Genomic DNA, 236,512 nt, shown 5'->3' with positions numbered 1-236,512 from the left:
GGGGAGGGGCAGAGAGAGAGGGAGACACAGAATCGGAAACAGGCTCCAGGCTCTGAGCCATCAGCCCAGAGCCCGACGCGGGGCTTGAACTCACGGACCGCAAGATCGTGACCTGGCTGAAGTCGGACGCTTAACCGACTGCGCCACCCAGGCGCCCCTCATATATCCAGTTTTTTAAGAGGCAAAACATATCAGTTTCCTACTCATAAACTTAATATAAGTAGACTAGGTAATAAAGTAGAAGATACACAAATATTAAGAAATGACCCAACATATATTTTTGGAGACTGTCAACTCATCCTGATCTTTTAAAAAAATGTTTATTTATTTTGAGCAAGATAGTGAACATGAACAGGGGAGGGGTAAAAGAGAATCCCAAGCAGGCTCCACGCTATCAGCACAGAGCCCGATGCAATGCGGGGCTTAATCTCACAATCAACCATGAGATTATGACCTGAGCTGACGTCAAGAGTCTGACACTTAACTGGCTGAGCCACCCAGGTGCCCCCAATCTTTGACAGACTCTATTAAACACCAGTAAGTTCCATAAAGCACAAATCAATTGTTGCCATCCATGAACATAACCACCAAAACCTTCCTTAAAACATTAATTTGAATACTTAAATCTGAATAGTAAATTAACCCACTGCATAAAAGAATTTGTTGATGTTAAACACTTGGATTTAAAATTAGATCTTTCATTCATGGCATAATAGAAGATGCAAGGAAAGATTGCATGTAATGTGGACATGCTTAAATTGTTTAATTACGTTGCTATTTTAAAACTTCCAGTTAACCTATGTCATAAGGACATTGCTAATTAACGGCTATCCAATGATCCAGAGAAACAGGGTGGGTGTATTAGAACAGAAGGGCCAGAACATTGAGGTTACTAAGAAAAGAGTGGAAGTAGAGATTTACAGTGGGGTCTGGGAGTTTAACATTTCAAAGCTGGAACAGGGCAGTGTGCTAATGAGGTCCAAGGGCATGGTTTCAGATTGCTAAATTAGATTAGAGGGGAAGAGCATTGGCATTGGGATGTCACGTAAACTGAGAGACCAAGCTGTTGCATGCACTGCCCATGTGGCCAAGGAAGTTCCCTACAAGAAGAACAAGAGGAAGTGGGAAATGGGTGCCAATGGGTGAATTAGGGCAGGTTTGGAGGATGACAAAAGGTGATGATGGTGGATGGGTGGTAGATGGAGGGCTAAATGGTGTAAACCCTGAAGGACAGATGGTGTTTGAGAGCAGGAGTCAAGGTCTTGAATCAGCTAGAAGGCCAACCCCACCTCAAGGCACTGATATATGCTGGCATACAGAAGATATATCAGAAGGGCTTCTAGAAGGCTGCAGTGAAGAGCCAGACCTCAGAGCTTGTGCTCAAACTGGATCTAGATGTTGAATTTATAATTTAGCAATATAAATTATAATAAACTCATTATCATAAACTCAACATGTAGAAGACATCCAACTTAGTGAATATTCATAACTTTTTTGGGTCATTTGCCCTATTGTTTGTAATTTGGGTTGTTTCCAGTTTTCCTTATTATAAACAATGAAGTAATGAGCATAGTTATGAGTAAAATTTTTTCAGCATTTATGATTATTTCCTTTAGAAATTCCTAAAAGTGGAATTTCTACCTTAAAGCATATGAACATTTTCCAGGTTCTTGATGCTCATTATTCCTTAGTCATTTTGGATTTTCTCTGCCCTAGCCCTCGAACCAACCATTTCTCCAAGAATTCCAGGCTCCAACAGCCCATGCCAGGACATCCTCTCCCACCATGGATTCCCTCCTGACTCTGATTCGGTTCCCACTCCTCTTACTCCAATGCCCTCTTCACCTTGCTTGAGCTCTGGGCCATTGTGACTCCCTCCACCCCACCCTGGCACAGATGCCTACTGTGTTTGACCTAAGGATTTAAGGATGGGTATTTTCAGGAAGACCAAGAGGGAAGTAACAATGTAGTACCTTGAGATTTAGTGGGTTTAGAAATATTCTGTATTGCTGAACATTATCCTCTCTTACTTTCTTCTCAGTGATCACCTTCGTCCCAAATCCTGTTCTAATTCCTTTTGCCCCTAGCTCATATCTTCTCATTCAACTTGGAGTGATTATCCATGTTCACATCTTCTAAAGGGGAATTCACACAGTCAAAAGACCAAAGATACTAACTAGTCTTTTAATGAAAACTAGAGGCCTCTAGATATAGATTGAAGTTAAATGATTTGCCCTCCAAGTGGGAATGTGAAGTGGGCGTGTTCGAATGTAACTGGGAACCTGGGCAGTGACCAAGGCTGACTGAACAAGTCATTATAACATTTACACTGATTTTATGTGATCTTTGTTTGGCCCACCTTATCCCAGAAAGGATTTTAGGAAGTGTATAAGAGGCACAGGATATAACTGGAGAGCATAAGTAAAATATGGGGGTGAGGGTTGGGAAGAGAAAAGCAAAGACAGGGACCCAGTTAAGCAGGAAACAGCTTAAAATGCAACTGTAAAGTCCCATGATCATGTTCAAGGTTGGCATACAATTGCTATTCTTCATAGCAAGCAATACAAAAAACCAATCTTTTCGTTACATGACCCACGGTGTTGAGAGAAACAAGGAACTACTTCTCAGAGGACGGACATCTATTCTGGGTGTTGGAATCGGACAGGCTTATTTTCTGTGATCTACTTCCCTATTCAGCTGCATGCGTGCTCCATGCTGCCTCCTTCATGGGGCCATAGCTACGGAGATGCTCTTTCAGCCCCTCAAATGTGCCAAGCCTGTTCTTGCCCAAGGGTCTTTCTCCATGCTGCCCTCTTTGCCTGGAGGTCTCTTTCCCTTCTACCTGCTTGGCTAACTCCCGACAAACTTGATGGTATAAGTCTAAATGTGCTTCCCCCAGGGAAGCCTTTTCAGACCCAAGACCAGGTCAGGTTTTCCTGTTCTTACGGTACCTTGAGCCTAGTCTGTTCTTACAGTGCCTTGAGCCTATCCTTAAAGAACTTGTCACAATCCTAAAGAAACCTTTGCCTGTGTATTTGCTTCCTGAAAGTCTTTCTTTGCTAGAATATGAGCTCTGTGAGACTCTGTGTATCTCGTTTACTGCTGGATCCCCAGACCCTAGCACATAGGAGGTGCAAAAATAAATGTTGCAAAAAATATTTGTGAGAGGCTCCTTAATGAATTTTATAGGTACAATGTCTTGTAACAACCCATTTTATAAGCTGAAGGTCTAAGTAGTTTGGGGACTAAGTTGGGAATGTTGGCAAAAGGCCATCTGCATGAAAACTCGTGGGGAATGTGCTACAGGCCTACTAGGATTGTGCTGTCCTGTTCCTGTTCCACTAATGGAACAAAGAGAGCCTGGCAGTGGCCACTTGCACGTGACTCTTACAGACCTGCCCACTCTGGTCCCTAGGGTTGTCCTTTCATGCAGCGAGGGCATCAGGCAGGTGAGGTGAGGCAACACAAAGCCACAGGTGCAAAGTTGATTATTTGTACTGACATCACCCTATGCGACAGGTCTCAGAACCTAAGAAGCCCTGAAGACATCACCTCTTCAGTACATAAGTGAGACTCTTTCCCTTATGGTCTGATCTTTTATTTGCTACCCAGCTCCCTCCCATCCTCCTCCCTGACCTTCTTGCTCTGCACTGACTCACCGTTTACTTTGAATGCATGTGCTTTTCCATTTGAGGATATCATATTAATGAGAAGCGTTTCCTTTGTCAGGGCAACTAAGGGAGACGCTTGCTCAGTTCAGCCTCTGCTGAGACGTCAGACTCCTGCTTGGCTCTTGACTCACCTCACTTGTGTAGATGCAAGTAGATTAATACTCTGTAGCTTTCTGTTCTATTCGCCCATGCCCTGATGACAAATACTCCTGCCTCTGACGTAATCCACTTTGTAAATGCCTACTAACTAAAATGAACGCATTCTGTTCTTCAGCGTCAGAAGTGCCCCTCCAGATTAATTCTGCAAAGTAGTTGCACCAGCGACACCCAGGAAAGCCTGGTGGGTCCTTACCTTGTCCTGGTTCCATTCCGGCTGCTCTGAATGGGCATCTAGCTCCTCACAAGCTGCTCTACTCCTTCCCAGGTGCCCCGAAAGGGCCGCTGCAGGAGACGTGTGTGGTGATTAAGAGTCCTGGCTTTGAGTTGAGTCTGACGATCTGAGTTTACATCTCCACTCTCTGACTAACTATTGGTTTGACCTTGAGCAAGTTGCTTAATCTCTTCGAGACCAGTTTTCTCACCTATAAAATGGGGGAAATTATGGTAACTACCTCGTGGAGTCGATATGGTAATTCAGTGAGGTAACACATGTAAATCAGTTGGCACAGCGCCTGGCACACAGTAAACACACCGTAGTTATAATGTCTTAATAGAAGTCTGTAAAGCAAGAGGTGCCTTTATTTATTTTTAAATGTTTATTTTTTTTTTAATTTGGAGAGACAGAGAGAGACACAGAGAGGGGTAGCACAAGCAAGGGAGGGGCAGAGAGAGGGAGAGAGAGACACAGAATCCAAACATAGCAGGCTCCAGGCTCTGACCTGTCAGCACAGAACACGACACGGGGCTCGAACTCAAGAACCATGAGATTGTGACCTGAGCTGAAGTCGGACGCTTAACCAACTGAGCCAGCCAGGTGCCCCAGGTTGTGCCTTTTGTAAAAACGAACAGGCCACAAAGAGTGAATGCATCATACAGTATATGCTACAAAATTTCCTTAAAATCCTCTTCATCCAAAATCTTTCCCACACCCCTTTTATTGTCTCCTAAAATAACTCTCTTCTTTGTCATTCCACTAGCTCCTCTTTAGTTTTCTTCCCCTTCCACCTTTGCTTCCTCTCCTCGATTTGTATCTATTTATTTGTTTTGCCAGTAGTTCCATGTTGTTTCTCGTTTAAAATAGTTTACTCCCCCCGCCAACTCTAAGATTAGTTTAAAAAATCAACCTTTTGGGGGCACCTGGGTGGCTCAGTTGCTTAAGCATTTGACTTTTTTTTAATGTTTATTTATTTTTTGAGAGAGAGACAGACAGACAGAATGTGAGTGGGGGAGGGGCAGAGAGAGAGAGAGAGGGACAACAGAATCCAAAGCAGGCTCCAGGCTCTGAGCTGTCAGTACGGAGCCCAGCCTGGAGCTCGAATCCACAAGCTGTGAGATCATGACCTGAGCCGAAGTCAGAGGCTTAACTGACTGAGCCATGCAGATGCCCCTGTGTTTGACTCTTGATTTTGGCTCAGGTCATGGCCTCATGGTTTCTGAGTTAGAGCCCCGCATTGGGCTCTGCACTGACAGCATGGAGCCTGCTTGGGATCCCCCCCCAGCTCTCTCTCTCTCTCTCTCTCTCTCTCTCTTTGCTTCTGCCCCTCCCCTGCTCTCCTGTCTCTCTCAAAATAAATAAATACACTTAAAAATTTTTTTAATCAATATTTTGTCTGAGTTCTTTTATGATTTCATATTTCTTTACTTTTAAATTTATGATCTAAAGCACAGACTGGTACATATTCAGTAAGGACAAAATTATAAATATTTCAGTGCTTTTAAAAAAAAATTCTTTTAATGTTTATTTTTGACAGAGAGAGAGACAGAGCATGAGCAGGGGAGGGGCAGAGATAGAGGGAGACACAGAATCCGAAGCAGGCTCCAGGCTCTGAGCTGTCAGCACAGAGCCCGATGCGGGGCTCGAACTCACGGAACGCGAAATCATGACCTGAGCAGAAGTTGGAGGCTCAACCGACTGAGCCATCCAGGCACCCCTTCAAATATTTCAGTGCTTTTATTAAGACTTGTACTTGCTATTTAGTGCAATAAGGCAACAAAATGTAATAGAAAATAGACGAATTGGAGAAGAAGAAACAAAACTGTCATTTACAGATGACGTGATGGTCTACACAGAAAATTCAAGAGTCTTCTAAGTATCAGAACTAATATGAAAATGTAGCTCAGACTTTAGGGATTCACAACTTCTACTCCTGTCTCCTACAATACTAGCTGTGGAGCTCCGAGTGGCTGTGTAAGGGCCCCTTATTGGAGACACCCCATGGAGAGGGCCCTTGACTACATGGAGAAGGAGAGGGGCCCAGCTGAGCACAGTCTGAGCATCTCTGTTAAAGCACCAGGCGTGTGAGTGACACCATCTTGGCTTCAGCCACCAGCTGAACCTCGCCAAGTGACCTCTGACATGTGGAGCAGAAAGATTGCCCAGTCGAGCTCCACCTGAATTCATAACCAACAAAATCATGAGATATGATAAAATGGGTGTTCTTTCAAGCCACTACATTTTGGCATATTTAATTATGCAGCAATGAATAGCAAAAAATAAAATTGGAATCTTAAATTCAAGCACCACTCTCTGGCACAACTTTCTCTCCTGGTAGCTCTCTAATTCGGATACTCCCACCATCTTGTTTTCCACCTCATGAGAGTCTCTCATTTCCTGTCCTCTCTAGTCCATCCCCATCCAGCAGCCCCCTCCTCTCTTTACTGCTTCTATATTCCAGCTTAGATTCTGTGAAAAGTATTCTGATTAAGGATGCGAGCAAATAATCTTTCCTTTAAATATGTTTAGACAGAAACCCAGACTCAGACTATGGCTAGCACACAAACTATCTTTACTCTTGTCTGCCTTCCCCCCGAAACCACCTACTGGGGAAGAAGGGAAGGATCCTTCACCAAAAAAGGGGACCTGATGGTTCTAGTTCTCTGTGTTCTAGGCTGGCTTGGGCTAATGACAGAGAAGGAAGAGAAGGGAGAATGGGCAAGCCTCAACAGTCTTAAGGGTCTCAAGAAAAGAGAAAAGGGTCTCATGGGGGGGGGGCATGTCTCAACGGTCCTGTCTTCCAGTTACAGTGGAGGCTGTGGCAGCAGCAGGGAGGTGGTATGGGCTTGTTCCCTGTGCTGTCCTAAAGAGTCTGCCTGCCCTCCAGGTGAAATTCTCTTACAGGTGGTCGGGCAAGCAGGATCATTTTGAGAGTGACCAGGTATGGAAGGGCTGCACTGGCCAAGCACAGCAAGTGCCTCTGGGCATTCAGGACTCCCCAGGCAAAAGCATCGGCACCACCACCAGACAAACAACACAGCATATAACGATTTCAAACAACTGCATTACAACCAGGTTGTATCGGCCAGCGTTCTAGAGAAGGAACACTTTAAGTACATAGCGGAAATTAGCAGACTGGTTCTTATGCTTAGATCTACTTTTTTTATTCTTTTGGTGTTAAAATGTCCTTTATTCTATGAAATAAGGGTGATGATAGATGGTACCATCCATAAATCACCCCTAACCTGTGACAGGCCTGCTTTGGGCCCTGCTGAGGAGAGGAGATGAGTCCATTCTGGTGGGAGTGGGCTATCTCTGAAGGACAATGTGGGGGGAAAGGGATTCAGGTCTGGGATTCATAAAGAGTAGTCTGGCTTCAGTTTGTGAAAAGTGGATGGCGAGAGAAGATTGTGGAGACAGAGAAAGCCCTACCCTCACTTTTGCAGAGTAATGGGCACAGGGAAGGACAGCCTGAAGAAACACAAAGGCCAAAGAAAATGGAAACGCAGGAAGAGGAGCCTCTTTGGCTTTGAGGCTGATTTTCTTTCTTTCTTTTTTTTAAAGTTTTTAATTTATTATTTAGTTTTGAGAAAGGCAGAGAGAGTGCAAGCAGGGGAGGGGCAGAGAGAGACAGAGATGCTCAAGCAGGCTCTGCACTGGAGCAGAGACGGACGTAGGGCTCAAACTCATGAAACTGTGAGATCCTGACCTGAACCAAAATCAAGAGTTGGATGCTTAACCAACCGAGCCACCTAGGTGCCCCGAGGCTCATTTTCTAAGAAGAGCTTGAGCACATCTTTTTCTAAATTGGGGGAACGTACTTGCTATTTTGTTTTTCCCCATAATGTCATTAAAATAAGGAGTCTGCCCTTCAGAACAATCTTTCTAAGAATGGTAGAGAAAAGGGTATAATTTATTTTGTTTTCCTAAACAAAAGCTTTCTTCTTCTGCTGTTAGCCAGACTAGTCTGTTTTGGCAAGCCTTCCACTGATAATAGCTGCTTTCTCCATTCTATATTCATGTATCAGTTGTATTTGAACTCCAGTCATTAACAGGTGTCTTGTTTGTATCCTTAGAGTAGTAACCCCTCCCCCAAATCTGGCCCTAATGCACACCACATCTTAGTAGCTGGTTGACATGACTAGTATAAGAATAAATGCTAGGGGCGCCTGGGCAACTCAGTCGGTTAAGCGTCCAACTTCAGCTCAGGTCATGATCTCACAGTCCATGAGTTCAAGCCCAGCGTCAACCTCTGTGCTGACAGCTCAGAGCCTGGAGAGAGCTTCAGATTCTGTGTCTCCCTCTCTCTCTACCCCTCCCCTGCTCATGCTCTGTCTCTCTCGCTCTCAAAAATGAATAAATGTTAAAAAATTTTTTTAAAGAATAAATGCTAAAGATTTGTACGTAAGTGGGAAAAAGTATTCTTCTCAAAGGGCTTCTAAACTTAGGGATAAGAAAAAACAAAGACAGTTGCACCTTGCCAAAGCAAGAGAGTTGAGGCTTTCATACTCCTGCCCCTACGAAATCCACATCATGACAGCATCTGTGAGTACCTACAAGTACAGGTAGTTTGCTTCCCTACTATGGCTGAGTATTTAGCCATAGTACATAGCCATCTACTGAATCAGATGTGTTCCCTATGTGTTTTCCAGTCTTGTGTGTTCCTGTTGCCAAACTTGAAGAGAAAATATTTCCTTTCCTTTCCTTTCCTTGGTATCTACTAGTCTTTCCTGGAAGGCTATGTCTGGTGAGGAACAAAATTGTCTTGTGGGCCAATTGGAAGGTGTGAGCTCCTCTGAATCAAAGGGCTTTCCTGTACCCCCGACTGGTCTTGTCAAGCTGGTGGAGACCGACCTTCCCTAGTGAGTCCTTCTTCCCCAGGTGGGACCCTGGTTAACAACACCAGCATGGGGACAACAAACCCACGTGTTTCTCTCCATCGACCCATCAAGTTGAGGATCTTAACGTTCAGTGGCATTTTCAGCAGACTTGTACTTTCTACACTGTGAAAGAAGCATCCGTCTCACCTTGTGTAACTTCCTTGTCATGGCTTCCCAAGGTTCCTTTGGGCTTTTCAGAGGCCACTGATTTTGTGATCCTTGAGGTGAAAGAAGCTTTGTCACCAGGATAGCAAGTAAACAATCTAAAAGGAAGAATAACTGGATACTTGGGTGGCTCAGTCAGTTGAGTGTCTGACTTTTGATTTCAGCTCAGGGTCATGGGATCGAGCCCCATGTTGGGCTCTGTGCTGAGTGTGGAGCCTGCTTAAGATTCTCTCTCTCTTTCTCTCTCTCTGCCCCTCTCCCACTTGCATGCATGCTCTCTCTCTAAAATAATAAACATTAAAAGAAAATAAAAACTTTTAAAAGGAGGAATAACTTTTTAATAAATAAATGTGTGTACCAAATAAAATAACATAGTGATTGTCAGCAGGAGCTCTGGAGACAGACTGCCTGAGTTCAAATCCCAGCTCCACCATTAACCAGCTGCATGACCTTGAATAAGAGAGTTACTCCTCAACCTCAGTTTCTTCATCTGTAAAATGGGAATAATAACAATGGTACCTACCTTACAGGATTAATTCAGATATTTCAACTAAAACTCTTGGCACGGTGCCCAGCACTGAATGAGAACAAGGACCGCCCCTGTGTGAGCTCATTATGCTCCCCTGCATGCAGCCGGCCCTCCGTCTCACATCTGGAACAGTTGTTGTCACCAATAGTTCCCTGGATGAACGGTTGTGAGAATGGGGTGGAGAATATACATCAAGTACCAAGCACTGTGAGTGGCACAAAGTAGATTTTCAGTAAATCAATTCCCAATCCTTCTTTCCCCAAAAATACCTTCCTGATTCCCCTGAAAACACTCAGCACTTGCTCTGCTCCCAGTTCTTTCCAACACAGCGCCTCGGGAATCTGGGAGCAGCAGAGGAGGTTCACATAAAAACCGTCTCATTTATTCTCCTTCTTCTTTGCCCAAGTGTTTTACTTTTCACGTTTCTCCAGAAGTCTCCTTGCAGTCACTTAGAAGAGATAATGCACATTCCAATGAAATGTCATGAGCCCACAGCATCACAGTCTTTTTTCTGAATGCAAACAGGTGACATGGTGATTACTGGCTTATGGCTCTTAGGGACTTTCTGGACATGCAATTTCTTACCTCTTTTACTTCAAACCCATTAAGTTATAGGGTTGTGCTAAATTCACAGTCCAGATAATGCTCTGCCAGTTTGTAATAACAAAACTATACCTTATGTTATCTGCACAACCTCAGGAATCTCATCCTAAGCCTGGAAATGTGCTAAAAATTGTTCCTGGGAATGTGAAACGAGGCTCACCTTTTGAATGACTTTTCTTTAACTTCCATAGTTCAATAGTTACTGCATCTAATGATTTACTATTTAAAAACAAAACTCCAGGGGCACCTGGGTGGGTCAGTCCGCTGAGCCTCCGACTTCAGCTTGGGTCATGATCTCACATTTCGTAAGTTCGAGCCCCTCATTGGGCTCTGTGCTGACAGCTCAGAGCCTGGAGCCTGCTTCAGATTCTGTGTCTCCCCCCCTTCTCTGCCCTTTCCCTGCTCCTTCTCTCCCTCTCTTTCTCTCTCACTCTTGCTCTCAAAAATAAATAAAACATTAAAAAAATAAAAACAAAACCCAAAAAACTCCTTCCTTGCCTGCTCCTCTCTTGACAAATGCTGCCTCCCTCTATGTTTTGTAGCGGAATCATTTCGTGGCCAATATCCATGAAGCCCTAGGAATGGGCTTAATTTCATCACAGCGTCTTTATTTCATCCAGCCTTGAAACATAGGCTGGGATTATGTCCTGACATATTTAAGGTCTCTCGGTGGAACAAGGAACTAGAGAACACATTAAGGTCTGCATAACTCCTGGTGACCTCAAAGGAAGCTGCACATGGAATGAATGCTGCTTTTCAAATGTAATGTGATTCCTGTTCATTTCTAAATCAGCCCACAGAATATAGGCATTAATCAATCTCACAGCCACATAGTGCTCTCCCCTCTTGGTTGCATATTTCTAATTGTTGACATAACCACATATTTTACATTATGGCATGGAATTAATGCCAGTTAATGTCTTTAGCAGAGAAGGAAAATCATCAAAATTAATGGCGATGGTTCTGCAAACTTTTTAAATTTGTTTATTTTTTAATTTGATTTTAAATGTCTTAATTAAAGATTTTTTTAAATTCTGCAAACTTATTTTTATTTTTTAAATTTTATAATGTTTTTATTTATTTTTGAGACAAACAGAGACAGAGCATGAGCGGGGGAGGGGCAGAGAGAGAGGGAGACACAGAATCTGAAGCAGGCTACAGGCTCTGAGATGTCAGCATAGAGCCCAACGCGGGGCTTGAACCACGAACTGTGAGATCATGACCTGAGCCGAAGACAGACGCTTAACTGACTGAGCCACCCAGGCACCCCAAGTTCTGTAAACTTCTTATGGTCAAAGCTAAGATCTCCAGCTTTGGGTGTTTATAAATTCTTTTTAAAAAATATTTTATTTTATTTTATTTTTGAGAGATAGAGTGAGACAGAGTGTGAGTGGAAGAGGGGCAGAGAGAGAGGGAGACACAGAATCCAAAGCAGGCTCCAGGTTCTGAGCTGTCAGCACAGAGCCTGACACAGGGCTGGAACCCACAATTGTATGAGATCATGACCTGATTCAAAGTTAGATGCTTAACCAACTGAGCCACCCAGGCGTCCCTGGGTGTTTCTAAATTCTTAAAAGTCTGCTTGTTTTCCTCTAAGAATGAATGAAATCCATGCTTTCTTTTTTTTTTTTTTTTTTTTTTTTCCATTTCACAGCAAGTAGCAAGACCTAGAAATTTCTTAGGTACTTTTTAATCTGTCACAGGAACACTCTGCTCCCACTGTGAGTGATTCCTCGTGGACTTCTGGATTGTTTTCCTGTCTTCGGCCACCCAGAGACCCCATCCTGGCCTCTGGTCTTACCCTCACAACACTCAGCACTTTGTGGACTAGCCATTCTGACCTTCTTGGTGTCCCCTGTTAGATCCGTTGTCCTGTCTCATCCCTAACTCAGGATCCACTCTGTATCTGTGAATGCTGCACATCTTGTGAAAGGAAATACTTTATGATCTCAGTTGGACTGGTCACAGAAGCACTAAGGCAATCACACTGACAAATGACCAGGAAAGAAAGTTAAAGCTAAATTGCTCCACCACATGGAGCCTGTGTCCACAGAGAAGAAGACAATCTGAAGAAGAGCTCAGTGTCCAGTGGGTGAAGGTGTCTCCTGTGGTTAAGGGTGCGGGCTCTGAAGCACACGTGAGGGGCATTCATCCTAGCTCTATCACATTGCTTGTAACCTTGGGCAAATTACTTAGGTGACCTTGACTATAGAGATAAATGTAGATAGCCAACCTCACAGGGTTGTCACGGGCATTAAATGAGGTTATCCATGCAAAATGCTCGCGTGTTTTTAGTCTATAGTATGCCCACTTCCGGTGTATCATCAAATTAATATTATTATATATATTTTTTATTTATGTTTGATGGAATACTTTAATTAGACACTATCTGCCATGTAAATCCATTCATTCATTCATTCATTCATTCATTTATTCATTCATTCATTCGATCGTTCATTCATTCATGAACCAAAGGCTTATTCAGCATCTAATGTGTGTCAGACACTCTTCTAGGTGCTAGGGAAATATCAATAAACAAAACAGAGATCCTTGATGTTGTGAAATTTATATTCCAGTGGGGTGGGGGATGGACTAATAAATAAATGGACTAATTTATTAATAAATGGACTAATAAATAAATATTATGTAATATTTATATAATGCAAATGCTATAGGAGAAGGAAAATTTGAGCAGAGAAAGGGCCTCATAAGTCCTGGGGAATAGGTGTGATCAGCAGAGGCCTCAATGAGAAGGTGATGCTCAGCAAAAACTTGAAGGAGGAGAAGGATTTGACGATAAGGCTTTGTGGGGGAAGAGCATCCAGGCAGGGAACAGCCAGGACACGTGTCGCGAGTGTGAGTGTGCCCAGCATGTGTGAGGCCAGCAAGGAGGCCCGGGGTGCTGGTGTGGAGGGAGAAAGGGGGAGCCGAAGATTTTGAGCTGAGGGCACAGGGGAGCATTGCAGGGTTTTGAGCAGAGCAGGGGCTATGTTCTCACCCACAGACAGGGCAGGGGTATGCAGCATACTTCCTCAAGTCACAGTTTATGAATTTTCTTTTTTTTTTTTTAAATTTTTTTTCAATGTTTATTTATTTTTGGGACAGAGAGAGACAGAGCATGAACGGGGGAGGGGCAGAGAGAGAGGGAGACACAGAATCGGAAACAGGCTCCAGGCTCTGAGCCATCAGCCCAGAGCCCGACGCGGGGCTCGAACTCACGGACCGCGAGATCGTGACCTGGCTGAAGTCGGACGCTTCACCGACTGCGCCACCCAGGCGCCCCCACAGTTTATGAATTTTCTAAATGCTGCTGCCTCTTGTGGCTATCAGTTGGCATGCAGTTTGTAGCAACATCAAACACATCATTGTAGAGACATATGCACAGTAGTGGAGCACAGTTATTTGTAACACTTTTTCTAAGTGAATAAACGCAGGATTGTTGATACCTTTTCCCCTCTATGTTCTACATATTTCTTGAAAATGCTTAGACTCTTACCCTTTGCTGATCTGATAATATATGAGGTCATGTCTCAATTGTATGATATGATTTCCTCTGGAGCAGATATTCCCCTTAATCTAGTGTGCACTAATAGTTACAAACTTAATCAAAGTTTATTTAGTTTGAACTGCATTTCCTCATTTAATTTTTAATTTATTAAGTACTGGCAATTTGTGCTTGGTTTCTGTGTTCAATGAAAACTCAGATGATGAAAGCTGCATTAAAACAATGAGAAGTTTCTGTTAAAACATGGAGTTCTGATGAAATCTACCTCACAATGAAAGAGAAAAATGGGATAAAATATAGAGTTGTGGTAAATGACACTACCATTGTTTTCAAGGACACTTCTTTATCATTATGGTCAAAGTAGCAATGAAGTTTGCTTGGGAGCACAGTTGAAGTTTAAGAATGTACAATCATTGAAAGGTTGGATAGATTCAGTGATTCGCTTACTGTCCACGGGAGTATCAATTTTTGCTGTTGGTGGGTGGAGGGACTGAAGGCATCTCATCTGAATGTATTATGTTCTAGAAGAGTTTTCCATTCATTATCATCAATACAATGTAGGTTACAAGAAAGAACAAAATGATATAGCAGATAGTGTGTGTAGGGATCAACTTGAAGATTAGAATTGTGGTTTCCTCAGTGGCCTCTCCAGACATGGTGGAGCAGGAGGTATGACCTGAAATGTCTTCAGGGGAACGGCAGGAAAAATGAGCAAGGGAAGCCTACCAGAGGAAGAGGACGATGGTAACTGACAGCCAGCCATGTGTCTGGGACGCCACTGTGAGTGGTGAGGACATGCGTGAATCAAAGAGAACGTACCCCATCACAATGGGTGAGCCACTTCCCAGCCAGTCCTGCCACACAAAAACAAAAGTCTGGTGTTGCCAGATCTGATTTTGTAAGAGGAGACAGGCATTCTGATTTTTAGGTGTCAAATTTCTCAACTTTAAACTGTTGGCAGCTAGTTAGAAAAAGGAAAACAGGGGCACCTGGGTGGCTCAGTTGGTTAAGCATCTGACTTCGGCTCAGGTCATAATCTCGCAGTTCATGAGTTCGAGCCCTGCATTGGGCTCTGGCCTGACAGCTCGGAGCCTGGAGCCTGCTTTAGATTCTGTGTCTCTCCCTCTCTCTCTGCCCCTTCTCCACTTGTATGTGCGCACGCACTCTCTTTCTGTCTCTCAAAAATAAATAAGCATTAAAAAAAGAAAGAAAAACAAAACTGTGTTAGTCTAACAAAACATGCCTGCAGACTAAATTCAGTCTACAGTCTGCCTGTCACATCTCGGTGTACATTTCAAACAGTGGAAGTGAAGTAGAGGAACCCTTGGTATTTGTGCTGGGGTACCAGAAGTCTCATTCCTCACTAGAAATTACCTCATCACAAATAGCTTTTGTCATACATAGTATTTGATTGTTGCTATTAGCTACGGTGGCTATTACACGAGGCATTTACAATTATTCTAAAGTGGCTGTAAATGTACTAATACTATAAAAATACACAGAATTTATGTATTTGTTTTCCAAATATGTTAGTATTTTTATATTATATTGCTTTGCAAAAACAATTATAAGTTAAATAGGAACAAACCCATGAGCAATTGCAGTTCTAAAACCCGAGACAAAGAACAATTGAATATAATATTCAAGGTCACACAAGGAAGACAGTGGCAAACCTGAGGTTAAAACTCAGGTTTATTTACTCTGATTGATGAGCTATTTCTATAGTCAAGGTTTATTATATTTATATGCCATATTGTCATCAAATTTAATATTGAATTCTACCACAAGAAAAAAGATGCACGACATTAATCTAAACCATATGCATGACATACCCTCCTGGGAAAATCTGAAGAGTATAAAGGAACTTCTGCTAAAATACAAATACATGTATGTGTGTTCTAAAATAAATACACTTTGAATTACTTTTTGTAGAGTTAAGGTTCCATTTCATTTACCTGTTCCAGGATCGCTGCAAAATGAAAAATATTTTTGGTTAAAGAAATTAATTAAGCACACACAAAAAAGACAGACTAGATGATGGTTACATGTCTTTTATTTTTGACATTTGAATTCTTAAGCTCACATGAACTGATTCCATAAATACCCTTTCATTTCCTCTTGCTTTCCTAATTGATATAATTGTGTTAGTTTGTTCTCAGAGTCAAACCCTTAATTTAATCTCAAATGGAACTAAAATATAGTAAACATTTTTTTTTTCTGACACAATTAGAAAAGATACTGGAAAACCTTGACATTAGAACACTAAAAGCTAGTAAAATAGCTTAACTTTCAGATTAGAAATGGACTCTTCCCTCTAAAAGTTATAAAAATCCTTATTTAGTCATCAGAAACTTCTCACCCAGAATTAATAACTGCCCAGAGGGAAATAACCTGTTATAAGTTTTTGTTGTTGAAATATTTTTTAAAGCGGGTTTTCTATTTCCAAAACACTTTGTTTGGCTAATTCTAGGAGAGAATCACCGATTTTATCATGGACCAAAATGCTCCAAGCACAAACAACAACACCTGGTGTATCCATGTGTCATGACTGACTCCTTTTCATGATTTTGCCTTTGTACGTATTCCTTGAAGATATGGCTGTTCTTGTCCATGATATTTCTTTCACTCACAGTGTGATACCCGTGGGATACAGGAGTGATGGAAGGTCAGAGACCATAGGGAATGATGTGCTTCCATCAATGACCAGATGATGACTTGGCCTAATTCACCACAAAAATACAAGAGGAGCTCCATCCAAGTCTCAGTGCTTTGCCAATTAAAGAAGCGGTTAAAACAAAACTGTCATCTGCTGAGGAATATCAAAGGTAGAAAGGAAGGAAACTCAGGAAGATAAACCAAAATGGTTGACTATAATGGAGATATGCTCACAAATGGATTAACAAGCAAGTCAGGACTTAGCAAAGAGACAATAGAGTTTGGAGAAAGCATGTGGTAATTTCTTACACATTCACTGCTGGCTATATCCATAATGCACAGTGACATGGAAAGCTTGGGGAAGGGTTCAAGTTGAGGTGCAGAAATGTTAGCAACTGGGCACCAGGGTTTCCATGAGAATTCTGCCCCTGAGAGAGCTGAAGGGAAAGGAAGCTGAAGGCCATTGGTAACAGTCTTCAAATACTTCGTGGATATGCAAATAAGGCTCTCATTGCTTATGCTTCTTCTTATCCTAATCTTTGTGTTTTCCTTAATGTGAGACACTAGGAAAGGTGTGCTGAAACCCAAAGATAATAGTTTGATTCAGGTCAGATGGAAGGATTTCAGGTGTTGTGAAGTGTTCAGTGGGGACACACCAAAGGATGTTGTAGAACGTCTATGCTTGAAGGTCTTCGAGAGGAGAATGGGGTTTTCACCGGGAAGGTTACTGATAGCATTTGGGAGGGTAGAAGGGATGGATGAAGAAATCTCTTGAAGTTGCTTCCACTGATCCTAGCCCTCAGAAATGAGAAACACTCCAAGAGAGAGTTAACAACCTAAGAAGCAGGATATGACTCTAGATGAGTATTTCTTCACGTATTTTTTTTCATTATCATCCTCTTAAGGAGCCTTTTAAGACAGTTTATTCTTAATCATGCCCATGAAAGTTTAATACCACATATATGCTTTATATCTGTTTATGTACTATGGCCCTTTGAAGGGCCACAACCCACTGTAATATCTAAGATTTCTCCCCCACCCCTAAAACACTCCTCACAATTTTTGCACCCTTGAGAGAAATCACCTTTAATGAGAACACACACTCTCTAAAATAAACCATGGGTCTGAATGGGAAGTCATTGAGGATGGGAGCAAAAAAAAAAAAAAAAGTTATATATTTCAACTCTGGCTACAGGGACCATACAGATTCTCATTAGCCAGCATACCAATCTAGTGTCCTTATTACTTCCCCTTCCCTCTGTTAAGGGGGAAGTTATGAATCCTTTGTCATTGCTGTATCATTGAACTGCAAGGGTTATAATCTTTTGGAGATCGTGGACCTCTTTGAGAAAATTAAGAAAGGAAGGCACATTTGCCCAGTCTCAAACTATAAAATGGGTGCGTGTTGAATTTCAGAGCTTCTTAATGGATTAAGTACCTTTATAATGAATGGATCAGGCAGACAACACCTGAACCCACTGGTCAAGTTTAATATCACGAAGAGACAACTGGTCATATGCTTCCTGAAAAATGCAACAGGAACAAAACATCACTTGTGTAATGTTCTTGCTAAAATAAAAAATGTTTAACTGAGTCTAATAAGAGGAAATAATCAGAAAAAAAATTCCAGATTGTGGAACATTCTACAAAAAAATGTCAGTGTCATGACACACACACACCACAACCACCACCACCATACCACACACACACACACACACACACACACACACACACACACGTAAGACAAGAACTCTAACCCACTAACGAAAGAGAACGACAACAAATGCCACATGTGATTTGTAAGTGGATCCTGGATAAATAAACAAAAGAAACTATAAACATTTTGGGGACAAATGATAAAGAATTTAAAGTTTTATGATATCTGCAACATATTTTGAAATGGTTCGGCAATCAGAATGTGTATTTACAGAGAAAGAAAGAAAATGTATGGAAAGTGTCAACAATTAAAGAATGTTAACAACTGATGCACATACATGAAGGGGGGTTGTGGATATTCACTGTAATCTTGACTCTTTGAAATTTCCACTTTAAAATTTCTCAAAATAAAAAAAGGTAGTGGATACATGTATCCAACTAAAAAAAAAAAATGGTGTGAAACGAAAGAGAGCCCATCAAGTTAGGAGGCAGAAGCATATTGTGAGGCTCAGATCCCCTGGTTGCAATAAGATGTACTTAGGATGTAGTCAGGTCAAAGAGATAAAAACTGCTTGTGATAATTTTCTTTAGAATTGGCCAAAGTTCTGCAGGAGTAAGGAATACTCAGTAATTAAAAAAAGGAGTGATTTGCCAGAACTTATCCTAGAGGAGTTGATTAATGCAATTAGAAACATAACCAGGAGGAAATTGTGCCAAGAAGTTTAAAAAATACTTTTTAAAAATGGAATGGAAATTTCATACGCACACACAGTTAATAGGAAGTAGACTTAAAAAGAATTAATAATAAATGTCTTCAGAGTCCAGTATCCTGTTTGATTAGGCGTTGCTGAAATGCAGGAACATAGTCAACTTCTTAATGCAAAAATCCTGTGGTTTTCCATGATGGCAGACCTTCGGGGTTCCTCCTAGGGCGTGGGCTTCGCTGTCACTTCTCTTGTCTCTCTGCCAGAACATTCCCATGAAGTACTTTACAGTGTATTGCATAGGTTGGGAATGGGGGTTCTTATTTCTCTGTTCTCTGGATCCTTAGGACAGTCATATTCTTTCAGCCAAAAATGACGCCCAGAAGAATCTTTGCCGATCTTGTCCTCTCAGAATTACTTAGGAAGCCAAAAAAAGGGGAGGGGGTCTGTTTGTTGTTGACCAGAGCACAACAATATGGAAAGAGGTAGCAGCATTTGGATTCCATGAGATAACTCTGACAAGATCGGAAGCAAAGGTCAGTTTGCTGGGTGAGGGCAGAATGCCACAGGGTCCAGACAGTCAGCCCTTTCTCTGGACAAAGAAAGATTTCATGCTCTCTAGGCTCCTGTGGCAGCCACAAACGGCTTTAACACATTACATCCAATGAAACGAAATCAGAGTTTTTTAGTTATTCTTTAATTGGTGTTACATTAAAATATACTAATACATTCTCATCTACTTCCCTCCACCAACTGCTATTTTGTTAGATTCCAATGATCGCCGGATTATTATCACCCTCCAATCACAGGCTCTCAGGACTACCACCAGTTTCATGAATGAAGCAGAGAAGGCAACATTTCTTCAGCTAAGACTCACTTGGGTTTCAAAGGCAGGACGTAGCACAGAATGCGTTATTCTGTTTACTGGAATAGGAAAACTGGGAAGGAATGGAAGAAGGAAGTTAGCTCCAGTTACACTGTTGCCTTGGCAACTGTGGCACAATCATAAGGGCAGAAATTAATTTTTGCCATAATATAATACGGCCGAGGAGGGGGACTGCAGAGGAAGAGAAAGAAAACACGGGCTGGATGTAGGAGCTCAGAGGGCCAGCTGGGAAGGCAACAAACCAATGAGCTGGGTGTTTGAGCTATGTGTACCAAATAGCCAATGGCACTTGTTTTATTTTGTTTTGTTTTTTTCCACTGAAACTTCAGTATTATGTAGAGACAGCCAGAACTCCCTACCCTTTGCTCAAAAACAAACACTGCACTAATCTGGCTCAGAGCTTTTGCTGATCATTCTTGGTCATTTATAACTTCCTTTTATTCCTCTCTTCTTGGAAACAGGAAAAAATTTTGAATAGAAGAGACAAGGAATGGTGTGGCTATAAAAAAAACACATTCTATTCAGAGTTAACTGGTAACCCGTCAGCTTTATCCTAACAGCCAGACTCTTCCCCATAGTTAAGGTTTGTCTGGGGTCATGGGTGGTCCCTGATAAAACTGCCGAGTAGGGAATTCTCGCTGAGGCTGAAGGGTGGGGGTCTCAGATGTCTTCAAGGCTCCATGGTCCTGCATGAAGTTAAACCACAGAATCAGATCAGGGTGGAAACTTTCAAAGACCTGAAAGGAAGACTTGTTATAGGCAAACTTGCTGCTCATCCAGAGTTCCAAAATTCACCCGGGATTTAGAAGAAACGGTACAGAAAAGTCGGCCAGTTGACAAGACAGGAGTGGGGAAGTACAAGTAAGTGTCTCAGTCTCAAAACCTGAATTCCAGTAAAGCTTAGGCGGCAGGTCACAGGCAGACTGCGACGCGCACGTAAGTGCAGAGGCTTCCTCGGGGCACTTGAGAGCCAGAAGGGAGAGGGGGCAGTCCTTCCTGCACACTGTGGTCAGACAGGTCCACAGGTCGTGGCTAGCAGCACTCAGAGGGTTAAGAGCACACGGGGTGAGTGGGGAACATCTCTCAGGAATCACTGCTCGTCTCCACCTTGCCTGCTACTGGAAGCAGGTGCCTGTTCGGCCAGGGGAGGTCTCCCTCCTGCTGGTGCAGGGCTCCAGGAGGGAAGAGCTTTCCTCAGTCTTCCAAAGGGGAGATGGGGCGTTAGTGACACATCCTGCTCGTCATCTCTTTCTGGAAAGCAGGGAGAGAAGGATGGTTAGGAGTGACTAGAAGCAGTGACATGTTGAAGGATTCTAAAAAGAAAGCCCTCACAATCTCTGGAGTCTTTAAACAAGAAATTGCAAACATGGCCCATGGACAAGGCTCAGCATGTGAATGTGTTCCATTTGGTCTGCAGGTTTGGGTTTTGTTTTTTGTCTTTGTTTTTTTTATTTTTTTATTTTTTTTAATGTTTATTTATTTTTGAGAGAAAGACAGAATGCAAGTGGGTTAGGGGCAGAGAGAGAGGGAGACACAGAATCCGAGGCAGGCTCCAGGCTCTGAGCTGTCAGTACAGAGCCTGACGCGGGGCCCAAAGTCATGAGCTGTGAGATCATGACCTGAGCTCAACCGAGTGACCCATCCAGGCGCCCCTGTCCTTGTTTTAATCAAAGCATATATATATATATATATATATATATATATATATATATATATATATATATTAGGCTGCTACTTTTCTAATAGGAGAGAACAATTTCTTTTTACCTAAGTTTCAGTCAAAGATGGAAAAATGAAGGATAGCATAAGAGGGTATAAGTGAAGGAAGAATAGTGGAGGAAGGATTTTTTTTAATGGGCATGAAGAATATACCAATGTGTCTGACATGCAACCACCTGGCCTTTCACTCATCTCCATCACCTGCTGGTTCTTGTGAGCATTTGCACATCCCTAATGTGCCATCTGCTCTCTGTCTCCGGGCCGCTGCATCTCGCCTCTGCATCGGGGAGACCCTTGCCTGTGCCCTGCTCCTACCACAGCCTGCCCTCTTTACCTCACTAACGGCCACTCATTTTCCCAACTCAGGCGTGATGAGTTTCAAGATGCCTGGGAGACCTTCTGAGACTTCTGCCCCAGCCTCTGTGGCGTTAACCACTCCTTCACCTGTGCCAGCCTGGAGTCTTGCATGCAATGAGCCGGTTTGCACATCAGTGTGTATGCATGCGCTATGGGCATTCTGTGGGCCCTACTCCACTGTGAGCCACTGTGTGTCAAGAAAAGAAACATTCACGGCATCACCAACGTCTAGTCATCTTGTATCCCCTGCCCTAACACAGTGCCTGGCACAGGGCAGTCACTTCACTTTCATCTCCAAGAATGGCCCGGACAGGGTGGTAATGAACCTTACGCCCTGCAGCATTTGGGAGGACACATTTTACACCACTTTATGTAAATGAATGAGCTGCTTTCAAGTTTCACCTATTGCACAGCTGATGCCAGCTGCTACCTCTCTCACGTGCTGACCCCGGATCACCCCAGCTTATAAAACAGAAAACATCTGAGTAAAAGGAGTTTGGGACCAGGAGTGCCCAGGGGCTTAGAGATTCTATTAGAAAACCACACCAATGTGTTGGTTAAAGAAATGACAGGATATACATGGCATATTCTAGGTACTTTTGCATCCTTGTAATATTATTAAAGACAAGCAATCACATACAGATACATGTATTAAAACACTAAATGACCAATTCCTTATGCTCATGACTTGTGTTATGTACCACGTGCCTGGGAGATGAGGTTGTTGTTCGCAAGGAGCTATGATCTTTCAGAGAGAAAGAAGTATAGATCACAAGCTAAAATACAATGACATGAATGCAAATATTTAGAGGAGGAAAGGCCATGAGGCAAGGTGGCACCAAATTCCACCCACATTAGAGCTCACTTCTGTCCTTACTATCTACCTGTGTGATCTCCCTGAGTCTTTAGGTCTTAGCAGAAATACCTTTTCTTTAGGGACACCCTCCCTAAGCTCTGAGATGGGGCATTTCCCCCTGCTCTGCCTTTCATGGCACCCTTCTTCACAACTGGAATAGTCTATCATTTGTTTCCCTCCTGCCTCTTGGATTCATCCCCTGTCAGATCCTGGAAGATCCACAAAGGAAGGGGCTGCTCTATTCCCTGCGGTGGCTACTGATATTCAATACTTATTTGTTTAATGAAGCAATGGATGGGCTCTCAGTCTCCTCAGCTATAAAATGGAACAGTGATACCTACCTGACAAGGTGACTGGGAAGGGTAAAAGTATTAAGATATGACCAGACTCAATATACATTAATCCCCTTCTCTTCAGAAATACACACATAGCAACAATCACTTCCTGTCAGGGCAAGAAGAGGCTTGAAGAAACTTCTCTGATAATATACCCATTTAGGTGGGCCCTCAAATTTATTTATTTATTTTAATGTTTATTTATTTTTGAGAGACAGAGTGTGAGTGGGGGAGGGGCAGAGAGAGAGGGAGACACAGAATCTGAAGCAGGCTCCAGGCTCCGAGCTGTCAGCACAGAGCCCGACACAGGGCTCGAACCCACAAACTGCGAGATCATGACCTGAGCCAAAGTCAGACACTTGACCGACTGAGCCACCCAGGTGCAGTGGGTGGACCTCACAATTTAAAGGAGTCTGATGAGTGAGGCAGGGAGAAGGGGCTGGAGATCTGAAGGGGGGTGGGAAGAGTGGCAGAGGTAATGACCTCTATGGTCTGGTGGTACCGTGGCTGGAGCAGAGGGGCCAGGCCAGGATGGGACAGTGGGGTGGGGACACAGAAAAATGCACAACTGCTCAAATAAGGACTCATGTACTTGGTGTGAGGAATGGTAATAAATGACAACAATCTTAAAATGAATTTGCTGCTCCTTTGTTAAGCCTCCAAAAGTTCTTGGACTTTTGGTTAACTTCTGATGACAAAGATGGAAAAAATAAGGTGGGAATGCACAGTGTGCACCTGTGTGAGTATTTGAGCTAGCAAGAGAGACAGGTGGCAGGGGAGAGATCATGGGATGAACACAATTTGGCCTTGTAACTCATTCTGCAGTTATCTGCAGTGGGTTAATACTTTTGGAAAGAAAGGAACTAGCATTTGTTAAGCACCTATGAGGTGCCAGATGCTTGGTGGGGATGGAGGAGGTGTTATGTCATTGCATCTGTAAAACTCTAAGAGAAGGAACTCTGGCCCATTTGACAGATGAGGAATCCAGTCCTCCAAGCAGAAGTGATTCACTCAAGCCAAACAAGTAAGCGCAGAGCCTTCCATCAAACAAAGGTCAGCAATCCCCTCGTCCCACTGACCCTGCAGTCATTACATCCCGTAACTCTTACACTAGCCCTGTGAAATAAGATTTGCCATGCTCATTGACACAGGCTCAGAGACAGACAGTAACTTCTCAAAGTCACACAGAAAGTGGCAGGGGTAGGACTTAAACTCAGGTCTATCTGAGTGGAAAGGCCAGCTCTTTGCACTACACCATGTGATTTGCGGTTTAAAGCATCTGAGAATTCCTTATGAAGATGCATTCAGATGATACTGACATATACTAATTGATAGATATTAATTGCAAATGGTTGCAGTCATTCTTGGATTTTCAAAATGTCAAAGATATTTTTTTCATTACCTGGACTGATGCCAATTACAGGCGCACTGGCTAAATAATAAAAAAACAATTATGCCACTAAAATGCCATACACACTAGAAATATGGAAGAATTACACACACACACACATACACACACACACACACACACACACACGGGAACACTTTGATAGAGGATATGGGACTTATCTAAAGCCATTAGTCTGTGAAAAGCCAGGACTTTCCTTACTGCAAATGCTTTCTTGACCCCAAAATGAAGGAGAAAAACTGTTTATGGGGATGTCTCCTAACATTTTTATAGGGAAAGAATGGTTGAAATAACAGACCAGGAATTTCCAGATCCGTCCCTGAGAAAGAACATCTATCTCAGTTAGATCCACCCTTCAAAGCTGTATTCTAGCACTTTCCCACTGGGTGGAGCAAATGAGCTGGTTAAGAAACAACTGGCTCTTGCTGGAAACCACCTCCCCAACCAAAAACCAGCCAAATATTGGGTTCCATAGCTTTCATCACCATCAAAGCCCTCCTGAAGTCATCTAGCAGAACCAAACACATTCCCTGCTATCAGAGAGAGTGGCCTAAACAACATTTGCCCAGACTGTTCTTTAGGAATGAATTTGCCATTGTAGGAGTCATCTATATGCAATGTGTATTAAGGCAGACCACTAAAGAACTCCAAAAGGTACTTTAAAAGCTTCTGCAGAGGTGATGAGAATTTCCTGAGAAATTTTCATGAAGACTGTATTTGACTTGTATAGGAAGATGTTTTTAAGCACCTGGATTTTTAAAAATCCATCCTTGAGGAAAGAGTAAAGCTGGGTTTTGGTTGTGCTCACTCAGAATTATTTGCTTTAATGTAAGGCAGTACTTGATTTTGTAAAGTCCCTGGTTCCCCACTGTCAACAGAACAAATTCCATACTCTATGGCTTGGCAAACAAATCTGTTTATAACAGACTCACCCCCTCTGTTCACCTCCTGTTGAACCCCCCACCCAGTCACACACCACACCCACCAGGCAACCCAAACTCCTCCCATTTCCAACAGGGCATAATCTATCAAGGTTTCTAGTAGTTTTTCTAGCTCTTTCTTCCATCTGAGAAATACCTTCTGCTCTTCTGTGCCTGGCAAACCCTGACATCCTTCAAGATTCAACTGTTAGCTCCCAGAAAGCATTCCTTAGTTAGTTTCTTCGGTTTCTTTGGTTCCCCATCACTTTGCACACACCTGTCACTTTCTACCAGCATTGGAACTGATCATTTCATTTTTTTCCAGAGTCTGAAAAGACTCTTAAAACTTTGTTATATATTAATGTATGATGAGAAATATCTTGATATATGGTTTGATATAATTATTTTGGGGGAAAGTATAAACAAAATAGGAGTCCAACATGATAAGTAAGCTTATCTCTGGGTGAAGGAAATGATGCATGTTTTCTATTTCTGATATTTGCCCTTTGCATATCTTCTGGATTTTTAGATATTTTTAATACACATGTAATTTTTTTCTAAGAAAATAAGCTCCAATAATTTAAAACAACAACAAAAATAGAAGTGGACCAAACCTCCAAATTGAAATCATATTTGCTTTTAGAAATAAAGTTAAAATGACTTTTGGCTAGTTTTTGTGTGGAATGGGGGTGGTGGATGAAATCAGCATATCTTCTGCATAAGAAATTCAAGCTCTTCTGTTCTAAACACTTTTAAACTGAAATAGAGATCCTTCCTGGCCATTGGAACAAGTGTTTGATATCTGTAGAACAAACTTGCATGAACTCTAAAAGTCAAAACTTACTCTTATCTCCCAGGGTAGCCATTTTTAGAACGGGCAGTGGAGGGCAGAGAGTACGTGGTTGCAAAGAGAAGTGAAATAAGTTAATTGAGGCCACACAAATAATTGCTGACCCAGCTGTGACTAGCAGAGCCCAACTGACTCTTTGCTTACCGTACTTACCATCACACATTTTAGCGATTTTTCACATAAAGGGAAAATATTCACATCTGCTGGGTGTCAGTCATGTTCACATAGTGATTTTACTAAGTTAGCATTAGAAAACCTAAAACAAGCTCTAAGGGATGCCTGAGTGAATCAGTCGGTTAAGTATCTAACTTGATTTCGGCTCAGGTCATGGTCTCAAGGTTTGTGATATGGAACCTGGAATATGGTTCTATACTGATAGCACTGCAGAGTCTGCTTGAGGTTCTCTCTCCTTTTCTCTTTGCCCCTCTCCGGCTAGCACTCTCTTTCTCACTGTTTCCCTCTCAAAATAAGTAAACACTAAAAAACAAAACAAAACAAACAAAAAACACACCACCAACAAGCTCTACAAAATGGTGGCATGATCACAGAATCACAGCCTAGTGTTAAAGCCAAGAGGACTCTTGGGTATTGTCTCAGACCTTCACTTCAGAGACTGAAAACCCAGATGGTGGGAGAGTGGAGACTTGCCTGAGGTGGCACAGATAATTAGCAGCAGGGTTAGCACTCCTGGCTGTGGGCTCTGGGTGCTTGGTGTTTATCTGAGAGAGGGAATCTGTGTAAACGAGGATGTCTTAGAGTTAGCTCAGTGCGCTTCAGGTAAAGTCCCTCCCACGTTATTGGCTTCCCCTAACCTACGCTCTAACAGCTGTCCCTGGTTTTCATGATAGTAAGTCCCAACCCTCGTGTTCAATGCTCTTTTTCATCTGGACTCCCAACCTCTCTGCCACCCTGCCACTCCTCAGCTCTCCTTCTCTTCTTTTGAACTCACAGCAACTCTTCCTGAATCTAGGCTTTCCCTTGTTCCTCTTCTTCCACAACACCCTTCTCCCAACTCCAACATCCTTCAAGGCTCTTGATCAGGGTGGCCTCTTCAGGGACACCTTCTCTCGCCTCCTCCCTCACCCTGTCCCCAAGAAGTGTTCGGTGCTCCTCTTCTGGTTTCCCTTAGCGCCCACAGCACCCTTCACATTGTTCTGTGATAGTTTATTACTTTCCTGGTTCCTGCACGGGGTTGCCACTGAGGAGATGAACCATATCTTGTGTCTGTTTGGACCCTGGTGCCCAAGGCCTGACACATATCAGGTGCTGAAAAAATATGTGTTAATTAGACTAAAATCCAATGAAGAAAAACAATGATTAGGTCTACAGGCCCGTAAAGCGAGTGGTGGTGGGAAATATGTGTTGAGAACCTACTTTGGTAGAGACATTTATATTTATTTTATGGACTTATTTTCAAAACTGTAGAGTACACATTGTTTTTTCTAACATACAGATGAGGAGACACAGGCTCAGAGAATGGAGGTAACTTGCTCAAGTTCACAGAGCAAGCGAGGGGAAGAATAAGGATTTGCACCCAGGTTTGGTGTGACTCAAGAACAAAAATAAGCCAACAAACACCAAACATACTGTCTCCATTACTGCGCTGCTGTGAGAAATAAAAGAAGAGCAGTGGGGCCTTTGGTTTTTCTAGTGTTTTCTAGTATATTCGGATACGAGGGCAAAACAACAGCATTCTGAAGTCTACTGTTTTCACTTCACCAACTCTGCTAATTCTGAGAAATAAGAGGAGAAGGAGAAAGAAATATCAGAAATGAAGACATGTCCGAGGAAGAAGGGGAGCACAGAGAGATGAAAGGAAGGTGGGTGCAGAAGGCTGGAAGCACGGTAAGGAGAGAACACAGGGCTGAAAACTGAAAATGACCTTTATGTAAATAAACGGCCCCTCCCCCCATCAGCCACCATTAAAAACCCAGTGGCTTAAAATGGGGTAGTTTGAATAGACAACCTACTGTTAGATTTGGCCCTAAGAGGGCAGTAAATTGCTTCTCAGTCAACAGAGTGTGTGTGCACACACACGCCCTCACCTTCTCCAGGAGTGGAGCGTCATCTGACACATTTAAAAGACAGTATGTTAAGGTGATGGTTGCTGAAAAACACCAGAGAAAAACGGTGAGTCCACCAGGGAAAGCAATCAGGTGTGGTGATCTTTTTATAAATTGCCTCCTTGCCCACCGACCTGCAGCACGGCCTCAGCCCCCCGCAGTGACGCACCCTCCCCTCACAGGCTCCCCCAAGAGCAGAGCCAGCCCCACCTCTCATCAGCCCCCAGGCTCCCCTCAGAGAGACTTGGGAACGTGGGTTTGAACTGCAGCCTGAAGTACAGGGGCAGCATTTCTGGCTCCAGGGTGAGGGTGTGGCTGACACCAGAGCCCTCTAACGGGGAGAAATTTCATTCCCAGCAGCGAGTTGGGCCTTTTAGGGGTGGTGGCCAGGTTAGAGAGAAAGCTTTCAGCGGTGCCTTTCATCCTACAAATTCCATTTTTTAGACACTTGAAAACCTCCAAGTTGTATCCACATTATCCATTTGTTTCTTTTGTTATTGGCTGTTTTTCCCCCTAAAAGTGGGTGCTTTGAAAATGTTAACCATTTTGAAAATTCTTTCTGTCATGGGTCTTGCCCCCTTCCTTCCTCCATTCCAAACGACTATACTGATGGTGTCTATGCCAAGATTTCACCAGAACCACTGCAGTCCACCTGCCTCTCCAGGGTCCTCGGCTCCTGCCAACACCCATTTCTCTCAGGTCATGTTGCTACACTAGAGGTCAAGCAGATTATTTATTTCTTTATCTCGAGATCTAACCCACTGGTAGCAAAAGCAAGTCCCAGGGGCGAGGAGAGTGAGAACCAAAGTCAGCTAAACTGTGTGGGTCAGGCTGAGGTCAAGGGACAAGGACTCAGTGAAGTTTCTTCGGCACCAGGACACTATGAGTAAGAATTCCAGGAATGGGCAGGTGTGGCCCTAGGGGCTGTGGATTCAGAAGAGGAAAGTGGTATGTATGGAGATAAGGCATTACATGGTAAGAATCAACATCAGCTGTTGTCTCCTAATCATCCAGTTTGAAGGACTCAGAATTTCCTTCGATCCCACACTGCCTTATGATTCCAGAGAAGCAGGCGCTCTAATCCCTGCTGGTATCATCAACGGGGCTGGCTGGAAAGGTGCCCTTGAAAATCCACAGGGGCATAAAACTTGCTTCCACTCATCTCCATCTCCTACCTGATAAATCCAGATATCTCAGGATATGCCCCGTTCTTCTCTCCAGCCTTGCACATACCTTGCTTCTGTCTGCTTCTGTATCTTTGTGTGCTTTCTTCTTCTACCTGGAGAGCCCATTCCCTTTTCCTGCCCAGAACACTCCTGTTCACCCTTTCATGCTCTGCTTACAGGTCTGTGAGGGTTACAAGCTGCCTCCATGGGACACAGAGCGATTCAGAGAAAGGGACCAGGACTCAGGGAAAGGAAAGAGAGAAGTGTCCCTAAAGCTGGTTGCTAAGAATGTAGCCTGGCAGCTAGCTCTCCCTCAGACAGGGGTACAGAACAATTCTGCTCTGGAGGGCAGTGTCTCTCTTCAAGGGGGAGCCCAGGAAAACCAGGAGGCTGCCTGCTGCAGGGAAATCCCCAGAACAAGAAAAGACGGACAGAAAAACAAACAAGCAAATACAAAATGCCCCATCTACTTTCCAGCCCAGTCCCTGTGGGAAAGCTGGAGAGTTGACAGTGGAAACAACAGGGTTAGCGGGCGGGGGGGAAGGGGCGGTGGGGGGGGGCAGCTTCCACCTGCCCTCAGGCCCCAGAGAAGCTGCTATGTCTCAGGACCACAGCCCTTGAGCCCACCTTGCAGAATCTCTGTGGCACCCTCCCCCTGACCTCTCCTGCTCCAGGGACTTGTTTCATCCTCAGGGCTTTTGAAGCCAGGAGGATGCAGTTTCTCTCCAGGGTCCTGTAGGCAGGGAGCTTCTGTTCAGGAGGGCAAACTGACCAGGGAATAGAGAGCAGGTGCTTTGTGCAAGGATCAGGCATTGGGCTTAAATGTTTTCTTAAAACTATCTTTTTTACATAGTTGTGTCTCTTTAACGGGACCTGAGAGAAAGCATGCCAATGGGAGACTGACACCAGACACCTAAAATTATTTTTGGAACAAGGCTTTATACATTATAACTAACTTGATGAATGAATGAGTGAATGAATGAATGAAGTAGTGTCAGGTCACAAAAGATGGAGTGGACAAGTTGGGGCAACGGTGTTAAGAGCCTTTGTGAATCAATAAAAGTCTATTGTGTTCCTAACAGAATAGAACCTATCACTTCCTGCACTTTTTCTAAGCCAAATGCTGTGCTCAATGCTGGACATTCGTTATTTCATTCAGTCCTTACAGCCGTCTTCTACAGGGAGTGGTGTTATCCTCATTTTACAGATGAGGGAACTGAGGTTAAGAACCTTGGTCAAAGTAACACAGCTATTAGTGAGGGTAGACAATGTGGGAACTTGAAAACCTGTCTTTCCAACCAGTCCACCATGTCCCAAGGCCTTGTGCTGAATAGATCTTCCTTCAGCTGCATTTATCTGAGTCAGCGGGCACACACAGCCAGCACTGGTCTTGGGAACAGGGACGTGGCTGGTGGAATCATTCATGGGAAGCCCACGGTCAGCGGCCCAAAGTCTGAATTCTTGTAAGGCAGGCAGGGCAGCCAGACTACAGAATTAAGATTTCTCCCGGCTCAACGTATACATGGGATCCAACCAGCACACAGGAATTAAGAACGTTCTTTCTGTTTTCTTTTAGGAATGTGGGTGGCAAATAAGCCAAAAGAAATAAAAATAGAAACATGGCAGGCCAGACCTCCCTAAACAGGAAAGAACAATATTTATTTGATTAATTCTGTTCCTAAACAGCAGCCCACATTACTGACACGGAGGGCGTTCCCCAACAGAGGGGTGTGTGTGTGTGAATGTGTGTGCATATGTGTACGCCCCCAAGTACATGTATACATATGTATGGATAGATAAACACACAGACCTGCCACCCACAGAGAATATTTATTCATATTATACAAGAATCAAACTGCTCTTCTTTTCCCCAATCCTGCAAGCATTAAAAATAAGTCACTTTATGTAAACATATTCAGTCTCTTGATTTACACTGGTTCTCATAAAGGCAGAGCTGCACATTTTTGAAAACTCTCTCACTTAACCACAGGAGATGGGTTATGGACACCCTCCAGATGGAGACAGGCTGCCTTACCAGGCATCATGAAAGCAAGAGTGTATTCACAACGTTCCATCACTGCATTTCTCAAGACCTTCTCTCGAAGCCCTGCAGGGCCCGTTTTGACACTCCAGGCATTGTAATGTTCCGACCTACTCTGCAATGGAGCTACCCTGTCCTCCCCATGCCATCCTTCCCGCTGGTGCACTATTAGCTCCTGACCATTAAAGTGCATGCACCCAACCGGATTCCTGCTCAAAGTGATGTGACCTATAACCCAACGAGGCACAGTCTTGGCCTCTCTGGCTGGCAGCCGCCCCTCCCTCCTTCTTCCCATCTCTGCCTGCCTCCCTCCTCCACAGCCTGGAGCCTTGAGCTCCACACTGCTCTAAAGTGTCTGACTCCCTCCCTCCCATACACTGCATGTGTCAGCACAGCCGGACTGCTTTCTGGCACATGCTCCTCAGACCCCTCGTTTGGGGACGAGCAAAGGGTGGCTGAGTGCACTCACTCCCCTAGAGGGAGGTGGCAGGTTTCAAAGTGGCCCAGTGGCCACCTATCAGGTTGCTGCTCTTTGAAGGCTGGATGTGGGAGGGCAGGGTAAGGAATTCTCTGGCTTCTGTCACTTGGCCTTTCCATGAGGGGGTGGGGGAGGGGAGGCACTGGCTGGTGAAGCAGTTCTCAGTCTAGGCCAGGCAGCTGCAGGCACAGACTTTCTTATTCCTAGAGAAGCTTAATGGACCCAATTCTTAATGACATTCAAGAAACGCTGAAGAAACACGACTTGTCATTTTGGGTGTGCCCTGAACTTTCAGGGCATGGGTCCCCGGAGGAAGAATTTACCTCCCCCAGGAAAACAAAGAGTTCATAGAAGTTGTTCAGCCGAGCTGACTGCACCACAGGACAGAGCCTGCCATCACTTAATAAGACCTCTATTGTGTGTCTGATGAAAACACATGGAGATTTGCTTCCTCAGAGAGCCTATAATTTAGGAGGATAGTAGCTTCTCAGCAGTCCCATTCCTTTGGAAGGAACAGAGTGTTAGGTTAATGAAATACATAGACACGAAACAAACGGAATCTTCATTTTAACAAAATAAGATTGCTTGCTCGGGGTTAGACTACAGAAATGAAACATGTTCTCAGGAGCCTCAGAGGTTTAGGTTAGGGGCCGATCTTGGTGTCCCTCTTGGTGGCCCACTTTGTCACTGACCCTCATCTCTATGGGGTGGCCATTACGATTCCCCTACAGAGAAGCTGAAAGTTACAGAGGTTGGTGACTTGCCCACGGTTACGCGGTTAATACTTGGCAGAGCGAGAATTTGACCCGAGATCTGTCATTTGGGTCAATGGGCCTCAGAATCACATCTTTCCTTTACATCAGAGAACTGGAAACCACAGCCCACAGGCCAGATCCAGTCCACACCTGTTTTGTATGGCCCATAAACTAAAGATAGTTTTTACACTTTCAAATCATTGGAAACAAAACAAGAAGAATATTCCATGACACACATGCTATGAAGTTCAAATTTCAATGTCCATCAATAAAGTGGCCCTGGGACACAGTCATGCCCATTTGTTTATGCATTGTCTCTGGCTGCTTTCCCACCTGAAAGGCGGAGTCGAGTAGCAGTGACACAGACCATTTAGGGGCCACAAGCTAAAACATGGGAGTGTCTGGACCTTTTCAGAGAAAGTTCGCTGTACCCTGAGGATACCATGGCCAGTGTGACTACAGTTTTAAAGCCCATGGGATTATAAATGGATCCTCAGGCTGCCAAGCTTGTAAAGTTGACCTGGCCACAAACAGTCCAATATTGCTCCTGCTGAGGGCGGGCAGTGATGGTGCATCAGGAAGAAAACACACGTAAAACAAGAATAAACTCTGCATGTGCCTGCAACCCCTTAGAACCATACTTGTATAGCTTTCAGAGTCTGGGAGGAGGCAAGCCCCTTTCTTTTCTTAGCCTCTGATTCCTAATTAATGAACCATGAAAACAACATGGATTTTACTTAAAGGGGATGTGCTTCAGAGAGCGAAAGCAAGGTTTACTTGTTAGGGCTCCTTCCTCACTTGTTCTGCTGATATTTTAGTATGAAGCTGCAATTTTAGACGTTGTAGCAATCGGGGCGATTCTGTGCCTACATGGCCACACTGCGTTGCTCTCAGGAGGGAAACTGTCTAATGTATTGAAGGTGGGTAGCTGTTCGGTCTCAGTTAAAGACAAATAGAAGCAGATACGCTTTTTCTTTGCATGCTTTTTTGTTCCCTTTCCTGGCCTCATTTGCACAGCCTAGACTCCTGGCTCGTATGTGAAAACAAAACAAAAGAAAACAAAACAAAAAACAAAACAAAACCCACATGTATCAAGATGAAAAGAGCTCTGAAGATGGATGGTGGTGTGGATTGCACAACAATGTGAGTGTACTGAATGCTACTAAACTGTACACTTAAAACAGTTCAGATGGTAAGTTTTATGCTATGTGTATTTTACAATTAAAAAAAACAAAACAAAACAATAACAATAACAAACACCCCCACAGGTATCAATTTTGGAAAAAGGATTTCAAAAGCTTCCAGGAAGAGGATTTTTATGTGCAATTTCAGGAAGAAAATGGAAAAAAATCCACAGAAAAGGGGTTTTGAAAGATCTGAAGCTTTCTCAGAAAAAATGCGTGTGTCTGTGTGTGTGTCTGTGTGTGTGTGTGCCTATGTACCCAAGTGCACACTTGTGTCCAGCTAATTAAATGCCCTCTATTATTGCCGTTCATATTGGAAACAAATGTTCACCAGAATTTTTCCATTTAGAATGATCTATTGATACAAAATGCCAAGCACCCTTGCAGCAGCAACAGAAGCCAAAATAAAGGGTAACTGTCTGAGAAGCTCTCACAACTCTAACATCTTATGCCAGTAACAGAGGAAAGAACCACACGCGCGAGTACCTATCAAGATTCCTCTGTGGTAGAGCACGCACAAAGGCTGCTGTCCCTGTCAAAGAAGGAGAGAGTTCCAAATAAGAGAAAACCACAATAGAAACCTTCTATTAGAAGTGGGATTTAGGTATGGATAGGAGTGCCAACTTCATGAAAAATCTACCTCTTCCATCAGCAGGCCATAAAATTAAAACCAACATACGTTGGATGTGGTCAAATATCTTATTTGACTCCTGTCCATTTGCCAATGTTTTTCAAAGATTAATAAGATAAAATCCCTTGAGTGTGTGCTGTGAGGACTCTGGTACTTTCTGCCAGTTTCCCCGAGCAGAGATGGTGCATGGCGGGGCTTCTGAAGGCTCCACTGTTTGGAGCGAATGTATACAATAACAACAGCTGCTTTGCGGCCCTGGGCCTGGCAGCGACGGGGTCAACAATCTCAGTGCCAACTGGCGATGACACTGGTCGTGTCAAGTGAAGTCAACGACAAAGGAACAGATGTGCTCTGTGTCTCTCAGTGCCTCCAGCAATACAGTCACTGCAGACCGGCAACGGGGATGAGCACAGAGCAGCATGGTGTGCAACTGACACCAACTCAATCAAATGGCCACTCTCTTATCTGCTTCATCCAAACCGTGCACACCACCCAACATACACACACACACACACACACACACACACACACACACACACACACACACACCGATGCTCACTTCATAGGTTTGGAAGTTCTGGGCTTCCAAGATATGAGAAAACTCTAAATGTAACACTTAAGTGCAAGCAAGTGTGAAAGTGTTGCCAGACTGTAATAGGTCAGACCCTGCTCTGCCCTGTCCAGAGGCTCTATAAAAGGCAGGAGGGCAAAATGATGGCTACTAGGTAAAGTGCACTCCTAGAAAGAATTTATTAGGCCTCTAGGGTTATGAATGGAATGGAAGAGAATGGAATGGAATGGAATGGAGTGGGATGGAGTGCAACGAAATGAAACGAAACGAAACGAAATGAAATGAAATGAAACAAAACAAAACAAAATAAAATAAAATACAAGAACTGCTCTAATAAGTTGCCACCATTTAAAATTCTGAAGAGTTCACCTAAAATGTTGGAGCTTCAATTTCTTCTGATTTGCAAACTCTGGGTCCCTACTCCCCCCGCAATGAAACCATGAGCTGGAGGTGCATGGAGGTTGCTCCCAGAGCTTCCTATTTTTTATGGCCTGCCTGTTAATTCGCATTTGCTCCCTGCCTGGACTCTGTAGGCTTTGGGTTTGGGTCATCTGATCTATAGACATTACACTTCTGGAGGCAGGTGCCATTCGTTTTAGTTGCTCCAGCACTCAGCGCCAGCTCCTTACACACTGTCATCTCCTTGGAATCATTAAACAATTCACATTCCACGTGCTCAGAGAGTTGACGTGACTGGACCGTGGCCTCACAGCCAGATGATGTTCTATCCAAGGGTCAGAACCTTAGGAAATCACCTGGCTGCTGCAGATTATCAGAAACCGTTTGGGTTAGTGTGCTTCTGAGCAAAACTCTGCCTCAGTGAAGGCCGTGTCTGGGTCAGAATGCATGTGTTGAACTCCTGACTCCACAGGGCTATGTGACATGGGACAAGTGACTTCACACCTTGTCCAATTTTCCTCTTCTTTAAAATGGAGATAAAAACAGTATTTATCTCACAGAATTGTGTGCAGATTATATAAGGTAATACAGGGGCACCTGGGTGGCTGAGTCGGTTAAGCGTCTGACTTCGGCTCAGGTCATGGTCACACTCACAGCTTGTGAATTCGAGCCCCACATCAGGCTCTCTGCTGTCAGTGCAGAGCCCTCTTCAGATCCTTTGTCTCCCTCTCTCCACCCCTCCCTGACAGAGAGCCCTCTAGCTCTCTGTCTCTCAAAAATAAATAAACATTAAAAAACAAATAAATGATAAATACATAAACACATATCCCACAGCACTTGGTCCATAGCTTTATTTAAAAAATTTCCCTATTATTATATCCTCAGATGCTGAGCATATACAATTTTAAAAGTATATAGTTATTACCGGCCACTTAAAGTTCTTATATGCTGAAATACTTTAATAAGACATAAACATAAATCTCTACTATAAACCTGTTTCAAAATAATTATACTATTATGAATAAATGAAGTAAAAAAAAAAGCCGGTGGACATTTTATTCATTCTGGATCTACACTGTGCCAGAACTGGAAGTATATAGAAATCTCCCCTAATCCAGTGGATCTACAGCTTATTTTAGTTGTAGAAACCATTTCTTCTAATGCAATCTTACACAGAAGCCATTAAGGAAAAAATATAGCAAATCTAGTTGAAGAGGAGGAAGGGTCCCAGATCCCGGCTCTGGCTTCACCCTGCATGGTCACAGAACCTGTTGCTAAGGATCACTGATTTGGGCTATGCCCCCTCATTTTACCCATGGGAAAACTAAGACCGTTCAGACCTCTCCACAGGTAGGAACACTCAAGTTAAGGACCAAGACTGACCTGTCACCATATCCCCAGAGCCTAGCCATATGCCTGGAGCACAGGGTCCTGGAGGCACTATGGTTTGTGTGATGGGGGTTCAACACACGAGGTGCTATGCTGAAATGGTGAGGTCTGGAAGGGATGGGCTTCTAGAGTGTGGTGATGACTGGTGCCATTGGTGGGGGGGGGGGCGCGACAAAAACACCATTATGGTTTAGACAGGGTATGGAGTGTAGATATGGAGTGATTCTGGGGGAAGGGATGGGGTGGAGGAACGTGACCCTGAACAAACAAAAGTAACAAACAAAAGTAGTGGGTCTGGGTGCCATCTAAGAAATCAAGATGAGGGGGTCATTCTTCAGCCTAGGCATCTTGTTGGATTCCATTTCTGCCCAGAAATTTGGGAATTGATGGAATTAGTTTCTTATTTTTATTTATTTAAATTTTTTTCTTTTTTTTTATGATTGAGAGAGTGAGAGAGACAAAGCATGAGCAGGGCAGGGGCAGAGAGAGAGGGAGACACAGAATTTGAAGCAGGTTTCAGGCTCTGAGCTGTCAAGCTTGAGCCCCACACGGGGCTTGAACTCACACACCGTTAGATCATGACCTGAGCCAAGTCCGAAGCTTAACCGACTGACCTACCCAGGTGCTCCTGGATGGTATTAGTTTCAAAGTGTGATGCCTGGCCCACCTGCATCAAAATTACTTGGAAGCTTTATTAAAGATGAAGATTTCATGAGTCCTATTCCGGAACGACTGAATCAAAATTTCCAGTAGTAGAACCCATGTATATATCCTCCACAAGCTCCCAGGTGTTCTTGTGTGGCAAAAGTCTGAGAAGCACCATACTCCATCTCCCTGGGGCTCACCTGGTGAGCACATGAGAGCCATCTAGAGAGTTTTACTTTGCTGGAGCCCCACCCTTGGAGATTCTAATTTAATAGGCCTGGGATGGAGACTGAGAACCGAAAAGCCTTCTGAAACCTCCCCAGATGATATGCAGCACAACAGTTTACAGGAATGCAGACTGGTGCAGCCACTCTGGAAAACAGTGTGGAGGTTCCTCAAAGAATTAACTACCCTACGACCCAGCAATAGCCTGCTAGGAATTTACCCAAGGGATAAAGGAGTGTTGATGCACAGGGGCACATGTACCCCTATGTTTATAGCAGTGCTTTCAACAATAGCCAAATTATGGAAACAACCATTCTTAACTGGTTGCCAGAGGGAAGGGAGAGCTACTGTCTCTGTGACAGGAATTACTTCTGTTCTTATAACTATATTCTAATTGGCCCTTAGGGATAAGTTGCTACTTTTCCTTTCAGTTTGTCTTGTTAACCACCCAGGCAGCAGGGAGACAAAAGTTTTCAACAAAGACCTGTCAAAACACGGTTTGGTGAATCCTGACGTTGTTTAAAAAATAAATTGAATGCATTCACCAAGCAAACTTTAAAAATAAAGTGTATCGAGGTAGACTGGTCTTCTAAAGTGCTTCTATTTAAACGTACAGTTTGATGAATTTTGATATGGATATGCTCCCAGGTAACCACCACATTAAGATATGGAACATTTCTATCACCTCTGAAACCTCCCTCTTGCCCCTTTGCAGTCAAGCCCCTACCCACACCCTTGGTGCCAGACAACCACCAACCTGCTTTCTGACACCGTGGCTTAGTTTAGACTGCTTTAGAATTTGATACAAATGGGATCAAACAGTATGTACTTTTTATGTCTGTTTTCTTTTGCTCAGCACAATGTTTTTGAGATCTGTCTGTAACATGAATTATACTACTTGCTGTTTCTTCTGTTTCAAAGGCAAGCACACAGGGCTGCAGGGCACTACTTCAAGGGCAAGTTTCTGGAGTGACGGAGAGCAGATTACTGACACAACAGGCTTGACTGTCTTATATAAGGAGCTTGGCTAGGAAGGGGAGGAGTTTGCCACCACTCTGAGGTAACAAGCGTTTTCACTGAAGCAGGTGGTTTCTGGAGGAACGAGCGCACTGGGGGAGGCAGCAGACCTGAGCTGCAGGATGTGGGGAATGAAAGAAGAAAGGGCAATGCATGGACCAAAGGCAAACATCACCTGTTAAGTACATTTGGTCTCTGGTTTAAAAATATATTAGAGGAGGCGCCTGGGTAGCTCATTTGGGTGAACGTTTGATTCTCTATTTGGGCTCAGGTCGTGGAGCCTGCTTAAGATCCTCTCTCTCCCTCTGCACCTTGCACACACATGTGTGTGCGCTCTGTCTCTTGTTCTCTTTCTCTCAAAAGAATATTAAAATAAAATAAAAACACACTAGAAAATTCTTTGATATTTCTCTCTTCAATAAATAGAGCTTAATTGCCCTCCCCTTAAGTGTGGGCTGGAATGAATGACTCACTTCTAAGGAAAAGAAAATGGTGGAGGGGGGGTTGTTTATCACTTCTGATACTAGTCCTTAACAATATGGTGGCTTCCATCTTGTTTGCCCTCTTTGGGCTCAGCGAGCAGTTAGCACGGACCCAATGTGGTATAGCGTGAGGGGAGATCCCTCTGAGGAAGGGACAATAAAACTGCAGCTTTACACTGCAAACTCTTGATCAGGACTCAATAGGACATGGTGATCAAGGGCTCACATGGATCTCTGGCCTGGTGGTGAGAAGCCAAGGCCCATTCAAGGAACTAATTCTACTCCTTTCGAGTAGTCTGTATTTCTCTCTTTTTTTTTCAATCCAGACCTACCTGTATGCATTTATTTTTTATTCATTAGTCCAGGTACACTCACATTCACAATGTCATAGGAATCCGTTACCACTAACATCATGGAACTAATATTGATTCATAGTATGTTATAGAACTACACTATGGCCTAACTGGCTTTGTTGGTGGCCTATATATCTGAACTTTATGCATAAAATTATTTCATGGGAAGAGGTGTTCCTAAGACCACACAAGCCCCTAGGATAGGGACTGCTATACTCTTATCCTCATGCTTTTATGGGGTGGATGGAGCAGGTGGGTGGTGAGAGAAGACATACTGTTATATTTCAATAAATAAAACCTTCCCGCATTCAAATACCAATACTCATTTGACATCTTTTGGAGCCAAAGAATCTAGTCTTATCTGGCTGGGAAATTTGAACTAGTCTAGACCACACAGAGCAGCCAAAATTTGGCAGGCTTATCTATGGGCATCAAGCCATACTGACTATTCACATCTTCACATAAACGCTCATGGAGATGAATTAATTCCTACTGTGACTGACATACTGTAGCAATTTCCAATACCGCAGACACAATGAAGTATAATTATGATTTGGTGCCCCAGAGACCAACAGCAGTCCCGAGGTATGGAGCTGCTCTCTGAGGTGGAGGATCTGACATTGCACCGAGGGAGAAACACTAAACATATGATTTCAAGTTTTATCTATCTTTCATCTGTAAACTAGGTAGGAGAAAAGTGGCCTAGCAAAAAGAGACAGACCATGCGAGGAGCTAAATGCCAATGTCTTACTGAGGCATCCTAGGGACAATTTTAAACATATTTGGCAGCGACTGGTGGTGGGACAGGGTATTAACAGTGTATTGTAGGAAGGAATTCTTGAAGATAAACCCTCTACCTCAGCGGTGTCCAACAGAAGGTTCCATGATGATGGAAAGGTTTACTATCTGCACTATACAATAGCCACTAGACACATGTGGCTTTTGAGCACTTGAAACGTGGCTAGTAAGATTAAGAAACTAATTTTCATTTTAGCTCAATTTTAATTAATTTAACTTTAAGTAGCCACAAGTAGTTAGTGGCTTCTGTATTGGATGGTACGGCTCTAAGTAATGGATTAAAGGGTAGGATTCTTTAAAAGCATGAGTTTCTTGGGGCCCCTGGGTGGCTCAGTCAGTTAAGCATCTGACTTCTGATTTCAGCTCAGGTCATGATCTCACTGTTTGTGAGATCAAGCCCTGAGTCAGGCTCTGTGCTGACAGTGTGGAGCCTGCTTGGGATTCCCTCTCTCGTTCTCTCTCTCTGCCCCCCTCCCCCTCCCCCTGACACTCTCTCTCTCAAAAAAATAAACTTTAGGAAAATAAAATCATTCTTTAAAATGGAGATGCATCTTATATGACTGGCACTCAGCACAGTGTCTGGCGGTATAGGTTTTCAAAAAATGTCTATTAACAGACACTCAGCAGCCAGAAGAGAACTGAGCTCATAATACAGAAAGTAGATTACAGAAGACTGAGTAGTTAGTATTTCCCAAAGGGTATTTCAAAGCTTTAGAAACACAAAACTCTCTGTAGCGAGAGGATTCCCTGATCAAATAAATCTGCACATTGTGTGCTTTAGCTGGAAGGTTAGGATTCATGTTAGGGTATTAAGGACCCCAGAACAGCTAGCTAGCTAGCTAGCTAGCTAGCTTCCTTCCTTCCTTCCTTCCTTCCTTCCTTTCACATTTATTTATTCTTGAGAGACACAGAGAGACAGAGCATGAGCAGGAGAGGTGGAGAGAGAGGGAGACACAGAATCTGAAGCAGGCTCCAGGCTCTGAGTTGTTTGTTAGCACAGAACTGACGTGGGGCTCGAACCCACGAACCACGAGACCATGACCTGAGTCGAAGTCGGACGCTCAACCGACTGAGCTACCCAGGTGCCCCCCGTCCCAGAACAGCTTTATTAACTCACTGTTTCCCAAGTTATGTGACCATGGAACTCCCTTTCACATAACACCTTCTGACATCCCTTAGAACTAGCAGATTTGGGGAAGAATACTTTGGGATATGTTACACTAATGACAGAGTAGGAGGGGATCTTCCAGTGAACCCCTTCAAAGCAGGGACCCTGATTTTCAGCACATATTCAGCAGGTAATAAGTGTTTACTGAATGGTCTAGAAATGACTCTCTTCCATTAAAACTCAGAGGCAGTCTGTAACCATGCCTACTCAGCCAAGGTAAAGAGATGAGCCAGTGTGTGCTCTGTAAGCCTAGGCATTCTTAGGCTGCTGTAGTGGGCATACTTACAGAACTGGAAGATAATCTGACATGTAAGCATGATACAGAAGTATGTAATGGAAAACTGGAACAGGAATAACAACAGCTATGGAAATACATATATTTGAAAACTTTTTAGTAATCTCTATGCCCAACATGGGGTTCAAACTCATCAGAGATCAAGAGTTGTATGCTCTACTAACTAAGCCAGCCAGGTACCCCTGGAAATACACTAATAGCATTTTAAGACTAATTCATTGTGATTGGAATATCAACTTCCATAAAAAAGAATCAAACCAGAGATACAGGGTGGTGTAAAACAAGATGGGGCATGGGTTCCTGGGGATAGGAGAAGAGAATGGTCCTGTCTGAGGGGGGCGGGGGAAGATAATACAAGAGTCTGATTGAGACCAGGGTGGTCTTAGTTATTTAGTTACTTCTGATTTCAGGCTTTGCTAATATTTTAGTAAGAAGGGTTTGGAATTAACTCTAAGTCCACATGATAATTTCAGCTAAAAATTATTTGTAGTTATTGTACATACACATATGCTTAAGTTTAATAACGTGCATATAGACCATTCCATGGTCTAGATTAATCTCTTTTCAATGAATCCCTTTTGTTATCTTTTATTTTTGTTTATTTTTATTTTATTTTGGAGAGAGAGCAAGCAGGGGAGGGGCAGAGAGAGGGAGACAGAGGATCTGAAGTGGGCCCTGCACTGACAGAAGAGAACCCGTTGTGGGGCTCAAACTCAGGAACTGTGAGATCATGACCTGAGCTGATGCTGGACACTCAACTGACTGAGCCACCCAGGTGCCCCCTGCTTTTGTTCTCTTAAAACTTGAAATTAAAAAAAAAAAAAAACCTCAAAAGTCTTTTCAGATCTAGTTGAGTAGAGGAATCTGGATGGAGGAAACTCCAACCAAAACCTTTCATCAAGATCACGGAACCCTGTGCCATGAGGTGCCCGCAGGGCTGGGCATGTAATATGTGAGTATATCTGCAGCCTTCACCGCAGGCGTGTTATATGTGGGTATATCTGCAGCCTTCACCATGTGCTTTAGATTCACCGAGATCTTTCCCCTTCAAACTGGGGCTTCAAAAGGAAAATGTGTACATAGTGTAAAGATAAACATTACTTCAATGTTTACAAAGATGCTTAACTCCCTACTCCAGGAGGGACCACTCCATCTCCAGGAAAAGCTTAATTGTTTAGTTCAAGGAGACTGTATGTAGTCCACCTTCAACTACAATCACAAAGTGACCTGCACCACCACCAGCTTGCTCCTTCAAGCATCACTGCCATGGCAGCTCTATGAGGGGGGAGCAGAGGGTATGGCCAGAGAGAGCAGAGAGGACATTCAGAACCCCTGGTCCTGGGCACACAGGCCACCATGTGCAGCTTTGGTCTTTGTTGGTAAGGCCTTTGAAAGCAAAATATTTGATTTTTCTGCTTCTCATAAAAGTCATACATGTTTGTGATAGAAAACTTGAAAAGACCAAATAATTATCTATATATAATCCATATATATATGTGAATAATTATATATATATATATATATATATATAATCCACACACACATATATATATGAAGCATTACCCATATTTCCACCAAGAGAGAACTACCCTGGACACTTTTTGCCATATTTCCTTCCTCATCTATGATTAGATGCTTCTAAAGGACATACTAATAGATACAGGTTTAGAGTGATTTTCCAATACATTTTGAATCTTGTTTTTATTACTCAGTATTACATGCTGACAATTTTCCCATGGGCATCATCTTCAGTTATAATTGATCACATTTTAGGCCCTGAAATAAACTAGACCACACCTCCCCTGACCCAACCAAAAAAAGAAAAAAAGAAAAAAAAAAAAAGAAAGAAAAACCCAAAAAACTAAAACCAGTCATCAGCCCACAGACCAGAAGCAAAACTCTCTGGGTATCAGCAAAGGATGAATAAATAGAACTGACAAAGACATGTAGCTGATTTTGCCACATTCCCAGTAACTCAGTACAATGTAGTTCATTGAAATTAGTCCCACATTTCTTTGCTGTTTTTCAAACTGCCACTTTACAGTATGTTTGCCAAGGCTCTTAAAATGTTCTCAGGCTGGCACATCCACTGAGCTCTGGGCATTAAGGTTGCCCTGTACTACCACCACCAGCTGATGCCACAATGGACACACACACATACACACAGCATGTCATCTAAAATGACAAAGTCTCAGGAATGCAAACTCCAGCTGTTCTTTGGGCCGGGTGTACCCCCCTCTGCTGGCATGATGGGCTTTAACTCATGAACGCCCCACTAAGCAAGAAGATGCCAGCCTGGACCAAAGATGACAAGGCTGGGACATGCCATGTCAAAGGTCATAATCACTGTACTCAAGCTGGGGGAGACTCTTGATACGGTGTCTTTTACATCTGGGAAAACTGAGGCCCACAGAGATCACATGCCTTGCTCAGGGGCGGACAACTACTGGCGTAGCATTAATAGTGGAAGCATCATTGTAGGGAAGGCCGAACTGCCAGACTCACAGTCTGAAGCTCTCTCTTTCTTCTTCAACGCCTGTGCCCATGTCCAAGCCATTTGGCCGCAAGTCAAGGAAACTGCATGACAAGAAACACCACAGACGACTTTGCAGAGATGACGTTTCCAAAGAAAAGTTCCTTTCAAAAGCCCACAATGGCTCTTTTGGGGAGCAGCTCTGGCTCATGTGAGAGGTTCTGCTTCTTTTTACAGACCTGATCTCATCTTGCCACGACAGGCCAACCTTGGCTACCGCACTCACCCAGGCATCTCCAAGGGGAGTTTAGGCATGACCTGGCCACCCCTTAGGGAAATATAAGGTCAGCATATGCTTGGGCCTACATGGGTTGTGGCGAGGACTTATAGAACAAGGCTTTCCAAATCTTTGGTCTCCAAAGTGCCCTGGTCCTAAATTATCCATTGTTAAATGGTGCTTTTGGAGCTAAAGCCTAAAATCACTAGTGCAAGGACCTCAATAATTAGCCAACTGGGGGAGGAGTGGGAGACTTGGTGTGACAAAATGGTAGTAATGGCAGTGAGAGACGGAGAGGAATGTGGTTTAGATACGGAGAAACAGATGACCACACTTGTCTGAAGTAAAGGTAACAAGTGTGAGAAGTAGATAAAATAATATACGTAAAGAGCTTAATGGAATATCTGGAATTCAAGAAATGGAGCTACTGTCTATTTCTTGAAAATGCTTGTGTGCCTTGTACATACTAAGAACTCAGTGGCAGGTGTGATACAATGATGCAGAAGGACTGAGGGGTGAGAATGAACAGGGCTGGGTTTATTTTCTTTCTCTGAAGCCCTCCCCTAGGATGAGTTTCATTTCCTTCTCATCTTCCTCTTTCCATCTTCTCTCCTTCCTCACCCCATGCAGCAGTGGTGGGTGTGGTAGGGGCCCAGGTGGAGGCAGGGAGGGAAAACTCAAAATCTAGAGACATACCACAAAGATGGAACAGTATTACCCAAAGTTTGCTGCATGGACCATGATCTTTATGTTAACGAGTGACAACAAATGAAAAAAATTTGCGGGAGTCAAATGTAGTTAAACTGAGTGGGTTACACAAAACTGAACCAGCTTCTTCGCTGCAGGACGTCTCAAGGTCTTTAATCTGCAATTCTACATTGTGGGTCTTCAGGGCTGGAGATGATATAGCATTTTGTAAACTTACTTGATCCAGGGAAAGAAGTCTGTTTTCACTGAGCATTACTCAAGATCAACTTTTTTTTTTTTTAAATATAGTTGGCACACAATGTCACATTATTTCAGGTATACAACATAGGGATTGCCAAGCTTCTTTGTTATGCTATGCTCACTCACCATCTGTCACCATACAGAGCTATTACAGTGTCATTGAGTATATTCCCTATGCCATGCCTTTTATTCCCATGACTTCTTCATTACAGGACTAACATTTTGAGGAATATTCTTGGCCAATACTGATCCTTAGATTTTTCTTCTTTGCTTTACTTTCCCACCTCATTGAGCTAACCTCCAATCCTAGAGAAGACACGAAGTGCTAAAAATAGTAAATCTCACATCTGAGAGTAATTGTCATCCACAGCCTTGCCGCCAGAGTGTGGTCTGGGAACCAGCAGCACGGACATCACCTGGGAGCACAATGTGCACGTTCAAGTCCCCTTCCAGGTGTACTGAATTGGAATCTACAGTTTGGCAGCATGCCCATGTGATTCACATGCAGAGTAAAGTCTGAGATGCAGACCGAGGGAGTTTGGTAGTAGGCCCTGAGCTCAATAATTCTGATTTGCTGTATCTGTGGCAAGGCCCAGGTATGTGCATTTTAAAACATAACCTCCAGAAGATTCTGATGCGCTAGCATATGGACCCCTATTAAGAAACACTGATTTAATTTAAGAGCTTCTATGGCCCAAGTGCCCTGCTGTAAGGTAAAAGAACAGCCTTGTGACAGTATTTGGTCTCACAGCTGCACCTCTGCAAGGTAGGTTCTTAACAATCACCTTCATTGTTAGAAATAAGGAAATGAAACCCTAGAGGGAGATGGAGAAGGCCCTGGACCAAGGTCACCCAGGGGTCAGCAGGTGCACGAGGGTGAGCAAGCACCCTCCTTCCTCCCCACCTCCACAACCTTCCTCCTCCTCCCTAATCAGCTTTTTATTCACCAGCTACTGCAATGCTAACAGCGCTTTCGGAATCTGCTTTTGTTTTTAGTGAAAGACCCACAAAACACTGCTGGTTATTTGTGCTTGCTAATGATAATTCTGATCAGCTCAATTCTGTCAGCTGACTCCCCGGCTGCCAGGGGCCCACAGCAGCCTGCTTATTCAATCAGGGACTGGCCCATTTTCTAATTACCAGCATCATTTGGGCTCCTTTCCTCCAACTGTGAACTTGCTTGAGTTCAAGTCTTCTTCAGCTGTTGCATTTACATGAGAAATGGCTCATCTGTCAAGTCTGTGTCTCCCTTCGCCTCCCTCTCCCTGTTGGAGACCAGATGAAATGGGTTCCCAGGCTGCCGCTGACCAGCAGGTCCCAATGGGAGCCATGAGGCAAGCCCTGTGGAGGGATGCACACACTGGCCTTCCTCACTGGGCTGGCCAGAGTGACCTCTTCCCAGCTTCTGAATTCCAAATTTCACTCCCACTCTGAGGCCAGAGAAGGTCACCAGCCGTCCCAGTTTGCCAGGGATTGAGAGTTTTCCCAGGACATGAGACTTTTAGTGCCAAATCTGGGAGGGTTAGTCACCTGGTCGCAGTAGTATGAGAGCATTCAACGCTGCCCAGGTAACCTAGCTGGAATCTAAAACAGAAAACTAACTGAAAGTTGGGGTATAGATGATGATACTAAGACTGATGATACATCCTTTCACTGCTCTGTGCCTAATTTTGCTTTTAAGTTCTATTGCTAATCCAACAGGATGAAGCTTTATTTCCCACAATGAAGAAGTGGAAGTCTGCTGGCATGTTCTGAGATAAAGGTGGCACCAAGGGAGGAATGATTGGTATACAATCTCTGTGGATGGAGGCGCATCACCCTCAAAGTACTCTTCCTAATTCAAAACATATTATGTACTTGGTGTGTACTTGGCAATATAGGCATGCGAGCATATATCCTGTATACCCCCAATTCTCAAAGAGTTGACCATCCTATGAGAGACACCAATACAAAGATGATAAACTGCATCTGTTACAAGGATACCTAGGGGATCACTAAGATGGCAAAAGGCCATGGGAGCTGGGAAGGGAGAAATGGGGTATCCTTGCTCACTATATGCCAGGGACTTTATATTCATTATCTCATTTAACAGCCAACATTCCTTAAGCCCTTACCATGTGACTAATCCATTTAATGTCTACAACAATTCAATTATTATACCCATTCTAGGAGTGAGGAAAATGAAGCTTTGAGAAATCAACTACTTGCTGAAGATTGCAAGTTAGTAAATGAAGAGTTTGAACCCAGAGAGACTGAGTCTGGTGTTAGGCACTGAAGTTGAATCTCCTCCCCTGTGGGGTGCTGGACACTCCGTAAACATCAGATGAAAGCTACAGGGTAGTCTCTGGGAATAGACGAGTACAGCTGTCCATGGTGGATGCATGGCAGAGAGGAACCTGAGGTGGGGTCTCTGAGTTCTACACTCATGCAATCCCAAGGTACGATATCAGAAATGTCCCACTGGAGATGTGGGAACTCAGAACGCTGGTGTTCCAAAGGAAGCTGGCTGCTCAAATGATGCCCTTCTGGCCTTTTGCTGCATCAGATCCTAAAGAATGCACACTAGAATGTGAAGCCAAAATGCCTGACTTGCTTATCATTTTGCAAGGGCTGAAGATGAGTGTGTCATTATTTTACATTTTTTAGTTTGTAGCTATAAGTTCTTCAAAGCATACCCTTCTTATGAACATCTGAGTAACCTGTGTTGCACATACAGGGTACCTGATATATGCAAATTAAATAAAAATGTGTTGATCTGAAATACTATGATTGATTTTAATATGTTCATTGCTATAGTCAACTTAGAAGTTAGGTGTTCTAGCATTATCAACTACTGAAAGTGCTCCTATCAGTAAAAACAGTCCAAAAGTACAGTATTCTTAGTGGATACTGGACTATGCTAAGTATCCAGAGCCCGATATTATATAATTATTTTTTTTAAGTTTATTTACTTATTTTGAGACAGAGATCATGGGAGTGGGGGGGCAGAAGGAGGGAGGGAAGGAGAGAGAGGGATTGGGGGAGGGGGAGAGAGAGAGAGAGAGAGAGAGAGAGAGAGAGAGAGAGAGAGAGACTATCTTAAGCAGGCTCCTTGCTGTCAGTGCAGAGCTTGATGCAGAGCTCAATTCCATGACCCAGAATTCAAGAGTCAGACGCTCAACCCACTGACCCACCCAGGTGCCCCTATAATTACTGTCCTTAGAAACGTTCTCAGTATCTTTTTCTGTTAACTTTATAGGCTTTGGTTTGTGTAAAATGAACACATAATTTCAGACAATTAGGCATGAAAAACATTTGTTAATATGTAAAAGCATTAAAGTTAATTACCCTGCAATTATAATTAAGAAAGCATAAAGGTAGGAAGGATTCTGTTTCAAGCAAGATTTAAAGAAATAAAAGGTTCTAGGGGAAAAACTGATAACCCTTCTTCCTCACTTCCACTATTAACAATTCCTGGCTAACCCTGAGTCAGTCTTCCCTATGCCTCCAAAGAGGCTCTCGTCTGGAACACTGAGCTGTTTGGAGCCTTTCTGTGACTCTCACTTCAGTCAGCTCCTGGTACTGCCAGGTGTTAGAATCCCTGGGGCTCTTCCTCAGTTACTGAAAATGATAGTTTTTTGATGGCTAAGAAAGGCTGCCTGGCGCTCAGCTTAGTCTTAGAACGGCCTTTATGCTTTTGTACGTAAAGAAGAAACTGACTGTTGCTTCTATCCAGCTGTTTCTGCTCCTTTGAGGCAGTGAAACCGGCACAGTGAGTGCTTTGGGGAGCCTCTTCCTTCTGGTGGACCTTCGGGGGAAGGTATTTCCCCTGATGGTTTCTCCACCCTCTTGGTTTCCGTGGCCTGGAGTCCCTCTTTCCTTTGTCCTTGACATTTTCTAAATTAGCTTTGTCAACTCTTTCCAGCCTTTGAACTCCCTTGAGCTGTTTGCACACCTTTTCTTCTTGTACTGTTTACCCACAGCTGCCTTTACAGGACAAAGTAGGAGAAGTTCAATCGTGAAGCATTTCAGCTTCTTTCCACACTACTTGCCCAACTGAATTCAGAGACAACCTAGTTCCTGCCCCCAAGAACTTTCTAGAAAACTGTTGTAAAAGAAAATGAAGAAGATGAGCACTTCTGTAGCCAACGATATATCTTATTTGTGTCCAGAAAGTCCTGTTTTGTTCCAGAACTCCCAGTGATGCAAACAAAAATATTTTTCCCCATGTACTTTCATAGCATGATAATAGATTTCAAGTTGAGAAACTCTAAAGGTGATATATCAATTTCTTTTCCAGATACAGATACTGTACCATATTAAACATCTCTCTCTCTCTCTCTCTCTCTCTCTTTTTGTATTTTTGATTCTTTAACAACAGAGCCTTGCTGACTCCGGAGGGACTGCCCCTCCCAGGGCTAGCCAATTCCTATATGTAGTAAACAACTCACCCTCCAGCTGTTTACTCCCCAACCAATACAAACCAATCAATCCAGAGGCCACAGCCCCAACCACCTCCCCTATGCCTCTCACCCTTAGGGCTATTACTGCCTTCCACAAATCACCCCAGATCCAGGTAACACACAACTAAGGCAGTCCCTAATCCCCAGGGCCTCCTGAAATTATTCAGATTAGTCAATTCTAATCTTGCTTAGCTTGGCTCACCTGTTCCTTCCCAGAGAAACCCCAATAAAGGCTTTTGCCCCCATTTTCTCTGTTTCCCCTGCCTCTAACCAACCCTGGTGGCTCCCCCACCATGCCTTGCCCTGCCCCCCACCTTGACATGGTGTGTGCCCCTTGCCTTCCGATCTGTGAGTATAACACTCTATCTTTCCAATGGCAGTTGTTTCCTGATCTGTTGGCCTCACCATACATAAATAACAACAAAACCTATACTTAAAAAACATGTACATAAAGAGAAAGGAAGATGGACTAGCAAAAGACCATAGCCTGGGCCCTGTGTTGGTCATTATTCAAATGGACTTGAAAGAAAGTTAGTTGCAAAACTGCCATTTTTAATGTTTTAAGAAGAAAGTGTGATTTTAGTATAAAGCTCTGTATTATAGGGGATAAGTACTCAGTAGAGCCAACTAGAAATAGCTGCGATGAGGGCATCCACATTAAGATACTATGTGTTACAAAAGATGTTGAGGATTTCAAGGGTCCTTCACTTCTAAAGCACAGACTGAGTCCAACTATAAAAACACCTTATGAAGAAAACACAAGGAATTCCCATTCACCTAAACAATAACTGTTAAGTTTCTTAAATCAAATGTTCTGGATTTTAATATATCCCATTAAAATGCATCACAGGAGATTCAGTACGAAAAGCAAAGCCCTTCAGATACTGTATTCTCATCTGGAGCTTACTTCTGTCGCCATTTCTGGAGTCCAAGGGCTTACTTCTGTCTCTGTCTCTGGAGTCAAAGTGCTTACTTCTGTCTCTATCTCTGGCATCCAAGCACTGACTTCTGTCTCTGTTTCTGGAGTCCAAGCACTGACTTCTGTCTCTATCTCTGGAGTCAAAGCACTTAGTTCTATCTCTGTCTCTGGTGTCCAAGCACTGACTTCTGTCTCTGTCTCTGGAGTCAAAGCGCTTAGTTCTGTCTCTAACTCTGTAGTCAAAGCGCTTACTTTTCTGTCTTACTCTTTGGAGTCAAAGCGCTTACTTCCGTCTCACTCTCTGGAGTCAAAGCTACTCGCAGGTAGTTTTGCTTGACTTGGCATGCCTAGCGGCAAACAATAGGTGCTAAATATGTGTTTACTGATTAAAGGAATGTTTCTGGTTATCTTTGAATGGAGGTATAATGGATAATATGAGAGATCAAAGATGCTCATTTAAGGGAGTAAGTAGATAGGTGGCTGGTTTGGGAGCTGAGAATTAAAGCTACTCCCTCGAGCCCAAACTACTACAATCCTACTACATTCTGCCACTATAATCCCACTACAAACCACTATGTGGTTTACTACACTGGGTGCTGTGGACATCTAGGCATCTCCTGCTCCTGAAGCTGACCTCTAACTCCTGTCTAATGCTGTAGGCCTCTGGTTGATGGCTCATCATGAATGAGCATTTTGCATGAGTTTGTCAGTGTGCTGGGACAAAAGGCTGAGCTCCTAGAAGTAGCATGGTGACACTTACCAAAGGCTCTAGCTCCTTGCGGTCTATGAGGTTCATCTCTGTGACGAAGTAATAGAAGTGCTTGTAGCAGGTGTTGACATGGGCCTCCGCGCCCATCACAATGACCCGGTCAAAGTGGTGGATGTAGACATGGACGAAGACTCGGAAAAGGCGGCATAGGATCTTCTTGCAGATCTGAAGGAAGTTCTTTGGGAAGGGAACACCTAGAGAAGTTAAAAAAAAAAGAAAAAAAAAAAAGGAGAACAAAGCCATGATGGGAAAGCTCTGATAGCCCAGGAGCACATGTGTGAAGCTGGAGAGCATCATGGACCTGAGCTCCCTGGCCAGCCTACAGATGCCTGCTCTCCACGGGTGGCTGTGTCGGATCCTGCCTAAAAAAAAGCGGCTGAAATGCTGTTGTATTTAAATGCCAACAATGACCAGGAAGAGACCAAAAAATGAACGAAAAGGGCCAGGTTGGTTTCTTTACCTAAATGTATGGGTGTGTATGTGTGTATATATCTGTATATATCTATATATCTATATCTATAGCTATCTATATATATCTATATCTGTATATATCTGTATATATAATGTGTGTATATACATTGCTTATATTTATATAAAAATATTCATTTTTACATACAAATGTGTGCTCTCCCTTCTTGTGTTTTTCCCCCACTTGATAGAGCACAAGAAAGTTCATCTTCCTCTTACATTAACATAAAGAAAACCAGCAGGAGGAGGGGAATGCTCCAAGGAGACAAGCGCTCCCTGACACATCGTGATGGGGGCGGGGCCTTGAGCACTGTAGTAAATTGAAAACACCTTCTCCTCAGAGGGAGCTGCTGTGTCAAAACTCCCGCCAAGGGTGGCCATATGAGAACTCCTGAGTTTTCAAGATAATTCAGAAATTTGGAGTGCTATGTCAATTTGTTGCATTTTTAAAACATCACCAATTAAAGTTTTACAGAAATACCAACGGTCAACACAAGACATCTTTCTAGCTTAATTTCGCCTACAGGCTACCAGTGTGCAAATTCTGATCCAAATTTCTCCTGAGATTTACTGTTTCTGATGTGGGCAAATGCAGCAAACTCCATAGACACTTTGCATTACTTATTACCACTTCATCCCCTTGTGGAAGGTAAGAGTGGGTTATGTGGCCAGAGGAGACACCCAGATTTCCTGTTTGATGACCACTACTGCTGTCTGGTCAGAGCAACACACAGCAGGATCCACAAGCCCACTTCCTTTCCCCCTCTTAAACACTGTTTAAACTCTTGTTATTTACACTGTTCTAAAATGGTGACAAGTCTGTTGTGAGTCCAACAGACTTTGATTTCCTGCTCTGCAACTTTTCTATCTGTATCACCACAGGCAAGATACACAACCTCTCTGAGCTTCAGTTTTGCCATATGTAAGTAAAAGTTGCGACAGTTGTGAGGATTCGATACAGGTAAAATTTCCAGTGGCTTTCAAGAATGAGAAGTGGTACTCATGCAATTTTGGTTTCTCATCTATAAAAGAAGGATCATAATAAAGCCTTCCTTGCATGCGTTGGAGGGTGCTACATGAGTAAAATCCTTCGACAGTGCCTAGAACAGAGTAAGAGCTCACCAAATGGGAATGGCCTCCTTCTCTCTGTACTACAGTGAGGGTCTGGAGCACCTCGCTGTTGTTATAAGGAATACGTTACCTTTCTCAAGAAAAGGTAGACATGGCAACCAGCCTTTCATCAGAATTGGAGAGTGTGCTCAGGATGTGGCCCTGGTCCCTAGGAAGCCTGGAATTTTGTTCTCTGTTCCTCCACAGGGTCCCAGTGGCAGCTGTCTGGTGAGATACTCTGTAATGGGATCACCTGGGACGCCCAGGACACGATGGGAGAGACAGAACATGACTGGCAGCTGGCAGAGGCAAGATCTGTCTCCCTGGGGCCCGGCACTCTTACCTGCTTTTCTTCAAAAACAAAGTGGGACCTATCAAATGAACCCAGGGAGAGACTCAGGCATAGCATGGAAGCTGTTTGGGCAACAGATGCTGGGATTTAGGGATGGAGGTAAGGTACAGCTGGGAAGGAGGTGGCGGGCAGACCCTCGCAGAAATTATGGGTGGTTTTCTAGGCTGAGGAGAGGCCAGCAGAAAGCACTGCTGCCAGGCTGCGGAAGGTTCTGGAGTCTTCAAAGAAGCTCAAGTCCCAGAGATGATGGAATCCCCTCCAAGTGTGTTCCCATGAGAAGGGGAGCCCTGTAACCCACACAGTGACAATACCAACAGCTGACATATTTTTCCTTTACAACCTATCTGCAAAGTAGGCTTTACTACCTATATGTCATGGATGGCTAATACTGAAGCTCTGAAGCACAGATTGACTTGCCCCAGGCTATTTAGCTAAAAAGTGGCAGGGCTGGGATTTGGACCAAGACAGCTTGATTCTAAACACCAAAAGATCTGGTTAAGTTTGGAGTATAACTCTCTACCAAGGATAGAGGCATAGCTCGACTGCTAAGTGAAACAAGGCATCCAAAGGTTACTCTTTGGTGGTACAGAAATATGACTTAGAAAAGTGGTGGAGAGAGAGAGAGAGAGAAGTTTGAAAGAAGTCCACATCGCTGGTAGCCACAGATTCAAGGGGATAAGAGGAAGGCTAATTAATACACTCCGCTGCCTTCAAGGAGAAATGTGTTTTCTCTGCCCATGCCTTGGGACTGGGGATCTGGGACTAATAGTAAAATCCAACATCAACTGAGCACTTACTGTGTTGTAGGAACTGAGCCAAGAGATTTACACAGATTAGCTGATTAAGTTTGCAGAACAAGACTTGAAGACAGGTACTATTATTATTGTTTCCATCTCAAAGATGAGAAAACAGACTCAGAAAATTAAGTAGCTGCCCAAGGTCACTCAGCTGGCAAACAGTAGAGGAGGGGTCTGGACCCAGGTTTGTCCAACCCTAAAGCCCAGGACCACCCTGAAAACCTGAGATACTGCTCTGGGGCTCCAACACACACCTGCAGCTCTGTGGCCCTTCCTTTCTGGGTGGCCTGAACCCCCTCCAGTGGGTTTACCTTTCACATCCCCCGCCTCCAGTCTCCATGGAGGCTCACCAGCTGCTAGAGAACATGGGGAGTTTTAGCTGTGTAAGTGCATCTGCTTGACCAGCCCCAGGCCCCACACACTGACTCAGAGGTAAAGCCAACTATTGGGCATACTGAGGATGTTCATGGCAATTGCTAGGTGTCTCTAGATGGTCCCCCATTCCTATTCTGCTCAGTTCTGAATTCCTGGTGCTACCTTCCATTCCATACCTGGTCTCTGGCCTTGCTTTTGTTCTCAAAGTTGGTTTGCCTCTGTCTCTCCCTTTTGGGATATGGCTGGAAATTATCTTGAGAATAGCTGAGTTGCTTTGAGAATCTGCAAGGTCTACTTTTAAAGTCCTGACCCTACAATTTACTAGCTGTATAGGCAGGTTACTTCACTCTTCTGGATTATAAAATAAAGACATTTGCTTTGCAGTGTCCTTATACTAGTATCTGTACTGTAATGGGTATGTAGTGGGAACTTTTGTACTAAGTTCTATTTTTTAATTTCTCACCTGAATTCCTTGGGACTCTAGCGGCTTAGTTGGATCTGACCCTTCCACCATTCCCTCCCTTACACGCAATTCATTCTTCAAAAGTGAATGTTGCAAATGGTTCAAGTCAGGACGTGCTCAGCATGTACCAGTCACCTCAGGCCAACTCTGGAAGCTGACAAGTCCTGGACTGAGAGTTCTAGGGAGCCCAGAAACCCCAGTGAGTTCTCTGCTGCACCAGAGATAAAATTTCAGTTCACAGAGCATGGGATTAAGAGTAAGAAAGCTACACAGCAGTTGGGAAATTCATTCCATAATATCTATGGTTCAGGGGCCACTCCTATAGTTTGTGTAATATTTTAGCTCTTTCCCCCCCTTCTCTAGCCTTCCAGGTGTTCAGATTTGTGTGTGTGTGCATATGTACGTATGTGTGTATATTTGTGGATGTATGTGTGCATGTGTATATGTATGTATGTGTGTATATGTGTGAGTGTGTGTTACATGTACGAATCTGTGTGTTTATATGTGTGTACATACATGTATATGTCTGTGTGGCATGTATGTATGTGTGTTTTAAATAAGCCTTCAGAAGGTGGGAGGTAGAAGAGATCACTCCCTTTGATGTAGAGAACTGGATGTCTAACCCTTTGGTGGACTCTGCAACTATCTCACCCTGTGTAACTGGCTTCATGGCAGCAAGATAGGGCAAGACTCAGCCCTGCTGATCCACTCCCTTCCTTGACAGGCCCCAGATGGGCCAGATCATGAAAAGTGATCCATCTGAGGGTTTTTGTCTTCATGGGGCTGCTAAGACGTATCCAATTTTCAAAGGAGCCAAGGAAAGGGCTCCTTGGCCAAGGAGCCAAAGGAAAGGGATCCTTGGGTGATGCCTGATACATATGTGTGTGAAGTCCTTTAGTCCCAGGGACATCCTGAGCAGTGATATTATTGTTGCAGCTTTGTTTTTAACTGAGGCTTAGCTCAGTGAAAGTATTTGCTCCTAGCCTCATAGCTAAAAGGAGATAATTATTTGGCTCTAAAACTCAGGTCTTTTCTTCTGCATCCTGTTACTGAGGGCTCCATGGTAGCAGGGAACAGATCACCATTTTATGACCTGCACTTAGCTCAGTACCTGGCTTATGGAAGGAGCTTGGAAAATGTGTGTTTGCTTGCTTTAAATGCATACAGTCCAGCAATAGGAAGAATGAAAGGCTAATGAATCATCACAAACGGATGCTGGGCTTGTTATAATGATGGCTGGCAGCTGAGGGGGCTGCACACTGGCTGGGTCTGGGCAAAGGGCTATGTGGACATGTGGCACCACTGATCCAGCTCAGGACCACATCCAACCTTCTGTCCCTCTGCTTCTCTTGAGTGTGTGAGATATTATGCACCCTTCACTTTAGTATTTCCCAAGCCATGTTTTGAAAATCACTAATCTTGGGAGATCCTTGGTTAAAAAAAGAGGATCATGAGATTGTATGTATTTGCAAAAATGCTTCTTTTGGGGTGCCTGGGTGGCTCAGTTGGTTAAATGTCTGACTTATCTCATGGTTCATGAATTCGAGCGCCACGTTGGGCTCTGTGCTGATAGCTCAGAGCTTGGAGCCCTCTTTGGATTCTGTGTCTCCCTCTCTCTCTGCCTCTCCCCCACGCTCTCTTTAAAATAAATATTAAAAAAAAATTTTAAATGCTGCTTTCACAGAGGTTTACAATGTATCTCCGCAAAATAAAGGATCTGAGAATTCCTGTAGGAAAAGTCCTATTTTACTCTAAACTCCTCCCCCCGCCCCATAATATCTACTGGTTTAAAACACAGTCTGTAATTATACTCCCCAGCTTTCATTTCTATGTCACTCTACCTTCTATTCACAAGGTAGTCATGTGCAAACAGTTAGTCCCTCTAAGCCTCAGTTTCCCCATCCAGAAAGAAACAGGGATGTTAATGTTGTCTGTAGCTCATGAGGTTGTTGTGAAGGTTAAACACACACACATAAAAAAGGTTTTGCCTAATGCGTTGCAGATAGTAAGCACCCTCTTGTGAACTGTTACTTTTAGTATCCCATAGACCCAAAGTTCTTTGGAAGACACTTTGGGATTAAATTCCTCCTGCATATTTATTTTCATGAGGGCAGCTTGGGCATTGACACATCAGTTCTGAACTTACAAAGAACTCACAGTGGCAAGTACTCAATTAAGCACTGGGTTACATTCTGCCTTATATTATCTTCTACAAGTTTCTCATATTTATGTCTCATATTATTGTAAGCTCCCTGAACAAAGGGATTGTTTTAAATTCTGAGTCTGCTTTTAAAAGTACCTGGCACAGACCTAGGTAGGGAATACTTATCAATCAAAAGTGAATCATAAAAGAGCAGTGATTTTATTTAGTCAAGATGTGACTCTATCACTTCCTATTTGGGGGAGGAAAAAAGCCTACAGCAGAACAACAGTGTTTTGCCAGGGTCTTGACAAGGTCCTGACACGGGAAGCTTCACGCTGCCTTTGGTGAAAAGGGAGGAGAACTCTGTGATAAGAACATTTTGATTTCAACAAGGAGGTGGGAAGAAAAAAATCTGAAACTCCTCTTTTCTTATCATTAAAACCTCCCTTATTTGCCTTTCAATGAATTTTTTCAGGTGCTGATAGTTAATTTTCAGTTACTGTACTCAATTAGAAAGTTAATGCTAGACAATATTAACCAGTAGTCTTAACTGAAGTAGATTGCACATCTGAAGGGTTTGGAGTTAAACTTTGACTAGTCTTATTATAAACCAGATAAGCCATGTGACCACAATCCCAGACAGATATGTACTAATTGATAAAGAAAACAACCTTTGATCAGAAGGTCTCTAAATTATTTACAATCACTGATTGAGTCTCAGGGCAATCTCTTTCACCACCCCACCCCGAGCCACATCCCAGGACTCTCAGATTCAAGCTGGGGAATTTCAGACTCTAAGAAGTTATCCCCAAATGAGAAGATGTGTTCGGAAGAGTGTTCTCTACAGAAGTGATACACACACACACCACACACACAACCTTGGACCTGGATGATCTTGGGTCATGTGATGGAGTTGGGTCTCTGCAAATGGGTCAGTACTGAAATTAAGTTGGTGAACCTAAAACAGGGCCACGCTGAGCCCAGATTCCAGAGGGAGCTGAGGCAAAATGCCTGGGCAGAGGTCAGAAGCCCAAGCCAATCACTTGTATGTGCTTCCCTCAGGAATTTGCTCAACAATTAGACTCAAAGCAAGACTGGAGTTTGCTGGATGATCAGGCCAAGGAGGAGGCTGAGCCAGACAGGAGGGATGAAGGCAGAGGGTAAGGTGAGACTGGGGGGCCTGGACTCTCCTGAAGGCCTGACAGGCAGCCCCCAGCCCTGCCTCTGCTGCTCAGGAAGATGTGGTGCTCGGCAGGGAACCAGCATCTGACAGAGTCCTGCAGAGTTTATGAATGTGCCTAACCACAACTTTCTGATCTCCAAACCACAGTCAGTATGAGAGCTAAATCGAGCATGGAATATAATAATTTCTCTGGGGCCCCATGTGGATTTGCCTTTTATCTCGGACTTAGTAAATCTCCTTTCTCCCAAACAAAATTTAATAAAAAATTCCAGTAATTTCTGAGCTTCAATCCATTTTCTTCCTTCCTCCCCCCTCCTCTCCCTTCCCTTGCACTGTTAAGCAGATGCCCCATTCAATCCTTCCTTTTAGAAAACCCCTGAAAGAAAATAATCTAAATGGCCTATGTTTTCTCTTTTGTTCTGTTATGGAAGCTACAAAAGAAAAGAGTCCCTGAGAGAATGCAGAAATGCTTTGGATAACAGGGCCACAGATTGAAGACAAAGGTCCCAAACTCAAGACCCAGGTGAAAGCTTCTGTGCTCGCTATAGCACATTCCTGTTCTGTTTTCTATCTTTTAAGAGAATGTCCAATGCTTGGGGAGGAGACTCTGGTCCACGATCACACTGAGTTGGACCCGGACTATGGAGATGTAGCAAGTAAGGGCTAAGAGGTTGTCTCCAGGGACAGCAGAGAACTTTCCTCAAACATCCCAGGTTCCATAAGTAATTGGCAGATATTCCAGCCTGTCATTTATTTTGTTAATGCCTCTACTTCCTAAGAGCTCAGCTCAAAGACTTCCATCATCTCCAGCCTCAGGTTGTCTGCCATCTGCTGAACCTTCCTGAGCACAGATCCCACATGGTAATTCCATACTTCTCTGTGGACCCTGACTCAGGTCTGCCTTCTCTCCTAGACCGTACCCTCCCTGAGGGTCCTTGCAGCCGATCCTCGGTGCCTGGCAGGGAGCCTGGAGTGGGCTCACCATGTAACCAATAGTTGCCAAGTGCTGGACCCAGAGCTGAACTCTTAAGCCACATGCTGACCCTGAAATCAAAGCTCAGAAAGGCGAGGGGACTGAGTGGTTGGGATTTCAAACTAGGCTGTGATGAAAAGGGGTCTGAAGTCCAGCCTCTGATTCTGGAGCCTGTGCTCTTTCCACTCGGCCAGGACACTCGATGGGGTGTTCTCACAGCTTCTTTCGTCTCTTTCATCCAACTGGAGAAACTGGAGAGGCAAAGCTTGTTAAAAGATGAAGGTGGAAGGCGGAGGTTTGTCTCTTACTTCTCCAAATGCATGTGTCGTCCAGCATTAAGAACAGTGGCTACGGTATCTGGTTCTGGTGCCCATCAGACTTGGGTTCACATTCTAGCTGGGAAACTTCCGGGCTGCTTGCTCTTGAGCAAGTTTGCGAATGAAAAGGCTCATTTCCTCATCTGAGAAATGGGGATAATTAGACCTAGGTGTCTGTGAGATTGTGAGGGTTAAACAGGGAGCACCCGGTAACTAACAGAACTAACAGCCGGCGTTAACAGCTGTTAGGAAACTTTGGCTCTTCTTCATCAAAGCCCAGGGTGCAGGGGAAGGACAAATGAAACAGGACAGATGAAGTCACCTTTTCTTCAAAGGGCAAACTCTCCTGGAAAGTGGATCTGGGGAACATCCTGTGAGTTGTCTAAGGAGTTTCCACATGGCACAAGATGAAACCTAATGTTCTGGCCCATCCTTTTGGGACCCCTGATAGCACATGAATGACAACAACCAGAAATGCCCACAACTCCCCTTAACACTCCCTTAACTCCAGAAATGCCCACAACTCCTGTCACTCACGTCTGAGGGCATTTGTGCTGTCCTTTTTGTCTTTGGGGTCCAGTAACCGAAGAGTGCATGGATGAAAATCCCTGCACAAGCCATAGAATTCCCTCATTCTCAATAGTTCCTGAAGAAAAACAACATCCCACACACGTGGGAAAAGAAAACAGACCTCCTCTGGCAGCGTGGCCGAGAACATACCATTTCCCAAACACTTGCAAAACAAAATGCAATTGGATCACGAGGAAAACAAACAGCGAAAAAAACCTCATAACACAGATCTGTTTCTTACAAATACACATCCTCCTCCTCTTAGCTTCCGCCCCGCTGCCTGCCCATTGCATCACCGTTCTCCCGCCTCCTAAATGTATCTACATATTGATCTAAAGAAGCCCCATGTGCTCGGGCTCAGGCTGATGAAAAGTCAGCTGCAGAGGACTGACTCCTTGAAGCAGATGTTTTGTGTTATCTCTGTGCGTTCCTCAAGAAAGTGTCTGTTCGTCATGCCAAGCAAAACAATCCCGTGTAGCAAGACTTTGTTCCTCTGCCTTAAAAAAAATAAAGTCCCCAAACAAGCTGACAGCTGCAAATGGTTAGAAATAAACTGGCTACTACCCTGTTCCCCAACTCCCTTTGCCCTTCCCCAGTGCCCCCTGTGTTGCCCTCTGACCTACCACCACAGTGGATGGACCAAAGGAAAATAGACTAGCATGTGATTATATGTTCTAAACAGATTGTTAATTCTTTCAGACATGCCATTTTGCCAGGCAGAGGAAGTGCTGTTTCAGCCACCCAAAGGAGTGACTGTAAATACAAAGTGCCTGCCTCCCACACTTCCCTCTTCTCCCCATGTCACTTCCCTACTGCCAGAGGCTGTTCCTTATCTGCCCATTCATCTCCAGGATGTCTGCTTTCACCCTCTGCCATCGCAGCATGGAGGTGGAAGTAGACTGAGAAAGACCCAGGAAATCCTGAGGAAGATGCTCATTCACTACAGAAAGGCAATTAAAGCCGTAAAAAACAAACTGTAGCTAGTTCAGCTGTGCTGAATTTGCTGAAAATCAAATGGGGCCAAATGGGGTGGAGTGAGAACAAGATGATAATCAACTTCATTAGTACTAGAAAGTCAGACAGAAGTACCTGCACTTTGATCATGATCGCCAGTTGGAATCTGAAAATGACTCTGCCTTCTTGTCATGGATGATGTACTATGAGCATCATCACAAATAACACTTTCCTTTATTCACCAGCAGACTCATTTTTCCATGATGTGATGAAGGGCAATTAATCCCAAATCTTGTCTGAAGAGTTCTCCCTCCACCTCTACCACCACTTCTCTAGCTCAAGCCACCATCATTTCCTGCCTGGTTTGCTGGAGCTTCTCCCCTCTACTCTTGGATTTTTTCTAATCTCCCACCGGGCAGGCAGATAATTTTCCTACTATGCAAATCTAACCAAGCCATCCACCTTTTTATATTAACCTCTAAAGCAGCTTCCTACTGCTTTAAGGTAATATCAGAGCTATTTAACACAGCAAGCAAGACCCTCTACGGTTTCAACTTTGTTTATCTCTCCATCATCACTTCTGGAGCCTCCTAATTTGTATATAATACTCCACTCTTCTGGAGCTAAGATCCTCTTCTGCTCACTCTGGGAGTTGCCTCATACTGAAGAGTTGGCAGCTGGAAACCCTCTTCTTCAACTTCCCCTTCTCGTCTGGCTAATTCCCATTTGTTATTCAAGGCTCAACTCCATCATCACTTCCCCTAGGATATCCTCCTTGTCCACCTAACCCAGTCAAATCAGGCATATCATGACGCCCTGTACTTCTCCTATGACAATACTTGCTACATTATAATTGTCCATTTTTTAAGTCTCCCCCTGGACTGAAAATTTTGTACTGTCAGGGAATGTACTTTTACCTTTCTTGTTCACAGTTATCCCTGGCATCAAATGCATACCAGAACATGGTGGTCTCAGTGAGTATCTGTAGAGTGAATACATGAACAAATGACCATGTAAAGTGTGGGTGGTGAAAACTTCTGCTTGGGTTGCCTTTGCTTTTCCCATCCCCAAGCAGTGGCCTTGAGTTACTGCCTGAAAACTCTTGCTCTGTGGAAAGTTTCCCCAGGGGAATTGAAAAACAGGCCCATGTTTAACCTTGTCATGTCTGAAGTTATAAGGCTTCAGTGAAAGTTGATACTTGTATCTCTTCATACTTGGCAGATCACAGAGAGAAATGCATTTTTCTATCAGGTTTTCACTCATAAAGAGAAAGAAGCAACCCCTCAAACCGTATTGTATATTTGTACTGAAGTGCGTATTTTCATATAAATAGAAAAGTGCCAGACAGGTAGTTTTCCAAATTTAGCAAAGTCAGAAATAAGCCAGGATTGACTGACAAATACTCCTGATACATGACAGGGGTAAGCAGGGGACAGGGAGAAGACAGCAAAGCAACAGATCCTTTTTGCAAAGGGTGGGCAGATCTAGAAAGAATGATGACTGGAACCCAATTTAAGGAGTGCTTTGCAGAGCCACAAGGCAACAGTGACCAGGAAGAAATTAATCTGAGGTAGGGGTGTGACTGTTGGGGGATCTTCTCCAGACAGAAAGAGTCTAAGAAAAGGACACTTGGCCAAAAACATTCAGGGCAGACTCTGCCTGCAAAGACCCTTGAAGCCTGAAGCTGAGGGGAAAATGCCAAGTGGACGCAGATGACTCTTTACACCTGAGCTGGAGGGGTGAAGGCAGGGACTGAGCAAGAAATGGTGAGTCACTGTATTTGCATGTAAGAGCCAATGAGGGTGAACCAGTAAGAGAGGGGTCAAACCAGAAATAGAGCTCTGATACTTGATCTCTGGGATCCAAGTTCAGCTAAAATCACAGACTAAGCTGTGTATCTGTAAATTACCTACTGGAATACAGTCTGAACCAGGAATCACAAAATCGAATGCCTTCAAGGGTCAGAAAGAAAAAAGAAGAGTATAGTCGGCTGGGTGTAATAAGATAGTGAGCAGTGCGTACAGTGACAACCCGAGAGGGCTCTAGGCAGGAAAGGACAAGAGCCCCTCTGCCTCAGCTGACTGCTGTTGAGGGGGTATATGGGTCTAGGACTGCCAGATCTTCTAGGAGCCTAGATTCCAATGTGGAATCTGTTTATAGTTAAATGTTGGTGGTTAATTCAGAAACATTAAAAATTTTAACATTTCATTTATTAATGTTATTTATTTTTACATAGTTAGCTTGGAAAAGCTGACTTTCTATAAGATGACAGCTTAATTTTTAAAGATTTACACTAAAAAATGTCAAATGCTCTGGTAGTAATGAGCTACAGCAATGAGCACACAACACCCATATCTTAGCTTCCTTTTTTTTTAAGTTTATTTATTTTTGAGAGAGAGAGTGTGTGCACACAGGTTGGGGAGGGGTAGAGAAAGGGAGAGAGAGAATCCAAGGCAGGCTCTGCACTATCAGCTCAGAGCCTGATGTGGGGCTTGAACTCATGAGCCATGAGATCATAACCCAAGCCAAAGTCGGATGCCCATCCAACTGAGCCACCCAGGTGCCCTCCAGATCTTAGCTTCTAATACCATTCTTCAATAAAAGGAATCAGGGCTCCTTGGAGAAACGGCTGATTCTAGGGCTGCAGAAGGAAATGTAAAAGACAGCCTGGCACCTTGTAGTGCCAGAAAGAAAGGATGTCTTCAATAAAATCACAACCCTAGGGGCATGTCCAAGGGACACTGGAGGCAACCTGAAAGAGCTCGTGAACCACCAAAGCTGGAATGGGAGCAACAAAATAAATGGAAGAGTACTGGACTGTAACCCAAAGTATAAAATAAATATCCACAAGTCCCGACTGATAGATGGTTGAATAAATGAATGGAAAATTGACAAATGTCCCATGGAGGGGAATTCCAGGTAACTTATGTAGATACTTCCCCCTGAAGGAGGTGGAGGCCCCCTCCCCACCACTGATTGTGGGGTACACTAGGTGACTTTCTTCCAAAGAGTAAGTATGGAAAGAGTTAATGGAGAAACTTAATGGAGAAACCTGGCAAGCACTACATTGGCCAGGTGATCAAGGTTAATATCAATGACAAGTCATGTGCATGGCATAGATCTTTGATACGATGTGATGAAAATGTCACTTCATATCTGTAGTCTTCCTCTCAAGAACTTATAGCCCCTGTCTAACCATGAGAAAAACATCAGGGAAACCCAAACTGAGGAGACATTCTATAAAATATTTGACAAGTACTGCTCAAAATTGTCAAAGTCATCAAAAACAAGAAATGTCTGAGAAAAACATCATAGCCAGAGGAGCCTAAACAGATTTGATGGCTAAATGTAATGCAGTGTCCTGGATGGAATCCAGGAACAGGAAAGGGGCATTAGGGAAAGATTCATAAAATGTGAATACTGTGTGGAGTTTATAGTACTGTTGTTAGTTCCTTAGTTATGACACATGTATTATAGATATAAATGTAATGTAAGATGTTACCAACATGAGAAACTGTGTGACGGATATATGGGTTCTCTCTGTACTACCTTTAAACTTTTGGATAAATCTAAAACTATTCTAACTATAAATTTTATTTAGATAAAAAATACCACTCTGTGGACCACAAATATTTGATTAGGCCCTGGAACCATAATTTTTTTCCCTTTGGTTCATGCACTGACATTTCTGTTTACTGATGAAACTCTGATCAGGATGGCTACATAATTTGCAGAGCCCCTAGTTCACAAATTATTAAGAATTTCAAGATGATGACAGCAGAGTATTCAACCAAGCACAGGGCTCTCCTGAGGGCAGGCTCCATGTGACTGTACATGACTCGTGGCTGGGAAGCAGACAGTCTCTGATACACACCATGGTCTGAACAGAGCTGTCCAGTTATTGGGAAGCAGACAGTCTCTGATACATAGCATGGTCTGAACAGAGCTCCTAGTTATTCTTGCCAGATAAAACTCCCCCCTACGCTCTTTATTTGTTCACTAACCAATTTACATAACTAACAAACATTTATTTATTTGGTGGTGTGCTAGATACTAGAGATTCAGCAGTGAGCAAGAGTTAAAATGGACTGATAAATCATAAGGTCACCTTATATGTAACTGAATTTGGGCACTGACCCTAGGACCTCCCCCAGGCAGACACCCCTCAGGTTCATCCCCTCAACCTCTTGATTTTCCCCTTTTCTCCCATCTCAACTGCAACACTACTTCCTACAATGGGATTTCTTGTATGTGTATGTATTTAAGTTTATTTTACTTATTTTGAGAGAGAGAGAGAGAGAGAGAGAGAGAGAGAGAGAGAGAGAGAGCGCCCTCAGGGAAGGGCAGAGAGAGGGGGAGAGAGATGGAATCCCAAGCAGGCTCCATGCAGTCAGCCTGTCAGCACAGAGCCCGATGTGGGGCTCAGACTCATGAACTGAGAGATCACGACCTGAGCCAAAATCAAGAGTCAGTTGCTTAACTGACTGAATCACCCAGGCACTCCTACAATAGGATACCTGAAGAAAGTGGATTTAAAAAATTCTAATATTAAATATGTAAATGCTTTATGAGGCTATTTTGTAACATTTGCAATTGAAAGTTTCAGTTACTTTGACTCCTAAGAGAAACTTTATACTTCCTGAGCACCTAATGGCATCAGACATTAACATACGTTAATACTGATTACCCTAAACAAACCAATAAACCCATGAGTTGTTTCCCGCCCCCCCTTTTGCAGATGAGATAATGAGAAGCTTGAGAGGCTGAGTCACTTGCCCGAGATACAAATGACAGGTGGTAAAGCTGGAATTTCAACCCAGACCGACCTCACTCGGAAGCACACATTTCTCAAATAAAACACGCTTTATCCCTCAAAATCCAGGGCGGTTCCTTTAAAATTATTTTTTAAATTAACTTCATTTTCCAGAAAATATCTTTGTATAGCTCGTTTTAAAAATCCTCAACTGAAATAAATTAATGTGAGGCCATTTTTAAGGTCCTTAATAAAGCATGCCATTTGAGGAGGACAGTCTGAGAGTTCAGGAATTCGTCATTTGGAATTTGGTGGAGGTAGGTGGGAAGAGAGGTAAGAAGACAAAGCAACTGCCTCTTTAGCATCTGAGATTCTAAAGCAGAGGGAAGAGGCTGATGCTGCAGGCCAAAACCAGCCAGCAGGCATGTTTTCTTTGGACCACACAGTATTTTGCAATGCTGCCAACATTTAGAAATTGGGAACTATACTACAAAGATCAAGAATTCTGGCTTCTTTTGGAAAAACTCAGAAGACCTGTCACAGCTGGCCTGAAATTCCCTCATGGCAACAGCTAAGTGGTACCTGCTTCCTGTAATTGGGAGATGCTCCATTCCCCTGGGCAGCCCCATTCAATTCATTCATTCACTTTGTCAGTTTGGACCCTTTAAAGAAAACATTGCACATGGTTGCAAATTTGACTGCAGTAAATGGTAGGCACTTCTGGCTGGGAGCCCTTCCTTGGGATGAGTCTTCTGCCCTTCAGGCAGAAGGGGCTCTTTCCACCAAGGGGCCACCCCAGAATGGTGCCCACTGGCCTGCCACCTGCTACTCTAACTTGGGTCACCAGTCCCAGCTGTTGTAGAAGCAGGTGGTTTTGTTTTGTGTGGCCAGGTGAGGCTTGGTTGCATAGAAAATGTCTACTGGCTATACTGGAAAATGATTACCCTAGTGACACTGCCCCCGAGTATGTAATGTTTTCAGATTCCTCCTTCCCAGGCCTCTCTGAGCACTGACTGGCACCGTCCTCTTTGTAGTCCTCTGACACAAATGTGCAGAGGGCACCATTTGCTTGTTTGAAGGCAACTCCAAGAGGAGCATCAACAGACAGGCATCTGGATTAATGAAGGCAATGGGCTTGGTGTTTTGCAACACAGGAGTGTCCTCCCTATGCCTTTTCTTTGTTAACATTTACATAGACTTGATTTTCTTACTGCCTGCATATTTGCATGATACACATAGACATTGCTAAACCCCCTTCCGGCATATTTGGTCTATTCTACACTAACTACGGTGATGTTTTGGTGATGTCACACAGAAGCACAGTCAGCCAGCTTACTCACTGGAGAGGACTGTGCACCTTGAGAGACTCTTAGGAGTCCCAAGGAAACCACCTTGCAGGGCACGTGTCTCCTTGCCCAGTACTACCTCTCCTAAGTTCTCATGAAGTTCTTACTTTCCTGGGCTGAAATGCATTAGCACCCTTTGAAATAGTAATTAGCAATTTTAAATGTTTTCTAGTTTGGTGAAAAAACTTCTGACTTATAAATCCATGGTTTATATTTTCAGACAGGTATTTCGGAATATGTACTTATAAAGATAGGTCATTGCCTAAATTCTTTTGGTCTAATCACAAAAGTAATATTGTTAAAAAATTAGAAAATGCTGGTCAAGTATAAATATTATTATCACCCATAATCCTACCATGAAATAACCACTGATAATATTTTGGTGTGTTAACTTCCAATCTTTTATCTTTGAATATATATATACATATACATGTATATATATATGTGTATATACATGTATGTAAATGGTATATTGTTTTTAAAAATAAGGTTAAAATCATATAATACATTGTATCCTCTTTTTTACACTTAATATTATATCATGAGTACATATATTCTTTGAGCAATGGATTGTCACAGATTCAGCAATGATGAGGACAAAATAATATGTTTGAGTGACTCTCCTTGAGTATATCTTCAGCAATTAGTCTCTGACAATGTTCCTTGGTTAGATTCTTAGGAATGGGTTGAATCTCATAGATTGTATTAGTAGTTCATGCACATTTTGCACTTTACTCCACAGTAGATCCATTTGTCTTATAGAAATTATTAACTTTTCTGTAAACCTTGAAATAAAACGAATGGGCTCTATTTATCCTGCAGGACAGTATTGGTATTCCCTGGCATACCAGTGGGTTCCCTGTCATTGTGAACACCTTTGCAAGAGAAGCCCTGACGTAGGACTGAAGAACTAAGGCTGTAGAAAGCAGTTAATAGTCTTCGTTTGAGTATAGCAGTGGTTCTCTCAACCCTGGCTGCACATTAGAATCATCTGGGAAGCATATTACACACACGCACTCACACACACGCACACACACACACACACACACACACACACAAGAATGGCAATGTCCCACACTAAAAAAATTGAATCTGAAATTCTCCAGATGATTCTAGTGTGTAGCACTGGTTGAGAAACACTGGCCTAGAGCCGTGATCTTAAAGTGTGGTGCTTCAAACAGCAGCACCAGCAATATGTGGAACTCACTAGAAATGCAAATTCTCAGACTCCAAGCTAGAGGCACTGAATCTGACTCTTTGGGACCAGGGCACAGCAATCAGTGCATTTTAAGATGCTTTCCAGATAATCCTGATCCATGCTAAAATTTAAGACCACTGGCCTAGGGTATTCCTTGTCCATGTTCCTGGTCCAGAGATATAGTGTACCTAACCAAGTAGGGGAGTTTATTGAAAATTCATAGAATCTGCTACCAGACAGATTGAGTTCAAGTCTCTTGTCTGCCACTGACTAGCCAAATGACTTCAGGCAAGTGAATTAGCTCCTCTAAGGCTCAGTTTCACCATACAGGATATGGGGATAATATTAACAATACACCTACCTCATTTGGTTATGAGAATTAAATGTAAAAAAAATAATGAAAGGTATTTTGTAACATGGGAAGAGCTCGAAAAATATTTGCTATTATCATTACCCATCCAAGATACCATTATTAGTGGTCAGGAGGCTGGAAGGAAGCTTCAGAGGTGGAAGAAACCAACTGATCTGATGGTTTTAACATCCCAAACAAAGGCTTGTTCCCTGACTGTTGTCTAGCACAGGCTTGGATTTAGATTACACCTTCCAGTGGCAAGAACAGATGAGTTTCCCAGGATAAGACAATAAATCATTCTCTCAGGAGCTACCTTCAAATTGTGGAAGCACTGAGGGGCGCCTGGGTGGCTCGGTTGGTTAAGCATGCGACTTCAGCTCAGGTCATGATATCACAGTTAGTGGGTTCGAGCCCCTCATCAGACTCTGTGCTGACAGCTCAGAGCCTGGAGCCTGCTTCGGATTCTGTGTCTCCCTCTTTCTCTGCCACTCACCCACTCACACTCTGTCTCTCTCTGTCTCTTGAAAATAAATAAATGTTAAAAAAAATTTAAAAAATTGTGGAAGCACTGAAAATATATGGCTAAAGACACAGGCTTGGTCACAGGCTTGATCACCTGGATGTGAAAACTGCCAGGGGTGGGAGGAGGGGGAAAAGGAAGGACCCTGTATTATCTAGACCAATGTTCTCAAATGGGGGCCTTAAGAAGCACTTGGAGGGCTCACTAAAACACAGATTGCTGGGCTGCACCCCAGAGTTTCTGCATGTTCGGGGTGGGGTCCAGGCTTTATACTTCCATCAAGCTCCCAGGTGATGCTCACGTAGCTGGTCAGACCACATTTTCCATGATAAATTGAAACTTCATGAAACTGAAAGGCCACAATGAATGTTGACCTATAAAAGCTTAAGAAAGGAAGAAATATTCTCCAAGACATTGACATTTCCTCTGTAAAATTCAAATTCCTTTTGATGTGCTACTTAGATTTGCCTCAAACAGGACTGGCTAACTGGACAGATGTGCTGATAGTCACATTTTCATTTGAAGCCCACATCCTATGCTGGGAGAGATGGAGCAATGGGCGGTTGCAGCCCCCAGGCTGCCTTCACAGGTGGTGGTGGTAGGGTGGGATACCAGCCATTGCCAGCTGCACCTCTTCCTCCCAAGAAGCCAACCCACACCTATCACTTAGTATGTCCTAAGCATTTGCTTTTTAAAAAATTTTTTAATGTTACTTATTTTTGAGAGAGAGAGAGAGAGAGAGAGAGAGAGAGAGAGCGACCGAGCACAGGCAAGGGGGGAGGGGCAGAGAAAGAGGGAAACAATCCGAAGCAGGATCCAGGCTCCAAGCTGACTGCACAGAGCCCAATGTGGGGCTTGAACTCACGAATCTCGAGATCATTACCCGAGCTGAAGTTGGATGCTTAACCAACTGAGCCACCCAGGTGCCCCTGTACTAAGCATTTGTATACACAATGTCATTTAATCCTTCTTGTGATCTTATGAGGTAGGTAGTACTTGTATCCCAATTTTACAGATGAAGGAACTGAGCTCAAAGAGGTTAAACAAGTTTTCTGAAGACATGTGACTAGTAATAAAGATCTTCAGAAATCAGACCTCAAAATATTCTTTTCTCTTTCTGACCCACACAATGGGTAGAGTCGCCCTAGTTTGTAGACTGAAAAGACCATGTGCATGGCTGAGGATGAACCAGGCATTGTTGGTATATGGACACCCTGTATCTGAGCCATCATGGGGCTAAGAGAATGGGATGGACTCAGCATTTGGGTGTAAGTAATAGGGTCACAGCCCATATTCCCGTTTTCCTGTGCTCCAGCAAGCTCTGGTCTCACCATTTGGACCAACTGAACAGGAGGCAGAGTTGGCCTTACCCCATCCAGTTCCTTGATAACCACCTTCAAGGATGTGGCCAGTATGATGACAACTATCCCCAGTCCCAGCTCCAAAGGGACATGGTTAAGGTGTAGACTCAGAAGCATTTGAACTGGAGGTCAGCTCTGCTGAATGACCATAGGGATGAGGGCTGGGGATTTCTGTGGCTGTCTATTCATGTCTCTGGCTCACTCTTTGGTTTATGGTCCACTCACCCAGCCCCTGCCAGCTCTGCATCATTCCCTGACCCAGAACCACACCTGAAGAACTATATGCATCTTTGGGTATAAAATGACTGACTGGGAAAAGGCAGAGCCTGGGCATGTGATTGAAGTGATAAGAGAAACTGAGATCTTATCATATAGGGAGGCTAAGAGAAGACCGGAAAGATAGGGTTCAAATACTGGAAGATTGTCACTGGAAAGACAAATGGGAAAAGAAAATTTGCCCAGGGCCACAGAACTAATAAGCACTGGAGTGGAATTCAAGCCCATTTCTTTCTGACTTCAAAGTCTGTTCTCTTTTCACTATTCTATTCTACCTCCTTAAAGCCAGAGGCAGTCCCTCCCTTCTTCAGGTCAATGCAAAGACACAACTTCGTATCACCAGAAGTGTCCAAAAGTGGGGATGCACTGCTTCAGGTGATGGTACAAGCCTCCTGTGCAAGAAAGTGTTCAAACAGAGGGTACGTGCTAGTGTTGTTGGGGAGGCAATCCTGGTAAGAGAAGGCGGTTTCCATTACTGGCTATACATGACAATCACCTACATTTGTTTACAGGACAGATTCCCAACCCCTCTTCTGATCTTCCCCAAGAACAGGGAATTTTTCAAAGCATCTTCAGGAATTCTAAAGCAACCTTTGGCAACTGTTAGGGTGTCTTTTACCTCTGAGATCTTATGGGCATAGAGATTCTGGTGTAAGAGAAGGCCAGCTATGGGGTGTCAGTGCTGATGTTAACAGTAACAACACCAGTTAACTGCTGAGTGTTTACTCTGGGCCAGAGTAAGACCTCAATTTCTCTTATCACTTCAATCACATGCCCAGTCATTCATTTTATACCCAAAGACGCATATAGTTCCCCAGGTGTGGTTCTGGGTCAGGGAATGATGCAGAGCTGGCAGGGGCTGGGTGAGTGGACCAGAAACCAAAGAGTGAGCCAGAGGCATGAAAAGACTGCCATAAAAGTCCCCAGCCCTCATCCCTATGGTCATTCAGCTGAGCTGACCTCCAGTTCTGTGCATTACATCCACACAACCATCTCACTGGACAGACACCACTGTTGTCTACTCCCCAGATGAGGAACTGGGCAGAGGCAGATTGAGTTCTCTGCCCAAAGTCACACGACTAGGATTTGGAGGAGCCAGACTGTGAGTCCAAGCAGGCTCTAGATCTTTACTCCTAACTGTAGGACCTGATCCAAAGCCATCCAGTCCAGGGAAGGTTCTAAATGAAACCTACCAGTGGTTAACCTCCCAATTAACAAAAACTGCACAGTAAAGGAAGCACCAGGAGTGAAACAGACTCAGACCTTGAAATGAGTATAAGAACTGAGTTGCAAAGCTCACAAGGTAAAGTCTAGACATTTCTTTATTCTAAATATATCATACTGGGTTCTTAAAATTTTAAACTTTTAAACATAGCACAAAGGGCATCCAAGTAATTCATACTGCCATTCTTTCACTTAAAAACAAAACAATACTTAAGCTACTTGGACGGCTCCGTTGGTTGAGCCTCTCTGACTTTGGCTCAAGCCATGACTCATGGTTGGTGAGTTTGAGCCCCAAATTGGGCTCTGTGCTAACAGCTTCAGATTCTTTGTCCCCCTCTCTCTGCCCCTCCCCGACTTGTATGCACATATTCTCTCTCTCTCAAAAATAATTAAACATTTAAAAAAAATACATAGGGGCACCTGGGTGGCTCAGTCAGTTAAGCGTTTGACTTCGGCTCAGGTCATGATCTTGCAGTTTGTGAGTTTGAGCCTCGCATAGGGTTCTGTGCTGACAGCTTGGAGCCTGGAGTCTGCTTCAGATTCTGTGTCTCCCCTCTCTCTTCCCCTCCCTTGCTCATGTTCTCGCTCTCTCTCTCTCTCAAAAATAAATGTTAAAAAAATAATTTATATATTTATATATATATATATATATATATATATATATATATATATATATAAACAAAACAAAGCTTGCTTACTTAAAAGTGGTTTTATTCTGTCAGATAATGTTCAGACAAAATGGTATAAATGTATTGGCACTATGGTTAAAACATTAATCCCAGTGAAATTCCCGATGTGCTAATTCAACAGAACCTGCCCATGCCTTTCTGGGAAGAGTTGGGTCACCTCTGCTTGCAGGGTGTGTACAAATCCTCGCTCACTACAGGTCTAGAGACCACCACCAGGAGTGAAGCTTTATTTCTGAGCCTTTCTCAACCAACTATGTTCTTATTTCTTCTTTCTGGGCCAATCTCAAGGTCTCAGGAGGGCTGAGTACAAAAATAGGTGGGATTTTTATACTCTGATTCCTGAACTCACTGGGGACTTTCCAGGTACATGCCCTATTAAACTAATCCTCTCATGAAAGTGGATTCTGGGCAAGATGGTTGGAGGAGTGAAGTTGGTCCATCTTCTGAGTGTCACTCCTTCTTCCCTCTGGCATTGCGAATCACCCTTGTTCTTGGTTCTGGCCCAGGGCTCTTAAACTATTCTTGCTGTTTAATAATCCTCTCTCCCAAAGTTGTTAACCCCCTGTGAGATTGGTTAAACTTCGAAGGAGAGAGTTGGATTAGCCTGAATGGGATGTCTGAGCTTTTTCCCGCAGCTGAGAGAAGTTCAGTTGAAGCTGTGGCTGGCAGGAGGTAAAGCCAATGTAACCGTTTTAAACCTAGAAGTCATCCGGGGAATACTGATTCACAACACCTCTCACCAGATGAAGATCCGGGTGGCCTCTGGAGGAACTCAACTAATCTCTGTAGGGTTTCAGACTCCTCGGCTCTAGAGTTAGATAAAACACTTCACATGACAAGAGGTTTGACTGAGCTCAGCCTGTCTCAAACTCTTTACCTAGGGCACTGAGGCGCTTCCAGGCTGGAGGGAGGAACAAGGGGATCTCTTCTTCCACCTGCCAATCCATTGTGACATTCGTGTTCTGTGTAGGATTTCACTTGACAAAATTAAAGTTAGAAAATTCCTGGCCTAGGTGATTTCTAAGGTTCCTTCCAGACCTAACATTCTATGGTTCTGAGATGCAATTATCCACAGAAACAATGCTGTCTCCTCTTGGTGTTACCACCTCAACCCATGCTGATCTGGAGATTGTTTGAGGGTTAATACCTCTTCCCTGGAATTCTCAGGGCTACAAACCTGTCTCTGCCAAACGACTGGGAAGCTGCCTCCATTTTCTGAACATCCTCTGATCAGACGGGATTCCCTCAGTGTCCCTGGAAATCTGCCAAGTGCCTATGCAAACCAAGCCGGCTGCAGGCAGCAGGGGTCTGGGATGAATGGCCACTTTGGACACCCCAGGCCAGGCCGCTCATGGCACTGCCTGCTTTGTGATGGAATTAAAGACCATTTCCTTTCAGGTGTCACCCTAGAATTTCCAAGTCTGTGAGAAGGTAACATTAAATTGGCGAGGGGTAGGCATAACCTGATAGGAGTAGGTGTTCCCAATCTGAAGCCTTGGTGCCAAAAAACCCTGGATTCATAATTCTGACTTCCCTTCATTCTGGCTTATTTCATCTTTCTGAGCCTCAGCTTTTTCATAGGTCAAACAGGTGAGGAAGTGACAATGTGTGTGTTGACAGGTTGGCACAGCGTCTGGAACTGTACATGTTATTATCTGTTATTGCTGCCACTTTGTACTCAGTGAACACCCGGACTGCCTTAAAACGTGATGAGTAATAAAAGGAGCCCCCCAAATGAAGGGGCTCAAAGTTACCCAGCTGTACGAATACCCATTGCTTTAGATAGCAAAGCAGTTCTCTTTTGACAAGGGCTCCTCTGCCTGAAGTCTCAGGCTCCCCATATTCGAGTGTTCCTAGTTATTGCCAAGCTCTGAGTCATCCTTTGTGCCTAGAAGCTGGCAAGTGTGAGCACTGTTCAGAAGATCAAGGCCAACTGTCCCTCAGCTCCTCCACACCCCACCACCCCCACTCTCATGGCTTGGGGTGGAGAAAACCACCTCATAAATCAAGGTACATGATGAGTTCCTTCATGTTGATTCACGCAAATAGCTCCTCAGCTCCTACCTGGGCGGAGAAAAGGCAAGACCAAGAATTCTAGGGACTGTGCCTTCTCAGGACTTAATAAAAACCTGGTACGTGTGAACTTGTAGAGATATATGGTTCTCCAGGGCACCATGAGAGATGAAGGGATACTCAGGGGCCACTCAGAATGTTACTCACTACAGAGCGGGACTGGCAGAAACAGGTTCTGGCAGCCCTCCTACAGGTGTGAAAGTAGCAGTTTCCCTCTCCAGTCCTGCTGAAAGCCCCACAGCAATATCACGAACTTCCAGGGCTTGGTGCTATGTGACCTTTATGTATTAAACATGTAAACAATTAAACAAGTAAAATCTCAGTAAGCAAGAAGGTACTGGGGAAGGGGAGAACAAACTGATTGAGAAGACGGAATACGGGTGCCTGGGTGGCTCCGTCAGTTAAATGTCTGACTCTTGGTTTTAGCTCAGGTCATGATCTCATGGTTCATGAGTTCGAGCCCTGCATCGGGCTCCACGCTGACAGAGGAGAGCCTGATTGGGATTCTCTCTCTCCTCTCATTCTGCTTTTACCCTGCTCACACACACACACTCTCTCTCTCTCTCAAAATAAATAAACTTAAAAAATATTTTTTAGAAAAGAAGAGAGAACAGATGTGGAGGGAGAAGGAAATGTTCATCAATACAGACCTACTCCATGCCATGCACTATTCAAGTTCTTTATAAGAAAGGTAGAAAGGTGAAGTAGCAAGAGTGTGGATTTGGAACCCAGCCTTCCAGCATTCACATCCTGGCACATGGGCACTTGGAAAAGTTATATCATCTCTCTGCGTCTTGAAGTGCTCACTCACAGCACTCCATTAGGACGACACAAATTCCTATGTGTTGGTGCTCGTACAACACAGCCTGGTCCATAGGAAATGCTACAGAACTTGCTCTTACTCACAAGGTTTCTCATTTAATCTCTCCAACTTATTTTGATCTTGGTAAGGCAGGCAGGGTCCAAGTTTTACAGCTGAAGGAACCTGGACACAATTTATCTAGGGTCACATGGATAATAAGTGGAAGTTTGGGAACTCAGACTCCACCTCAAATGACTCCAAGTCTGTTAGATAAATAAACACTGATTCATGAAGGTCCCATGAGAGAGGGCCAGAAGACTTGTCAAAGGAGCTGACAGAATAGGTTGTGGGGTGGATCCTGAGTCAAGTCTAGAAGGGCAAGCAGGCTGTTTATATGTGGATGTGGGTGTAGAAGGATACCTATCTGTAGAAACATATTATTTTCGTTTTAAATCAGGACAGAGAAACTCTGTGAACCCAGTAAGCCAGTGCCTTTAAAGAGTGTTTGGGAATTATATACGTACATACATTTCCTGGTAAGGTGCCGGCAGACTGCATTCTTAATTTGTGATTTATACTGTCCTCTACCCAAAACATAGTGGGCATCTAGTAAAGGGTTGTGATTACCCTTAATTACTATTATATGTTGGCATGAAGTTAAATTTACATGCATTATCTAGCAGTCCTCAAAGTTTGTTCTCATGGCTAGATGTTCCTTTAAAAAAAAAATTAAAAGGGGAGCCTGCGTGGATCAGTCTGTTAAGCGTCAGACTTCGGCTCAGGTCCTAATGTCGCAGTTCTTGAGTTTGAGTCTCACGTGGGGCTCTGTGCTGACAGCTCAGAGCCTGGAGCCTGCCTTAGATCCTCTGTCTCCCTCTTGCTCTCCACCCCTCCCCCATTCACACTCAGTCTCTTTCTCTCTCAAAAAATGAATAAACATTAAAAAATTTTTTTTAATTAAAAAATATCAGAGTTAGATAAAACGCTTTTTACTAGCTCTTTCCTGGAAATTTCCTGGTATATATAAGCCTCATAAAGATTCAGAGAAATTCTACAGTAAAGAAACCTGCTTACTTTTAATGCAGGATTTCTTAAGCCTCCTTAGCCACAGAGTGCTTTTCTATGTAATAGAAACTTTGGGGAATGTTGAAATTACCTGATTAAATTTTGACTTCCCTGCGAGCAAGGTATAATTATCCCCATTTTTGAGGTAAGAAAATAGAAACTCATCCAGTAGGTGGTGGAGCCACCGCTAGATGCCCAAGCTCTGCCTCCAAAATAACAACGCTCACATTTCCAAAGCACTGAGCTATAAAAGCCACCATCACAGGCATCACATCTTTTGCTTTTCATTGTAAAATTTTAGGTAAAACTAAATGTTAGTAGAATTAAATGGCTTGAACAAAATCACAGAGCTCCTTAAGACTGGAGAGAGGACTAGGCTGAAGTTCACTAGGCTTTCAAAATCTGTAAATGAAGAAATAAACTACCATCGTTTGTCATGAATGGTCTGAGTGCACAGCGGCCTGAGCCAAGAGCCTGCCCAACAGCTGACTTCTGATGGCACTGGGGGTGAGTTGCAGGAACGCAACTGGGGAGCTCCTATTATTTTAGAGCTCAATAGCTCAAACAACCTCAGTCTATTCCCACTGGCAACTAGCTGGCACACCCCTCAGTGAACTGATGAAAACAGAAATCTGGCCACTTGGCGATGATAATCACTCTTATTTAAAACACATGTTCTCAGGGGCACCTGGGTGGCTCAGTCGGTTAAGCATGATCAGACTCCTGGTTTCAGCTCAGGTCATGATCTCACTCAGTTCGTGAGTTTGAGCCCTGCGTTGGGCTCTGCACTTGCAGTGCAGAGCCTGCTTGGGATTCTCTCTCTCTCTCTCTCTCTCTCTCTCTCTCTCTCTCTCTCTCTCTCCCCCCCCCCCCCATTTGCTATCTCTTTCAGAAAAAGAACTTGAAAAAAATTAAAAACATATGTTTTGCAGCAACTCCTATTCTTCCAGAGGAAACAGCAGTGGAGGAGAATGTGCTTTAGGATCGGGACACACCCACTTCAATGCTGTCTCCATCAGGAGCCCCCTCCAGCATTTCTCTGGCACATGTGAGTGGACAGAAGCACCCCAAAGGCTTGCCAAGTGCCTCCCAGTGCAGCCCACCCTGCTGTTCTGCCAGTAAGTAGCATCTGATAGGGAGGCGAGTCCTCCTGGCTACATGGCACAGCCAGTACCTGGGAAGGTGTGCCTGCTTCTCAGCCAGCAGCCCACAGCCCCTGTCCCAGGAGCCCAGATGTGTCTCACCAATTACAGAGGTTGCTCAGTGAGTCCCTGTCAAAGAGAAGTGGGATGAGCATCCAGAGACCATTAAGGGATGGAGATAGTCTTCTTGCCCTACAAATCAGCATCAAGCCACAACTGTGTAATTCCTGCCACACAGCCTGCTACAGGGCAGGAAGCAGGACCACCAGAAGAGGAGAAGGGAGGAAAAGAAAAATCTGTAGAGTATGTTTCCCTGAACGTGTTTTTTAGTTGACTTTCCTCTGTGAAGTTTTTTTTTTTTTTTTTTTTATTATTTTTTTTTAAATTTTTTTTTTCAATGTTTATTTTTGGGACAGAGAGAGACAGAGCATGAACGGGGGAGGGGCAGAGAGAGAGGGAGACACAGAATCGGAAACAGGCTCCAGGCTCTGAGCCATCAGCCCAGAGCCCGACGCGGGGCTCGAACTCACGGACCGCGAGATCGTGACCTGGCTGAAGTCGGACGCTTAACTGACTGCGCCACCCAGGCGCCCCTCCTCTGTGAAGTTTAACATGCTCCTCTGAATTCTTATACTAACAATAACTTCTATTTTTTTATTTTTTAAAATGTTTTTTGTATTTATTTTTGAGAGAGAGAGAGAGAGAGAGAGAGAGAGAGAGAGAGAGAGCACAAGCAGGAGAGGGGCAGAGAGAGAAGAGAGGGAGACAAAGAATCTGAAGCAGGCTCCAGGCTCTGAGCTGTCAGCACAGAGTCCATTGTGGGGCTTGAACTCAAGAACCATGAGATCATGACCTGGGCCGAAGTCAGACACTCAACTGACTGAGCCACCCAGGCACCCCACTACTAACAATAAATTTAAAAAAAAAGCAGGGCATACAAAAAGAACAGTGACTATTTTTTCCCAATTCATGTCAACTCAGTAAAAAAAATGTATTCAGCACTCCCAGAGGGTCAGACCCTATGCTAAGCACCGGGAGACCACGACAGAGTGACAAGGAGATAAAGAAGGTAGGGCAGGACCGACCAGTGGCTTTGAAATTGTATTGTGCAGGTGTTAAGACGGTGTCTGAAGGGGTGCAATGGGGGGGGGGGGTGCAGGCTGAAAGCATGGGGATTTCTCCTGCTCACTGCTCTCTTCCTCATCCACCTTCTCTCCAGCAACCTCCACAGCCCCACTATGACCTGCTCTGTCTCTTCGCAGGGACAGCTGTTAAGAGACTTAATTTCTTGATATTTATAAATCCCTCAAGAATATCTGAAGGTACTTTCTGCAGGCCTGGCCCAGGAACAGAATTCTTACTGAGCATGCAAAGACATGTGCCGATATTGACTGCCCTAATGGGTTCTGGCAGAGGAAACACCCTCACAGTGAATTGCTTGCTGAGGGCTTTAGAGTGTGCTCCAGCACTGGCCAGGCAGCATGGCCGCAAGCATCAACTTGCTCCCTTTGACAGTTGGCTGAGGCAGCTGCTGAATTAAGCCCCAGGGCACCCTGAGCTCTGGATGCTTCTGGTGCCAACCATCATGGTGAATGGTGTCTCCATGCCTCATGCACAGGAATGAAGAAGGTTCTCAGACACTTTCCCCACAGACATGTTTGGGGAGGTTTCCAACCTTGTAAGTTCCGGACACCTAGACGGCTGCACAGAGATGTGCAAGAGGAACATCTGTGACTGTGTCTCCTTGGGGATATGTTGTTCACAGGCGGGAGGCAGCACGTAAAAGACACTGGGTGTCCAGGAATGTGTGCAAAGTTCAAGTCTTGACCCCACTGCTGCCTCACTCATGACCTGGGGCAGGCAAGTCACCCTTGTCTTTAAGCCTGCATTTTCTCATCTGTGGATCAGGGGGCAGTACTGTTCCTATCTCATTGGCTTGAGGGGTTAAATCAGTCACATGGAGTGATGAGCACATTAGGTACGTACCCAATATGTCTCAGCCATTTTTAGTATGATTAACATTATTACTGACACATCTGAGAGGAACAAGCACCAAGGAAAGTCCAAGGACATGTCCCGTCACAGCATGTGATGGTCTGGATCTGGAAGTAAGGCTAGTCAAAAAAAAAAAAAATCACAAAACACAAAACAACCCCACAACAATAACAAAACAAAAACAAAACCACTAAAGCAGATCGAAGGAACTGCTATGTTGCTGGCAATTTTTTATTTTTTCAAGAACAGCATGAAGAATTTTTTGTTTTTCAGATGCTGAAACGTCTAAGTGCAAGAAACCTCTCTCCTTAGAGAAATACACCAGATGGAAGCTCTTTTCGAAGGAATTTCAAAATCTATAAATGTAGCACAAACAGGGTCAGGTGTAACCCTGTATCAGTTGTCATCACATTCTTGACGGCCCTCAAGGCCCCATCAGCCTGAGATCCAGTGATATTTTATTAAGCTACAGGAATTGCATTTCAGAACATGGTTTGAAGGAAAATGTCATGAGCTTATCTTTCCAAGGGCCAAGGCAACAATCAAGGAATCAGCTCATGACTCATGTTATATCCCTCATGCAAGCACACTTCCCTCTGCCATCTCCTTGCTGTCGGGGGAGTTTTGGGGAAGGTGCGAGCATTCATCCCTATTAAATCACGTGAACCGCACACCTCTAATTCCACAGCTGTCTGCCGTTGCCACAGTAATAGACATTCTATTTGCATTGGCTTCTCCATGCAATCTGGAAATAGCAGCAAAATGTGGCAGAGTTGCTTCTGGGTACCAAAAATAATGTTACAAACCTCTGAAAATGAATACCTATGACTTAATGAAACCTGTGGTCTTAATAGTGTTTGCTTAGAAAATTAAACTTAGATGCCTCCTTTAAACAGAATGAAAGGGAGGAAGTGGATGAATAAATGAATGACTGTTTATTGAAAATAGGTGTCATCAATGGGATTCACAATTTATAAAATACTTTCAATGCTGGGAATTTGTTACTGAAGAGACTTGGCAGACTTAGAACCATGGCTGAGGATTAAAGGTGATACATCTTAGCAGGCAGATTGTCCTACCCTCCTTTGCAAACACAGTAAAGTTAGGAGGATGGAAGTCGAGGGGCAGACTGCCTGGGTCTGAACCCAGTTGTTACTAAATGGTGTGACCTTGGATAAGAATCTACAACTCCATTTCCCCATCCGTAAAATGGGGATGATAATACCATCAAAGTCATGGTGCTGCTGTGAGGACTGAGTTAATATTTTTGAAATATTTAAATCTGTGTTATCACACATTTCTATATAAATATTAGCAGCTGCTATTGTTGTTACTATTACTACCATTATCATTATAGTGATGCTCATCAGATTCTCCCATTTTTCCTCCTACAGGCTTCCCTAAAGTTCCTTACTTGAGTAAATTTAACAGAAACATTTTAAGGCCAGAGATGCTCTCTCTACAAAATCATTATAGCATCTCCTTAACCACTGACCTGTATTTACATTTCAGCCTGACTGAAAGTCTCCTTGATATTTTTTAATGTTTATTTATTTTTGATAGAGAGAGGGATAGCACAAGCTGGGACGGGCAGAGAGACAGGGAGACACAGAATCTGAAGCAGGCTCCAGGCTTTGAGCTGTCAGCACAGAGCCCGATGTGGGGCTTGAACTCATGAACTGCAAGATCATGCATGACCTGAGCCAAAGGTGGATGCTTAACTGACTGAGCCACTGAGGCGCCCCTGAAAGTCTCCTTGAAAGGGAGTCCTGAGAGGCTGGGATAGAAAGAAGGAACATTAAATGAGGAATAGTTTGTCTTGTGGCAAGGGGTACCATGGGGGATTCACATGCTATGCTATTTTGCTTCCCAGGGTACGTACGTGTGGCAATGTCGGAACGTATCTTGGGGTGTCACAGTTAGGAGGCAGAAGGGCTACTGGCATCTGATAGGTAGAGGCCAGAAATGCTGCTAAATATTTTACAAGGTTCAGGACAGCGTCCCTGCCTGCCCCCAGCAGAGAATCATCCAAACCAAATGTCAACAGTGCCAAAGGTTAGAAACCTTGTTAGAATAGACCTTGGAAAGAAAAGCATGCTGGCCCCACAGGATCTTCCACTTTAGAATGGATACAGTGGGTTTTTTTTTTTTTAATGTTTATTTATTTATTTTTGAAAGAGAGAGAGCGTCTGTGTGTGTGTGCGCATGCGCGTGCATGTATATGCACCCTAGAGTGGTTGAGGGGTAGAGAGAGAGAGAGAGAGAGAGAGAGAGAGAGAGAGAATCCCAAGCAGGCTCTGCACTGTCATTGCAGAGCCTGACACGGGGCTTGATCTCATGAACCATGAGATTGTGGCCTGAGCAGAAATCAAGAATCGGACACTTAACTGACTGAGGCATTCAGGCGCCCTTAGGATGGATTATAGTGTTAACTCCCAGCAATCCAAGAGTTAATCTAGTTTCCAAAGGTGCTGGCCTACTTTAAGGTGACATGGTGGGGGGGGGGGTGCTACTACACTAGTAGCAGTATTCATTTATTCCGGGGCATTCCCAGTTCCCGAGAAAGGAAACCAAAGAGCTGGTCCTCCAGCACCCATATAGTTTTCATTTTAGCACTGAAGAGGCTGCCTTCCATATTTTCAATTCGTGCATTGAACATCTGTACATGCTAGTTCTGAGCCTTGAGATGGTTCTTCAAATTTAACATGTCTAAAACATGCCCAGCCAATTCCTTTCCTCTTCTTCCTGAACATGCCCACCTTTCCTATCTCAATAAATGCTTTGACCATCTTCCCTGTTTCTCAAGCCTGAGAGCCAGGCAACATCCTCCCCTCCCTTTTTCCCTCATGCTCACATTCAGTCCTCAGGCAGATTCTTTTTGCTCCTGCCTCCTGAGTACATCTTGAATGCTTCCTTCCTTCCTTCTCTACTGCCACTGCCCTGGCCTGACCACTGTGACTAACATCCTAAATTGCCTCCCCATTGTTATTCTTGATAATTTCTAATTAATTCTCCACACAGTGATCTAAGTCATCATTAAAAAAAATAACTAAAGGCTATGGCTCTTTACATCCTTTGTTGGCTTCTCACTAATGTGTCAACTAAAATTCAAACCCTTTCCTATGGCCTGAAAAAGTCTTATATCAGGGGGTCTCAAAGAGTGGTCCCAGACCTGCAGCATCAGTGTCATGGCTGTGTCACCAGGAACTTGTGTGCAAATTCCCAGCATCGCCCACCACCCCTGCCCCAGACCTACTGGATCAGAAACATCAGGGGTGAGGGCCAGGAATCTGGATGTTAACAAGCTCTTGGGGTAATGGTGATGCATGCACTTCGAGAACCACTGCTTTATGTGATCTGATTCTCCTCTCTTCCCAGTACACTCAAGTCAAAGGGGCTTCCTTGCAATTCCTTGACCATCCCAAGGTCTCTTCTATTTCAGGTCCTTACATGGTCTGCTCTTGCTGCCTGTAACACACTTCCCATCTCTCTTCTCCTCTCCCTTCCTAGATACTTCCTCTGACCACTCCTCATGCAGACTTCTGCCTCCACCTTAAATTCTTAGTTTTCTTCACAGCACTCCCTACCACTAGTTCTTTTCTATCTTCTTCTTCTTCTTCTTCTTCTTTTTCCTGGTTTACTTGTTACTATCTGGCTCCTCCACTATTCCATAACCTCCACTAGGCCTGGCCATGTCTTGTTTGTTAATGTATGTACAATGAATATTACAGTGCTTGGTATGTAGCAGATGATCAATACAGAGGGCTGGGATGTGTTATCACTCTATGGTACTTCCAGTAGAGCACAGGGAGACACAATGTGTGGCATATGCAGCCATTCCACATCTGAATTAGGCAGACATAGCTATTTGACACCCACAGTCCCTCCTCGTACCTAGCTCTGCTTCACAATTTGTCATGACACTTCATTCCAGGGAAGGGGGAAGGGAGAAAGGGGAAGGGGGGAAGCAAGGGGGAAGGGGGGAAGGGAAGGGAAGGGAAGGGTAAAGGGAAAAGGGAATGGTAAAGGGGAAGGGGAAGAGGAAGGGGAAGGGGAAGGGAAGGGAAGGGAAGGAAAGAGAGGAAAGGAAAGGAAAGGAAAGGAAAGGAAAGGAAAGGAAAGGAAAGAAAGAAAGAAAGAAAGAAAGAAGAAAAGGAAGGAAGGGAGAGAGGGAAGGAAGAAAGGAAGGAGAGGAAGGAAAGAGAGGAAGGAAGAGGGAAGGAGGGGGAGAGAGACAGAGTTGGGGGGAAGGAAGGAGAGGTAAGAAGAAAGGAAGGAAGGAAGGAAGGAAGGAAGGAAGGAAGGAAGGAAGGAGAGGAAGAAAGGAGAGGAGCGAAGGAAGGAGAGGAACAAAGGAAGGAAGGAGAAGAAGGAGAGGAAGCAGAGGGAGGAAGGAAAGAAGGAAGAGGGAGGGAGGGTGAGTGAGAGAGAGACACTGTTGTGGGGAAGGAAGGAAGGAAGGAAGGAAGGAAGGAAGGAAGGAAGGAATCAAAGTTGTTACTTGCAGTGGAGATGAAAGAAATACGCTCAATAACTGAAATGCTAGTATTATTATGTGCCCAACAGTGTGCTTATATTTCACAAGAATTATCTTATTTAACAGTCATGTGGAAGAAGCAATAACTATTCTTTAGCCCAGGTGGAGGTGCCAGAGGGAATCCTGGAGGAGTTTTGAGGCATGGGTGAATCAAAAGCACAAAAAGCAAAGAAGCAGGGAAGCAGAGGCATGAACCCTTTACTCACACCTATTTTCTTAAGAGAGGTCTTATTTGGGAAGAAGAAAGCTTTGGTAAAATGACTTTTGGCCGAGCATTATTCTATTCAGAGGTTATACTGCTGGCTGCTCTTGTCTCCGCCAATTCTTCAATGGTAATCTTCTTTTTGAATATTGGCAGCATAACTGATCTCTGTGAAGTTTATTGGTATAAATGAATGCTGGAGTGTCATGGCAGTGCTTAAAAGATCTCCGGAGAAAGGACTTCCAAGTTATATGCAGGCCCCAGCTAATCTGATTCGTGTCTCCTGGGCCAGTAATCCCTGCCTGTGATGAGTTAGGTTATTGTTGGAAGCGTACTGTCGTGTGAAAAATGTGATGGCATAAAATGTTTGGAAACCATAAACTATTAAAGTATTTTAATAAAACTAAGTGTTTATACTAAATATCCTCTCTGAGTGTGATCCAAAAGAAAAAAAAAGTGTTTCTCACTTGATTTGCAATAAATGGAGATCTGCATAGAGATGGGAATTATAGCACAGCCTTCACTTCCACGGCAATGGACTGATGTCACATAGGGGATGGAGACTTTCCTGATGGGGCCAGGATTTGGCATGGAGGTATTAATTACATGTTTAGTCAGTGTAAAACTGATACCAAATTTAGGAAATATTTTTTAATATTTAATTTTACTTAAATTGATTTTGGAAGGAAGCACTTACAGCAAATCAAGGGGTCGTTTTCCAATACTTTAACCAGAAATGGATGTAGAAATCTCATATAATTCAGAAAATTGAGCTTGACGTGATGCCATGCCTCCATGGAAAGGACAAAGAATTCTCAATGCGGGGAAGATCATTTCATCTGAGATCCAATGCCTTTATATGAGAGTCTCTGGAAGTATCATTCCCAGATGAGCAGTGCCTAGCATCCCCTCCACGGGGTCCTAAAAACTCAAATTTGAGGTCTTGCCCAGAACTACTGAATCAGTCTCTGAGGGCAGGGCTCTGGAATCTGAAGTTTTAGTGTTTCCCAGAGAATTTTTAATTGAAACCATTTTTTTTGGTAGAATCTGAACAATGTAACAAGGAAATGTTCCTTTATTATATCTAGGTAATTCTCGAACATCATTACAGCTTAATGAAAAATATAGACCATAAACACATACTAGGCCCACCGGTTATGAGGGGTATCATAGAGCGCAAACATGGGCAATTAAGACATTTGCAGGTATTTTGAGGGAAGCAAAACAGTGTCATACAACAATACTAGACTTCCGGGTTTCAAAATACAGCACAATTTTAAAAACTGGGTAAAGGGATCAACACAACTTGTCTCCTTTACTTTGCCAACTAAGGCACATAAAAATGCCTCACCAGCTCTACCATTTCATAAAAGAAATAGCATTTTTTTTAAAGAAATGGTATTTTTAATGCAAAAAAAAATAACAAGCAGGAAAGAATCTCAGAATAAAAAAAACAGACCTTTATCCAGAATACACTGAAGAGTAAGTACAAAGCATTTGATACAATGTCTGTATTTTCCTCATTTTCATTTTGTCCCAGGGAGTGCTGACTCCAGAACTGATGTTTGGGAACCTTTCATGCAGTGGAGAGACCAGGGTTTTTAGAAAGTCCAAAGTCTATGCTAAGCTTTGCCCCTTGCTGGCTGTATGACTTGTGCATCACCTGCAAGACTGATGCACCTTGGCTTCCTCATCTATAAAATAAGGATAATTGTCATTGTAACCATGGATTGGTCAGTTGCCACACTGAATACACTCAAAAGATGTCCTCCTTCCTTGGTTTTCTCTTCTTAGGGCTCTATAATCTACTAAGAACCTTGTTGGATGTAAGATAAAGACTTGCTTCCAAACAAAAGGAGGAAAAGACTCTGCTTAACTAATTGCTCCCAGCTTTTCTTTCTTTCTTTCTTTCTTTCTTTCTTTCTTTCTTTCTTTCTTTTTTTTTTTTTAAGCTTCTTTCCTCTTTCTTTAGATTCTGATGGAATTTCACATGAGTCAGATCCTGGATACTTGGTTGTTACCAACTATTTGAAATAGCACTTCCCTGCCTAGTTTGTCATAAAAGAATGGGTACGAGTAAATTCCTGCCATACATGTTTAAAATGCTGTCTAGGTCTTGTTTGCTTTTTCTATTATAACTATTCATGAGTAACTTATTTCCGCAAAGTAAGAGTGGGCCAGGTGATTATTTGTGTGTGTGTGTGTGTGTGTGTGTGTGTGTGTGTGTGTGTGTGTCAGAGAGAGAGAGAGACAGAGAGAGAGCAGAATGGAGGGAACAGAGCTGCTGGCACAGCTCCAGAGCACCATGCACACAGCAGTCTATGTGATTGGGGTCCCATCGCCAACTGTGCCTCGACGAGTCATACAAAATGATGGACCTGGGTGGAGGGAGGCAAACAGATGAATACTGTTCCACAAACAGAGCCTATGCATGGGCCTCCAAACAACTTAAAATAATTTTGTAGCTAGTATTTTTTCAGTCTTCTGTGTCAAGCATTATGCTAAGCACTTTATATGCACTGTCATATTTTATCTCTCACAATAACCCTACAATAATTATCCCCACCTTTGATATGAAGAAACCAAGAATTAAGTGGTCACTTGCTCAACATTGCCCAGCTGGTCAACAGGAAGAGGCAGAATCTGAATCTAGATCTGTGGAAATGCACAGCCTAAACTCTATACCTGTTGGCTAAACCACCCCTCCACATAGAAGAAAGTAGAGAACAGAGATCTTGTTTAACACACGAACTTTTAAGGAGGGTTCGTTTCTCTTCTTTCCTCTGAAAAAGGCAGCTGACCAGCTCTGGCTTATGTTTCACCTCTGTGAAGGCAGAAAACAAAAACTTTTTGGAATAACTTACTCCTCAATCCCCAGAACAATGATATTTCTGTTTTCCTGGGGATAGGAGGCTCTCATATTTGGGGCTCTCACAGAATAAGTTGGTGGTTGTATTTCCTAAAGGGATGACCTCCCTTTCTTCAAGCAGTAATCACTCATGCCCTGCTGAACTGGACAGAAAGCGGTAGCCAAATATCCTGTCGTTAAGCCTCCTCCAAGGCAACTCTGGTGAGTGGTTATTTTGGAAGTGGCTCTAATCTGTCACGTTATGCAGCTTTGCTAAGACTCACTTTATTAGCTACCACCAAGAGCTAATAAAACATGTCAGGAAGTCTCTGTAAGCTGTAAAAACATTTCCAAAGGTCACTGCCGACACTCCGGACTTCAATGAGTTTTTAAAGGAAAAGAAAACAGAGGCAGAGGCCCAAAGTTTCAAAACACAGAACTACCAAAAGCAGTGGCCCCAAATGGGTTGTAAAGGGCGGCAACTCCATATTACACCAGCCATTGAATAAACTCTGTCTAGAGGATGTCTTGAAGCAAAGGTCCAAAAGCCACAAAAGGGTGGTGGGGATGGTGACGAGGAAGAAAAGCAGGACATCCAAGGTTTGATCTCATATGAGGATACTTTATTTCTCTTGGTTATTTAAATTTGGTGTGTGGGGCATCGAACGGTCACACTTATTTACAACAGACTCCTTTATAAACAACGGTGTGGGTGGCAGAGAAGTGATTAATTTTAGATTACCCACTGCATGAGGCATTTTTCTTAATATAGGACTTTTTTTTCTATTACAAAAGTAAGCACACTATTTAATAAATAGTAGTAAAACATGAAAAAGAAGTATTCATGTCACCTTAAAAGCAGGGAACAGAGTTTCACGCTTTGTGTTTTAGGAGCCATACTTTAACATTTGGGCTGTCTTATGACAGGTGACTAGGGTGCGTGGTTCTACTAGCTTGAAAATATTAATAATCACTGGGATTTCCATTCACCACTGATAGAGTAACAACAATCCTGGCTTAGGATAAAAATTTTAGATTTGAAATCTGAACTTTGGGGGAAAAAAGGTCATCCACGGAGTCAGTCAGTCAGGATGTCATGTTGTAGGAGCTCAGTGAGAAAAGACCATTGACAAATTGGTGTGCTCCAGACCGAAACAGGCAAATTTGGTCCTGCCCTGGAACAGTTGCCAGATAGCTCTAGTGCACAGACTGTGCATGTCTGTCCTTAAAATTTATCACAGGCTGCCGTAGGGGGTGAACGTGATTCAATTCCTGAGGGCTGCAATGCCCAGTGAACTAGTCACTAACTGGAGATACAGTAGGGTTGAGCTGAGTCAGATGAATTCCTTTGGTCTTACTGTTTTCTTTTTCCTCCTCTATTTGCTAAGATAGTCAACATAAAGCGGCAATGAGAGCCCTAGACCTTGGAGCTGAAGTGAGCAGGGCTCTGAGTCCCTGCTTTGCCCTGCTTGCTTCTAATTTCAGGCTAGTTGTCCGGCTCCCACAGCAGCTCAACACTGAAGATAACAATAGGACCAGCCTCAAAGAACACTAGGAGGACCAAATGAGCTCCTAAAGCTCTCAGCAGAAAGCTTGGCACCTAGTGGGCATACGGTACGTGAGGAATTCACAACAATGTGTTGCTTGCGAGATAGGAGACTCTTTGAGGACTGGGTTGTGTCTCCTTCAGGTACTGAGCAAGATGAGCCTGGGAACAACCCAGGGAGGTGGGGATCTCTAAATATGCTCAAGAATAAAGGAATTTGGCTTGATTTATTTCACTTTCCTTTCTTGGTACATTCTCCCTATTTTTTTTTTTTCCTTCTCCAAAATAGTGAACCACATTTCTTCTTGCTTCAAACAGATGTATCATCGTTAGCAGGTTAAGGCTATCAAATTCTCTTCTTCTTGTTTTTTTTTTTTTACTTGTTCTAGAAATATTTATCTTTCTTGTATTATTCTTGATAGTCAGCTTTCCTTTCCACCTTCTTCTTTCATAGCTTTCCTCCCTAGGAAAACTGCTTTCCCTTTAGTTACTGAGGTTCTGGTGAGTTTGTCAGTCTGTTATCCTTGCCACCTTATCCCTAACCACCCCAATTCACATATACCCAGAATTCTCATTTGACTCTCAGATCACCTACTCTGTAAGAAATCATTTTTACCACTCAGGTTAGTCAGAGTGTGTTTCTGTTGTTTGAGACCAAAGAGCAATAGCTGATACCTACTGATTTTTGCTTCCTTTCTAGTGATGCTTCCTTCCTACTTTGTGGGTGGTTTTCCCATATGTCTCCTTGACCAGCCACCACCAATCTCCTTCTTCACCAAACATGGCAGATTTTGTTCTGTGAGTAAAGATTAGCCACCACTCTACTCACAGGTCAGCCCTCCTCTTAAACTAGCACAGTGGCTCCATGAAATTCATTACCTTCAAGGAAACCTGATATTCTTCTGAACAAAATGTTAATGTCAGCATCCTACGTGCCCTGAGACTTGGCTATCACAGTCTTAAAGTGGTAATGCATGAGGAGAAGTAGATACCATCTGCTTTAACTCTATTCATTGACAGTGTGGAAAAAGGAGGAGAGACTTTTAATGACTTGTGTAAGTCCAAATGGTTAGAGAGAGGACAGATTAGAATGCAGTCTCCTTACACTTGGGTAAAGTGATTTTGCCATCTGATTGGGCAACTTACAAGGAAATACTATTTTGGACCCAATCCAAGCAAATTTTCTTTGTGAGGTAGAAAAGCCTTTGTCATAGGATGCTAACATCTACAAGACAGTCTCATAATAAAGAGATCTAATACTTGTTCAAAATCAAAAAAGAAGTCGGGGAAGAAAGAAATGCACCAAGAAGGGAGAGAGGTGTTAAGGAAAACTGCCTGATATTTCTTCTACAGGGAGGTGCAGGGATCCTCCAAAATGAAACCATTCCAAGTCCTTTGCTAGCCAACACATATTGAACATAACACATATTGAACATAACACATACTGCACATAAAAATGTGCAGTGAACTGTTTTAAATTTGAGGGTTCCCCACAAAAAAATAAGCATTGGATAACTGACCCAAAGCAGTGAACCAATAAAAGAGTTCTTTATTTTAAATTCATATAAAAATATTTAATTTTCTTTTGTCCCCAAGGAACAAAACATCATAGTGTCTTAAAACTCCCTGAGTGATTGAATGAAGGCAATGGGAAGGGGGATATGTAGGTTTTGGAAATGCAATGCATAATACATGTATAGTTCTCCAAAATTTTTTGTTAGATAACACTATATAAATATCGTATCCCCAAGTATGAACACCAAAGGCATATGGCAATGATATGTACCTTTAAAATTCTATGATCTAAAAATCTGTTTTACAGCAGATATTTTCTAGACAGAGGTGTGGGTTGTCATACCATCTGGCATATTACATTAGCTTTAAAAATGAATGAAATTACATCTGCACACTTGACTTTAACCACGTAATTAAATGTCTATGTAAGGCAGTTGTAATTGACAAAAGGTGAGCAGATACAGCTTTCTGATTTTTTTTTAACAGATTCTCTAACTCAGAGAACTTTTAAATGAAGGGCTTTAAGGGATACTGCTTAACTGTTAAACACATAAAGCAGGGTGGTCAAATATATGGCTTACATGTCACCATGCTCCTTACCATACTTCCAAAGCAGATGTTGCTAATTCACCACAAGTGCTCTTTTCAACTTGGGCCAAAGAGTCTCAGAATCTTCTCAACACAGCACAACAAACAGCCATAACCAACAGATCAACATAGAGAAACCCACTTACCATTCCTCTATTAAACTATCCTGGTACTCATGCTACTTATTCAATGACTGGAATTTCCAGAGTTATGTGAGTTGGCAAGTTGATTAATTATGTGGTCTTCCATAATGAAAAAACAGTTATCAGTTACAAATCGGTCTAAAAATGTGCAGAATGTATGGGTCATTCATTTCCCCTGGCTCTCAAGAACATATAGATGGGCGCCGAGGGTCCCTGTACACTTCAATGATCTACCGTAGCACTTTCCATAACATCTCACTCAACTCCACCTCTGTAACTGAAGTAAAAATATCCTCAACTATGACAGAGGAGTATTTTTTTTCACATTTTCCAGATCAAAAATGGATTTCTTTTCCTCCATTCAAGACACAGGCCCTGGCCTCTTCAATTTCATATCCTCCCCAAAGTAGAAATAAAACACATAGGCAGGCCTAGGATGAGACCTGGTTTTACAGAAGTGCCTCCCAACCTCACCACTGCAAAAAAGGTCAAGACTGATAATACAGTTAACCCTTAAATAACAGATTTGAACTCTAGAAGTCTACTTACATGTGGATTTTTTTCAATAAATACAGTACTGTAAATGTATTTTCCCTTCCTTATGGTTTTTTAAATAACATTTTCTTTTCTCTGGCTTATTTTATTACAAGAATACAGTATATAATACACATATAAAATACATGTTAATTGGCTGTTTATGTTTTCAGTAAGGCTTCTGGTCAACAGTAGGCCATTAGTAGTTAAGTTTTGGGGGAGTTAAAAGTTACATGAGGATTTTCTCCTGTGTGTGGTAAGGGGACAGGAACAGCACACTTAGCCCCCACATTTTTCAAGAGTCAACTGTATTAAGCATCTCATTTAATTCAAGGCTTTTCTTCCATTGAACCATAGCCTTTTTAGAGCTAATACTTACATTAGAAAGTAATGACCAAATAAATGTAAGTCAATAGTGTCTCCACTGATTAACATGAAAAGCAATACATTACAAGGGAATAAACCAAATAGTGACTCAGTATTTTGAAGTTATCACTAATTCTGAGTGATTACCTCCTCTCCTTGCTCTGATGAGTGTAAGTCTGTGAAAATGGACTATTGTCTCTTTCCTTATTACAATATTCTTTTTAAAAAGTTCATAGTGGGGTGCCTGAGTGGACTCAGTCAATTGAGTATCTGACTCTAGATTTTGGCTCACGTCATGATCTCATAGTTCATGAGACACGAGGCTCTGCATCGGCAGTGTGGGCCTGCTTGGGATCCTCTCTCTCTCCCTCTCTTTTCCCCTCTCCTGTTCATACTCTCTTTAAAAAAAAAACAAAAAACTTCATAGAATAATCAGGAGATGATAATTAACAATAATAATTGAATTCCCTCCTAAGAATTGCTTTTATGACTAGACATTTTGTAATTTATAATTATAGTAACTTTTCATGTGCAAATAAGTACTTCCAAAATACTTGGGATTTCATGAAATTAACTTGCTCATTTAGAGCAGTTGGACTGTTTTCCCAGCAAGTGCATTTTATTTTTTATTATTATTATTATTTTTAATGTTTATTTATTTTTGAGAGGGATAGAGACAGAATGTGAGTGAGTTAGGGGCAGAGAGAGCGGGAGAAACAGAATCCAAAGCAGGCTCCAGGCTCCGAGCTGTCAGCACAGAGCCCGACACAGGGCTTGAACTCACGAGCTGCGAGATCATGAAATGAGCTGAAGTCAGACGCTCAGTGGACTGAGCCACCCAGGAGCCCCCCAGCAAGTGCATTTTAGACCAGAGTTTCTCAACCTCAACACCATTCACATTTGGGGCTGGGTACTTGTAGTGAGAGGCTGTCCTGTGCATTGTAGGATATTTGGAAGTATCTACCTGATAGATTCGAGGAGCACCTTCCCACATGTGACAACTAAAAAATGTCTGTAGACACTGCCGCATGTCTAGAGTCACCTGGGTACAGTATCACTCTCATGTGACAGCTCCTACTTCAGGTCACTTATTTTCTGCTTACTAGCCACTCCCCTCTACTGATAAATGAAGCAAAGACAAAGTTTGTGGCATACCTCCTCCCTACTGAGAAGGTCACCCTTCTAAGCTGAGTAGAAATTAAAGAAATTTTACCTTTAATCACATAGCATCCCTGCAAGGAGCTCCAATTCATTGTTGAGAAACAGAATCCAATACCACAGAGTAAACAGAGATACAGTGTGTCTCCTGAGAGATATCTCCTTCTCATCCCCCCCTCCCAATCTGGGCAGAGATATAGATATCACTTCACCTCTTGCCTTCTTCCCTCCGGGAGATCAACTTAGCACTAGAGGGTTTCAGAGCTCAGAGCAAGAACTAACCAACAACAACCATCTCCTAGGTAATTCTGTGCAAGTTATCTCATCTCTTAGAGGCTCAGTTTTCCTCTTCATGAAAACCAAGATAATTCCCACTTCTTAAAGTTGTTGGGTCGTCTACGACCCAGAAATTGCACTACTAGGTATTTATCCAAGGGATACAGGTATGCTGTTTTGAAGGGGCACATGACCCCCAATGTTTATAGCAGCACTATCAACAATAGCCAAACTATGGAAAGAGCCCAAATGTCCATTGATGGATGAATGGATGAAGATGTGGTGTGTGTGTGTGTATATATATACACACACATATATATACACACACATATATATATATACATATATATACATACACACACAATGGAGTATTACTTGGCAATCAAAAGGATGAAATCTTGCCATTTGCAACTATGTGGATGGAACTAGAGGGTATTATGCTAAGTGAAATTAGTCAAAGACAAATATCATATGACTTCACTCACTCACATGAGGACTTTAAGACACAGAACAGATGAACACAAGGGAAGGGAAGGAAAAATAATATAAAAACAGGCAGGGGGACGAAACATAAGAGACTCTTAAATATGGAGAACAGACAGAGGGTTACTGAAGGGGTTGTGGGAGGGGAGATGGGCTAAATGGGTAAGGGGCACTAAGGAATCTACTCCTGAAATCATTGTTGCACTATATGCTAACTGATTTGGATGTAAATTAAAAAAAAAAAAGTTGTTAGTTGGAACTGAAGAAAAGAGTATATATATAAAGCATTTAGCACAGAGTTTAGTATACAGCAGATGTACATAATGAGAATTATGAGTCTTTAAGTCCCTCTACATGGACCCCCAAACCAGGGCCACCTCACAGTCTAATTTGCAAGTCACGATGGAGACCAGAAGAGCCACAGGGAAAAGCAAGCACACATGTACCCCTACCATGATCTGGATGAACAAGGAAGGTCAACATATCTCAGAGGCAGAAAACACCTTTGAAACAGAAATATTCACTCTGTAATACTGCCAAGTCTATCTACAAATACATGGTTACATATAACTAAATGCCTTGATAACTTTTTAAAGTCACGTGTGATCTGAACTAATGAAAAGAGACACCCGTAGCTGTTGTGACACATTATGCACACAATACATAACATTTCCCTTGCTTTCACCCCACCATCCACATCCCCTGCTGCTAGTAGGCTGAACCACATGAAACTGCTGATATGTGACTATTTTTCATCTGTGAAATGGCAATTTCTTGGGGGTCAATTTCACCTTTGGGGGAAAACAGACTCTTTCAAATATCTAAAATGTTAGGTTCTCAAGTAGAGATCAAATAAATTATTCTTGGTTACATGTGGAAAATTCTGAGGAAGCCAAGCCCAGATGAGGTATACTCAGTGTGGGTGAAAATTCTATTCTTTCCCATCTTTTTTTCATCAACTCAAGAAGCAAATTTACAATGCTCCCAAAAGACTCTAGCAAAAGAGGCAGGTGCTTGATCCTAAATCCCAACAGAGCTCTGAATTAATAATAGCAGGGAGAGGGAACTATCTATCTGAAACTGCTCATAGGTTATTAACTAAGAGAGAGGCATATGTATGTCACATGGGGGCAGGACAAGGAAAAAGGACGCTGCAGCACAAAATGGCAGATGGAAAAGCAGTTGAGGCTATTGTAGATTTGGGCATCCCACCCCTAGCTCACTCTGGCCTAGGAGCATCCCACTCCTGGCTCATCCCTAGGGAGCAAGCACTAAGCAGTAGAGAGGCAGAACTCCAGGAACTTGGCTGAGAGAGACAAGCCCCTGGATGGATTTTTTAGAGAGTACTACACACACCAACTGGACTTTACTGCTGTGGCCTGGACACCCTCCCATTAACACAAATCTTGAAAACGGTCTTGCACACCCCTCTGAACCCTTCCACTGGTCACGAGGACAGAGGGATCAAAACTCCCAAATCTGTCTATTCATTCCTAATTCCTTTCCCAAGCTCAGACTCCCCACTGACTGCCAACAGATCTCCGCCTTGATCTCTTCTTAGATCTTAAACTTCATATGCTCCCTAAATGAAATCACGTCCTTCTGCCTGTTCCTGTTCCTCAGTCATCTCTCTCAGTTAGTGCAATCACTATTGAACCCCCCCTCTGAAAAGGAAATCCTTCAAATGCAAGGTTCAAGGTTCTTTTCATTCTCCTTCCACGTATTTAAATAATTTTGCTTCAGAAGTGGGTCTCGGGCCCAACTTCTCCCAGGGAGGCTGCAGCCGTTGCCCTGGATCAGGTACTTGCTTCTCACTTGGACTTAGAGCTGCCGCCCACCTGCCTTCCCTTGTTCCTCATCTTCCCTCAGAGCAGTCTCTCCTCCAAACTGCCTCCAGAGCCCTCATCCTGAAAAACTAGCTTTAAAACCTTTCCGTTGGTTGAACATTGCCCACAACACATTTCTTTGGCATTTAACTAAATGAGAACATATATATGAATGGATTACTTTGGCCCTGGCAGAGAATAATGAATAATACTTACTGAAATTATTAATTGCATTGTTAATTGTATATTCAGCTCTTCAAAATGTGGCCCCAACCTAACCTTATTCCTACTGCTCACCCAAAACACCCGCTCTTTCAACTGTGCTTTCTCCTGGCTCCCTGAACTCCTCAGGACATTTTAGAATCCCCTGCCTTTGCATACTCTGTTCCCTCTGCCTGGAGTACCTGCCTCCCTCCTTCATTCCCCAACTGCCAGGCAGATTTTGGCCAAAAATCGCCTCCTGGGTGAAACCTTCTCCAATATACTCAGGTGAAAATAGTCATTCCCTTCTCAAAGGAACATTTTTATATCTCTGCTATTGTAGCACCCATATTTTATGGTGATTTATTTGTTTGCTGTTCTCTCCATGTTACCCTGTGAACACCTCAAGAACAGGTACTCTGTCACTTACTTTCATCTACTCAGTACCTACCTCAGAGCCTGAATTAGAGAAGGCCTGTGTAACGGTGGGTGAAAGGGGTGGCCAGTGGCTGGAGTACAATAATGGTTCTGGTGTTACATTAAATGTACAAAGATAATTACTTGGGGGCACCTGGGTGGCTCAGTCACTTAAGTATCCAACTCTTGATTTCGGCTCAGGTCATGATCTGACGGTTCATGAGCTCGAGCTCCACACTGGGCTCTGTGCTGATGGCGTGGAGCCTGCTTGGGATTTTCTCTCTCTCTGTCCCTCCCCACTCACTCTCTTCCTCAAAATAAATAAATTAATTAAAAAAAAAGATAATTACTTAAATAGGGCAGTTTGCTTATATGCTCTCTACTCTTTCTTTTAGTGTTTCTTTTAGGAGAAAATGATATGAAGTATCTAGCTTAGCCTTCTGTGGAGAGGGCAGAAGTATCTGAGACCCAGAAGCAGGACATCGAGGGTTCCTCTGTTCCTTTTCAAATAGCTGTTCCCTTTCAAATTGCTTCACCTGCTTTGAGAACTTGTGTTTTTATCTATCCATTGCAAAGAACAGAAGCCTCCTGGAGCTATTTAAATAGTGAGAGATTTACTGTGTTAAACATGGCCCCCAAGAGCAGGCAATGGAGCACAACAGGGGAACTGGATGAGGAAACCGAAGCCTGGGGACTGATGCCCCTCCTCTCTCATGGGCCTGTGGCCTCATTTCTTTGCCTGGCACTACCACCTGGAGTTACTCTCTTCTTTTTAATCTCTGCCAAGACTTTACTTTTTCTTCATCTGACACATGTGTAAGCCCCAAATGGCAGCCTCAGCCTGGCCCCCAAGACTTTTCAACTCAAGGGCTCTAACAATTTCCCTCTGGGCCTTAGTACTATTAAACCAGTTCAACAAGGAGGCTATTAGACTGAGGTGCCTCTAATTCCTCAGAAGCCTATGCAAGCAAACCAAAACCTAAGTCTGAAATGCCTGAAGGTTAGGAAATCAAACCTAAGGACAAACAATCACGTGTAGCCAACTAAGCTTTCCTAAATAAGGCAAATGCTTAAGCTATAACCAATCAAAGAATTTTCTTGTTTTGTTTCCACCTTTTCTCCATGAAAATCTTTCCCCTTGCACCAGGCAGTGGAGAGCTTCTAACCACCTCCAGTTTGGCGCTGCCTGATTTGAATTGATTTTTGTTCATAAACTCTTAAAAATTTTAACATGCCTCAGTTTATCTTTTTTTTAAATTTTTTTAACGCTTTTGTTTTTGAGAGAGAGAGGAAGAGAGAGAGAGAGAGAGAGAGAGGAGGGGCAGAGAGAGAGGGAGACACAGAATCTGAAGCAGACTCCAGGCTCCGAGCTACCAGTACAGAGCCCAAAGCAGGGCTCAAACTCAGGAACTGTGAGATCATGACCTGAGATGAAGTTGGACGCTTAACCAACTGAGCCACCCAGGTGCCCCTCCATTTGTCTTTAAGAGTAAAAAGATCATAAGACAGGAGCTCTAGTTGGTCAGCTCCCTTTTAGATGGCACAAGAGTCACATGGCACAGGCCACCCTATTGGTGGGCTTGGCACACATAAGGTGTCCACTCTGGTCCAGTCACCTGTGTCAAGGAGGGGTGGGATCACATGGACAGATGCTTTCTTATCTGGGGCTGTGAGCAAGAATTGGTGATGGGAGAAGGGTCACAGGCAGTATAGTCAGCTCCAAGGGTATATTTCCACTTCTAAACACCCACCTGCCAACCTCCAAGACTTGTCCTATAACTTTCTGTCTCACCCTTCATCCCTGAAAACTATGCTAGCCTGCCAACATCAATACTATCGGAAAGGGCACATCTAGATGCCAAAAGTTAAATCCTTTTAATACAGTAATGAGGCGTTAAAAGCATTAAAGGAACATCAAAGCAAGGAAAGCGAAAGAAAAACATACAGGTAAGCCAAAAATTAAAAACATATGGTAAATTTTGCAATCTATCTCCTATCTCAGAGCATATTTTAAAATACAGCAACCACAATTCCATAGGCGAAACTTCATTTCAGCCACTATTCCATGTAATGGGTGAGCTGTATGCTCTACCAATTTCCTCTGCTCCTGTCCAGTGGCCTGACACGCAGGTGCAGATGCTTCTGTACTACAGAGAACACAGCACAGAAGTTGGGGTCAGAGTTCTGCCACTTAGTATTTGTTACCGAGAGATTTTCATCCAACCTCTTTTTATCTCAGTTTCCTCATCTATCAAATGTTAATAATAAACTCCCTTTGCAGGGTTCTTGTGTATGTTAATCGTGATAGTCACAAAACACATCTTCTTATGCCTACCATGTAGGGAGCAGTCAATGAGCAGTATTGGGTTGTACCAGATGAAGTTGACCCTTTGGTAGGTCCACTGATTTCATATGCTTCCCCTGTCAGAGAACTTATCACTTTTTATGATTATCTTGTAGGTGTATGTTTCCACCATTAAATTATGCCTTCCTGTTTCCCTCATGAGGCCTGTCAGCACTTGGCAGACAGTAGGTATTTCATCCATATTTTCTGAATGAATGAATGTTAACAACGATGGTGATGGTGGTGATGATGAAGCTACCTCTTCTGGACAGCCTACCGGGACAATATGGTCCTTGATTCCATTGCCGGGCATACAGTAGGGACACAATAAATTGTTTATTAAAGAAATGAATGAGTGAACAAGTGAATAAATTTGAGGCCTATGTATACAAATTCCAGAGAGTATCAAGTCCATAAAAACTGCTACAAATCTGGGTATTGGTCATTGCCATCACAAAACATACAGTGGCTTGCCTTCATTATCACATTTTCAGCGGGTTCTTTGGTATTACATGGACCCTATCAGCATTCATGTGGCCCCATGGGCCTCCCAGGGAAATGAGAAAGGCAAAGTGCTGAACTGCAGCCTGACAAGCCAGAAAAGGTTAGGACTGTTGTGTATAGCTTCCCGAAGCCTGCTGGCTTTAGTCTTCCCTAAAATAGCCAGCAGCTTGCAATTGTACCATAAGTCTTTGGATGGAACAAGACCTTCCCAGGACACTGTGTGGAGCTCATGCTACTTAATGTAGCTTTTGTCCAAAGAGCCCACTGAGTTGATTCCCTATATCTCTGATCAAATGTTCAGTCTTCCCTAGAGAAAGAAGGTTGGAATGGAGAATAGTCCTGGAAAAAAGAAGAAGGAGGAGGAGGAGGAGGAGGAGGAGGAGGAGGAGAAGAAAGAAAGAAAGAAAGAAAGAAAGAAAGAAAGAAAGAAAGAAAGAAGAAGGGAGAAGAAGAGGAAGAAGAAGAAAGAAAGGAGAAGGGAGAAGAAGAAGAGGAAAAAGAGGAAGAAGTAATAGAATTTCTGGTATCTGGCCCTGGTGACCACCAGAACTGGAGAGGGGCTGGATTGATCAAGAAGATAGAAAGAAAAAGATCCAGTAAAAAAGGAAGACTTCATTCAGCCATAAATGTATCTTTAAAATTTCAAATAGTGACCAGTTTATGTCTCTGGGTTTTAAAATGAAATCACTTTTAGAGGAGAGGAATGTTCTTTCTGGTCTTGACAACAAATAAAGCAGAAACAAAGTATGAAAGGTAGAATGTAAATTACATTTAAGAGAAAATCAGTGACTTTCAATTATTTAGCCTTCAGGAAACCACAAATATGCAAGTATGGGGAGAAGAGAAGAAGAAAAGAATGGCTGAGGTTCACAGAGACAAACACACCAATGTTATCCTCAGAGATCTTCTACATTGCTTACCACCTGGCCCCCTCTTTGTGTTATCTGGCTGGTCTGGGGAAGGCAGAAGTGCCCTGCATTTCACCATGTGAATTTAGAAAAAATACTCAAGAGCAGAACATCAGGGAACCATTCCCAGACAAGCATAAGGAGTCCTGCCGTTTCTCACCAACATTCGGGAGCTGGTCTTTTCAACTCAAGCTGCTGTTTACAGAAGCGTTACCACAGGATTATAATTATAGGTTTTGTTTAGTTATAAAGAGAGTCTGAATCCTCCATCAAAGGAAGAGGAAACAACTCACTGAGAGGTGTGGAGTGAATCTTTCACACTCTCTGTTGGATGGAATGCCAGTGGTCTGCATGGATTCGGGCCAAAGCATGAGCCCTTGAGGTATGGGGAGCTCTGAGCTCATGGTGGGCAGGAGAGTCAGCACTCTACCCCACCTTTCCTTCTTCTTGGAGAAGTACTGGAAGTTAAGAGAGGCATGAAAGGCCTGTGGAGGCTCCCATGGGCCGGCTCCCATCCAGCCAGACTTCCCCCTCTGCTCCAAAAACTGGTTGTTCTCATTTCTCCTACCCAGATGCACGGAGGGGTGCTGTTCTGGCAATGAGAATGTGGGGCAAGGTCTCAGGGGCTGTCTCTGGCCAGACAATGGGATCCCTGGAATGCCCATTTGCTCCCAATATTGCTTTCTCTCAACTTTTCTGGTCTTTTCTCTCATCTTTGGCCCCAATCCTAAAACTTGGACTGAATTCACATTCTTTGACAACCCATCACATCACTGGCTCTGAAGACCTAAGCCCTGGTCCTGCCCGCCCCACGTGGTATCTTCCCTCAATCCTCACAGGTCTCTCAGTTTCTAGAGGTTATTTCTGTGCACTGAGCTGGGTACTGGGAGCACCTATAGCTCTCCAGTGCCCCAGGGTATCCTGTTGATCTTGACCAGGACGTACACAGCAGGCTTGAGTCTGATCCTCGGAAAAAATGTGCTATGCACAGAGGAGGGTCTGTTGACCTTCCACCCCATGACAGCTGTACAGATTAATATATTGGTGACTCAGCTGCTGGAATAATGCATGTACTACTTCTGAAATGTCCCAGCAGGCTCTGTCAAGTTGATAAAACAGGCAAGCCACACTGGGGGTAAAAGTAAAAATGACCCTCCTCCTAAGAGAAATCTATTTGACACAAGCCAGCCATTCACCAGACACATAACAGACCAAACTGGGATTTAGTCTTCAGCCTGCCCGAATTCTCAAGAATCTTCACTTCTGCACACAGATGGGAGGTGCATTTTCTATTAACATCTGAGCAAGGACGGAAACTCCTGGCTTTCCTCTCCTTTAATCTACTTTCTCCTGGATGCTGGGCATTAGCATTCCATTAACATTTGGTTACATGGAGCTTCATTTTCCCAGTGCATTAGTATGTATCTTGAAGGAACGCGGTAGCTATAGCTATAAGACCCACCATCAATCAATCACTGGGCATGAATCTCCACTGAGTGTTGCTCGTGCTGCAATGCAATCTCACTGTGCCTGTTCTGGTTTAAGGTCCTGCTGACTGGGCCCATTGACAGCATGCCTCCCGGCTCTCCTCCTTGGGCCTCTGGTCCCCTGGTATCATTGCCAGGGAGTGCATTTGCTCTGGGGAGCTCTTAGCTTTATGGATTTTGCAGCACTTCCCTTTTCTTCCTGTTACAAAGCTCTGGCTTAGCATGAAAGCCACCTGGCAGAGGGCACTATCTTTTTTCCCATGTTATGGTTGAGGAAATGGAGGCAAGTTACCAACTTAAGTTAGGCCACATAGCTAGTAAGTGCTGGAGCTAGAATTCATCCATTCAACAGATAATGTTAGGTTCTTATTATGAGTCAGTCACTGTCTTAGGGATTGGGGATTCCATGTTAGTAAACAAAACAGCCTAAAATTCCTTCCTTCCTACCTTCCTTCATTTCCTACCGGGGTTTAAACTCAAAGCTGTTTGACCCCAGAGTTGGAGTCCAACAATGGTTAAATTACATGACACTAGTTCAGAGGTGGTCACAACCACATGGGAAGACTTGCTTTAAAATGTTTGAATGTAGCCACAATGAGATACCACTTCACACCCGTTAGGATCGCTTGTATCAAAGAAATAGAAAATAACAAGTGTTGGCGAGGCTGTGAAGAAATCAGAATTGTGTGCCGTTGGTGAAAATGTAAAATGATGCCATCACTGTGGATGAGAGTTTGGCAGTTACTCAACAAGCTACACATAGAATTATAATCTGATCCAGCAATTCCATTTCTAGGTACACATACAAAGGAATTGAAAGCAGGGACTTGAACAACCTGTACACAAGTGTTCACAGCAGCATTGTTCACAATAGCCAAAGGGTGGAGAAACCCAAATTTCCATCAACAAATGAATGAATAAACACACAATGAAGTATTGTTCAGCTTTAAACATTATTCAGATTCTGATTATTATCTCATTATTGAGATTCTGATACCGGCTACAACATGGATGAAACTTCAAAACATTATACCAGTGAAATAAGCCAGATACAACAGAACAAATATTGTATAATTTTACTCAAAGTACCTAGAATAGGTAAGTTCATAGAGGCACAGAATAGAATAGAAGTTACCAGGGGCTGGGGGAAAGGCAGAAAGGGGAATTAGTGTTTAATGGGTGCACAGGACATTTGGAGTGATAAAAAGTTCTGGAAATAGACAGTGGTGATGGTTGAACAATACTGTGAAAGCACAACATAGTAAATTCACTGAATGTAACACTTAAAAACAGTGACAATGGTGAATTTTATGTTATGTGTACTTTACCACACTACAAGAAATAGCGTTTTGTTTTGTTTTGTTTTGTTTTGTTGATCATAAAGGAAATCAGCCCCAGAACAAGAAGTCAGCAGACAATTATTGAGGTTCTCTCAGGGTCTGGAGTACCTGCTTGATCATTCTGTCATTTTAAAAAAAAGTTTATTTATTCTGAGAGAGAGAGAGAGGTGGCGGGGTGGGGGGAGGGCAAAGAGAAAAGGAGAGAGAATTGCATGCACTGTCAGCACAGAGCCCGATGTGAGGCTCAAGCTCACCAACGGGGAGATCAAGACCTGAGCAGAAACCAAGAGGTGGGTACTGAACCAAACAAACCACCCAGACGCCCTGAGACACCGTGGGAAGAAAAGTCGCCAGCTTTCTACAAGTCCTCACTCAGCTCCTTTATCCACTGGCATGGTTTATCCCCAAACGCACAGCCAGTATGGGACAAATGTACTGAGTATAGTCTAATGAAGATCACGGCAGGGCAGTACTGCGAAGTGGCAAATCTGAGTCACCAAATACAAGAGTTTCTACATGCATCTGGCTAGGAAATTGCTTAGAAAAGAGGATTTATTATGCCTTGAGTTTCTGGAAATTCTTTTAAGAGCATAGTTGCTCTGGGATAAAGATATAATTTGTATCTTTCTGGAATTAAGCACAGGCAAAATTAACCATAGGGCCTTGCATCTAGCAGGTGGGGGTCTTCCCTAAATAGTAGTGGCTTCTTTCCTGGTAGATATTTCTCTTCCGAGTAAAAAAGGCACCTTGCTCTCTGAGTATGAAACCTGGAAGGAAAATCCTGGGATTAGGGGAGAGGGATACTATTGCAGTAGAGGAATCCAGCTCTCTCCTGGTCCCAGAGAATGTTCAAAATTTCTAGGAAGGAGCATCAAAATGGTGAATTGTGGCCCTCTAATTTCCACCAAAGGGCTTGCAGATTTGTACCAACCTTTTGGGATTATAGTGTGGGGATCAGAAGCCAGCGTGAGGCCTCAAGTGGGCAAGGCGGCCTGGAGGAGAGGGACAGCCATCATCAGAACCCACGCTCCACCTAGTTTTAGACTTTTAAAATGTCTGTATGTATTTCCTTGTTGATCTTTCTCAGGATCTGGCAGAGCTTGAAAATTTGAAGCAAGCCAATTCGACCAAATGAGGCAACAAAGGAGAGTTTTAGTTCACACCTGAGGCATGACAAATGTAAATAAGTAAGTAAATAAAGACATAAAGGGGAGTGATGAAATGGCAAAGTACAGGGTAGTTTTAGGGCAGTGAAACCATTCCGTATGGCATGGTGGATTTGTGATAGTATGCATTTGTCAAAACCCATAGAACCATAACACAAAGTGAGCCCTAATGTGATCTATGGACGTCAGTTAATAATAATGAATCAATTTCGGCCCATCAATTGTAACAAATGTACCACACTGGCCTAAGATGTGAACAACAGGAAAGGCTATGAGAGGAAAAGGGACATAGGAGAAGTCTGTATTACCTGCTTAAGCTCCTGCTTAAAACCTAAAACTGCTCTAAAACAATAAAGCCTATTAATTCAGGAAAAAAGAGGATGGCTATTGGTCCCAAATCGTTTATTACTCATGCTGTTTTCTTGCAGCCTAACTAAGAAAGATGAAACAGTTCAGGTAGAATGTGGCAGGATAATAATGGCACACAGCTTATTAAAAATAAAAAAAAAGTCAACTTTGTCTTGAAATCTGTCCTTACAATAAAAAAAAAATTGAAAAATTAAATAAAAACAAGGAGGAGCAGCATTCCTATCCATGTCCAGGGCAGTATTTGAGAGGTAGCTTGAAATTCCAGGGGGTGGAGACAGGCTGCCTGACCAGGCTCCTTTCCTCACCTGGAGAGTCTTTTCCAAAGCAGTCATCTTAAAAACTCCTGGTTGAAGGTGCCTGGGTGGCTCAGTTGGTTGAGCATCTGACTCTTGATTTCAGCTCAGGTCATGATCTCATGGTTAGTGAGTTCAAGTCCTGCATTGGGCTCTGTGTTGACAGCATGGAGCCTGCTTTAGATTCTCTCTCTGTCCCTGTCTCTTTGCCCCTCCCTGGCTCTCTCTCAAAATTAAAAAAAAAAAACTTTTTTTTTTTTTTTTTTAAAGAAAAAGATGGAACAGGAGTGGAATCCTGCCATATTTCCATTGCTCTACTCCCCTGAGGCAGACAGCTCAATTGTAAATCTTAGCACCATAAAGAAGTGGGTGGCAGGGGTAGGAGGAGGAGTCTTCCCTTTGGAATGTTATTATCAACTTGGATTCGATTCATTCTCTTCACTGAATTGGGGCTTTTATGTGATTTGAAGCAATGTACAATTGTTACTACCTAAGGGAGACTGGAATGGCCTGAGACAATGGCCTAGGAACAAAGGGAAGACCACCACATTGAACACATGTTTTTAAAGGGAGAGTAGGAGACAAAGCACAAAGTTACATTCTGGCTGCAACACCAGGCATATCCACGAATGGACCAGTTATGTACATCGCTAGGTTTGTTTTAAAAGCTTTCCCTTGGCTATTTTGAAGAGAATGGATTGGAGAGGGGGCAAGAATAAAGTTAGGAGACTTAAGATTGGAGATGCTGTGGTATTCCGGTGGAGAGAGGATTACAGAAAGGACAATGACAGAAAGGGAGAAGTCTGACATGCATTAGAGCATACGAGCACTAGTATCTAAGGCTAGATTGAAAATTCAGGTAATGGAGAAAGAAGCAAGGGTTTTTCTAGGTTTCTGGCTTGAGCAATTGGGTAGGAGATCATGGATGAATTGTGGGCTGGAGAGCCCTGAGGAGAAGCATGGAGGGGTCTGGGGTGGAGGGGAGGCTAATAAATCCAAGCTTAGCAAGTTCCTGAGGCTATTTTAAAACAGTCTTCCAAAGAGCTCTGGTTTCTTTGAGGTATCTCAATGAACAGAAGGCAAATGCTGGAATCTGGGATGAATTCTGAAAACTGACATATGCATTGGCTGGAGTCAAGCTTTCATTTAGCTTGGGAGCAACAAAGTATCCTGTGACATCTCCACACAGTGCCTAGCCCTATAAATCTGGAGTGGGTTCTGATGGAGAAATACATATGATCTCTCATTGCTGCTTCCCAAGGGGAAGACTTGCTTTTTAAAGCACCAAATGTTTGCCTATTCTCGTCAACAGATGCCAACTTCTACAGGTACCATTAAACGGCTTCAGAAGACCTCAGAGTATGACTGCGAATAACCACCATCCCTGGCAACGTGCAGCAAAACTGCACATTCATTTCCCAGTGTTCAGAGCAGAAACATCTGTCTAAAGCCACAAGGCCTTGGTGGACGCAGGCAGCAGCAGACCCGTGGGGCCCATTCATCTTGACACCAGATTGTTCCAGATGTTTGCAGCCGCTGAGAGCCTGTTCTGAAACTCATGGCCTCCATTCAACTAGGGCTGGGCAGTGGGATGACCCTGAGGTTCCCCACATGAGGCAAGACCCACCTCCTGCCTCAGCAAAAGCTAATATGGGGATTAGGTTTAAAATGTCCAAGTGTTGAACAAAAGGCAGTTTTTCTTGGCTCCTGCTACTGAGGTTATACTCCCTTTGGCCCTGGATTTGGTGATAAAGAACCAGTAACACATGGTGTAATTTTCAAAGTGCTGCCTCACTACTTAAATCAGCAACATAAACATGAAATGACTCGGTCACAAGTTCTTTTCCCCCAATAAGTCAAATGCATGTTGGCCTTCCAAGCAGCTGTTGGTAAGAATTGCTATTCGGATCTTCAAAATTTTTTACCGAAGTGAGGAAGAAATCCTTCAAGAGGGCTTAGCCAAACTGTAACTATGGTTTTAAGGTCCTTTGGAATGAAGGAATTTTTATAAGATGGCTTTATGTGTGTGCACAATCTGTAAAGACAAAATACCAAATTTTTCCTCAAGTATAGGCTAAAGGTGCAATTTCACTATATGTTTTCAGAAAAGTTATTAAAAATGATGACTTAATGCCCATTTCCTAGGTTTGAAAACTGCCCTAAGGCTATGTTAACATTAAGAGAAGCCAGGTGAATCATGGGAATTCCAAGCACTGTATCTGCAGCTTACCTCTCAGTCTAAAATTATTTTAAATTATAAAATAAAAATCTTAAAAATGATGACAGGATTCTGTGGTCTTTGGGTTTTCCCATCGATGACTTCTCTCACCAAGAGCATTATTCCGCACTGATGAAAAATCTTATCTGATCAATTTTGGATGGGATCATGACACAATAAGTGAGGTAGATGCTTGCATTTTCTGTCAGTCTAAACTTGGCAATCACTGACCCAACATGCTAGCAAAGCACCACCAGCCAATAATATGAGAAAGGGCCTCATTCTTCCATTTCAAATGGAAAAGGTCCTGGCTGATTCAAATGGATTTGGCTCTAGATCTGAAAACCACCGTGTCATCCAGGGACGACCAAACAGATGTCTGTCTACTTTCCTGTAAGTGATGCCTTGCTGAGGAAAACACAATTTCATCACATGTAGTCCTAAACTGCAGCAAGAGTGGATTCTATCGCTCATATACATTTTAATGTGGGGTTTTATGCACTTCTTAATTTTTTTTAATTTTTAAAATGTTTATTTTTTGAGAGAGAGAGAGAGAGAGAGAGAGAGAGAGAGAAAGAGAGAGTGGAGGAGGAGCAGAGAGAGAGGGAGACATGGAATCCAAAGCAGGCTCCAGGCTCTGAGCTGTCAGCACAGAGCCTGACATGGGGCTCTAACTCACAAACTGTGAGATCATGACCTGAGCCGAAGTTGGACGCTTAACCAACAGAGCCACCCAGGCGCCCCTGCAATTATTTCTTTAGCTAACTCATGTAGACAATAGGATTAGATACACTTTTCATATGCTGTCATTTCTGAGTCATGTACATTCAAGCTCTGTCAATATTTGGACTTGTAATTATGTTTTTATCCTCTTATGACAAAAAGGTATTTTGGTTAATGGACTATCCTAATTGATAAAACTATTATGTAGCATATACTAGTATTGTTGAATTCTGAATAATTAGAATTTAATAAACTACACTTGTGGGGAAAAAATTAAGTATCTCTATTAAGCAGTAAGCTCTCCCTTCATGATTCTGAAGGACTGCAAGATTTTATTAGGCTTAAAGACCAGTTGAAAAGAGAAATCCAATAAGTTGCTTATCAAAGAAAAAGTGTTTTTCTTGAATTTGAACATGAGAAGATTTGGTGAAACAGCAACAATAGAAGGACCTCAGAGAACATCTGGTCTAGTTACCATGTTTCAGGATTTTAGGAAGTTTAAAATGACTGGTGCTTAATTTGGGGTTGGGGTTCCTAGTCTACTTGGACAATCTCATAAAGCTGTAGAGATCCTACCTAGAAAATGCAATATGAAATACTTTAGGTATAATTTGAAGGGTCTGGTAGAACCCCTGGAGGTTTCTTTTCTTTATTTTTGTAAAACAAAACAGAAGAGAGGCACCACCATAAATCTGCAAACGTGTTTACGGTTGTTAGAACAGACCAGGGAAAGACTAAAAGAAAGATAGACACTGATTTGTTATCTTTACTTACATCTGGAGTTTGGCATTGTGGTGAGTTTGGCGGGGGGGGGGGGGGGTGTGTGGAACCTCTTAATTTTATTGAGACTTGAGACACTTGGTATTACTTAAATTATTAGTGCCAGGATGTATTAATACAAGAGCCAGAAAAGAAATGAGAGAGAGAGAGAGAGAGAGAGAGAGAGAGAGAGAGAGGGAAACAGGGTGAAGAGAGACAGAGGGGGACAGAAATCCCACCTTTAAATGACATGATCAAGTTGGGTTTGGGCAACATGACTGCAACTTGTCTTCTCCTAGCCCCCTGGGCCTGGCTGCAGGAGTCAATAGTTGTCTTCCCTGGGATTTTTTATTTTTATTTTTTTTAACGTTTATTCATCTTTGAGAGACAGAGAGAGACACAGCATGAGGAAGGGGCAGAGAGAGAGGGAGACACAGAATCCGAAGCAGGCTTCAGGCTCTGAGCTGTCAGCACAGAACCCGACATGGGCTCTCATTCACGAATCGCAAGATCGTGACCTGAGCGGAAGTCAGATGCTCAACTGACTGAGCCACCCAGGCGGCCTTTTCTGGGATTTTTAAGAGCACCCTCTAAGCCTCTAAACTCCTGCTCAGTGTCCCTAGATGAGAAGAAGACAATAGTTGGGACTATACCAGTAAAGGGATGGTAAAGGGAGCCAATGCTTACTGAGCCCCTGCCAAGAACTTTACATACATGATCTCCTGTGAGCCTTGGACACAAACCTCTGGGGTGAGGAAATAGGAAAGCCGACAATATGCATCACCGACCCAGAGCCTGACACCAGTAATGATTTTATCTGTGCTGTGAGCCTTCAGCATACATGCGGGAATACTTCACACCCAACCCTTCCTCACAGGAAAGAGAGGTACTCTCACCTCCATTGTACAGATGAGGGGTGGAGGCTTGCAGTCAAAGAGCTACCTGAGAGTAGCAGAAATCAACTCGAATCTTCTCACTCACATCAAGTACTCCTCTCAAACCACGGCATTCTCTAACACAGCAGTTGGAATGATTCTCTTAGAAATCAAAGGAGAGGGGCGCCTGGGTGGGTCAGTCAGTTGTGCATCCAGTTTCGGCTCAGGTCATGATCTCGCAGCTTGTGAGTTAGAGCCCCGAGTTGGGCTCTGTGCTGATAGCTCGGAGACTGGAGCCTGCTTTGGATTCTGTGTCTCTCTCTCTCTCTCTCCCCCTCCCCTGCTTGTGCTCTGTCTCTCTCTGTCCCTCAAAAGTGAATAAACGTTAAAAAAAAAACTAAAAAAAAAAAAAAAAAAACCAAGGGAGATTACTTCATGTCTCTGCTCACAAGCCTTCACTGGCTCCCCATCTCCCTCAGAATAAAATGCAAAAACCTTACTGTGGCCTTAGAGAATGTAACTTCCTTCAACTGTCCCCATTTTCCCACTGTAGTCCCACTGGCCTCCCTGCTGTTCCTCGAGCATCCAAACACAGTCCTTTTTCAGGTCCTTCGCACCTCCTTGCCCTACCTGGAGCATGCTTTCCCCAGATGGCCAGGGATGCCATCTCTCATGCCACTCAGATGTTGCTCCAATATCACTTTCTCACAGTGGTTCTTCTGTCCTCTTGGTATGAAGCAGTACTTCGTCACCCTCCCGTTACTTTTCTCACTTATCACCTGCTGACATCTTATACATTTGATTCTAGTCTGCCTTCCTCTTCCACTCAGAAGCCCAATGAAAGTGAGGACTTAGTCTTTATTGTTCTCTGTTGTATCCCCCTTAAGAGACAAAACTTGATAGGAGCTCAATCGATATTTGCTGAGTGAGGGAACGAATAAATGCAGGAAAAAGTGAATGAGTGCTACCTTCCCTCAGGGCACTAAGTTACAAATGGAAAATAATGAGGACTTCATATTGAGTGTGGCTTACAAATCTAGGGCTGATCCTGCTTTCCAAAGACATGGCTGGCTGAGCAATTTGCGCTTGAGCTTTCATTTCCCAGCACTTCCTGAGTTCATTCATTCAATCTTCTCTGCATGAAAATAAATCAAGCACCGGTCACTTCATGCATAAATTAAATTCAGTCCAACTTTATTACCTTCTTTCAGAGGAAACTTTCACAACAGAGGCATTCAGTGAATGTGAAATATGCTGAACACCTATACTGGTGTCATTTCTTTAAGCCTGCTGATGTAGTCTGACCTAGGTTAATGTTCGGCATCTGTAGAAATGAAAGCTATTAGTGGAATGTAACCAAGGCATCATATTTAATAAAGACAGCTGAAGCCAGATTTTTATTGCTCTGTTTTCACACCTTTGCAATATGTAGCTTTATGCTTTACCAAAAGTTTCACAGGAGTGATGTACTTCATAAGCTTTTTGTATGACAATCCTTGTGAGATCAGCCTCTAATGATTATTAATAGCTTTGAAAAGATTGTATCTGGAAGAGATGATTCTAGGACTGGTGAGGCATGTGTACCACTAATTCTGCTTTGCCTATAAATTACAGATACAGAAACAATTTGTCAGGAAACACTGTATTGTAATGTTTAAAAATTGTTAAAATGTCACTTATAAAATTTTAAAAGGTATGCCTTGAAAATCAGTTTTCTATGTCCTGACTTTGCAAACAGAAAAATGATGGAGATGTACAGATGTCAGGTCTTAATAGAGTCAAGAAAAAAGTGCTGCCAATGATTACCTTCAGAGAAGTAGTATAAATCATCCTAATACTAATTAAGCACAAAACTGAAAAACACTCAAGTTGAGGTTTTGCTTGTGTTCTGCACTGAGAACCAGAAAGAGCAGGACACAGGGAGTCAGGATGCCCGGATGCCATGCCATCCAACAAACACTAGAGGGGCTGATTATGTTTCAGGCACTGACCATGCCTATGACGGGGGGTCATTTTTCTATTCTGGGCTTCAGTTTTCTCATCTGTACATCGGGCATAAATCCTGTCCTGCTGACTTTACATCACAGTTGTGAAAATCAAGGATGAAGAATGAATTACTAAGCATTACAACTCTTCTGGTTATTACTGCAAATAAATGCAAAAATTTTACTTGTTCTGTAGATACCTTTGGCGCCACATATATGATAGTAATAACATTAAAAAAAAAACACTTATCCATAATTTAAATCATTCCTTGTCCCAAGCAAGCAACTATTGGTATAACTGGTATTCTAAGACATCCTCACTCATCTGCTTACACTTGGATCATTGGAAAATTTATGAAGTATTTGTAGGAGTATTGAAAGAGAAAAGACAGTGGGGTTGGATTTATTATTATCTGGTTTCTGATCTTCTCTTTAGAAAGCTTGCACCATCCCATATGTAATAACTTGTTTACTATCTGTCTTTACCACAAGACTAGAAGATACATGAATTGTTCACCTGTTCAAACACAGTGCCTTCACATGGTAGACACAAAATACCCGCAAATAAGTATCTATTTAATGAATGAGTAAGAGTCTAACTCAGACTCAGCGCTTGTAAGAGGAAAGTATCAAATGTTTATCCAGAACTACTTATATGCCAGGTACTTTCTAAGTGATTTTACATATATTAGCTCATCTAATCATCAAACCACTATAGAAAATAGGTGCGGGGAGGCTGACTTTACAGGTGAAAGAATGAGGACACAGTCAGGTTAAGCAGCTTTCCAGAGGTTACGTAGCTAGTAAGTGGTAGAACTAGGACATGAATCTGGAAGGCTGGCTCCAGAGTCTGCTCTCTTTAATCCCTGCACTAATCAGGGTGAATGTCTGTGCACACTGTGTATGTGTCTAACGCTCCAGCTTCCTGACAATCATCACTCAGACTGACTGAGCCCCTTGACGTCCCCCATGCTCATGTATGACGCTGTTAGATAAGAGAAGGAAGATGGGAAAGGACACTTAAAGAAGTTTCTGTGGCTTCCTAAAGACACTAAGACTAAAGATAATGTGCTCAGAAAAAGTGATTTGGCTGATTTTAGAGGCTCATCCAAATAGTCATGACCAAGTGAAGTCAGGTTCCAAGGCCCATGGGCCTGGGACAGAGAGCTAATGCACATGGAGCTCAAAGTAAAGATCTGAAGAAATACTGAGGAACAGGGTAGCTTGCCTCATTTCACATCAGGGTGGCTTTTTGTTATCCTTCTCCCATTTTGCTTCATTTCTCATATATTTGTATGTAAATTAAACCCCACAACTGTAGGGAAGATCAACTCTGACTGGTTCCTGCCATTGCCAAACCCCATGAAGGAACCACTGGGGGCTAATCGCAAGCTGCACGGGGACCACTGGCTGCTCGGAAGCCTGGCAGCCCAGCAGAGCCATGAAAGACCACTGTAAAGACACGCTACAAAAGGAAATTCTGATAGTGGCTTAATAGAAAAGTGCAATGTGTGTTGGCCACCACGCAAGTAATATATCAGACTGGAGAGCCAATCTGTGAACTGACACATACACATTACATTCCTACCCGCCACAGGTCGGGGCTCCAGGATATAACTGATACATCAATGGCAGCCACCCTCTAGAGATCCAGACCTTCTGAGATCTCCCAGGCCTGCTTCCATCCCCTTCTCAAGGCAGCTGCCCTTATGCCCTGGGTTCTGTAAGATATGCCTATAATCCTTGAAATAAATTTCTTGCCCAGCACCCCCAAGTTAGTGTTTGTTTGCTTACACTACTTTCGCATTAGCTTTTGTCAAAGAAAAACCCTATTCAAAGTCTGTGGGGACAGATTTACTACTATAATTTAAGGATCTTACAGAATTTAGAATAGCAATATAATGGTATATATACTGCTTATTACATACACTCCCCCCTCTCCCCCCCGCCCCCAGCAGGGCCAGGAGCAACACCCTGGAATCAAACACATTAATGTATCTTTGTGGCAAAATATAAGAATGTTCATAGTAAGTTTAAAGAATATAAATAGCCTCATGCCAGAGGAGAACACTTGTAGCTTTTAGACCTTTTCTGGACTCTGAAATGGCTAATGAGGGATTACAGACCCATTTTCATAACCTGAAGTCCAATATGGTGGGCCTTACAAAACTGGAAGTGCTCAGGGTGGGATGGAAGACAGGGTTCAGTGGGTTCATCAGAAAGTCTGAGGGCCCCTCCACCAGTCCTCTCCTCCCTTCATTCCTCTTTTCCTGGTACTCCCTCCTCCAAGGTGTTTCCAAACTTCATGTATTTCAAGCATACATTATACCACGTGCTCATCAATCAAATCAGAGGGGCTCAAAATGTGAGGCTAGAAAAGGCACAGAAAAAGTAAGAAAGACCAACTGCTAAGTGGCTTGTCCACTAGAGAACACAGTGCTGATTCACTGAGTAGAAGGAGAAGGGCAATCTGTTTCTCTATGAAAAGCAAAAAGAAACAGTCTGATATTTACTCAATGCTTCCCATAGCAAAAGACGAGGCTAAGCCTTCTAACAGAAGGTCCTGTTCCCTCCTCTCAGTAAATTTTAGGAGATAGGTGCTATTATTACCCCCACCTTATCTATGAGGACACGAAGGCTTAGTAAGGTTAAGTAACTTGCCAGTAAGTAACAACACTATACTGTGTTGATACCAGAGAACACACTCTTGATCTCTTTAACTTGGTGTTAACTTGGAGAACACACTGAGTGATACTGAAACCCAATTTTCTCAGTTATGAGCATCACTTAGGAAGGAAAGAAGGGCGGTATGCTTTGTTGTTCTGTTTTCATTTTTGCTGGGCATGAACAGGACAGGAAGGTGCTTGTGTTGAGAGGTGGGGAACAGTCTTGGGGAGTACAGATTTTTAAGCCCTTATTGGTTGAGATACCACATATATTGGCAGAGCTCATGCACACAGAAGTCCAGGCAGGTGACAAAGCTGCTTTGAAGTAGATCTCTTATTTGGGCACTAATTCCATTCCCGTGGGGATTTGTGAAGCTGACTTGAGAATGTCAATGCCATTGTGTGTCACGGAGCTCTAGCTCATGTCTAGGCAGCAGCCGCTGCTTCTACACAAGAAGTCCAGGCTCAGCTGAATTCTGATCTCAGAGTAATACAGGACCACTCTCCCCCTCAAGTCTGAATTCAAGGGGGAAATGAGCTGTTCCAGGCTCCCCAGGACTCATTTTCCCAGCCTGCACGATTTCCTTTTCTGCAGCCTCCTACTGCCCAGACAGGGAGGCCTGGCTTCCATCAGAACACTCTCCCCTCCCCCATGAGTGCTTTGAAAGCAAGCTCTCAGAGTTCATTACAAGCACAGAGAGGTGGAAGAGAATGGAATGGGCAAGGACACTTGATTTTTCTTGCAGAACCCCATGCTTGTGTAGGCAAGACAGAATTTGCAAGCACACACTAGATTATCCCAGGTGCCAAATTCAGCAGAGGGCATCCAAGTTTGTCAAAAGCAAAGGCAGAGTGAGTGCTACATGCTCCCCTAAAAGCAGATGCAGACATTCCAGGGCAAGGACTGCAGAAAGCCTCCAAGGCTTAACTTCTTACCCATCTGCAGCAGAGTCTGGGGCCCCTTGATGCAGCCCTAAGACAGTGCTGCTTTCATTCCCCCCACCAGCCGCCCCCCGACCCTAGATCCCGTGCTAAGCCTCCTTGATACAATCCATACAGATTATGTTCTACAAAAGAGAAATTTCAGTAACTGATATGGCACCAATGTGCAAGCATCCCAAAAGAGTATCTGGTTATCTCCTAGGGAAAAGGAAATGCCAGTAAGAGTGAAGCACTTCACCTGCAGACAGTTCCCATGTGGCCAACATCAAACATTCCTTCTGAGTGACCAGTTTGAAGAGAAATGTCTGCACACACAAGCATAATCTTTTCATAGCCAGCCACCTCTCTGCCCTGGTTACTCTAATGGTGGCTTCATGTCAAACCAGCTGGCCATGTCTTTGCAGTAAGTAGGTGTGTAAAACCTGCCACCAAAATCTCAGATTCCTAACTTGAGACATGGGTTTAATCCATTTTTTTTGCTCTTCCCCCCCCCCTTAAGTTCAAATGCATAAAAGGAATGAATAGAACAACAGAGATTCTGTTCATATTTTGTACCTTGTCTTTGATCTAGCTGGAATCTACACTTCAATACTGGGTGGGAAATGAATGCCGTTGGAATTTCAGTCTACTTGTCCAAACTTATTTCCCATCATGTCCTTCAGAAACCCTTCCAAAGTTGCCCTACCCACTCTTCTTTACTTCAGTCTTTGCTCCTCTTCCTCCTGGGTAGGCTCTCCTATAGGCTCTCCAACTCAGCCCACCTGGTCCCACCTGGCCTATTGAGTTGGTTATGATACCTGTGGTTCTGGCTATATAACTTGAGCTGAGCCCACCATTTCTGACTAGACTGAGTGGTGTCCCAACCTACTTCCTCCATCTCCAGCTTGGTCCAGTATAGTAACTCCCAGGGCACACTTGAGGCACAATTCCTCTTCTAACAGCAGCCACTGCAAACTAAGTGTTTGGTCTATATCATTATTATAGGCTCTTCATGCATTCAGTAGCTATTTACTGAGGGGCTGTCATGAAGTAGGCACTGTGAAAGGGGATATGGAGGTGAAAACAAGTAATGTCCTCATGGTCAAGAAGCTCAGGATCAAGTAAGTCTGTGCTTCTCACACTTTGATGTGCATATGGGCCATCTGGGAATGTTGTTAAAACAAAGATTCTATTCTGGCAATCTGATCCTGGGTGGGGCCTGAGATTCTGCATTTTTTACAATTTCCCATGCAATCCAGTTGTAAATCATACTTGGAGTCAATGTAGTAGGAAAGTGGATAGGCAGGTAGAGGGGATGCACACATGAGCACCTCTAACTTGGTCAGCAATTATCATAGCTAAGACCCAGAGGTCTGTGAGGAAAAATGAGTGGTGGCAGAGGCAGAAGGTAAAATAAAGTGAAAATGTTGAATTTCTGTCAGTGAAGTTCTCAAAGCCTGAACAGCAGGAAGAGTTTGAAGATAATATATTGATGACTCATTGGTGAGGGAAACGGCAGTCTATCAAAGGCAACAGCATTAGGGTGTATCTAAAACATAAGATGGCAGGTACGAGGGCTCCCAACTCTGCCAAAGATTCCTGTGCTCCAAGACTGGCACAGATGCAGCACTCCAGGGGACCACGCGGGGTGGGACAATGGGCATCTCAGTGGTAACCGGTGTAGATAAAGGACTGACTAAGCTGGCTTTGGCACTGAGTCAAGTCCAAGAAGCTTTGCCAAACTCTAGGGAGGGACAGAAAGCCTCAACAATGTCTGGGGCTGGGGTTCCCCACCACCTGGTACAAAAAGGACTGTACTCAGAAGTTAAATTAAGGAAAATAAATGTGACATTCCATTCACACTCAGGCTTGTGTTCTTGATTTGTACATACTTCAGAAGCTTAAAGAATTCAAACTGGTTTGATATGCAGGTGACACTCATAGGAAGACACCCTGGCTTTCGATCCACACTGTGGATGCCAGGGCACCAAGGGAAAGCACCCAGTAACACTTGGAGTGCTTCTCACCAACTCTAGGAACACGTTGTTACCCTCACTTCAACAAACAGGTCTTGGTTGAGTTTAGGACTTCAGAATAATGTTGTAAGATGGACCACTTGGAAAGCCCAATTAGATACAGCAGTCAGTATACCAATGATCTGCATAGCCCCACAATGAAATGCGTGATCTTTGGAAATACCCCCATGGAAGGAGATGGTGTAGGCAGAGTGAGTAACTGTGTCTCAGCAGCTATCAGCTGAAACCTGATCACAGGAAAGAAAATGTTGGGGAGGGGCATCTCTCCAAAAAGTATTCTAATCCCATTCAGAACAATTTCGCAGAGACCAGGAAACAGTTAAGAGAAAAATCTATCTTAAAACCACTAAAATAAGCAAAGGAAAAACTCCTGGGAGCTAGAACAGGATTTTTCTCAGTTTGCTATGGCAGTTGGTTAACAGCAAAAAAGAGGAGGCTGGGCCAGGCACTAGAGAATTAGGAACCCAGGAAAAGGAGTACGCAGATGGATGCTGTGGCTGATGCATGGATGAGAAGCTTGGGCCAGCCCACCCATGGTGGAGGGTTACCCAGTTTCAGGGTGACAGTTCAAGGTAATGAGTATGAAGTTTCACAACCTCAAGGAATAAGCACCATCACCAGGTAAAAGCACCCATGACACCTCTAATGGTAACTATGAGAGCAGGTATCAGGAGGAGTAAGAATGTGTTAAGGCTTAAGAATCTAAGATAGTGTCAGCAGTAAGATCAGTGTTTACAGCTCAGAATTGAGTGCAACAAAGCTCTCTGGGACCCTGTGCAGCAAGAGAGTTCCCTGATGGGCCCCAAGGGTGTCAACTGCTTTGCAGTAGCTTCCCAGAGTACTTCCTTCAACTATGCTGCCTGATGAACCTTGCTGAATTTAAGGGGACATTGCTACTCCCTGACCAGGTACTTTCACCATCCACCTCTCTGGCCAGGCACACCTTCTCAGGGTAAGTGGGGAAGGTTGGAGAAGTTGCTGGGACCATCAGAAGCTGGCACTTGAGTCCCCAACCTCTTCCTTTTTAAGCAGCCTCTCTCAGGTCTGTGACTCCTTCCTAACTTTCAAGAAGAAGAAAGGCGGGCCCCCAGGGAAAACTGTTAAGTGACAAAGGCTTATGAAGCAATGGTTTGCAAACTATGTTCCTTGAAGCTTTAGGGTTCCATTTTATGAGTGAGGGAGGTACTTTGCCTTAAGTGGTGGTGGGTGGGGGGAACTCTCAGCCTTTCATCCACCACTGTAGCCAATGCAGATCCAACTTTACTCATTTTGTTCCAGGTTCTGTATCTTTTTGTTGTTATTGGTTTGAAAAACATGAAGAAAGGTTTAAAACCGGTAACATGGTGTGTCTGTAGCTATAACATCATACCATATTTTTGTAAAGTTAAAACAACTGAAGGGTTGAGGCCAAAAGCAGAGTGTGGCCAGGTGGAATTCAAAGGAGACAGGAAATTCCTAAAAGAGGTCATCATAAAACACAAAAGCTCATGAGCCAATTATTAACTGAGGGTTTCTGTGGTAGTTGTTTTTAAGTATTTTCTGTGAAGGGAGGCACAACAAGGCCTGGCTCTTACCACCATGTTAACCTTCTGAACCCTCCCCTTCGGAACATTAACCACATGGTTTCTGTTCCACATTTTGTTAAGCTGCCATCCTGCCTGCCAGCAAAAAAAAAAAAAAAAAAAAATTTCCCAGTCAAGGATCAGATTTCACCTGAGACTCTTAAGCCCCAAGAATTTGGCCACTGCTAATTTAGCCATTCCTTAAACAGGTTCCTCCACTTGTAAATCACTGGGATTTTGTGCATAGCTAGAAAAACTGACTTCTGCAACTAGGGAAAAGTTCAACTTTTTTTTTTTTTTTGAGAGAAACTTCCATTTAAACAAACAAACAAACAAACAAACAAACAAACAAACAGTTTTCTACCCTTGAAAGGATATTCTATATATTCCCAAAGGCGGAGAAGCTAGATCACCCCACAATTAAAAAAATAAACAAACCCCATGAATCACAACCAAAGAATCAAAAGTTAAACAAACAACAGCATTTCCCTCACTTAACTGGAGATCTGTGGTTTTATTTCAGTTGTTAATCCCAACTCCTGATCTGCTTTCAAGCAGGCCTAGGGATTTAACCACATTTGAAAGGAGACCCAGGATAGAAAATGGAGATAGGGAAGGTGACTGAGGAAGGAATCTTCTTAGCTGTCCCTTCTCCAATCTTCACAGAACTCAGAGGGCACCAAGTCTCATAACGATGAGAGCCTTAAGCACTTTCCAGAAAGACAAGACTTCCCTTGGGAAAAGAGCTTGACCTGGAGTGGCAACGGTAGCTGACTACTCTGGAGAGAACATGAGAACTTTGATGTAAATATTCCCTGCAAACCAAAGTCCAGCACAGGTGACCGACAGCCACACAGCTCCTGTTCCCCTCATCTTCTCTGCTTCCCTTTCTAATCTGCTTTAAAGTATGTGGTTGGGGTGAAGGGGAAGGTGTGAAGCTGGGAATCTGGTCATTCTCAAATGCAAAACTCTTGAGGCAGCCCCAGGGGAAGAAGAGAAAGAACTTTTTTTTTTTCCAAATGACAGCAAGCAGCCTTAAGTAAAGTTCTTTGTTCAGAAAAGGTCATAAAGTCATGCTTTTCCCATTAAAAACTGTACACAACCCATCAACATGAGACACAAACACAACTCCATGTACCAAGAGATAAATAAATATGCTAAAAATTCCCCCAAACTCTCTGGAGTAACAGGCTGATGTATCACACACAGAATAGATGAGGTGAGGTGTTGGGCATCACAGTGCAGGGCAGTTTTGTGCAGAACTAAATAAACTTTTTAGGGCTGGAATGAACTGAGCACCAGCCTGGAAACTAAAAAAAAAAAAAAAAGGTAACATTAGAAACAGTCCAACTCCACTTGGTAATGCACTTCACAAAAGCAAAAGACATCAAGCAAGCAGCTACCATTTTCAGAAAAATTACGCAGGGACATGCCAAGCTAAGAGAGAAACTAATCACAAAGAGGAAGGCAGCCTATTATGAAACTGGCCACAGAAAAGAGCAGTCGATCCCTAGTTTGACTCCCCGTCATTTCTATAAAACCTATTCTGTGATCACCCGGCCAGATAGGAGTTCTTCTTTTGCTCATCTATTAGATGTCTTTCTTTCTGTAAACTGAATTTCTTTCCCTGAGTAGTAGAAATAGCAGTAACTCCATCATAGGATTACTGCCATATGAGGTATAATAATCCATACACTACAAAGTTCTATTTTGTGGGGTCATGTTGATAGAGCTTTTATGTTTCATCGTTTTTCACTTAGAGATAGGAAGCTCAAGGAGAGGGAGCACTTTTCACTGCTCTTTCTGCTCTGCAATGCCTCACCCCCTGCCCAGCACATGGCAGGCACTCGTCCAGTGGGTCTCTTGAACTGAACCGAATCCCAGCCAGGGTTGTGTGCTCCTGACCCTTGTCATGCCCACAGAACGGGTTCTGTCATCAACAATCCTTTTCTGTAACAGAATGGTATGAGACCCCAGAAGTCTTCTAGTTTTATCCTTTCCTACCCAAAACCAGTGTGGGGGAAAATGCAGAGTTCCCAACTTGTACTTAAGGGTGGGTCCAACTAGTGTCTTCCTCTGCCTCTTTGATTCTACACCCCCTTGTGCAGGGATAGGGGGTATCAAAGTAAGGAGTCAAGATGAGGTGAAATAGGAAGAGGAGAAAAAAGAGGAAGAGGAGGGAAAAAAGCAGTTTCCAACCTTTGCTCCCAATTACACTGAAATTTCGATTCATCTGGGAAATAGAGAATGATGCTAAAAGAAAATCAGTCTAGGTATATCCCCTTCTCTTCTTTTAGAATATTATCTTTAAGAAAAATCAACATTTTCCCTCTAGGAAATTATTTTCTAAATCAGATTTGCTGATTTTCAACTAGGCTCCCTCCCCCAAATTTTAAATCAAATTGTTCTAGTCCCTAGTCCCCCCCCCTTTTTTTTTTAGCTCCGAATACATTTCCACACACATCTGTCCCATGCCACACCTCTTACCTCTGCCCACCTTGAGCAGCAAGATGATTCTAAACTAGGAGGTGCCCATGAATTAAGCCACAGAGAGGTGAAATTGCTGGCAGATGTTCAGGGGAAAAGGGGGTACCAGCCTCACTGTCACAGAAATCAGAGATGCAAAAAGTCTCTGAGATAAACCAACCTCGTGTCTTCTGCCCTAAAAAGAGAGGTATTGCTCTCACTTCTTCATACGGCCAAGCATACCGAAAAGGAGCCTGCAAAGCCCCATCTCCAGCCTTCCAGTTAATCAAGTCTGAAAATATTCCTGGAAGCGAAAGAATGGAGGGAGGTTGTGCTGTGAATCGTCAAGGTCTTTAGAATCCCTGTGATTTATAGATGAGAATGAAGCCTTTCCCGTGCATGTGGAAGGTGCATGGGCTTCGTAATTTATGCTGTAGGAACTGCAGGCTATGGCAGTAAACCTGCTAAGCTACTGAATCACTGCCAAGGGTGACCTCTCACGGAGCCTGCAGAGGGCAAGCAGCCTTTTCGCTATGGGTCAGAGTTCCTAGCTTACCCAAGGCACTTTGGATTGAGCAAAAGAAAACCATTTGAGTGAGCACAGCGAATGCAGGCAATTTGGTGGAAGGGAACGAGGGTGGGAGGAACGGTCCAGCATCATGAGGGGAGAAACGGAACTGAGAAGTCAAGACCCACATTATTCATTCGGCCTCTCTGGAGATGCATGGCAGCTTCGTGTCTCTCCCTCCTCCCCCCAAGACAGACGGTCTCTGCCTTGGAAAGGGGATTTGGAGCTGGCGAGGCTCTGTTAGGCACGGATGCGGATCGGAACCTGTTCAGAAGAAGAGGGCTGCCTTCTAAGTGTTTTTGCCTCCCCTGGACTGCTGCCTGCCCCTCTCGTTCTGTTGACCTGTGTGATGTGCTGGCCTTTTCTGTGCCCATCTTAACCTTTCAAGGCACTACTCTTTACAGCACTCCCCACCTCTGTTCTGGTGACACCACGTCCCTGGTTTTCCTAAACTCTGACTTCTCCAACCCCTTTACCAACCTGCCCCCGACTGTGCCCCACCCCACTAACTGTGAGGTCCCTCAGGGCTCTGTCCTAGGACTTTTTTCCTTATACTTTCAACTACCCCCTTAGGTGAAGCCACAGCTATGGGTTCAATGCCCTATGGCTTCAATGGCCCACCTGTCCTCCGAGTCCCAGACCTGTATCTCCACTAGCCTGGTACATATTCTTACTTGGATGTCTCAGAGGCACCTCAAAATCAGCTCATCCAAACTTCCAGCCCCCAAAACTCCTCTTCCAAGATTCTCATTCTAAGTGGCTCTACTCAGTGCTCAAGCCAGAAACCTAGGAGTGACCCTTACTCTTATTCCCTGAATTATCCCCAGATATCCCATCACTGATTCTCCCTGCTAAACGTCTTCAATCCACCATATTCTCTCCACACTGGAGTTTCAGCCCACACTGTCTCTTATCTGGACCACTGCAATGGGCTCCCAGCTGGTTTCCATGCATCCATCCTTCCCTCTCCCTGGCTTGTGGCCAGGGAAATTCTTTTAACATTCAAGTCTCACCATTCACGTATCTGTTTTCAGAGGCTTCCTAAGACCACAGAATAAAGCTCAGAGTTCTTCTCAGGACCTCTGTGTTCTCATGCATGGCCTCCAAGGCCCTGCTGCCCCTATGAACTCATCCTGTGTCACTCCTGCCTCACTCACTATGCGGCACTCACATCTGCACTCACATTCACACTTTTCTCACCTGAGAGCCTCCACACACGTGGCTCTCTCCTTATGACCAAACCATCCCCCTCCCCTCCCCTCTCACCATTGCTGAATCCCACTCGCCATCCAGACTCACCTTAAATATCACTTCTGAGCTCCCCCTTTGCAGACTTTGTGTGTGTGTGTGTGTGTGTGTGTGTGTGTGTGTGTGTGTGCATTTGTATTTTGTATATTTGTACATATTTGTAAATTGTGTATATTAGGAAGAAAATATAATTATAAAGGTATTTGTTGACTTTAGTCCTCTTTATGAGTTTCAAGCCCTTGCTAACAGCACTGGGACAACTGTCTTATTTTATTGGACACTAGCCAGTTAAGGGGCCATGGCTCTCTTATCAGATTTGTTTATTTATTTATATGCAACCTATTTATCTACTAATTATTGACAACTATGATCCATATGATGGGGGAAAAAACCAATAGTCATTTCTGATAAAAATCTCCCTTCAACCATTACAATGTGCATAACACTGTCACCAGATCCCTTCCTTCTGAAATCCACTGATGCATCCTCCATTTGTCACAAGCATTATCTATGAGCAGTGAACTATGCAGTAGAGGGAGAATCATCCTTAGGGAAATATCTGCCTGTCTTCTATCTGAAACTGCTTATTCTCCAAGGAAAAAAGACTTTAGTTTTTAGTTTTTTTTTTAAATCATGGAATTTAAAACAATGTATTGGAAGTATTTTTAGTATGGAGACTTTTTCTTAAAAAACATTTTTTTAATATTCATTTATTTCTGAGAGAGAGAGAGAGAGCGCGAGCATGAATGGGGGAGGGGCAGGGAGAGAGGGAGACACAGAACTCGGAAGCAGGCTCCAGGCTCTGAGCTGTCAGCACAGAGCCTGATGCAAGGTTTAAACTCACAAACCACGAGATCATGACCTGAGCCAAAGTTGGATGCCCAACCGAGTGAGCCACCCAGGCCCCCCTGGAGGCTTTTTCTTAAAGCATGGGATAATGACTTCGTTAAAGCCCACTGAAAACAAAAACACATCTAGAAGCTGTGGAAGAACAGAAATCACATTGCTATTTCTTAAATTAAGGAGATGGACTGCTGGAGTAGATGAATGGAGCGTCTTGATAAGGCCCTCCCATGCAATATGTCAGAGGCATTTTTCCTTTTCTTATTTCATTGCAATACCATTAAGACACTGTGACACAAGTGATTTTGCCTATTGGATGCCACATTCACAGGCAGCCGTAGCAGTAACATAACAGCATAACAGCTGAGAGCACTAGGAAGTCTTGTAAAGAAGGGGTTGCACCGGGGTGCCTGGGTGGCTCAGTCGGTTGAGCATCCAACCAGCTCAGGTCATGATCTCATGGTCTGTGGGTTCGAGCTGGACATCAGGCTCTGTGCTGACACCTCAGAGCCTGCAGCCTGCTTCCGATCCCGTGTCTCCCTCGCTATCTGCCCCTCCCCCACTCTCACTCTCTCAAAAATAAATAAATGTAAAAAAAAAATTAAAAAAAAAAAAAAAAGAAGGGGCTGCACCATCTCTTAGCCACTCAGTCTTTTACTACACTTCAGCTCCGGCAGAGGAGCAGAGTTTTAACCTTAGAAAAAGCCTGAGCAGGGGGCACTTGGGTGGTTCAGTGGGTTAAGCGTCTGACTTCGGCTCAGACAGTGCTCTCATGGTTCGTGAGTTCGAGCCCAGCATTAGGCTCTATGCTGACAGCTCAGAGCCTGGAGCCCGCTTCAGCTTCTGTGTCTCCCTCTCTCTGCCCCTCCCCTGCTCTCTCTCTCTCCCTCTCTCTCTCTCTCTCTCAAAAATAAATAAACATTAAAACAAATTAAAAAGAAAAGAAAAAGCCTGAGCGGTATCAGCTAAAGGAAGCTTGATTCAGAGGCCATTCCTGCCCAGCCTACGAGCCTCAGTTGCTCCCTGCTCAAAGCACAGTGCCCAGCCTGAAGCTGTGTCTGGCTTCAGAGCTTCTGCTAAGTTGATGGTAGGATGCCCTCTTCAGCAGCATGAGGTTTAAGACCCCCGAGAGATCTGTGAGGATGAGGCAGATGCTTGGGGCAAATTTAGCGGGAGGCAGCCCATGGAGCGGCAGCAGATGGCAGAGTGCTGTGGCACAGGAACCAGGGGCTGGCCAGCAGTCAGCATGGGAGGGGATGGCATCAAGCAGTGTGGATCCTGTGATCAGCCTGGACACCCAAAGTGAATCCAATATGGGCACAACTGGGCAGACAGGTGAGATGCCAGTCTGTAAAACTGGGGTACAAGGTAGAACTCCGGGAAAGAATTCACTTCCTGGTCTTGGAATTTGGGAGTGTGGGGTCAGCCTGATAAACAACATTAGGAGAGTCCAGCCAGTCACTAAAACCTGGGAAGACAGAGCCTCTGGTGGGTGAAATGCTCCAACTGTTGGCTCTTAGGGGTGTGGAGGAGACCCTGAAAGGTAGGCATGTATCCCACTGATGAATACAGTACTTGGAATATGGAGGTGTTTAATAAATAGCTGTTGAATTAATAACCCCGAACCTAGTTCTGAAATCTAGCTTTTTCAAGAAACCTGTCCGTATAGATCAATTTTGGATAGTTTAAAAGGTTCACTTTGATAACATCCCCTTTTCAAATGGTCTTGGAAAGGGCTACCCTATTATATCTGAAAAACTTGAGCCCTGCTTTTGGTCGTATTTCTCATGAGCTGACAGAGTGCCCCCGTGGTCCTCGCTCAAAGGCCAGCTGCTGGATAGCACCGCGGGGAGGCCAGGGAGCTGCAGGAGGTGAAACATATACCTGTGACACCTGAAATAACATCAGGTCCAATCAGCCCCATGAGTCATCATAGACTGATAAAGGCAGCCAGATTCCATGGCTATTTTAACAGTCAACATGTTTTAGGTCTAAAAACAATTTCATGGGCCCTGAAGGGTCAACTGTCTGAGGGGGTGACTGAGAAACCATGGCTGAAAAGTCCACCTCTGCAGGAAGTTCAGAAACCTGCTTCTGACCCTGCCTGTCGAGGGTCTTAAGGCCTCCAGGGTCTTTAGTTCTGGGAGCCTCAATTATTTATTAATTGGCATGTGCAGCTTCTTCTGTGGGAGAAAGACAAAGCAACTACTTTGCACATATATGGTAAAGACAATATTATCAGGAACCATGTTAGTTGATATTTATCAAGCATTTTCTACATGCCAAGCTATGTAGTCTCCTAAGACCTCATAGCTACCTTATGACCCAGGTCCTCTAGCATTACAGCAGAGAAAACAGGGTTAACAACAAAGGAGCAAAAAAGAGGAGGCAGAGGGAGCCACAGGCGCAGCGCTCATGAGACTGAAAACTGAAGACTGTATTATATTGGTCTGCTCAGGGATGCAGTGTGAAACTACAGGGCACTAAATGTAGCAAGGTGGCATGCCCTCACATCCTTTTATTTTTTTCCTCTTCTTTATAACCAGTGAGATTTAATCTTATACACACACACACACACACACACACACACACACACACACACACACAATCAACCCTCACCACACACATGCAAATCACTGAAACATCTGTTTCACCTTATTAATTAATGGGAAGTTTGCCCGACTGACATCAATCTTCCAAGCTGCAGCACACTGTGTGTCAAAATCCCAGTAGTCAAGGCACAGTGAAAAAGTATCAAAGCCATGACTTGAAATACCTTACTTCATCCATGCGAGATTTCTTCTGCAAAGGCCTCGTGCTTTGGTGTTACAGAGAAGCCAAACTTTTTGCATCTTCAAATTATCCTTTCACTTTTTTCCTCTCTCACTCAGTCTTTGAATATATTTGTGTCTGTGGGTTTATGCAAAGGCGTGCATGCACATGCCTCATACGTGCATGTCACAGAGATCCCTGGTATAGTGAAAAAACACAGTGGAGTCAAGAAAATGACTACAGGTCTTTACAGGCTGTGTGACCTGTGCTTCTCTGAGACTGCCTCCTTATTTGGAAAAAAGGTAAAAAACATCTTTCTAAAAAAGGTTATTAAACCCAAGTGAACTTTGTAAAGCAATTAACTTACATAGTAGATGATCAGTAAATGGTACACATCATTATGGCAACTGCATAACATCAAAGCTAGATATGACACAATCTGCTCAGAAAGGCAGATGTGAGATTTGCCTCTGACAAAGCAATGAAACACATTTCCTTCTGCATAAGATATTTTATAAAGTTCATTTAAAAATTAGTCTGTCCGCAGACGGTAACACTTATCTGCCCATTTGCAGGTTGAAGCAACGGGGTCATGTCTACCTAAACCTGACTAATGGTTGTCTCCTTTGTCACGGGGCTCAGTTAATGCTGAATTCAATTATCTATGCTGATGGAAAGAGCAGGTCACAGATAATCCAAAAGAGCAAATATTTTCTAAATCATTCAATCAATTTATTTTCCATAATAGCTTACAAATACTACTTAGGTGTTGGCTAATGTTGGCATTCTGTAAGAATATAAGAATGAGTGCCAGTTGATGGGAGAAGAAATTCATGACCTCTCAGATTCAGACAAAACACTACCCTGGACTTGAAAACTTGTTGCATAAAATTTGCAAGGCGAATAACTGGTGGTAGTCTACCACTGGCTATTCAATTGTATGGCACAATAATTATGTCACAGCAATTCCATTCAAATTTTAAAATACTTCCTATGTGCGCATCAAGAACTACCAATTAAGTGTCTAGTCTGGAGTAGCTCATTAGGTTGGTGTGAACACAATACTAAAGAAAACAGGGTTCATTTTTTTTTTCCAGAGGGTAATTAGCATCTTTCTTTTGGTGGTCCTACAAACGTCTGTGAGAGGGAGACTACGCAACTGAGCCCATGGAAGTGAAATACCAGCAGTATTTCTGTAAATACCACAAAGCTTATGACCTACTGATCAATGGGGCCCTAGGAACAGTGTTATCTAACTGGTTTATACTATCACGATGTCACCAGTATCAATCACCATTATCACAAGGGACAGCAAACCCTCAATGCAATTTTAACTTGCACTCATTCAACCACAATTTCAAGTGCCTAGTAGGTGCAAAGGACTGGCCTCCCCATTGCTTTACCTGTATCAGTAGTTTTCAAAGTATTGTAAGGACCCTGAAGGTTCTTTCATGGGGGGTCTTGCCAGGGGTACACAAAGCCACTGCATTTCCAACTATTTATCTGTGACCCTGGACTTGAATTTAAAACAACCTCTCACAATAGATCAAAATGCAGAACCAGATAAGGGAGGCCAGCTGTCTTCTCAACAGACATTAAAGTGATTCACCAAGAAAACAAAAAAACAAAACAAAACCAAAACCCAAAAACCACAATGCCACTCTTCTTACTCAAATTTTTTTGTTTTGGGAAATGTTATTTTTCATGAAAGATGTTTTATATGTTAGTACGTGATGAGTTTATTATCTTTTTTCAATGAATACATATTTGTAAGCCTTCCTGCTTATAATTTCTAAAATGGTAACTATTGATAGATGTAACCATTGTAAACAAAAGGCCTTTGGAATTTGCAATAATTTTTAAGAGACCAAAAAAAAAAAATTGAGAAGCACTGTTCTACATCTATCTCATTTAAATCTTGCAGCATCCCAATACCGTGTCCCAACTTTAGCTGTCTCCATAGAACTTATCACTACCTAAAATCATATCATCCATTTATTTGTTATTTATCTGTTTTCTCCATGAGTCAATCACTTGCCTATTTGTTCTCAGATCCATTCCCTACACTTTGCACCATGTTTCCCAGGCTCTTTCGCAAAGACAAGGGGAAGTACTGGCGGGAGAGTGGAGGAGAGCAGAAGCCCAGGGGCTTTTCCTTGCCCTCTCTCCTTTGGGCTCATCTTCTTTTATTTTATTTTTTATTAAATTTTTTAAATTTTTATTTATTTTGGGGGAGAGAGAGAGACACAGAGAGAGGGAGGGAGAGAGAGAAAGTGGGGGAGGGGCAGAGAGAGAAGGAGAAAGAATCCCAAGCAGGCTCCGAACTGTCAGCACAGAGCTCGATGATGACCTGGGGCTGGATCCCATGAACCTTGAGCTCATGACCTGAGCCAAAATCAAGAGCCAGATGCTTAACCAAGTGAGCCACCTACTCATCTTCTTGGCTCCACTGTTTATGGACCAGGTCTTTGCTCTGTGCTCCCAATTCCTGCTGAGCAGCCCTGGCTCCCCCCTGTCCTTGTGTCCAACCTGAGGGGCACAGTGGCTGGCACCTTTTGTTATTACTTGCTTGCTTCACCATCCCTGTTTGACTTTCCAGCTCTCCCCATACTTTGGGGAGAGAGAGAGTCATCTCAGGTGCCTCATTTCAAAATAGGGATAATAATAATAGTCAACCAGAGCCTCTGTGAGGTCTAGAAAAAAATATATGGAAAGAATTTAGCACAGTGCTTGGACCAGAATAGGTAATACATGTTCGTGAATATTACTATGGCTGTATTTTAAACTTTGGAATTCCTGCCCCACGTTTAAAATGGAATCTATTACTTTCAGCTGTTGTTCAAGTTTTGATTATTAACTGAGATCCATAAAAATTATTTTTTTTCAAGGTAACTATTGTAATTGTCATTGATAACTTCTCTCAATTTTACTTCAGATAGAAATGTGGAGAGAATGCAGCAGGAGAAATTCTCCTCTGTAAATCAGGCATTAGAAGCTCCAATAAATCACAAGCCTTCCCTTTTTATATTACTATGAAAAGGAAATAAAGCTCAAATTTATTCAGCACTTAACTCTCTACCGGGAACTCACTAAGAGCTTCATGTGCGTTATGACACTTAATTCTCATAACCTTACAAAGTGGATATTATCATTACCCACCCCCATTTTCCAGATGAGGAAACAGCTCAGAGAGGTTCAGGGCTTGCCAAATCACACAGTCCACAAAGACAGGAACAGATTTGAACCTGGACTGACAATCAGTTTGGAAAACAAAAATAAAGCCATCAAAACACGTCCCATATATTTTGACAGTTCCTGTCCAAAGACAGTTTCTCGGTATGTCATTAACATATTTGCTCCCATTTCATCTTCCAAGACCTGGGAAGACAGACTCCCTCAGCTACCCGCTTTTTCTTCCCTACTCTGGGATGGCAAAATATGAATGGTTTATATTTGATGAGAGGCCATACCAGGCAAATCCCCAGTATTCAACAACTGCCTTCCCTCTGCTCCTTGAAAGATTCCTCATAGGACTCCTCAGATGGGCCCAGCAACCAAGGTGATGCTGAAGGAAGTCATCCACAAGTAATGCTTGCTGGTCCCCAGATGTTGAGGCTCCACTGGACTGCAAGCATTAGGGCTCCCACACTTCAGCTTCTCTTTTCTGGAAGTTTCCTGGATGATATGACTCAGGGAGCCGGCAACAAAACAAACACTCTACAGTTGGCTAAAGTTTCCCCTCAAATCATCCATGCTCTCTGTTCTTGAGAACCTGGGCTGAATGATGTAGAAACACCAAAAGCCTATTGCTTCTTTTCAAGAACGATGCCTCCTTTTCCTGTGAGAAAACTAACAATTCAGTTTGAGTCTCCACAAAGACAAACACTTTAACTTCTAGAGGCATGCACTGAGAATCAATCAGACACATCGCTAAAGAGGTATTCACCTAATAAAGGGATTTTTTTTTAAAACGTTTTATTTATTTTTGCAACAGAGAGACAGAGCATGAACGGGGGAGGGGCAGAGAGAGAGGGAGACACAGAATCGGAAGCAGGCTCCAGGCTCCGAGCCATCAGCCCAGAGCCCGACGCGGGGCTCAAACTCATGGACCGCGAGATCGTGAACTGAGCTGAAGTCGGACACTTAACCGACAGAGCCACCCAGGTGCCCCATAAAGGAATTCCTTGACAAGCTTTCTTTAAATATTCAACTTTCTCTGAGAAATGAAAATATTAGCCAAGTAACAAAAAATTCAACTCCTTCACATTTTTCAGGGATACATCTATTCTGCAATATGAACTGTATGGCAGTGGCCAATCTATACATGTGTAGTAGTAATTTGTTCTCCAGGTGTCTACTTAGTGCAGAGTGTTATGTGGAATGCTGTATCCTGTAGTGGAAACAAGAAGGTGGAATCAGCTAGGTGCAGGCCACATATGCCATGCATGTGAAGGATCTTCTGAAGTTCCATTGTGGACCTGTTCCTGCTTCTGGCTGTCAAGGCCAAGCAAACTTAATCTCATCCCATAAAAGTTTGCCCTTTTTTCCACTGGTTCCATGAGATGTAGCAAAAGAGGAAGGCAACATGGATGATCGACTCCACAGTCAAATGCTTGATATAATGCCTGATTGGTTTAAAATTTTTTTTTAATGTTTATTCATTTTTGAGAGACAGAGACAGAGCGCAAGCAGGGGAAGGGTAGAGAGAAAGGAAGACACAGAATGTGAAACGGGCTCCAGGCTCTGAGCTGTCAGCACAGAGCCCGACACAGGGCTTGAACCCATGAACCGCGATATCATGACCTGAGCCGAAGTCGGACGCTTAACCGACTGAGCTATCCAGGCACCCCTATAATGCTTGATTTTTATCCGAGGCTCTTTTTTACCTCAATTTACCTGATGAGTCTATTTCATCACACTGATACTGTGTGATACTGAGGGAACTAACATTTAAAGCATATCTGACGCTGAGCGGAGTGTTTGAAAAGTAGCATGTTATTTAATACCTTCAATAATCCCAAGAAGTAGGTACTGTTAGATGCATTTTATAGATGAAAAAATAAGCTTAGAGAGACTGAAATTCTGCTAGTAAAAGTTGATAACTGGGATTCAAAGTCACATCTGACAGACACTAATGCTTTTGTTGCTTTTTACTGCCCCCTTACTCCCTGCTTCAAACTGGCTCATTTTCCCAGAGCATCCATCCTACTAGAAGAAAACTTAATGGAAAAAAATGATTATGTGAAGGAAAACATGGATAGAATTATCACTTAAGACTATGCATTTAGCATGAGTTTTTAAAGATAAAATGACAAAAAAGGTCCTGTCTCCAGAAGACAACACACGCCCCTAGACCTGTAAGTTATTTTAAAGGAAAAGCCAGTAAATCATTCTCCACACATGGGGATCTGAGGCAGGCACATCATTTTATCTCCCTTCAAAATGGCATTATTTAAGAATCTATACCCTACGTAAAGGGAGTTCAGAGCACTGGTCAGGAGGGTAGAGCTGGAGGCCTCTGGTGTCAGGGCTGTGCAGATGCCCCTACTCAGGTAAACCTGTGCTCTCTTTAGAAATCAGTTGGGAATTCCAGCATCAGTATGTGGGTGTCCTCCTCACTTCAAGTGGCTTGTACAACTGTTCCCTCCAACTCCATATCCCTTACAGCATGGCTCTGAGTGGACCCGTGCAGCACTGACCTCCACAGTGCAGCCTTTGTTGGCTAAGGAAGGACACCATGTCTACAATCACCAACCTAGTTAAAGCTGCAGATGCCCCACCCCCACCCCAGTACAACTTTTGTTTTTCATCTCTGTTTTCCACTGAATATCACATATCCCTTTTCCCTTCTCAGCTGATGCTGAGATGTAACAACCTGTCACCTGAGATATGGCCCATTAAAATTACATAGCACTGGTAATGGAGAATTCAGTGCAGGTTGGGACAACAGGTGATTAGCCTTACCTTACAGGGCAGTCTTCAGGCCCTCTGAGCTACCTGTATCTGCTTCTCTTCCTTTCTGCTTCTTAGCACTCACTATTTTTCGGAGCTATCTCTTGGGGTTTGTTAAGTGGGGGTGGTTATTCAACACTGTCCTCATTAACTGAGCCACCAAGCCACTGTAGTATTGTGTTAACAAGGCAGGGAATTGTGACCATCCACAATGGACCATCAATTCTCCAGTAGCCAGTGGGGGTAGGAAAGAGTGGATTCAGCTGTGTCTGCATATCTCCCATGAATATACAACTGAACAAACTTGGGTAGCATCAGAATCTAGAGGAGGCAAGTTCTTAAAAAAGAGCAGAACCTTGGAGTTCCCATCAGTAAGGACCTTGTACAATTTGTATCAGATGCAGGGCCCTGTCTATTTTCACATCCCTTGCTGTGACTATTGGGTTTGTCTTAGGACTTTTTCCAGAGAGGATTTAACATGTGATGCAACAGGCAGGGGGAAATCAAGGGTGGTGTTGATTCTGGGATATGAGTATCACAGACACAAGATGTTGCAAATTCTTAGAAAGCCAAACAGTTTCTCAGATCTCAAAGGCAAATCATGTTTCCAGAGCCTTGGGAAAACTTGCTAGTTCATAAGGCTACCTTGTGAATGGGGGCTCCATTCTTGGCACTTAGCTGCCTGAGAACCCCTTCCCCATCCTCTTGAGAGATCAAATCCAGGTAACCTTGCCCAACACTGATTTTAATGAGTAGCTGATCCTAGATGTGACTAGTAGGCTATCTCCCCTCTTCTCCAGCTAACCTGTGCCCACCCTCTGCTGAGGTTGGCTGGTTTCACACTGCACATGGGCAGGTTTAGTACTCAGTCTTCTGAAAACCAAGCAAGAAGACACAACCAAATGTCTTCTTCCCTAAATAGTTACGTGTTCATCCCCCAAACCAGGATTTGACCTAGCTCCTTAAAAACCAATGAAATTTCCCAAAGTCTTTGAGAGATGACAACCTGTAGAATTTACAACCCCATCACAGAGCGATTCAGCAATGAAGACTGCTAACTTTTAAAAATCTTGTTGAGTCTTTTACAATGCATTTATTTTATTTTTCTAGGGATACTGTTCAGAAACCACCTAGTGGTCTCCAGGATTTTTTGTTAGTTATGCAGAAATGTATGCAGAGAGAGAAAAGCAATGAACACATTTGTTTTTTCCAGCACCTCTTATGGGTGATTAGGGCTCTGGGCTCTGTGTTTTTACTCACACCGCCTCGTTTAATCCTTACAACAGTCCCGTGAGATCGAATTACAATCATCAGTTTACAAACAGAAATGTAAGCTCAGAAGTTATGTGTCTACCAATGTCACATAACACCTTGTAATGGCAGAACAGTTGAATAAATTTAAGTCTCTGTCTACAAGTCCAGTGCTAGTCCTACCACATCGTAAATATATTTTGTTGATGTACATTCTGTCTTTCCAGTGTTATACAGATTTATATCAAAACAAAAAAAAATGCAGGAGCCATGCAATAAAAAATAAGTTAAAATTTAAAGGCTAATTATAAACTCAGTTCCCTGACACCTAGTGTCTGAAAAGTTCTCCCTATGGACATTTTTATAGTCTCATGTTTCCTGCCACAATATTTTGAGAGAGGATGAAACTCAGCTGTAGCCTCATGAGAAAGATTGCCAAAGGGATGTGACTATTCCCACAGTGCATTTGACCACTGAGCAAACTACTCATTTCAGAAAACCCTACAGAGGAACTAGACCTTCTGGACATTATGGAAAGGCTCAAGGACATGAACTCTGCTTTCCTCTCTTAGTGCCTAAAATAGGGCTTGCTTCCGAGCAGGTGCCTGACAAACATTTATTGAATGAATGAATGAATGAATGAATGAATGGCAGTAACAGGTCATTGTGGGCCCACAAAATGCATTGGCAAAGTCATCCCTTCGCCAATCTTGGAATGGAACATGGAAACAGTTAAAGTGCTTGGGCACACACTTAAGGCGTTTCAGAGGTGATTTTTTTTTTTTTAAACATTTATTTATTTTTGGGACAGAGAGAGACAGAGCATGAACGGGGGAGGGGCAGAGAGAGAGGGAGACACAGAATCGGAAACAGGCTCCAGGCTCTGAGCCATCAGCCCAGAGCCTGACGCGGGGCTCGAACTCCCGGACCGCGAGATCGTGACCTGGCTGAAGTCGGACGCTTAACCGACTGCGCCACCCAGGCGCCCCCAGAGGTGATTTTTTAAATAGGAACAAACAAAAACAAAATAAAACAAAAACTAAAAATCACTTCCTTAAAAGTTAATACAAAATTGGGGTTTCTAAAATTTTCTCCATCCTAAACAACTTCCTAAAACCACTGACTGAGAAATCTTTAGCCATGTGAAGGAAAACTTGCAAAATAATAATACATACTATGAATGGTAGTAGGAAACAAGGACATAGATTTTTGTCTACTCTTGAACCCAAACTCTGACTTCCTTCTCCTTCCCTTTCCACTTCTCCTTCTTCTTTTTTTTAAGTAGGCTCCACGCCCAGCACAGAGCCCATTGTGGGGCTTGAATTCATGACCGTGAGAACAAGACTTGAACTGAGATCAAGAGTTGGACCCTTAACAGACTAAACCACCCAGGCACCCCCCAAATTCTCACTTCTATATGACATATTAGCTGTACAGCCTTGGGAAAGCCCCTTAAGTTGTTTAAATGTCAGCATCCTCACTGGTAAAATGGAATATTAAATTAACTGAGTTATTGCAGGAATTAAAGATTAACAGTGGCACTTGGCAGGCTCAGTAGATGTGAGTCCCCTCCTTCGCTTCTCTCCCTTTCCTTCCCTGACACCCATCTAATATAAACCATAAAGGTAGGTGAGATCATGTAATTAATTTTTAAATGTTCTTATTCCTCCTGTTCAGAGACTTTTTAAAAACATGAGTTGGAGGAGCTCTAAGTTTTCCACTCACTTTTTTTCTTAGTGTCAGAACTAAGATATTACATCCTATTATATAACAAGAACAGAGAAGCTGGGGGCTAGAACATAAAAATTATTGTTAACGAGACAGGCAACAGAATAAAAAAGAAGGCTATGGCTATTTTTCTGTTGTTATCTCTAAGAGTGGTTGAGGAGATACAATGGAAGAGGAGGAGGTGGCCTGTGCTTCTGAAGTTACTGCTGTCTTAGAAGCTTTAACAGGGACATCTGTTGACTTTTTAACAAAGGAAGCTAAAGGGGATCGAGGGGGAGTGAAAGAAACTCTGGTTCACAAAGAAGCCACATCTGTTTGGTATTCTCCCAACTGAGAAAGCTCAACTTCGAAATAGTCTGGGTATCCTAGTTAAACTAGGATCCAGGAACCGATGAAAGCTTTTCTTTCCCTCATGTTTCAATGGTAGAGATCAACAGCTGTTTATATCCTTTAATACCTAACTGAGGGTGAAGCCTTCACATCTGTCAGTATTTTCCGGTCCTATTTCCTTGGATCACAGTGGGGAGGAGGTGAAGTTTGAACCCCTCCCAATTCCCAGGCAAGAACACAGAAATATGCCTGGGATTCAAAGCTGTAATGCTAAGCAGAACTCCCCATGTCTCATCCACCCAGGGTCTGCTGTTTGCAGAGAATTCTTCTTTTACTTTATCCTGACAGACATCTTGATCATTTCCATGATAATGACTCACCGCAGTACAAAGATCAAAAAGAAGAAAAGTGGGCTGGAATCAGGGGGAGGAAGAAGAGGAGGAAATGAATTCTAACAGAGAAAGTGGCTCCTAGAGATAAATTTTTTTCAAAACATAGCAACAATATTATGCAAAGGCAAATAGTACAGGTGAGCAGGATGCTGATGAAGACCTTCGAGGTGATGGTAGATGGTGGTGGTTTTTACTGACCCCTAACATATCATCTTGGAAAAATAAGAGATAACTAAACTCTGTGAAGGCAAGGTGCAGGATATTCCAAGGATGCTGATAAAGGGATTCAGATCTATTTAACTTTTGGTCCCCAGCACTACAGACATGTTGGGTCTTTGTAAAGATCATTTTTACTCCATTCTTCCATCCATCTATCCACCCATCCATCCATTCAACAATTTATAAGGCACCAAGACAGGACTTTGTGCTAGAATATTCAAGTGAACAAAACATATTCCGTAATTTTAAGGAGCCTGCATTCTGATGGGTGAAAAGCTTCACAGACGCGTGAGAATTCACTAGTTAGAGAAGATGGGGAATTCCATCCAAACAAGATGGATAAAACCAGAGAGGTAAGAAATAGACTGTTTCTGGGGAGAATGCAAAGCATTGTGGGCGGTTAAAGAGGAGAGGTGGGTGCTTACTGAAAGTGCAGATTCTTAGGTCTCATCTAAGATATTCTAATTTAGTTGTTAAGGGGGAAGGGCAAAGAATTTGTATTTTGAACAGAAGGCCCAAAGAATTCTGATACAAACAAATGTTCGACCCCTCTAACTTATATAGATAAACATTTCTCAAAAGATGCTAATGGTGTTCATTAAAAGCAAAAAAAGATACACATTCAAATTAGGAAATACTACACACTAAAGTATTCCTTTCTTGGAGAATTATAATGCACATTAGCATATTAAAAGTCCTGCAGTAAAGAAACTGGTTTCATTCAGCAGTTCCCAAACTTATTTTCCATGGGCAAAAAAAAAAAAAAAAGAAAGAAAGAAAACCATGGTGCGCCTGTTAAGATCTCTCAGGACGCCAATGTACTCTGGAGCCAACAGAGGACTCTGATGAGGTGAGCATGGTCTGCAAGCCCACTGAATGGCTAACGAAATGTCTGGAAAAAGACAGCAAAGTCTATTACTCTAGGGGATATGGCGGCATCTGCTGATTTCCTCCAAGGAAAGTCTAAAACCATCTATTATGTCCTAGTTTCCAAGCAGACTGCCAGAAGCTTCCTTACTCTCAAGTAACACACCATGGTTCTCTGATGTTATTTCTGGTCACCAACTCTATGTGGTAATCACAGCTGCCAGAGACAGCAGAAGTGCCCAGAGTTCAAAGCATCAAGGAGTAGAAACAGAAGGGGAAAGACAAAGAGGAGGTATCATTGCCCAAATTTATTTATCTTTATTGCTATCACATGTTCTGCACAGAGAATTGGCAGTTGGGAAAACTTCTCCTAGCAAAAAAAAGAAGCCTCTGCCAGCCAGTGAAAGTACAAAAACCACGAACCTAAGAAATTCCCACCCCTTCCAAGGTGCCTATGATACGGCCAGGGGAGTTTCTGAACCCTGCCTTCTTCCTCCTGTACTGGTGAGCCAAGGGAGTTTGCATTACCACACACATCACCTCCTTCCCTAGCAAGGGACAGCATCGGGCAAGCGCATGAGAGAGCTGGGCAAGTCAAAGCAATACAGTGATTCTGAGCAAATTGGTGTGTGTGCTGAATATTTCAAGATGCACATACCGCCCTAATCAATTTATATACTCCCCTCCCACCCCGGTTTAGCTTAATTACTTCCATACGCCCCACCTCAACTTCCATATACCACAGGGGGGATACACACATCCCATCTAGAGGTGATCTCAACAATGTGCTCCAAATGCTTCTTTTATATCCCAACCATCTCAGAGCTTTTTTAACACTACTAAGAGCACAAGTATTTTTTCAATCATTCCACAAATATTTCCTGAGGGCCTACAAAGTTCCAGGGCACTGTGCTAGACATTGGAGACACATAGGAGGTGGCTCATTCCTATTGAATCTGATGCCTAAAAACCCCCTGAACTTTAAATTCAGCCTGTCGGTGCATGGCAAATCCAATTATCAGCAGCATAAAGAAATATAAAAGGGAGATAAAGTTTGGTCCTTCCCCTTGAAGAGTTTTATAGCTCAGAGCACCACACAAATGAAAGCATTTGCATTTCAAGTTCTAGTGGGTCTAGCAGCTACACATGGGTCCAGAGTTACTAATACAACCTGGAATTAATAACAAATGATCAGGAGTGGTAAGAACAGATGCCAGGATTTTTATTTCCCCAGAATGCCAACCCCTGTTTGCTTGATCCCCAAACAAATCCATGCATTTTCACACTGGGATTCCTTAACCTGAGAGATGAATACCAATAAATGCACCAGAGTTAATGTAACTTTAGTTAATTAGCCAAAAAATGAAAATTCTACATGGCTAACTGGGTGAGTCTGGAATGTAGTCCTAAGGAAACCAGCAAGATCAAATCTAACATCTCAGCAAGGCAATGCTCTCTAGCATGTGGTACCTATACCGCTGAGGTCCACAAAATAATTGTAAGTAGTCCACAAATGATTTTTTTTTTAATTTCAAGGAGGTTCTTAGAATTGAAAAAAGACACTGCAAGTACGATGGATGTTAGGGAAACACTGATAGGGTGCCACCCAGCATTCAAGGACAGACCTAGAAGAAGCCCCTGCAAACTTTCTGAGCTTGGGTGGGATGCACCAAAATAAGCAAGAAGCTGGTCATGGACTTACCCACGCATGTTGGAAATATGTCCTCATTGTTGATCTGGACTTCGATCCAATCCATAAGGAGGTTCATGTACTGGGGAGCTGGCAGGGCGGTTGGCTTCTTGTACTTGAGATCATCCTGCCAGCGATACTCATATTTGGGGCCCCCTGACATCACAGGGCAGGTCTGCTCGGTACAGAACTCACAGATGGTGCCATAGATGAGGTTGATCCTATTGAAGAAGTCCACCACGTGCACCGCCACCCAGTCGTTCTGGTCCTCCCCACTGGGCAGCTGCACGGCCGCCTTCAGGTCCACGCCTGAGTTGAGGGACGCCTGAGCCCGTTTGTGGAGCTCAAACCTCTGTGTGCCGGGTTCAAATTTCCTCTTGGGCCGGAAGGTCTTGTCCTTGTTGAACACCTGCTTCAAGGCTATGGACATGGTCTTTTCCTTCTCTTCTTTTCTTTTGCAGGAAGCAAAAAGGCACCTGGAACTTTTCAGTGAGAGGTCACAACCCAGCAGGGTTTTCCACTGCCAGCCCTCTGGCCCCAGTCTTGCGGTCTGCAGGTTTTAATCGCTTTTAAACGGCCCTTTCCATCTTCCTCTTGAATAGTTTCCAAGAGAACCTCATGTTTCTTCCTAAAGGCTGAAGAGAAAAGGGTCTTACTAGTACACAGTTTGCATTTAAGAAATGACAAACGCTTAGATCTGATTTCCACCTTGCTCTGGCAGTACCTACTTCCATCCAAGTATAAGGATGTTGAGGGTACGCCAAACCCCCAAGGATCTGTGATGATGATTCAAACCACGCAAATAACTCTTTTTCTTCATGGCCTTGGTCAAATCTCTGGCAGCTCCTCCCTGTGTGGTCATTGGTTAGTGAACTCTCCAAGGTGTCAACATGAACATGTTAGTCAGTGCCCCATCCCCATGCCATATATGCTCCTTTTTACAGCATCTGTCCTACTCCCCACTGCCTTTATTGAGGAAGCATAGAATCACTACCCCATCCTCCTAAATATAGCTGATTGGATCAGGGGTGGCTATCATTCCAAACTGGCTAATGTCTCTGCTGGGAATCTGGTATCAGAACCCAGCCTTTGTTAGGCATTGTCCCTGAGAAACAATGAAAACTGGGCCTGGTTGAGCCCTATTTGGACCACATGCAGTGCAGTTAAGAAAGCTGGTCTGCAGAGAGGGGAGGGAGGAGAGAAGACTGAGGAAGGAATGAGAATGGGGGGGGGGGAGAGGAAGAAAGAGGGAGAGGAAAGGAAAAAGTCATTGACACAAAGAGAAACAGCACAGCACAAGTGGCTACAGGGAAAGGAAGACAAGAGAAAAAGAGAAACAGTGAGAAGGAGAGTGGCTTCTTGAGTTCCTGATAAGCTTCTAGGAATTGGTTCTAGTTGTTTTTGAAGCCTAGCTATGATTCCAGCTCTTGAGATCCATACGTTTACCCTGAATTTGCCGAATAAATCCCTTGTTTTACTTCAACTAACTTGAGTAGGTTTTGTCTGTTTCCAAGAATCCTCAACTATGACAGCATTTATCAGTCCTCTAACTTCATCCTTTACATCTGTGGTATCACACCTTAGAGTTCTGAGGCAGAGATGTACAATAAAACTTTCTGTGATAATGCAAATGTTCTATATCTTTGTTGTCTAATATGGTACTCACCAGCCATATGTGGCTATGGAGCACTTGAAATGTGGCTAGTGTGACTGAGGCACTGAACTTTTCATTTTATTGAATTTTAATGAATTGAAATTCAAATAGTCACATGCAGCTAGTGGCTATCATTTTGGAAAATGCAGCTTTGGTTTTCAGTGCTCTCTTCCCTATCTCATTTGACCCTTACAAAATTTTGGTGTGGTTTATAGTAGATGTGTAGTAGTTATTATACCTGGGTCTCTAAGAGATAAAATTACTTGCCTAACAACATAGCTAGTACAGGCAAAGGTAGGATTAAAACCCAGTTTCCTGACTCCTAGCAAATGCTCTGTCCACCTAGCCTCCTATTCTAAAAAGTGATGCCCTTCAACCTATCTCTCCTGCTTATTCATGAAACCTCTATACCCAGACTCTCCATCCACATATTCCCCAAAGACCACAAGTATAGACTGGCTGGAGGTAAAGATGGTGTCCTATGGCTTGGAAACAGAAAGGAGATAAATGATCCACTCAGGGGTCAAGCCCTAGCAAAATGGGCCAACAGCTGTGGCCAGATTCAGAAGAGCCCATCATGGAATCTGTGCAAATGAACTTGGAGCATGATCTCACTGAACTGCACTTTCCCTACTTAGATGGGGTTTTGCTATTCCACACTCAAGCATGGCTTGGTGATGCAATCAACCTAAAGTTATTCAGGCAAAAACATGAAAACAAAAACACCTGAGACACTGGTATTCCCTCTCACACACTGCTCTTTGCACAGAACTGCTGATCATTCAGATGATGCCTCCTCTGGCCACTCTCTGTAGCCTCTGTCTGCTCACTTCCTCCCTCTCAATCTCACCCTCTTCCAATTAGGTTTTCACTGAAATGACACTTGGGCGGCGTTTTTGTTTTTGTTTTTTCTCTCCTCCTCACATGGAGCTGAGCACACCTCCCCACCCCAAAGATAGTCATGTTCAAAGGCAGGTCCCGTGGCATTCTCTGCCTGAGACTGTCTGTGAAATGACACGCCTGGGGTGCTTCAAAATATCACCACGAAGGATATCACCACACAAACTCTGCCAACCCTAGGGAGAGGAGGGAGCAATCTTTCTCCCTGAAAAGAATACCTTCCCAAAGGCTGGCTCTACCTGGAAAGAGGTGTGAGAAAACTGAGGGCACTAAAAGTGCTTTTCCAGAATAAAAATATGAGCTGGAAGTTGGGAAGATGGAGAAAGGATGGTGCGGTTGGTTTTTTTTTTTTTTTCCTCTTTTAAAATAGACAATAGTTCCTCTGTATCACAAATGCTTAGTTGCTGACAAAAAAGCAGCAATCATCCATCAGCCGCCTCCTCGTGTCTCCAGCAAATAAGAACTTGCTGTTCTGCTGTTCTGACGATGAGGATGCTGTCAGTTACCATGGACCTCAGAACAGTCTTCTTGCATCACCTTACATGACCCTCAGTATCACTTGTTTGGCTGTTTCCCTGGGGCCTGGAGTATCTGCTTGCATGGACACCAATGGGAAACCTTCCTGCATATGCTGCCAGTCTCCTGTGCACGCCATCAAAAGAGCCTCCATTCTGATGAGAGTGTGTGAATGAGACAGAATAATCACAGCAAATCCTTGTCACAAAACCCTGCAGTGTGGCTGGTACTCACAAATACTTCAGTAAATATTAAAATCTCATGAAGTTTGGAGATTTTTCTTCCAGAGATACTTATATAATGAACTTCAAGACATCAGTCTCTTGAGCCACATGGGTATTTATTCAGACCTTCAACCAGCTTTAAAGTCACTCTTTCTTTTTGCCTCAATGTAAAAGGCTGACTGAAGGGGAAAACAATCATCTTTGGAGGATTATGTCTCAACCAAGTCCCTTAATGTGCCACTACTGGCCACCATTTATTAAACTCTACTATGTACCAGATCCTTTACATGTATTATCAACATTTTATTTTTTATTTTTTTAATGTTTATTTTATTTTTGAGAGAGAGAGAGAGAGAGAGAGAGAGAGCGAGAGAGCGCACATGCATGAGTCGGGGGAGGGGCAGAGAGAGAGAATCCCAAGCAGGCTCTGCGTTGGTCAGCACAGATCCCGGTGTGGGGCTTGAAACCATGAACCACGAGCTCATGACCTGAGCGGAAGTCAAGAGCCAGAGGCTCAAGGGACCGAGCCACCCAGGTGCCCCAATTTTTAACATTTTAATCCCCACTATAGTCTTACATGGTGGATGTTTTTATGACCATTTAAGAGAAAAAGAAATTGAGGCTTAGCTAGATGAAGTAATTTGGCAAAAATCACAAAATTAGTAGAAAGTAAGGCTAAATTTTGAACCCAGAACTCCCCAGCACTAAAACATAGATGATTTTTTTTCTCACTAAAACTGTTTTGAAATCTCACGAACACTTTTATGTTTTCAAAGCTCCTTCACATGTAGATTTCAAAGCTCCTCACAACAAGACTATAAAGAAAGCTAGAACAGATGGTATTTTTATCTCCATTTTACAGATAAGGAAACAGAAACTCTGATCTCCTCCAGTCCTCATTCCAAAAGCATTAAACATTCTGCCATGCTCAAACATTACGATGTCTCTTTTGCTCAAACTTTTTCATCTAGAATGAAGCTCCCTGGAAATGCAAAGAGCTGATAGGCAAGTCCCCATGTTTAATGACACTGGCCATCCAGGATGGGCAGTAACAATTTCATCATTTAACTGAATGGATGAACAAACAGGCATCTGTGTCTTTATTTGAGTGTCGAATGCTATATTGTGGAAGATACCCAGAAGTTTGAAATGAAAAAGGGAACAGGAAATCCACCTGGACTTACTTTCCAACCCCAAGCCCCATCAGGAACCCTGCCCATAATTTATACAGTGGGCTTATTAAATGGTTGGAGCAGTGTTTCTCACATGTTAAGGTGGGATCGTGTTAAAATGCAGGTTCAGATCCAGTAGGTCTGGGGTGATGCCTAAGCATCTGCATTTCTAACAAACTCCCTGGTGATGCTAACTCTACAGCCCACAGATTACACCTTAGGTCACTATGAGAGCTTGCTAGAAATGCAGGCGCTCAGGTCTCACCCCAGACCTGGTATATCTAAATGTGCACTTTAACAAAATCACAGAAGTATGTACTTTGAGGAGCACTGGGTAGGAGGGCTGCCTGACTAGCCTGGTAAAGGGACAACTAAATATACTTCCATTTGTTGTTTTGTGGACAGTTTGCTTCATAAACATAGTCTTCAGGGGTGTGTGTATATGCGTGTGTTTGTAGCTGTGTGTGTGTGTGTGTGTGTGTGTGTAAGAAGAATGAGGAGAAACTCACTGTTTTGAATCAAATGCCTGATGGTGACAATGACCAGGTCTATTGTTCTGGATTGATTTGGAGAGCACAGCGCCCAGAACCCAGAAGGTTCCCAGTAAATAACTTTCCATAAATGCCAGATGGAATGGGGCTGCTGCTAATGGCTGCTGCAGCCTCACGCAGAAATGCTTCTTTGGCTAAAGAAAATGTAACACTAGCAACAACACAGTTGTTATTCTCTGTCCTTGTCCAGTCTCCAGAAAGGAAAGAACAAGTCATAAGTTTTGCCCCCTGGGTAGAACTATAATAAAATTTTATGCTATGAATAGTGTCTACTACAATGCTGGTTCTCAATAAATATCTGAAGCCAACTGCTCATTCAATCAATGGACATTTATGAAAGACTTTGTATGTGCCAGACTCGAAGCTAGGCACCAAGGACCCAGAGCTGATGAAAACTTGGTGTCTGCCTTTGAAAAGTCCACAATTTGCTGTCTAGTTTGAGGTTAGTTTATCAGCTTTTGCTTTTTAAGCTACAAAGTGAAATGCATCAACGTGGATAGTGATGTGACTTCTTCACAGGATTATTCCAGTTAGGAATGCAAAGGGTACTGAAGAGTGAGGTCTCATGGAAAGAGAAAAATGGAAACCTAAATAAACAGCATAAAATTGACAGGAGCTCCATGTGTTCTCCATATTTTCTGCTTAATAGATCAATTATAGCAATAAAACATGTGCACTATAAAAATATGCACAGAGAATTCGGCCAGCCTGCAAGGGAATGTTGACAAGGTAACTAAGCAACACTGGCAAGGAAAGTTCTTATTTTTCTTTTCCTCTTGATGTCTTCTGCCTTATTAGTTGAAAATTCAAAGTGTCCTTGCCAGGATGAGGAAGAAATAAAGCAATTCTCCCATTCACTCTGGAGAGATCCATCTTTCTAGGTGTGACAAACTCTAAAGAGATGTTGGTAGTACAGAAGGGTGGGCAGGACAGAAAGGAGAGAAACCAAAGCTGGTATTAGTTCGGGGAAAGAAGTTCACTATCTCATCTACAGGATGGAGGACTCCTGGCAGGACCAGCCGGCAGGGCGATTCACCATAGGAAGGTAAGGGAAATGCCCCAGAAGTGCCCCACATGAAGGAGGTTTCATGTCATTTTCATTGCTGGGGTCCCAGGAGCTTGGATGGTGCCTGGCACATAGCCAACTTCACTGAATATTTGCTGAATGAACAAAGAGGTGACCGTAAATGAAAAACCCTTTGCATCAAAGTGAAATCATGGAAGTAAAAACAAATTGAACCTCCTGCACTGTAGTTTTTTGGGGACTCCACCTCTATCTGTAAGCTCAGTGTCAACTCACTGAGGTCTGACATTACCAGCTGCTGGGCCGCTCTGAAGCATCCTCTCCTGAAAGATAAAGACATCTGCCCAACTTCTCTCTCAAATGGACTGCTCTTTTCCCATGTGTTACCTAAAAATTCCAGCTCTTTAGAATTGAAGAATGACTAGCTTGATCTCTCATCTTTCCACCATTTTTCTCTTTATGACTGGAATAGTACATGGAACTCTTTTATGACACCCCAGAAACTGAATAAAAGTAGTTAAGGTTTTTACTTTAAAGGAGTGTGTGAATGAAATGAATATCATCTGACCTTCCTAGGCTCCAATAACAGACACGCCTAAAAATGTGATTCCATCAACCTTTTTGTACCATTTTATTTCTGCCTACTCAATAAGTGCTGTCTTTGCTCACAAGGCAACCCAAAATCAGAGAGATTCCTGTCTGAGAAGCAGCTCTGTTGTTGTTTTCTTCCCCCAACTAATATACCTCCCCAACTTCAAGCCACCATATCATTGCATTTTAGATTAGTTGGGAGAAACACACTTGCCTCATTTTAATCTTCAAAGACATGCATGATTTCCGAGTTTCCAAATGGCCATGCTATTTCTGAACCATATGAAGTCAGTATAAGCAGGTACAGCCCTATGGAAGTCTGTCACATGACCTTCCCTGTCATTTCTGACATTTCCTCCCTCTTCAACATCAACATTTAAGTTACCCTCTTACTGGTTCAGTCACTTATTTATTCAGTCACCAGCACAGACATTCTACCATTAGAAATGGGAGTAAATGTTCTGAAGAGGAAAACATCACATGCAACCTTGTGCACCACAATGACAGCAACAGCAGTGATCGATCAATGTGTGGGTGGCTACAGCAGAGAACTGTAATGGTTCACCATTCACTCACAGACACAGTGACGTCACCATTCAGAAGAGGATGCTTGGTGGGGAGAAAAAGTGAAAAGGGTAGAAGGATAAAAGTGGGTAGGATTTATTTGGTGTGGTTTAATTCATGACATTTTTAGGTTCTGCTGAAGAAAAGACAGACTTAAAAAAAATGTTTTCTTAAAGGGAATAACATTCTCCTAAATATAGGCCTTCTGGAGCCCAGGAGAGATTGGCTCAGATTCCCAGTAATGAGGAAGATGGCAAATCTTTGATCCAACCTTGGACAGAATGGATTCAATACTGAGGCAGTTAAAAAAAAAATAGTGAAGGTAAAATTATTAGAAGATAAATGCTCAGTTGACCCATTAAGTATTTACGAAAGACATCCTAATTATTTTATTAATTTTTTAAAGGGGAGAAAAACTTTTCCAACTCAGTAACCACTTGCGGTATTATTTCCAGATCTTTGCACTGGCTAAAAATATTTCTAGTTAAAAAAAATCGACATAGGATTTGAGGACCCAATACCTAAGGCATGTAAAAATAAGGAAACGGAGGATAGGAGGGAATGACAGCTACTATAATAGCTGAAATTTAAAAATTAAGGCAGTTTTTTTTTCATTTTTAAATTTAATTAACATATAGTATACTAAATTACATTTTCAGATTTTTATTCAGATTTTTTTAACTCATTTTGTGCCAGTTTCAGAAAGTTGTGTCCTTTAATTAAGTTTTCCATTTCATCTGTTTGTTGAATTTATTGACATGAAGTTTCATAATATTCCCTTATTATTCTTTAAATGTCTACAAGACTTGCAATGATAACCTTATTTTGATTTCAAATATTGTTAATTTGTATTCTGCTTCTGCTATGGACTGAATGTGTGCCCCAAAAATTCATATGTAAAACTCTGACCCCCAATGTGATGGTATTAGGAGGTGGGGCCTTTGGGAGGTAATTAGGTTTAGATGAGTTCATGGGGGTGGAGCACAACGGTGGAATTAGTACCTTTATATGAAGAGGAAGAAACACCAGTGCTTACTCTCTCCGCTGTGTGAGGACACAGCGAAAAGGCAGCCATCTGCAAACCAGGAAGAGCGCTCTTACCAGAACCTAACCATGCTGCAATGGACTTCCAGCCTCCAGAACTGTGGGAAATAAATTTCTGTTGTTTAACTCAAAAAAGAAAAAAATTAAGGCAAGTAAAAAATAGATTTTGCTTGTTAAAGCACAGGTGTATACCAGCTGGTGTGATGTCACTCAGAACCCCTATCAGATACTGGGATAAAGGTCATTGTCAATTACCATTTCCTTCTTTCTCTTTGAGACAGGGTATGACAATTGATTCTTGGAAAAGTCTTGCTTTAAAGGAAAAATGTACAAATTCAAGGAAGTTGGTTCCTGTAACTGTCAACAGACTTATTCACTCTTAGCCACGCTAAGTGAATTTGAGTCTCAGGATCTGGAAAATTTTTATACCGGCACTATGGGAACTTATGTATGACATCTGGAACCACTGCAAGAGATCTTTGAAGGGGAGCAGAGAGAACAAAATGGGCTAGAAGACTGTAAATTGGAAAATACAGTTCTAATTTTCAAACAATACTATTTTTAGCTTGGGGAGATGGGTAAAAGTGAGACCAACTGCAGGCAAGATTTAGAGCAATATAACTCAATAGCTAAGAGCACAGCATCTACAGGTTGCTGATCATTTGAAAGGGCATATGTAAAATGTTTGGAACACAGTAAGCACTGAGTAATCTGGTCTGCGATTACCATCATCATCCTCTGAATCATATTATGATGCTAGTTTTAACAGAGAGTCAGATTCTTGAGAGGCCAAACAGCTTCTAAGATAAATCTTAGAATGCTTAAAATTCTATTCGACCTAACTATGTAACAGTAACAATAACTAATATTTATTTTGCAATCTATTTTAATTTTTTTAACAGTTCTATGAGTTAGGTATTATTATTATCCGAGTTTTACACTTAGAGAAACTTGAGACACAGTGAGATTAAAACTTTGTCTCAGGTCATAGAACTTGTAAGTAGGCAGGCTGACTCCAAAATTCTAACTTTAATTAAGACTGCTTCTCTAGACATTTTGGGTAGTTCACAACAACAACAACAACAACAACAAAATGAAAAACAAACAACAAATAAACAAAACAAAAACAGATGAACTTCTAGGGCAATTTCCTCTAACAGAGGAACTTTCTAGGTTAGGGAAAGGGATGGGAGAAACAAAGACTTAGCCTTATGTACGTGGTCATGTGCCACTACCAAAGCCTTGTATTTCTTGAACCTTTGTGGTTTAGATTCAGAAGAGCTGGATTCCGACTGGAAATGACTCTAACTAGCTATGTCTTTGGACAAGACACCCTTTTTTAGCCTCAGTTTTGCTTTAAAGATAACAGCACTTATCTCTCAAGATTACTGTAAAAATTAAAGAGATAGTGAAATCACTTCATCAATGGAAAATCATTATGCAGTATGGGCACAGGGACTAATGACGAGAACCACAACTGATGACAGAACATGAAGAAATTTCATGAAGTCAGGGAAAACGATTCCATTCAAATATGTGTTTATGAGTAAGAAACAGGGCAAGGGAATAGGGATGATGGGAGCCCTGCATAAGAAGAAACAAATCAAATGCTTCCTTCTTGCTCAATTTGGATAGACTTCTGATTCTCAGGCAAAAAGAAATAGTAATCTAAGTGATTTGATGATGCATCAATATTCTCCTACATCTATAGCCTGGTTAGCTCAATACTGTACGATAGCTCCAGTGTTTCTGCATATAATACAATCTAGTGCATTATTAGGGCAAATTATATCCATCCTGCCTTCCCAGTAATCCTTCACTTTTGAGAACTGAGTATTAAAGCTCCTCATTTTAACCTTCAAAATGCTTTACATTTAATACAACACATCAGATTACAACTCAGCTGTGACCTCTGCTAGAGTGATCCTGCTGGAGGATTCAACTGCACCCTCAGAAACTCTCAAGAGAGAAAAGACAACTATCTACCTGTGGGCTTTTCAACTGGCCTTGGTGAAAACAGATGGATATAGAGGGTAAGACAGAGATAAAACTGAGACAAATAATTAATGATGCCATCCTCTCTACATGTCTGAACATTCCACAACTGAAAAAGAGGTCTGAAGTAAAATGGAATCAAACAAGTAATTGAAAAGGATATGGGCACATGGAGGACTGTGCCAGACCCTACCTCTACAGTCAGAAAGATACAGTCTTGAGTCCAAACTCTACCCCTCAACTGGTTACCCTCCTCAGTTAAACACTGTCTCTGTGTTTCAATTTCTCTTTGAATCAATGAGGGCAGGAGTATCAATATCACAGTGTGTTTGGGGCTAAGTGAGAAAATGTACTAAAGATGGGCAAATGTCAAGTGTCATACTTATTAATCCAGACTTCTGTTAGGTTTCAGGTGGCTTCGTGATCATGCGGGATCCCAACCATAATCTGATCTGTTCTTTGACTTCTTTCTTGTAAGAGCTGAGCATCTGACCCTAAAATATATAAACTCTTGGAAAATTTGGGAGCAGAGTTCTGTTCTCCCACTTCTGGATTTTATGAGGAAGAATCTTCCCTAGGTACACAATTGGTCTTTCTCTTTTTACTAATGTTGGCTAGGGGAAGTGGAAGGAGTAATTAATTGGTAAATTTTACCAGTATCAATTGGGCATGCTCAGCTGGCTCATCCAGCTCTTGGGAGCTGCCTGCCTTCAAGGAGTGTGCTATTTGCGGTTTCCCCAACTTTCTGAATGGAGGAAGCCTGCTCTCTCCAGTGCTGCATGGGAAAATGTGAGTAACTCTGGGGTGTATTAGCAGGCTTATTTGGCTAAAGGACCTAGAGATTTGTCTTCCATTCTGGCTTCCGTAAGCTGATATCTGTTTTTGTTGTCGTTGCGTTAACTTCTTCAGAAGCCATGTAGAGAAGAGTGGCATTATTTGTGTATTGGGGGCCATCCTGGAGACCCCAATATTAGGTTGTGCAGCCTGGTTTGCAAAGGTAGCTGGGTTTTAGTAGAGACTCATTGTGACATCAATTCAAGGAGAGCCCTATACAAGATACAACTTAAAATTTATCTGCAGGAAGTCTGTGCCTACATACCAGGCACATAGTCTTCTCCAGGGTTTTCTCAGACAAGAGAGATAACCCAGTCACAGGGAGCATCTGTCTCAGTTACTGTTTAGCTGCAGGCATAAAGAGAACGCTCAGGGGGCCTGGGTGGCTCAGTTGGTAGAGCATGTGACTCCTTGTCTAGGATCGTGAGTTCAAGCCACACAGCCCAATGTTGGGCATAGGGCTTACTTTAAAAAAAAAAAAAACAAATTTTTAAAAAGAAGTCATCTAAAATTCACTTAAAAATAAACTTCGTGGGGCGCCTGGGTGGCGCAGTTGGTTAAGCGTCCGACTTCAGCCAGGTCACGATCTCGCGGTCCGTGAGATCGAGCCCCGCGTCGGGCTCTGGGCCTGGAGCCTGTTTCCGATTTTGTGTCTCCCTCTCTCTCTGCCCCTCCCTCGTTCATGCTCTGTCTCTCTCTGTCCCAAAAATAAATAAACGTTGAAAAAAAATTTTTTTTAAATAAAAAAATAAAAAAAAAACTTCCTGGGGTGCCTGGGTGGCTCAGTTGATTAAGCATTCAACTCCTGATCTCAGCTCAGGTCATGATCTCCTGGTTCATGGGACTGAGCCTCACATCCGGCTCTGCGTTATCTCTATCTCCTCTCTCCCCCCCTCCCCAGCTCATGTGAATGTGTGTGCACGCACACGCTATCTCTCTCACAATAAATAGGTAAACTTAAAAAAAAAAGAGTGAGAATGCTCAGAACAGAGTACCCCCTCATCTGTGAAGGTGTTTATAAACCTTCCCCAATAGTCAGTGAGCAGCAGACTTTATAGTCCTATGCTGTATGTGGCTACTGTTCAGGAACATATCACCAGTGTTCTCCATGGGTAATCTAGAAACTTCAACCCAGATAAGGCCTCTTCTTTGCCAAACACATTTGGCACAAATTTCTCTCTGAGTTAAATTTAACCTCTGGTATAAAGTAAGGGGAGAAAGGTGGAGAAAGAAGGGGGAAAAAGAAGGAGAGGCCAATTATCATTGTCCTGTGACTTCTGCCTCTTGTACATACCTCTCTCGCACACACACATATCTTGACCTCACACTATACTCCTGAGCTCACATGTCTGGCCCCTCCATCAGTCTGTGAGGGTGGGATCACACCCTAGACTTTACTGCAGTTTGAGTACCTAACACAGGACCCAGCACAAATAAGAAGTCATTAGTTTTGCAGTTGAACTGTGTATCTAAGTGATGGCTAATCAAATACTGCACCCATGAACAGTTGCTTCTCCAGTGGAGAGGGCAATGCTCCCGGAATCAGGATGACATGATCAACGAGCACTGGGTGTTGTATGGAAACCAATTTGACAATAAATTTCATATTAAAAAACAAACAAAAAAAGAAAGCTTTTCAGAAAACAGAGATACTTGACACAAGGTCAGCAGCAGCCACTGGACACGTGGTTCCCCAGGCCAATCTAAACAGCTCACAGGTTTTCATTTTCCAGCATTCACTAAAAATGTCAGGTCCTTTGGAACTATGTCCAGCCTTAAAAGAATGTTTAAAAATTCATGGTAGATCTTTGTAAAGGTCTTTGCATAGCGTTACAAAAATCTCTACCTGTGTGCTTTGTTTAAAAAGTAAGTTTAGGGGCGCCTGGGTGGCGCAGTCGGTTAGGCGTCCGACTTCAGCCAGGTCACGATCTCGCGGTCCGTGAGTTCGAGCCCCGCGTCGGGCTCTGGGTTGATGGCTCAGAGCCTGGAGCCTGTTTCCGATTCTGTGTCTCCCTCTCTCTCTGCCCCTCCCCCGTTCATGCTCTGTCTCTCTCTGTCCCAAAAATAAATAAACGTTGAAAAAAAATTTTTGAAAAAAAAATAAAAAGTAAGTTTAAAATATATAGCTCAAAGAAAAATAATGGGGAAGAAAAGAGGTCAATCAGCTTGGGTAATTTTTTTTCTAATGGAAGAAGAAAATGTATCCTATTACCTTCTTTGGTTCAAACTCTGCTTCTGTGACTTTGATGTCCATCCCCAGGCCTCTGTTACATCCATCCTTGTCCACTTTGTACCCCTTCACACTGGGTCCTGGCAGCAGGCATTGTGGCCCCTTACCTGTGTCCCCACCATCCTGCAGAGTACCAAGGAATTCACTTTCCTCAAGCATGATCTTGCTACCCACCTGTGTGTATGTTGGGAGGCCTGTAAGCAAGATCATTGCTGATATGATTTTACAGCAGGAAGAACCCTCAAAAATCACTTAATTCAACTTCTTTTTTTTTTTTTACATTTTATTAGATATTATTTATTATTATTTAGATTATATGTGTGTGTGTTCAATGCAACCTCTTAATGTATTAAATACAAAAACAGAAACAGACATGCCTCATATCCAGAAAAGTGAGGTGAGAACCACAGTTAGAACAGTCTAGGGCTAAAAGCAAAGTCTGAACCCTGAGGCCAGTGTTCTTTCCACAAAGCCATGAGTCTCTTCAATGGTTAAGCAAAGCTGACACCTAAGCACCCTTCAAAAGGGCCCCCAAATTATTATATTATATATATTATATAAATTTATTTATTTATTTATTTATTTATTTATTTATTTATTTATTTATTTATTTATTTATTTATTTTTTAATCCCCCGGTGGTGGATTTGGGTGGTTTTTAAGGCTTTTATTTTTTTAGGCAAGACAGTCCATTTCTCCCAAATAAAACCTTATGTGGAACCCAATTATAGAAAAATAGATAAAAATTCTCTCTTCCGTGGTATAAGCAGGGAGAAGGACACTCACTCTTAGTCTACCCCTCCCAACAGGCACAGAAACCTCCCTGAGGACCTTCAGGTTTGGCTCTATAGAGCAGACAGTGCACCAGGCCGCTAATGGCCACTGCACCTGTCAGTGACTAAATCTCTGCCCTGGCCTTTCCTCGGCTGGCCCACCTGCCATCATCCTTCTTCAGTCTTTAAGGCCTAGACATCTGCCACCACCTCCAGGCAGGCTCTCCTGACCACACTGTTAGGAAGTGACCCTGTCTCCCCTTTGCTACAAAGCTCTGACTATTTAACCCTTCCACTGCACCAAAACAGTCTGAATCATTTGTGATTCTCATGCTCTCCTCCCCTTCTGACCCACCTATGGTCAGGGCCCACCCACCCATCTGGGAGCCCCTGAGTTTCCATCAAATCAGACTTCAAACACAAGCCATCACTCAGGTGAAGTTTCAACCCACCTCTTTACCTTCCCTCCTGACCCTTCCCTAATCTGGCTTGGTTTATACTCATTCTTATTAAGTTCATTTGAACCCTTGCTTCTCAACAGATATTTATGAGTTCCACTCACTCTGCTTGAGTTCAACACTCTTCCCCCAGCACTGCCTCCCGTTTGTTCTTTCTCTCCTCTCGAGCTCTGGGGTCTCTGGTAGAAGGTGAATGGTTGCTGAAGAAAAAAAATACACCCCCTACTCACCCAGAGCCATCTGTCCACTGACTATCAAGTTCCCCCTGGACCTCCTAGGGACCATCATAAATGACAGAAGACCAAAATCACCTGGAATTTGTTCAAAATGCAGATGCTAAGGTCCTGCCCCTCACCTTCAGATGTATGGACTCTGATGCATTCCAACATTTAAGAACTCCCTAGGACAGGGAGTTTGACACACCAGACCTAGCCTCTCCAGGAGTCCCTGGGCCAAAACTCATTTACTGAGGAGAATGGTCAGCGGAGAAATGTGGCCATCTGGAAAGATGAATGTCCAGCAGTAAAGTGACAGAAAAAGTCCTTAGGAAGAAGGAAGGCTTACCTGAATCACAGTGGAAATAGAGAGGGTGGCCCTTTCCCTGACTGGTCCACCAGCTACACCACCAATGGAAAGCCTGGTCCAGTTAACCACACCCTGCCTGTGTCTGTGGGGCCCTCTATTATACAGGCTGGTGGTTAAGTAAATGAGTGTACGATCAGACAGCCTGGGTTGACTCCCACATCTATCATTTTCAGCACTGTGGACTCCTGAGCTTGTGCAACATGGCTAAACTTCAGTTTCCTCTTCTTTAAAAGGGGATATAATTAATTCTCTATCACATAGTATTTCTAATAGATTGAAATGCCATTATCCAAATAAAGCATGTGACAGAGCACCAGGCACAAATAGGTCTGTCATAAGTACTGGCTTTTAATTCTTATCATTAACACCGCTTTCTTGAACGCACTCATTCATGTGTGTCCCGTCCCTCTGGACAGAAAACTCTAGGCTTTCTGCTTTCCCTCTCTTAGAAAAACACTCCTAGTGGATTTCACCTGGCAGGCTTGTGATGGTGACAAAATGAGGCAGTGGGTGGAGAGAGGCTAACAGTGGGTCGGCCACCCTGGAGGTACTCTGCAATTGTCCATGATTAGTGAAAAGGCTGATCCACCTTAGCCATGCCCTGGCTGCCAGGAACAGCAGGCTTTCCCTCATCAGAGCTAATGCTCTGCACCTCCCTCCTGCCACCAGGCAGGGGAGACTTTCTGGACGGCAGGGGCTTGATTCAGGAAGTGTTTCCAGGGCCCAGAGGGAGAAGTTGGCGGGCAAGCCTGTGCTGATTAGACATTTATGCCTATTATTTGAGCTCTTCTCACAGCAGTGCCAGAAAACTCATCCTGAGTCAATGGGTGCTTTTTTAAATACCAAATATCTCCATTCTGATTTTCTTATGTAAGCACAATGTGTAGACTTGCCAGAAATGTTAAAAATAGACAACCAAAAATCAAAGAGAAAAAACCTTCTCATAGTTTCTAAATCAACCTTGCATGGAAACAGTTACCACACAAAAGTGGGATGGGGGTAATTTTTTCATTCATTTAGGGGAGTGGTTTTTGTTCTTCCTGTTTTTATTCTTTGGATAGTTGTATTTATTTTCCCCCACACTATTCTTTAATGACAAGTGAGGGTGGCCCACTCTTCTTAAAAACAATAAAAGCTAGAGGGGGCGGGGGGTGGGGGGAAACCTATAAACCTTCCAAAGGCATGGAGAACTTTTGCCCAGAGAAGTGAACGGCTCAAGTAAAGCCATGGAAAACAACTGTGGCCGCAGGCACTGGGCTGAGCCAAGCCCCTGTGGTGAGGACTCACTTTATTTCTGGTCCAAGCACAGAGTCCAGGAAGCCACATCCACTGACTTCCTTTTCATTTAAGATTCTACATTCATCAATATGTCTATTGAGAAGCCTCCATAAGAGATTTCCTCTTTGCTCTAAGAGAGAGGAGGAAAAACAGAAGCACAGTGACCATTCCTAGGAAAACAACACCCGCCCAGCAAGAGATCAAAACAGGTGTTTGTTACTACCTCCTACTCTATTTCCTTCTAACTGCATTTTATTCTTTAAAAGAAAAAAAAGGCAACTCACTGAGTTTTATTAGTGTTTGATTTTATATAAGTGCCAGATGACTCAAATTCCTTTTGGAAGAAGGTGGTGTAAGAATCTATAAAAACTCTGATAAGCAAAACTACAAACATTGCTTCCACCAACTTTAGTCAATTAAAAAAAATTCAAAGGCTTAATATAGTTGAAGACTGAAAAATTCAGAGTTCCACAAAGACAAAGCTGTCATATTAAAAAAAAAAAAAAAAGAAGAAAATCTAACAGCCACTTTAGCACATGTCAAATGCAGATTTTTATATAACTGATCAAGATACAATCATTTGCAAATATTTATATTTTAAATCACAAGATGGCTGTTTCCCCACTCCAGAGATTGTGAGTGATTATATAGTGAGCTGATCCTCGTTTGGTCTCCCCTAATTTTCCCTAACCCACCGTGGCTTCTAGAAAAAGACAAAAACCAACAGACCAAGCCAGTGGAGCCAAGGAGCCTTGATTTATTTCAGTTTTGAAAGGGTACTACAGTCAGATTCTCTTTTCTGTAGGGAATGCAATCCACACCACTGGGCTAGCTGTCCTGCACAGAATACACGTTTTTCTCATCTAGTGAAGTAATCTTGTGAAACGTGAGCACAACCTGTGAAGGCATCTGGGGGAGAGCAGAGGGGGAATGCGAGGTCGTGCTGGGACATGGAGTCATTCCACCTTCGGCAAGCCTCGCTCGCTCACTCGCTCTCTCAGCACTAGGCTTGCAGGAGGGCCCAGACAGGAAGGAGGCAGGGCCTTGACCTTCAACATTTCCAGTAAGCAAAGCTTTCCGTGCTGGCATCACAAGCCGAGATGGAAATGCTGCCCTGAGAGTGAGGTCCCTAAACTGATCCGTATCAGAGAGGACCCTGTGGCTTCTCGGGGCAACACGGGGACCAGAAGGTGGAAAATGGGGGCAGAGTAAAGGGAATTCCAGATCCTTCTCCACCCAAAGGGCTAGCCACAAACTGGAAAAGTAGATGATGGCCTCCATCAACATGATCCCTCAACATCATCATCTTACTCCAGTTCCACCCCTAACCCCACCTTGTTCACAAGAGGAAGGCATCCTGGCATCCATTTGGTAAGATGCCAACACAGCCTGAGCTTTCCAGCTAGGCACCTGACCTGATTGCAGCCACAGACTCTTGGAAGACCAATCCTTTCATTTTTATAATAGTCTAGCTTTAGGATGTATTTAATTTTATAAAGCCACCTCAAATTGTGTGGGAGGGAGACAAAGTAATTCTAATGATAATCTGCATTTCCTCCAACCATATCCCAGTAAACATAAGCAGGTCCTTGTAAGTAAAGGTGCTTTCTGACTAATAAAGAAATAAACGTACACCTCATTATTCCATGGCCTACCAGAAACTCCTGAGGACTGAGGATTTAGAAGAAATGATTCAAGTGGATTTTCCCTAGACCTCATCAGCCCAACCTACCTCTCTCTGATATTACTTTTTCATCCTCCTCACCAAGGCTGGCTGGAAACACCTCACCCAAGCCAGGAAATGAGTTAAGGCAATGACATTTTTTTTTAATGGCACAACCCAGGTCTGCATACCCTAGACTAGGTGCCATGATGATGGGGATGGCATGCACCTGCTGGTTAGAACCTTTCTATTCTTTCTGTTACAAGACCCACAGTTATTTCCTGTTCTGGGAAATTTTGGAGGGGCAAGAAAAAGAAGACAGCAAAGGAAGAGATGCTCATGACAAAATCTACCAAAGCCTCTTTGAGGACCTACAATCTCTCCTTCTTAGGAAATAGCAAACAGTCCTTTCAAAATGCGCCTTGAAATCTGGAGCAAAGCTTTTAAAAAGAAATCTCATGTTACACTTGAAAATTTAAAATACGTGTAACGTTTCCCTTAGCAAACCCACCTTAACAATCTATCAAAGGACACATATAGTGGACTATTGTGACAAGCAGATTGCTAGGAGGGTCCCCAACAATTTCTGCCTCCTGATATCTATGCCTCTTGAATCATCCTCTCTGTCTGAGTAAGGGCTGGACCTAGTGATTTACTTCTAGAGAATAAGACTTGGCAAGAGAGATGGGGAGCACTTCTGAGATTAGGTTATAGAAGATTGATTTGTCTTGCTTTCATATTCTTTCACTCTCTCTTGCCTGCTCACTTTGACGAAGCCAGCTGCCATGTGGTGAGCTCTTCTTTGAGGAAGTCCACATGACAAGGAACTGAAGGTGTCTTCCAATCAGTAGTCAGAATGAAGGCTCTCAGACCAACTGTCCACCAAGAACTGAAACCTGCCAACAACCATTGAGTAAGCTTAGGAGGAGATCCTTCCACATTGCACCCTTCAGATAACCGCAGCCCCAGCTTACCCTTTGGTTACAGCCTTGTGAGAGATCCTGAACTGGAGAACCCAGCTAAGCTGTGCCCTGATTCTTGACCCAAAGAAACTGAAAGACAATATATGTTGTTGTTTGTGAGCCACCAAATTTGGGGGTATTTTGTTATGTAGTAAGAGTAAATAATGTGGCTTTTAAGCATCAGTATTTGCAATTGCACACAAAAAAGGAAAACAACCCAAAAGTCCATTCAGGGGGAGCTAGTTCAATCAAGAGTGGTATATCCATATAAGAAACATTAGGCAGCCCTCAAAATATAATGAGATCAAAATTTTTGTATTGAGATGGAAAGATTAGTCCACAAAACTTAAAAAGCAAGTTGCAAAACAGTGTGAAACTTCTAAACATGTCAAACATCCAAATTTCCATTCCTGTAAATTCCACGCAAGCTCTGTATCCACTGTTCCCATCTCCAAAACTAGCAACTGGAGTTATCTAGTTGCTCCAGGCAAACAAACAAAAGCAAAGGGCAAAATATACACAATTAGTGAGAGGAAGAAGAGAGACTGTTCTACTCTCCTCTTTCCCTTCACTCCGGTCTCTAAGCTCTGTAAAGTCTTCCCATTACAGTCGCTATAAAACCAAATTTGCTATGTTGGTTCACAAAGACATAATTTACAGATCTGGTCTCTGGATACTTTTCCTTCGTCTATAATTCTTCCTCTCACTTACCTGCTCTATCCATGTTGGCCTTGATGTTTCTATAACACACCAAATTCACTATCATTTCAGGGCTGCATTAGGTTGCTAGGGCTGCCATAACAAAGTACCACAGACTGGATGGCTTAAATAACAGAAACTTATTGTCTCATGGTTTTGGAGGCTAAAAATCTAAAATCAAGGTGTTAGCATAGCTGTGCTCCTTTTGAAGGAGCTATGGAAGGATCTATTCTATGCCTCTCTCCTTGCTTCTGGCATTTTGCTAGCAATCTTCGATGTTCCTTGGCCTGCAGACACAGCACCTCAGTCTCTGACTTTATCTTCACATGGTGTTCTTGCTGTGTGTGTGTCTGTCTCTAAACTTCCCCTTTTTAAGAGGACATCAGTCTTAATGGATTAGGGGCCCATCCTACTCCAGTATGACCTCCTCTTAACTGATTATAACTGAAATGGCCCTATTTCCAAATTAGGTCACGTTCTGAGGTACTAGGGCTTAGGACTTCTATATATGAATTTGGGAGAGACATCATTCAACCCATAACAAGACCCTTTGCAATCACTGTTCCCTCTTCCTGGAAAGTTCTCCACCCAGTGTGGTTGCCCTGAGGATACACCTCACATAAGGAGCATAACTGGCCAAGAGTCGCAGCTGCTGTGCTCTGAAATCCATTTCTACTTTTGTGCCAAAGCCACGATTCCCACAATCTACTCCCAGTCAGTGGCTGATCATGGCAAGGGTACTATAAGGCAAGCTTGTTCCTGGGAGATGAAAAATTCACCTGACAGGTGTCTTTGGCTCAAGGACTCTCCCACAGCCTTGCCAAACACCCTAGAATGCTTCTACTCCATCTTCCTTCCTCTCCTCTGTCTTTCACTTGGGGTTCGACCTGAGTCACAATCTGAGGGCTCTCTTCCAGGCTCCCACCAGCTCCCCATTTTCTTTTGAAGTTGGAGAAGAGTACTCAAAAGGGCCATGCACTTTGTTGGATGCTCCACTGTAGCTGACTTGAAATTTTTAATATGTTATTTATGAAGAAGGGGACCCACATTTCATTTTGTACTGAAGACTGGTTTGGTTCACAGGGGTTGCCTTAATAAATTTATTGAAAAGCTAATCCATGACTTGGTTATGCTTCTTGTGGGGGCCCGGAATGCTACCCCAGATATCAGCATGACTCTTCACCACTTCATGTAAGCCTCTGGTCAAATGTCATCTCCTCAGAGAGGCATCTTTTGCCATCCTAAGTAAAGCACACTTGATCCAACCCAGTCTCCCTCTCTCTCTTCCCCATTATTCTGCCTTAGTTTTCTTCATAACTCTATCTGATTTTACTGTACCTTTTTATTGTTTGTTTTGTCTTTCCCTTGAGAATGTAAACTATAAAGGGACAAAGACTTTTTGTTTGTTTCTTATTATACCCCCATACCCATAACAAAGCCAGGCACATGATAGGTAGTCAATAATTAGTTTGTGAACAAATTAGTTTATAAAAAAAAAATGTCATACTGAACTCACCCAGCTCCTTATTCAGTTCTAAACATACAAAAAATGTAGCCCAATGTGAATCTCTTGAGAATGTACTTCACAGACCTAGACAATACAACTGTTTTTGTTTTTGTTTAAAAGACAGGCCAGAAATGAGGACAGACTCCAAAGCCAAAGTAGTAGGCATGACAGTAAATACTGCGATCCCTCAGAGGTGAGTTGAATCTGAATACAGCTGAGGCCAGGGCTGGTATTTTAATGTCCAGGTAAGGACAGGTGACATGGACCTGGGACTGTGCAAGGTAGGATTAATAAAATGAAAATAGGGCCAGAAAAACTACCACTGATCCCCAGTAGTTCAGGGAAGAGGCAAGTAAGTGTGTATTCTGCCCCAGTCTCAGGGTGAAAAAAAAATGTATCTAATGAAACAACAAGACACCAAGTCTGTGGCATGCACAAGTATGTGGCCTAAATTTACATTGTTTATATTGTGCAAGAATCCAGAGCTTCTAAATCACCATAAAAATGTTCCCAGGACCAGAGAAGTCTGTGTAGAAATAAACTCAAATTGCTCTGTAGAAATATTTTCCTAACTCAGGACTCACAAGACTCCCTCAGATTAAATAATTCCTGTTGAACAAACAAGACAAACAACCAGAGGGAGAGGCCACATTCACAATAAGCAGAAGAATTAGCACCCCAAGAGCTGGTGGTAATAGAATAATGTGATGGATATATAAGCTAATTATATTTATTTTTTAAATAAAAGATGGAATAAAAACTATCAAAAAAACCCCTCTATTAAAAAAGAAAGGCAAGATTTTTAAGAAAAAAGAATTTTAAGCATTAAAAATGTAACATTAAATTGAATATTAGATATAGCTGAAAAGAGAATTAGTATCATGGAAAATGGGTCTGAAGAAATTAATCATAATGTAGCAGAGAGAGAAAAAAGGAGATAGAAAAATATGAGAGGTTGTAAGACATGAAAAGTAGATTGAGAAAATAAAATATACATTTAATTGGCATTCTATGAGGAAGGAGTAGGAAACTGTGAGAGAAGCAATACTGAAATGATAATGGCTGAAAATTTAACAGAATTAAAGTAATGCCTATACTCTTTATTTGAAACATCACAAGTCTCAAGCAAGATTCAAAAGAAACACACACACACACACACACACACACACACACACACACACACCCCTGGATACCACTGTGGTAAAATGCAGAATACTGAACCAAGTTGTAAAAGAGAAAGTTGTAAAAGCAACCAGAGAGAAAAAGATGGGTTACCAACCAAATAATGTCAATAAGATTAACAGCAGACTTTTAATCAGGGCCATAGGGGCCAGAAGATAATGGAATAACATATTCAAAGTGGTAAAAGAAAATAGTTGTCAAATTAATACTCTAGGGGCGCCTGGGTGGCGCAGTCGGTTAAGCGGCCGACTTCAGCCAGGTCACGATCTCGCGGTCCGTGAGTTCGAGCCCCGCGTCAGGCTCTGGGCTGATGGCTCGGAGCCTGGAGCCTGTTTCCGATTCTGTGTCTCCCTCTCTCTCTGCCCCTCCCCCGTTCATGCTCTGTCTCTCTCTGTCCCAAAAATAAATAAACGTTGAAAAAAAAAAAATTAAAAAAAAAAAAAAAATTAATACTCTATATCTAACTGAATTACTGTTCAAATATGGGGCTGAAATAAAGACATATTCCTACAAAAAATAAGAGAATGTCCAATTCACAGATGGTCCCTGAAAAAAATATTAAATAATAATATATTTCAATATGAAGTAAACTGAGAAAAAAAGATAAATGATAATGAGCAAAGAAGCTAATAAACGTGATAGTAAATAAGTAAATACCAAATGTTTAAAACGTTTTCTTTTTAAAATTATGGGGTAGTTATAAACAACTCGGAAGTAAAATATTAGGTACAATAATATGGAAGGACAAGTACATTAAAATATTCCAAGGTCCTTGTATTGTTTGGTATGAGAATAGAGATTCTGAATACTTTTTTTTTAAATGTAAAGCTAGTCATGCATACTATAATTTTAGGGGAAGTGGCAATGGGGATGAGGGAGAAAAAAATGGAATGTGTAACTTCCAAAGTAGTAAAGTGGAGAAAAAGAAAAAAAAAATAATACCCAAATAAGACTTATACAGACAAATAAAACTGGAAAGAATGTGCCATTAGCAGATCCCCATTAAAGAAAATTTAAAGAATGTAATCCAAGAAAAAGACAATTGGTCATAGATGTAATACATATAAATGGAGATAAAAGAAGAAATTATGAAGATATAAGATACAAGATATAAGATCTCATGATATAAGAAAGACTTAAAAAGATACAAAATGGTAAATATATAGATAAATCAATACAAACATTGACTATATAAACAATAAGAGAAACGATGCCTTGTGGGCTTAAAAAGTACATAGATTTCTTTTTAGCACAGGAGTTGGTATGGCATAAACGGGAAGGGTTTTGTTCAGAGGAAGATAAAGATATTAAACACTTTAGAATATGGTACGTTAAAGATACATGCTAGGTAGGGGCGCCTGGGTGGCTCAGTTTTAAGCGTCCAACTTCGGCTCAGGTCATGATCTTGTAGTTTGTGAGTTCGAGACCCGCATCAGGCTCTGTGCTGACAGCTCAGAGCCTGGAGCCTGCTTCGGATTCTGGGTCTCTCTCTCTCTCTGCCCCACCCCTGTTCATGCTCTGTCTCTGTCTCTCAAAAATGAATAAATTTAAAAAAAACTTTTAAAGATACATGCTAGGTTAACCACTGAAAGAATGAAAAGATAATACAACTTTCGAAGTGTACAGGAAAAAAAGTGGAGTGAGAGAACAAACCCAATAAACCCAAAAGAAGACAAGAAAGGAGACAAGAAACATAGAAACTGTAGGACAAATAGAAAGCACAAAAGACTTTGGCAGACATGAATTAAAATATATCAGTAATGATAACAAATGTAAATCCACCAAATGCTCCAGGTAAAAAATGGTAACAAGGTCAAATACCTCCTGGGGCAGGTTAGGCCACATAAATGAGTAAACAGCTGGTATAAGAAAGCAACAACTCAAATGAAATGTCTTCTCAGGGCCAAGGAGGCAATGGGGTGTAGTGGAGCCTGCAGTAAACTGGTGAGTGAATTTGTGTAAAAAAGGCAGCTCTCACAGTTTATTGCCACGTGGGAACACAAACCCAGTGTCATGCAGGTCAACCTTTTCAAACAAAGCTGGAAATCCAGTTTTGTGGCATATCTGATTTTTAAACTCAGGGTACTGATTTTTTTTAAAGCAAATACTAAAAAACAAGAGGAAAAGAAAATGCTATCATACCAGTGGATGGAAGGAAAAAAGATAAAATAAAACAAAGAAGCAAAAAGCATGGTAAACAAAGTGCAAAGACAGGAACATAAAAGAAAACAGGAATGACCCTTGCAAAGCTTTGCAACAAGAATGGAAGTGACGGTTTATACTAAAACACCAACGGGATCCACACCCTGTAATTTCCACCCTGTTCAACCTTATCATTTGGCTGAAGAGAACTAACATTAAAGGATGGGAAAAACACCGAATAATCCAAACATAAAGTACATGGAGCCCAGTGGTCACTCAAAATTCAAAATAACGTCTGGATGTTTGTTCCCATCGGTTCTGCTTATACCAAGTCTCCTCTGGGGGTTTCCTGGATACCTGGGCTTATCCAGCTGTTAATAAAAAAAGTGATGTTAAATGATACCTGCAAGGAGGGAGAGGAGGAAGCTGAGAAAGGAAAAGAAGAACCAACAGTACTCTGAGTCTACTATTTGAGCCGGTTCCTGGAATGCCAGTTCTTCCCCAGGGCCTAGGAGGTAAGGTCCCACGTGTTCAGCACAGCCTACAAGGCCATTCAGACTGGGTCCATCTGAGCCTCTGCCTTTACATCTCTACCCAGGCAGGTGCCCCTGCCAGGATGTCTGCACTCCCCCTCCACACTTCAGACCAATTCCATCCCAAGTGAAGCATTCTGTAAACACTGCTTGAGGTTCCAGACAAAACCCCTATATGAGGAATGCACCACATGGCTATTTTTAAACTCAGGTAGGATCTGCAAAAATATATGTAATGAGACAAAGAAAATTGTACTCATGATAATTCCAGAAGGCATGAGGGATAAGTGGGTTGGCCTGATGGGGCTGTTCCAGGCAAGGGATGCAGCCATGATGGGGACTGGACTCTTTTCCTGGAGGGTCTACCATGTGAAGAGGCATCCTGCCAAAGCTGTCTTACCCACTGCAAAACAGGGTCCTAGTGTCTATGATCTATCTCTTTATGGGGTGTACATAAAGATGTGAAGGCTTAAAAGAGATTACTGTCTCCAGAATGCAAACAGAACAACTTAAAATTGACATACATATAATGTTTATATCCTTCATTATTAAATCTAATATTCAAAGGTATTTTATTCTATTTGAAAACAATTGGTAGGTCAATTTTTCTCACTTTTTAACAACACATGACTGAATAACTCCCGAGAAATCAGAGCCAATCAAAACTGAATGAGTAACTTATAGTCAATTTCAAGAGCAAATTATAAAAATGCTTCTCATTTCTTGCCACAAAAAAAATTACATTTAATGTGGCGTGTGGGTGTATGTTGATATGTTCGGTATGTGTGTGGGCAGAAGAAGACCCGGAGCCTCAGAAAGTCATAAAGACCAGGACCTGGGTACAGCTGGAGCGACAGGGAGGGCCAGTAGAACGTGAGGTGGTGCAGAGGGCATGGCTGAGGTGGCCCCTCCCCTCCTCTCAAGAAATCATTACTGAAACTATAGATCCAGGAAGATGTTGATTCCTTGTGGATGTTGAAAGAGCACTTAGAGTCCAGGTTGGATTCTGAGTCAAGTGAGAAGGCTGCACATTCAGGAGCAGGGGCAGAGAAACAAACAAAAGGTGGACCAGAGCAGGGATGAGGGGAACAAAGAAGCAAAAGAGTGTGCAGAGCAGGGGTGAGGGGGACAAAGAAGCAAAAGGAGGGGCAGAATAGAGATGAGAGGGGCAGGGAAGCAAAAGGGTAGCCAGAGCAGGGGTGAGGGGCTATATTGAACTTGCAGCACCAGGAACTGGGGTTTAGACCAAATTCTACATAAGTCTTTCAGGGGCAGGGATGCCCCAAGTGAGAGATGTTACCTGCATTTCATAACATACACTTTTCTAAAAAATGCACAACCTGTCAAGATTGTCTGAGGCTAAGGATGGCTGAAAACAGAAATTATAAGAATCCATCACAAGGGCTCCCTTCAAAGATGAACATTTGTTAGGAGAGAAGAAGAAAGGCTACTCACATGCTGCCCAGAAAATCTTGATCCTACAAGGTCTTCCAGGGTTTCCTCGAAAGTCTGCTGCCTACCAGGTGGGGGTGAGAAGTTAGTCTCTGTGTTTTTAGTTATAACGGACCGATATTAAAACAAAAGAAACAAAACAAATCCGGGTGGGACAGGAAACCATAGGAAGTGCACATTTCTCCTGTACAAAGCTGATGGGTGGGAAGCAGTAAGCAGAGAGCTAAGTCTATTATTTTCAGCTTATTTCAACTTTAAATGAAAAAGCAGTTAGCCTTACTTTAGCCTACTTTTTTATTACAAAGTTAGCCTCCAACTTTGAAGTCACTCTAATGCATCTGCATTAAAAGGTCACCATAAAATCTCCATAGGCAGTGGTCCCGGGATGATTCCCTTCTGCTGCATTTCAGGTCTGCCTGCCTGCAGACCTGCTCTTATGCACCTGCACCTGCCCTGTGGATGTGAAGGTTGCACAGATCGACTCCTCTGACTCCACCTGTTCATCTCATCTGTCTCTCTCCTATTCCCTCTCTCTCTCTCTCTCTCTCTCTCTCTCTCTCACACACACACACACACACACACACACACACACACACACAGAGCTCAGGATTCCACTCATTCCTGGGCTATTCTGTAGGTGCTCATATCCAGGCATCAGGCTTACCAGGGTACAAGCCAGTAAATTACATCCACACAGCCAGGTCCAGGTACCCACGCTGGATAAGCTAGTCTGTGACTCTGAGACACTCAGTGGCAGTGACCATTATACTTCAGTTAATAGAAACTTGACTCCTAGCCTTTAACTCTGACAACACATCAACCACCCTGGAAAACTGGCCTTGCCACTATTTTTAAATAGACCGCTCATCTAAGCTAAACTAGCAGTTCTCATTGCCAGGTGGATGGTTTCAACAAAATATCTCACTGGCATCCAATCTAAATATTGATAAAAATAACTAACAATAAGGGTCATAGCAAATACTTCTATATATGAATTACTCTATACTACTAATTATTGCCAACCATATAAATACCAACTTTCTAAGGTGATGTTCAAGCCTATTTACAATAAGAGGGTCAAAAAACTACATTTAATTTGCCCAATCAGTATTTCTTGAGCACCTGCTACAGCAGGCTGGGTTTGCCGTAGTGAACAAAATAGACATGATTCTTACCTTAATGAGCTTAGAGTCTGGTGGAAGAGAAGCCATTAAGCACACACACATACACACATACAAAGTATAGAGTTACAAATGGTATGTGTGCTAAGAAAAATAAGAGCAGGTATTCTAAGAGCAGACAATAGGCAAGGGCTAGTTTAGATGGAGAGCCTAGGGCTCTGTTTCAGATTCAGTGCCTCGCTAAGCATCATGGAGGCAATGAATGGAAATAATTTACAGTATCTTGGGCAGTCATGTCCCAAATGAACAGAAGCATAACTGGATCAAGCAAAATTCATGCTGGTCCTGTGGCATCCAAGAGTCAGGGTTTCTTATTTGATAATAACTTTGCCTGGCATTCAAGGCTCCACATTCTGACTATAACCTATTTTTCCAGCTTTATATTAGTTCTGCTCTTCTAGAGGCAAGGGGCAGAAGTCACCTAGGCTAGTGTAAGGGGAGAGTGGTGCTTTTAAGAATGTAAAGGCAATAGGGGCACCTGGGTGGCTCAGTCAGCTACATGTTAGACTCCTGGTTTCAGCTCAGGTCATGATATTGTGGTTCATGAGTTTGAGCCCCACATTGGCATGGAGCCTCACTGGGATTTTCTCTCTCTCTCTCTCTCTCTCTCTCTCTCTCTCTCTCAAACTTAAAAAAAAAAAAAGAATGTAAAGGAATAAGGAAAACATGAGTTTCATATGGATTTAAACAGGAGATAAAATAGGATTTGGCTTTGTGTGAACTCACGTGACAGCCAAAGCAGCTAAGGGTCCTTACTATTGGGAGACAATTCTCCATGGTGTTTCTGTGAGTCTTATATCAGACTATCTTTTCTGGGATGTTTGCCATAGCAAACAGCCTAGGAAACTAGAGATGGTAACCCTCTCCAGATCACAGAGCACATTTGTTTCCTGATTATCGCAGTAAAGACCCCAGCCCAAAGATCTGTTTACATTCTAGAGTAATAAATATAATGGCACTGTTTCTGGAAAGGAGGATGGGCAGGTCTCTCCATAAAACTGGGGGTTTCCTAAGCTCAGTGTTGCTCACCTGTGAAACAGACCTTTGTGTGCACAGGGCCCACCTGGGCTCATGTCCATATCACCCCATGGGACCCGGGTCAGGGGTGGAGGGCGAGAACTGATGTGAACATAAAGCTCATACTGCCTAATGTACCATGAATAATATGCTCTATAGATGCACTTGGGCTCATTGGTCTGGTCAATCAATTACGTTCCCACTCTAAGCTGCTACTCAGGGATTGCTTGATCACTTGACCCGTAGGAGCAAGAGTTTGGTGGCCATCACTCTTGTGTCTGCTATTAAAATGCCTCAACCATTTCTACAGGTTCCCCATGTTTATCTTTCTTGCCCTGATGCTATGTATCTTTTTATCTGCCTTCTATGGTGGTTTCTGCCTTGTCTTAAATTGGTTTGCTCATGGCCTCTTATATGCATGCTTTAGCTTTTCCTCCTATCTACTAATCTTTACTTCCACATGAGAGAAATGACCTATTGAGCCAGGCTGTCTCAGACTGGACAGAGATATCCAAGTCAGGTCAGTCCATAAATCTGTCACTATGCAGAGTGGCTTCTCTTGGATCCAGTGAAAATTATGTGCCTGCTCTCAGCCTCACACCTGCCCGCCCATACTTTGCTCTACATTGCCCCTTGGAATGGAAGTCTGCAAATGATTCTCCCAACCTCTCTTAATAAGTTGGTTTCCTATCATATCGTGGTAGGGATGGGAGGCAGAAGACGAAGAGTATCAGGTGGAATAAAGACAAAACCTTCCTTTGTTTAGCTCTAGATTGTGGCAGCTGCTGTAGTAGCAGCAAGAGTTGGGTGATCCAGAAATCTAATCTCAGCATTCAGCCCAGAAGACACCATGGTACACCGCAGACTTAATTTTTTAAACAGAGATTCAAGATTGGTGTCACATCTGTAGAGGGTTCATGATGAGCCCATTGAGTAGCCCTGACTCAATCACACAGAACCCCATGAGATTGTGGTCAGCTCACAGTGGGAAGTGCGATTTATATGACGCACATTTCAAGGCTGTCTGTGCCGGCCTATCTTGTGCAGGGCTGAAAGGGCTGAAAGGGTTGAAAGGACCAGTACAGGGTTATAACCATCCCATGGCAGGGGCTCAAAATTGTTCCTACTTATTCTGGAAGGATTGGTAACTTGTACAGACTACAAGGGTGAGACATGATTGTTTCAAATGTCTGGTGGAGATTTTAGATGATTTTGGTTCCCATCCTCCTTTCAGAAAATTTGGATGTTACCACCAGGTTTTCTTTCCAGCCATTCTGGGCTTATTTTTCAGCTTTTCTCTGCTGTTTCACACTCACACGTTATCTTTCTGCTCTAGCACAGCCTCTGTCAACAGTATTCCCTTTTGCTTCTCTTGGGCCGTCCCTCTCTTTCACTTGTGGCTTTCTTCCCTTGTCATTTAAGCTTTCTCAGCTATGCACAGAAATCCAACAGAAGCCTTTTGTGTGGGGGATTCCCTCCATCCCAGGCAGTTCTGAAAGTGGCAGGTGCCTCTGCAAAGGCTTCTGTCAGCCCTTAGACCTACACCCAGCAGCTGCTAGTCCTGGGCTCTCACTCTTAAAAGCAGTAGAATGGACTTAAGTCAAAAACAAGCATGGTGGGGTTAACTCTGTCATCTTGAACTCAAGCCATTTTTGCTTTGAAACTTTCCTAAAAACACGAAGCTCATTTCTCTGACCATGGGAAGAGAGAAAGACTATGTTACTGGTATAGAATTCTGCTTACACTGGAGGTGGTGAGGCATGGATTTCCCTAATCAGCAGATAGATGTAAACTGTATACATGGGTGGGGTGGGGGTTGGGAAGTGGTTTGCAGGGTGCCAGAGCTGTAAGTAAAAACACAAATTTCCCAGCTGGGAATAGGCCCCTGAAAAGGGAACTGCCACACCTGATAAGAAAAGAATCTATTTCCTTTTTGACCAGGAAGGCATTAAGGCTGTTAGCACACAACGAATCACGTCCATCTATAAAGGAACATGCAGACTAGATTCTCAACACTATCAACACAGACGTATCTCTAAAACAGTCATGTAAGTTTTAAAAATACCTAAAAATACGTTTGATGTTGTTTATGGATTCAGTCATATATATAGTAAAAGTTAAAAAAATATGCAGAGGGGCCAACATGGTGGAGAAGTAGGGGGATCCACACTTCCCGTGTCTCTCAAACAAAGAAGTGCAGAAGCCAAAGGACTTTGAGCACCAGAGCCTGAAAGGAAAAAAAAACTGGGGGAGATAAAAAAAAAAAAAGGCCGCGTGGGCACAGAGGGGAGGGACCCCCTTCTACGGACAGACAACGGGAAGAAAAAGAGCGCTAGTGAAGTGTAGGACCATATCTGGACAGGAGAAAGACCTCGGACCTAGACTGAGAGGGATCCGATCTCTAACTGTGGGGCTTTCTTCAAAGCCAGCTCCCTGTTCATGCACTGGGGAGGAGGGGAGCCAGCCCTGGGTGTGGTTGTAGGTCAGAGGCTCAGTCCGCAGTTGGAAAGAGTGGTTCCCTCTCTGGAGGGCTATGAGATAGTACAAAACCTGCCTGCGTCCGCCACCCCTGGGCACAGCGGCTGGGCAGAGGCTGCAGTCTGCAGGAGGAAAAGGCCGCCGTCTCCCTGGAGTGCTGTGGGAGAAGACAAAGCCTGCCTGTGTCTGCCTGCATCCACAAGGGCAGCGGCTCAGTCCGCAGTAGGAGGACTACACTAAGGACCACACTAAGAGGCGCTTCCCCGGTGTGAGCGCGCAGAGAGCGGGACTTTGAATCCTAGCCAAGCGCAGAGTCAGGGGAGTTGTCAGAGCGAGAAGGACCGCCTGTCTGTGCCCGCGGCACAGTAAGGATGACTCAAACGGAGTCCACCAGGTCTGGCTCTGTGGAGAAGAGACTGCGGGATCACCATTTCCCCCCCACACACCACCATTACCAAGGTGGGGCCTCAGGGATCACTCCTGGGGCCCATAGTGGGGGTGGGTCCTGAAAACGCCAAACCACACCCCTTTGCAGTGGGTAACTGCATACCCACCGGAGCAGCACAGACCCGGTGGACAGCTACTACCTACAAGCAATGCAGCATTGCCTGGATTAACTCTAGGTCGATTCTGGATATATAGATACATTCTACCCCACCCCACCCCACTTCTCCTCCTTATCTCTTCCCTCCCCTAGGCTGGTTACTCTGGTTGTTGGTCTGTCTCAACAAATGTATTTAATCCATTGTCTTGATACATGTTCTACACCTCCTTCTTTATACTCCTTTCTCTCTCTGGAATAATCAAGGCATATAGTTTCTCTTTCTGAGTAACTTTATCTTTGTTTCCTTTTCCCCCGCCTCCTTCTTTATTTTCCTTTCTCTCTCTCTGTATTAAGCCTTTTAGTCTCTCTGCCTAATCAATGCTTATTTTTTCTCCCCACCCCCACCCGGCTCCTGTCATTTCTCTCATTGTATGTGCCCTTCCATCAGCACAGCCTCCACCCTCTTCTTTGCTTGTAGTCTGTGTTTTTGGGTTTTTTGTTTTTAGTCTTTGGTTTTCTGTTTTGTTTATTTGTTTGTTTGTGTTATTTGTGTGTTTGTGTGTTTTTGTCTCCTGTTTGTCTATCTGTTTTCCTTTACAGGCCTACTCCAAGGAACAAATCAAAGTGCACCTGGTGGAGGGTCCAAAATATCACTACTAGTAGGATAATAAAATAACCAAGGTCACAACAACAGAGAGCAAGTAACAACCTCCAAAAGAACACCTCCTGAAGGCCCAGGCCCTGGACAGTGTATGACCCTCCTTTAATACAGCGGGGCTTGCAGGTGCAGAGCACACAACAAGCTTTTAAAATGCATAAGGGACAGAAAACTAGCCAAAATGACGAAACGGACGAATTCTCCTCAAAAGAAATTCTAAGAAGTAGCAACAGCTAACAAATTGATGAAAATCGATTTAAGCAATATAACGGAACAAGAATTTAGAATAATAGTCATAAAATTATTTACTGTGCTGGAAAAAAGCATAGAGGACAGCAGAGAATCTACTGCTACAGAGATCAAGGGACTAAAAAATAGTCATGATGAATTAAAAAATGCTATAAATGAAGCAGCCATAGCACGGATTGAAGAGGCAGAGGGGAGAACAGGTGAATTAGAAGATAACTTATGGAAAAAGAGGAAGCTGAGAAAAAGAGAGATAAAAAAATCTAGGAGTATGAGGGGAGAATTAGAGAACTAAGAGATGCAATCAAATGGAACAATATCCATATCACAGAAATTCCAGAAGAAGAAGAAGAAGAGAGAGAAAGGGGCTGAAGGTGTACTTGAACAAATCATAGCTGAGAACTTCCCCGATCTGGGGAAGGAAACAGGCATTGAAATCCAAGAGGCACAGAGAACTCCCTTCAGACGTAACTTGAATCGATCTTCTGCACAACATATCATACTGAAACTGGCAAAATGCAAGGATAAAAAGAGAATTCTGAAAGCAGCTCGGGATAAACGGGCCTTAACATACAAGGGCAGACACAAAAGGGTAGTAGCAGACCTATCTACTAAAACTTGGCAGGCCAGAAGGAATGGCAGGAAATATACAATGTGATGAATGGAAACATATGCAGCCAAGAATCCTTTACCCAGCAAGTCTGTCATTCAGAATAGAACGAGAAATAAAGGTTTTCCCAAACAAACAAAAACTGAAGGAATTCATCACCACTAAACCAGCCCTCCAAGAGATCCTAAGGGGGATTCTGTGAGTGAAATGTTGCAAGGACCACAAAGTACCAGAGACATCACTACAAGCATGAAAGCTACAGACATCACAATGACTCTAAACCCATATCTTTCAATAATAAATGCTGAATGTAAATGGACTAAACGCTCCAACAAAAAGAAACAGGGTATCAGAATGGATTAAAAAAAAACATCCATTTGCTGTCCATAAGAGGTTCATTTTAGACCTGGGGACACCTTCAGATTGAAAGTGAGGGGATGGAGAACTATCTATCATGCTACTGGAAGTCAAAAGAAAGCTGGAGTAGCCATACTTACATCAGACAAACTAGACTTTAAATTAAAGGCTGTAACAAGCGATGAAGAAGGGCATTATATAATAATTACAGGGTCTATCCATCAGGAAGAGCTAACAATTATAAATGTCTATGCACTGAACACAGCAGCCCCCAAATATATAAAACAGTTAATCACAAGCATAAGCAACCTTATTGATAAGAATGTGGTAATTGCAGGAGATTTTAATACTCCACTTACAACAATGGATAGAACATCGAGACAGAGAATAAATAAAGAAACAAGGGCCCTGAATGATATATTGGATCAGATGGACTTGACAGATATATTTAGAACTCTGCATCCCAAAGCAACAGAATATACTTTCTTCTCAAGTGGACATGGAACATCTATCTCCAAGATAGATCACATACTGGGTCACAAAACAGCCCTTAATAAGTATAAAAGAACTGAGATCATACCATGCACACTCTCAGATCACAATGCTATGAAACGTGAAATCAACCACAGGAAAAAGTCTGGAAAACCCCCAAAAGCATAGGTTTTGAACATTTAAGCATGAGGTTAAAGAACATCCTACTAAAGAATGAATGGGTCAACCAGGCAATTAGAGAAGAAATTACAAGATATATGGAAACAAATGAAAATGAAAATACAACAATCCAAACGCTTTGGGATGCAGCAAAGTCAGTCCTGAGAGGAAAATACATTGCAATCCAGGCCTATCTCAAGAAACAAGAAAAATCCCAAATACAAAATCTAACAGCACACCTAAAGGAAATAGAAGCAGAACAGCAAAGACGTCCCAAACCCAGCAGACGAAGAGAAATAATAAAGATCAGAGCAGAAATAAACAATATAGAACCTAAAAAAAACAGTGGAGGAGATCAATGAAACCAAGAGATGGTTTTTTAATTTTTTTTTTTTCAACGTTTATTTAGTTTTGGGACAGAGAGAGACAGAGCATGAACGGGGGAGGGGCAGAGAGAGGGAGACACAGAATCGGAAACAGGCTCCAGGCTCCGAGCCATCAGCCCAGAGCCTGACGCGGGGCTCGAACTCACAGACCGCGAGATCATGACCCGGCTGAAGTCGGACGCTTAACCGACTGCGCCACCCAGGCGCCCCAAGAGATGGTTTTTTGAAAAAATAAACAAAAATGATAAACCCCTAGCCAGGCTTCTCAAAAAGAAAAGGGAGAGGACCCAAATAGGTAAAATCATGAACGAAAATGGAATTATTACAACCAATCCCTCAGAGATACAAGCAACTATCAGGGAATACTATGAAAAATTACATGCCAACAAATTGGACAACCTGGAAGAAATGGACAAATTCCTAAACACCCACATACTTCCAAAATTCAAATGGGAAGAAACAGAAAATTTGAACAGACCCATAACCAATGAAGAAATTGAATCAGTTATCAAAAATCTCCCAACAAATAAGAGTCCAGGACCAGGTGGCTTCCCTGGGGAATTCTACCAGACACTGAAAGCAGAAATAATACCTATCCTTCTCAAGCTGTTCTAAAAAATAGAAAGGGAAGGAAAACTTCCAGATTCATTCTATGAAGCCAGCATTACTTTGATTCCCAAACCAGACAAAGACCCAGCAAAAAAAGACAACTACAGGCCAATATCCCTGATGAATATGGATGCCAAAATTATCAACAAGATACTAGCAAATCGAATTCAACAGCATATAAAAACAATTATTCACCATGATCATGTGGGATTCATTCCTAGGCTGCAGGGCTGGTTCAACATCCACAAATCAATCAATGTGATACATCACATTAATAAAAGAAGAGATAAGAACCATATGATCTGGTCAATAGATACAGAAAAAGCATTTGACAAAATTCAGCATCCTTTCTTAATAAAAACCCTCAAGAAAGTCAGGATAGAAGGAACATACTTAAACATCACAAAAGCCATTTATGAAAAGCCCACAGCTAATATCGTCCTTAATGGGGAAAAAAATGAGAGCTTTCCCCCTGATATCAGGAACACGACAGGGATGTCCACTCTCACTGCTATTGTTTAACATAGTGTTGGAAGTTCTAGCATCAGCAATCAGACAACAAAAGGAAATCAAAGGCATCAAAATTGGCAAAGATGAAGTCAAGCTTTCACTTTTTGCAGGTGACATGATACTATACATGGAAAACCTAACAGACACCACCAAAAGTCTGCTAGAACTGATACATGAATTCAGCAAAGTTGCAGGATACAAAATCAATGTACAGAAATCAGCTGCATTCTTATACACTAATAATGAAGCAACAGAAAGACAGCTAGATAAAGCAACTGATTCCATTCACAACTGCACCTAGGAAAATACCTAGGAATAAACCTAACCAAAGATGTAAAATACCTGAAACTATGCTGAAAACTATAGAAAGCTTATGAAGGAAATTGAAGAAGATACAAAGAAATGGAAAAACATTCTGTGCTCATGGATTGGAAGAATAAATATTGTTAAAATGTCAATACTACCCAAAGCAATCTACACATTCAGTGCAATCCCAATCAAAATTGCACCAGCATTCTTCTCGAAGCTAGAACAAGTAATCATAAAATTTGTATGGAATCACAAAAGACCCCAAATAGCCAAAGTAATATTGAAGAAGAAGACCAAAGTGGGAGGCATCACAATCTCAGATTTTAGCTTCTACTACAAAGCTGTAATAATCAAGACAGCATGGTATTGGCACAAAAACAGACACATAGACCAATGGAATAGAATAGAAACCCCAGAACTAGACCCACAAAAGTATGGCCAACTAGTCTTTGACAAAGCAGCAAAGAATATCCAACGGAAAAAAGACAGACTCTTTAACAAATGGTGCTGGGAGAACTGGACAGCAACATGCAGAAGAATGAAACTGGACCACTTTCTTACACCATTCACAAAAATAAACTCAAAATTAATGAAGGACCTGACTGTGAGACAGGAAACCATCAAAACCCTAGAGGAGAAAGCAGGGAAAAACCTCTCTGACCTCAGCCGCAGCAAAGCAATTTCTTACATGACACATCTCCAAAGGCAAGGGAATTAAAAGCAAAAATGAACTATTAGGACCTCATCAAGATAAAAAGCTACTGCGCTGCAAATGAAACAATCAACAAAACTAAAAGGCAACCAATGGAATGGGAAAAGATATTTGTAAATGATATCAGATAAAGGGCTAGTATCCAATATCTATAAAGAACTCACCAAACTCCACACTCAAAAAACAAATAATCCAGTGAAGAAATGGGCAGAAGACATGAATAGACATTTTTCTAAAGAAGACATCCAGATGGCTAACAGGCACATGAAAAGATGCTCAACGTCACTCCTCATCAGGGAAATACAAATCAAAACCACATTGAGATACCACCTCATGCTGGTCAGAGTGGCTAAAATGAACAAATCAGGAGACTATAGACACTAGAGAGGATGTGGAGAAATGGGAACCCTCTTGCACTGTTGGTGGGAATGCAAACTGGTGCAGCTGCTCTGGAAAACAGTGTGCAGGTTCCTCAAAAAATTAATAGAGAGATCTACCCTATGACTTGGCAATAGCACTGCTAGGAATTTACCCAAGGGATACAGGAGTGATGATGCATAGGGGCACTTGTATCCCAATGTTTATAGCAGCACTTTAAACAATAGCCAAATTATGGAAAGAGCCTAAATGTCCATCAGCTGAAGAATGGATAAAGAAGATGTGGTTTATATATACAATGGAATACTACTTGGCAATGAGAAAGAATGAAATCTGGTCATTTGTAGCAATGTGGATGGGACTGGAGAGTATTATGCTAAGTGAAATAAGTCAGGCAGAGGAAGACAGATACCTCATGTTTTCACTCACATGCGGATCCTGAGAAACTTAACAGAAGACCATGGGGGGAGGAGCAGGGGGAAAAAAAAAGTTACAGAGAGGGAAGGAGGCAAACCATAAGAGACTCTTAAATACTGAGAACAAACAGGGTTGATGGGGGGGGGGGGAAAGGGGAAAGTGGGTGATGGGCATTGAGGAGGGCACCTGTTGGGATGAACACTGGGTGTTGTATGGAAACCAATTTGACAATAAATTATATGAAAAAAAAATGCAAGGAAAAATAAATAAATAAAATACAAGGGATCAATGCTTAATTGCAAGATAGTTGTTACCTCTGGAGATGAAAGCAGTAGAAAAAAATGGGTTTAGGTGTGTCTAATATTTTATTTATTTATATACTTATTTATTTATATATTTATTTTATAATATTTTATTTCCTTAATAACAAAAGAAATCTGAAGCTTGTGCAACAAACTGTTTGCCTCTGCAAGATCTAGGCAGTGTGTATTTAGTATATTCCATATTATTTATCGTGTATTTCTGTTTGTGATATAAACAATTAAAACATAAGAAATGGGGACTAACCAGAGGGATCCCCCAAGTCACACTCTTCCCTTCAAGTCCTGGAAGATGAAGTTGGTAGAGAAATGTATTAGAGAGCAAAATAAAAAAAAAATAGATACACATCTGTTTTAAAAATTATTTAGGAGTGGTATCACCAGTCCTCCATATAGAGTTCACAGAGTGACCTTTCTAAAGCACGAATCTGATCAAGGCCCACGCTCAGAGTCCTCAAGGGCTCTCCATTGCCTTCAGAACATATTGTAAGTGCCTAAAGGATCTGCCCCAATCTGGCCTCAATGCCACCCCACCCACTCCTTGGAACTCAACACCCCCCTCTGAGTACTTTGAACTCAGCACCCCACTCCAAGAGCACCATTCTCTGACTCCTCGGTCTTTGAGCATGCTGCACACTATATGCCTTCAGCTCTGTCCTCCTTTGGCCCTCCCTGACCTCTGCTCTTGGCTCCCTCCCACTCAGCCTTCAGATTCAGGAAACTTTCCCTGCTCCTGAGTTCAGGATCTTCCTTCTGTACCTCCCCAAATCCTTAAGTCTTATTACAATGGAAGCCAACCTTCTGGTTGTTTCCTTCTCCACCAGAGAGGGAGCTCCGTGTCAGCAGGGACTATATTTTGCTGTCCTCTGGATGCCTAGCACATGGCGTAATGTCTGGCAGCCTGGAACCTTTAGTAAATATTTGTTCATGAGTGGGAGAGTGGATAGTGAGTGGATAAATGAATGACTCTAGAAACAGGACTAATCTACTCTCCTAGTCACTTCTAGTCCAATGTCAAGGAGCCCAATAATCAGTTTATTTTATGACAAACATAAAAACCTCAGTGGAAATTTCTCAATCAGTTTTTAATTTCTTAAAATCAAACAGGCCAGATTAAAAACTATCACAGGATTTTTCAAAGCAAGGATTATTCAAAACTGGTAAAGATTCAGGCAGAGAATAAAATAGCATTTTATGAATTTTTTATAATAATAAACTCCCAGTGATTATGGATTCTTTAAAGTACAGTAAGACATTAGGACCAATAACATAGCTAAAGCTCAAAAGAGGTAATTTGCCTCTTTTGCCCACCATTATGAAATGGCAATGCGGCCAAGTGTCTCATTCCACTGACATACCTCCTCTCTGCACTATACACACAAAGTATCACCTGGCAGTCTTGGGTTCTCTTGTTTAAGGTCTCTGTCTAAACACAGAATTCCAAGGCACTGCTTTAACACCACCTGGTCTAATCCTCTTACTGCAGATGAGGAAACTGAAGTCCATGCCTTCAGTGAACAAAGAGGTAAAGAAGACCTACTATCCATCAGTAGGCCCTGGGGAGATAATGATGAATGAGAAACAGTCCCTGCCCTGAAGGTGCTCATGGTTTTAGCAAGGGAGATTTAGACATATGCAAACACAATCACAATGACATATGAAAAGTATTATCTTGATTACTGGCAGAATTGTGAGTTTGCTCAAAAAGGAAGAAGCCAACAATAGTACAAAGAAAACCTGGGTTTGCAAGCATAATTCATTCCAGAAACATGCTTGTAATCCAAAGCACTCGTGTATTAAAGCGAATTTCAAGAACCATTGGCTCAGTTGTGATCATGTGACATTCAGGATCATATACTACTCGTATTGCAAGACATTGCTCATTTATCAAGTTAAAATTTATTAGACATGTTCGCTCATCTTGTGAAACACTCGCAGAACAAGTCACTCGCAATCCAAGGTTTTACTGTACTTACTAGAGGGGCTCAAGAAAAGCTTCCCATGGGAGATGAGATTTGAACTTGGTCATTTAAAGGTGAGTAGGAGTTTGTCTGGTAGGAGATAAGAATGGCATTCGGGTAGAAAGAACAGTATATGCAAATGCAGGCAGTGTAAGCCCTGGATGTAGCTAGTGTAACTCGGGAGAATGGCAGTAAGGAGTGGGATAGGAGTCTATGGAGATTACATGATTTGCCCAAAGTTTTCACAGTGAAATAGCTCCAGGGCCCACCTAACCAGGTTTCTTGACTCTCCCCTCTGGTACTCTTTTCACTAGACCTTGACACCTATATTTCTAACGAAATGTAACCATGTGAAACTAGGATCATTTTGTATAAATGCCATCAGATGCTGTGGGCACAATGGGAACCTCAAGGGGAGGCCACATGGAAGCAAAAAAAAAAAAAAAGCAAATTAGTAGATGGACTAACAGGTATATATTTATTGCCATTTTGTTCATTGTTTTCTCGCTGTTCTGTAGTTCTTCTCTATTCCTTTCTTCTCTTGCTCTCTTCCCTTGTGGTCTGATGAGTTTCTTTAGTGTTATGTTTAGATTCCTTTCCTAATATCTCTTGTGTTTCTACTATAGGAGTTTGCTTTGTGGTTACCATAAGGCTTACATATAACAGCCTATATATATATGGGCTGTTGTATATATCAGGTACGTATATACACATATACATATATACATATACATATATTCTATTCACAGTCTATTTTAACTTAAGTTTGAATGCACTCTGAAACTCTGTATTTGTTTACTCTGTGTTATGTTTTTGATGTCACATCTTATACTTTAACATTCTGTATATCCCTTACCTGATTATTGTAGTTATCATTACTTTTAATACTTTTTTCTTTTAAATTTCATATAAGTTTTATAAGCAATTAATCCACAACTTCTACTATATATTTACCTTTACCAGTAAAATTTATGCTTTCATATGTTTTCTTGTTACTAATTAATGCCCTTCTTTTTTAGCTTAAAAAATTCCGTTAGCATTTCTTGTAAGGTCAGGTTAGGGGTAATGAACTCCTTTAGCGTTTCCTTGCCTAGAAAATTCAATCTCTCTTTCAATTCTGAATAATTTTTCTGGGCAGAGTATTCTTGGTTGGAAGTTTTTTCCTTTCAGCACTTTGACTACATCATACTACTCCCTTCTGGCCTGCAAAGTTTCTGCTGAGAAATCAGCTAATAGTCTTATAGGGGTTCCCTTGTACATAGCAAGTTGTTTTCTCTTGCTGCTTTCAAGATTCTTTAACTCTTTACCTTTTTCAAAAAAATGTTTACTTATTTTTGAAAGACGGAAACACAGAGTGCAAGTAGGGTAGGGGCAGAGAGAGAGTGGGAGACACAGAATCTGAAACAGACTCTAGGCTCTGAGTTATCAGCATAGAGCCTGACATGGGGCTCAAACTCACAAACTGTGAGATCACGACCTGAGCTGAAGTTGGATACTTAACCAATTGAGCCATCCAGGCGCCCCAACCCTTTACTTTTTAATGATAATGTGTCTTGGTGTAGATCTTTTGGGGTTTAACTTATTGGGAACTCTCTGTGCTTCTCATACCTACATGTATTTTTCCTTCCTGAGGTTAGGAAAGTTTTTGGCCATTAAATTTTCTGCCTTTTTCTCTCTCTTCTCCTCTAGGATCCCTATTCTGTGAATGTTATTATCCTTGATAGTGTCCCTTAGGCTACCTTCAGCTTTTTAAAATTCTTTTCTTTTGCAGCCTCAGGGTAAGTTCCACTGCCCTATCTTTTGAATCATTGATCTAGAAAGTGAATTATAACAACAATAACAACAACCAGAACTAAAAGATTATTTATCAAGGTCCCAAATAGCATATCGTATAGCCATTTTTTTATTTATAAAATAAAGTATACCAGAGAAGAGGAAAAAAAAGTTATAATAATTGCAAAAAAGTATTCCTAGTACTTAACACTTCTAAAATCTTTTATATATTATTTCATCACAAGATAATTATATAGTATAAAAAAGTAATCCGTAGTCCGTAACTAAAAAGAACAAAATATAGTGTTTTTAACTGTTCATTTGAGGTTATCAATGAGTCAAAATATAAAATAGACGCCTTCATGCAGAAGGATTTGGCACTAATTCTGCATAAACGAGAAGGTTAGAAAAAAACAGAAGTATATTTATGCTATTTATTAAGAAAGGGAATCTTTTCCTCTCAAATAACAGGGACTTTGAAGTTGTGCAAGAGAACACAGGAACAGGTATGGAGAAATTAGTGCAGCATACTTTTATTATTTTATTTTTTGTCATTGCTCCTTTTTGTAAAAGACCATCAACTTAATACAGACTGCTATATGCATAAGATGTTACATACAAACCTAATGGTAACTACAAATCACAAACCAGTAATAGATATGCAAAGAATAAAGAGAACGGAATCCAGGTATATCACTAAAGAAAGCCAAAAAACCATGAAAGAGAACAAGAAAAAGAAAGGATCAGATAAAATCTATAGAAATAACCATAAAACAAGTAACAAAACAGCAATAAACACATATCTATCAATAATTACTTTGTAAATGGACTAAACACTCCAACCAAAATACATAAGGTGACAGACTGGGGGAAAAAAAACCACATCTATATGCTGCCTATAAGAGATTCATTTCAGTCCTAAAGTCACCCACAGAATGAAAGTGAGGGAATGGAGAAACATTTATCATGCAAATGGATATCAAAAGAAAACCAGGATAGCAATACTTACATGGGACAAAATGACTTTAAAACAAAGACTATAATAAGAGATTAAAAAAAAAGGTCACTATATCATAATAAAGGGGACAATCCAATAGGAAGATATAACAATTGTAAGTATTTATGCACCCAGCATGGAACACCCAAATACATAAAACAATAACAAACATAAAGGAAATAATTGATAGTAATACAAGAATGGTAAGGAATTTTAACACTCCACTTACATCAATGGACAGATCATCCAAATAGAAAATTAACAAGAAAACAGTGGCTTTGAATGACACACTGGATCAGATAGATTTAACAGACATACACAGAACATTCCACCCTAAAGCCACAGAAAAACATTCTCTTCAAGTGCACACAAAACATATTCCAGAATAGATCACATATTAGGCCACAAAACAAGTCTCAACAAATTTAAAAAAATCAGAGTCATACCACACGTCCTTTCTCACCATAATATGAAACTAGTAATCAGCCACAAGGAAAAATATGGAAAGACCACAAATACATGGAGGTTAAATAACATGCTACTAAACAGTGAATGGGTCAACCAAGAAATCAAAGAAGTCAAAAATTACATGGAAACAAATGAAAATGAAAACACAATGGCCCAAAATCGTTGAGATGCAGCAAAAGTGGTTCTAAAAGGGAAGTTTATAGCAAAACAGGCCTACCTCAAGAAGCAAGAAAAATATCAAATAAATACCAGATAAACAACATAAACTTACACCTAAAGGAGCTAGGAAAAGAACAATAAAAAAAAAAAACCCACCTAAAACCAACAAAAGGGAGGAAATAATAAAGATTAAAGCAGAAATAAATGATATAGAAACTAAAAACAAAAACAAAAACAAAACAAAAAAAAACAGACCAATGAAACCAGGAGCTAGTTCTATGAAAAGATCAACAAAATTGATAAACATCTAGCCAGACTCATAAAGAGAGAGAGAGAGAGAGAGAGAGCGCATCCAAATAAACAAAATCACAAACGACAGAGAAGAAATAACAACCAACACCACAGAAATACAATTATAGGAGAGTATTATGAAAACCTATATACCAACAAATTAGACGACCTAAAAGAAATGGATAGATTCCCAGAAACATAATCTATTAAAACTAAAAAAGGAAGAAATAGAAAATTTGAACAGATCAACTACCAGCAATGAAATTGACTCAGTCATCAAAAAACTCCCAACAAACAAAAGTCCAGAACCAGATGGCTTCACAGATGAACTCTACCAAACATTTAAAGAAGAGTTAAGACCTATTCTTCTCAAATCATTCCAAAAAATAGAAGAGGAAAGAAAGCTTCCAAATTCATTGTATGAGGCCAGTATCACTCTAATTCCAAAACCAGATAAAGACACCACAAAAAAAGAGAACTATAGGCCAATATCTCTCATGAATATAGATGCAAAAATCCTCAACAAAATATCAGCAAACCAAATCCAACAATACATTAAAAAAAACATATATTGCAATCAGGTGGGATTTATTCCTGGGATGCAAGTGTGGTTCAATATTCAGAAAACAATCAACATGACAAGTCACACCAGTAAGAGAAAGGATAAAGACCAGATGATCATTTCAATAGGTGCAGAAAAAGCATTCAACAAAGTACAACGCCATGATAAAAACCCTCTGCAAAGTTTATCTACAGGGAACAAACTTCAACATATTAAAGGCCATATATGAAAAACACACAGCTGGGGCGCCTGGGTGGCTCAGTTGGTTGAGCTTCTGACTTCGGCTCAGGTCATGATCTCATGGCTCGTGAGTTTGAGCCCTGCATCAGGCTCTGTGCTGACAGCTCAGAGCCTGGAGCCTGCTTCTGATTCTGTGTCTCCCTCTCTCTCTGCCCCTAACCCACTTGCATTCTGTCTCTGTCTCTCTCAAAAATAAATAAACATTAAAAAAAAAAAAGAATAAGAAAAAAGAAAAACAGCTAACATCATATTCAATGGGGAAAAACTAAGTGCTCTTCCCCTAAGGTGAGGAATAAGACAAGGATATTCACTCTCACCACTTTTATTCAACATAGCACTGGAAATCCTAGCCATAGCAATTAGAAAACATAAAGAACTAAAAGGCATCCAAACTGGTGAGAAAGAAGTGAAATTCTCAGTATTTGCACATGACATGATACTATATATAGGAAATGCTAACACTCCACCAAAAAACAAAACAAAACAAACAAACAAAAAAATTACTGGAATTGATAAATGAACTCAGTAATGTTTCAGGATACAAAATCAATGTACAGAAGTGCGCTGCATTCCTATACACTAATAATGAAGCCACAGAAAGTGAAATTAAGAAAACAGTCCCATTTACAAATGCACCAAAACCAATAAAATATCTAGGAATAAACTTAACCAAAGAGGTGAAAGACTCTGAAAACTATAAAAAACTGCTGAAAACAATTCAAGATGATGCAAAGAAATAGAAAGACATCCCATGCTCATGGATTGGGACAGCAAATAGTCTTAAGATGTCTATAGCACCCAAAGAAATCTTCAGATTTAATGCAATCCCTATCAAAATACCAACAGCATTTTTCACAGAACTAGAATAAACAATTCTAAAATTTGTGTGGAACCACAAAAGACCTCACATGAGCAAAGCAATATTTAAAAAGAACAAAACTTAAGGTATCACAATTCCAGATTTCAAGTTATATTACAAGGCAGTAGTGGGGCACCTGAATGGCTCAATTGGTGGCTTAATCATCCAACTTCAGCTCAGGTCATGATCTCACGATTTGTGAGTTTGAGCCCTGGATTGGGCTCTGTGCTGATAGCTCAGAATCTAGAGCCTGCTTCGGATTCTGTGTCTCCCTCTCCCTCTCCCTTGCTTGCACTCTGTCTCTGTCTCTCAAAAATAAATGAACATTAAAGAGGCGCTTAGGTGGCTAAGCCAGTTAAGCGTCCAATTTCGGCTCAGGTCATGATCTCATGGTCCGTGAGTTCGAGCCCTGTGTCGGGTTCTGTGTTGACAGCCCAGAGCCTGGAACCTGCTTCAAATTCTGTGTCTTCCTCTCTCTCTCTGCCCCTCCCCTGCTCGCACTCTGTCTCTGTCTCTCTCTTTCAAAGATAATGAATTAAACATTAAAAAATTTTTTTTAATAAAACAATAAATGAACATTAAAAAAATTTTTAAAAAAACAAGGCAGTAGCAATTAAAACAGGATAGTGCTGGCATTAAAACAGACACATAGTTCAAAAGAATAGAATAGAATAGAAAACCCAGAAATAAACCACAATTATAGGGTCAATCAATCTTCAACAAAGGAGGAATGAATATATGATGGGAAAAAGTCTCCTCAACAATGCTTTTGGGAAAACTGGACAGTTACATGCAAAAGAATCCAATAACCACTTTTTTACACCATGTACACACACACAAAAAAAACCTCAAAATATATTAAAGACATAAATGTGAGACCTGAAGCCATAAGAACTCCTACAGGAGAGCACAGGCAGTAATTTCTCTGACATTAGCCATAGCAACATTTTTCTAGATATGTCTCCTGAGGCGAGAGAAATATAAGCAAAAATAAGCTATTAGGACAACATCAAAATAAAAAGCTTCTGCACAGGGGCACCTAGGTGGCTCATTTGAGCATCTGACTCTTGATTTCGGCTCAGGTCATGATCCTAGGGTTGTGGGATCGAGCCCTGTGTTGAGCTCTGCACTGAACATGGAGCCTGCTTATGATCCTCTCTCTCTCCCCCTATCTGCCCCTCTCTCCTGTTCACACACTCTCTCTCTAACAAAAAATAAAAATAAAAAAGCTCCTGCATAGCAGAAGAAACAATCAGCAAAACTGAAAGGCAACTTATTGAATGGGGGAAATATTTACAAATTTGACATATTTGATGAAAGGATAGTATCCAAAATATAGAAAGAACTGATATAGCTTAACAACCAAAACACAAACAATCCAATTAAAAATGAGCAGGGGTGCCTGGGTGGCTCAAGTCAGTTAAGTGTCTGACTCTTGGTTTTGGCCCAGGTCAGATCTCACGGTTTGGGAGTTCAAGCCCCATGTTGGGCTCTGTGCTGATAGTGTGGAGCCTGCTTAGGATTCTCTCTCTCTACCCCCCTCTCTCTGCCCCTTTCCTGCTCACACTGTCTCTGTCTCTCTCAAAAAGAAATAGACTAAAAAAAATAAAGAAAAAATGGGCAGAAGACATGAACATTTTTCTAAAGCAGATATACAGATGGCCAACAGATACATGAAGAGATGCTCAATATCACTCATCATCAGGGAAATGCAAATCAAAACCACAATGAGATATCACCTCAGACCCATAAGAATGGCTAAAATAAAAAACAAAAAAAAACAAGTGTTGACGAGGACACAGAGAAAAAAGAACCCTCTTGTACCATTGGTGGGAATGTAAATGGGTGCAACCAATGTGGAAACCAGTATGGAGGTTCCTCAAAAAGTAAAAATAGGGGCACCTGGGTGGCTCAGTCAATTAAGCATCCAACTCTTGATTTTGGCTCAGGTTATGGTCTTGCAGTTTTGTGAGTTGGAGCCCTGCATCCAACTCTGCACTGACAGCACAAAGCCTGCCTGTGATTCTCCGTCTCTTTCTGCCCCTCCTCTGCTTGCACTTTCTGTCAAATAAATAAATAAACTAAAAAAAGAAAAAAGAAATACAATTGATATTTTAAGTTAAAAACAGAACTACCCTATGATCTGGTAATCACACTACTGGGTATTTACCCCCAAAATACAAAAATACTAATTCAAAGGGATACATGCACTCCTATGTTTACTGCAGCATTATTTACAATAGCCAAACTATGGAAGCAGCCCACGTGTCCACTAACAGATGATGGATAAAGAAGCTGTGGTATATATATAAATACAATGTAATATTTATTAGTCAGCCATAAAAAAAGAATGGAATCTTGCCATTTGCAACAACATAGATGGAGCTAGAGAGTATAATCCTGAATGAAATAAATCTGTCAGAGAAAGACAAATACTATATGATCTTCTTTTGTGAAATTTAAGAAATAAAAAAAATGCACTTAGGGAAGAAAAAGAGAGACAGAGAGAGAGAGACAGACTGACAGACAGACAGACAAACCAAGAACAGATTCTTAACTAAAGAGAACAAACTGATGCTAGCAGAGGGGAGGGGGACAGGTAGGTGTTGGGGATTAGAGAGTACACTTATCATGACAAAAATAAATAAATAAATAAATAAATAAATAAATAAATAAAGATAATGATAATAGAAAGAGAGAGAAATGAGTGTAGCATACTTTTAGAACATTTCAGGTGGCTGCAATAATCCTGTCAGAATGAGACATATTTTCTGTCCAGAAACAGTCACCATCAATCAAACTGCTTAGTTCTAGAGAGTGGAGAAAAAGACGTAGATCAGCACAAACCACTCTTTTTTAATAATCTAGATTAGAAAGATAATTCCTTAAAGATTAATGCAGGCATTTTCACATTTACATGCACCTTTTATTTTGCATTGCTGCCTTTATGGCGTAGCTCCTTAAACTCCAGTCTGAGATACTTAACTGAAACAGTCTTATTTTCCTCACCTCAAACTGAGAGTCCTTGTAGTGAAGAAAAATGAATTCTGCAAATGAGAGGTGAGAGTAGAGAGAGGGATGTTCAAGACATATTAAAAGCAAATAGCAGGGTATTTCTATAAAACTGAAAACCCTGCATATGCACAAATCTGTTTGTGTACATTGGTATGAGGAAGGAGAAAGGTGTGGAACCACACAAGGCAATCTGTGGAGGAAGTGGGAGGAAGGAAGTGAGCAGGAAAATTAGGGGAGAGATTATTAACTTGTCTTCACGTATCCTCACAATGTTCACACTTACTACAATGACTGTAAAATGTCACACTCTTTTACTGAACAGAAAAAGAAATGGAATAGAAAAAACTTGAAAAGAAAAACAGATGCCATTAATCTAAAACACAAAAATCTTTTAAAAGTTGATTCAATATGCATTCCCTGAGTAAAGTACATCTTAGAGCAAAGAAACAGTCTCTGAAGACCCAGGTTTCTGACAGTCTGCCGGCCAACTGTTGCCCAAATGATCCCCAAGGTGGGGTCTACCTGAAGATTTTTGGAGAAGTAATTCATCTAATATCTAGCTCCATAAATAAGCATACCAGGGGGATTCAACCACTGACCAAAACTGCCTTTGGGAACTGGCCAGGCTTCCTGCTAGCAAATTGAGAGCAATTATTAATTGTATTTGGAGCAGAAAATAACTCTGGCTTCAGATCTGTTTGCGCTTGGCAGACTAAACTGCTATCATGAAACTGACAGACACGAGGAAATGAAGTGTAAAGCAAGCTTTCGGGGATATGTCTCCAGTATTGGATAGTCTGTATAGGTACTGCAAGAGCAGGAGCAAGGCTTTGGCCTTAGACACATCCCTTGAGCCCTGTGAGCTTCTACAAAATGGGGAGAAGTATTCCTTTCTTGCAGGTTACACAGAGAAATGAGTAAGATCCTATGTCCGAGTCATTCAACAGCCACACTGGCAAGCAGTAGACATATCAGGAAGGGAGCTATTATTACTCAATTATTCCAACACCCATTGATTAAGAGTGGGTTCTCTCTGCTCACTCTTTTAAGAGGATACATTTGTAATGGTACCCCTTTGATTCACACATGAGGAGATTTAATCGTTTGACAAAATTTGGATCTTGTTAATATGCAAGCCATGATTCAACAGGTCTGCATGGGGTCAAGACGCTGCATTTCTCACAAACTGCCAGTGAGGCAGACGCTGCTGCTCTGTGTCCACAATCAGATTAGGCAGGCTCTAGAGTAAAATAGAAAGTAAAATAAAATGAAAGAAGCTGAGGGACACAGAACGGACTCTGAGGCAGGGTTAGCTACTCCGGCCCCGTGCCTGTGCTCATCGAGCACGCTTCCTTGGTAGCACTAACCACACTATTGGAATTCTTCTCTCTGTGCCACTGGGCTGTGATCTTGAGGGCAAGAAGCTGATCCTTATGGCTTCAGGTGTCTGCTGCACTCAATTTAGACAGTTCAGGTATGAGTTAATACGCGAATGAAGGAATGAATACAAGAATATGGTGAATGAATGAAATTCAGGAGAATTGCTATTGGTTGATGTATAAAAATCTAAACGGGTTTGAACTCCGTATTTCTTAGTTACTGGGCCAGCTTCATATATTATTGATGTGGTTGGTGATAAGTACTTTATGGAGCTTGATATTCCAGCAGAAGAACCATCAGGAAAGATTAATCTTGGACATTCGTTCTAGAAATGTAAAATTTCAAGAGTTCCCTTTACTGTAAAGAAAGATGCAGAATTCCTTTCTGCATCTCATGGAAGTCTGTCCTCAGGGAACAGGAACTACAGGTCCCAGGACCTCAATGGGACAACATCTCTTACAAATCAATCATGTTGGCAACATATTATTATAATTAGCATAGATTTCTCTTATAAGGCATGTAACAGCTTTATCCTTCTACATTACTCCAATTTACAGATTTTCTAAGTAGAATCATTAAAAACAAACAAAAAAATTCATTGCTTTTATAACTATAAAATATAGTGAGTTTTCCAACTGGAGTTTCACGTTGGCATCAGGTTGTGTAATCAAGTCATGTAGTCTTTACATGGTTAGTCTACTGCATGGACAACAGGAGGTTACGTTTGCCAAGTAAGCAACTATAGCAAAATCCAGTTTTACCGCTGGGGGTTAGAAACCCCTTTAAACTCAAAAGGACCACTGAAAACTTTCATTAGACAATACTAGGAAGCACTTATCCATATTCGATCTATTTATAAAGCATTCTTTTGACCAGAGCCTGAAGTTCTAATTCAGTTGGTCAGTTCAGGGCTTGTGTTCCTATGGCCCTTTCGTTGTAAATTGTGATACTATGCATAGAGACAGTACAATATTCACTTCTAAACTTTTCCAGATATGTTTTAAAATTTTAGCTCTGTAGCCTACATGTTTAAAGATATGCGTGTGTTTAGCTGTGGTACACCTTCTCAATAGAATAAAAGGACTCCACTAAATACGGTGCATTACATTTATAAGAGGGGAAACTGTGGATGGGTTTAAAAATTTAGCTCTGACTTAATCAAGCCACTCCAGGTAGTTACAACATATTAGTGTTTGTCAACAAAGGAATCTACCTATTCTGAACTGAATCCTTCTCCTGGGAAGCCTGCAGGACCTACTCCACACTCTCCCTAGGCTTCTGGGGAACTTTAAAATCATTCTTTAATTAACATTTTCAGCACCCCTATGGCCTCATTATGCTGTCATTATTAAATATTTTATTTTCTTGGTCCCAAGAGTTCTCAAAGCAAATACATGTTCCCCAGCAGTCATTTATGTTTTCTTACAGAAGAGTTGGTCTTTCATTCATGATATAAAACAAATGTTGATTAGGATGATGGTCAAGATGGACTAGGCTTTTTCCAAACATTGTTCTGTAAGCCAAGAAACTTAAATGGTTAGCCTTCTTCATAGAGTAAAAATATCTATGTAAAAAAAAAATCTAGGTAAAAGTAGTCAAAGTATATTCAGAGCAGCTTCCCAAAAAGGCATTCTCAGAAAATTTCCCTATTTAGAGCTCTCATAAAATGCCACTAGGGGCTTCATTCAGTTCCTACAACCTTCCTGGGGGTTACTATAAAGCCTAGTCATACCTTTTGACCCACAAGTTACTTCTGGGAATTCTTCCAAAGGAAAAATCATAGATGTGCACAAAGCTTGGATGTGATAAACCTATCTTGCTAAAAATAGATCAATCACAGAGCATCCATATAATGCAATTCTATAGAGACATTTTTAAAGCTTTAATATAATATCTGAAGATATGGAAATATTTATGATTTAATTTTACACATACACAAGTAGATAATAAAATAGCACATCTAAAATTATCTTAATTTTCCTAAAAAATACACACACATGTTTGACTGAAAAGAAATAAACTCGAAAATTAACAATAATTAGGTGGTAAGATAGGGTAATTTCAAATGTCTTCTTTGCATCTCCTGAATTTTCGTAGTTTTACTTTCTACACTAAATACGTATTACTTGAGTAATTAGAATATAAAATGTTTTCCTCATTTTTTTCTCTTATAACATTAATATGAATACAGCCTTCCTACATGTGGAACTAAATAACCACTGAATTAGTAAGAAATAAATGAAAATAAATAAAGATCAATGGACATAAAGTTAACTTACTATATAGATTTGGCATTAACTTGTCATGCTTAAATAAATTCCTCCCAGGAGATTCTCTACCAACCATCTCCAGTTTCTACTAGCTGATTCTTTTTCTGAAACAGTTCAATAATTCTTAGAAATCTAAATGAAAATCCCAGACAGACAAGGAAATAAAATGTGCAAAGGAAGCTGGCCTTGGCCGTGTGCAGAGAGGTGGAAACCATGAATATGAATGGATGGGGGTTTGAGACAAGGGGATAATGAAAGAGGAAAATACTATTCAGATGACAGCTGCGATCTCCCTCCCCTGACTGTCACTCCCTTCCCTCCCCCTCATCCCCCTCAGCCTTTATTCCCAGCTCCTAGGAAAGCTGTGGTGCTTGTAGCTTTCATGGTGTTCTCACCCTCCAAAAGCACAGAGGATAAAAGGCCACTGTGTTGAAAGCTTGTGCCTCATAGAGTAACAACAGTGCTAAAAGTGCTTAAGAATACGTGGTTACTTTTCATATCAATCACAGCCTTTGCCAAGCTACTCTCCAATCTACTGGGAGGTACAGGGTGAGCATTGTTTAATTGGCTTTGGGAATCTTATGAGCTGTGCTAGACCATTAATTAGAGGAGTTGCTAGAATAAGCGTGTGATGTGTGATGTCTGTGTTGGGAGGGGAAGGCTCGTTATGCTACAGGTTTGATAAAACATTTGCAAATGCATCTTTGGATAAACAAGAGAAAGTAGAAAAAGGTTAGAACTCACATCTTGGGAAAGGACCATTCAAGGCAGCAGTACCATAAGTCATCTTTCAGGTACTTAATCTCTTGGAATACAAATACCACTTAATAATGCCTAAATCATCTACTCTCAATGCCAGAGTTTTCCCATCTAGGCCAACAGAGAACACTGGTCTGTAGACCCTGTAGAATCAGGGTCTCATACACAAATGTGTTGAGCTGTCAGGCAGAGGAAGAGACAAAATAGTACTGCGGCTCAGGTATTATTTAAAGGGGGCAGGTCCTCAGTGCTAGCAGCTGTTGCTGATGTGGGTATAAAACCTAGTACTGCTGGATTTTCTGATTTTTAAAGAGTAACTGGAAATCCTAATTTTTATGTGAAATCTCTGTGTTTCTAGAGGTTGACAACTAAAAAGAAAAATCGGTGCTTTCCATGAACAAATAAAACATCTCTGAGGCCCAAAATAGACTGCCAAGATGTAACCTCTGATTCAAAGAACAAGATCTTAACACAGGACTTTCAAAGTGCGTGTTACCAAATTTATCTGTATATGCATCAATTACTATCCAGGAAGTGGACTAGAAAAGAATCATAAACTTAAATTCTAAACTGTCTGACCAATTTACCCTAATCCAAGTTCCTAAATTCATTAAGGGATATGTTTTCCTTCTCTTATTAAAATATGAATAGTGTAATAGAGTTTTATGTAATTTAAAGATTTTACTCAAGGACTTAAATAGGCAAATGCATTTATTTTTATACCTCAGAGCTAATGCTAATAATTTATTTCTTTTATGTATGAAAAGACTAAGGAACAAAGTAAAATCACATCTAAGCCAGAGGATGAGACTAGAACCCAAAAACCCTGTCTCCTTATGATTCAACAGTCCAATAAGAACCTTCTTTAAAGGATGACTAAGGAAGCAAGCCTATTAACATGTTAGGTTCACAAAGCATGTAATCATGTAAACGAATCATTATTCTAATAGGCGCAGCAAGATGAACTCAGGATCCTTATTTAAAGCACATGGATAGGAAATGTGTCAGGTTAGGACATCTTCATCAGTCTAATAACTGGAATATTAATCATATCTAATCCAACGTACATTTTCAGTTGAGTCACTGCATCATTCACTGTCCAATTTAACAGTTTCCTAGGACAGACACTTTAATATTTATTAATTTGCTTTCCACCCATGCCATTTCTCATCAGAATGGCAACATCCGGTTTGTGAGGGAAATGAGTCATATTATGCCAGTATCCCACCTTCCAAGGGACAAGTTAAAGCAGGAAATGAATGGCTTTGTGTGTTTGTTTGTCAGTACAGGAAAACAGTGTATGCTAACACTGAAGGATCTTGAGGGCATAATTTTATTTTAGATATTGTTTACAACATTCAGAGCTGTCTTACATTGGATAGAATTATAATTTTGCCATTTTTACCTTGAACTGGTTCATAATTTACAGATATCTCGAAATATTTGTGAATTTTTCATCTGGAAATCAGCTTTTTAAGTAGTCTTACACAGACAGGTTCAACTTCGATTTCTGGCGTTTACACCTACCTTAACTGTGTCCTGTTCTTAAATGTTGTGGCATACTTGACTAGACCTCAGAACTACTGAAAACTTCCAAATAATAATTGAAAAAAATCCCCCATTAACCAGAAATCCAGAACTGAGGTGCCAAAAAAGCCACTTTAATTGAGTCTGTTTGACCTTTAGTTTCTTTCTATGTCTCAAGTTCCCTCTACTGGGAAAATGGTGACTTTCTACCTGTAAGGTATCTTAGGGAAATGCAAAGTTGCTTTACCAAGCTGCCTTATTATGAAATTTATTGTTTCTTTTTGTTTTTTATTTTTATTTGAGAGAGAGAGAGAGAGAGAGAGAGAGAGCGAGCGAGCTGGGAGGTGCAGAGAGAGAGGGGGACAAGGGATCCGAAATGGGCTCCATGCTGACAGCACAGAGTCTGATGTGGGGCTCGAACTCATGAACTCTGAGATCACGACCAGAACAGAAGTCAGACACTCAATTGACTGAGCCACCCAGGGGCCCCTATTATGCAATTTAAATTACAGAAAGCACAAACAGGTGTCCTTACCAAACAGATGGAGAGTCCTTGTTTAAAACTCTATAGCAATACGATCTAAAAAAAAAATTTTTTTAATGCTATTTATGAGATGAGGACTCCATGTTGAGCAAAGTAATATACTTCCAGCAAGGGAAAATGTCAGAGAACTGACATTTTTGCTTTTTGCTTGACAAAAACAGATGTTGCTGGACAAAAGGACATTTAAAAAATCCTTGATGCTCTTTCAGGAATCTAACCCTGTTTGTCCTTCACTCTTCTGCCACCAAGTTCAGCTCTCCTTATTTCTTCCAAATACATGCAATCCCTCTCCCTACTGATTAGGTAGGTCTTTGGTTTCTAGTCATCATTTGCTAAGCATAGTGCCATCAGCTCTATTGTCATACTTCATTACCTGCTATCAGAGCAAATTTGAAACCTAAGCAACCTTCATATCAACTGGTCCAGCCACATAGGACCTAGAACCGTGTTCATGGAGCCCCTGATCTGTGTCCCCTACATACTAACAATACCAAAGAATATTTACACATTCCAATACCACTCTCTCTTCCTCATCCCAAACCCTCATTTTGGGATTTAATTTTCCTTCACTTTTTCCCTAAAGTCTAGAGACTAGACAATTACCTCTTTCGCTTATCATCCTACATTCAACATGTTACCTCTAAATAACTCAAAAACTATAGCATGTCCCACAATGGGTTAAAGGTAAGAATTGGATATCATTTAAACAAACAAACAAAAACTCCCTTCAGCCACCTGAGGACTACTGGTGGACACTCCAGTCCTGAGATGGCCAAATACACATCAGCCTCCCCACATATCCACTCCTCCCCAGGTGCATGTCAGGACAACCATCAGCCAGTCAGCCAGCGGCTCCTTCTGTCCTCAGCATCTTTCCTAACTCTGCCTCCCCAGGTGGCCACTCTGGATGGGTCAGACTTGGTTCTACAGATGAGGAGGCCATGTCAGGTAGCCTCCAAACACTCAGTCCATCAGGATGTCAAATCTAAATGGTTACAGGCAGCGGCATCTTCAGTCTTTCTAAAGAGACTACCACATGAAGTGTGCACTAATCTTTTTTTCCCTGGCATCTAGCCTGAGCATTGGTATCAGCAATTCCAAAACATGCTGCCAGCCCTTTGTGACAAAGTTCTCTATTGCCCTGGTCATCTCCCTACTGACTTCAGAGATCTGCCAACCCTCCCTTTCTTTGGAGGGAGGGGCAGTCCTCAAAACCTAAAGCATGAGCTGATCAGTCACTTCAGTGAATGAGAAGTACTGACCCCACTGTTTCCCAATTCAGGGACTAAAGAGCTTGGGTAACTAACCTGCAGTAAAGCTGATACATGTGTGGGGTCTAAGAACCAAAAGGAAAAAGGAGGACAGGGAAGGAGGGGCAGGGAGTGAAAAAAACTTCATATCTCTTCTTTACAAGATATCTATATTTTACTACAGGAAAAATTGACTATGAATGTCAATCTCAGCAACTTTCAACTTCAAGTTTTTGTCATTTCCTTCCTCTGCTCCAATTCAGAGTCCAAGTGCCCTAAGAGGCCAAGACAAGACCAAGGCACAAGACCTTCAACTCCTTTCACGTTAACAAGTTGTCTTAAGTGAAAATGCAAGCAGAGGCCAATGAGGCCCAGGGGGCCTTCACTCTGTTCTTTACCTGGAAGAGGGTAATTCTGGGCTAAAAGGTGGTGGCCCTGCCTTCCTCCTTCAACTGTCTGTCAGCTCTCCAGTCTCTTCTTCTCACTTTGCCCCAGATTCTGAGTTGAGTGAGCCTTACGAGAAATAGTGTTCAGGCCCCTGTAAAGTTTGGCTGTCTGATGGCACCAGAATCATAGGTGTGGTGGACCCTGTAATGTGCTGTGGCTCCCTTGAGGACTGAAGCATTCATTGCTGAGAGTGTTGGAGGCTGCCAGAGCCTCTGAGCTGAGTGTGTCCCCAGGAGTTACACTTACAGACAGCTACCTCTCTGAGGGAACTTCTCTGCTGTGGCTTGGGCAGCCCACATCCAGTGACTGGCTGATGGACACAAAGACCCGACCTCCTTGCCTTAGTGTCATTCCAGCTTCAGAGCTGCCCCCATCAACCCTTCCTGCCTCAGAGTCTACCTCTCCCTCTGCCCAATTCTGCTGCCCCCATTTCCCTGCCAGGCGTTACCATAAGTAGTCTCCAGTAAGCCTCCTACGTGCAAATCTCAGCGTCTCAGAATCCGTTTCCCAGAGAACTAAACTGTGATCATCGGAAACAAGGCACAAATAGTGCTGCACTACCCTCTGCTCAACTTCAAATTCATACAGGGTTTGCTAACATCCCTAACTCTCGCAGCAGCCACATGCAGACTTTGGTATGCAGTGGATGCATGAGGGCATGGCTGCCCACCAGTCCAGTTATAACAAGTATACTGCAGGATTTGTGCTGTAACTTAAATACATGCAGCCCTCAGTTGTGCACAGTTCTGACAGGCATGCATTTCCATGACCGTGGTTTGGTTAAATAATATCAGTCCCACAACAACCAGGTTCAGATTTCAGTTACCACAGAATATCATATTAGTAAGTGCGTGAAGTACAAGCTGGGCAGGTGACTCTTCAGTCCACAAATCAGTATGCAAATAGCAGGTGCACATCACTCACCAGTGACCAGTTGCATCGCTTCTTTCAAAGTCCATTGATGACTGGTTACTGCATATCTAAGCAGGGCAGCAAGAGCTGGAGTGATGTTTGGCCACTGCAGGGATGGGAAGGTGGAGGAAGGACAACCAGAAAGCAGGATCTACTTGGCCAGATAGTGGTAAGTGGCAGGCCTCCTGTCCAGTGTCAGGGTCTTAGAAGGGTACTGGGGTATATTAACCATCCTTCTTCAAACACAGGAAAGGTGAGACCATTATCAAACCCTATATATTAGTTTCCTGTGGCTGCTGTCACAAATTACCTAAGCATAAACTTAGTGGCTTACAACAACAAAAATGTATTAGTTTACAGCTTGTAGGTCAGAAGCCTAAAATGGGTGGCAGGGCTGTGTTCCTTCTGGAGGCTCTATAGGAGAATCCATTTCTTTGCCTTTTCCAGTTTCCGGAGGCTACCTACCTTCCCTGACTCATGGGCCCACCTTCCTCCAACCTCTACTTCACCCCTTGCATCTTCTCAGACCCTCACCTGCCTCCTCCCTCTGATTACACTGGGCCCACCCTGATCCTCCAGGATAATAGCCCTATCTCAGTGTCTTTACGGTAACCACCCATGCAAAGTCCCTTTTGTCATGTAAGGTAAAATATTCACAGGTTCTAGAGATTTGAATGTGGACATTGGGGGGGGGGCATTATTTTCCCTACCACCCCCCATCAGGCATTTCCATATGGTTGTGCCCTCCTGGATAGTGACCCCCATTTGTCCACTGGACAGGCAAAGCTGCCTGCAAACATCTGTGTCTATATCTGGATCCCCTGAGAAAGGGCAAGAACAAAGAAATGATGTAGCCTGGTGTTCCTGATCCTAAATCAGCTTTGCCCAAAGGCTGCTCAAGCCTCTAGGTATATATTCTACATCAAACAGTATCACTTTCCAGTACCTTTGGGGAGTACAGAATTCATACTCTCCTCCTTGGACACTCATAAATTCATGCTGGCATTTCAAAGGTCTTGAGGAGTCCTCCAGTAAAGAAACATACTTAGCTTGTTTAATCCTGAATTTTCTCAACTTACTTTTCACATCACATTTCATGGAACACTTCGGGAATGATGCACTAGATTGTCCTCGGACTCAGGCCAACACAATGGAGGCAGCTCTACCAGCAGTCTGCACGCCACTCCAGCTCGTCTTCAGAGCCAAACGCTGGAGGCCCTCCTGCCTTGAAGTGGTTCTTGTCCTGCACCAGCCTTCAGGTGCACTTTGGCAAACTCAGGACCTACTTACCGACCCAAACACAAAGTATGTGAAGTGACATATTGTTCGGATGTCTCATTTCTGCCTGGAGATTCATTTCCTGGAGAATTAAGTTTTGTTTTGTTTTTATTTCTTCTTCTCTTTTCCCTCTTTTTGACTCTGGCTCTCAAAATTGAATGGGAAAAAAATGAGCAGGAAATGGCGTGTCACCAAATACTCTTTGGGAGGGTTTCACTTCCCTCCCTTACCTGTAAAGTCAAGTACTTGGGCAGATTGCCACATGAAAACTAAAACATTCTCTTCTCTCAGCAAATGGTTTCTATTGTCAAAACAGAAAAGACAGAGCATGTTCATCGCCTTATTGCTGGTGTGTTCTAGGCTATAACCCTGGAACTCTACTGCACGGATCTTTGATTCACTGTGGTCTTTCTCAGGAATCACCAGAAGTTTGGGAGATACCACAGAATCTCAGAGTCAGAAGGAAACTCAGGGATCATGCATTTGATTTTCTTTTGGAATCCTGGAATCTTCCTTCAACATCTCTATTAAGAGGCTCTTCATTTATGTTTCACACATTTTACAACTGTCACCTACCTTTCAGCTACTACTCATCTGAACAAATGCACTGTAGTAGAGGGTTCCAGCCCACACCAGACTACGTGTCCCCTCTGCATGTCCAAGATGACCTCTTTCATCTATCTACATCTTCCATAGTAATAATAATAAAATTTACTGAATGCTAACCACAGGGTAGGCACTATGCCAGCCCTTTTAATTAGGTCATCTGACCACAGTCTTATGATGTAATATTGCTACTTGATAGACAAACAAAACACAAAACTATTTACTGAGGCTTTTGCTGCATTTACTGATATTATTTACTGAGTGTTTTCCACATTTCAGACGCTTAAAGAGCTAAGCACTTTACATTTGTATCATCCTGTCTATGAATCGGTGTTAAGGTTTATCTTTTGCAGATAAAGAAACTGAGGCTTCCACCAGGTAAGACATTCACCCATGGTCACACAGCCAGTGAGAGGCAGAACTGGGATCCAAACCTACAAGTATCTTCTGTTTATCCTTCGCTGCCTCCTTCTCCCTCTTGTCTTTCCAGCCAGAGGGGTTCTCTGTAAGTCTGTGAATTCACGGAGTACTTATTCAGCATCCCAGTCTTGTCACTTGTCATATTCTGCATGGTGCTTAGTTTCTCCTCACTGGGCATGTCTTCTACTACTTGGCATTCTTTAGCATGCTGCTCATAACACAGGTTCTATAAACATAAACTGCTTTAGAATAAGTCAGCTTACAGCAACCAGGACTGGAAAAACAAATAAACAAACAGTTTTTTGATGAAGAGTTTCCAGGTCTCAGTTGATTCCTTCATTGTTTTAGGAAGCAGCTATGCAGAGGCGTTCAGTATGAGGGATTAAAGTAAATACTTTGTCCCGTGGCTCTTGTTTTGACAGCGACCATGGAAACAGAAGATTGTTAGGCTGAGTCCCCCCAGATCTACTGGTGAGGTTGGAACCATCTGTGAGTCAGAGTTGAATCTCCAGCTTCTAGAAAGCATCTGACACATAGTAGGTACTCAACAAATATCTTTTGAATAACAACCAGTTACAAAGTCATGTGCTACAGATTCAGCATTTAGAAATGATAATCTCCTTGGGAATGTAAGCTGGTGCAGCCACTCTGGAAAACACTATGGAGGTTCCTCAAAAAACTAAAAATAGAACTACCCTACAACCCAGAAATTGCACCACTAGGTATTTATACAAGGGATACAGGTGTGCTGTTTCGAAGGGACACATGCACCCCCATATTTATAGCAGCACTATCAACAATAGCCAAAGTGTGGAAAGAGCCTAATGTCCATTGATGGATGAATGGATAAAGAAGATGTGGTGTATATATACAATGGAGTATTTCTCGGCAATCAAAAAGAATGAAATCTTGCCATTTGCAACTACATGGATGGAACTGGAGGGTATTATGCTAAGTGAAATTAGTCAGTCAGAGAAAGACAAATATCATATGACTTCACTCATATAAGGACTTTAAGAGACAAAACAGATGAACATAAGGGAAGGGAAACAAAAATAATATAAAAACAGGGAGGGGGACAAAACAGAAGAGACTCATAAATATGGAGAACAAACAGAGGGTTACTGGAGGGGTGTGGGAGGGGAGATGGGCTAAATGGGTAAGGGGCACTAAGGAATCTATTCCTGAAATCATTGTTGCACTATATGCTAATTTGGATGTAAATTTAAAAAAATAAAATAAAAAATAAAATAAAATGAGCTTGAAAAAAAAGGAATGATAATCTCCTTTCACCTCTGAAGTGATTCTTAGAAATCATTCATCCAGAACATGATAATACTCAAGACATTTATTTTCACTTAAATAATAGTATAACTTCAATAATAAAAATAAAAAAATAAGTTTAAGAAAAACTGTAAAATGAAATCTTACAGAGTCTCTTGGTGATAAAGTAAAATGCTGTTTGCAAACTTAGTAACAGTATGCTTGATGCACGATTAGTGCCCAGTGTAGTATTAGCTGTGAATGATACTGAAGGACCTTCCACATGTTGGTCCCCATGGGAAATAAGTGCTATGGGTTCTGATTTTTAAAGAAGGCTAATGACAGTATCTTTCTACAAAAATATATTTCTTGTATGGAAAGCATGCTTTTTTTTTTAAAGCCATCAAATTAATAATGTCTCTTATTTGCATAACCTTAAAAAAAAGGCCAAAACTCTTATTTCGACAGTACTTCTTCTGCTCTTCAGTAAAAAAGAAAATAACCCTATTAGAAAGCTGTTTATGGCTTTGAGAACTCCAGTTCTGTTCAAATGGATTGCAAAAAATCTTTACTGAGTATCTACAATGTGTGTCACTCATCCTGCCAGCCCAACTCCTCCTCCCGTTCATACCACTGCCAACACATTTTGACTGCTGGTCTATTTCTCCAATTGTATCAGCAGCATGGCAGAGACGGGCTAGCTGTTGATCACTATAGTCCCTCCTCTTCCTGGGCACACAGCTGGGCTAAATTTCCTGGCGTCCCTTGCACTCAGCTGGGACTACGACTATGTGACTAAGTTCCCACCGACAGGATGTGGCTGGAAGTAATATGTGCCCCTCCAAGACTGGCTCATACAATGCCCCCATGCACACCCCTCTGGCTCTTGCCATTTTGTCCCAGCTTGATGAAGATAAGCTGTGAAACCTTGAAAGCTACATCGAAGATAGCAAAGTCACAGGATAAGGGTTTCTGTGTCCCTGACCACTGCTTGGAAAAAAGCCAACCATTGCTCAAGTACCTCTGTTCTAAGCTTTACATGAGAAAAAATGCTTCCGCCATATTTGATCCATTCTTCTTTCTTTGGACGTGTTTGTTAAAGTAGCTAGCATCTGGAAGGCCTGAGATTTTTGCAAAACTATGAAATACTGATAGATTATTTATAAGATAGTGAATACACTCATTGTATGCCAAATCAGACACTGGCTCATAAAATAACTAAATAATATAGAACTAAGGTATCATTGCAGACAAGGTTCTACTGTAGATAAACCATCAAAGGTGCCAAAAGTTTAAGAAAGATGTTGCTGAAAACCTTGAAATATAGAATGTTCATTTTTCAATTTTTCTGTGACATAAGAAAAGTCTGCTATGGCTTGATTTCAGTGACAAGAACATCTTGATCTAGCCTGTTAAGCACCAGTGTTTCGAAGGATAGCTTATGCCAGAGCATTCATGCACATAGACATTTCTGAGAATTAGACATTTCTGAGACCTTATTAAAAAACCAAACTGGTGAGAATTGTGGACAACTGGTGGAGTTGTGAGCTATAGGCTTTCATCTAGGTTTAGTAAATGACAGATTAGGACCGCTTTCTTACCTTCATTCAGAATTGTATGATTATATTCCGTTATGATTTGACCACAGATAGCAATCTACAGTTTAAACTGATCATAAAAACACATTACTTTATTTAAATGTCAAAATGCACAGGAATATAAATTTGTTCTGTGTACACATAGGATATGTATCAGGAGACACTCTCAGACATTTAAGCCTAAAGTGAAACCTGAGAAAATGAAGCTTCAACTACAACCAAAGTCCAATTAACTAAATTATTTATTTTGTTGTTCTAAGTGTAAGGGACCTAACCTGGTTTAAGGCCATCAAGTTAAAGATGTAATGCCAAAGAGGATTACTTACTGTTTATCAAAAAACTGTCCCACTAATTCAGTAAAGACCGTATAAACAATGGGTAATCAATGGGACTTTTGGAAAACTGCCTTTGGTGATCACAGATATTTGCCTGGGCCCCAGTGTATCCCAAGTAACTGACTAAAAACATCTCTCAAATCAGTCTGATTCCTCCATCTCCACTGCCCCTACTTTTATCTAGGCCACTACAGTTCTTACCTAACATGCCAGAAGTCTACTCTCAACCTGGCTTCCTTGCTTCCGCTCTTGCCTATTCTCCAAATGGTACCCCCACCCCCCTGCCCACCAAGGGGTGCCCAAAGCAGTGTCTTTAAAGCACATATCACATTACACCACTCTCTGGCTTAAAATGATTTCATGGGTCTTCACTGGTCTTAGAATGGAATTGGAACTCCCACCTGGCCTGCCATGCCATATCCAATCCAAATCTATCATTGTACCAATCTCCCCCTTCCCTTCACTCCAACCCAACTAATCTCCTTTGTGTTCCTTGAATATCCCACATTCTTTTCAGGGATTTTGAACTTCTAGTTTTCTCTGCCTGAAATGTTCTCCTTCTAGCTCTTTACATTGCTGACTTCAAGTCTCAGTTCAGCCATCACCTCCCCCAATCACCCTCTCTCTTGCCCTGCCAATTTCCTTCATAGCACTTAATAACACTCTATAATTTTATTCTCTATTGTCTGGAAATTTAGACACTCTATGAGGATGTGAACTTCACTTTTTTTATTTTTTATTACCTTGTTTCAGGTATCACACCCTTAGAGATGGAGGTTGAATGGATGAAATGCACAGGGAATGGATAATTTCAGCATTCTTTGTCCCAGTGACCGTCCATGGCAAATTGTAGTATCACATGTGTCGATAAGTGTTCCTGTCCTGTCCCGGCAGGGATAGCTATAAAGTAATCCCAATTTCTGCTCGCCTAGGAATATAAAGATGTTTTAGTTCTGGGGCCAACCACACAGCCCTTTCCACACAGTGAGTCTTACTGTTAAATGAAAAATGCCCAAGTGTGCAAAATTGATCATCCCAAGAGGATATGTCTTAATATTTCATTATCTATGACATCGCACAAGGCTATCCTGGCTTTGAATTTTAAGCTATCTAACCTATGAAGAAGCTCTTTCAGGAGAAACAAGAGTCATTTCAACACAGAGTAAACTACCAGCCACTTCCTTGGATTCCCACATCTAGGGCCATCACCCTTAGAGTTTGTTGTATAGCAAATCAAACCCACGTCTATGTGGAAATCCAGTGCACACTTCACTTTGGTTTATGGCACTGGGTCAATCTGACAGAATAGCTTGTTTTCCCAGTTCTGACTAACTGGAGGAGAGTCATGCCTACAAATCGGTTTTCCAGACGTTCCTTTTTACATATAATAGGAAATGCAGGATTGGATCTGGGCAGGAGCTCTGGAAATGTCAGGGCAGTCTCTCCACACTGAACAAATGTCCCCGAGAGTGCCAACATTCTCAAGTGAACACACTTTTCCCCATTTTGAGCCATGGTGAAGACATGCTATCCCAATCCAGCTGAACTAAAGAAATCCATTCTGTAACTCAACATGAGAAAACTCATTAAGTCCCTATGGAATGCCTGCCAAGAAACTTCACACTAGCAATGTGACATCTGCCTACACATAGGGAGGTTACAAGAATCACCCTTGCAATGCATGTGGTGGTAGTTACTCCTGTAAGGAGGTTGCTGGGGTCTTTACCAAAGAAATTCCATAGTGGTCGCTTCTTGAAAGCCCATGGGAGAAATGCCCCCCAGGACTCAGTACCAAGAAAAGCTTTGTTTCTTCTGAGGATTTAGCTTTGCTGATGGTTTTATCTTTTGGTTTACTTTAACAGATAACATTTCCTCTTTGCTTCTAGAAAGCCCAAGGAAGATTTGCAACCCTCTGCACTAATGACATTGGAGATCATGACATGCATTCTTATGTTCCTCTTGTTTTCTTACACATGTTTTCCCTCAACTTTGACTTCTTTAAATATTTTTATTCTCTTGTATTATATATACATTTTTTATAAGCTGCTTCAAATCCTTTTGGGAATGAAATAGGCTATTAATGCATAGATACACACAGTAGATTTTACACTAAACCTTTTTACAACCCTAGCTCCTGTAAAAACACAATATGGCCTCAGACAGACCTGGGATTAAACCTGATTTTGTATATTTCTAGCTGTGTTATCTTAGGTAGGCCACTTAGTATTTCCAAGCTTCCATTTCCTCCTCTTTAAATTAAGGATAATAACATCTACATTGTATTGTGGCTGTGAGAAATAATGATAATTTATATAAACAGCTGATACTTAGCAACTGCTAAATAGTTTCTTCTATTATCAATAATAACTATGTAGATTGTTACCAGAAAATACCTAAAGGCAATGTCTGGAAGACACAGGGACACAGACACATGGAGGATGTTATACAACTATGCCGGCAGAGACTGGAGCAATGCATCGGCAAGACAATCGGACATAAAGAATTACCAGCAATCACCAGAAGCCGGAAGATGTAAGAAAAGATTCTTCCCTAGAAGCTCTGCGGGGAAAATGGCCATGATGACATTTTTGATTTTAGACTTCTAGACTCCCGAACTGTGAGAGAATAAATCTGTTATTTTACACCATGCTATTTGGGAAATTTTGTTATGGTAGTCTTGGGAAACAAATACATCTCTCAGCTTCTATAGCCCCAAATGGTAGAAGTGAAATTAACCAAACCAACTTCCAATCCAGCTGACATCTCCCAAAGTCTCGCAGACACATACCGGGCCACAGGATGTATTTCATGGAAGGCATATGCTAGAAGAGCATAAAGACTTTGACCTGAGGCTTAAATGAGTTAATTTCCCTCTCAAACCTTCAAATAGCTCATCTGTACAATGGGATTAGGTCTAGATCAATGATGGCTGGGGCGCCTGGGTGGTGCAGTCGGTTAAGCGTCCGACTTCAGCCAGGTCACGATCTCACGATCCGTGAGTTCGAGCCCCGCGTCAGGCTCTGGGCTGATGGCTCGGAGCCTGGAGCCTGTTTCCAATTCTGTGTCTCCCTCTCTCTCTGCCCCTCCCCCGTTCATGCTCTGTCTCTCTCTGTCCCAAAAATTAAAAAAAAAAAAAAAAAACGTTGAAAAAAATAAAATGCATTTAAATGATGGCAAATACATTATAATTGGGAATGGCTGCCTGAGAGCACTGTGTTGAGAAGGATTATAAGGAGTCATCTGGGCAAAGAGGCAGAGACACTTTAACAGTCAAAATACTCCATCTTCATGCTCCCCATGCCTCTGTGACCATCCTTGTCAGTTTCCTCTTCCAGTGCCTACTCTTTAAACAGAGGTGATTCTTAGGATTCAGATAATGGCTCATACTTCTTTTCCCACCTTACATGTTCTCTTTAGACAAACCAACTAATTCTTAAGGTCTTAAATTATCACTTATAGCTTCTGCTCATACTTTTAAATCTCTCTCTCCAGCCTGGATCAGTCTCCTATCCTCATTTAGTCCCACACATCCAGATGCTAGATGGACATGTCCATGTAGCTATCTCACGGACAACTCAAAGCAACTCATTTATAATAAAACTCACCAGTTGCTCCCCTAAGCTTGCTCTTCCTCTCATATACTATCTCTTAGTCAGCAGTACAACCATATACCTAGTAAGAAAACTGGGCTCTTTCCTGGACTATTTCCTCTTTCTTACCCCTTGATTCCCAATCAATCATCAAGACATCCCAATCTTACCTCCTAGATAATTCCCTTCTGTATTTACTATCACTGTCCTAATTCAAAGTTCCATCAGTTCTTGCCTTTCAAGATCCCCCTCAGGTAGCACTGCCTCCAGATACCTCTACATCTATGTTTTCTGCCCTTGAATCTCTGGAATCTGGCATTGTGTCTAACATGTAGGCAACAGATGATGATAACGACAATGACAATGATGACGACAATGATGATAAGGATCATTTGTTTACCACTTGCTATGTACAAGGCACCATTCTCAGCAATTTTTATATCCACAGCCACTTTCTATGGTAGGTTCTCATCCCCATTTAGAGACAAAGTACAGAAAGTTTAAGTGACTTTGTCAGAGTTACACAGTTCTACCAAGAGGATAAACGGATCTGAAATTCAATTTAAATTAAAATACACTCATAAGGGGAAATAGTGAAACACATACCTATTTGTTCAATAAATTTTTATTGAACACACACTATGTGGTGAGCACTGGAGGCACAAATAAATGAATACATAAACACATTAACTACAGACATGGGGAAAATCTCTCAGGAAATTCATTCATTTCTCTAGACCAGAACTGACCCAGGATTCTGGGAAATGAGTTATTATCCATAGAATTCTAGGTAACTTTGAGAAATACTAGGGGTGGCAGACTGAACTCAGGGTTTCCTCCTCTAGTATCGCCTTCCCCACAGAGCTGAGAAGCCCTTGTGAAGTACCAGAAAAAGCTTCAGTTATGGCCTCCATTCCTGGCCTCACAGCAGTGCCAGCCTCCAGCCTCCTCAATCCCCTCTTCTTTGACTGCAAGAGGGCTGCTCCTCTCAGTCGAGGCAGAGAGAAGCAAGTTCTCTGCAAGCTGGTAAAGCCTTATTACTTTGACAGTGTTGGGTCAGAGGACCTATGTCAATCTGACTTTGCCAAGTAGCACTGTGACCTTGGGCAAGTCACTTCACCCGTCTGACCCCAGAAGCCTATCTCTAAGTGTCCTTCCAACCCTACATTCTATGATTTAGAGTATATACACTTCAGAGCCTACTAAGGGCAGGGATCTTGGCAATAAGAGACCCTTCCCCTATCCCCCTTGGCTACAACAGATTATTCCTGGACACTACCTGCAAAACCAAGCATTGCTCAGACACTAAAGAAATCCTAAAATTTGGGGTATGTGATTATTCTGTCAGTCTAAGAAAAGTCCACTTAAGTTTTCCCATAATAATGCCTTTCTTTGTTATTCATAAATGTCAGGAAACCTATGACCACATGCAACCTGACAGCAAGTAAAAGAAGGCCTTGTCCTCATCTCTGCAATGGCAACTGCTTTTTAAAATATCTATCCAAGACAAGAGGACCTCTCTGTCCATCACATTACTCCACTCTTGCCGTTTCTTCCCAGACTACAGGCACTCTTGGATGTGGTCTGGGAAGAAATCCACATTTACCCAGTAAGTAAAGGGGAGGATTATTCTGGAAGGTGACAACTCTCATCTGAAATGTTTACTACCATCTTGGAAGTGAAAGCCCCATTAGGGTTTGAATGGACCAAGTGAAACAAGGATACAGGTGGAAACTGTTCTGGTAATCCCAAAACGGAGGGTAGGTTTTACTGATGGTGAATACTTATTTACTTACACATTTATTTCACATGGTAAATTTCTTTTTATCAGGGATCATTTTGTAAGGGCTAAAATTGTTTCTGTGCAGAAGTTACTACATGCATCATCTACAGCTGGACTATAAAAGAGATCCAAGGATAAGTCTTTCCAAAGAGCCTCTTTAAGGGTGATATGATAAAAACAAAAACAAAAACAAAAACAAACAAAAAGAAAACAAACAAAAAAAGCTATGGGGAGCATCTAATACAAAGAAGTGGCAATACTGGAGGAAAGAGGGGCAAGGAATGATCTTGAGCCTCTCAGCAGTTTTGCTTACATGGCAAACGAGCAAATCATAAGAAATCACAAGGCAGTATTTTGTTCAACAAACATTTAGTGTCTTTATGCAAGAGATGCCATGAATACAAGACTGAATAACTGCCTGGAGGCTTAGATATGTGAGTCACCCAAACGACTTAAAACTATGTGATCCCACTAGACTAGAGGTATGGCTGTGCTCGTGACCTAACCAGCCACGGGGAATCCCAGAAAAAGAAGTGGAGGTTTGAGTCGCTACCCACCATTCTGTGTACTTCTCAATTTTCCCAACACCCGACATTGTCCTCCAAATCCCTAACTGAACCACCAAATGATTTCCCTGTCATTGAGACATGGCTTCATTCTTTTACTCATCCAACAAATAATTACTGAGTACCTACTTTGAGCCCGGCACTGTGAAAGGCACCAGGATCTGTTTGATCCAGGTCTAGTGACCCATTTATCCCGGGCCTAATATTCATGAAGGGTTTATAAAGTACATTTGTTAGATTATACAAGTGATATCAAATATATAGTGACAGATACACTTACAGGATTAAACTTCAAAGCACATTATAATTTTTATAATCTTGTTTTGGCAATTTTCAAAAATATATACAAGTCTCCCCATGGTGACATATCATCCACGGAAGTTATCCAGGTCTCTCTCAGTCACCGTGGGTCCCACTGGACATTCAAGAGAGGACTGCAAACAAGCCAGCTGTTACACTGTGCTCACAGAACTTGGTGCTTAGTGGGGAAACAGTTATCAAATAAGAACACACATCCAATGAATAACGAGTTATCCAGGGGAGGAGAGTGGCATGGCATGAGGCTGCACTGGCAAGCAGAGTTTTCACTTTTAGCTGAAGCATTTGAATTTTTACTATAAAGACATATATAAAGACACATGCCATGTGCTACTTGTAGAGTCATTATAAATTTCTACATCAGGCACATCATGAAAAGAACAGCCAAGAAGGGGACTACAAGACCATGAGAGAGGCTGACCCCAATGTGGGAGGCACTGAGAATGAGCAAAACGCCAAGTTGGAGCTTCAGACTTGGTCTGGAGCTCAAACAGCTGCACACAACTTTGTGGTGACCATGGGGGAGGTGCTGCCAGGCATGGGTGCAAGGCTCCCCATCTCAGAGCTCTCTCCTGGGCTCAAGCACCTTCTGACCCCACAAATGGAATGAGCTTTCAGCTATTGTGTAACATGGATGATTGATATGTTACTCTCACCTTGGTTTGAAACTTGCCTTCTCATGGAGAGCAATAAATCTTACCAGAAAATACCAAATGCCCCTGAGCTGAATCACAGCAATCCTGTCTAGACTGAAATGTCTCATCTTCATTTGTCAAGCAAATTGTGTCTTGACCATTATTGTGCACCTGGTAAGCCCCATTGGCTTTATACAGTTCCATCAGCAACAGGGCAGCCCCTGCTAAACAGCTTTCTCTCTGAGGAAAGCCTGGCCACATACAAATGATCTCAAGGCATGTTAGAGAAATAAGAGCAAATATCATGGAAACATCATTAGGTATATCAACACACTGACTGCTGATGGTAGATGGAACAGTCCAATTCTGTACCAGACAAATTTGGGGGAAAAATGTTTCCTTACACTGTTCTTTTTCATTTTCCTGATGATATTTTGAGATATACTCACATGGCATGGCTCTTATAAAACAGATGCAAGTCCAATGACTGATCATCCAATAATGCTTCTGATCAGAGCAATTGTGTGTGTTTGTGTGTGTGCGTGTGTGTGTGTGTGTACGCATGAATGCACACATGCAATACTTTCTTAGTGTGGCAGGTGCCTCTTTGGAGCATGCAGTTTTTAGGGCTGTGTATACAAGTAAAGTCAGCACAGAGTAATGCAACTGAATGTACCTCTACACGAGGTAGACAGCTAGCTGAGGAAAAGTTTCCTAGAATGGGTTTCATGTCTTAGTTCTACTCTAAGACCTCACTGGGAATCTGTACGGTAGAGAGGGTTACTAGGTAAAATATGGGGCACCTAGTTAAATTTGAATTTGGGGTAAACAATGAGTGATTGTTTTTTAGTATAGGTACTTTCCAAATATTGCACGGGTGTTATTTTTATTTGCAAAATCAGGCGACCCTGACAGCTGAAGAGGGGAAGACATGCATGTCAATCACCTTTGTCATGAATATTGTCACCATCAGCATCAGTTAACATTTACAGCACATGGGGATGAGGTCCATGCTATAGTGAAGACCTATGAATTACTCCTGCTGCCTAAAAGACTCAGAATGTACCTACTTCTTCAATTGTGGCCTCCTTGAGATCATGGGCTATACCTTAGTGCTCCATCTTTAAGACCAGGCCTGGTGACTGGCATGTGGTACTAGCTAACAATAGAGTTTTGAATAAATGAGGATATGGTATGGAATGGTTATAAAAGGAAGAAATACGGGGTGAGCAGGATAAAATGACAAAACTGTACATGGCAGAAAATACAGGGAACCTCCAAATCTGCAGCCACCTCCATCACCTATGAGAAGAACCTCTTAGCAGAGCAATTCAATTGAACAGTCTCTTAGCTTGGTCAGTAAGACTGAACTGTCTGGAATAAGTGCAAAATAGTCTAGGCATTCTGAGTGGGTAGGGGAGGGGGAGTATGCAAAGCTGGGAAATCAACACTTATACAATTATCCATTTTAAAACATTTTTTTAAATGTTTATTTTTGACAGAAAGAGCATGAGCAGGAGAAGGGGAGAGGGAGAGGGAGACACAGAATCTGAGGCAGGCTCCAGGCTCTGAGCTGCCAGCTCAGAGCTCGACGCGGGGCTCAAACCCATGGACACCTCATGACATGAGCCAAGTCAGACATTTAACCAACTGAGCCACCCAGGAGCCCCTACAATTATCCATTTTAAAAAGCCATAATGAAGGGGACAAAGCACAGTAAAAGCCCACAAGAGGGACAAGCAGTTCTGCCTGGGACAGTGTAACAGGTTTTAGGTAGAAGAAGTTACGTGAAATACATAAGCAGGTACGATCCTAAGAAGTGCTTTGTACTTTATAGACTCTGTATGTATGTTTAATCACAAATATATGTAATATATAAGCATACATACTATTATTCAAAAGTTGCAAGAATAGTACATTGAACTCCCACATACTCTATATTATTCTACGTAACTGGAACTGAGTCTTCAGGCAAATTCATATTTCCTTTGGAAGTACCCTAGAATGGAGACGTTTAAATAAATAAAGTAGTACATACTGATCACATTGCAAATACATAACAATTTTTCTTTTTTAATGTATGTTGTTTTAAAATTTGTTTTACCTTATTAAATAAGAAATACTTGCTGACTACAGAAAACTAAAAAACAAAAAAAACAAGGTCATTTAAAAAATGCAAAAAATAAAAATCACTAAAAATAAAAATTATTTTTCTAGTCATAGAAAACATTTGTAGCATATACACTTCTAGATTTTTTCTGCACATATATGCATATTAGGTATTTAACAAATATGCTATCAGATTCTATATACTACCATGTTAACTTGGTTTTAAGCTACAAAGTAAATTTATCCAAGTGACCAAATATTTAATGGTTGCACAGAAATTTTCTACTGATGAATTACTTAACCAACTACCTACTGCTGCACAAATTGTTTTCAGTTTTTTTCTGTGATAAACTTCCTGACAGCTAAGTCTTTAAAGATGCCCATCATTATTTCTTGGGGATGAATTCCCAGAGGGAGAACTTCTGAGTCAAACATTAGACACATTTTTAAGGCTTTTGATACATATCATCATTTTGCTCTCTAGGAAGGTTGTGTCAACTTATAATGTTATAATTATAAAATATAAAAGGGCTCATTTTCCAAATTATTTTTCCAAGTTAGTCACCTCATAAAATCTGTGAAATCAGAATTTGGAGACAGCACATGTAGAGTAATATAAGTAATAAGTTTTCTTCTCAGAGGAAACCTGTCCAAAAAGCCATGATTTAAAAAAAGCCCACTTGTCCACAGTTTGCCTTTAGTCCAACCAACTGGTTTAGATAAGAACTCTTAAAGTTAAGTTTCTAAAGTCTGTCATATTTGTGGAACTGTGTCTGCTTACTATTCTAAAATGACTTTATCAAAAACGAATACATTTCTTTTTTAAGGTGATAATTAAGCCAGCCTTGTTTAATGACATCCCATTCACTTTCCTGGACAAAGGAATGCATTTGCCTTCCTTTTTCCATAACCAGAAGAAGGTTATTTTTGGTCAAACAAAGTGAAAACCATAAATGGTGGATAGCTATCATTATCCCGGTAATAGTGGTCCAGGTGTGAAGTACCTCCGCAGGGAAAAGCAAACAGGAACAAACAAAAACCTTTCCAGCATCCAGAACCTCCAAATAAGAAGAAAAGATAGCCAAGCAGAAGTTTTAAAATGCTGCCTAAACCATACCTAAAAAAGGAAAATGCATGACACTACAAGAGAAAAGCTAATGAAGCAGAAAAATACTTCCCACTATACAACTCCCTAGAGGACTATGACAGGTATCAGAGGTGTGTGAAATGTTTGACAGCCATGGGAAGCACTGGTTTGGGTTTAACTAAAGGAAAGGATAGTTGGAGAGTGCCAACATTTTCTACTGACAAACGAAAACCAAGCCAGCTTTCTCTTCTGTTAAGTTCCATGCTCAGTTGACCAACTCTGTTTTCATCTTTTCTGAGACCCACGAAAATAGAGTAAAAAGAGAAAATATCCAAATATAGAAGCTGAATTTAACAAGATTAGAAAAACCTAAACTATGTTATGTTCTGGTAGACTTGCAATCAAATAATTACAGTCATTTGGTCAATGTCTGATTAGTTCAATGAGAGAAGATGTTTGGTTATACGGCCAGATACCAAAAAACAAAACAAAACAAGACAAAACAAAACCATTTTTTTAAAGGATCACTCTCTCTACGTAATAATCAATCGTGTTATGACAATTTTGTAATACTGGGATGGGTCATCCAAGCAACTAAGGAAATGGTAATGCTTTCCTCACTTTAAAGAAAAAAAAAAATCAGCATTTCCAAAGTTGGCATAGTCACACAAAGTCAAAACAAGCCTCAGAGGCAAAGGAAAGGGGCCGAAACCCTGAGAACCTAAAATGACGAATGAGAAAACTCCTCCCCACGGAAGATATTCAGGTATATAAAAGGCATGTGATGGAACACTTAAGACCTAAAACATCACTGTCAATCTTGAGTCTGGATGTTTAGCTTAGGAAGAAAAAAAAAAAAAATGAACACTAAGCCTGATGTGATTCAAAAGTGTTTGTGGCCTGCATGCCTTGTAGGTCTGTTCATCGCTGGCGCCCTCTCTCTGCACTGTAACTTGCTGCATCTTCACCTGAGGGAAGTCACCTGGCAAAATCTGAGACTTCTGAACAGCATGAGCAATTCATTTCCTGTAGAGTGCCTAAGAGAAACCAGAGCTTTTGAGTTGCCCCAAGACATCCAATCACACACCCCACCTGGGAAAAGGTACCTCAAGGAGGCCTTCTATGAAATGTCCACACAGGCCTTCAACATCTTTAGAGAGTCCACCACCAAATCCACTTGGAAAAAGAAAAACCTGAAACAAATCCAAATCAGACTTGATTGGCAGATGCACCACTTGGAAAAATGCTTCGAGGAAGAGGAGAAAGGGAAGGAAGACTCGAAACAGAGGGAAGAGGATGGGATGGACTTCTCAGGAGCTATGGTCTCCCAGGTGAGCAGCCTAGAACTGAGGAGATATTTCTATAGGATGTACAACTTCCTGAAAGATAAGAAATACAGTCCCTGTGCCTGGGAGATCATCCGAGTGGAACTCAGAAGATGTTTCTACTACTTCTATAAATTAACACTACTACTCAGGAAGAAATAAGGTATATTCTTAGAATTAAAATTCCATTTCTCTCCAACAGCTCCTTCTCTTTCATCTTCTTTTTAAGAATTATTGGGCTATTCTCCATTGGAGTAGCGGTGATTTATGCAAGGTTTAGAGTCTCTAAAGTTGGCCTTGAGACATCAGCTACCTTTCCAAGAGAGGTGATGCCAACCATCCCCTGGGTACCCTGAATCTTGTTAGAAAGTTCCGAAGTCAGTTCTAAAGGAATGAGATTCTCTTCATGTTCTTCTACTGTTTTCTTCCCCATTCCTTGTGCCATTTTGTACTCACTTTGCTCTACTACCTTTGAACTTCACCCAGCCAATGGCTAGAGGATGTAGCCCAGAGAATGTTGCAGAATGTAACACCTCAATGACTTAATCCTCCTGCTGCCAAGGCTGTTTATTCTATGAAAATTTAGCTTGTTAAAGGAGCTTACACAAGCTATCATAAAGTTAAAACCCTTCCTGTCTCCCCCTGTCCTCAACAAAAAAATGAAAAAAAAAAAGTTGAAATTCCTGGCCTATTTGCTTCTCAGTTTGGTTTGTTTGAAATGATACAAAGACTTTATTATTTTAAGAGAATAAAGACCCCCAATGACATTAGATGGTTGCACTGGATGGCCATTAAGCTCTCTCATTCAACCTTTGAGAGCCAATGATTGACTCTTGCTGCATATTATTTGATTTGGAAGGCACGGAAAATGCTGCAGAAAAGTACAGTATCTGCCTTTCATTGTTTTTCTGTTTTTTAATGCCTGAGATAAATTACCTACAGTCATACTTCGCATTGATTTTCACATTGAATTTTCCCAATTAGAACACCACTTTCTGCCTGTTAAGTAAACTAGTTATAATAACACATGACACTTTACTATAGTTTATTTTTTTAGAAGTTAATTTGTATCCAGATTACTTAGATTATTTACCCAAATTTTCTTGTGTGATCCTTCATCTGTATTAATTCATCATCTAGCTGAAATTAATTTTCTCTTCCTCTCTCTCCTCCACCCCATTTCAGAAACCTGCACCGTCAAGCAAGAATTAACATAGAGATTTATGGCTACACAAATGCACAAAATGTACCTGGTTCCACCCTTCGGAAACCTTCCTGCTATTGTTTCAAAAGCAAGCTACTAAACTGTTTAGTTTCAAGATTCATTCAAGTACAGGGCTCAAATGGTAAAGCCAAATAGAGAAAGTCTTAAAAAAAACTGGGGTAGATTTCAGCCAAAAATTAAAAGTTGTGGATTATGACATACTGGTTACCAGTGGAAGGAACACAAATAAAATGAGTTAGTAAAATCCATTTAGTAAAAACAACTCCTCAACAGAGTTGTTCTAAATGAAAAAAGGGGGGGCATAAACTGAAGAAATTGGGGCATGCACACTACAAAGCAGTAAGTATACACCTGGCATCTTCCAAGAATCTCTCTAATAATGCTTTTGCACAGTCTCCCTAATAACTCTACCGAGATCATGTCAATTATTTTAGTAATTTATGGCTGCAGTCTTGCCAAATGTCTGCCATGCTGGAGGGAAGAAAATTGGAACTTTGAGTTAATAAAGATTATCTGATTACATGGGCAGGGTCAGAAGTCAGAACAGTATGCTTTTATTAAAAGCACCTCTAAGGGACAACAGGAAAAATGCTTAATCTCATTTGTGATTAAAGAAATGCAAAAGACAAGAGCATACTTCCCTCCCATCAGTCTGGCAGAAATGAAAAACAGCGATTATAATACAGAGTGTGAGTGGGGTGCAGGATGCAAGGAAAAAAATCCTCTTGTATCTTGTTAGAGAGAAGGTAAAGCGGCACACCCTTCCTACAGGACGCTATGGCAATCTTAAATATCCTAAAAATTGCATTCAACCTAGCTGTACTATCTCCAGAAATTTATCCAAGGAAATCATTGGATAAGATTGTCCACTGGAGCCTTGCTTATAATATCCCCCTTCCTTTTGTCTTCATTTTCACTTCTCTGTATTTTTTTTTCCTACAGTGATTTGGGGGAAGGGAGGGTAGTTAATTCTAAAATTAAAGAAACTGTACAAGATTATCTTCCACTACAATTATCCTGTTTTCCTTACTGGAGCAGACCAGGACAAACACTGCCCTTACACTTTGTTAATGATGCCTTTGGGCATTTCTTGGGCAACCCAGGTCTGCCTTGTTGCTCTTCTCCTGCCGCTACTGTGCAAAATTTCAAAGGAATCCTTCCTTATGCATCATTTTCATAATGAAATGTTTGTAAAGAGCCTTCCAGTGCTTCAAAGATTTTGCTTTTTGTTGTTGTTGTTGGTACCACTGGTAATATCCAGCACTTTCTGGAAGTGCTCTGTGTCCACCTTCCAGATTTAGCAGTCAACTTTGTATTTGTTGAATGGAAGTCAAATTTCTATTAGGTCAGGTAAAGGATAGACTCTTAGAACTGTGGAGAGCCAAGTGCACAGCTCCCACTTAAAATGCTTGAGTGGGTACATAGGTCACAAGTGTTCGGAGGGGAGCTTCCTCCCCACCCCCTCTTGGGGGAAGGATCAAAAGTTAGAGTGTAATTGAGTCTCCTTGGAAAAAGGACCAGTGGACCTCCCTCAGAAAAAGCTGGCAACATCAGTGTATGTAAAGCTATGAGCATGTATAGGTTCTAACAGGTGCACAGGCTTGGCCTCCACTCACAGGCAAAACCACTCTCCCTTCACCCTTTCGGTGACCCCCCCCCTTCTCAAGAGTAGCTACTTTGCTTTGACCTACTTCTTTAATACTCCCCAGTAAGAAGAAACATGATGTGTAAGCATGTAACTTGTGAGGGAAGGGACAGAAATAGGGCCACCCATAATCTACCAGGCGCACCCTCAGGGAACTCGGAGGCAGTCCCAAGCCACTGGTTCGCAAGGACTTGGAAGTCTGGGCGCTTTCCCGGTGGCATCTCTAAATGCTGAGAGGGGACCTGGGATTTAGACATGGGAAGCCCTACCCCAAGTCAAAACTCGACGTTTAATCTGGACGAAGCCACCTAACCAGTATTTCTAGGCAAAGTCTCGAGGCTTCCCGGGTTATTTCCTTCTCCATCCTGGCCTGTCCTCAGGCCCTTGGAAACTCGCAGACCCCAGAACCTCGGCATTCTGCCCACCACAAGTGCCCCGACCCTGTGCCGCTGCCCTGGAAGCGGCCCAGCCACAGGCCTTTAGGCGATTTAAATCCACTGGAACTACCGAAGGACACATTGGTCGGGGGCGGAAGGTCGCTTCCAGTCTCGGGAAAGCGGCACCTCTCCGTGACTGCGCCCTTCGCGGCGCGCCTGGGCTGAGATCTGAGAAATGCGCCCCGGGCCACAGGCAGCCGAGGAGGCGGGGAGGTTGCAACTTTCCCTCCGCCCTCTAACCGCAGGGCCTGAGTGCGGCGGCCTCGCGGGGGTCAGGCTCCTCTCCTTCCACGGTCGGGATCCCCAGAGGGAGGCGGCCATGTGGGCTGGAGGGGGGAGGGTGGCGGGCGGGTGCAGGGAGGACACGGGGGGCGTCCTTCTCTCCGCGAGCCCCGCCAGATGTTGCAAAGGCAAACAATAGGGGAGACGCGGAGAAACAAAAGGCCATTCGTCACGATCTCCACGGGCTCTGTGGCGTGGTCCCTACGGGGAGGACGTCTGGGAGGCGGTCTGGAAGGTGGGTGAAGGGGGGAGCCAGAGGCGATTGGGGGTTCCCGGTACTCACTTGCCAGGCACCGGGGGTCGGCCCTTTCCATTCCGAGAGGGGTCCCGAGGCAAGAAGGATCATCAAAGGAAAGTTGAGGGCTTTTCACCTTCCTCGGCGCGGGGGAAGGGAGGGGCTGGATTCCAGATGTTTGACAGTTGTTGGCCCAAGGGGTCGACAGGGTTTCGTCCGTTCTTTCCCCACCCGCACCCTCCCTGGAGCTCGGACGGCGCCGGGGTCGAGCGGGCCGGCGGAGCGGGCTTCCTTTCCCTGCTCAGCCCGCGTGGAGCCTCCGCACACGCCCCGAGCGCCGAGCTCCGGCCCAGGCGCACTTTCGCGAAAGTTTGTCTTCCCGCCCCCCCCGCGGCCTGACACGCACGCTGCAGCCCCCCGCGCTTCGGGGTGGCTCCGGGACGCACTTGTGCCCTGCAGGGAGACCGAGGTTACAGAGTCTGGCACAGTCAAGGCCCCGGAGCCCGGGCTGGGGACTGGACTCCCGTTCCCGCCCGGGAAGGGCGCGTGAGGGGCTCGCAGGGGCCTCGACGTGGGGCGGGGGTCTGACGCGGATCCCGACCGCGGAGCCGCCCACCCCCCGGTCCCGCTGCGCCCGCCCCCAGGTGCGCCCCGCACCCCAGCCCGCCCGGGCGCCACCGGGGCGAGCAGCTGCCGGGCGGCGCCACCTTGCCTCTCCCGGCGCGGGCTCTCACTCACCGTGGGCTTTTACCTTCAGCCCGCGGCCGGGTCGGCTCCGTGCGCCGGGAGGGTCAGTAGCAGGCGGCGCCAGAGGAGGAGGGTGAGCCGGGGGCCAGACGGGCGACGCTGGTGGATCCACGCGGCGGGCAAGGGGCGAGCGGCGAGGGGCCAGCGCGCGCGGTCTCCAGGAGCGCGCGGGCGAGCGAGCTCGGGGCTCGAGCTCCAGCAGCTGCTCCCAAGTAGCCCCCACAGGCGCCCCGCGTGCGGCTGTGCGCGGGGACGCCGAGAGGGGACCCCTGGCGGCCGCCCGCGGAATGGCAGCTCCGTGGGGGAGAGCAGTCAGTCAGGTCGCCTGGAGGCTCAACTTGCCTCCTTCAGAGGTGGGGAGTGGTCAGGCTAAGCGGGCTCCCCACCTTGGGGAAAAGAGGGTGGTCTTCTCACTAGGGCGACAAGGGAGATACCGGATCAGAAAGGACGCGTTCAGGGTCCACAACGGCCAAGGCACCTATAAAGGGGGAATCACCTTCTCCAACATTCTCTGACTTGTTGAAAAATACTGACAGAGGGGAGCATTAATCATTGGAAAATACTCTGAGATTGTGGCAGATTTACTAGAACAAACTGGGAGTAGTGGGATGAGCATAGACTTTGAAGCCCAGTCACCCCTGAGACTTTCTACTGTGTGATCTTGATCTGTGACCTCTAAACTTCAGTATTCTTCTCTGTAAATTGGGAAAGCAATATCTACCTTGCAGTGTGGTCTTAAGGGTAAAGTAAACATAGAAAGTATTCTTAGTAGTAGGAGTCATTAAAGATAAGCTTCCTAGAGAAAATAATGTCTTATGGGGCGCCTGGGTGGCTTAGTCGGTTGGGCGTCAGACTTCAGCTCAGGTCAAGATCTTGAAGTTTATGAGTTCAAGCCCCGCGCAGCGGCCCTGTGCTGACAGCTCAGAGCCTGGAACCTGCTTCAGATTGTCTCACTCTCTTTCTACCCCTCCCCCACTTGTGCTCTTTCTGTCTCTGAAAAATAAATAAATGTGAAAAGAAAATAATGTCTTCCACATCTTTTATACCTGTTACATAGCACCTTAATACACATTGATTAAGGAGTACCAAATGTTGAGAAGTACCAAATTTTACAATTCTGATTATACACTTTAAAGACGTATGGAACTATATTAATTAGAAATTAGGATATGTGAAGAAAACATCTTTCCCCCAAAAGTGGTTTCCATGATCACTAAATGAGAACCTCGAAAATCACACACATCTTCTGCAATATCCAGTCATTTCTGTAAAATTGTAAATATTGTAAGAAATATTCAATAGTCAAATTGTGATGGTCTAACGATATCAGGATTAAATGATTCCATTTAATTCTGTGTCACTTGGGCAGTGCAAAGATGTTGGAGATTGTAAACATAAAACTCAAACATGGTGGGGTGGGGAGGGAAATGGTTAGATACAAATATACAGCCACTAAGCAATGATTCTGTTCATCATTGAGTAATGCAATTTCATTTCCAAACTGCCTCAAACCCTAGTCACTGGTTTTAAAGCTCCTTTTGTCCTTTTGGCCTCATGGCAATCGGAAAGCTCTTCATCATCCAGATCAGGATGATGATGTAATCTTAATTACCCCAGTTTACCTTTAATTTTCCTTCCCTTTCATTCACTAGTCCCTAATTGGGAAGTCTGTTGCCTGCCTAACAGTTCCCATTGCAGGATCTTTTCTGTCCTGCCAGCAGAGGAAAAATGAGGTTTCTTGGCTCAGAAACTAAAGCAGAACATTGAGATCCAACTTCTGCCCTTGGAGATAGGGCTCGTGCTCCAGGACACAGATGAGCTGGGCATGCACAGGGCGCAGAGGGTATTCGATTCTAATCAATAAACATTAATGGAACTGGCTCTGCCTCTCTCTTTGGCCATAGGGAAGAGAGGCCTTTCATCTCAGTTCCGTCTCCTTAGTGGCTTCTTCCCTGGGGAGGAATGGTAAATCTTGTGATTGGGAGAGAGCCTTCAATACTTCCTGGCCAACTTTCATCAGTGAGTGGGGTCAGTGTGATGAATGGTGCCCCAGCTCTCGTCCCGTCACTGGCCCAGCTTCTCTGCCTGTGACCTAGTGGGCTGGAGAAGGATGGCTCAACCTTCAGAATCTTCTCTAAAGGACCAGCATTTGGATTCCAGTCTTCTTTGGTCCTCTTGTGTCTTTGTCTGTTCAGGCTACTACAACAAAGCTTGGGGCTTCCAAACAACAGAAATGTATTTCTCACAGTTCTGGAAGCTGAGAAGTCCAAGATCAAGTTGCCAGCCAATTAAGGGTTTGGTGAGGACCTGTTTTCTCATAGACAACTTTTCACTATGTCCTCACAGGGCAGAAGGGGGCAGGGAGCTTTCTTAGGCTTCTTTTATAAGGACACTAATCCCATTCATAAGGCATCCACCCTCATGACTGATCATCTCCCAAAAGCTCCATCTCTCAATACCATCACACTGGGGGATAGGATTCAACAGATGAATTTGGGGAGGACATAAACATTCACTCTGTAGCATCCTGGGCTACACCTCATTCTCCAATCCAGTTTTTATCAGAGCTCTGCATAGGTGTTATATAGCAAACTGGCTCCATCATGAATTGAACAAGATACCATTTCCCAATGGCTATTATTCTTTATGTGTATAGTTCTTTGCTTGAGGGACAGCAATCTGAAGGGAAATATTGGATGAAGGGAAGGATTCAGGTACCAAAGGTCCATCCTAACTATACCCATCCTCTCCCTCAAACTTGCTTCCATGGTTGTTTTCCCCATCTTGGTGAATGGACTCCAACCTTTCATTGACTTAAAACCCTAAGCCATGGAATCATTTTTGACTCCCCCTTTTGTAAATTTTGTCTATCAGCAAATTTCATTGGCTTTACCTTCAAAATATTTCCATAAGCTGACAGACCTCTTTCCACCACCTTGTTCCAAGCCACAAACACCTATAGCTTGGATTACGGCAATAACCTAACTGCCCCCCCCCCCACCGCCTCCACCTTGCCCCCCATATGTGCTATTCTCAATAGAGCAGCCAATGTGATTCCAGTAAAAGTTATGTCATATATTGTCACCCTGCTACTTCAAATCCTCCTTGGGCTTCCTGTCTTACTCAGAGTAAAACTAACACAAATAGGCACCCCTTTATCTCTGATCTTGTTTCCTCCTAATTTCTCCATCACAAATTCTGCTTCATGCACACTACCTCTTTCGGTTCCCAGGAATGCCAGGTAAGTTAAAACAGAGCCTTTAAACTTCCTGTGACTTCTGCCAGGGACATTCTTTGCTCAGATTCTTCACAACTTACTGCCTCCCCTCCTTCAGCTCCTGTTCAAAAGTTACCAGAGGCCCCGTCTTTCAACTCCACTGACAATTATAATCACCTTCCCCTTCTAACACTCCCTATCCTTCTTCCCTGCTCTGACTTTCTCCACAGAATTTATTGCCATCTGACGTACAATATATATGTTGCCTGCATTAGTTTTCTGTTTTCTGCCTGTGTTGGTTTTCTATGGCTGCTGTAGCAATGGACCACCAACTTAACGATGCACAACACAAACTTATAGTTCTAGAAGTTAGACAGTTCTCATTAGGCTAAACTCCAGGGGTCAGCAGGGCATCATCCCTTTTTGAAGTCTATAGGGGAGAATCAATTTCCCTGTTTTTACTGGTGTCTAGACGCTGCCCACATACCTCAGCCTGTGGCTCCCTTCCTCCTTCTTAAAAACTGGCCACAGCAGTCAGGCCCTCATTTTCATCACTATGGCCTTTCTTCTTCCTTCCCTCTTCAATTTATAGAGGCCCTTGGGATTACCCAAGCCCATCCAAATAATCCAGGATTATCTCCCCATGTTAAAGTCAGCTGATTATCAACCTTAATTCCATCTGCAAAACCCAATTCCTTACAGGTTATGGAAATAAAGATGTGGACATTTTGGGGGGGGGCATTATTCTGTCTACCACACTGTCTCACTCTTTCCACGAGAATGGAAATTCCACACTTCATGGATTTTTATCTGTTTTATGTATTACTCTATCCCTTGACTAGCTCAGTAAATGTATAGACACTTGCTATGGGCTAACCTATATCTCACCTCCTTCTGCCTCCCAAATGCATGGGTTTAAGCCTTACCCCTCAATGTGAGTATGTGGGTATTTGGAGATGAAGTCTTTAGGAGGTAATTAGAGTTAGATGAAGTGATAAGGGTAGGACCCTCATGATGATATTAGTGGCTTCATAAGAAGAAACAAGAAAAGAGAGATTGTTCTCTCTGCCATATGAGGACACGGGGAGAAGGCAGCCATCTGTAAGCCAACAAGATTCTCACCAGGAACAGAATTGGCCAGCATCACGATCTTAGACTTCCCAGTCCCCAAAACTGTGAGAAATAAATGTCTATTGTTTAAGCCAGCCAGTCTATGGTATTTTGTTATCCCAGCCTGAACACACTAATATGGCACTCAAATATTTGTTGAATTAATTAATGACGAGAACTCATTCTAGGTATTGCAAATACTTAGCATCCTCCTAAGCACCGAAATAATGGCAATTTAAGCAAAGCAGGTGTGTGTGTGTGTGTGTGTGTGTGTGTGTGTGTGTGTGTGTGTGTATGTGTAAAAGATATGTATGTACCTACAATATGTCAGGTACTTGCTGAGTACTTTATGTAGAATATCTCATTTAATTGTCACAAAGTCCCTAAATAGTAAACACAGGTGAAGAAATTATAGGCCAGAAAGGAGAAGGAATTTACCCAAAGTCATGCAGCTAGTACATCATGTATGCAGGTTTTAGACTTGGCAGTGTGACTTAAACCCATGGCAGAAACTCTACACTCCTCTGCCACTGTCATGCTGCAACAGGCCACCCTGGATCTTGCTCTTGATGTGCTTACAATCTAATAATATTGACAAGAGAATGACAAGAGAAATATACCTAGCAATAATACAAAGAAGACTATGGGGGGATAGTATAAAAGAGGCCAATATGTTGCTGTAGAGAATAGAAACAAGAAAGATTAATTTGAGATGGTGTTGACTGTGGGGAGTTTCAGGGAGGAATGTGGCATTTGAGCTGGATTTGATGGTGGACACTGTTGGGAGTTAGAAAAGTCACTTCAGGTGCATAGAACCTAGAAATATACAGGAAGGGAGAAAAGTCCTAGATGTGTCCTGGAAACTAAGGTTAATCTGGTTGGTATGGGCACTACCTGTGCAGTTAGATGATAAGGGCTGGGATCCCAAATGCTGGGCTAGAGATCAAAGGAAATGTAATGATTTTTGTTGTGTTATTAATGGAGAAAGTTTACCTGAAGGAGCTGCCAGAGCAATTCCTGAAGCTATAACTCAAAGGGCAAGAAGAAGGCAAAAATGAACTCTTGCTGGATAAAATGTTTTGAGAGGCTTCTGACTCTGTTTGCCACATTATAAAAGGGCAATTGTGGATCTCTCACTCTAGGTCCAGAGCACAGCCTCATACATCTTAGACCCAAAATGTTCTAAAGTGAACAAAAATAGATAATGAAAGAAACTGGGTTATTCCCTGGCCTTTGGACAGTTTTTGCCATTTTGATTTCATAGGTGAAGTAACTAAGCCTGGAAGAATTGACTTGCCCTGGATTACACAACCAAAAGATTGGGGCATTGATTTTAGGTCTCATGACCATTGCTGCTATGTCCTGATACAGCAGTGGAAAAGGCTCTAAGGATGTGTTTGTCCAAGATGGAGTTGTCAGATTTTAAGCTGTTTCAGATAAATCTCTCCAGGTAGCTGTGAAGTAAGTCTAGGGATTTTGGATGGAGGCTCCCATGATTCTCACTTCCAAGTTCTTCCAGGGAAAAGAGAAAAGCCAAGACCACCTTAAAGATGCATTTTATGGAGACAAAGTGGCATGGTAATTATTAGCTGTGTCTGTTACCTCATTTTATAAAATGGGGTAAGTAATATACGTGGTTGTATGGATTCACTGAAGGGATGCATGTAATGTGCTTAGCACAGTGCTTGATTCTGGAGCACACCACATCTTTTTCTTTCCAGCACATAGTTCTCACATCACCCTCACACAGCCCCTCTCTCATGAGGGTAAGAGACCCTAGCCCTCAGCACGTGTTACGTTCCACACTAAATCTAGAAGCCTCACTATCCCTTGGGATGTCATCTCCTAGAACCGGGAACAAGAAGAGAATATTTCTGGGTACTTTGATGTAGAATTAGTAACATTAACTTTCTTTGCCTAAGTCAGTGCAAATTACTTTCTATCATTTTCAGTTCATGCTTTATGCATTTCCTGTAAGAGGAAAGCCATGCTGGTGTTCAATGGTGTAAGAGAAAAATCCCAAAAAGATTCTGTTGCCAAACCACCTCATTATAGCTTCCACTGAGAGGGCACCAAAAGAGCGGAGGGATATCCTAAGAGTGTCACCATAGTAACAACATAACACATTGCAACAGAGTAAAGTGGGGGCAATGACTTGCATAGTCATCCACAGACATAGACTCACAGTCATATTGTTCTAGAGAGCAGTGCTCACTCAAATAAGATTTGTGGGAGGGTCTTCCTATTAATTTCAGTAGTCTGATTACCCAGTGTCATTGTGTGCTAACCATGATTATTACAGGCAGGTTACTAACAAATAGCAGACATTCTCAGAGTCCTTCTTTTCATACGAAGCAATGAGAGATAACACAACTGTCTACTTAACAAATCTTCAAAAGTAGGGCACACTTCCTCCTCATCTATTTTGATTTTACTTTCAAAAGCTTGACTAGTCATGATCCTGGATATATTGTTTCCATGTTTTATGAGGCATCTCTGGGTCCTGAAAATGAATGCGTGTGGCTCATCCTAAGCACCAAAATAATGGCAATTTAAACAAAGCAGATGTGTGCATATGTGTGTGTGTACAAAAGATATGTATAATATAGAAATATATATGGTATATATAAAGATATTTATATAAATTTTTATATATATCTGACATATATATATATATGTAACTTTTTAAGCAATTTTGAACCATGACAGGAGTCCATGTGTCCAGCATGTTTCCTGCTAGCATAATTCTTACCATTTATGATGACACTGGATGGCTATAATCATTTCCTCTAAAATCCACATTACATCAATCCGATTTTGGAGAAGTGGAACTGAGGCATGAAAAGGTCACAGGGTTTGAGGTCTGGGGAAGACCTGTGACACTGTTCAAAGTTGTATCAGTGCAGTGAAACAAGAGGGTGCAATTTGGAATCATTATGGACAATGGCCTGCCTTCAGTTCTATAAGAGTAAAGTAAATGTGCTTTCTTAAATTATTTTTTTAATTAATTTTATTTAAATGAAATTGTGATCTCTCCTCCTGCTCTTTGGATCTGTTTGTATTTTTCACAGTGATCCAACGTCCTTTCAGATCTCCTTACCAGAATGTGTTTTGGGGGGGTTGTTTGCTTTTTAAACCACTTGAAAAATGACTCTTCTCAGGAGAGAAGCATTATGTTTTTGTTTTAGCTTGACACAAGCCACATGTATAGTACACTTGTGGTCTGCCTCAGTGCTGTGAAAAACGGAGAAAAATTCTTTTCTAGGAATTGTCCTAAAACAGGTCATTAGATGTGATCCAAGGAGAGTTAGTTGCTGGGAGAATCAGAGTCTAAAGTAGTCTTGTGTAAAGACACCATGGCCTGGCTCCCCCAAACCAATTTGAGAGAGACTTCAACATCTTTCTAAAATGGGGAAATCAGACTGTGTGCTCAATGGGTTTGAGAAGTGAAAATCAAAGTGATTCATACAGAAGGGGATAGGAAGACAGAGAAGAGGCTTCCAGCTTATATACACCCCTTCCTCCTCCAAGTAGGAAAATAAGGGGGATCTCATATGGACTTTCTTTTGAAAGGGGAAAAAAACACAGCTTTACTGTCTTTGTGATCAATGCCCACGACCATGCCCAATAAGTCACTCATTAACTCCCAACTGCCATGTATGGAAAACCAAGAAAAGTCTTTGTGCCTCCTCAACTCTCCTTGAGTATCTGTGGAAAGAAATGAAAGAAGTAAACTGTTCCACTGTCCGACTGAAGGTGACTGTTAATGAACAAGGAGGCTTTCCAAACCACCCCCTGCCTTCCTGGCCTAAAAAAGAAACAAGATTATCCTTTTCACATCCTAATTAAGGCAAGACACAGAAATGAGGGGATCACTTGTCCTGCCCTACTTTAGCTTCCAGCTGTTTTACCTACTCAAGACCCCATTTCCTCAAGATTCCAATTAGATTTGATACACTGCTCAATACTAATTTCCTCCTAAGATGCTACTTCACCATTTGGAAGGCCCCTTGGGCTAAATAATTATTGACTTCTAAATGGCCTCCAGCCAGTTTCAGATATGATAGTGTTTCATGTCCAGTGATATGAAAGATTTGCCTTGGGTATTGAACAGCTTCGATGATGCTTTTCCAGGGAAAAACATCTCTCTGAAAGGTTTTTAGAAAAGTTTTAGTTAAACTTTTTCCCAAGTCTTACTAATGCTCAGGTAGAGTCTCTATAGAGATGAATGGATAATTTCCTTCCTTTTATTTATTCTTTTTCTTCCCCTCCCCATATCCCTCCCTCTTTCCTTCTTCCTTTCTTTCTCTTCCCTCCTTTGTTAGTTTGTACCGAAGAGGACTTATAACAGCTGGGTAACTCAAGGATTTCTACCCAATGTCCTAGAAGAACAAGGTTTCTAGCCAATGTCCTAGAAGAACAATTCTCCTTTTCTCTAAAATGGCATTACACTTTCATCCCTTTTCCTTGTCTTGTTGCGTTCCTGTGTTCTTTTGATCTCAGCAGATGCTAAACTAGGTTTCCATTTGAAGTTGCTCCTCCTGGCTGCTCAACTTGTAGGCAGAGTCAACATCAAAAAACAAAATGAAAGCACAAGTGAAGAGTTGGAAGGACCCCCAAGACCTTTGTCTCAGTGGCTTGCATAGCCCTACAGCATTTACTGGAGATGGACGGCAGGGAACTCATATTTATCAAGCACTTGGAATGTGCTAGGAATGATGCTGGGACCAAATACTTACAATGACCAAATATTTACAATGACCTTGGTATGATTACCACCACCACCACCACCACCACCACCCCCATTTTAGACATTGGGAAACTTGTGCAGGGCTCATACAGGCTGCCTATCTTATTCTCAGTCCCCATTTGTCATCACCCTGCATCCATCAGCTCTGTGTAAGAACTGAGATTAGTGTTTAAGGATGGAGTTTGGTATAGAAAGCATCCCTGGTTCCCTTGGTTCCAGTGCATTTATAGTGGCTGGTTTCTCATATCTTAAGCACACATTAGGTGTAATTTCACTGTCTGCCTCAAGACTTCCCACAGCTGTGGGAGCTTGCTCAGCCCAGGAGTGATGCCAGTGTCTGTGCTGCAGGGAGGCTACTTAAGGCCCCTAGGGACAACGAACAGTGAATGAGAGCCAGTGAATAAATGCTCCGTCCTCTTATCCTTGAGATGGACAATGACGGAAGGCATTCTTTACATTACAGAGATCCAAGTCCCAAGTTGCCAGTTGATATTTCATCCTTATATTGGCTTTTCCTCCTTCTTCTCCCACTCATTCTTTTCTCATTCCTGCTTCCTGGGCTAGATAAACTAACTGCATCAAGTCTTTGCCTCCGGCTCTGATGTGGGGGGGAGTCAAAAGCAATATTTGGGGTCCTGGTAGGTGGCAATAAGGCCCACAGCGAGTACCATAGAATAAAGGAGAAAGTTACTGTTATGAGTCCTATAGGAAAATAAGCCGGACTAAACTAGAAAGAGGTTCTGAAGCAGAGAACACAGTTCCAAGCCGGGAACTCTAAAAAATGTTCCCTTAAGTAGAACTCTTTGAGAAAATATATGCAAAGTGTCATTAAACTGCCCAGAAGGAAATAACATCAAAACATTAACTGGTTTTCTCTTCTGAGTAAATCTTCAATGGAAGTTCCTCTGATCTTCCTCACTTGTACTTATTTATGTCTTGACTTCCCCCCTGGGGAATCTCGATCCCTGTCACTGGAGATAATGACCATTTTTTCCCGCTCCTCAAACTAGGTAGAATAATACACTTAGCCATCATTCTCTACCTAGAAGGCAGCACAGCTTGTTAGTTCAGAATAAGCTGTGGGTAATAGGTCAAACTCCAGTCAGCTGGGTGACTTAGTATTGTCAAGTTTTGCTACATAAACAATGGTGCAAATTCAGTGGCTTAAAACCGCAAAGGTTAATGTCATGCTTGTGCAACATGCTTATCTTGGGTTGATAGGGGTGGTAAGGGGACTCTGCTCCTGTATCTCCCCACTGAAGGACCCAGGCTGTGGAGCTGCCATGTTCCAGAATGTTAATAGTCACTGTGGTAGAGTTAAAGAGGGCAAAGCTCTCCAGCCTTCTGTCTGAAAACAACATTTGCTTGTTTTGTTCATTGGCTGAAGAGAGTTGTGTGGTCATGCCTGGGTTCCACCGAAAGAGAAAGTACAACTGAACTTCCAGGTGAGAAAAGAGAGAGAAAAGCAGGATATTTGTGAAAAATATCTATCATGTCTGGACAATCATTTAACCTAGGCATCAGTGTCCTCCTCATGTACATGGGGAAGTTTACTTTATGAGGTTGTTGTGAGGGTTGCCTGAGAAATTGCTCAAGCACGGGGCACATAGTCATTACTCAATAAACTCTGCTAATCTGACCATGATCCTTTGTACAGATGAAATATAATGTTCAGATTTATCCTAATATTTCCCAAATCTCTGCAATTAAATAACAGCAATATTTAGAAAATCCTTTTCCATAAATTTTATTTTCCAGCCTTTAAAAATGATCCTGGTGCCTCTTCTCTGAATTTCTCCAAGTTCTAAGATATGGATTCTAGCACAGTGCTCCCCACATAGAAAGGACTAGACTACAACCACGCAATGAGAAAATACTTTGTTTTGAAGGAGAGCTACACATATATAAAATGATAATCACTGTATTTATTGTTTATAACAAGTGCTATTCTTGTGCAGATAGATTCAGCTTAAGTTCATTAGAACAGTATGGGTCTCATTAGAAAGAACATATTATTATGCTCGAAAAACTATGGCTGGACATGAAGTTATTATAAGGGTCTGGGCTCCTTCAGCTAAGTATGTTATTACAATTCCAATGGAACCATTATCTTGTCAACAGAACACATGGTAAAACTCTCAGGGGCTGCCTCTGACTTCATGAGAGTTGGTAGACTCTGGTTTTCCCTAGGGAAGGCAGGGGCCTGAGTCATGAGCTGTAGTCCCCTGTCCCTCATCACTTCAGGTTTGGTCTTGGAAAGCCAGCATTTTGAGGATCTAATCATAAGACTTTCTCACTGTCCTTGGGCTGGGTCATCCCCCCACCCCCTCATGTTGTTCTCACATGATGGTCATGGACTCCTAGTTTTATAAGGTGTTCTTTATTTTGATAGAATTTGGGCCAGGAACTTTGTTCAGTGAGTGTCTTAGCTCATGTGGACCCCGGGGTTGTTTATGTTTTCAGGACCTGCTATTGAGAAACTCTAAAGAAGTTTATTATACAGAGCGAGTTTGCTTTTGCCAGAATGAACTCATTTGCTCAAGTTATTTTTAAAATGTGCTTTTTCTTAGCTTCTTAGAGAAGCTCTCGTCTTCTTTGTGTGCGTCTGTGTCAGAAAACACTGCCAATCTCTTGATGGAAGCCCGAGAAAATGTCTAGTCAAAGAGGGTCAAAGATGGTTCTCGGCTTTGAACAGAACAGCCTCTATACACTGAATGCTGGGTTAAAACACTGTGCTGCTGGGCCCAGGAGCTGAAATGCTTGATGCTTCTAGAACCACGGAGGCCATGCAAATGAGTGTCAAACTGCTTCTACAGGTGTGTGTAGGAGGAGACACCATAGATGGATATGCATCCAGGAGAACACCCGCTGCAGTCAATTGGAACCACCACACGGTCCAGCAGCAGAGAGATTGCTGGAGGCAGTGTGTCGGGGCACAACCCTCTACCTCATCTGAGTTAAATGGGCTGACTCATCAAACTACCTTGCAAACTTTGTATTTCACAACTGGTTTTTAAAAACAACGCTTAAAGACATGTGTTCTTTATATAAATCTTTCTTTTTCAACTGTTTATTTTTGAGAGAGAGATAGAGTGCATGAGAACAGGGGAGGGACAGAGAGGGAGACAGAGGATCCGAAGGGGGCTCCGCGCTCACAGCAGAGAGCCTGATGTGGGGCCCAAATTCACAAACCCTGAGATCGCAACGTGAGCTGAAGTCAGACACTTAACTGACTCAGCCACCCAGGTGCCCCAAGGGCATATATTCTTAACTTTTAGGGGGATCAGAAACCCCATTGAGAATCTGATTGAGGCTATGGACCCACTACCCAGAAAAATGCACAAATGTGCAAACTTTTGCTTAAAATGTCAGTAGTATTATCGGGATAATATCCAAGAATGGCCAAGAAGGTCCACACATTCCCTCGCTTCAGAATTGGAATGAACTTTAAACCTGAGATTAATGGTCTATGAATACTATTCATTCTTTTAGAAATTTCTAAGTTTCTGCTTCATGGAAGGCACTATGCTGGAAGCTGGGAATGCAAGAATGTATAAGATAAGGACCAGCCTTGTGAAGTTCAGTATGATGGAAGACAAATCCATAAGAATGATGCATAATAATGACTTAAGTGCCATGCTAGAACTCTAAGCAGAGAGACTTAAAGGAGTCCTGAAGGGAAGGTAATTAGTTCAACACATATGCTATGTGCCAGGTGATTGGGAATGAGCTAGTGCACAGACATGATCTCAACCATAGGCAAATCCAGATTGGCAAGTAAAGTTCATCAGGGGGAAGACATGTGTATGCCTGGCAGCGGGGGCAGCACGTGCACCAGTCAACAATGGGAGTGACGAGAGTTGGGGAACTACCAACAGCTCCTCAGAGGAAGGAGAGAGCAGGAGTGGTGACAGCAAAGGGTGGAGGGGCTCTCTGGGTCAGATCCCAAAGGTCCTTGTGCTTCACCATGGAGTGTGGGCTTTATGTTGTGTCCAAGGTTGTCGCTGAGGGTTTTTTTAAAGCAAGTGAATAAGAACAAGGAGGAGATTCTATTAGAAAGATCACTTTTGGCCTTCTGTGAGAAAATAGATTGATTGAGGCGGGTGGGGTCTGTGTGAAAAGACCAGAAGGGAGGAAGCTGTTGAGTTAATGTGAATGGGAAATGAGAGGTCCTGATAGTGGCAGTGGCAATGGTGGGGACAGAGTTGAAAAACAGGATGAGGCTTCTGGATAGTACCTCACACACACTCTTTCATGCCCTAGACTGACTTTGTCCTCAGGCAATGCTCTCTGTTCTGTGCAGTGAGGTAGTGCTGTGTTCTATGCAGTGAGGTAGTGACTATTAACAGTCAGTGTTAATAATGTTTATTATTTAACATTAATAAAATAATGTAGCTACTGAAGTTATATCTCCTGGAATCACGCTGTAAGTTGCAGTTGAATAATCAGATGTGGGCATTCTACATTCAGTTCCTTAATGGTGAGGATAATGATGGTAATAGCTGCAACTCAATTTTATTGATTACTCTGTGCCCACTGCCCTTCCAAGCATTCTGCATGTATTAACCCACTTATTTGTCAAACAACTGAGAGCGAATGTCTGTTCCTGTTTGCATCTTAGGACCCCCCCGCCCCCCCACCAGTCCCATGCTGGAAGCTGGGGATGTAAGGATATATAAGACAAGTACTTGCTATAGAATTCCATTCACGTGAAACTCTACAACAGGCAAACCTAATCTATTGTGACAGCATTATCTGTGGCTGTCCTGGACCTACTCTATTCTCATGCCTATTGAATAGACGAGAATGTTGAAGCAGGACAGAGGGGTTAAATAGCTTGTCCAAGGTCACACAGCCATGAAGTAGAAAAACAGAGATTTGAGTTTTAGATGTCTCAGCTCCAGGACCCACACTCCTATCAACTCTACTCTGCCTATGACAGAATCTAGTCTTTCTCCATAGAATACAGTACGAGCATTAAATGGACTTTTTCAATTTGTCCTGAACATTCTAAAAATTTTTTTTTTCAACGTTTATTTTTGGGACAGAGAGAGACAGAGCATGAACGGGGGAGGGGCAGAGAGAGAGAGGGAGACACAGAATCGGAAACAGGCTCCAGGCTCTGAGCCATCAGCCCAGAGCCTGATGCGGGGCTCGAACTCGCGGACCGCGAGATCGTGACCTGGCTGAAGTCGGACGCTTAACCGACTGCGCCACCCAGGCGCCCCTGTCCTGAACATTCTAAATAATCACACGGTAAAAAGGTTTCTACATTACTAACGTCTCCAGAAACAGATTTGGAGACGTACATGAAGCAAAATTCTGGGCGTGAATGTTTTCGCAGATTCAGGCTCCAAAGAACAGAAAAGCAGAAAAAAACAAACAATGGTGTTTTTAAACAATGAATGTTGTTTTCCTCTAACCATAAGGGAGTTTTAAAACTTGACAAATCCATTCAGCTTTCAAAGCATTCCATATTCCCCACCCACAAGCAAATGCCAGAAGGTGCCAGTTTGAGCCAACTCTGAGCTCAGGAGTGATTTTCTAAATAATGGATCAGATTTCTTAAATATCCATACTCCACAGATAAATACTTACCACTGTCCTAATTGGTCTGATGAAAACTGCTTAGCCATTTATCAAGCTATTAATTCAAAAAGAACATTTCAGCAAGAGAGGAGATAGCGAGGCACAAATGCAGCAACAGCAAATGATAGGATATTACTACTTTGAAAAGATTGAACATCCTTAAGGTCTTTGAAATTTTAGAGCTACATTGTGCATGGGCTCAATTTTAATGTTTTTTTTTAACATTTATTTTTGAGAGAGAGAGAGAGAGAGAGAGAGAGAGAGAGAGAGAGAAAGAGTGTGAGCGGGGGGAGGGGCAGAGAGAGAGGGAGACACAGAATCCAAAGCAGGTTACAGGCTCTGAGCCGTCAGCACAGAGCCCCAACACTGGGCTCGAACTCATGAACCGTGAGATCATGACCTGAGCCAAAGTCGGGTGCTTAACTGACTGAGCCACCCAGGTGCCCAGCATAGGTTCAATTTTAACGAAGGTCTTTCTAGGGAGGAAAAATGTTTCTGATTATATAAAGAGCAGTTTCCTTAATTTGCAGGGACAGATTCTTTTGGAGAAGACAAAGAAAATCATATTTAATATACTCATTATATTTATTTAGCTAATGTTTTTTGGGAAGCATGCCCTGTGCCTGATACCATGCTATGCATTGAGATACAAAAATGAAAAGATAGGTTTTGTTCTCTAGCCTAGCCATGGAAACAGAGAAGCAAAGGAATAGTGTAATAGATCCAACAAAAGAGAATGCATTAGCAAGTGAGAAGTGAGGTTAGAGTTGAATAGAAAGTGTGCAGCAAAGATTTTGGATTTGATTTTGTAAATGATGCAGAGTTATTAAACAGAAATGACCATGAGATTGTACAAGGATCATGCTGTTGTCAGTGTGAAGAATGGGTTGAGATGGGGAGACATTCAAGGCAGGATGAGTTCCACTTTTTTCTAGTTTACTAGATTTTGATAAATGTTTACACCTATGTAACCATCACCCCAATCAAGATACCAAACATTTTCATCACTCCCAAGAGATCCCTTGGGCCCTTTGCAGTAAATACCATCCATTCTTGGCCCACGTCACAACAGATTAGTTTTGCCTGTTGAGCTTTACAGTTATACAATAAGTACTCTCAGGCTGGGACTAGGGAGGTCCTAAGATGCAAACTGGAACAGACATTCACTCTCAGTTTCATGGTAGCATAGCCCCTACAACGCACCCTGTACCATGCTCTTTTGTATGTTTATGCTCAGTGTACTGTTTTTGAGATTTTGTTACGTATTTCAGCAGTTCATTCCTTTTTATTCCAGTGTATTTATTCCATGTTATAAATATATTATAATTTGTTTATCCATTTCTACATTGATGGTCATCTGGGCTGTTTCCATTTTGGTACTTTTATGAATATAGCTTCTATGAACAGTTGTGTGCAAATATTTCTGTGGACGTTTTTTTCATTTCTCTTGGGGAAATATTTAGGAGTGAAATTGCTGGCTTATATGGAAATATGTATTGAACTTCACAAGACTGCTCAAAGATAGTCAAAAGTGGCTTTAATACTTTGTATGAGAATTTCAGTTGCTCCACAGCCTAATAATTATCAACCTTTAACTATGTTAGTTTTAATTTTCATTCCGTGACAATATTTGGCATGATTTCAGGTAATGATTGGCCATTTATGTATTAGTGTGAAATATATGCTTGAATCTTTTGGGCATTAAAAACATTGGGTTGTCTTCTTAATATTGACAAGTAGTTTTATTATATATGAAAAGTAGTTTTCATAATTTCAGAATTATGTTCTGGCTACAAGATCTATGTCAAATATGTGCATTGTATAGATCTTCTCCAGCATAGCTTGTCTGAGTTCCACTATTCATAAAAATCATTCCACAACATTCTGATACCTCCCTTTTTGCTTTCCAATCCATTTCCCGTTGTCCCCCAAACACACACAATTTAGAGATCATCTAATCTTGTATTACAAGTGCTAGTTTCCAAGTAGTAATTCTGTTGTGGTCAAAGAACAAACTTTGTATGACTTGAATCCTTTTAACTTATTGAGATTTGTTTAATGGCCCAGAATATGGTCTATCTTGGTGTTCCATGTGCTCCTGAAAATAATGTATAATCTACTGTTGTTGAGTACAGCTGTGTTCTATAAATGTCACATCAAGTTGGTTGATAGTCTTATTCAAGTCTTTATATCCTGATTTGGATATAGATTTTCTTCTTTAAAGTCTTTCATTAAAATGGAGTCTATGCACAATCTAGTTCTAAAATTTGTCTTCTTGTTCCATCAAACATTGAGTCTTTAAATCTCTAGCTATAATTATAGATTTGTTTACTTCTCCTTACAGTTCTTGCTTTGTGTATTTTGAAGCTGTTACTAGGTAAACAAGCACTAAGGGTTGTTATGTCCTCTTACTGAATTGACTCCTTTAGTATTACAAAATATTCTTTCTGGTAATATTCTTTGCTCTAAAATATGCTTTTGTGATACTAATTACAGTCACTCCTGCTTTCTTTTTATTAGTATTGGTATGGTGTATCTTTTTAAATCTTTTTATTTTTAATCTGTCCTTTATTTTTAAGATGTGTCTTGTTGGGGGGCACTTGGGTGGCTCAGTCAGTTGAGTGCCTGACTTCGGCTCAGGTCATGATCTTGGTCTGTGGGTTCAAGCCCCACATCAGGCTCTGTGCTGACAGCTTGGAGCCTGGAGCCTGCTGCAGGTTCTGTCCCCCTCTCTTTCTGACCCTCCCCCACACATGCTGTCTCTTTCTTTCTCAGAAATTAATAAACATTAAAAAAAAACATGGGTCTTGTTAGCATACAGTTGGATCTTGTTTTTTTTTTTTAATCCAATTTGACACTTTCTACCTTTTAACTTAGAATATTTACACTTAAATCTCTTTAAAAGATAATTAAGTAAAAATATTAACAATAAAGCATTGAGCTTATAGCATATGTAGAACTAAAATCTGAGGCCACAATAGCACCAAAGGTGGGAAGGGAGAAATGGAATTATACTACTGAAAAGTTCTTAAACTATATGTTGGGTAGTACATTACTTGAATATAGACTGAGAAGTTAAAAATGTATGGAGGGAGGAGCCAAGATGGCAGAACAGCATGGAAGTTTTTTGTGTGTCTCGTGTCCATGAAATAAAGCCAGACCAACACTAAATCATCCTGTACACCTAGAAAACTGGTTGGAGGATTAACACAACAATCTGCACAACCTGAACCACAGAATTCATCAGGTACGTGGCACAGAGAGGTGAACTCAGGGAGCAAGAAGGTGCGGGAAGGGAGGTGTTTTTGCGAGCGGAGAGAGGATGGAGACTGGGGGTGGGAGGAGAATACGGGAAAAGCACCCCTCCCCAAAAGCAGCTGCAGAGAAAGTGGAAAATTGGAAACAGCCGCAGGGACTGAACTAAAAAGGGAGAAAGGAGACTATAAACAGGGGGAGCGCAGAGTCTCAAACTCTGCAGCCCAATACCTGGAGGTGCTCTGGTGGGAAGGGCAAATCCCCAGGAGCAGAGTGGGGTCCAAGAGGTTCTTGGTCCACACCAGGATAAGTGGTTCCACTGCTGGAAGGACATTTGGTAGAGGCTGTGAGGCCACGTGGTCCCAGCAGACCCCAGAGAACAACAACATTCGCTGGTGCTGGAACAAGGTCGTTAAGGGTGAAGCCTGGTGCCAGATGTGTGTTGTGATTTTCCATAATCCCTGAAATGCTGCTCCTACACTATCTTGCGAACTTTTTCTGGGGAGGGCTGGCAGCTGGCCGGTCTCTGGGCATCGGCAGCAGCATGGTCCCACAAACGTTCCTGGATGTGGCCAGCACTCAGCCATTGCTTGGT

At 42.4% G+C, this 236,512-nt stretch overlaps 2 protein-coding genes across 7 annotated transcripts; one reads left to right on the top strand and one right to left on the bottom strand.

Moving 5' to 3' along the window:
• Window positions 1-15,761: 15,761 nt before the first annotated feature.
• MOB3B (MOB kinase activator 3B) lies at window positions 15,762-218,232 on the bottom strand. Of its 6 annotated transcripts, XM_047831021.1 has the most exons (5): window positions 165,719-165,737; window positions 158,005-158,134; window positions 139,196-139,818; window positions 51,552-51,754; window positions 15,762-19,679 (listed from the first exon to the last, which is right to left on the bottom strand). In XM_047831021.1, the coding sequence occupies exons 3-5, from the start codon at window positions 139,611-139,613 to the stop codon at window positions 19,626-19,628; spliced, it is 675 nt and encodes a 224-aa protein (XP_047686977.1). In that variant the 5' UTR covers window positions 139,614-139,818; window positions 158,005-158,134; window positions 165,719-165,737; the 3' UTR covers window positions 15,762-19,625. The 6 variants fall into 6 exon arrangements, with proteins under 6 accessions (XP_047686977.1, XP_047686975.1, XP_047686980.1 ...); XM_047831019.1 differs by lacking the exons at window positions 158,005-158,134; window positions 165,719-165,737 and adding an exon at window positions 217,988-218,232; XM_047831024.1 differs by lacking the exons at window positions 158,005-158,134; window positions 165,719-165,737 and adding an exon at window positions 217,988-218,231 and having other exon boundaries at window positions 15,762-20,878.
• IFNK (interferon kappa) lies at window positions 212,931-213,587 on the top strand. The gene has a single exon (XM_047831026.1). The coding sequence runs from the start codon at window positions 212,931-212,933 to the stop codon at window positions 213,585-213,587; it is 657 nt and encodes a 218-aa protein (XP_047686982.1).
• Window positions 218,233-236,512: the final 18,280 nt, after the last annotated feature.

The sequence above is a fragment of the Prionailurus viverrinus genome, chromosome D4 (assembly GCF_022837055.1).
Source record: "Prionailurus viverrinus isolate Anna chromosome D4, UM_Priviv_1.0, whole genome shotgun sequence".
In the NCBI taxonomy this organism is placed as follows: Eukaryota; Metazoa; Chordata; class Mammalia; order Carnivora; family Felidae; genus Prionailurus; species Prionailurus viverrinus.
This window is presented reverse-complemented; position numbering and strand designations above follow the sequence as displayed.

Coding starts and splice junctions, on each gene's coding strand:
- IFNK (XM_047831026.1), top strand. CDS start 212,931: ATGTTTAGCTTAGGAAGAAAAAAAAAAAAAATGAACACTAAGCCTGAT.
- MOB3B (XM_047831019.1), bottom strand. CDS start 139,613: ATGTCCATAGCCTTGAAGCAGGTGTTCAACAAGGACAAGACCTTCCGG. Junction 51,755..139,195: donor CATATTTCCAACATGCGTGG/GTAAGTCCATGA, acceptor TAACTTCTCTAG/GTGTTCCCTTCCCAAAGAAC. Junction 19,680..51,551: donor GCAAGGAGCTAGAGCCTTTG/GTAAGTGTCACC, acceptor ATTCCTTCCCAG/TTTTCCTATTCCAGTAAACA.